This window comes from Pseudophryne corroboree, chromosome 4, assembly GCF_028390025.1.
Source record: "Pseudophryne corroboree isolate aPseCor3 chromosome 4, aPseCor3.hap2, whole genome shotgun sequence".
Taxonomy (NCBI): domain Eukaryota; kingdom Metazoa; phylum Chordata; class Amphibia; order Anura; family Myobatrachidae; genus Pseudophryne; species Pseudophryne corroboree.
The window spans coordinates 760,605,208-760,893,565 of NC_086447.1; the positions used below are offsets into that span (position 1 = coordinate 760,605,208).

Here is a 288,358-nt window from a genome sequence, read left to right on the forward strand (position 1 = left end):
GGAACACAGGGGGATGGTGAGGCTGCGGGACACAGGGATGGTGAGGCTGCAGGACACAGAGGTGGTGAGGCTGCGGGACAGAGGGGGATGGTGAGGCTGTGGGAGATGGGGGTGAGACTGCGGGACATAGGGGGATGGTAAGGCTGTAGGACACAGGGGGTGGTGAGACTGCAGGACACGGGGATGGTGAGGCTGCGGGACACAGGGGTGGTGAGGCTGCGGGACACAGGGGGATGGTGAGGCTGCAGGACACGGGGATGGTGAGGCTGCGAGACACAGGGGGATGGTGAGGCTGCAGGACACAGGGGGATGGTGAGGCCGTGGGAGATGGGGGTGGGTGAGACTGCGGGACACAGGGATATGGTGAGGCTTCAGGACACAGGGGGATGGTGAGGTTGCGGAAGATGGGGGTGAGGCTGGAAAGAGACGGGGTATGAGCTAGTGGTCAACCAGCCTGTATATATATTGGTAGATGCTCAATTAGCTTAGTGATATTATTCAGGTGCTCGAAAGGGAGGGGTATTTCTAAGCAAGAAAAAAAGGCATTTGTTTCCCCCAGCACCCTGAATGATAACCGTAAACAGATATAAATTCCACATGATAATAGAATTGAGAGATCTTCGTTACACATATTTGCGCAATGTGTGAATAAGCCCCAAAGCCGCATCAAGGCGTCTCTGTATATTTGGGGTCCCCAGCGCTATATCTAGGTGCAGGGTGTGGCACCCCAAAACACCAGCATAAGCCAGAAAGCCCAGCGTAGCATACCAGTGAAAAAACTATAGTGTTAATAAATTAGTATTTAGGAAGCCGAAGCTATAGAGAAAGTGATACAAAAATGAAATGCAATTAAAATAGAGAAATAGTGTTAAAAAATGAATAAGTGAAAAGTGTTAATAGAATGTAAAGGTATGCCACACTAAGGCCATCCAGCTCAGCCAGTCCAGAGGCACCACACCTCACACCTCCATTACCCCAATCTGGGTCTAAGATTAACCAGCAAGGAGCCACATGATAATGGCTCCTTACTACAATATGTCTAAGCTAAGAGCTACCTACCTTGGAGCAACCCCATAATGCTCCATGTGGTATGTCAGGGCCTGCACCTCCTCTTAATGCAGGAACCTCTCTGCCTCTCACAACAAACATATATATTGGTAGATGCTCAATTAGCTTAGTGATATCATTCAGTTGCTCGATGATAATAGAATTCAGAGATCTTCGTTACACATATTTGCGCAATGTGTGAATAAGCCCCAAAGCCGCATCAAGGCGTCTCTGTATATTTGGGGTCCCTAGCGCTATATCTAGGTGCAGGGTGTGGCACCCCAAAACACCAGCATAAGCCAGAAAGCCCAGCGTAGCATACCAGTGAAAAAACTATGGTGTTAATAAATTAGTATTTAGGAAGCCGAAGCTATAGAGAAAGTGATACAAAAATGAAATGCAATTAAAATAGAGAAATAGTGTTAAAAAATTAATAAGTGAAAAGTGTTAATAGAATGTAAAGGTATGCCACACTAAGGCCATCCAGCTCAGCCAGTCCAGAGGCACCACACCTCACACCTCCATTACCCCAATCTGGGTCTAAGATTAACCAGCAAGGAGCCACATGATAATGGCTCCTTACTACAATATGTCTAAGCTTAGAGCTACCTACCTTGGAGCAACCCCATAATGCTCCATGTGGCATGTCAGGGCCTGCACCTCCTCCTAGTGCAGGAACCTCTGTGTCACGCACCTCGGGCAGCGGCGACCGCGCTTGTCCCTGCGGGTGGCCTGGTCTGCCCGGCGCCTCTCTTCTCCTGGCGGTCTCCGGCTTCGGCGGCGGGTCGGCGCGTCCCTCCGGCGGCTTCCCGGAAGCAAGGACGCCGCCATCATAAGCGAGGGCAAGGAGGCGGAGCAGGTCTGACGTCACCTGCCTGCTCCGCCAATCAGGCTAGGGCGGGGGATTTAAAACCAGACACCAGGCAGAGATCCGGTGCCTGAGTATCTTCGTTTCTCCTGCGGAAGCTGTTATTCCAGAGCTCCCTCGTCCCTGTGATCTCCTTTGCCTCCAAGCATCCTGTGCCTCCAAGCATCCTGTGCCTCCAAGCACCCCGTGCCTCTGAGCACCTCCGTGCCTCCAAGTACCTCCGTGCCTCCAAGTACCTCTGTGCCTCCAAGTACCTCCGTGCCTCCAAGTACCTCTGTGCCTCCAAGTACCTCCGTGCCTCCAAGCACCTCGTGCCTCCAAACACCTTGGTGTCTCCAAATACCTCCGTGCCTCCAAGCACCTCGTGCCTCCAAACACCTTGGTGCCTCCGAACACCTCTGTGCTTCCAAGCACCTCCGTGCCCCCAATTACCTCGTGCCTCCAAGCACCTCCGTGCCTCCAAGCACCTCGTGCCTCCAAGCACCTCCGTGCCTCCAATTACCTCGTGCCTCCAAGCACCTCCCTGCCTCCAAGCACCTCGTGCCTCCAAGCACCTCGTGCCTCCAAACACCTCCGTGCCTCCAAACACTTCCGTGCCTCCAAGCACCCCCGTGCCTCCAAGCACCCCCGTGCCTCCAATTACCTCGTGCCTCCAAGCACCTCCGTGCCTCCAAGCACCCTCGTGCCTCCGAGTGCCTCCCAGCACTCCCTGTACTCCCAGCACCTCAGTGCCTCCAACACCACAGTGTCTCCAACACCACAGTGCCTTCAATATCTCAGTACCTCAGCCTTCAGTATTTCTACAAGTCTTGTCTTTCAGGAGACCTTCAGGAATTCCTCTGTGCTTCCTGCCTGCCGTCTTAATCCTGCATGAGGAAGACCTACATCCGGCCATCTCTACTGCGACCCAGTAGCGGTTCCTCTTCTCGGTCATCGGAAGAAGCCCCGAGTCCACAACACTCCCAAACCAGGTCAGTGATAGTATACTCAGGCCCCATGGACCCGGGGAATCGGAACACGGACTCAAGTGCCATCCAGAACCTGGCTTCTCGAGTACAAAGTCAGGAAGCGGCACAAGGCCAGGTGATGCAGTACCTCCAGCAGTTGTCCGGGCGTCTGGATCAGATTCAAGCGTCTCTAGCCTCAGTAATTCCGGCACCTGTTCCAGTAGTCGCACCAGTCGCCGTTGCCAGCAATGTTCAACCATCGGCCGGTATCACTCCACGCCTTCAGCTGCCTACTCCGTCCCGCTATAATGGGAATCCTAAAAATTGTCGTGGTTTCCTGAACCAATGCGAGGTACATTTTGAGCTACTTGCACACAACTTTCCTACAGACCGGTCCAAGGTAGCATATATTATTTCTCTGCTGGAAGGTTCTGCTTTGGATTGGGTGTCTCCATTATGGGAACGATCTGATCCCATGGTTTCCAACTATACCAACTTCATCTCGTCCTTTCGAAGGATTTTCGACGAACCCGGCAGAATGACCACTGCTTCTTCCGACTTGCTCCGTGTTCGACAGGGCGCCCGTTCCGTGGGTCAGTACGTGGTTCATTTCCAGACCATTGCTTCCGAACTACGCTGGAATAATGACGCCCTGAGAGCTGCCTTCTGGAACGGTCTTTCCGACCGGCTGAAAGATGAGCTGGTTACCAGAGATCTGCCGGATCCATTAGAAGATCTGATTTCCCTTTGCGTCAAGGTGGATCTTCGGATGCAGGAGCGTGGAAGAGAACGTAGCCGTCCGGATCGTTCCAGGTTCCGGAATCCTACTCCTAGACCAGTGGCCTCACCTAGCTCAGATGAGCCCATGCAAATTAACCAATCCCGACTGTCTCCGGAAGAACGACAGCGTCGTCGTGAGGGTAAACTCTGCCTTTACTGTGGAGCCGCAGATCATTTTCTTAAATCTTGTAAATCTCGTCCGGGAAACGGGCAGGCCTAGCTTGTTCCGGAGGAGTCAAGCTGGGGGTTACGACAAAAGCTTCTCCAACTTCGGACTGTTTGCTTCCAGTAACTCTAGTCTCCGATTCAGTCTCCAAGTCTTGTGAAGCCCTATTGGATTCCGGAGCTGCAGGTAACTTCATTTCTTCCTTCTGTGCCCAAAGCTTGGGTTTAAAGTTACGGCCTATCGAGCGGCCAATTTCACTGACGGCCATCAACGGGACTAGAATTTCCAAAGGTCTTATAATGTGGCGCACGGGGCCAGCTAAGCTGCAGGTCGGGGCTCTACATCAGGAAGATTTGGAACTCTTGGTAATCCCAGAAATGCCCCATGATCTGGTTCTTGGAATGCCTTGGCTAAAAAGTCATAATCCCCACATCGACTGGAAGTCGTCACAAATTCTGTCCTGGAGTTCCTTTTGTCACACTAATTGTCTTACTCCTGTTTGTCCGCTCCGTGTCACCTCCAAAACGGATGAAGAGCACATTCCGGAGGCATATCAAGGGTACAAGGACGTATTTTCGGAACAAGCTGCTGACCTGTTACCACCTCACAGGCCTTGGGACTGCCCTATTGACCTTGTCCCAGGGAAGACGCCACCCCGTGGTCGCACATATCCCCTGTCTCTTCCCGAGACTCAAGCCATGTCGGAGTATATTAAGTCCAATATGCTCAAGGGATTTATTCGCCCCTCTTCCTCCCCTGCTGGTGCGGGCTTCTTTTTCGTGAAGAAAAAGGACGGGGGGTTGAGACCATGCATCGACTACCGCGGCTTAAACGACATTACTATTAAGAATAAACACCCCTTGCCACTAATCACAGAATTATTTGATAGGGTTCGTGGTGCCCGCATTTTTTCCAAACTCGACTTGAGGGGAGCTTATAATCTTATACGCATCCGAGAGGGGGATGAATGGAAGACTGCCTTTAATACCCGAGATGGGCATTACGAATACTTGGTGATGCCGTTTGGTCTTAGTAATGCTCCCGCGGTTTTCCAGGGATTCGTCAATGAAATCTTTCGTGACATGCTGTATCAGAGTGTTGTGGTATATTTGGACGACATACTGATCTTTTCCAAGAATCTTGTTGAACACAGGACTCAAGTCAAAGAGGTGCTCCACCGTTTACGAGAGAATCATCTCTATGCCAAGCTTTCCAAATGTACCTTTGAAGTAACATCTATTCCGTTCCTTGGTTATATCATCTCGGGGACGGAGCTTCGCATGGATCCGGAAAAGCTGTCTGCCATTCGTGACTGGACTCAGCCTCTTTCTTTGAAAGCAATACAAAGGTTCCTGGGCTTTGCGAACTACTACAGGAAATTCATTAAGGGTTTCTCCACCATTGTTGCGCCTATTACCGCCCTGACGAGGAAGGGTTCTAATCCAAGTTTGTGGCCTCCGGAAGCCATTGTAGCTTTTTCTCACTTAAAGTTAGCTTTCATGACGGCTCCAGTTCTCCAACAACCAAATTTCGATGAACCCTTCTTCTTAGAAGTTGATGCATCTTCAGTCGGGGTTGGGGCTGTTCTCTCCCAGTACTCCTCTGATAAGAAATTACATCCGTGTGGCTTCCATTCTCGTAAATTCTCTCCGGCCGAACGAAATTACACTATTGGAGACCAGGAACTCTTGGCTATCAAATCTGCCTTGGAAGAGTGGAGATATCTTCTGGAAGGGGCTAAACATGTGTTTACCATCTACACGGATCACAAGAATTTGCTGTACATCAAATCCGCACAATGCTTGAATCCTCGCCAGGCGAGATGGGCACTTTTCTTTTCCCGATTCTCGTTCATTATCAAGTACCGGGCCGGGACTCTCAATATTAAAGCAGATGCGCTTTCCCGTTCACAAGTTTCCACAGACGAGGATGAACCTCCTGAGCGGGGTTTAATTCTGAATCCAGTTTCTGTCTCTGCTGCTTTAACTACTCCAGCTCCTCCTCCTGGAAGAATGTCCGTACCAGCTAGATTCCGGCCAGGAATACTACTGTGGGTCCATAACTCCAAGTTTTCCGGTCATCCCGGTGCCCAGAAGATGTACAAGTTTCTGCAAAGGTCTTACTGGTGGAACACCATGAGGAAGGATGTACAAGATTGCGTTAATTCTTGTCCCCAATGTACACAACATAAATCTCCTCGTCTGCCTCCTGCAGGGTTACTTCGTCCTCTGCCTATCCCTGTGAGACCCTGGACTCACATTTCCATGAACTTCATCACTGACTTGCCCTGTTCCAAGGGTTGCAACACCGTTTGGGTTATCGTTGACCGTTTTTCGAAGATGGCACACTTTGTGCCTTTGACTGGTCTCCCGACAGCACCGAAACTGGCTCTACTGTTTATCCAAGAACATTTTCGTTTGCATGGGTTGCCACAAGAGATTGTTTCTGACCGTGGAGTACAGTTCACCGCCAGGTTTTGGAAAGCCCTCTGTTCAACCCTACAAATTAAACTTAAGTTTTCGTCCGCTTATCATCCCCAAACAAATGGTCAAACGGAACGAGTCAATCAAGATCTAGAGACTTTTCTTTGTTTGTATCTCTCTCCTTCACAGGACAACTGGGTGGAGTTGTTGCCTTGGGCGGAGTTTGCCCATAACCATTTGTTTCATTCTTCCACTGGGGAATCACCATTCTTCGTCAACTACGGGTTCCATCCCCGTGTTCCAGAATTTCCAAGCCTTCCGATAGTAGAGGTTCCTGCTGTAGCGTCCACTCTACAACACTTTGGACAAATTTGGAGAAAGGTTCATGCTAATCTTAAGAAGGTTTCTGTCCGGTACAAGTTCTTCGCAGATAAGAAACGGCGAGCCGCACCTCAATATAAAGTTGGGGACAGGGTATGGCTGTCCACACGTAATCTCCGGTTGAAGGTGCCCACCATGAAATTCGCTCCAAGGTTCATCGGTCCTTACCCGGTGCTACAAGTCTTAAATCCTGTGGTCTGTAAACTGGGTTTGCCTGCTCATCTTCGAATACCTAACGCCTTTCATGTTTCTCTACTCCGTCCCCTCATTCGGAATCGGTTCCACACAGCATTCCCTAGGCCAACGTCTGTAGTGGCAGAAGCTGGAGCGGAGTTTGAAATCAAAGCTATTCTTGACTCTCGTTATCTTCATAAAAAATTACAGTACTTGGTGGACTGGAAGGGTTATGGTCCTGAGGAGAGAAGTTGGATTGAGGCTACTGAAGTAACGGCTCCTCGTCTGGTTCGGATCTTCCACTCCAGACATCCGACTAAGCCCGGGAAGTGTCCAGGGGCCACTCCTGGAGGAGGGGGTACTGTCACGCACCTCAGGCAGCGGCGACCGCGCTTGTCCCTGCGGGTGGCCTGGTCTCCCCGGCGCCTCTCTTCTCCTGGCGGTCTCCGGCTTCGGCGGCGGGTCGGCGCGTCCCTCCGGCGGCTTCCCGGAAGCAAGGACGCCGCCATCATAAGCGAGGGCAAGGAGGCGGAGCAGGTCTGACGTCACCTGCCTGCTCCGCCAATCAGGCTAGGGCGGGGGATTTAAAACCAGACACCAGGCAGAGATCCGGTGCCTGAGTATCTTCGTTTCTCCTGCGGAAGCTGTGATTCCAGAGCTCCCTCGTCCCTGTGATCTCCTTTGCCTCCAAGCATCCTGTGCCTCCAAGCATCCTGTGCCTCCAAGCACCCCGTGCCTCCAAGTGCCTCCGAGCACCTCCGTGCCTCCAAGTACCTCCGTGCCTCCAAGTACCTCTGTGCCTCCAAGTACCTCCGTGCCTCCAAGCACCTCGTGCCTCCAAACACCTTGGTGTCTCCAAATACCTCCGTGCCTCCAAGCACCTCGTGCCTCCAAACACCTTGGTGCCTCCGAACACCTCTGTGCTTCCAAGCACCTCCGTGCCCCCAATTACCTCGTGCCTCCAAGCACCTCCGTGCCTCCAATTACCTCGTGCCTCCAAGCACCTCCCTGCCTCCAAGCACCTCGTGCCTCCAAACACCTCGTGCCTCCAAACACCTCCGTGCCTCCAAACACCTCCGTGCCTCCAAACACTTCCGTGCCTCCAAGCACCCCCGTGCCTCCAAGCACCCCCGTGCCTCCAATTACCTCGTGCCTCCAAGCACCTCCGTGCCTCCAAGCACCCTCGTGCCTCCGAGTGCCTCCCAGCACTCCCTGTACTCCCAGCACCTCAGTGCCTCCAACACCACAGTGTCTCCAACACCACAGTGCCTTCAATATCTCAGTACCTCAGCCTTCAGTATTTCTACAAGTCTTGTCTTTCAGGAGACCTTCAGGAATTCCTCTGTGCTTCCTGCCTGCCGTCTTAATCCTGCATGAGGAAGACCTACATCCGGCCATCTCTACTGCGACCCAGTAGCGGTTCCTCTTCCCGGTCATCGGAAGAAGCCCCGAGTCCACAACACTCCCAAACCAGGTCAGTGATACTCTGCCTCTCACAACAAACATATATATTGGTAGATGCTCAATTAGCTTAGTGATATCATTCAGGTGCTCGAAAGGGAGGGGTATTTCTAAGCAAGAAAAAAAGTCATTTGTTTCCCCCAGCACCCTGAATGATAACCGTAACCAGATATAAATTCCACATGATAATAGAATTCAGAGATCTTCGTTACACATATTTGCGCAATGTGTGAATAAGCCCCAAAGCCGCATCAAGGCGTCTCTGTATATTTGGGGTCCCTAGCGCTATATCTAGGTGCAGGGTGTGGCACCCCAAAACACCAGCATAAGCCAGAAAGCCCAGCGTAGCATACCAGTGAAAAAACGATAGTGTTAATAAATTAGTATTTAGGAAGCCGAAGCTATAGAGAAAGTGATACAAAAATGAAATGCAATTAAAATAGAGAAATAGTGTTGGGGATGGTGGGGCTGTGGGAGATGGGGGTGGGTGAGACTGCGGGACACAGGGATATGGTGAGGCTTCAGGACACAGGGGGATGGTGAGGTTGCAGAAGATGGGGGTGAGGCTGGAAAGAGACGGGGTATGAGCTAGTGGTCAACCACACTGTACCTACCAGGGAGGGATGGGGGATCCCCAAAAACATATGAGTATCGGGCCACAATATTTCTGTTGCCGGCACTGGGAGGGCGCTACAATTACATTGGGGAAGTGAGTAGCGCCAGTGGAAGCTTGCCAGCGGGTCCTTACTATCTACGAACAGCGGAATGTACAAAGACTACCAGCATTTATTACCCACACAAGGAGAGAGTCCCCTGGGCAGATGGCCGCCAGGTGCTAACTCCCTGCCTCAGAGCAGTGTACAGATGCCATCTACAGTGAGTGGTAACAGCCAGTGGGCATATATACAGCCTGTCAAATTAAGTACTGTATCCACCACAAAGTGCTTTATGTGATTGTACAGGTATATACTGTTCTGCCAACTATCACATATGTAATCAAGCTCTTTCCTGCTCGCCCCAAGATACAGCTGCTAGTTTGATTGCAGGAGAATCAAGAGTCGCTGCATTTACTGATCAGTTAAGGCCCGTACACACTAGGAAATTTTGTAAGCGTTATCACTCATTCTTACTCTCCAGAGCGATATCATTTACATTATCGCCCAGTGCGTATGCTGCTGACGATGGCCAATGCGTGCTCCCAGGGGTCATTAATGGCCCCCTCTGTCGTCTGTACATGCAGCTCAATCTGACAATGTCATCAGATGCTGCATGTTCAGGCCGGCCGCGGCATGACGTCAAAGTACGATATCACACAGTGTGTATGCACACTGTCGGAGGAAGGGGAAACACTAGATGATATCGCTCCTGGAGTGAATCACCTAGTGTGTATGGGCCTTTAGAGTGACTACATCTATTGCTATACCAACTGCAAGACTATGTGCTAAGTTCATTTTCTACCAGCCTCTTTCTTGCTTAAAAGACGCAATCACTTTCTTACTACTTAAGAATGGAAATAGCTGCAGCAGTACGAATATGTTATCTGAACCTGCTTGCAATGAGAATTTAACTACATCTACCTTTATAATGTTGCTGACATTCTTACCCCATTTGGAGACTGAACTACAGTATGAATGATAAAGTACTAATCTAAACAAATGTGTTATTGAGATATACATTCAGGTTTGGTTACTAATTTTGATCCAGTTGTCAGTTTTTATGATTATGTGTGTGTCCGATGCCACATTGCAGTGACCTTCTAATCCCTAGTACTCTCAGGCCCGATGATAGGGGGAAACAAAGGGGACACTTGTGCAGGGCCCAGAGGTTCAGGGGGCCCCAAGGATCAGGGACACAAATAACGGGGCCACAGTGCCAATAATGCTTTTTAAAGTATATGCTCCAACTGCTCACTATAAATAGGAATACAGTTAACAGGCCCCCTTAACCCTCCCCCCTCCTTTTACCCCATCACTTTGTCCAGTCCCTGTGGTCCATGCTGTATTGCCATCATCATGCATGTTGCTGTGCTGGCGCTTTTCTGCATGTCCCTGCCACCGCCACCGAAGAGCCGGGTAGTCCAGCAGGAAAATCACCTGCCACGCTCACTGACAGTTTGAGTCAAAGGCTCCATTTTTTTTTAAAGATCCCCTCTGCCAAGTTAAGGGGGGTTGAGGGGGCCCCAGAGATATCAGTGTACTGGGCCCCAAGATTTCTGATGGTGGCCCTGACCCTAACCCAGACCCCTAAGTAACCCTAATACCTGCAGTAAAATTCTATGTTTCTATGTATGTAGTGTATTTCAAGAAAATATCTGCAAATCCAATAGTACAGTAAGTGCGGTATATACTTGCACTTCTTCGTGGGGCGAGAACTTCTCCCCTAACTGAATTCAGCCCTATGAATAGATGTTGTGTGATCCCTGTACAGCAGTCACAGAAAGGGTTAATCTCTGCGCCTTGTCACTAAGATAACATTGTTGCATTTTTTTGCAGAAGTGGAGCTGGAAGCCTAACCCACAGGCAGCTGCAATATTTAATGCCCCTTTCACATCGCACAAATAACCCGGTATCGACACGGCATATTGCCGTGTCGAAACGGGTCAGTGTGCGATGTGAAAGGTCCTTTGCTGAATTAGCGGGTCGCCTGACCCGGTAATTCAACCTGGTAAAAAAGAAGAGTTATTACCGGGTTGAATACCGGGTCAGGTGCAGTGTGAATGGGAGCCGTTCCGATGCGACACGGCTCCCATTCACAGCATAGGGAGAGGCGGCGCAGGAGATGAGCTCATCTCCCGGCGCCGCCTCCACCCCCGCCCCTGTTGCTGCTGCGCCCCCCGCTGCTATGGCAACCGACCCGGTATATTGCCGGGTCGGAAAGCCAGCAAAGGGGCGCAAATACCGGATCCCACCCGGTAAGGACATGTTTCTCTTGCCGGGTGGGATCTGGCATTTGCGATCTGAAACCAGCATTAGCTGGCTACACACTAGACCTGTGGTTCTCAAACTATGTGCCGTGGCACCCTTGGGTGTCTCAGGACCCTTGCAGGGGTGCCTTGGATTGGTGGTCCAAGACCAATTCAAATTATTTATATTCAATGTTATAGGCAAAATCAGTGCAGGTGGCTGACAGTCATAACATATGTGCACAAACAGAAGCAATTCCTGTCCCCCACCATATAACTGATCCTAAGGATGACACAATATATATATATATATATATATATATATATATTTAAATATACTGCATATATATATAAGATAGATAGATAGATAGATAGATAGATAGATAGATAGATAGATAGATAGATAGATAGAAAGATAGATAGATAGATAGACTATTTTTTTTAAAACACTCTCTGCCAAGTCAAGGGGGGGTTGTGGGGGCCCCAGTGATATTGGTGTACCGGGCCCCAAAACTTCTGTTGCCGGCCCTCAGCACTCTTTGAGGCCAGGTTTATGTGTTGTATGTATGGAGTAATGGGGAGAGGGCCCCTGCCTTTATTGTATTAAAAGGGAAAAAAGCTGGTGTTACTCTCTGTACCGGAAACCCGATGCCCCAAGACAAGAACATATGAAAATACAGCAAAAACACTGAAAACTGGTTTTTTTCTGTATTTTTCCTTTAGTACATCCCGTCTTAATTATCTTTGTGTAGATTCAGGAGCAGAGTATAAAGGTTGAATATATGAAGACAAAACAACAAATAATGTAAGGGGCATGAATAAGGAACAAAAAAGTGCTATGGATTGTTTGAAGTTATCTTGCGCTTTAATGATATCATGACAGAGTACCGCTGATAGAGGAGACAGAAGGGGGCTGGCTGGAGACACACGGGGGGCTGGAGCTGCAGAAACATGGGGAATGAGGCTGGAGAGATACACGGGTGGGGGAAGATTACCCAAAACTGGCAGTATACTGCCCTGTCAGCTGTGCTACTGTGCCAACAGTATGGAGGTTTGGGTGTGGGTCACCATGACTAATTAGCCTCCAGGAGTATGGTATGAAGTTATGCCCCTGGAGGAGCCTAAAGTAAATTAGCATCAAGCATGTCACAGAAAGTCTAACTTGGGTTTAGTTATTTGAAATGGGGATAAAGGGGCCAATTCAGTAAGGATAGCAAATTCTACTAATTAGCAGAATTTGCTATCCTTTTGCACGCATGCTGGGGGCCGCCCAGCATGCTGACCGGCACCTTCCCCCCAACCCCCCCCCCCCCCCCCCCTGCAACAAGCAGAAATTGCGATTGCCTCGCAATTTCTGCTTGTCCGCAGAAACTAAGGTTAACTCCTGCCGGCGCACCTTAGCTGCAGCCTCAGGAGTCCCAGCACCATCTTACCTGTCGCGGCGGCTGCGTGCGATGTCACTCAGCTGCTGCGACCATGCCAACACGCCACCGTTCATGCCGCACAGCCCACCATCCGGGGTTGCTCCTCCCTGAAAACAGAGCGTTGCCGCCCCCTCCCGCCCCGCAACCGCCTCTGCTATGGCCCTCCGGAGAAAATGTGGACACATGCGAAGTAGGGCCCGCTGCGCATGCGCCTGCAGCATCCCCGCATAAATCCGGCCGGATCGCGATTTGTGATCCGACCTCAATTAGCCCCAAAATTAGGGAGACTGTTTCTGTACTTTAAACACAAATATCCATTTCACGATACAAACATGCACTGCATTGCATGATAACATAGCAATGGCCAACATATTATAGATGGCCGCACACTAGACCAACTTTCATCCAACCGTCCAACTAGTTTGTTGAAATGATCTATTAATGAATGGCAATCAGCAATTTTTTCCCAAACTCTGAAAAATGAACAATAACTGTCATTCTGATAAGATTGTTAAATCAATTTAACGTCACCAACTTTTGTCCATTTTCTGGGGTGTGGGAACAAGTTGATGATTGCCATTTGCTCCCATACATTCCCAGATTATCATTCCAACCAACCAACCAACCAACTAGTTGAATGGTTGGATGAAAGCTGATATGTATATATATATATATATATATATATATATATATATATAAAAATATGCACTGCTCAAAAAAATAAAGGGAACACTTAAACAACACAATGTAACTCCAAGTCAATCACACTTCTGTAAAATCAAACTGTCCACTTAGGAAGCAACACTGATTGACAATCAATTTCACATGCTGTTGTGCAAATAGAATAGACAACAGGTGGAAATTATAGGCAATTAGCAAGACACCCCCAAAAAAGGAGTTGTTCTGCAGGTGGTGACCACAGACCACTTCTCAGCTCCTATGCTTTCTGGCTGATGTTTTGGTCACTTTTGAAAGCTGGCGGTGCTTTCACTCTAGTGGTAGCATGAGACGGAGTCTACAACCCACACAAGTGGCTCAGGTAGTGCAGCTCATCCAGGATGGCACATTAATGCGAGCTGTGGTGGAAGGTTTGCTGTGTCTGTCAGCGTAGTGTCCAGAGCATGGAGGTGCTACCAGGAGACAGGCCAGTACATCAGGAGACGTGGAGGAGGGCAACAACCCAGCAGCAGGACCGCTACCTCCGCCTTTGTGCAAGGAGGAACAGGAGGAGCACTGCCAGAGCCCTGCAAAATTACCTCCAGCAAGCCACAAATGTGCATGTGTCTACTCAAATGATCAGAAACAGCTCCATGAGGGTGGTATGAGGGCCTGACATCCACAGGTGGGGGTTGTGCTTATAGCCCAATACCGTGCAGGACGTTTGGCATTTGACAGAGAACACCAAGATTGGCAAATTCGCTACTGGCGCCCTGTGCTCTTCACAGATGAAAGCAGGTTCTCACTGAGCACATGTGACAGACGTGACAGAGTCTGGAGACGCCAAGGAGAACGTTCTGCTGCCTGCAACATCCTCCAGCATGACCGGTTTGGCAGTGGGTCAGTAATGGTGTGGGGTGGCATTTCTTTGGGGGGCCGCACAGCCCTCCATGTGCTTGCCAGAGGTAGACTGACTGCCATTAGGTACCGAGATGAGATCCTCAGACCCCTTGTGAGACCATATGATGGTGCCGTTGGCCATGGGTTCCTCCTAATGCAAGACAATGCTAGACCTCATGTGGCTGGAGTGTGTCAGCAGTTCCTGCAAGACGAAGGCATTGATGCTATGGACTGGCCCGCCCAGTCCCCAGACCTGAATCCAATTGAGCACATCTGGGACATCATGTCTCGCTCCATCCACCAACGCTACGTTGCACCACAGACTGTCCAGGAGTTGGCGGATGCTTTAGTCCAGGTCTGGGAGGAGATCCCTCAGGAGACCATCCGCCACCTCATCAGGAGCATGCCCAGGCATTGTAGGGAGGTCATACAGGCACGTGAAGGCCACACACACTACTGAGCCTCATTTTGACTTGTTTTAAGGACATTACATCAAAGTTGGATCAGCCTGTAGTGTGTTTTTCCACTTTCATTTTGAGGGTGACTCCAAATCCAGACCTCCATGGGTTAATAAATTTGATTTCCATTGATAATTTTTGTGTGATTTTGTTGTCAGCACATTCAACTATGTAAAGAACAAAGTATTTAATAAGAATATTTCATTCATTTAGATCTAGGATGTGTTATTTTAGTGTTCCCTTTATTTTTTTGAGCAGTGTATATATATATATATATATATATACAAAAATGTGACAATTATGGCGCTATACCAATGTTCCACATATACTTAACAACAAAGTAGTCTAGTCTTTTTTCCGTACTCACTCCAAATCTCCAGCGGACATATGCAAATAAAACAAATAAAAAATACAATAGTGTGATAACGTTTTCACTCCTTATCAGATAGAACTTTCTGTCAAGGAAAGGATGGAATTCGGTGATATTTCCAACACCCACTCTTCTGACAGTCGTGTGTCTCTTGCAGTAGGAATGGTTACACCTCGTGTCATTCAGAAGAGCAATACATGATTACTTTTGATTACACATAAGTTAGCATGCAAAGGTTTCTTTACCCTTTTTTATTTTGTTCTCCAAATTTCCATAGCCATATAATGAATGTGGGCCTAATTCAGACCTGATCGCTGCTATGCGTTTTTGCACAGCAGACGATCAGGTCTGAACTGCGCATGCACCGTCGTCGCAGTGCGCCGGCGCATGCCAGACAGCCGATGGCCATCTCAGCCCAGCGATCACCGCTGCCTGATTAACAGGCAGAGGCGTTCGCTGGGCGGGAGGGGGCTGGCTGGCGGAGTATGCCGCCGTTTTGGTGGCCCAGTCCAGGCAATGCAGGCATGCCTGGACTACATGGCGGCGGGCCGCGGCGGCTGCGTGACATCACATGCAGCTGCTGCGACGCGGACAGCAACGGGTAGCTCTCTGCCAGCGCAGAGGTTTTTTTTACTGGGTTTTGTATGGGTAATGGTATAAAACACATTTAACATCACACAAAGAGATGATAGAATCCTTGGACTTACTCCTATATGTGGCCCAGTCTGTCCTGCAGCTAGCCACCGTCTGGACAGTGTGGCTGTGTGCTGAGCGTGGGAGAGATATGTGCTGAGCATTCATGCTAGATCACTCAGCACACATCTCTGGGAGAAATATCCCTTTGTGTGTGGCCCTTAGGCTATGTAATACCCTGTAATATGCTGCTATATGAGGTATATACACTGTGGCGTGTGCTACAGAGGATGTGCATGTGATTACACAGGCAGATAATTCCCAGCAGCTTGGCAGCAGCTCTGGAGGTCAAAAGCAGGTCACATGACCAGTGACAGTTTTTGGAAGTGAGCGGCAGTTGGTCGGTTTAGAGCTGCACAGGGCCCCAGATGTATGAGAGAGCAGGCACTGACTATCAGGGGTGTCCTGAGGGAGCTGCATTTTGGAGACCAGGGTGGCATGAGACAGAGCTGCCTGAGGCACTGATTGGGTAGTGCTGAGGATCAAGGCCGTTCCTCCCTCAAAGTCAGCCATACTTGGATATGGACCCAGGGAACTGAGTGAAAAAAAAGTGAAAAAGAGACTAGCTATTTGAGCCGCTAGATTATTTTCTTCAGCAAAACACTCAGGGCGAGTGTGACTATATTCAGCAGCTCCCAGCTCTACATTATAAGTGCAAAACATTGTCTGGCACCTGTGGGTAATTAAATGACCAGCTCCTGCTCCCTCCATACCCAAAGGCTGCGAGAGAATTCTGCAATCACCATACAAAGCCAAACAGCCGGAGGAGGTCGAGCAAAATAATACGGAACAATTACCTGGCGCACTCTCCGCACTCCCTCTACGTCTAACAACGGACAGCGTATTTTGCTTTTTACACAGAGACATGCATTGGACAGAGATGGAGCATAACGCTGTAGTTATCTTGGTTGGAATACAGCGTCCTCCCTCTGCCAGTCCGCTAGTATTATTCATCTATAACGGAGGTGAGCATGCTATAATGACACTATAAGCTCTATATACTATATAACTATTCGATCATTGCTGAACTTTAAGTGCTACATATGTACTGGTGAACATCTGTTGACAGCTGACCTTTTACTAGATACAACTTATTTGATTACAGTATTTTTTAGACAGTACATGAATTGATGAGACAATGGAGTTGAGTGCATTTGTTTTTTTAAATATTATTATAATGATATTTATCATTGCTGTTTTTCATTTGTCTGTGATTTTTTTATATCATAAATATTAAATAACTGAAGCGCTCTCTTGGTAATTGTATTACATTATTTTTTAGCTGAGTGAAAAGAAGGCTGGATGGCCCAGAGACAGACCAGGGGGCAGGCAAGGAAGCAAAACATTGTCCAAAGCTGATACCCCAGTGACAGAGAGCCAGCGCTGAGGAGAATTGAGTGCACTGCCCAGCTGATTGGTGTCACCAGGGGGAGAGACATTTGATTGCAGCATCAGAAGGGTGATCTCATCTGGAACAGGTCTGTGTATTCCTGAGCACACCTCCTCCTCACCTCACACAGGCAGCCCTAGCATCACACAGCAAAGACACTGTCAGAGCTGCAGCATATACCCCACAAATAGAAGACTCAATGGCAACTGATGGCTGAGATAGCTGCTCACATTAATCCCAACACTAAGTATATAACCCTGCCTGCATAAGCTGGGTAACTAAAGTGCAGACACCCTTTGTAGCCATTGGAAAAGACTGTAGAGACTCTATCAGCTGCTATAACTAGGAACACAGATAGTGTGAAGGAGTTACCTTTTATCCCAAATGTTAAATCTAATAACAAACTCATGATAAATATATATATATATATATATAACAGAAGAAATCCTCCGCGACATTTAGAAAATAACACGCAAAGAGGCACCAGGACTTTCAATTTTGTCTACAACAGGTGTGCTGTCCGTTTCTACGAATATATATATATGCACAATAAATGAGTGAAAGGCGGCACTAACAAGACTTTGTAATGTTCACCAAAATTTAATGAATAATCCAACACGTTTTGGCCAGCAGCCCGTCATCAGGGGTGTATATATATTCACAACAGTTCTGTTTTGCCAAGGCTATAGTTTAACAACTATGATACAATGGAGGTATATGTTTAATCCTATACAATTGTCTACAGAACTGAAGCCACAATTGCTATCAGAACTACTGTAAGTTTCAATACTCATTTTAGGGCATTATTTGTTCAATTCACTGTGAAAATATGTTGAATATGTATGTAATTGTTTATGTAATAATACACATGACTGTATATGTATATGGAGGGAGTTGTTATTAGACTAATACCCCATTCAGATTGTCATTGCTGGGTCACACCCGGGAACTGGATACGGGTCCTTCCCAGGTGCGACCCAGCATTGTCCCTGTGCAGTGTGAATGGGGTGGCTTCAGGGTCAGGTTGCCATCTGGGGGTGGTGACAGAGGCAGCATTGGGTTGGGTCTGGAGGCGGCGCTGGAGATGAGATCATTTGACCCGGTCTGACCCGGTAATAACCTGGGAATAACCCTTTTTTATTCCCGGGTTGAATTACTGGGGCAGGCGACCCAGGAATTCGGCAGTGACCCATCTACATTGCACAGCGACCCGTGTCAACCCGGGTTATTTGTGTAGTGTGAACGGGGTATAAATGTGAAATTGGCATCAAACCTATTCTTCCTTGTTATGCGGAGTGTAGGCTAAGCGATATCAACACAATAATTCAGTTTAGAAATCGGTGTTATATCCTGAAGATAACTTTATAGTGTAGAGAAGTATAGTTCTTATAGAGAATGGTAAATAGCTGGTTATTGGTGAAACCTTGAATTGTAAAATAAGTGTTATGCTAATACAGGTTGAGTATCCCATATCCAAATATTCTGAAATACGGAATATTCCGAAATACGGACAGTAGAGAAAGACCACCTTTCTGTCAAAGTGACAGTTGCTCCTCCCCTTTCTCCTGGGTAACGCCTCCTTTAATATTAAATTATAGTGTTTGATATCGCTTTTATATAAAATTTAATATAAAATTTATAGAGTTCGATATTAAACTGTATTAAAAGATAATTGCTTTGAGAAGAATGTCACATATGACACACACAAAAAAAAAAGATTTATTTTAAAGTAACACAAAATGTTTTTACATGCCAGCAGATGAAACTTCATGCATGGTACATATGGTACTATTTAAAAATCATACTATGTCACACATGATACTGGTTTAAAAAGCATATTGATTTTAATGACCGTGTCCATTTTCTTAGATGCACGGAAGCATCACACCTGGTACTGATTTAAAAAGCGTATTGATTTTAATGGCCATGCATGATTAATGATGACAGCACAAATTTCAAAATGACATTCTCGCACGTTATTTTTTGCAAACATATGTAGAAACAGCGTATTTGGTTTTAAATTGAAGAATATGTAAAAAGCTTAACTGTATATTACAACCTATATATCGTTGCATACATGACATATGTTACTGTGTGTTAAATAGCACTAAAAAGTTTATCTTTATTGTGGCCGATCGCTGAACTTTGATTGCAAGCAGACATGACCAGACTTGTCGGTATTACAGCGTGACATGTCCAGACCTGTATATTAACGAAAAAAATTTTACACCAAATACCACATATTACTGTGTATTAAACCATTTATATCGATGCATACAGACCACATATTACAGTGTATTAAAGAGTGTATAGCACTGTATACAGACCACATATTACAGTGTATTACAACGTGTATATCGCTGCAAGCATACCACATATCACTGTGTATTAAACCGTTTATATCGCTGCATACAAGCCATATGTTACTGTGTATTAAACAGTGTGTATAACGCTGCATACATGCCATATATTACTGAGTATTACAGAGTGTATAGCACTGTATACAGACCCCATATTACTGGGTATTACAACGTGTATAATGCTGCAAGCATACCACATATTACTGTGTATTAAACCGTTTATATAGCTGAGCACTATATATTACTGTATATTACATCGTGACATGTCCAGACCTCATACAGCTCGAGGACTGAGGGCTCACCTCCCCATGTTTTAACGATGATCTAACAACTAATTACCACAATGAGCCATGAGGTACTACATGCCTCTGTGGCATAACTAGTTAAAAAATTGATGGGCGAATTGGAAATGATCTAGGAACTAATGACCACAATGAGCCATGAGGCACTACATGGCACTGTGGCATAACTAGTTAACAAATTGATGGGCGAATATTAGAATTCTGCCTTTCCATTATCTAGGAACTAATGACCACAATGAGCCATGAGGCACTACATGCCTCTGTGGCATAACTAGTTAACAAATTGATGGGCGGCAGATTATTAGTTTCTGTTTATAATGATTAAAACATATCATTTAGAGGGTTACTAACCTTTTGGTAAATTGGGCTGATACCAAAATGCTTACACAACCAGTGAAGCAAAACATTTTGGTCAACTGGGTTTGAACAGAGTTATCCCTGCTTAGTGAATACATACCAAGATGCTTACACAAACAATGATGCAAAACTTCTGCAGGGCATAATTATATATATATATATATATATATATATATATATACACATATACTTGCCCCTGAGAATCGGGAAAAATAGCAAAACTATATAGATATTTTGATTTTATTACGAATTAAACAGCATTTAGAAAATTCTAATTTATATTATACAACAGCGGGGTAGCAAATATTTTAGTATACACTGTATCAGAACCCCATAGATTTTTAATTATCCTTGAATTGACATACCTTGAGCTTTGTTGCTGTAAAATCACAAATGACATGTTTAAAATAAGGTCCTTTTCAGGACTGTTTCCTATATGTATACATATATATTTACAATTTCTTTATTGTTAAAATGTACCTTTTGGCTGCGCGTGGCAGCTGCCATTATCTCTGCTCTACCAATATAGATAAGAATTCAGCCTTTCCATTATCAAGGAACTAATGTCCTCAATAAGCCATGAGGCACTACTTTGATATAACAAAATACTTACATCAACAATGAAGCAAAACAGTTGCAGGGCATGCAGGTATGTGTAGTTCAACAACAGCTCGAGGACTGAAGGTTCACCTCCCCATGTTTTAAAGATGATCTAGGAACTAATGACCACAATGAGCCATGAGGCACTACATGCCTCTGTGGCATAACTAGTTAACAAATTCATCGGCGAATTGGATATGTTCTAGGAACTAATGACCACAATGAGCCACCACATGGCTCTGTGGCATAACTAGTTAACAAATTGATGGTCGAATATTAGAATTCTGCCTATCCATTATCTAGGAACTAATGACCTCAATAAGCCATGAGGCACTACACACCTCTGTGGCATAACTAGTTAACACATTGATATAGCAAAATGCTTACATCAACAATGTAGCAAAACTGTTGCAGGGCATGCTGGTATGTGTAGTTAAACAACAGCTCGAGGACTGAAGGTTCACTTCCCCACGTTTTAAGGCTGATCTAGGAACTAATGACCACAATGAGCCATGAGGCACTACATGCCTCTGTGACATAACTAGTTAACAAATTGATGGGCGAAATCATTCATTTTTGGGCGACGCGGGCTGCGTTTGTTCGGGTTGATACAGCCGTGATGTATCCACATAGCCAACGGACTAGCATTCTTCTTTAGGCTGTTATGTCCGATCGAGGGCGTTGCAAATTGTTCGTTCGCCGTTTCAGCGACGGTTGTGCGAATTCTTGTTTTGTCCAATTATGCTAGGACAGTGCATTAGCGCATCTGTAACATTGCAACTTGGTAAGCTAATGGGATTGATATATATGAATGGTATTGAATGTGAATTAAAAAAAACCCAAATCAATTCTAGGGAACAGGCTATATAATATGTAGCATGTATCACCATCCCAAGTTTGTGATGATCCCCAGGGCAATTCCACTGGATATCTATTCTATAATTTTGGTATAATTTTTAAACAAATAATACTATGTGATCATGTGCAATCTGACTATCTGCACCAGTATTGTGTTCACAATCATAATATATATGATAAATATACAGCGTTTAAATAAGATACCGTATTCTCACACTGACATACATATAAAAACCAATAATAAGCAGTTCCGGCTACTGTAATCCTTTACATGATGATTTTGGTATATACACATATAATACAGGTCACTACAAAGATATGAATCATGATATACAAGATCGCTAAACAAAACAAGAGATCTGTAATGATTTCTGACTAACTAGTTAACTCAGTATACAGTAATCATATAGGTCCCTGTGTCATATAGATATGTGCTTGGCATAAATATTTACAAACGTTCCTAAATCTAAGATGTTTCATGCATGTTGTAACACTAAATATTGTAAATAGAATATCAACATGACAGATGATATAACTGAATTTATTATGATGAATCTTATATATTCCTATATTTTACTAATGTAATACCCTTATGGGGGTATGAATTTTAAACAAATAATACTATGTGATCATGGGCAATCTTCCTATCTACACCAGTATTATGTGTTCCAGAATCATAATATATTTGATAAATATATATTGTTTAAATAAGACACAGATGCATTAAATTGAATAGTAACAATACTCGTATGTTATGTTGGTAATAATGTAACGGGCTATTTTAACATAACAGATCCTATTTAGGAAAGTGATGACATGATATGCCTAGTGACCCAAGTTATTAAAACTTTTTTACTGTAAATATAATGTTTGTGCATGCATACACCATGAGATATGTACTTCTATTAAGCACAAACAAGCATATTGGCATTCTACTCTAACATTTAGGGTAAAAGATTAGAATAGATCAAGGTAGCATAGCATAAGGACAGATATAGGTTCAGCGGCCTCTTTGACAATCCATGTTATGGATATGAAGTAAACCCACCATTAATAAGCATTAAAAAGGACACCAAGAATATGATTTTGACATATGGCCCCAGATTTTCAAATAAAGGATGTGTAGCGTATCTCCTTATTTAATCCTAATGAAGTCATAGTATTCAACAGGCATATGTATCTAGATTTTTCTTTAGTGACTACTTAGTAATGTATCCACCACTTATACCTAGCTCAACCTGTTCTAGATCATAAATTTTCACCTTTTTGTGATTACTAGTGTGGAATCGTAGAAAGTGTCACGCCAAAACTTGTAATTTTTTTCATGTTGCTTATATCTCTTTGTGTATTTTTAATGATATATACATGATCCAATATTCGTTTTTAAAAAGCATCTTAGTCATGCCGATATATTTATAAATGAATGGGCCTATTAAGCAGTAAATTACACCAAATGTGTGGAGCAGTTAATGAATCTTTTTTATTTCTGTTTTATTGTTATTTCTGTCAGATAACTTCTGAGTGATCTGAATATATTGGCATGCTTGACATGGTCCACAGGGATAACAGACAGATAATGATGGATTTTTCCTCTGATGCTTGGAAAAGTGACTTCTAAACAAATTATCCCGTAAATTTGTTGATATCTTCCAGATGATCTGTATGGTCTTATCAAATTCTTTCTTCAGATCATAAACAGTGTTGAGTATATATCGATATTTGTGTAATGACGCATTGATGTGTATCCACTCTTTACAGTATGTAACGATGTATCTTATTTGGCACAAGGTGCGTTCTCTTGTCTTGGATATAAGTAAGGATATACTTGAAGTTTTATTGTTGGCATTATTAGATTTCTGCAGGTTCTGTTTTTCATAGACCATCATAGTGTATATCTTTAACTAATCTTGCTCTTTTTCTATAAATTTCAACATCCGATCAATTTCTTCTGGTTCGGATATATTCTCCTTTTGGAATTGATCTCAGAGTGACGGGATAATGGGAACTGATGTGGTGTAAAATGCTGTTGGCGGACGTGGTCTTATGGAAAACAGCGGCGATGATTTCTCCAACGGCTGTTTTGGAAATCTACAAGTCATGAATAGTATTATTATTGTGACTTATGTCCGATGTAAGTTTAAGTACTAAGTCGCTATTATTAAGAAGTTTAATCATTTTTCTAGACGGGCTGATATTAACACTCTACGGGAGCGGGCAGAGGAAGGTGAGGAATCCACCTCAGATGTTATAGATTACTCCAGATCAATCCTACGAGAAAAAAAAAAAGTTTTAATAACTTGGGTCACTAGGCATATCATGTCATCATTTTCCTAAATAGGATCTGTTATGTTAAAATAGCCCGTTACATTATTACCAACATAACATACGAGTATTGTTACTATTCAATTTAATGCATCTGTGTCTTATTTAAACAATATATATTTATCAAATATATTATGATTCTGGAACACATAATACTGGTGTAGATAGGAAGATTGCCCATGATCACATAGTATTATTTGTTTAAAATTCATACCCCCATAAGGGTATTACATTAGCAAAATATAGGAATATATAAGATTCATCATGATAAATTCAGTTATATCATCTGTCATGTTGATATTCTATTTACAATATTTAGTGTTACAACATGCATGAAACATCTTAGATTTAGGAACGTTTGGAAATATTTATGCCAAGCACATATCTATATGACACAGGGACCTATATGATTACTGTATACTGAGTTAACTAGTTAGTCAGAAATCATTACAGATCTCTTGTTTTGTTTAGCAATCTTGTATATCATGATTCATATCTTTGTAGTGACCTGTAGTATATGTGTATATACCAAAATCATCATGTAAAGGATTACAGTAGCCGGAACTGCTTATTATCAGTTTTTATATGTATGTCAGTGTGAGAATACGGTATCTTATTTAAACGCTATATATTTATCATATATATTATGATTCTGGAACACAATACTGGTGCAGATAGTCAGATTGCACATGATCACATAGTATTATTTGTTTAAAAATTATACCAAAATTATAGGATAAATATCCAGAGGAATTGCCCTGGGGATTATCACAAACTTGGGATGGTGATACATGCTACCTATTATATAGCCTGTTCCCTAGAATTGATTTGGGTTTTTTTTAATTCACATTCAATACCATTCATATATATCAATCCCATTAGCTTACCAAGTTGCAATGTTACAGATGCGCTAATGCACTGTCCTAGCATAATTGGACAAAACAAGAATTCGCACAACCGTCGCTGAAACGGTGAACGAACAATTTGCAATGCCCTCGATCGGACATAACAGCCTAAAGAAGAATGCTAGTCCATTGGCTATGTGGATACATCACGGCTGTATCAACCCGAACAAACGCAGCCCGCGTCGACCAAAAATGAATGATTTCGCCCATCAATTTGTTAACTAGTTATGCCACAGAGGCATGTAGTGCCTCATGGCTCATTGTGGTCATTAGTTCCTAGATCAGCCTTAAAACGTGGGGAAGTGAACCTTCAGTCCTCGAGCTGTTGTTGAACTACACATACCAGCATGCCCTGCAACAGTTTTGCTACATTGTTGATGTAAGCATTTTGCTATATCAATGTGTTAACTAGTTATGCCACAGAGGTGTGTAGTGCCTCATGGCTTATTGAGGTCATTAGTTCCTAGATAATGGATAGGCAGAATTCTAATATTCGACCATCAATTTGTTAACTAGTTATGCCACAGAGCCATGTGGTGCCTCATGGCTCATTGTGGTCATTAGTTCCTAGATCATATCCAATTCGCCCATGAATTTGTTAACTAGTTATGCCACAGAGGCATGTAGTGCCTCATGGCTCATTGTGGTCATTAGTTCCTAGATCATCTTTAAAACATGGGGAGGTGAACCTTCAGTCCTCGAGCTGTTGTTGAACTACACATACCTGCATGCCCTGCAACTGTTTAGCTTCATTGTTGATGTAAGTATTTTGTTATATCAAAGTAGTGCCTCATGGCTTATTGATGACATTAGTTCCTAGATAATGGAAAGGCTGAATTCTTATCTATATTGGTAGAGCAGAGATAATGGCAGCTGCCATGCGCAGCCAAAAGGTACATTTTAATAATAAAGAAATTGTAAATATATATGTATACATATAGGAAACAGGCCTGAAAATGACCTTATTTTAAACATGTCATTTGTGATTTTACAGCAACAAAGCTCAAGGTATGTCAATTCAAGGATAATTAAAAGTCTATGGGGTTCTGATACAGTGTATACTAAAATATTTGCTACCCCGCTGTTGTATAATATAAATTAGAATTTTCTAAATGCTGTTTAATTCGTAATAAAATCTAAATATCTATATAGTTTTGCTATTTTTCCCGATTCTCAGGGGCAAGTATATGTGTGTATATATATATATATATATATATATATATATATATATATATATATATATAATTATGCCCTGCAGAAGTTTTGCATCATTGTTTGTGTAAGCATCTTGGTATGTATTCACTAAGCAGGGATAACCCTGTTCAAACCCAGTTGACCAAAATGTTTTGCTTCACTGGTTGTGTAAGCATTTTGGTATGTATTCACTAATCAGGGATAACCCTGTTCAGCCCAATTTACCAAAAGGTTAGTAACCCTCTAAATGATATGTTTTAATCATTATAAACAGAAACTAATATTCGGCCGCCCATCAATTTGTTAACTAGTTAGGCCACAGAGGCATGTAGTGCCTCATGGCTCATTGAGGTCATAAGTTCCTAGATAATGGAAAGGCAGAATTCTAATATTTGCCCATCAATTTGTTAACTAGTTATGCCACAAAGCCATGTAGTGCCTCATGGCTCATTGTGGTCATTAGTTCCTAGATCATTTCCAATTCGCCCATCAATTTTTTAACTAGTTATGCCACAGAGGCATGTAGTACCTCATGGCTCATTGTGGTCATTAGTTCTTAGATCATCGTTAAAACATGGGGAGGTGAGCCCTCAGTCCTCGAGCTGTATGAGGTCTGGACATGTCACGATGTAATATACAGTAATATATAGTGCTCAGCTATATAAACGGTTTAATACACAGTAATATGTGGTATGCTTGCAGCGTTATACACGTTGTAATACCCAGTAATATGTGGTCTGTATACAGTGCTATACACTCTGTAATACACAGTAATATATGGCATGTATGCAGCGATATACACACAGTTTAATACACAGTAACATATGGCTTGTATGCAGCGATATAAACGGTTTAATACACAGTGATATGTGGTATGCTTGCAGCGATATACACGTTGTAATACACTGTAATATGTGGTCTGTATACAGTGCTATACACTCTTTAATAAACTGTAATATGTGGTCTGTATGCATCGATATAAATGGTTTAATACACAGTAATATGTGGTATTTGGTGTAAATCTTTTTTCGTTAATATACAGGTCTGGACATGTCACGCTGTAATACCGACAAGTCTGGTCATGTCTGCTTGCAATCAAAGTTCAGCGATCGGCCACAATAAAGATAAACTTTTTAGTGCTATTTAACACACAGTAACATATGTCATGTATGCAACGATATATAGGTTGTAATATACAGTTAAGCTTTTTAAATATTCTTCAATTTAAAACCAAGGGGGTAATTCCAAGTTGATCGCAGCAGGATTTTTGATAGCAACTGGGCAAAACCATGTGCACTGCAGGGGAGGCAGATATAACATGTGTAGAGAGAGTTAGATTTGGGTGGGTTATATTGTTTCTGTGCAGGGTAAATACTGGCTGCTTTATTTTTACACTGCAAATTAGATTGCAGATTGAACACACCATATCCAAATCTAACTCTTTCTGCACATGTAACTATTTATGAGAAAGTAAATGCACTTTGTATCAACTTTTAATAACAATTATCTTTAAGGTGAACCTTTATTATGTCATTACTGTATTGGGTTTTGGGTACCACCTGTTGCTGCCGTTGTGTGTGAAAAGAAGAAGCATCAGGATCATCTAAAGTCCCACAACAGCAGATTCTTAATCACACTGAGACTAGGGGCGTTACAGGTGTTTTTTATTTTCATTACTATTGTGATCCATCCATTGTTATCGTATAGGTGGGATTTCAGCCAATAACTTTATACTTTCTACTATACTGCCAAGGACCACTGGACCAATGCAGCTGGGCTTGGTTAGAACAGTACAATCATTATCTATAACAATGTTAGATGTCAGGCTCCTGCCTGCTCTGTTTATTGAAGAAAACTAGTAATTTGTATAGAAAGTATAAATCAAACTATATAAATATATAAAGTTATATATAAATATATAAGAACAAAATACAACAAAATGTTACACAATGAAACAAAAGACAATATAGAAATGGAAAGCGATATGATAAAAGTAAGATGCAAACAGACTTACTCCAATATAAAAGACTTTAAAAAGTATGTATATACTATAAGCTCTATATACTATATAACTATTCGATCATTGCTGAACTTTAAGTGCTACATATGTACTGGTGAACATCTGTTGACAGCTGACCTTTTACTATATACAACTTATTTGATTCTAATATTTTTTAGACAGTACATGAATTGATGAGACAATGGAGTTGAGTCCATTTGTTTTTTTAAATATTATTATAATGATATTTATCATTGCTGTTTTTCATTTGTCTGTGATTTTTTTATATATCATAAATATTAAATAACTGAAGCGCTCTCTTGGTAATTGTATTACATTATTTTTTAGCTGAGTGAAAAGAAGGCTGGATGGCCCAGAGACAGACCAGGGGGCAGGCAAGGAAGCAAAACATTGTCCAAAGATGATACCCCAGTGACAGAGAGCCAGCGCTGAGGAGAATTGAGTGCACTGCCCAGCTGATTGGTGTCACCAGGGGGAGAGACATTTGATTGCAGCATCAGAAGGGTGATCTCATCTGGAACAGGTCTGTGTATTCCTGAGCACACCTCCTCCTCACCTCACACAGGCAGCCCTAGCATCACACAGCAAAGACACTGTCAGAGCTGCAGCATATACCCCACAAATAGAAGACTCAATGGCAATTGATGGCTGAGATAGCTGCTCACATTAATCCCAACACTAAGTATATAACCCTGCCTGCATAAGCTGGGTAACTAAAGTGCAGACACCCTGTGTAGCCATTGGAAAAGACTGTAGAGACTCTATCAGCTGCTACAACTAGGAACACAGATAGTGTGAAGGAGTTACTTTTTATACCAAATGTTGCATCTAATAACAAACTCATGATAAATATACACATATATATATATATATATATATATATATATAAACAGAACCAAAGTTGTCTGCACTCACAGTTAAACATGAGATTGCTGGGGTGTCACTCAAATTCCATTGGGTCAGGGCACATTCCTTTTTCCATGAATAAATATAAATCCTGTATGGAGTGCACTCACCAGACTGTTATTAGAGCCAGCAGGGGTTTTATTGAAGCATCATATACAACATCACACCACCGACGTTTCGGTCCTATCTGGACCTTTGTCAAGGTTCAACTGATACCCACATAGCCTATCTATATAAAGCCATCACCTTAATTGTATTCCAGTAAAAACCGACACAGAACATAAATGACATGGACATACATATACATACATTTTAATAATGTTACCTATTCAAATCCACTCATGTCCCCACACGGCCAAAACATCTCATCCATCCCGTGTATTCAAACACTGGGCAGATACTTACTCATTCCCGCCTCACCCGCCAATCCCTCTGGGCCGCATGCTGGCGAGAGCGGAAGCAGCCACAACTCGCTTGGAACGCATCCACATGATCTCGTCATGTGATGCCCCCAAGCAACCAATCCTTTCAGTGCTAGACATCACGTGTGTTACGTGCGTCATCACGTGCGACACACGTCATCACGTACGACACCCGCGTCACCACGTACTGTTTAATATACAGCTTTACCCGCTGCTCGGCAACATAGTTACCTAGGCAACCTTACTTTGTGTATGTGCACATCACTGATACACATAAAGTAGTGATACTATAGTCATACAGGGTGGTCATTATGTATCCCCATATGGCAATTATAGGACATGAGGGGATCCGATGGCACATAGATAAAAATGGTTGAAGAATACATAACATTGTACATCACATTAAACCGTCACATTAACCATATATAACACATATAAATATATATAATAATATGGACAATGTGCAGATAAGGGCCCTCATTCCGAGTTGATCGGTCGCAAGGCGAATTTAGCAGAGTTACACACGCTAAGCCTACGCCTACTGGGAGTGTATCTTAGCTTCTTAAAATTGCGACCGATGTAATCGCAAAATTGCGATTACAAACTACTTTGCAGTTTCTGAGTAACTTCAACCTTACTCTGCCTGTGCGATCAGTTCAGTGCTTGTCGTTCCTGGTTTGACGTCACAAACACACCCAGCGTTCGCTCAGACACTCCCCCGTTTCTCCAGCCACTCCTGCGTTTTTTCCGGAAACGGTAGCGTTTTCATCCACACGCCCATAAAACGCCGTGTTTCCGCCCAGTAACACCCATTTCCTGTCAATCACATTACGATCGCCGGAGCGATGAAAAAGCCGTGAGTAAAAATACTATCTTCATTGTTAAATTACTTGGCGCAGTCGCAGTGCGAATATTGCGCATGCGTACTAAGCGGATTTTCATTGCGATGCGATGAAAAATACCGAGCGAACGACTCGGAATGAGGGCCTAGGCTAATACAGACCAGAACACATTCAAAAATATGATAAAGCATTGAAATCTTAAAGGAGAAAAAAGGAGAAAAAAGGAGGAAATCCTTATGGCGGGACATCAAATCTACCAACAGGCCAATCATCTCCATATCATAAGAAGATATTAAAATGCACTGATTCATTTAGGCCCTTAGGATAAACAGTCTCTAGTTTATGTATCCAATATGCCTCTCGGCGTAGAAGGATCTTGGCTCGATCACCACCCCAAGAGAGTGGTGGTATTCTGTCTATAACCATGTAGCGTAACGCCGTCATTTGGTGTTGATCTTATACAAAATGACGTGCGTCTGGCTTATCCGACCCACCAGTTTTTAGTGCCAATCTGATGTTTGAACGATGGTTAGAGATCCGTTCACGGAATGATCTTATTGTCTTGCCCACATATACTAGTGAGCATGGACATATCAAGATATATACCACATAATCAGAGGTGCATGTTAGACGATGCTGTATTGGTATCCGTCTACCATCATGTGGGCGTGGGAAACTATTTCCAGTCAGCATGCTTCTACATGTAGTGCAACAGTACGTGGTGACGCGGGTGTCATACGTGATGACGTGTGTCGCACGTGATGATGCGCGTAACACACGTGATGTCTAGCACTGAAAGGATTGGTTGCTTGGGGGCATCACATGACGAGATCATGTGGATGCGTTCCAAGCGAGTTGTGGCTGCTTCCGCTCTCGCCAGCGTGCGGCCTAGAGGGATTGGCGGGTGAGGCGGGAATGAGTAAGTATCTGCCCAGTGTTTGAATACACGGGATGGATGAGATGTTTTGGCCGTGTGGGGACATGAGTGGATTTGAATAGGTAACATTATTAAAATGTATGTATATGTATGTCCATGTCATTTATGTTCTGTGTCGGTTTTTACTGGAATACAATTAAGGTGATGGCTTTATATAGATAGGCTATGTGGGTATCAGTTGAACCTTGACAAAGGTCCAGATAGGACCGAAACGTCGGTGGTGTGATGTTGTATATGATGCTTCAATAAAACCCCTGCTGGCTCTAATAACAGTCTGGTGAGTGCACTCCATACAGGATTTATATTTATTCATGGGAAAAGGAATGTGCCCTGACCCAATGGAATTTGAGTGACACCCAAGCAATCTCATGTTTAACTGTGAGTGCAGACAACTTTGGTTCTGTTTGGATTACTATGTGACTATCCTATTGGAAGACATATGGACTTTTTGTTGTGCACCCAGAGAGTAAAGGTTGAATTACAAGGATTGTACTAAATGTGGTTATTACCTGAATAGTTTTGGATACCACTACATGACCATATGGTGGATGAATATTTTCTATTGTGACGATTGGAGGCCATTTTTTATCGTTTGCTGTTTTTTGTTTTTTTTGTTTTTTGTCTTTTTTGATTCTTTTTGATTTTTGCTAGATATATATTTTTTGTATCTGAGTATTTTTCCCTATATCTGTGGCAACATAGTTACATCTGTATTGGTGCTGTTCTGTGTCTACGTTATATTTTTATTACATCGTGGAGAGTTTAGTGAATCCTGAACTCCTATCTAATGCTGAATATGGACAGGTGTCCTACACAGATGATGATGCTGAACGTCTTCTCTTTAATTTGTCTGATTTTGGGGCTATCCCAGGAGAGAAAGCTATTGATGTATATTATAAATTATTAAATCTTAACAAACGTGAAACTGATTTATTGTTGCATGGATAGTTTCTGTCCGATTATTTTCGGAAGAAACAGATTCCACGTGGGTTCCGGGTTTGGAATGTCCCCACCATCGGCCGCAATAACCCTGTGTTTTGCAGCCGATGGTGTGGGATTTTGAACAAATGCTCATTAGATCTGGTGCTACTGGTCATTGAAGAGGTGGGCGTGGAACTCAAAAAAGTAAGAGGTGACTTAAGTTCGAACAAAGATCAACTTGAAAATGTACTTCAGAATGATAAAACTGAGAATTGGCTTGCAAAATTAAATCTACAGATAGACAAGTATAAAACAGATTTAATTAATTTCAAGCGTAGTAAACTTGAGAAAGTTGAGAAAGACTATCGTGAACATAGGGTATATGGTTGGTTAGTGGGGAATGATTTTCGCCCTCGTAGAATGCGTGACTCCCGATTCAAAAGGGGCCAATATCAGTTTGATCAGTATTCTACTGCCTCTAGCTCAGATAGAGATAATTCAGATCCAAGAAATAATCAACGTCAGCCTTTTTCTCGGGTGGCCACACGCTCACAGTTAGACCCAGTACAAGTAGACACCAGAGGCCCCACCCGAGGAGGGGGTCCTATAAAAAGTGTAAAAAAATCTCCGAAGAACCCTCGGACAAAATAATCAACATTTCTTCACTAACATTAAGTTTGGACCAAGAAAAGGTTTTGTCACGTGGATTATCCTTTATTCCTACTGTTTCGTTTAGCTCAATGAGATGGAAAATAGACAATATTGTCTGTCTCGCAAATTAAGACTTAAAGAAAAATTTGGGGAGAATAAACGTGACATACCTGACATTGAGTTCAAACAGAAAAGTACCTATGATCCTCCATCAAATAATATTAATATTAAAACTTTTTCACGTATGATGGATCAATCAGTAAATGACTCTATGAAAAAGAACGTGAGGAGTAGACCCAATCTCAGCAAAGGAGAGAGGATGGCTTTAAGGCAGTTGAAAGATAATCCCACCATCACTATACGTCCAGCAGACAAGGGTGGGGCTGTTGTGCTTCAGGATACAATAGCATACAATAAAGAGATTTTACGACAGCTTGGTGATTAATGCACCTACAGAATGTTGGATAGTGACCCTATGCCACTATTTAAAAAGAAATTGGATACGACATTAGACATGGCGTTGGGTATGGGTGTTATTAGTGAGACTGTATCATCTTTTATGCGAACAGATTTCCCTATATGTCCCATCTTATACACTTTACCAAAAGTGCATAAATGCATTAATGCTCCTCCGGGCAGACCAATCATCTCTGCCCGGGGATCATTATTCCAACCTGTTGCACGCTATTTAGATACCCATCTCCAACCGTGTGTTAAGAAAATAAAAAGTTACATCAAGGACACTAATGATTTTATTAATGGGTTAAAAGCGATAAAAGGCTATGATGAAAATTGGCTACTTGTGACTATGGATGTGTCCTCTCTATACACAGTCATACCTCATCAAGAAGGTATGGCTGCTGTAAGAAGAGCATTAATACTGAACCAACAACAGCACCCACCTGTTGAATTTCTTTTGGAATTACTGGATATGACACTCACGTGTAATTATTTTACGTTTGGTGACCGATACTGCCTCCAGACATCTGGGACCGCGATGGGAAGTAATATAGCCCCGGCATATGCAAATTTGTATATGGACGAGTATGAACAACAGTACATATTGCCGATGTTTGGGGGTAGTATCGGTTACTACAAACGATTTATAGATGATATATTTTTTTTATGGTCTGGAGATAAAACTGCTTTGGAGAGTATGGTATCGCATCTGAATCGATTGGATACACCAATCAGATTTACGATGGAATGCGATCATAGGTCAATCAATTTCTTGGATGTGACTGTGTTTGCCACGGATGGGGGTTATGGATTTAAATTGTACAGAAAGGCCACAGACCGGAACACATTATTGCATTACAGTAGCTACCACCCAAAACCCCTTAGGGAGAGCCTACCTATTTCCCAGTTTCAACAGAGGGAGAAAAAAAGGACTCTTTTGTGGGCGCACTCTTATAGTAAATTAACGTATGAAAAAATCAGAAATATTCTTATAAAATTTAACTTTTATTAATATAATAACAGTAAAATGTTCAGTGGTCAAAGAGCATCATAGTAATAATCAAACTAAAGAGCAATAATTTAGCTGATATTAAATAGTATAGTGCAGTACTACAATATAATCAATAATAATAAAGTGCTGAAACTCGCATGATATATATCGGCTGCCGGTGTCCAAGGTCTTAAAGAGTGTATTGGCCCACCCAATAAAGGTATAAGATAAGGCACTTGGATGCACTGGCTCAGTAATAGTGTAATTGGGGTGCCTGGTGGTATACTATACCCAGCTGTCATAAGGGAAGAAAAAGTGTATGAAATGAGATGGCAGAGTGATTCTGCTGTCAGTGTTAGACTCTGAGCGTGATAGGCCAATCTCTTCTCTACTAAACTGAGTATTCCTCAAGGGTCGCCCGCTTGAGTACTGGCCCAGCCCTACACTGATTAGCTTCCAAGATCGGACGGTTTTGGGCGTTACCAGTGTGGTATGATAGTAGAGACAGTAATAGATGGAAGTCCAGTGCTTCTGGAATCACTGATGAGAGTTCACGAACTACATAGTATAAAAGAGTGTCAGAGGTAAGATGGATCTGCTGCCAGTGTTAGACAGGGACGCACCCTGAATCAGTGGTGAGAGTCCATGAAAAAATAGAAAAGAATGACACAGGCGACAGCAGGATGGGACTCCTAGGTGCTTAGTAGATGAGAATTCCTAGAATCTGATAGCCGGATAATTATCCGATATAGTCCGGGGCAGTTAGTTCTAAGGCTAGATATAAAGTTCAGCAAGTATTGAACAATGATCTATGCCATGAATTAACACAGTAATGATTTTTGCCAGTGTCTCACTGGAAAAAAGTCTGCTAGAAGCCTGTGGTATTGTGTGCTAGAAGGTTGCAACAATAATGGTACTTGTGTAGCGTGAGCTGCTAATATTTAAACATTGTAACAGATACAGGGATTGTCACTCGAAAACTAATATAAGAAAAGTCTGAATGAAATAAATGAATATCTTAGAGGAATTGGATATTTTTTCTGATACTTTTCAGAACTCAGGCACTCCCAAAGATTGGAGGTCTGATCTTTCAAAATTACAAAAAATCTTACAAAGAAGGATTAGGCTTACATGGGATATCACTACCCTTGAAAATTATAACAAGACCAAGATCTCCCCTAGAGGATTACGACCCCGAGTTTTTCCCTCCTTCCCTCTGGCAACAGAAAATGTAAAGGCCGAATGGGAAGCCACCTTATTAAAATGTTCCCACGAGCTCACTCTGATACTTATCAAACATGATAACTTGGTACTAGATCAAGTCGAGAAGAGCATTGAGGAACTAGGCAAAACCCTTGAGACCTGGGAAAAGGATTCCACTTTCCAATGTGCATTTGATAAATATAAAAAAGAACTAGACACATATGAAACATCAATTATAGAACGCAAACGGAATAAGTTCCAGAGAGATAGAAACGATTTCTCTCAAGGGAATATCTTCCGTTGGAACTCCCATTTCCAAAGAGGCAGAGGAGGACCCTCAAGAGAGGACATTAGCTCCTCTGAAATTGAATCTTCGTATAGCGAAGACTCCTCCACAGAGCATTTGGAAGGGGGGTCACAGATTTCCAAACGGTCTAACAGCGAGGACCCTTTTTTAGGCAAAGGCCAGCGTCCAAAAGGCAGAAACAAATACAGAGGAAGACAAGACGAGGGGGGACGAAACACCGACAGAAACCATCGGGACTGGGACGCCCCAAGGACCTCCCATTACCCCATTCGGAATACCAGGAAACGCTAGTGTCAGACAAATTGCAAATCATCAACCTTAGTACCCACATCCTTACAAGAGATCAGGCAGAAGTCCTGAGTAAAGGGCTATCTTTTTCCCCCACATTGCCATTTAACAGGTTTATGTGGGAGAAGGACTTAAGACTTTTTGGTCGCAAATTATTATTATAAAAATTCTTTGCGAAAGCATCTAATAATGATATGACTGATCCACCTCTACCTATGGGTGTAAGATCTCTTACTAATACATCCCAATCTGAGGAACCATCTATCTCCACGTCATTGGCCACATCCCTATCAGAGGAGGAATTAGTAGCAGTACAAACTTTGGAAGATCTTTACATGGAATCTCCATCGAACATGTCATCCGTGCAAGGAACTAGGCCAACATGCAGAGCCAAGTCAACCTTCTTCCCCCCAGATACCAACAGTCCGGAGATCAAAATTTATCTGGACTTGGTATCAAGAGAGTTTGATGAAATCCACACCAACTCTAAGAAGAAGTGCCTCACTAAGAATCTCAAATTTAGAGAAAGACAAGCCCTAAAGGAAATCAAAGCATGGAATGATGTTGTTATCAAACCCTCGGACAAAGGGGGCAACATTGTCCTCTGGCCCACCACAATGTACGAAGTAGAAGCACGTAGACAACTCTTGGACACAGCATGCTACTTGAAATTGCCACTCAACCCAACAGACAAATTCCACAAACAATACACGCATATGATCGAAGAAGCCCTAGCCGTTGGAACCATCACACAACAAGAAGCCAAATACCTTACTGTCTCTAACCCCAGAGTCCCCACATTTTATCTTTTACCAAAAGTACATAAGAACCTGCGGAAACCACCAGGGAGACCGATCGTCTCAGGTAATGGGGGACTCTTGGAAACACCCAGTAAATTTTTAGACTTACATCTCCGGGAACATGTATTGACACTACCGTCTTATTTGAAAGACACGTCAGATCTCCTACGGAAACTGCATGATGTCTGCGTAGATGGGGATTGTATCTTGGTCACCCTTGATGTGGAAGCACTATATAGAAGCATCTTCCATCAGCAAGGAGTCCAAGCTACAAAATTCATCCTCGACATGAAAGAAAAAAATCAGTTTAACGACTTCCTCTGTGAAATGCTAAGTTTTGTATTAAACAAAAATTTCTTCACATTCGGTGATCAGTTCTTTCAGCAAATACGCGGAACAGCGATGGGAGCGGCATGCGCTCCCACGTATGCCAACCTTTTTCTTGGGTGGTGGGAGCAGACAGTAGTATTTAGTGATGACAATCAGGAGTACACTCAACATATCCTGCACTGGCTCAGATTCATAGACGACATTTTTGTGATCTGGGACAGTAGTGAACAACTTCTACTGGATTTCATTAATCTACTGAATGACAACAATCTGAATATCTTTCTGACTCATACACTGAGTAAAGATAAGGTATCATTTTTGGACCTTAACATTTACAAAACAGATAACGGCACATTGGCCACAGAGCTCTTTCGCAAGGATACAGCTACCAATAGCATCCTATACCAGACCAGCTCGCATTTTCCACCTACTATCGAGAATATCCCAAAAGGGGAGTTTCTTAGACTTAGACGCAATTGCACCGAAAATGCTGTGTACAAACAAAAAAGTCAAGAACTGGCGACACGATTACAAGCCCGAGGGTATAGTAAGCGTGCACTTAAAAGAGCTCAAAACTCCGTTCTCAAAATCAATAGGGAGACTTTGATCTTCCAAGACAAACCCAAGGACAAAAACAAGGACTCTCAGATTCGATTTGTGGGCACTTTCTGTCCAGAATGGCGCCAAGTAAAGGATGCAATCCAGAAACACCTACCAGTTCTACACCTAGATGCAGACTTATCGCCGCTGTTAGACTCCACTCTTCAAATTAGCTGGAGGAGATCTAGCAACATGAAGGATATGTTAGTCCAGAGTCACTTCACACGAGATGCCACCAAATCCAGAAATGTTACTGGATCCTTTCCATGTGGCCGATGTAAAGCGTGCCCTCAGATCCAGATAGTAGACCAAATCAAAGATAAATGGGGACAGGATATTCCCCTGAAACATTTTTTCAACTGTGATACACAAGGCCTGGTCTACTGTCTAGTTTGTAGTTGTGATCAACGGTATGTCGGTATGACCACAAGAAAATTCAAGACGAGAATTTTAGAACACATGGGAACCATCAGAAATGCCTCATCAGACCTGCACAAGGGCAAAAAACTAACATCTGTAGCAAGACATTTTCATGCACAACACCAAGATTCCCCCTATGAGATACGTGCATTCGGTCTGGATAGAGTGCATTTAGGCATACGGGGAGGTGATCTAAGCAAGGAACTCATCAAAAAAGAAAGTGAATAGACATTCAGGCTAGGAGGATTAAAACCCGGGGGCCTGAACGAGTACATCAATTATAGTGTCTTTTTATAAGCAACAATATAATTTTTGCCCTTTTACAAGTAACAATTTATCTTCCAACTCCCATATGGAGTTGTCACAGGTCACCACTTTACGTCACTCTAATTTGTGATTAATTATTCCCCCTTCCTTTTCACTTTCCCTCCCCCTCGCCCCCCCTTTTTTCTTCCCTCCCTTCTCTTTAACATATTTTTCTTACACATTAGTCTACAATCTTGATTCACTATATCCTATACACGTTCATTTTCCTTTCACATTGCAGCAATTAAATTGCATCCTATATCCTTTTGTAACCTCAAAAGAATTGCTCGCTTTCCAAAAAAAAAAATTTTTTTACACTGAGGCAATGTCCCATACTCTGACCACACCACCGCTTAACTTTTTCATTTTTTCAATATTATAACATTTTGTGTTTCCATTATCTTGCAGACTTCCTTTGTCCAGCACTCCTATCATTTTCTTAGCACCACCTATTCCACTTTCTATCCACTCGTTATTTTATTCCGTTGTATCTATTTCCTTTATAATTTTGGCTTTCGGCCTAATTAAGCCCTAATTATTGAAACAATTATCACTCATAATTGTAACTTTAACTCTCTATCTTGTCATTCGATACATTCATATATCAAGAATTTTGTTTATATGTATATGCTCTCCTTATAGTCTATCATTTATAATCACCTGTCCTAACTATTAGCACACTGTATGATGAGAACAGTCCTTCATTTCCCTCACTATAGTATGTCTATATCCATTCTTTGGTCACCCGCATCCTAGACTTGCCCATGAACTCCCGTTTTTGCAATACATTACCTGTGTTAAATCTCTTAGTCAGTAGTGGCAATTTATTGATTATTGCCTGAGGTCTAATCAAGCACTAATCGAGTTAACTATCATTGCAGGATATCTCAAATATTTTATTACAGTTAAAAATCATGGCTGTGTTTTTAATTTTGTTTTTAACCACATATTTTTTATGTTACTCATTTGTGTATTATTCTTTTCTTTTTTCACTATATTTTAATACAACTACATGGGTCCCCCTGCTGAGTCCAATTCTGACTGCGTTATATCCAAGGATTCAGCTGTGCACCAATATATCCACTCTCTGATTGGACATCCATCAGCCCCGACAGTACTTATATCAGCAGGGATCCAGCCCGTGACAGGAAGTGATCAAGCCCGGTACACGGGTGAAACGCGTCTTCCAAAGTTCGGCTGCCGGAAGCATCCTCGTCCTCCGTGACATATATTCTTCGCTGCCCGACACATCTCTAGCCCAGCGCCTCCATTCCCGGTGGTTCACATCCGTGCTGTCTGCCGCCTCTCCAGCCCTGCTTACATCTCTTTTTGACTGGCTTCAATTACGGGACTTCTGTGCCCGTCCGGGGTCACGGACTGCACAAACACCGATTCCAGACGCCCGCACCAAGTCCACCGATTAGTGAACTCTGTCGGGCGGCCACGCACGGCCCCGCACAGACAGTGTCTCAGTGCTTTGCAGCAATTCCATCGCATCTACTCTCACGGACTTGTCATTTCTGGAAGCAGAACTGTCCCACACTTTACCACGGGTAATCTCAGTGTCTCATTACTATCTTCTTTCCATATTGCCGATTTATTCAGTTCATTACAATAGAATTTTTTCTATATATTATCAGTACCCATGCAGCTGCTTTGTCAGTTTTTCTGCAACAACTTCTATTTTTCCACACATGTCCATGTATTCATTGTTTGTTCTATAACAATACGTGCTCTGTGTATTAATTACAACTGAAATAATATGAAATATGTTCTTTGTGTACAATCATCTACTTAATCAATTTTTATTATATTTCACTCATTCAGATATTCATTTATTTCATTCAGACTTTTCTTATATTAGTTTTCGAGTGACAATCCCTGTATCTGTTACAATGTTTAAATATTAGCAGCTCACGTTACACAAGTACCATTATTGTTGCAACCTTCTAGCACACAATACCACAGGCTTCTAGCAGACTTTTTTCCAGTGAGACACTGGCAAAAATCATTAATGTGTTAATTCATGGCATAGATCATTGTTCAATACTTGCTGAACTTTATATCTAGCCTTAGAACTAACTGCCCCGGACTATATCGGATAATTATCCGGCTATCAGATTCTAGGAATTCTCATCTACTAAGCACCTAGGAGTCCCATCCTGCTGTTGCCTGTGTCATTCTTTTCTATTTTTTCATGGACTCTCACCACTGATTCAGGGTGCGTCCCTGTCTAACACTGGCAGCAGATCCATCTTACCTCTGACACTCTTTTATACTATGTAGTTCGTGAACTCTCATCAGTGGTTCCAGAAGCACTGGACCTCCATCTATTACTGTCTCTACTATCATACCACACTGGTAACGCCCAAAACCGTCCGAACTTGGAAGCTAATCAGTGTAGGGCTGGGCCAGTACTCAAGCGGGCGACCCTTGAGGAATACTCAGTTTAGTAGAGAAGAGATTGGCCTATCACGCTCAGAGTCTAACACTGACAGCAGAATCACTCTGCCATCTCATTTCATACACTTTTTCTTCCCTTATGACAGCTGGGTATAGTATACCACCAGGCACCCCAATTACACTATTACTGAGCCAGTGCATCCAAGTGCCTTATCTTATACCTTTATTGGGTGGGCCAATACACTCTTTAAGACCTTGGACACCGGCAGCCGATATATATCATGCGAGTTTCAGCACTTTATTATTATTGATTATATTGTAGTACTGCACTATACTATTTAATATCAGCTAAATTATTGCTCTTTAGTTTGATTATTACTATGATGCTCTTTGACCACTGAACATTTTACTGTTATTATATTAATAAAAGTTAAATTTTATAAGAATTTTTCAGATTTTTTCATACGTTAATTTACTATAAGAGTGCGCCCACAAAAGAGTCCTTTTTTTCTCCCTCTGTTGTCCATAGTTACCATTGACTCAGGGTGCACCACCAAATTAAGAATAAGAAATTAAGGTTTTCTTTATATCAGTTTATTTTGGTTACCATATTTATTTGAGTTATTTTCAGACCAGTGCGGTATTCCCCTTTAGACCCTATTTCCCAGTTTATTAGAGTCATGAGGAACAATTCGGACTCAAGGATCCTTGAGGATCAACTTAGAGACATGCAACATCGATTTCTGGATAGGGGATACCATCCGGATATAATTGAACGGTGCTTGAGAACAGCTGAGCAGCGACTCAAGGTCGGCAAGAGGAATCTGGCGGAAAGTGTCGAAAAACCGTTTGTGTTCCTTACCACATACGATACTGGTAGTTTCGCTACGCGATCTGCTATTAAGAGAAATTGGGATATTGTGGCTACAGATGGTGCACTCAAGAATGTTCTTCCAAAGCAACCATTGATTGCATACAGACGGGGACCGAATCTATCAAACATGCTTATGCGCCCTGACCAATCGGTTGGTAAAGAAGTAGATAATTGGCTACCCACAAAAAAATTGGGATGCTATAAGTGCCCGAATTGCACTACATGTAGAAGCATGCTGACTGGAAATAGTTTCCCACACCCACTTGATGGTAGACGGATACCAATACAGCATCGTCTAACATGCACCTCTGATTATGTGGTATATATCTTGATATGTCCATGCTCACTAGTATATGTGGGCAAGACAATAAGATCATTCCGTGAACGGATCTCTAACCATCGTTCAAACATCAGATTGGCACTAAAACTGGTGGGTCGGATAAGACAGCCGCACGTCATTTTGTACAACATCAACACCAATTGACGGCGTTACGCTACATGGTTATAGACAGAATACCACCACTCTCTTGGGGTGGTGATCGAGCCAAGATCCTTCTACGCCGAGAGGCATATTGGATACATAAACTAGAGACTGTTTATCCTAAGGGCCTAAATGAATCAGTGCATTTTAATATCTTCTTATGATATGGAGATGATTGGCCTGTTGGTAGATTTGATGTCCCGCCATAAGGATTTCCTCCTTTTTTCTCCTTTAAGATTTCAATGCTTTATCATATTTTTGAATGTGTTCTGGTCTGTATTAGCCTTATCTGCACATTGTCCATATTATTATATATATTTATATGTGTTATATATGGTTAATGTGACGGTTTAATGTGATGTACAATGTTATGTATTCTTCAACCATTTTTATCTATGTGCCATCGGATCCCCTCATGTCCTATAATTGCCATATGGGGATACATAATGACCACCCTGTATGACTATAGTATCTCTACTTTATGTGTATCAGTGACGTGCACATACACAAACTAAGGTTGCCTAGGTAACTATGTTGCCGAGCAGCGGGTAAAGCTGTATATTAAACAGTACGTGGTGACGCGGGTGTCGTACGTGATGACGTGTGTTGCACGTGATGACGCGCGTAACACACGTGATGTCTAGCACTGAAAGGATTGGTTGCTTGGGGGCATCACATGACGAGATAATGTGGATGCGTTCCAAGCGAGTTGTGGCTGCTTCCGCTCTCGCCAGCGTGCGGCCCAGAGGGATTGGCGGGTGAGGCGGGAATGAGTAAGTATCTGCCCAGTGTTTGAATACATGGGATGGATGAGATGTTTTGGCCGTGTGGGGACATGAGTGGATTTGAATAGGTAATATTATTAAAATGTATGTATATGTATGTCCATGTCATTTATGTTCTGTGTCGGTTTTTACTGGAATACAATTAAGGTGATGGCTTTATATAGATAGGCTATGTGGGTATCAGTTGAACCTTGACAAAGGTCCAGATAGGACCGAAACGTCGGTGGTGTGATGTTGTATATGATGCTTCAAGAAAACCCCTGCTGGCTCTAATAACAGTCTGGTGAGTGCACTCCATACAGGATTTATATATATATATATGCACAATGAATGAGTGAAAGGCGGCACTAACGAGACTTTGTAATGTTCACCAAAATGTAATGAATAATCCAACACGTTTTGGCCAGCAGCCCGTCATCAGGGGTGTATATATATTCACAACAGTTCTGTTTTACCAAGGCTATAGTTTAACAACTATGATACAAAGGAGGTATATGTTTAATCCTATACAATTGTCTACAGAACTGAAGCCACAATTGCTATCAGAACTGCTGTAAGTTTCAATACTCATTTTAGGGCATTACTGTTCCATTCACTGTGAAAATATGTTGAATATGTATGTGATTGTTTATGTAATAATACACATGACTGTATATGTATATGGAGAGAGTTGTTATTAGACTAATACCCCACTCAGATTGCCATTGCTGGGTCACACCAATCCCAGGTGCGACCCAGCATTGTCCCTGTGCAGTGTGAATGGGGTGGCTTCCGGGGCTGGTTGCCATCTGGGGGCGGGACAGAGGCAGTCTTGGGGAGGGGGTGGAGGCGGCACTGGAGATGAGATCATCTGACCCGGTCTGACCCGGACTGACCCAGTAATAACCTGGGAATTACCCTTTTTTATTCCCGGGTTGAATTACTGGGGCAGGCGACCCAGGAATTCGCAGTGACCCGTTCACACTGCACAGCGACCCGTGTCAACCCGGGTTATTTGTGTAGTGTGAACGGGGTATAAATGTGAAATTGGCATCAAACCTATTCTTCCTTGTTATGAGGAGTGTAGGCTAAGCGATATCTCCACAATAATTCAGTTTAGCAATCGGAGTAATATCCTGAAGATATCTTTATAGTGTAGGAAAGTATAGTTCATATAGAGAATGGTAATTACCTGGTTATTGGTGAAACCTTGAATTGTAAAATAAGTGTTATGCTAATACTTGTAACTATTTATGAGAAAGTAAATGCACTTAGTATCAACTTTTAATAACAATTACCTTTAAGGTGAACCTTTATTATGTCATTACTGTATTGAGTTTTGGGTACCATCTGTTGCTGCCGTTGTGTGTGAGAAGAAGAAGCATCAGGATCATCTAAAGTCCCACAACAGCAGATTCTCAATCACACTGAGACTAGGGGTGTCACAGGTGTATTTTTTATTTTCATTACTATTGTGATCCATCCATTGTTTTCGTATAGGTGGGATTTCAGTCAATAACTTTATACTTTCTATTATACTGCCAAGGACCACTGGACCAATGCAGCTGGGCTTGGTTAAAGCAGTACAATCATTATCTATAACAATGTTAGATGTCAGGCTCCTGCCTGCTCTGTTTATTGAAGAAAACTAGTAACTTGTATATAAAGTGTAAATTAATCTTTATATAAATATATAAAGTTATATATAAATATATAAGAACAAAATACAACAAAAAGTTACACAATGAAACAAAAGGCAATATAGAAATGGAAAGCGATATGATAAAAGTAAGCTGCACACAGACTTACTCCAATATAAAAGACTTTAAAAAGTATGTATATACTCTATGATATGGCAATCCCTTGACTGGTAGCAACCAGCAATAAAAGGTTATACTGACCGTAATCCCGACTCTATTCAGATTGCCACCAAGATCCCAAATAGGGTCACAAGCCCATGCCAGAATCCCGACCACCAGGATCCCGAATGTGCACCTGCCGGCCACTCTGACAGGTAAGCCACATAGGGGGAAGTTAGCATAGGCGGATCCAGGGGGGAAGGCACTCGGGCCCGTGCCCCCCCTGTCGTTTCTGACTTCTTTTTTTTTCAAAAGAAGAACAGTGGCAGCACTACTGCTATTTACGTCAGTCAGATTTGATATAAGAGCCATGGTTCTAAAAGCAAGTCCATGTGGTAACCAATGGGGAGGCTGGAGCCACTGCAACCTACCTCCCCCACTGCCAGCCGGCCAGAGTTCAGCCCAGGCGTGGGGTACAAATGCCAGCATGGAGTAAGTCTGTTACTTATGATGGCGCAGAAGGCTTCATTAGCCCTCACTGCACCGCACAGTTATCCAGCGCTTCCTCTTCCACTTCCTTTACCACCATGCTAGGTGCAGTCACACTCAGCTGTGAGAAGGCGGCCCATGTGATTGTGACAGGGCTATCCTGCAGATGTCTTATGCTGCTTGTTGGAGATCCAGCTTGCTGCTTCTGCTAATCAGAGATGGGCCGTTTGTGTCCTGCAGTCTGAGTCTCAGTGCAGTGCCCAAAACAAGGTATGCTGCACCTGCCACCACCAACTAAACACTACAATAATTATATTGTGCTGGGGTGCCTTCCAGGCTCCCATACCTAATGGAACAGGTGACCAACATTTCAAGGCGCAATCAGCCTTTTCATCAGGGTCAAACATTGGCAATTAACCAGGATGCGCTCCTACAGCCAATCATTACCTGATGGCGTATTCTGTGAGGCCATGCCCCCCTGTGATACCACTCCTCTTATCTGGGAGCACGCGTGCCTTAGGTGCATGTAAATAGAACTATTACCGTTCCCCTATCATGGTGCCCCCCCTTTCATTTTCTTCTGGATCCGCCCCTGGAGGTTAGGCTGCGGGGTGGGCGTATAGATTTATACTATGGGGAGGGGGAATTAGGTTTAGCTACCACCGAGGAGGTTTAGGGTTAGGCTGTGGGAGGGGGGCGGGTTAGGTTCAGGCTGCTTGGAGGGTTAAGGTCAAGGGGCCATTGGTGGAAGGTAAGTATACTTGCCTTCTCCTTTCTGCATTCAGAACATTAGGATGCTGTGGTCTGTATTCTGACCGCCGGCATTTCAATCCAAACCCATACCTGGCAGTGACCTGTGGAGCCGCAGGTGGTATAAAGCAGGGTGTGTTCCAGATACTTACACACCCTGCAGGGCTCCAAGGCTTGTAACCATGCAGGAGTTTCTTAGTGATACACTGGTACGCTGATGCGTTTTGAGCATCAAGCTCTTTCCAGAACACACCCTGCTTTTAACCACCTGCAGCGTCACATCATACTGCTATGTATGACTTGCCCTTCATCCTATATGATTGTCCACATTAAGGGGCCAGTTTGTCACCATCTGCATCTGAGAATGGGGATGTGAGGTGATAAAATTGACCCGATCCACAATGCAATAATTGATTACATTGCATGGATGTATTAATAATTGCATGCAGGGAACGTGCTTCCGAGATAGCTCTGTCCCTGTGATGCCACTCTTCAGCCTTATCAGGGTATTTTTCATGAAAAATACCCAGAGTAATGGCTGTGCATGTGCTGCCCTTTGGTGCATAGGCTTCTAATCCTGGAGCATATGCCCCCTGATGGTGATTGTGCTGCATCTAATTGTATTAATAAAAACGGGGCTGGTGTGCAGTGTAGGTGGAAGTGGTTAACGGGGTCCCGCCCTGCACCATCCACTTACCCGTATGTGTCCTAGGAAGGGGAGAGGTCCCATGCTGATGAATTTGGAGGTGGTGGTGTGGCTGCCACTGCCGCCAGGCCACTGTCCAGGTCTCCGTTCATAGCACACGTGCGGTGTTGCTGGTCTCGGAGCCCACTTCCTGGTGCTGTCACATGACCATCCGTCATGCTTGGCCGCTCTGCCTCCTGTCTCCCCGTCTGGGGAGAGATCCTTCCGCTGTCTGCTGTGCAGTGACACAATAGGTTTCATGAGTGTGTGCTGCAGACACACACTCATATTTGCAGTGTAATGCCCTCCAACGCATTTCAGCCAAATAAGGCCACTGCTGTACCTACCTCTGTGTCGTCAAGTATACTATCCATCTACATTCTATACCTGTGGTGCATTTTAGTTGTGCGCAGTATATATAGTAGTAGGCCATTGCTATTGATAGTGGCATATAATTCCACACATTGAAAAATGGAGAACAAAAATGTGGAGGTTAAAATAGGGAAAGATCAAGATCCACTTCCACCTCATGCTGAAGCTGCTGCCACTAGTCATGGCCGAGACGATGAAATGCCATCAACGTCGTCTGCCAAGGCCGATGCCCAATGTCATAGTAGAGAGCATGTAAAATCCAAAAAACAAAAGTTCAGTAAAATGACCCAAAAATCAAAATTGAAAGCGTCTGATGAGAAGCGTAAACTTGCCAATATGCCATTTACGACACGGAGTGGCAAGGAACGGCTGAGGCCCTGGCCTATGTTCATGGCTAGTGGTTCAGATTCACATGAGGATGGAAGCACTCATCCTCTCGCTAGAAAAATGAAAAGACTTAAGCTGGCAAAAGCACAGCAAAGAACTGTGCGTTCTTCTAAATCACAAATCCCCAAGGAGAGTCCAATTTTGTCGGTTGCGATGCCTGACCTTCCCAACACTGGACGGGAAGAGCTTGCGCCTTCCACCATTTGCACACCCCCTGCAAGTGCTGGAAGGAGCACCCGCAGTCCAGTTCCTGATAGTCAAATTGAAGATGTCACTGTTGAAGTACACCAGGATGAGGATATGGGTGTTGCTAGCGCTGAGGAGGAAATTGACAAGGAGGATTCTGATGGTGAGGTGGTTTCTTTAAGTCAGGCACCCGGGGAGACACCTGTTGTCCGTGGGACGAATATGGCCATTGACATGCCTGGTCAAATTACAAAAAAAATCACCTCTTCGGTGTGGAATTATTTTAACAGAAATGCGGACAACAGGTGTCAAGCCGTGTGTTGCCTTTGTCAAGCTGTAATAAGTAGGGGTAAGGACGTTAACCACCTAGGAACATCCTCCCTTATACGTCACCTGGAGCGCATTCATCAGAAGTCATTGACAAGTTCAAAAACTTTGGGTGACAGCGGAAGCAGTCCACCGAGAACAAAATCCCTTCCTCTTGTAACCAAGCTCCTGCAAACCACACCACCAACTCCCTCAGTGTCAATTTCCTCCTTAGACAGGAAAGCCAATAGTCCTGCAGGCCATGTCACTGGCAAGTCTTACGAGTCCTCTCCTGCCTGGGATTCCTCCGATGCATCCTTGAGTGTAACGCCTACTGCTGCTGGCGCTGCTGTTGTTGCTGCTGGGAGTCGATCGTCATCCCAGAGGGGAAGTCGGAAGACCACTTGTACTACTTCCAGTAAGCAATTGACTGTCCAACAGTCCTTTGCGAGGAAGATGAAATATCACAGCAGTCATCCTGCAGCAAAGCAGATAACTCAGGCCTTGGCAGCCTGGGTGGTGTTAAACGTGTGTCCGGTATCCACCGTTAATTCAGAGGGAATTAGAGAATTTATTGAGTTAGTGTGTCCCCGGTACCAAATACCATCTAGGTTCCACTTCTCTAGGCAGGCGATACCGAGAATGTACACAGACCTCAGAAAAAGAGTCACCAGTGTCCTAAAAAATGCAGTTGTACCCAATGTCCACTTAACCACGGACATGTGGAGCAGGGCAGACTCAGGACTATATGACTGTGACAGCCCACTGGGTAGATGTATTGCCTCCCGCAGCAAGAGGTTTTGCCAAAACGCGTCCGAATCCAAAACACGGCCGCGGAACCGAATCCAAAACCAAAACACAAAACCCGAAAAATTTTCGGTGCACATCACTAGTATTGCACATGAACGCTCATCAACCAGGGAAATTGCTCAGCGTGAAAGGGTACACGACCAGGGTTGAATCCGGGATCGTCCGGGGATGCAGTGTAGTGTGAATGGGCCCTACCCGGTATTCAGTACCTGGGACTGTTAAAAGGCCTTTCATTGGAGCTACCCCGGGCTCAGAAAAGATGATGTCATCATCCAGAGCCTGAGGAAGTGTCCAGGAAGCGGAGGAGACAGTCATGGTGACCTGGACAGATCAGGAGGTGAAAGAGCTGCTCAGCATAAGGGGTGAGGAGGAGATTAAAAAACAGATAACAGGCACAGTGAAGGATGCAGTCATTTATAAAAAATATTGCAAAGCTGCTTGAAGCAAGAGGCATTATACGTACACAACAGCAAGTTGTAAATAAAATGAAGACTCTGAAGAAGCAGTTCTTGAAGGTGCATGACAACAACCGTAAAAAGAATGGGGCTGGCCAGAAAAATGTCCATTTCTAATGACATACATATGCATTTGCAGGGATTTCCCGGGATCAGTGTGAATGGGGCTGTCCCGGGTCGATCCCAGGTCTAAGTGCAGACTGAAAGGGGTCAATCCCGGGATGCGTCCCGGAACACATTCCCGGGTGTGACCCGGCTCTGTCAGTCTGAAAGGGGTATTAGTCATTCAGCAATCTCATTGTGAGAGGTGCGGCTGCGGTGTGGTGGTGCCTGCTGCCGTGCAGGTGTAAAGTCGGTACTCACCAGGCGCCGCTCTCTCTCACCTTCAGGTACCGGAACCTCCAACGGACCTGGCAATCTTCACTCGGATCCGGACACGGCGATTCCCTCTCGGAGCTGTCCGACGACCGAGCTGAGGAGAGAATAGTTTACCTTAAAGGGGGTATCGACCCTTCTTCCACTGGAAAAGGGGATACCCCAGGGGTGACCGCGACCTTCACCGGTTGGGTGAAAGGTCATCACTGGCACAAAGCCTCAGCCACCCAGCTTTCACACACTCGCGCTCTCGCACGTAGTGTGATGAAAAGGATTCTCACGTCCGTGAGCAATCCCGACTCCGGCGCTCGGGGACAGACAAGGGACAAACGTACACGGGTGCTACTCACCGTCACAAGTCTTGCACTCCGATCTTCTCCACTTACAGGTCCCTGTAAGGAGGCAAAGAGAAACAGCCGTGCAGGGCCAAGAACTACCCTAGTCTGCGTCCGCTACACTAGCTACATAAACAGAGCCCTCAAACTAGCTCGTGTGGGTGGTGCGACACAACTATGCACAACTTAAACAACGCATACACTTTGCCCTGCACGGTAACAACATACATCACAATATCGGAAACAAGATCACACGGTGCTGTCCCTTTAAATCCCTCCCGCTGGAAAGGGGTGGGCGCCGCACGGGCTACCCACCTCCTGTACCTTCCCTTATGTGGGCCCCAGGCCTGCCTACCTAAATACCTCAGTGTGGCCTGGGCCTAGCGCCCAGTGCCACCTTTATTCACCTCGGGGGTCTTATTCACTGGGCCTAGCGCCCCCTAGCTGCACACAGGCCGGAGGCCTGATTTCACCCATGGGCCTAGCGCCCGCCTAACCTGTCACACGCGGGGTGACCTGGGCCTAGTACCCAGCGTCACCTTTAGATATCCCTAGCTGGCCAAAATACCCTAGGGCCTAATGCCCTCTAATGCCCCACAGGCCTATTGCCTGATATGCCCCCGGGCCTAGTGCCCGCCTAACTGGTGCCACAGGGAGAGGGTGGCTTGGGCCTAATGCCCAAACCACCTAATCAAATAATGGCCCCCAATCTCCTATCTGCGCCCAGGCCTAGTGCCCGAATTGTGCCCTCGGGCCTAATGCCCGTCCCTGGTGGTCGAGGGAGGAAAAGGGGAGGGGGAAGGTTAGCCTTACTGAGGCCTCACCTAATCCGGGGGTCTCCGGCACCCACTTCTGCCGCTGGCCCGTCCTGGCCAGCGGCGCCTCCGTCTCTTCTCCGCGTCCAGCCGCCGCTGGACATCTTCTTCAAGGGGCCTGACGTCTCCTGGCCTCTTCCGTGGCCTCAGGACCTCTTCACCGCTCTTCGGCGCGGCACGGCATCTTCTCCCGGCGTCTTCTCTCTGCTCTTCCCGCCCGGCGTCCTCTTCTGACCTTGCGCCCCCGCGCGCGGTCTTCTTTTCAGGCTCCCCCCCGGCGTCTGACGTCAGACGCCGGGGGCGGGGCCTATGACGCGGCGAGCGCCGATTGGCTCGCCGCGCCCCTCTCCGATTGGCTGCCGCTCCGGGAGCCGCGATTGGCTCCCGGAGGGCGCCAACATTCAAATGCCCCCGCAGTCTCTGGTCCGGTGCAGGGAAAAGGGTAATCCCTGCACCGGACACCCGCCGCCACGCACTGACAGGCGCTGGGGGCAGACAAGCTGCCCCAGCGCTGTCCACAGTCAGCACCGCTGATGTGCCTACAGGGCACATCTCTACATTTCCCCCCCCTTTTTCCTTTGTAGTCCCTACAAAGGTCTCCACGACGTCCATTGTCCGCGGGTCAGGGAATTCCGAGGTCCCTCCGGCGAGGTTGTGTTCAAGGGTCCAGCCCGGACAGGCTGTAACCCCACATCCTTCCACCTCCAGCTCCGGGTTCCTCTTCTTCGTTCCTCCTGACCTCCATCGGTGGATCCTCTGGGGAAGTGGCATCTCCCCACGGTCGCTCAACGTGGGCCACCTAGGGGAATCTTCCTCCACGGGGACAGCAGTCCCCCACTCTTGGCCTTCCAGATCGTCTGGGACATCGTCCCTGTCTTCAGGGCGTGGTACCAACCACCACCCAACAGCGGAATCCTCCGGGGCATCCATTTCCTCCCGGGCAACAGCCATCATATGTCGAATTTCCTCGTGGGGCATCTCCAAAGGTCCTATGTCTTCCTCTGGAACGGGTCCTCCCACGGCATTACGATCCTCTCCCCGTATGTCCGTCCATTTCAGCACTTCCGGCAGGTACTCTTGCTCCAGGACTATCTCCTCCTCTTCACGGAGGGCATTCAACTGGGAGCATGACTCCACCCGATCCTGCCAGTCACTCTCGTCGGCGCTTCCGATGCCAGAGTCGTCCTCCATCTGTTCTGGGAGGGATTCGTCGGCGGACAGCTCACCGTAGTCCGAGTCCTCCTTTACCGATACCTGGACTAGGGGACTATTTTCCTCCTCAGCGTACTTAGTCCTTTCCGCTGGCACCTCTGTTTCCTCAGCGTACTCCTTCGCTTCCGCTGGATTCTTTACTTCCTCAGCGTACTCCTTCGTTTCCGCTGGCATCTCTTGGTACCCAGGACACATCTGTTCCGCACGTCCTGGATGTGGACGGTTCCATCGCGGGGAGATTCCGGACGTCTCAGTCACTGGGTCTTCACGCTTTTCTTCGCAGCGTGGTCTCTTCACCTCCCAGTCGTCCACCTCCGCCTTATGCGGGAAAGGATTCTGCCTTACTGGGGTCACTTTCTTGGGACAGAGTAGGTCCGCGGCATCTTCCCAGGGGCACTCACTGGCCGCATGTCCTGGTCGCCGACACTTCCAACAAGGGAGGGCCACTGCCACCTTCTCCAAGACGGGTTCCTGGTCCACCTCCTTCACTGGGGAATCTTCACCCGTTGGTTCCGGCTCAGAGGAAATGGGCACCTGCGAACTAACTTCAAGCAAGGCCTTCTGCTCCATTTCCCTGGTTTCCTCCTCCCATCTCTGGGCGCGACCATCCGCAATCATCCGGTCTTCATTCCACGGACAATCGGGAAGCGCATGTCCTCTCGCCTCACAGAGCGCACACACAGGCTCTGCAGCCACCCGGTCCCAAAGTTGCTGACGAGACTCCGTCATCTGCTTCACCGTGGCCTCGTAGTCCGTCCTGTCTTCAGTCCATGGACATTCCAGGAGCCGATGTCGGGGATCTCCACAGCTTTCACACCAGGAATCAACCTCGTCTTCGCTCAACTCTTCGTCCCAGGGACAACTATTATGCTCATGCCCGTAGTTTCCGCAGAGCAAACACCAGGACTCATTCTTCACTTGGCCCTGCTGACGTCTTCGGTCCGCTTCCTGGAACACCTTCTTTGGGGACGTCTCTCGCCACGTACACTTGTCGGCAAAGTGCCCCGTTTGCCGACATTTCTTGCAGGGCGTCACCGCGGCCTTCTTGCGCCCCTTCTCCCGGCGCTCTTCCTTTCCACGCTGGACCGACCGCTGCACCATCTTCAAGAGGTCTGCCCCAGACACCGTCACCCAGTCGCTCTGGTCCGCACGCGTCCGTGGGTGAGTCTGTTCCGGAGCCATCCGCAGGGAGGTCTTCTTGGTGGCGTTCCACATCGTGTCCGTGATCCGTTCTCTCTGATCCTGCCGACTACGCCAAAATGTGAGAGGTGCGGCTGCGGTGTGGTGGTGCCTGCTGCCGTGCAGGTGTAAAGTCGGTACTCACCAGGCGCCGCTCTCTCTCACCTTCAGGTACCGGAACCTCCAACGGACCTTCAATCGGATCCGGACACGGCGATTCCCTCTCGGAGCTGTCCGACGACCGAGCTGAGGAGAGAATAGTTTACCTTAAAGGGGGTATCGACTCTTCTTCCACTGGAAAAGGGGATACCCCAGGGGTGACCGCGACCTTCACCGGTTGGGTGAAAGGTCATCACTGGCACAAAGCCTCAGCCACCCAGCTTTCACACACTCGCGCTCTCGCACGTAGTGTGATGAAAAGGATTCTCACGTCCGTGAGCAATCCCGACTCCGGCGCTCGGGGACAGACAAGGGACAAACGTATACGGATGCTACTCACCGTCACAAGTCTTGCACTCCGATCTTCTCCACTTACAGGTCCCTGTAAGGAGGCAAAGAGAAACAGCCGTGCAGGGCCAAGAACTACCCTAGTGTGCGTCCGCTACACTAGCTACATAAACAGACCCCTCAAACTAGCTCGTGTGGGTGGTGCGACACAACTATGCACAACTTAAACAACGCATACACTTTGCCCTGCACGGTAACAACATACATCACAATATCGGAAACAAGATCACACGGTGCTGTCCCTTTAAATCCCTCCCGCTGGAAAGGGGGTGGGCGCCGCACGGCCTACCCACCTCCTGTACCTTCCCTTATGTGGGCCCCAGGCCTGCCTACCTAAATACCTCAGGGTGGCCTGGGCCTAGCGCCCAGTGCCACCTTTATTCACCTCGGGGGTCTTATTCACTGGGCCTAGCGCCCCCTAGCTGCACACAGGCCGGAGGCCTGATTTCACCCACGGGCCTAGCGCCCGCCTAACCTGTCACACGCGGGGTGACCTGGGCCTAGTACCCAGCGTCACCTTTAGATATCCCTAGCTGGCCAAAATACCCTAGGGCCTAATGCCCTCTAATGCCCCACAGGCCTATTGCCTGATATGCCTGATATGCCCCCGGGCCTAGTGCCCGCCTAACTGGTGCCACAGGGGGAGGGTGGCTTAGGCCTAATGCCCAAACCACCTAATCAAATAATGGCCCCCAATCACCTATCTGCGCCCAGGCCTAGTGCCCGAATTGTGCCCTCGGGCCTAATGCCCGTCCCTGGTGGTCGAGGGAGGAAAAGGGGAGGGGGAAGGTTAGCCTCACTGAGGCCTCACCTAATCTGGGGGTCTCCGGCACCCTCTTCTGCCGCTGGCCCGTCCTGGCCAGCGGCGCCTCCGTCTCTTCTCCGCGTCCAGCCACCGCTGGACATCTTCTTCAAGGGGCCTGACGTCTCCTGGCCTCTTCCGCGGCCTCAGCACCTCTTCACCGCTCTTCGGCGCGGCCCAGCATCTTCTCCCGGCGTCTTCTCTCTGCTCTTCCCGCCCGGCGTCCTCTTCTGACCTCGCGCCCCCGCGCGCGGTCTTCTCTTCAGGCTCCCGCCCGGCGTCTGATGTCAGACGCCGGGGGCGGGGCCTATGACGCGGCGAGCGCCGATTGGCTCGCCGCACCCCTCTCCGATTGGCTGCCGCTCCGGGAGCCGCGATTGGCTACCGGAGGGCGCCAACATTCAAATGCCCCCGCAGTCTCTGGTCCAGACAAGCTGCCCCAGCGCTGTCCACAGTCAGCACCGCTGATGTGCCTACAGGGCACATCTCTACATTATTGCACCTCTTTTTCTCCTTTTCATCATGTGCTGTTTGGGGACTATTTTTTAAATCTGCCATCCTGTCTGACTCTGCAGTGCCACTCCTAGATAGGCCAGGTGTTTGTGTTGTCCACTTGTGTCGCTTAGCTTAGTCATACAGCCAGCTCGGTGCAACCTTTTGGCCTAAAAACAATATTGTGAGGTGTACAGAATAGACTGGAAATGAGTGGAAATGAATGTTATTGAGGTTAATAATACCGTAGGATCAAAGTTACCCCCAAATTCTGTGATTTTAGCTGTTTTTATCAAAAATCATCCAGATCCAAAACCAAAACACGAGCGGGGAATTAGAACCAAAACCTAAACACAAAACACGAAAAAGTGCCCGCCACACATCTCTAGTCTCTGCGCAGCCCAGGACTTACTCAGCTGTTGCGATCACATCAGCCTGTCCAGGACCGAAATTGACATGCCTGCGTTTTGTCAGACACTACCTGAAAACGGTCAGTTGACCCTCACAAACGCCTTCTTTCTGTTAATCTCCTTGCGATCGCCTGTGCGAACGAATCCGTTGCACAAACCCATCGCTGAGCGGCGATCTGCTGTGTACCCGTTCGACGAGCCTGCGCATTGCCGTGCATATGCATGCGCAGTTTGTGCCTGATCGCCCGCTGTGCGAAAATGCACAGCAGCGATCAGTTCTGAATTACCCCCATAGAGTGCACAATCCGTTCACTGGCACATCATTGAGTAATCTTATGAGTTGAGCACTACAGAGAGGTAACCATTGCAGTATGATCATTTAGGAACCATCAAAATTGTAATTTTTGTATTGTGTACAGTAATCATGTAAAGTAAATGTAAAAGTATATTACTTCTGGCAGTTTTCAGAAAAGCTGCACCAAATAAGTCTTTAGGAAAACAGACACATTTTAAGCAGCTAGCATAAGTTTCGTTCACTTTTACATTCAGTTATGGGTAGTGATGAGCGGGTTCGGTTTCTCGGAAACCGAACCGCCCCGAACTTCACCTTTTTTACACGGGTCCGAGGCAGGTTAGAACCTTCCCGCCTTGCTCGGCTAACCCGAAACGTCATCATCCCGCTGTCGGATTCTCGCGAGATTCGGATTCTATATAAGCAGCCGCGCGTCGCCGCCATTTTCACTCGTGCATTGGAGATGATAGGGAGAGGACGTTGCTGGCTTCCTCTCCATTTATTGTAGAAGTTGATTGGTTTATTTCTTAATTGTGGGGAGGATTGGGGAGCAGCTGTTAGGAGGAGTACAGTGCAGAGTTTTGCTGATAAGTGACCACCAGTTTTTATCCGTTCTCTGCCTGAAAAAAACGCTCCATACCATATCTGTGCTCAGTGTGCTGCATAATATATCTGTGCTGAGTGCTCACACTGCTTAATTGTGGGGACTGGGGAGCAGCTATAGCAGGAGTACAGTGCAGAGTTTTGCTGACAGTGACCACCAGTATACGTTGTCTGCCTGAAAAACACTCCATATCTGTGCTCAGTGTGCTGCTTTATTGTGGGGACTGGGGACCACCAGTATAATTAATATTATATAGGAGGAGTACAGTGCAGAGTGCACTGCTGTACCTACCTCTGTGTCTTCATCCATTAAGTATACTATCCATCTACATTCTATACCTGTGGTGCATTTTAGTTTTGCAGTTTGCTGACACAGTGTCCACCAGTATACTATATATACGGTAGCAGTACGGTAGGCCACTGCTGTACCTACCTCTGTGTCGTCATCCATTAAGTATACTATCCATCTACATTCTATACCTGTGGTGCATTTTAGTTTTGCAGTTTGCTGACAGTGTCCACCAGTATACTATATATACTTATAGCAGTACGGTAGGCCACTGCTGTACCTACCTCTGTGTCGTCATCCATTAAGTATACTATCCATCTACATTCTATACCTGTGGTGCATTTTAGTTTTGCAGTTTGCTGACACAGTGTCCACCAGTATACTATATATACGGTAGCAGTACGGTAGGCCACTGCTGTACCTACCTCTGTGTCGTCATCCATTAAGTATACTATCCATCTACATTCTATACCTGTGGTGAATTTTAGTTTTGCAGTTTGCTGACAGTGTCCACCAGTATACTATATATACTTATAGCAGTACGGTAGGCCACTGCTGTACCTACCTCTGTGTCGTCATCATTTAAGTATACTATCCATCTACATTCTATACCTGTGGTGCATTTTAGTTTTGCAGTTTGCTGACAGTGTCCACCAGTATACTATATATAGCAGTACGGTAGGCCACTGCTGTACCTACCTCTGTGTCGTCACTCGTCATCCATTAAGTATACTATCCATCTACATTCTATACCTGTGGTGCATTTTAGTTTTGCAGTTTGCTGACAGTGTCCACCAGTATACTCTATATAGCAGTATGGTAGGCCACTGCTGTACCTACCTCTGTGTCGTCACTCATCATCCATTAAGTATACTATCCATCTACATTCTATACCTGTGGTGCATTTTAGTTTTGCAGTTTGCTGACAGTGTCCACCAGTATACTATATATAGCAGTACGGTAGGCCACTGCTGTACCTACCTCTGTGTCGTCACTCGTCATCCATTAAGTATACTGTCCATCTACATTCTATACCTGTGGTGCATTTTAGTTTTGCAGTTTGCTGACAGTGTCCACCAGTATACTATATATAGCAGTACGGTAGGCCACTGCTGTACCTACCTCTGTGTCATCATCCATTAAGTATACTATCCATCTACATTCTATACCTGTGGTGCATTTTAGTTTTGCAGTTTGCTGACAGTGTCCACCAGTATTGTTATGCACACCTGTGCCTGCAGGAAAGTACTGGTGTCAGAACTGTTATGCACTCCAGTGCCTGCAGGAATGTACTGGTGTTTGAACTGTTATGCAAAACAAATGGACTCACAGACAGACTGGGGAATATGACATAACGTACACAGAAGGTGATAGGGTAACAAAATACACACAAGGTGAACAGAGAAGCCCAGAGGCTAAGGAACTGGGTATCTCCCTTGTATTAGAACTGCTCAGATGGGAAAAGCAAGATGTTGTGTTTTAATACGTAGAGAACCCGAAATGCTGTTGCTAAGGGCAACAGCAAAACCCTAAAGGGTTACCAACTAGAGATGAGCGGATTCGGTTTTACTCGGTTTTACTCGGTTCTCAAAACCGAATCTTATTGGCTCACGGATGTCACGTGTTTTGGATAGCCAATAAGATTCGGTTTTGAGAACCGAGTAAAACCGAGTAAAACCGAATCCGCTCATCTCTATTACCAACGGGTGTGGCAGTAAACTCCTTGGTCAGAGATGGAATGATAGACACAAGGAGAGTCTCCACAATCCTAATTCTCACTTGCAGTGCACAGGTTCAGCTTACTGCCACTAAACTGACCCCTGACACCTAGCACAGTGAGACAGGATTAGACAGGCAAGTCTTAGAATACAGCCGCAAACTTGCTAAGTTCACAGAGTAGTAACAGAACCCCAGCAAGCTAAACGACTGACTCCAGTCTTACTGCTAGGTCTGGATTGGCAGAGTGTAATACCAAATCCCCAGGCCTATTTGCAGTAAGCAACAAACAAATACAAAGCTACACAGTACTGGTTAACTTTTAGGAACTGACTAACCAACAAAGATTCAGCAGCATCTGCTTACCCTGAGAAGAGGCCTTATAAAGCAGGTGCTGTCCACGCCCCACTCAGACCTCACAGACTGTGAGCACAAAAACCAGCACCGGATCCCCTGCCGTGCACAGAGCCTATAACCACTGCACAGCAAAAGACCCGAACCGGAGTATCAGCTGCGCTCAGGTTACTCCGCTAGCACTTGTCTCCCGGTTGCCATGACGACGTGGCAGCACAGGGCAGGAGACCCTAACAGTACCCCCCCTCTGACGAGGGGTCAAAGAACCCCTACCACCGGGTTTATCGGGGAACTGCGAGAAGAAAGAGCGTATCAGTCTGGGGGCATGAAGATCACAACTGCGCACCCACGACCGCTTCTCCGGGCCATACCCCTTCCAGTGCACCAAAAATGACAGCCGACCCCGAACCACCTTGGAGTCAAGAATCCTTTCAACAACAAACTCCCTCTGGCCACGTATCAGAAGAGGGGAAGGTCTTCCACTGGAAGAAGGATTACTAATCGCCCGTTTTAAAAGGGAACAATGAAATGTTTTATTGATACCCAAAGAACGGGGCAGATCTAACTGAAATGCCACCGGATTGATAACCCCGGTGATCTTATAAGGGCCGATGAACCGGGGGCCTAACTTATGAGATGGCTGTCTCAACTTCAAATTCTTGGTAGACAACCAGACGAAGTCTCCTAATTTGAAGCTGCAGGGTCTTTTCCGCTTATCAAAAACCCTTTTGGTCACTAATGACACAGACACAAGGGCTTTCTTCACTTTCCGCCAAATACCTCTAAGGACCGAAACCACAGAGGAACCACCAGGCGTGGAGTCCAGGGGGTCAAAAGAATTGTCCTTAGGATGATGCCCATACACACAAAGGAAGGGAGAGATCCCTGTAGCAGAGTGAGCCGCGTTGTTATAGGCAAACTCCGCCATGGACAGATGAGCAACCCAGTCAGTCTGACACTTGGAGACATAACACCTGAGGAACTGCTCCAAGGACTGGTTCACCCTTTCAGTCTGCCCATTAGACTGCGGATGGTAGCCTGACGACAAGCTGACAAAAATCTGGAGATCGGAACAAAATGCCCTCCAGAATTTGGCCACAAACTGGGATCCGCGGTCAGAGACCACATCAAGTGGCAACCCGTGGAGACGCACAACATGCAGCATAAATAATTCAGACAGGCGTCTGGCCGATGGCAGCCCAACCAGTGGAACGAAGTGCGCCATCTTCGAAAACCTGTCAACGACAACCCAGATGGCTGTCATCCCCGAGGATTTGGGCAAGTCCACCACAAAATCCATTGAAATGTGGGTCCATGGCTTAGATGGGATAGAGAGTGGATGTAATGGGCCAACAGGAACCCCTCTAGGAGTCTTATTTCGGGCACAGATGTCACATGCCCGAACCCACTAATCCACATCCTTAGCCACCGAGGGCCACCACACCGCCCTAGATAGCAACTCCCGAGTTCTGGCAATACCCGGGTGACCTGCCGACTTCTTGGCATGGAATTCCAGGAACACTCGCTGTCTTAACCTAGGAGGCACAAACAAAAGACCTACCGGAAGGTCTGGAGGAGCCTGCTCCTGTGCTCTAAGGACTAATGATAAGAGGTCCTGGGTAATGCCCACTTTAATACATGATGGGGAAACAATGGGCAACGGCTCCTCGGTGGTCTCCTGGATTGGAGCAAAACTCCGCGAGAGCGCATCAGCCTTGATGTTTTTTGACCCAGGGCGATATGTTATCAAAAAATTAAAGCGAGCAAAAAACAAAGCCCATCGTGCCTGCCTGGCATTGAGACGCTTTGCTGACTCTAAATATGCCAGATTCTTATGGTCAGTGAGAATTGAGACCACAAACTTAGCCCCCTCAAGCCAGTGTCTCCACTCCTCGAGTGCATCCTTAATAGCCAACAATTCCCGGTTACCCACGTCATAATTCATCTCGGCAGGCGAAAATTTACGGGAAAAGTAAGCACAGGGATGAAGGCGATTATCAGACACTCCCATCTGAGAAAGCACTGCCCCAATACCCATCTCAGAGGCATCCACCTCCACCACAAAAGGACGCTCTGGATCTGGGTGTCGCAGCACCTTGGCCGAAACAAATGCCCTTTTGAGACGGGCAAAAGCCGCTTTAGCCTCACAAGACCAGTGAGCAACATCCGCCCCTTTCTTAGTGAGTGACACCAAGGGCGCCACTATAGACGAAAATCCAGCGATAAATCGTCTATAAAAATTCGCAAAGCCCAGGAAACGCTGAAGCGCCTTCAAACTAGTGGGCTGCACCCAATCCAGGACTGCCTGTACCTTGGAACCCTCCATTTGGAAACCTTCTGGGGAGATAATGTATCCTAGAAATGCGATTTGCTGAACTTCAAATTCGCACTTCTCCAGCTTCGCCCCAAGCCGGTGGTCTCTGAGTTTCTGGAGGACTAAGCGTACATGCTTCCGATGTTCCTCCAGCGAATGGGAGAAGATTAGGATGTCATCTAAGTATACAACTAAGAATCTATCCAAATATTCCCTGAGCACATCATTCATGAAATCCTGGAAGACTGCCGGGGCATTACAGAGCCCAAAAGGCATCACCAAATATTCATAATGCCCTGAGTGGGTATTAAAGGCAGTCTTCCATTCATCCCCCTCTCTTATTCGGATTAGATTGTACGCACCGCGTAGGTCAATCTTAGAAAAAATGGTGGCAGTACGAAGCTGGTCAAACAAGACCGAAATGAGAGGCAGTGGGTATGAGTTTTTAATCGTGATACGGTTCAATTCCCTGAAGTCGATGCAGGGTCGCAACGAACCGTCCTTTTTACCCACGAAGAAGAACCCCGACCCAACTGGAGACTGTGAAGGTCTGATAAATCCCTTAGCCAAGTTCTCCTGAATGTACTCTGCCATAGCCTGAGTCTCAGGACGTGACAGGGAGTACAACCTGCTCTTGGGAAGCTTAGCATTTGGCAACAAATCAATGGCACAGTCATAGGGGCGATGGGGAGGTAGTACCTCTGCAACTTTTTTGGAGAACACGTCCGCAAAATCTGCATAACACCCTGGCAATCCTGGCAAACTTAGCTGCGAGAGCCTGACTGGAAGGCTCAAGCAACTCCTGAAACAATCAGTACCCCAACTAAGAATCTCCCCAGAGACCCAGTCAAATTGAGGATTGTGGGCCCTTAACCAGGGTAACCCCAACACCAATGGGGCAAAAGTACAGACAGTCACATAAAAGGACAATTTTTCAGAGTGTGTGGCTCCAATAAACAAAGAAATCTGGCTAGTGCAAGAGGTAATTTTACCTTGGGATAATGGTTCCCCGTTTAACCCACAAATCTCAATTTCCGATGCCAAGGGTACTAAGGGAACAGAGTGTTTCAGGGCGAATTGGCGGTCCATAAAAACCCCGTCGGCCCCACTGTCCACAAAGGCCTCAGTCTTGACAGTTTGACCGAGGATCTTCAAGGTCACTGGAATGATAAAAGTCTTCTTGGGAAATTCTGACTTCTGGCCTGACAGGATATTTCCCATCACCCTCAGGCCCTGAAGTTTTCCGGCTTTTCTGGGCATGATACTACCACATGACCTTTATTCCCACAGTACAAACACAACCCCTGCTGTCTCCTCCGCGTCTTCTCACGCGAGGAGAGGCGGGTAGCCCCAATCTGCATAGGCTCCTCGGAAAATTCCTCAGAGTCTGAGGTTCCCTTGGGAAGGAAGGAAATCTCAGTCTCCCTTTCAAGCCTACGCTGTCTCAGCCGTCTATCCACCCGGATGGATAACTGCATGAGCTGATCCAAGCTATCAGGCAAGGGATATTGTACCAGTTGGTCCTTTATCTGGTTAGAAAGACCTCTTCGGTACTGGTGTCTCAGGGCTGGGTCATTCCACTGGGTATCATGGGCCAACCTCCGAAACTCCGTACAGTAAACCTCAACTGGCCTTCGCCCTTGCTTAAGGATCGAAATCTGAGCCTCGGCTGAGGCCGTCTTGTCAGGGTCATCATACAACATGCCCAGTGCCGTAAAAAAAGCATCAACACTTTTAAGCGACGGACAGTCAGGCTGCAACCCATATGCCCAGACCTGTGGGTCTCCTTGTAGCAAGGAAATCACTATGCCCACCCGCTGAATCTCCGACCCAGAAGACTGAGGCCTAAGCCGGAAGTATAGCTTGCAGCTCTCCTTGAAACAAAAGAACTGCGAGCGATCTCCAGAAAAACGATCCGGGAGATTTACTTTCGGCTCCTTAACCCCTGCAGGTGCTGCTGCTGCGGGAGCTCCGCCAGCAGCCTGTGAGGTGTGCATTTTAATGGACAAATCATTAAATTGTCGAGTCAGGACCTGCACCTGATCGACCACCTGTTGCAACGTATTTTGAGGGGTATGCTCCATATTCCCACAAAATTTCAACAGGAGTATTAGGCTGCTGAATATGTTATGCACACCAGTGCCTGCAGGAAAGTACTGGTGTCAGAACTGTTATGCACTCCAGTGCCTGCAGGAATGTACTGGTGTTTGAACTGTTATGCAAAACAAATGGACTCACAGACAGACTGGGGAATATGACATAACGTACACAGAAGGTGATAGGGTAACAAAATACACACAAGGTGAACAGAGAAGCCCAGGGGCTAAGGAACTGGGTATCTCCCTTGTATTAGAACTGCTCAGATGGGAAAAGCAAGATGTTGTGTTTTAATACGTAGAGAACCCGAAATGCTGTTGCTAAGGGCAACAGCAAAACCCTAAAGGGTTACCAACGGGTGTGGCAGTAAACTCCTTGGTCAGAGATGGAATGATAGACACAAGGAGAGTCTCCACAATCCTAATTCTCACTTGCAGTGCACAGGTTCAGCTTACTGCCACTAAACTGACCCCTGACACCTAGCACAGTGAGACAGGATTAGACAGGCAAGTCTTAGAATACAGCCGCAAACTTGCTAAGTTCACAGAGTAGTAACAGAACCCCAGCAAGCTAAACGACTGACTCCAGTCTTACTGCTAGGTCTGGATTGGCAGAGTGTAATACCAAATCCCCAGGCCTATTTGCAGTAAGCAACAAACAAATACAAAGCTACACAGTACTGGTTAACTTTCAGGAACTGACTAACCAACAAAGATTCAGCAGCATCTGCTTACCCTGAGAAGAGGCCTTATAAAGCATGTGCTGTCCACGCCCCACTCAGACCTCACAGACTGTGAGCACAAAAACCAGCACCGGATCCCCTGCCGTGCACAGAGCCTATAACCACTGCACAGCAAAAGACCCGAACCGGAGTATCAGCTGCGCTCAGGTTACTCCGCTAGCACTTGTCTCCCGGTTGCCATGACGACGTGGCAGCACAGGGCAGGAGACCCTAACAAGTATACTATATATAGCAGTACGGTAGGCCACTGCTGTACCTACCTCTGTGTCGTCATCCATTAAGTATACTATCCATCTACATTCTATACCTGTGGTGCATTTTAGTTTTGCAGTTTGCTGACACAGTGTCCACCAGTATACTATATATAGCAGTACGGTAGGCCACTGCTGTACCTACCTCTGTGTCGTCACTTGTCATCCATTAAGTATACTATCCATCTACATTCTATACCTGTCGTGCATTTTAGTTTTGCAGTTTGCTGACAGTGTCCACCAGTATACTATATATAGAAGTACGGTAGGCCACTGCTGTACCTACCTCTGTGTCGTCACTCGTCATCCATTAAGTATACTGTCCATCTACATTCTATACCTGTGGTGCATTTTAGTTTTGCAGTTTGCTGACACAGTGTCCACCAGTATACTATATATAGTAGTACGGTAGGCCACTGCTGTACCTACCTCTGTGTCGTACCTTGTCATCCATTAAGTATACTATCCATCTACATTCTATACCTGTGGTGCATTTTAGTTTTGCAGTTTGCTGACACAGTGTCCACCAGAATACTATATATAGCAGTACGGTAGGCCACTGCTGTACCTACCTCTGTGTCGTCACTCGTCATCCATTAAGTATACTATCCATCTACATTCTATACCTGTGGTGCATTTTAGTTGTGCGCAGTAAATATAGTAGTAGGCCATTGCTATTGATACTGGCATATAATTCCACACATTAAAAAATGGAGAACAAAAATGTGGAGGTTAAAATAGGGAAAGATCAAGATCCACTTCCACCTCGTGCTGAAGCTGCTGCCACTAGTCATGGCCGAGACGATGAAATGCCATCAACGTCGTCTGCCAAGGCCGATGCCCAATGTCATAGTAGAGAGCATGTAAAATCCAAAACACAAAAGTTCAGTAAAATGACCCAAAAATCAAAATTAAGAGCGTCTGAGGAGAAGCGTAAACTTGCCAATATGCCATTTACGACACGGAGTGGCAAGGAACGGCTGAGGCCCTGGCCTATGTTCATGGCTAGTGGTTCAGCTTCACATGAGGATGGAAGCACTCATCCTCTCGCTAGAAAAAAGAAAAGACTTAAGCTGGCAAAAGCACAGCAAAGAACTGTGCGTTCTTCTAAATCACAAATCCCCAAGGAGAGTCCAATTGTGTCGGTTGCGATGCCTGACCTTCCCAACACTGGACGGGAAGAGCTTGCGCCTTCCTCCATTTGCACACCCCCTGCAAGTGCTGGAAGCAGCACCCGCAGTCCAGTTCCTGATAGTCAAATTGAAGATGTCAGTGTTGAAGTACACCAGGATGAGGATATGGGTGTTGCTGGCGCTGGGGAGGAAATTGACAAGGAGGATTCTGATGGTGAGGTGGTTTGTTTAAGTCAGGCACCCGGGGAGACACCTGTTGTCCGTGGGAGGAATATGGCCATTGACATGCCTGGTCAAAATACAAAAAAAATCAGCTCTTCAGTGTGGAATTATTTCAACACAAATGCGGACAACAGGTGTCAAGCCGTGTGTTGCCTTTGTCAAGCTGTAATAAGTAGGGGTAAGGACGTTAACCACCTCGGAACATCCTCCCTTATACGTCACCTGCAGCGCATTCATCATAAGTCAGTGACAAGTTCAAAAACTTTGGGTGACAGCAGAAGCAGTCCACTGACCACTAAATCCCTTCCTCTTGTAACCAAGCTCCTGCAAACCACACCACCAACTCCCTCAGTGTCAATTTCCTCCTTACCCAGGAAAGCCAATAGTCCTGCAGGCCATGTCACTGTCAAGTCTGACGAGTCCTCTCCTGCCTGGGATTCCTCCGATGCATCCTTGAGTGTAACGCCTACTGCTGCTGGCGCTGCTGTTGTTGCTGCTGGGAGTCGATCGTCATCCAAGAGGGGAAGTCGGAAGACCACTTGTACTACTTCCAGTAAGCAATTGACTGCCCAACAGTCCTTTGCGAGGAAGATGAAATATCACAGCAGTCATCCTGCTGCAAAGCAGATAACTCAGGCCTTGGCAGTCTGGGCGGTGAGAAACATGGTTCCGGTATCCATCGTTAATTCAGAGGCAACTATAGACTTGATTGAGGTACTGTGTCCCCGGTACCAAATACCATCTAGGTTCCATTTCTCTAGGCAGGCGATACCGAAAATGTACACAGACCTCAGAAAAAATGCAGTTGTACCCAATGTCCACTTAACCACGGACATGTGGACAAGTGGAGCAGGGCAGACTCAGGACTATATGACTGTGACAGCCCACTGGGTAGATGTATTGCCTCCCGCAGCAAGAACAGCAGCGGCGGCACCAGTAGCAGCATCTCGCAAACGCCAACTCGTTCCTAGGCAGGCTACGCTTTGTATCACCGCTTTCCAGAATAGGCACACAGCTGACAACCTCTTACGGCAACTGAGAAAGATCATCGCAGAATGGCTTACCCCAATTGGACTCTCCTGGGGATTTGTGACATCGGACAATGCCAGCAATATTGTGCGTGCATTACATCTGGGCAAATTCCAGCACGTCCCATGTTTTGCACATACATTGAATTTGGTGGTGCAGAATTATTTAAAAAACGACAGGGGCGTACAAGAGATGCTGTCGGTGGCCCGAAGAATTGCGGGCCACTTTCTGCATTCAGGCACCGCGTACAGAAGACTGGAGCACCAGCAAACATTCCTGAACCTGCCCTGCCATTATCTGAAGCAAGAGGTGGTAACGAGGTGGAATTCAACCCTCTATATGCTTCAGAGGATGGAGGAGCAGCAAAAGGCCATTCAAGCCTATACATCTGGCCACGATATAGGCAAAGGAGGGGGAATGCACCTGACTCAAGCGCAGTGGAGAATGATTTCAACGTTGTGCAAGGTTCTGCAACCCTTTGAACTTGCCACACGTGAAGTCAGTCCAGACACTGCCAGCCTGAGTCAGGTCATTCCCCTCATCAGGCTTTTGCAGAAGAAGCTGGAGACATTGAAGGAGGAGCTAAAACAGAGCGATTCCGCTAGGCATGTGGGACTTGTGGATGGAGCCCTTAATTCGCTTAACCAGGATTCACGGGTGGTCAATCTGTTGAAATCAGAGCACTACATTTTGGCCACCGTGCTCGATCCTAGATTTAAAACCTACGTTGTATCTCTCTTTCCGGCAGACACAAGTCTGCAGAGGTTCAAAGACCTGCTGGTGAGAAAATTGTCAAGTCAAGCGGAACGTGACCCGTCAACATCTCCTCCTTCACATTCTCCCGCAACTGGGGGTGCGAGGAAAAGGCTAAGAATTCCGAGCCCACCCGCTGGCGGTGATGCAGGGCAGTCTGGAGCGAGTGCTGACATCTGGTCCGGACTGAAGGACCTGCCAATGATTACTGACATGTCGTCTACTGTCACTGCATATGATTCTCTCACCATGGAAAGAATGGTGGAGGATTATATGAGTGACCGCATCCAAGTAGGCACGTATACTGGCACGTACGTATACTGGCAGGAAAAAGAGGCAATTTGGAGGCCCTTGCACAAACTGGCTTTATTCTACCTAAGTTGCTCTCCCTCCAGTGTGTACTCCGAAAGAATGTTTAGTGCAGCCGCTCACCTTGTCAGCAATCGGCATACGAGGTTACTTCCAGAAAATGTGGAGAAGATGATGTTCATCAAAATGAATTATAATCAATTCCTCCATGGAGACATTCACCAGCAGCAATTGCCTCCAGAAAGTACACGGGGACCTGAGATGGTGGATTCCAGTTGGGACGAATTAATAATCTGTGAGGAGGGGGATGTACACAGTGAAAGGGGTGAGGAATCGGAGGATGATGATGAGGTGGACATCTTGCCTCTGTAGAGCCAGTTTGTGCAAGGAGAGATTGATTGCTTCTTTTTTGGTGGGGGCCCAAACCAACCAGTCATTTCAGTCACAGTCGTGTGGCAGACCCTGTCGCTGAAATGATGGGTTCGTTAAAGTGTGCATGTCCTGTTTATACAACATAAGGGTGGGTGGGAGGGCCCAAGGACAATTCCATCTTGCACCTCTTTTTTCTTTCATTTTTCTTTGCATCATGTGCTGTTTGGGGACAATTTTTTGGAAGTGCCATCCTGCCTGACACTGCAGTGCCACTCCTAGATGGGCCAGGTGTTTGTGTCGGCCACTTGTGTCGCTTAGCTTAGTCACACAGCGACCTTGGTGCGCCTCTTTTTTTCTTTGCATCATGTGCTGTTTGGGGACAATTTTTTTGAAGTGCCATCCTGCCTGACACTGCAGTGCCACTCCTAGATGGGCCAGGTGTTTGTGTCGGCCACTTGTGTCACTTAGCTTAGCCATCCAGCGACCTTGGTGCGCCTCTTTTTTTCTTTGCATCATGTGCTGTTTGGGGACAATTTTTTTGAAGTGCCATCCTGCCTGACACTGCAGTGCCACTCCTAGATGGGCCAGGTGTTTGTGTCGGCCACTTGTGTTGCTTAGCTTAGTCACACAGCCACCTTGGTGCGCCTCTTTTTTTCTTTGCATCATGTGCTGTTTGGGGACAATTTTTTGGAAGTGCCATCCTGTCTTGATTGACACTGCAGTGCCACTCCTAGATGGGCCAGGTGTTTGTGTCAGCCACTTGTGTCGCTTAGCTTAGTCACACAGCCACCTTGGTGCGCCTCTTTTTTTCTTTACATCATGTGCTGTTTGGGGACAATTTTTTGGAAGTGCCATCCTGTCTTGATTGACACTGCAGTGCCACTCCTAGATGGGCCAGGTGTTTGTGTCGGACACTTGTGTTGCTTAGCTTAGTCACACAGCCACCTTGGTGCGCCTCTTTTTTTCTTTGCATCATGTGCTGTTTGGGGACAATTTTTTGGAAGTGCCATCCTGTCTTGATTGACACTGCAGTGCCACTCCTAGATGGGCCAGGTGTTTGTGTCGGCCACTTGTGTCGCTTAGCTTAGTCAAACAGCCACCTTGGTGCGCCTCTTTTTTTCTTTGCATCATGTGCTGTTTGGGGACTATTTTTTAAATCGGCCATCCTGTCTGACACTGCAGTGCCACTCCTAGATGGGCCAGGTGTTTGTGTCGGCCACTTGGGTCGCTTAGCTTAGTCATCCAGCGACCTTGGTGCAAATTGTAGGACTAAAAATAATATTGTGAGGTGTTCAGAATAGACTGGAAATGAGTGGAAATTATGGTAATTGAGGTTAATAATACTATGGGATCAAAATGACCCCCGAATTCTATGATTTAAGCTGTTTTTTAGGGGTTTTTGAAAAAAACACCCGAATCCAAAACACACCCGAATCCGACAAAAAAATTTCGGTGAGGTTTTGCCAAAACGCGTCCGAATCCAAAACACGGCCGCGGAACCGAATCCGAAAACACAAAACCCAAAAAATTTCCGGTGCACATCACTAGTTATGGGCAAATTATGTGCAATCCTCACGGGAACAGTATGAATGGTATGCGGTTGATAGACAGTGTCTAGTTAGACAGTCAATAGATAGACACTATGGGGTATATTTATTAAGCTCCCGATTTTGACCGAGATGCCGTTTTTTCTTCAAAGTGTCATTTCGGTAATTTACTAAGCAAAAATCTCAGCAGTGATGAGGGCATTCGTAATATTTTGGAAGTCCTCGGAAAAAATCACGAATCAATACACCATCGGTCAATTTGGTAGAAATCGGGAATTTACTAAAAAGTGCAAATCACAAACACTGCCGACAATAGCCAAATACTGCCGTGCAGAAATACAATTCGTAAAAAAGTGCTAAAAAAAAACAGACCTGCTTTTTTATCCCGTGTTTGGATAGGCATGCAGGGATCCATGAGATCCATGCATGTTTATCAGTGGGAAGGGGATGGGAAAGTGTTCTTTTTTATAAAAAAAATTGCGTGGGGTCCCCCCTCCTAAGCAAAACCAGCCTCGGGCTCTTTGAGCCGGTCCTGGTTGCAAAAATATGGGTAAAAAATTGACAGGGGTTACCCCATATTTAAACAACCAGCACCGGGCTCTGCGCCTGGTCCCGGTTCCAAAAATACGGGGGACAAAAAGCGTTGGGGTTCCCCGTATTTCTGAAACCAGCACCGGGCTCCACTAACCAGATACATAATGCCACAGCCGGGGGACACTTTTATATAGCTCCCGGCGGCCCTGGCATTACATAACCAACTAGTAACCCCTGGCCGGGGTACCCTGGAGGAGTGGGGACCCCTTCAATCAAGGGGTCCCCCCCCTCCAGCCACCCAAGGACCAGGGATGAAGCCCGAGGCTGTCCCCCCCATCCATGGGCTGCGGATGGGAGGCTGATAGCCATTGTGTAAAAAAATGAATATTGTTTTTAGTAGCAGTACTACAAGTCCCAGCAAGCCTCCCCCGCAAGCTGGTACTTGGAGAACCACAAGTACCAGCATGCGGCGGAAAACCGGGCCCGCTGGTACCTGTAGTACTACTACTAAAAAAATACCCCAATAAAAACATAAGACACACACCTTGAAAGTATAACTTTAATACATACATCCACACCACCATATACACATACTTACCTTATGTTCACACGAGGGTCGGTCCTCTTCTCCATGTAGAATCCATGGTGTACCTGTTGAAAAAATTATACTCACAAAATCCAGGGTAGAAGGCTCTTCTGCTTGTAATCCATTTGTAATCCACGTACTTGTCAAAATAAAAAAACAGACACCCGACCTCGAACTGAAAGGGGCCCCATGTTTTCACATGGTACCCCTTTCCCCGAATGCCAGAAACCCCCTCTGACTTATGTCTAAGAGGGTTTCTTCAGCCAATCAGGGAGCGCCACGTTGTGGCACCCTCCTGATTGGCTGTGTGCTCCTGTAGTGTATGACAGGTGGCACACGGCAGTGTTACAATGTAGCGCCTATGCGCTCCATTGTAACCAATGGTGGGAACTTTGTGGTCAGCGGTGAGGTTACTTTCGGTCACCCGCTGACCACAAAGTTCCCACCATTCCCACCATTGGTCTGTCTCGCATATGGTGTCTATCAACCCACACCCGTATGAATTACAAATGGTCGGGATACCAGCCGTCAATATACAGACAACGGCATCCCGGCCGTCAGTATGCCGGCAGTGGGGTAAGCGATAGAAAGACCCTTGCGGGATCGCTGCGCTCGCTACAGGTTCTATTCCCACCCTGTGGGTGTCGTGGACACCCACGAGTGGGAATAGCCCGTGTGGGCCAGGATTCCGGCTGGCGGCATTGCCAGGAGTCGGGATTCTGGCGTCGGCATCCTGACTGCCAGGATCCCGACTGCTGGTAATTTAACTGCATCCCATCCTCACAATGGGGCATATTCATCATGTTAATTAATGGAGGCTGGGTGGACACAAAAATCACATCACACCACCCCTCTCCCAGCACTGCACCCCTAACCCAGCATAGGCCCTCATTTCGAGTTGTTCGCTCGCAAGCTGCTTTTAGCAGCATTGCACACGCTAAGCCGCCGCCTACTGGGAGTGTATCTTAGCATAGCAAAATTGCGAACGAAAGATTCTCAAAATTGCGAATAGAAATTTCTTAGCAGTTTCTGAGTAGCTCGACACTTACTCTGCCACTGCGATCAGTTCAGTGCTTGTCGTTCCTGGTTTGACGTCACAAACACACCCAGCGTTCGCCCAGAAACTCCCCCGTTTCTCCAGCCACTCCCGCGTTTTTCCCAGAAACGGCAGCGTTTTTTCACACACTCCCATAAAACGGCCAGTTTCCGCCCAGAAACACCCACTTCCTGTCAATCACACAACGATCACCAGAACGAAGAAAAAACCTCGTAATGCCGTGAGTAAAATACCAAACTTGTTAGCAAATTTACTTGGCGCAGTCGCAGTGCGAACATTGCGCATGCGCAATTAGCGGAAAATCGCTGCGATGCGAAGAAAATTACAGAGCGAACAACTCGGAATGAGGGCCATAGATCACATTACAGCACCCTTCACCCAGCACAGAACAGATCACAGTACAGCACCCATCACCCTTCACTCAACACAGCACCCCTCAGCCAGCACAGCATAGATCATAGCACAGCACCCATCACCCAGCAGAGCACAGCACCCTTTACCCAGCACCTGTCACCCCTCTCCCAGCACAGCACTCCTCACTCAGCACAGCACAAATCACAGCACCCATCACCCAGGACAGCAGCCCTCACAGCACAGTCAGCACTAGCGGTATGCCCCCATCTTTCTTTTGGAACAGGCACTTGGGGCGGGTGGCAAACAGAGAGCCGTAAGCACGAGCTTCTGGGCTCTCTGAGTTACCGGACCATCGACCCTTCTGGCATATGTTACCCGCCCTGGTACAGGCTGGCAGCTGACTTATTATTACAGTACTTAAGACTCTTAAGACTGTGAAGGCCGCCCCTGTTTTTCCCAGGTCCGTTCTGTGCACATCAATAAAGAAAGAGAAAGAGAAACAAAGGAAACATTTTTCTGGATGCACACTGGAACCAGCTGAATTTTTAAAACATCTTACTTTTATTGGTATACGTTAAAATTATGCAGACATGAGTGAAATATTAAAACATCGTGTGATGGAGAAAAACAAAGTGTGAAAATAAAACGACTAAAATATCCTTTCTGTGCACAGCTGGACTTGGTGGTGCTAGAGGCAGAGCCATGAGGGGGGTAATTCAGATCTGATCGCAGCAGCAAATTTGTTAGCTAATGGGCAAAACCATGGGGGTCATTCCGAGTTGATCGTAGCTGTGCTAAATTTAGCACAGCTACGTTCATCTTCCAGACATGCGGGGGGACGCCCAGCACAGGGCTAGTCCGCCCCACATGTCAGTCCGTATCCCCCTCCCCGCACAAGTACAAAAGCATCGCACAGCGGTGATGCTTTTGTACTTGAAGAGTAACTCCTGGCCAGCACAGCCCCTGCGGCTGGTCAGGAGTTACTCGTCGCTGCCCTGGGTCGTAGCGGCTGCGTGTGACGTCATGCAGCTGCTGCGGCACCCCCCCCGCACGCTACAGTCATGCCTGCGTTGGCCGGACCGCACCCCTCCCGCCCAGCGACTGCCTCTGCCTGTCAATCAGGCAGAGGTGATCGGTAGGTAACGACGGCATTTGGCTGTCTGCCATGTGCCGGCGCACTGCAGCGCCATCGCATGTGCAGTTTCCAACCCGATTGCTGCGCTGCGAACAACTGCAGCATGCGATCGGGTCGGAATGACCCCTCATGTGCACTGCAGATGGGGCAGATATAATATTTGCAGAGAGAGTTAGATTTGGCTTGGTTATGTTGTTTCTGTGCGGGGTAAATACTGGCTGCTTTATTTTTACACTGCTATTTAGATTGCCAATTGAACACCCCCCACCCAAATCTAACTCTCTCTGCACGTGTTATATCTGCCCCCACCCCACCCCCACCAGTGCACATTGGGGGTAATTCAGAACTGATTGCTCGGTAGCGTTTTTTGCAGCGCTGCGATCAGGTCAGAACTGCGCATGTGTATGCACCGCAATGCGCAGGCGCGTCGCACAGGTACAAAGCGGATCGCCGCTCAGCGATGAGTTTGTGCAAAGAATCCAGACGCACGGGCGATAGCAAGGAGACTGACAGGAAGAAGGCGTTTGTGGGTGGGTTTTCTGGGAGTGGCTGGAGAAACGCAGGTGTGTCCAAGCGTTTGCAGGTAGGGTTCCTGACGTCAACTCCGGTCCCGGACAGGCTGAAGTGATCTCAGCGGCTGAGTAAGTCCTGGGCAATTCAGAGACTGCACAAGATCTGTTCGTATAGCTCTGCTACACATGCGTTTGCACACTTGCAAAGCGAAAATACACTCCCCTATGGGCAGTGACCATCTGTTCACAGCAGTGCAGAAAACCCCTAGTAAGCGATCAGGTCTAAATTAGGCCCATGGTTTTGCCCAGCTGCTAACAAATTTGCTGCTGTGATCAGATCTGAATTAGGCCTGAAGTGTGAATCACGAGCTCCAAAAAGACCCATGGGGGGAGCTGCTGCATCTGGGCATGTACAGCTGAAACTGATTCTCACTGCTACCCAATCAGCGCGGTCATGGTAGCTGCTCACTGTCCTGTTCCCCAATTCACCACTGGCCCTAGGCTTGGGCATACTTGCCCACTCTCCCGGTTTCTGCGGGAGACACCTGATTTTTCGGTTAGTCCCCCGCACCCCCAAAAGAGAAGATACCCCTCCTGCATTCTGCCCACTTCATAGAGAAGTGGGCAAAATGAGGAGAATAATATGGTAATCCAAGAAGGAGGCAGGGCCTAATAGCATGTTACTATGACAATCGCGTAATTCGGATCTGCCCCTTATGCTAAAAGTGTCATATGCTGCAATTTCCCAGCGAGGGGGTGGTGCTTAATTGTGCAATTAACATAATTCCGCCTCCGTCACCACCCACCTGCTTCTCCTCTCTGGCGATCTCCCGGAAAGGAGATTTTCATTGTAGGTAAGTATGGGCTTGGGATGCCTCTAGGCTTTCCATATCCCCAAGGCCAGAGGTTCTCAAATGCTGTCCACTAGGCACCCCAACGGTCCAGGTCTTAGGTATATCCATGGCTCAGCACATATGGTTAAATGAAATCACCTGTGGCCTATCATGGATAAACTTAAAACCTGAGAACCTCTGTCCTAAGGCATTTGCCCATAATGCTCTGGACATACTTTACAACATTCCGAACAGTCAGGACAATAATCTTTGTTGACTGGACGTAGGGACAATCCCCTTAATTTGGGACTATACTTCTAAAATCAGATAATTATCTCCTCAGCAAGAAAATATTTGCTTCTTACAAACTCTGCAAAACAGAGTTTCAATTGATAATAAATAGCTGGTTTTACGTTTTCCTAGCTGAAGTGTTAAGAGAAAGATCTTTGTCATTATGTTTGTAACACTGCCCAATATAAATTACTTTATTTCCATTATAAACTGAGGCCAAGCCAGTGGTGCTGCTGTTGAAACATGCCCTACTCAATTACATACTGAACTTTTCTTTGTATACCTTGCACACTTGAAAGGTAGGGTAATTGTCAATGATGTGCATAGGCAAGAATTTACTGTGCTTGTCATCACTGTAATCCCCTGAGTTATGTCCTACCACAAAAGATGCAGAGAAGTCATACTATTTCCATAGAACTGACTAGCAGTAAAATCACCTTTCTAGCACCACATATACCACTAGGGCCTAATACGAGGTTAATTGCATAAGCAAAATCTTCCTTTAATTGGCAAAACCATGTTATATTTGGGTGGGGTGTGTTCAAACGGAAATCTAAATTGCAGCGTAAAAATAAAGCAGCCAGTATTTACCCTGCACAGTAATAATATAACCCACCCAAATCTAACTCTCTCTGGACCTGTTATATCTCCCCCACCTGCAGTGCACATGGTTTTGCCCATTAGAGGATGACTGTGCTTTTGCAATCAACCTTGAATTAGGCCCTAAGGGGGTAATTCTGAGTTGATCGCAGCAGCAAATATGTTAGCAAATGGGCAAAACCATGTTCACTGCAGATATAACATTTGCAGAGAGAGTTAGATTTGGGTGGGTGTGTTCAAATTGAAATCTAACTACCATGCACATCTGTGATTTCATTCACAGTGTACTTGTGAAAATATGCTAATGACTCAGGGGGTCATTCCGACCTGATCGCTAGCAGGCTACTTTTAGCACTGCTGCGATCAGGTAGTCGCCGCCTACAGGGGAGGGCATTAGGGCTTTGCAGGGCTGCGATCCGCTGTGCAGAGACTGCGCAAGCAAAAAGTTTGTGCAGTCTCTGCACAGCTCAAGACTTACTCACCCGCTGCGACGATCTTTCCTGTAGCTGACGTCAGGATCCCTCCCTGCTGACATCTGGACACGCCTGCGTTTTCTTTGGCACTCCCAGAAAACGGTCAGTTTCCTCCCCCGGCCGGCCTCTTCCTGTCAATCTTCTTGCGTTCGCTGCTGGGAACACGTTCTTCGGTTTTCTCATCGCTGCGTGCGCAGTTCGGACCCGTTCGCGCAGCTGCAAAAAAAAGCAGCGTGCAAACGGGTCGGAATGACCCCTTCAGTCATTATCTTGTGCTTAGAGACGTCCACTGCCGGTATCTCGCATCACCTAAGACGCCAGGGCCTTTTCTTCTGCAAACAAATATGCAGTGTCTGATTAGGTGATGCCTGTAAGATGGTTCCGACATGCCTACATTTATCTAGCCACCACAGTGTTGCCTCCCCAACCATAGGTGAATCTGGGGGGTGGTCCGGGGGTGCACCGGACCACCCATTAGCCCTAAACACCTATTTATAAATGTATTTGTTTTAATAAGTGTCCTCCTGGTCAGGAATGCATTTGCTGACCGGGAGGGCGTTCCATGTGCTGCAGCTCCCCGGCTATGCCCCCGTATGTAGTCAGCCAATAGTTTTTCTGTTTCGCCTGCTGCACTCACCCGCCCAGCCTCCACAGCAGATGATTATCTGAGGTGGAGCCGCCCAGCTGACCGCCCGCAGCCAGGCTGCTGCGGCAGTACATTGGTGGCGGACAGTGCGGACCGCGGTGCATACATTCTGCCTCCATCTGCATTCCCGAGGCCACCCGCTCGCATGTCGCTGACTGCAGGGTGCACCGCCCTCAGCCCCTGCCGCAGTCATGGTGGTGCAGTGCAGACTGCCTTGATTGCATGCCCGCAGCCACCAGCCAATGCCCGCCTGCATATCTGACTGCATTGTACTGGTGCAGTCTGAGGTGTAGGTGCTGCTGCAGCCTGCAGGGCTTGATTGTATTCCTCCTGCAGCACCAGTAGTAGTTTTTCTCCTTGTAAATATTAAGTGCAAGGAGAGCCACAGTGTGCTGCAAAATGACAGCACTTTAATACAGACACAAGGGCCTTTATTGTTGAACAAGGTAAACAATGTCATCATATCTATTTTGCTAATTAATTAATTAATTCCTAGTGTTATTATCTAAAATAATTTGCAGCAGCAGCGGTGAGCACATCGGGGGCATATGTGTATCTGGCACTCTGGGGGCAAATGTGTATCTGGCATATGTATATCTGGTACTGTGGAGGCATATGTGTATCTGGCACTTTTAGGGGCATATGTACTTGCTACATTCCACTAGACTCAATTCCAGACAGGATCAATTAGCATTACTCTTGCACAGTTTTGTATTCCTTAGTGACCGACTAGTTGCAGTGAGTTTTATTATGTAAAAACAACGCATGGGGAGGGGATGTTGTTCTAAGAGACGTCACGGGGGGAAGTGATGGTGTGCTGAAAGATGATGCAGGGGGTAGGTGATGGTGTTACTCAGAGACAACATTAGGGGTAAATAATGGTGTGGCTGAGAGACGCAGGGGGAGGTAGTGTGGCTGAGAGACGCACGGGGCAGGATGTGACACAGGTGGCACAAGTCTGGTTGAACCGCTGTTGTATAATGATGATGACCTTGTTAGTATTCCTACACAAACAGGCATCTTCTGGACGATGTGACCTAAATAAATAGTGAATACCGACTGAAGACGCCGTCTGCCTTAGAGGATACATTTCTTCAGAGGTTCCCCATTGTGAGAAACCATGATATACTTAAAGTGTATATGGAATTGATAAGAAAGTTCCCAGTGTGATGAGAAACAGGCGGCATGTCATGTTGACACGCCCCATTTTCAGTGACCACACTCCTTCTGGTATGTGGCCATGCCCATTTTTTCAGCGCTCGCGCATGCTTTTCTTTGGGGCCACCCATAACCAAATGTCTAGTTTTGCCTATGTCCCCAACTGCTGACTGCCTGTCACTCACTTTGTGAAGAAATCCTCTGTGCATGCACTATCGCTAATCCATCGATGCTTAAAGCAGCTTTGGCTCATGCACAGGCGCGTAAAAAAAATAACTCCACTGCATCTCTCATTAACATTGCATGCACCTAAGTCAGGTCCATGATTGACAATGTACTCAGGAAGTCATACTAATCTTTCATAAAGAGTATTAGTTTTAAAGTATAACGTATGTGATGTATTGAATATAGATAGTTTTTTTTTTTTTAACTATTCATTATAAAGTTGGATATAATTACCTTAATTATTATTAATACTCACTCAAGCATAATACTGTATATTTAGGATACTCCACAAAGTATTGGGGGTAATTCCAAGTTGATCGCAGCAGGATTTTTGTTAGCAATTGGGCAAAACCATGTGCACTGCAGGGGAGGCAGATATAACATGTGCAGAGATAGTTAGATTTGGGTGGGGTGTGTTCAATCTGCAATCTAATTTGCAGTGTAAAAATAAAGCAGCCAGTATTTACCCTGCACAGAAATAAAATAACCCACCCAAATCTAACTCTTTCTGCACATGTTATATCTGCCTCCCCTGCAGTGCACATGGTTTTGCCCAATTGCTATCAAAAATCCTGCTGCGATCAACTTGGAATTACCCCCATTGTTTCCAAATTTCTTCTCAGATCTACAGGTTATTATTTGTGAGAAAATATTCCCCTTTTCCAGAAAAGAGGGAGTATTTTCTCCAAAATATTTTATAGTCTAGGTTGTGATAAAAAAAAAAAGGACAGTAACTAGTTTCATTACATATTTACCAGCTGTAAAAAAAATTGTATCTATTGTAGTATGTTTAACCACAAATATTTTCTATAGTCCTCAATTTAACATTTCTGGGAAGAATGCTCCCTCTGGTGGCCATTTAGGGTAACTTGTATTGTTGCGTATTTATATTCAGTAGTTTTGTATATACATGAGTCCTGTTGGAGAAAGAGCGCTATATAAATGCAATTATTATTATTATTATTATTATTATTATTATTAATATTACTATGTTCCTGGTCTTCCCTCTAAATTTCTAAATTTATGATTGCCATGAGCTGTGGTGAAACACCTTTGTTTCAATTAACTAGTTGAACACAGCAGACATATGTGTGTGTGTATATATATATATATATATATATATATATACAGTATACATATACACACATATATATATATACTGTATCTATAAATATATAAATATATATATATATATATATATATACTGTGTGTGTATGTATATATATATATATACACACAATTCGTGTGGTCCAGCTCTCCTTTACCCATATACTCTGCACCGGGTGCCTCCGTAATACTATAAATAGACAAGGCAGCAGGAGTGGCCCTCCAGGTGTCTCACAGAAACAGGATCTCATGTAGGCAGTATGTGTTACGACGTTTCAATGCCAATTTAATTAAGGCATTTTCCTCAGCTATACATACAAGCAAAAAAGTCTTACATGTTCACCCTGTGCGGAATGCAGCCCTCTCCAGGCGGTGCATAGGACATGACGTCAGGCCAAGCCGGGTGCTGTGCTCCCCATCACCATGACAACGACAACAAACATTGGATCAATGAAAACATAGAATTACTATAGGAGCTTAATTGTAAACATCAATTGCGGACTACAAAGTAGCAGTCCCCGCTGTCATATACTTTCATATGTATTAACTACAGTAGGATAATTACCGCATAATGACACTGGAGAGTGATTAAATGTATAGAGAAAAAGCACCAGCCAATCAGCTCCTAACTGCCATGTCACTGGCCATGTTTGAAAAATGACCATTAGGAGCTGATTGGCTGGTCATATATCACTCTCCATTTTATCACTCTCCAAGCGATGATGCATCTAGCCCACTATGTACTTATGTGTCAAGATTTCACTATTTACAGACACACATTCAATAACTGCACATGAATCTAGTCTACTACAATCAAATAGTGGTAGCATTAATGTATTAATCCATCCCCAATAATTGTGGATGAAATAATTAATAATAATGTCCTTAATAGTGGATTGGAAAATTTACGTACTTCCTACTACCCACCAGTAGCGTGCGGTGAGGTCAGTGGCTGGTGAGGCACTATAGCCATAATGTCCGCCGAATCCTGCCGATGGCCCCTACCACCGCCGAGCCAATGCCCGCTATTTGCCCTGAGCCGCTGCTTGCTGCCACCGCCAATGGCTTACAAACTCACCATCAACTGACCCAGCCCTCCGCCACTAATTTGCTTCTCAGTCCAATGCCGCCAATGCCCGCTACCTGCCTGCTCATCATACTTGTGATATATTGTACATTTGTATGGAAAAAAATAATAATTAGTGTTTGGGACTGGGAAGGGAGTGGGAGGAGGACATGAATGCAATTTTGTTGTCCAGGGCTTCCATTAACTTAATGGAAAAGGGTCTGAATGGGTTAAAAAATGTAAACAAAAAATGTGTGAGGTCCCCCCTCCTAAGTATAACCAGCCTCGGGCTCTTTGAGCCGGTCCTGGTTGTTTAAATACCAGGAAAAAAATTGACAGGGGTTCCCCGTATTTAGACAACCAGCACCGGGCTCTTAGTCCGGTCCTGGTTCCAAAAATACGGGGGGACAAAAGATGTAGGGGTCCCCCGTATTTTTTAAACCAGCACCGGGCTCCACTAGCCAGGGACATAATGCCACAGCCGGGGGACACTTTTATGTAGGTCCCTGCGGCCGTGGCATTACCCCCCCCAACTAGTCACCCCTGGCCGGGGTACCCTGGAGGAGTGGGGACCCCTTAAATCAAGGGTTTCCCCCCCTCCAGGCACCCAAGGGCCAGGGGTGAAGCCCGAGGCTGTCCCCAGCGATAGAGATAGAGAGAGAGAGAGAGAGAGAGAGATAGATAGATAGATAGATAGATAGATAGATAGATAGATAGATATGCTGTACTGTACTCACCACAGGCGCCTCTCGCTGTCCCTGCACTCCGGACGCGGCTCCGCTGCACACACAGACAGACACCTGCTGCTGAGGCTGGAGGAGGAGAGCGCCAGCCGCCGCTGCTCAACTTTCACCACTTGACTTACACTACAGACGCCGGCTCCAGGAGCGCTGCCGCCGCTGTCTTCTGCACAGAGTCCCTGACATGATCGCCAGCAGGCAGCAGCAGGTGACGGACTACGGGGGGATGAAGGGAGTGGAGCAGCTTACTGTCCCGCCGCCTCGTATGGATGATTGGACCAGCGGATCCAGCACTGGATCCGCTGTCCAATCATTTCTGCCTTGCTGACAGTGATGTCAGCGAGGCACTTCTATAGGTGCCGCTTTGCCTATGCTTTTCAATGGGCTTTTACAGCCCACTTCTTGGCCCCACCCCCCGCTCGATCCCCGTTTCCATTATCTACGGGAGGCACTGCTATCAGTGCCTCCCAAACCTATTTAAAGCCCTAAAATTGTTAAAATAACATAAAGAACATACTTTTGACACAGAACATGTGTCATAAGTATCTTCTTTTTGTTATTTTAATAATTAATCACAGGGGAGGCACTGCCTCCCCTGCCTCCCCTGACTGCACGTCCTTGCTACCCATATTGCTGTCATGGTATAACAAAGATGTTATAAAAAAAGATCCTAGCATCACATTAATAATGAAAAATCAACATAACATAATGGACATTTTTTAATACACTAGCAAATATGATGATGTAAAAAGGATATAAATGGATATTGGCAGCATGCCAATAACCAATATATCACCATTATACAAAACTATTAAACCCATGAAATTCGTTGAGTCCATGTGGATGCATTGTATTGAGACGAAAAATCCAACGTGACTCGAGTGTCAGAAATTTACCACCTCTATCTCCCCCTCTTAAAGAACAGGGCACCTGATCTATCATACAATATTTTAAAGTGGTCAATGGATGATGGTGTTGTGCAAAATGACGTGCAACTGACTGGTCACTAGACCCCTTGGCAATAGCTGTTTTAATGGCCGACCTGTGGGCTGCTTCAGACCAGTGGTCGTGTCCAGTGCATCTGTCAGTCCAGTGACCAGTCACAGTGATAGTGTCCTTTGCTGCCATATGTCCAGTGCTGCTGTATAATAAGTCCCTTACAGTGTCGCTGTGTTGTCCTGCATCAGACCAGTGGTAGTGTCCTGTGCATCAGTCAGTCCAGTGACCAGTCACAGTGGTGGTGTCCTCTGCTGCCATATGTCCAGTGCTGCTGTATAAGTCCCTTACAGTGTCGCTGTGTTGTCCTGCATCAGACCAGTGGTAGTGTCCTGTGCATCAGTCAGTCCAGTGACCAGTCACAGTGGTGGTGTCCTCTGCTGCCATATGTCCAGTGCTGCTGTATAATAAGTACCTTACAGTGTCACTGTGTTGTCCTGCATCAGACCTGTGCTCTATATTATTTACTCCAGATAAAGGGCTTATTAACATTTAATCCAAATATCATTTTTACATGGTTTGCCCTGTGTGGTGTAGCGGTACGCTATCCTGTGCCGCATATTGTGTTATATTATCCAGAAAAATAATAGAGAACAAAAATTTGGAGGATAAAGTAGGGTAAGATCAAGAACCACTTCCTCCTAGTGCTGAAGCTGCTGCCACTAGTCATGACATACTGTAGACCAGTAGTCAGGGAACAGAGGTAAATTACCCCAAATGGGGTAAAAATGAAATTCCTGGGAAGGTCGCGCAGCCGAGACACAGCCCCGCCCAGCCCCGTCCGGCTCGAGATGTGACATGCTGATGTCACACCGCGCTCCCTCCTGCCCGCCCTGCGCTGTGCTCCTGGCTGCCCTGTGCTGTGTTCCTGGCCGCGGTGTGACGTGCTGACATCACACCACGCTCCCTCATGCCCGCTCGTCCTGCGCTGTCCTGTCCTCCCACCCGCGGCCCGCCAAACCACACACAGAACTTGAAGAGTTCTGTGGCTGACCGCTGACGGAGTTCCGCAGGATCAGTGGCCCACATAACAGTGGGAAAATCCCACCAGGGGTTAAAGTAGGTGGGAACGAGGTGGAACTGAGTTCCACCACCTCTATTGGTAGGGGGAACTAGTTCCACCACCTCCATTTCCCTGTATGGTAATTCCAGCAGAAAAACCTGCCCCATCACCTACATCAGTAGATGATGCAGGTACCACTAGTGTTACTGATGAGCTGCAGCCACCTCCCCCTTCCTCAGGTCCTGGTGGCTCCATGATCCTCCTCCATTTACAGCCCACCCCTCCTGGTACTCACACACGCTGTGTCTGTTGGACAGTAGTCATCCCCTCCTCAGGGCCCAGTGGCTTCCTTTTCTGTCACTATGTGTAAGTGGCACTTCTACTGTGGGAATTGTATATAAGGGGCACTACTGTGTGGCATAACATGTATAGAGGGTACCATTGTGTAGTGTAATGTGCAGGAAGGGCACTACTGAGTGATGTAACCTAAATACCAGGAATTACTATGCGGTGTAATGTGAATACGATTGTTCTACTGTGTTGTGCAATTTGAATTGAGGGTACTATTGTGTGACCACGCTGCTTCTTTGTGAGATCAACGTCCCTTTACGAAGTATTGGAAGCAGGGCACTAATCTATTGTGTGCAGGGGGGTGCCGAAAACACTAAAGCACTGGCCCTGGCACTGTTTAATGTGTGTGTGTGTGTGTGGGGGGGGGGGCTGGGTAAATGAGTTTCACCACCTCTCCAAGACCACTTTAAGCCCTGATTCCCACTGACATTACTGAGGTGAGGATGTGACCATCTGTCTCCTAAAAGTCGTGCCCCCACCCCTTCCACCCTCATCCATCTTTCTTACCTTCATTCTGGTGTTTTTGGGAGAAAGTGTTAATTAACCTATTCAATGCCAAAAAACAATTGGAGAAAAAATAATAATAATAATATATTATATATATATATCATGCTCTGGGGTCTGGCACTCCATAGTCATAATGATATCTTGCGCCGGTGCCCTCGCAAAACAGGTAAGTATAGATTCTCGGCTGCGCGGCACTCAGCTTCTCAGTATAAAAGATACGGACAAAATTTACTTATCAACGTTTCAATATATTTTCATATTTTCGTCAGGATGAAATACAAAAGACAAACACATACCTTTATACTGGCACACCACCATGTGAACTGCTGACGTGAGGATCGGGACAAAGCACCCGCCCACAAGTCGCTCAATGCTGACGTCATCTGGAAATGACGACTCAGCCGTGCTCATACCATCACCATAGCAACTAAAAACATTTCAAATGAACACTTTAGTATATATAGTAATATGATATTACTCTCATAGTAAAAGCTTAATATCACTACCATAATGAGAACTAGTTACACAGTTCTGTTTGTTTCAATAACGATTAAATTCAGTAACCGTTTATAAATCAGGATGATGATCCTATCAATTTCATGTTCTGATAGTGTAACATTGTCTCACAGATGTTACCTAAAATACCATATGGCTGTAACAGTCCTTAACAGGATAAGAATACTGTGTTTAATTATTATCTTAATGCCGCATATGACACATTCTCATTTAAGCCTCTAGGGCTTACTACATCTAAACGGTGGATCCATTGTGCCTCACGTCTCAATAATTGCATTTGCGGCCCCCTATTGCCACCTCGAATACTTTCGGGTACTGTATCGATCATCCTATAATGTAATGTACTAAGTGGGTTTAAACTCAAAGAAATGCCTAGCGATCGGCTGGTCGCTTTAACCCGTTTGTAACGCTGCTCTGATTGCTCCCCTGTGTTGCCCCATACGTTCCTTGAACTTACAGATTGTCCTGCCTATAAAGCAAAGGCCGCAAGGGTACAGAATCTGGTAAATCAAAGATGTTGAGCTGCAATTAATAGAGTGTCTGATTTTATAAATTTTGCCAGAGTGCGAATGGGCAAAAGTGTCAGCATAAATTGACAAGTGACACAGGTACATTTAAAGCAGCCCACTCTGGCGTTGTCTAAAAAAGTAGACAGCACATTCCTTTTTGGAGCATTTGTGTTAGTCTTCACTAATATATCTCTGAGGTTGCGGCCTCTTTTATAACAGGACATAAGTTGGCGTTGGTTTACATTGAGTGCTTCATCACTTTGAATTAGTGGCCATCATTTCTTAGCTGTCTTATTGATCAATGAAGAAGAAGAGTGATATCTGTTAACCCACGGGAATCTAGAGGTCATATTTTCCTTACTAGCTAGGGAATTTGATAGTAACTGGTACCTATCCATGGCCATCACTGCCCTTTTGGCTTCCTGTAGTTTTTCAGACTTATAGCCTTGCATTAAAAAAATTTCTATGAGGATGTCAATATCTCTTTCAGCTATTATTTTGTCATTATTGACCCGAATCATCTGTGAATATGGGAGCCCCTTAATCAATGGTCTAGGGTGGCAGCTCTGTGCTTTCAACAAAGTATTACGGTCTGTTGGTTTAATGTATAAATTAGTGACCAGTTTATCACTGGTAATTGTCAAATTGACATCTAAAAAATGTATAGTCTGTTGACTGTAAGTATGTGTAAACTTAATGGGACCCTCCTGGATGTTATGTTGTGTCAACACATTATTCAGTATTGATATATCATCCTGTCACAAGATGAATACACTGCTCAAAAAAATAAAGGGAACACTTAAACAACACATCCTAGATCTGAATGAATGAAATATTCGGATTAAATACTTTGTTCTTTACATAGTTGAATGTGCTGACAACAAAATCACACAAAAATGATCAATAGAAATCAAATTTATTAACCCATGGAGGTCTGGATTTGGAGTCACTCAAAATTAAAGTGGAAAAACACACTACAGGCTGATCCAACTTTGATGTAATGTCCTTAAAACAAGTCAAAATGAGGCTCAGTAGTGTGTGTGGCCTCCACGTGCCTGTATGACCTCCCTACAACGCCTGGGCATGCTCCTAATGAGGTGGCGGATGGTCTCCTGAGGGATCCCCTCCCAGACCTGGACTAAAGCATCCGCCAACTCCTGGACAGTCTGTGGTGCAACGTAGCGTTGGTGGATGGAGCGAGACATGATGTCCCAGATGTGCTCAATTGGATTCAGGTATGGGGAACGGGCGGGCCAGTCCATAGCATCAATGCCTTCGTCTTGCAGGAACTGCTGACACACTCCAGCCACATGAGGTCTAGCATTGTCTTGCATTAGGAGGAACCCAGGGCCAACGGCACCAGCATATGGTCTCACAAGGGGTCTGAGGATCTCATCTCGGTACCTAATGGCAGTCAGGCTACCTCTGGCGAGCACATGGAGGGCTGTGCGGCCCCCCAAAGAAATGCCACCCCACACCATTACTGACCCACTGCCAAACCGGTCATGCTGGAGGATGTTGCAGGCAGCAGAACGTTCTCCTTGGCGTCTCCAGGCTCTGTCACGTCTGTCACATGTGCTCAGTGAGAACCTGCTTTCATCTGTGAAGAGCACAGGGCGCCAGTAGCGAATTTGCCAATCTTGGTGTTCTCTGTCAGATGCCAAACGTCCTGCACGGTATTGGGCTATAAGCACAACCCCCACCTGTGGACATCGGGCCCTCATACCACCCTCATGGAGTCTGTTTCTGATCGTTTGAGTAGACACATGCACATTTGTGGCTTGCTGGAGGTCATTTTGCAGGGTTTTGGCAGTGCTCCTCCTGTTCCTCCTTGCACAAAGGCGGAGGTAGCGGTCCTGCTGCTGGGTTGTTGCCCTCCTACGGCCTCCTCCACGTCTCTTGATGTACTGGCCTGTCTCCTGGTAGCGCCTCCATGCTCTGGACACTACGCTGACAGACACAGCAAACCTTCTTGCCACAGCTCACATTGATGTGCCATCCTGGATGAGCTGCACTACCTGAGCCACTTGTGTGGATTGTAGACTCCGTCTCATGCTACCACTAGAGTGAAAGCACTGCCAGCTTTCAAAAGTGACCAAAACATCAGCCAGAAAGCATAGAAGCTGAGAAGTGGTCTGTGGTCACCACCTGCAGAACAACTCCTTTATTGGGGGTGTTATTGGGGGTGTCTTGCTAATTGCCTATAATTTCCACCTGTTGTCTATTCCATTTGCACAACAGCATGTGAAATTGATTATCAATCAGTGTTGCTTCCTAAGTGGACAGTTTGATTTCACAGAAGTGTGATTGACTTGGAGTTACATTGTGTTGTTTAAGTGTTCCCTTTATTTTTTTGAGCAGTGTATATCATCTATGAACCTTGTGTATAATAATATTCTAGATGATAATTCAGAATCAGAAAAGAATGAAGCATGTTCAATAGAAAACATAAAAATGTTTGCACAAGCCGGTGCCATGGAACTACCCATTGCGCACCCTTTCACCTGTAAATAAAAATCATTGTTATATAGAAAAAAATTGTTATATAGCAATAACTCAAAAAGCAACAGGATCACATCTATAGCATTCTGGTTAAACGTGCTTTTTTCTGACAAAAATTACTTAATAGCAGCTATGCCCATATCATGAGGAATAGAGGTATATAAGTTAAGCACATCTACGCATACCAGCCAACTATCAAGTGGCACAGATGGTAAAGCTTCTAATTTACATAAAAAGGTGGTGGTATCTAACAGGAAAGTGGATTCTTGTTGTATAAGGGGCTGCAGTAATTAATCTAAAAAAGTGGCCACTGGTTGGAAAAGAGAGCTTCGGGCAGACACTATTGGTCTACCCGGGGGCGGTGATAACCCTTTATGTATTTTTGGTATTGTGTAGAATACCGGGGCCAAGGGGTATGATGGAAACAGTACCTCCTTTAATTCTTCTTTAATGAAACCTGAATCAACCGCCTGTTGAAAAATAGAACACAATTTATCACGGCATGACTTAGTTGGATCTTTAGTTAATTTCTGATACACTTGTATATCTGACAATGGCCTCATAATTTCATCATGATAATCAGAAGTGTCCTGGAGGACAATAGCACCTCCTTTATCAGCTGGCCTTATAACCAGCTGTTTGTTTTGCGATAACGATTTCAATGCGTGTCGTTCCCTTATAGTTAAATTAAGATGATTATTTGAAAGAGATGTGGTTTGTTGTTGTACTTTAAAGTCCAATGTCCGTATGAATGTTTTGATAGATGGATTGTTAGACAATGGGTCAAAAGAAGACGGTGGTTGGAATTGTTTTAATTGCAGGGGAATTACTGTATTGTCTGTTGAGGCTTTATCTGTAAAGAATTCACTCAGTCTTATACCCCTTTCACATCGCACAAATAACCCGGTATCAACACGGCATATTGCCGTGTCGACACGGGTCAGTGTGCGATGTGAAAGCACTTTCCAAGAATTAGCGGGTCGTCTGACCCGGTAATTCAACCCGGTATAAAAGAAGGATTATACCCGGGTTGAATACAGGGTCAGGTGCAGTGTGAATGGGAGCCGCGTCGATGCGACACGGTTCCCATTCACAGCATAGGGAGAGGCGGCGCAGGAGATGAGCTCATCTCCCAGTGCCGCCTCCATCCCCGCCCCTGCTGCTGCTGCGCCCCCCCCGCTGCTATGGCAACCGACCCGGTATATTGCCGGATCGGAAAGCCAGCAGAGGGGAGCAAATGCCGGATCCGACCCGGTAAGGACACGTTTCTTTTACCGGGTGGGATCCGGCATTTGCAATCTGAATGCGGTATTAGTTTCCTTGAGAGTTTATACTTCTCAATATTCCATTCTAATTGATTGAAAGATGCTGTCGGAACAAATGAGAGTCCCTTGCTGAACAGGCTGTATTCACCATCTGATAGATCGTACGATGACAAATTGAAGACTGGGTCTTTTTGTATAGGGGTGGTCGCCCCACTCTTCCTCTGCCTCTCGGTTTGTATCCCCCGTCTCGTGTATTTACATCTGGGGGGCCAGGTACCTTTTTGGTTTTTGAGCCACTGCGAGTTCCTAAAGGGTCTGAACCAGAGGCGCTTTAAGAGAGGAGAGGGCCAGTGTGCAGGTTCAGATTGAGCCCCCTCCTCTCCGGCAGTGCAGTAGACTCTGGTATTGTGCCAGAGTCTACTGCACATGCGCAGGTCTCCAAGAACATGGCGCCCGCACAGGAAAAACAAATGGTTAGAGACAATAGTCTCAAACCCCACAAACCGGCGCTAATTAATTATATTTCATTAAAAACCAGTGTTTCTTTAAAGCTGCTGAGTAAAAACAGCTTGCTAGGCTGCACAACAAAAACAAGTAGAACAAAAGGAAATAACTCTGCTCTTAGAAACACTTTACAGATTTTTTTATATACGTGTGGTCTGTCATGTAGAATAAATAACTCAGTGAGACTTTGTATATTGATACTTTTATCTAAAAATATTTATAGTTACCATGTAACATTTATCACAACACACAAGTAATAGTAAGTTAGTAGCTGTTAGGCATAAAAAATCTGGTTAATAATAAATGAGTAGCTAAAAGCTTATGAATAAGCACTGAAAATTACTTTTTATATAGAGATAAGTTTAAATATTTATAAACACATCATAATAAGGTGTAAAATATTACTCTCCTTGTAGGTATTTATGTAGTTGCACTGGCGTCCCAGTGTATTACTGAAATAAAAGTTCTGCAAAAGATTCACACTGATTACAGTCTCATGAAGACTGCATATACTTGAATATAATTACCCCCGTGCTGGTTCCTGACGGTTCCGTTAGCAATGTTACACGTGGTATATCTGATGATAGGTAATTGCTGCTTAATAGCGCTGTACAGAACAGCCCCGCTGGGAGATAAGTATGTCCCTGCTCTCCCGTCAATGCTGCCCGCTGTTACACTCTATGGCTTGTTAATTATGTAGTGGGATGCAGTCCTCACGGCGGATGTCAGCCCGGACTCACCCGGCATATAGCAACAAGTCCTTGCAGTGATTAATGCTAATACTGTTTAGTGGGATCTTGTGCATTCACCCGTGCTGTTAATTGGTGATCCGTACCTTGCATCGGAGGCCACGCAGGCTTCAGCCGAGAATAGCCGGGTGTAATTTCAGCGGTGTGCGGGAGCTGTTGAGGTAGCGGTGAATACCAGTTGGAGAGTAACTTCAAAAGGTCTCCAAGAACATGGCGCCCGCACTGCTTTCCCTGGGACAGCTCTATTGCGCATACGCAAGTCACCAGAAAATAGCCGCAGCAACCATTTTCAGAGTGATTTCTGCCGCCATGCAGCTAGTGCCAGGCTGACGGAGAGGTGAGTATAAGAAAATGAGTGCAGGGTGTGCGGTGTGTGGGCCCACCTGGACTCAGGGGCCTGTGTGCACCGCACACTTTGCACCCATTATAGATACGCCAATGGTCTAAACCCATTTGTGCTTGTTCAGAATCACTATTGGAACTGCCAATCTCTTGTGACCAATCTGTTTCAAATCTAGATGGATGTGATTTGGAATATTGACGTCTATTTCGTCGAAAAAAAGTTTGTCTATTATACTGTGTAGGATTACCGCTCAGCCAACGGTATGCTGTGTGTCTCTTGTAATCATTTTCTACTTTGATTAGTTTTTCTTTTTTAAAGGCTAATAATTCTTTCTTGTTGTTGAAGACGTTCCATCCAGTCGACACTAGTGTCAAGGGTTAGTGTCGGCAAGTGTACTGTTTCAAATGTTTTAATTTTATCTTTGATAATTTGAAGTTCCTTTGTTGATTGTTCGGTCACTAGGATCATGAGGTCGAATGAGCAGTGGTTTAATATCCCCACCCAACGCTTACAGAATGAGGGGTCTTGGCGTCCCATTGTCGGGCACGCGGAACCCACGTGGAATTTTCTTAGTTTTATAATAGTCACTGAGTGACAAGCCATGGAGGTAGAAATCCACCTCTTTCTTTTTTTAGACGTAGTAGATCCCGGTAGATGATCCCCGGTGCTGTTACTTCCGTTTCATCATTAGTACCTGTGGTATATAAGATATTATCAATTTCAGAATCAGTATATGCGAATCCGTCACCAATTGGTTACTGAAACTGACCACAGATGTCCTCCATATTAGCTGTTGCTTATGACATAATAATAGCTTTAGTTAGCCATGAGCTGGCTCCTTGTAAGCAGTCAATCTACAGCCAAAAAACGGAGTAAGTGTTCAGTACTTAAATGGTTAAAATAAAAAATGCCATAGAAAACAGCATGAAGAAATCCAGGTTTACACGGTGCTGTAAAAATATTGTATCGCAGGGTGCCCCGGCTAGAGTACTCACTTCCGTGGTGTCTACTCTGGTATAGCATGCTCTGGGGTCTGGCACTCCATAGTCATAATGATATCTTGCGCTGGTACCCTTGCAAAACAGGTAAGTATAGATTCTCGGCGGCGCAGCACTCAGCTTCTCAGTATAAAAGATACGGACAAGATGTACTTATTAACGTTTCAATATATTTTCATATTTTCGTCAGGATGAAATACAAAAGACAAACACATACCTTTATACCGGCACACCACCATGTAAACTGCTGACGTGAGGATCGGGACCAAGCACCCGCCCACAAGTCGCTCAATGCTGACATCATCTGGAAATGACGACTCAGCTGTGCTCATACCATCACCATAGCAACTAAAAACATTTCAAATGAACACTTTAGTATATATAGTAATATGATATTACTCTCATAGTAAAAGCTTAATATCACTACCATAATGAGAACTAGTTACACAGTTCTGTTTGTTTCAATAAACAATTAAATTCAGTAACCGTTTATAAATCAGGATGATGATCCTATCAATTTCATGTTCTGATAGTGTAACATTGTCTCACAGATGTTACCTAAAAAACCATAAGGCTGTAACAGTCCTGTGCTGTGCTGCGCTGTGCTCCTGGCTACCCTGTGCTGTGTTCCTGGCCGCGGTGTGACGTGCTGACATCACACCACGTTCCCTCATGCCCGCTCGTCCTGCGCTGTCCTGTCCTCCCGCCCGCGGCCGGCCAAACCGCACACAGAACTTGAAGTGTTCTGTGGCTGGCCGCTGACGGAGTTCCGCAGGATCAGACAGTGGCCCACATAACAGTGGGAAATTCCCACTGACATTACTGAGATGAGGATGTGACTATCTGTCTCCTAAAAGTCGTATCCCCCACCCCTTCCACCCTCATCCATCTTTCTTACCTTCATTCTGGTGTTTTGGGGAGAAAGTGTTAATTAACCCATTCAATGCCAAAAAATAATTGGCGGAATTTTTTTAAAATTATTTTTTATATATATATATATATATATATATACCAAACGAAAGGGACGGCACTCAGAGGATTTCAGTGAAAATGCTTGTATTCAAAAAGTCATCTTAATTATATCATCATCGACGTTTCGGTGTTCATCTCACCGTCTTCAGGATGTACATGCAATATAATCACCAAACATGACAGACAAACATATAGTGCTAACTTACCCTACTTATATACCACATAACCAAACGAATTGCACATGCGGCCAGCGGCTCCATGGCGCGCGGAGGTGACGTGACCCTCGCTCCCGGAAGTCTACGGGCCACCAGAGATCACGCCCTGTACAGCGTCGTCACGTTGCCATGGAGACTCTGGACGTGTCTGACTCAGATAGATGAGACGCTATAGCATCCCCATGACTACCGAGGCAGGCGCTGTCAGAGCTCCGGCGGTCTGCACACACTGAATTAAATCATGCGCTATTAAAAAACATACTGATCCAACCAAGACAGATATGTTGTTAAAAACAAATACATTTCGGAAAGCATAGTGTACTGAACATAATAAAAGGATGTTATATTATATAGGGCAACATAGAAACCCAGAACCACTCCGGTGTGACCCCCAGTAAATACTACAGTCTAACATCGGACATGATTAAACCAATATACTATAATTCATATACATACAAGAATTATTTTAACACAGGTGCCCCAGATATAGTGATTATAATAATGTGTTCCAACAGATCTTTTCATTTAGTCCCTTAGGCGCCACTGTATCTAAGCGTACTATCCATCTCGCCTCCATTGTTAACAGTTGCTTATTCCTGTCCCCCCCACGTTTGTTTTCAGGGAGGTGATCAATGATCATATATTTCACAAAGGCCATAGAGTGTCCTCTCTCTACGAAATGCTTCGCAACCGGTTGGTCACTATCACCACTCTGTAAGGCTGCCTTAATTGCTGAGCGATGTTGTGTTGCTCGTTCTTTAAAAGGACGGATAGTCTTCCCTACATAGTAGTACCCACACGGGCATCTGATAATGTAAATCACAAATGGAGTCGTGCACGTCACTGGGTGCTTGATTTGGATATATTTCCCGCTATGAGGGTGTCGGAATGCTGTTCCCGTATCCATATAACTGCACGTGACACAATTAACGCATCTGTAACAGCCCTTTTTCTTAGATCTTAAAAATGATTCTGGATGCTGTTTAAGGCCCGTAATATCGGTACGGACTATAAGGTCTTTGATATTCTTCCCTCGGCGAAAGCTGGTCATAGGGGTAATATCCCTAAAACTATGCAAGTCTTTGTCCGTACTGACAATGGGCCATAAGGCCTTGGATGCAGATTGTGTGATCCGGCTATTGGTGGAATATGTAGTAGACCATATCAACCGGTTACAGTTCTTTCCTCTTTGTGTCGTCTTAACATCTTTATCTGCTAACAGTTGCTCACGGGGGATATTGAGAACCTTCAATTTGTGTTTCTGCAATAACTTCTCTGGGTATCCGCGCTGTCTAAATTTCTGTACCATATCATTCAGTTGTTGATCAAGTATACTGGGGTTGTTATTAATTCTTGCCACTCTCAACATTTGTGAGTATGGCAATCCAGACCTGAGGGAAATAGGATGGTGGCTCGAGTATCTGAGCAGTGTGTTCCGGTCTGTTGCTTTATTGAATACCGAGGTGATGAGTTGACCCCTCTCGTTGGTTAACTTCACATCTAAATATTCTATTTCATGAAAACTGGCCTTGTATGTAAATTTAATTGGCCCATTTAAATCATTGATAGCAGACATGAATTGAATGAACAATTCCTCAGTTCCAGACCAGAAGATGATCAAATCATCTATATACCGCATGAATAATTTAGCGTGTTGTTGAAAAATGGGGTTCTCATAAAACAGTATGCGTTCTTGTAAATACATGTAGATGTTAGCATATGTCGGTGAGACGTTAGAGCCCATAGAACACCCCGATACTTGCAGATAATATTGACCATCAAAGAGGAAATAGTTCCTGTGTAGGACAAGGGTCAGTAATTAAATGAGAAATGTTACGTCCGGACCCTTGTAATGCTGGTTATTCGCCAGGAACAATTCAACTGCCCTAATACCATCATGATGGGGAATCGCAGTATATAAACTCTGGACGTCTAGGGTGCACATCAGCATGGAAAACGGATCTTCTGTATATTTTTGTATACGTTTAAAAAAAAAAAACTGGTGGTGTCTTTCACATATGACATTTCATGTATAATACACGGCTGTAGTAACGTGTCCAAATATTTTGACACCGGCTGATATAGTGAGCCCATAGCCGAAACGATGAGGCGCCCAGGTGGAAATACAGGATCTTTATGTATTTTTGGTGTAGTATAGAACAACGGTGTTCTTGGACATGTTTGTGTTAGGGCTTTCAGTATCCGTTCAGAAATAACGCCATTGGTTTTAGCTGTATTCAATATAAGATATAATTCCTGTTTGTATATCTTAACAGGATTAGTGGATAACTTTTTATAAACAGACTGATCCCTCAATTGACTCAGAGCTTCGTGTCGGTACGTGGAAATATCTTGCACTACAAGATGCCTTTATCTGCGGGGCGGATAACTACATCATCATAGGAAGACAATTTTTTAATTGCTTGTCGTTCCCCCTTGGTGAGGTTGTACCGTTGCGTCGGGTTCTCATGGTTAAATTTGTGAATGGAGTCATCCAATAATCGTGTGAAACACTTCAAAGATGGATTCAGTACGGTTGGATCATACGAAGATTTGAGCATACACCTACAGAATTTTTCTACTGGATCTGCATTAGAGTTATTAGTCTCCACCCTGCCAGAACTATCATAGAAATGTTCATGCGGGGGCGTGGCCTGGCTACTGAAGTAGGCAGTAGTGTCCTGCAAGAGCTCCTGTGACCCGGGGCTTTTACACCCTCATAAATTCCCTCTCCGAGCTCCCTAAGCGCTCTCAGCACCCCCCCTGTCCCTCCTGCTTCCCCTGCTGGGCCCCCGTTGGTGCCGCGGAATCGGGGAGCAGTTTTTACTGCTCCTGCGGGTTGCGGCCTACGGGGCTCACACAGGCCGGGGCCTCAATTTCCCCCTTAAACCGACGGTGGCTCCAGGGCCCTCCGGATCGGACCGCGGACCTCTTCCGGAGCTCCGTCCTTCACACCGCCGCCAGCCGCGGCTAGGAGACGCTCACTGCTGCCCGCAACTCACCTCTGCCGCCCGGAGATCCTGTGACCCGCCGCACGGGACGGAGCCGACATGCGCCCGGCGGCCATCTTTGATCTCTGCTGTGGGTCTGCCTTGGCTCTCTCTCTCCTGCTGGGCCCTGGACGTGAGTACGATCCCCGGGCTCATAGTCTGTGGTGCCCCGGCGGGGGAGGGGGGGGGTGACCACAGGGCTGCACAGTACATCAGGGGTGGTGGTCTCACTGACGCCCGCAAGCGGCCCGCAGCGCTGGTGTGCTCTCCACTCATTTATTTATTTATTTCATCTGGCTCCCTGCTCCTATTGGGACTGACACAGATCATCATCCGCTGCTGCCACTCATATATAATACAGCCCTTCGGACCGGTAAGGGCCGCGGAACCTGGAGGGGAGTGTCACGGCCGCATGTTTCCTAGCGCATGGTGTCTCGCATTCACACATACACCACACGGGTTCAGATGTCCTGTCGCTGGGAGTAGCTGAACAGCTCCCTAGCTATGTGTCTGCCTGCCTGATGTTGCCCTAATGCCACGGGGGGGCTTTTGCACGACGACGGTCCACATGCTTTTCTAGTGCCAAGGATATGTGAAAGTGTAATACTGCACTGCTTTATTTGAAGACCGATCTCATGGTGAGGGGGAAAGAAAAGAAAGGCCAAGACCAAGCCGGACGCGATCCCAACCCCTGCAACCCGACACTCGTCGGATTTACGTCAGTTCTTTCACACAAACACCTCTGCTTTCTCTGCTGTCCCGGCCTCCCCAACTCTGCACGGTCTGGTAGATGACATGTCGTCCCCTGGGAATTCACAGCCTCCGCAGGCCGCCTCTTTGTCTGCAGAGATTAGCGAGATCCTGTCTCATGTTAAATCACTTCCCACGAAGCAAGACTTTTCGGCCTTGGAGACTCGCTTGCTTTCCACTATCATTCAGGAAGTAACAGCGCTTCGACAAGACATGTCTCAAATTGCGGCCCGTGTAGATATTCTGGAACGCCATGAGTCGGCTAGCTTGGATTCTCTGACTAAATTTAGGGAGGTGCTTTCTCATCAGAGGAACGATATCTCTTTTCTCAAATCACGTATTGAGGATATGGATAATCGCGGCCGGCGAAATAATATCAGAGTCAGGGGCATACCTGAGAGCGTTCAACAGGCTGACCTGACGAATGCTTTAACTACAATATTTGGAGAACTTATTGACCTGGACCCGAATACGGACATTGTATTTGATAGAGCACATAGAGCCCTCCGTCCTCGCGGTTTGTCGTCTGACAGGCCACGTGATGTGATTTGCAGGCTCCACTATTATGTCCAAAAAGAAGAAATTCTGAGGTCGGCCCGTCAGCTGGACAGTATTGCATTTCAAGGAGATAAGATTCAGTTATTTCCTGATCTCGCCTGGTCGACCTTACAGCAGCGTCGGACCTTGAAGCCTCTCACTGACGCCCTAAGGAAACTTGAACTGAAATATAGATGGGGCTTCCCTTTTTCCCTTCAGGTTTCTCATGGTGGCAAGGTCGCGGGTCTCTCCAGTCCTTCAGACTTACAGGCCTTCTTCACGACCCTGGGAATACCTCCGGTACCGTTGCCTGACTGGGAAGCTTTTCACCACCTACCAGACCTACCTGTCGTGCTCCCTCCAGACGATGCGTGGCAACAAGTGCGTTCCCCGCGGACGCGGGGGACTACTCCTGGTCCTCGTTCTTCGGAACCCCCATGAAGGAGAGGTGTCGATCCATGCTGAAGTGAATTCTCCTGTTACTATGGTCACACATTTGAATTTTTCTTCCTATGACTTTTTTTTATTTCTATCTTCTTAAATATTGCTATGGTTGCTCACACATGAGATCGGTTTTTGTAATGTTATAAAGGTCTCAAGTTGGTTTATAGATTATATATATATATATATATATATATATATATATATATATAGAGAGAGAGAGAGATATGCACACAGATTTTTTCTTACATTTTTTTATTCTTATTATTTTTCTCTTAACGTTTCACCCGTGCTTATATGCACTCCTCGGTAATACTTTATAAGTGTTTAGCTTCTATTTTGTGGATGGTCGCGGTCCTTGGCCCCCCGTAGGACCCCCATTATGCTGCATCCTCTGTTTCTTTGGACTGGGAGTCGGCAGGATTCCGCTACTGTCCTTTTTGCAGCTATCCTTCCTCTAATACTGTCAACGATGTTAAATACTATGGTATTTTGTGGCGTGGTTTTCCACTCTGCATCCTCCTTTCCTTCTTTCTCTACTTTCCTTCTCTTTCTATTTCCTTTCCTTGCTGTTCTTCCTACCCCCCCTCAAGTGTCTGTTGTAGAGATGACTATTGTGAAGCTCTTAGGTCTGCTGTAACAATGGGGGTGAACAATTTACATGTAACCACCCTTAATGTTAAAGGATTGAACGTTCCTGAGAAAAGGTCTAAACTCCTCAAATGGCTTAGAGATGAGAGAGTTGACGTTGCCTTTATTCAGGAAACGCATTCTAAGATGGGTCATGTGCCGTCTCTAAAATGTCACTACTATGCTCATGTCTTCTTGTCCAATAATTCTGCCGGTAAGACATTAGGCGTGGCTATATTATTGGCTCGCCACTTACCTATCCTTAATGTTACCTCCCATAGACTAGCTGAAGGTAGGGGGTTGCTGGTAAAATGTGATATATATGGCCAACGCCTTTCTTTTTTGAACGTATATGCTCCCAATGCTAAACAACCTTCCTTTTTGTCCTCGGTTTTAGAAACTGCGGAATCTCTCTTAGAGGGGGTGGTGGTGATGGGAGGCGACTTAAATTGGACTCTTGATCCCCTTCATGATAATTCCAAAAAGATTTCTTGCAGGCCGGAGAGGGAGCATAGGGGAGTGAGACGCACCCTGCTCGACCACCAGCTGATTGACTCATGGAGACTGACACATCCTGCCGAGACAGATTATTCATTTTTCTCACATCCACATCAGACATATTCTAGAATAGATTACTTGTTTCTAAGCCACCGACACCTACACCTTCTTTATGATACTTCTATAGGACAAATTGTTTGGTCGGACCATGCCCCTGTTAACCTCACATTACGCCTTCCGCCCACTACACATCGCCAATGGTCCTGGCGTTTTAATGACACTTTTTTACAGGACGCCGACTGTCGGTCTCGAATTGACAAGGCCTTAGATTCCTATATCTGTACCAGTGACCTAGATGACACTTCTAAGATCTTGGTATGGGAAGCACATAAGTGTGTCATTAGGGGGGTTTGTGTCCAGATAGGATCTATCCGTAAAAAGCAGAGGGAGAAACTCAGAGGTGATTTATTGTCTAGGATACAAGCTCTCGAGCTTTTACACAAGAAATCCCAAACCCCACAACATTATGCTGATCTTGAAGCTGCTAGGGCCGATCTGAATAAATTGCTCTCTGACAGAGTCAAATTTTCTTATCGGAAGTGCCGTAGCAGATACTACCAATGGGGTAACAAACCCGGGAAATTACTGGCCAAAGCCCTTAGAGAACAACGGGCACTCACTTTTATTCATACCATTAAAAATAATCAAGTTCAATCCCAACATGAGACACCTCACATTGCTAGGGCCTTTCGGGCATATTATTCCGCCTTGTACAACCTTTCCGGTCCGACCGGAAAAGCAGATACGCTGTCCCACCAATCAGCCATTGCTGACTACTTACAGGTCTTAGGCTTTCCCACGCTTTCCACAAAGGAAGCAGAAGATCTAGACGCCCCTTTCTCCACTGAGGAGGTTATGAAAGTTATTGAATCTTCTCCCAACGGCAAAAGTCCAGGCCCTGATGGGTATACCATTGCTTATTATAAAGCTTACAAGGAGAAATTGGTTCCTCTTCTCACGAGAGCCTTCAACACTATATCAGAACACTCAACTTTTTCCCCGCAATCTCTCGAAGCCCATATTGCAGTCCTACCCAAGGAGGGCAAAGACCCCAGTCTTTGCTCCAGTTACCGGCCAATTTCGCTATTAAATATAGACATAAAACTTTTTGCCAAACTGATTGCAAATCGCCTTAAACTATTATTGCCCGGTTTGATACATGGAGATCAGGCTGGTTTTGTTTTAGGTCGAGAAGCCAGAGATAACACCTCTAAAGTGCTTAACATGATTCACTATGCTGGCCAGCTTACGTCCCCTTCAATCATGTTGTCAACAGATGCTGAAAAAGCGTTTGATAGGGTGGATTGGGACTTTCTGTCTGGCATACTGAAACATCTAGGGCTGGGCAATACCTGTTTTCAAAGAATCCTATCTCTTTATACTTCCCCGACCGCCAAAATTAGGATTAATGGCTCCCTTTCTGATTCCTTTTCTATTACCAATGGCACACGACAAGGCTGCCCACTATCCCCATTGCTCTTTGTCCTTTGTATGGAAACATTAGCTCGAAGCATTAGGGCCAATCCGAATATTTTGGGTTTGCTAATAAAGGGGATTGAATACAAATTGGCTTTATATGCTGACGATTTACTTGCTATAATTTCTAAACCAGTCACCTCTTTACCAAATCTGATGGCAGAATTCGAGAAGTTCGGAGCCCTCTCTAACTTCAAAATAAATTATTCCAAATCTATTGCCATGAATTTAACTACCTCCCCTGACGTAGTAGAAGGTCTGAAACGCGCCTTCCCTTTTACTTGGCACGACCATAAACTAAAGTATTTGGGGGTACTACTGTCCAACGATCTATCCAAATTATTCTCCCTGAATTTTAGTCCCCTGTTGGCGAAGCTTCGCCGAGACTTCCAGAAATCGAAGAAATTAAGATTATCATGGTTCGGCAGGATCAATGTTGTCAAAATGAATGCCCTCCCTAGGATATTATTCTTTCTCCAGACCCTTCCTATACACATCCCCCTTCTTTGGTTCTGAGATGTCCAGACTCTTATTCGTGCATTTGTTTGGGGATGTAAAACACCTAGGTTTAAGCACGACATTTTATTTAGGAGAAAGCATCAAGGTGGACAACAACTCCCACATATTTCTAGCTACTATCATGCAGTACACTTGAATAGGATTCTGGAATGGTCACGAGCTAAGGATCGCAAACAATGGGTTCTTCTAGAAGAGGGTTGCCTCCCACATTATATCAAAATTGCACCTTGGCTTCCTATCCTTCCGAGGACTACCCACCCCACAGTCTCCCCCACGCTTAAACTATGGGCCACGCTGAGATCTCGGAGCCATATATCCTCCAAATGGTCCCCTTTAACCTCCTTTCTCCATAATCCTGAATTTGTTCCAGGTCTCCATGGGACAGCTTTTGCTCCGTGGGCAGAGGCCGGGATTTTCAGGGTCGGTCGGCTGGTGAGCTCGGGTAGGGTGCGCTCCTTTTCAGATATTCAGTCTCATTGGAATATACATGGCGGAGATTTTTGGAAGTTCCTACAGGTTCTTCTTCTAAGAACCTTTCTGATATAACTAGGGATCTCACCGAGTTCGAAAAACTATGCGTTTCTCCCAGTTCTCCCACACATACTATATCACAAATTTATGCGCTTATCATGGAGGACTTGCTTCCGCAACCTCCTACCTTCATGTCTTCCTGGGAGAAGGAACTGCCTGGGTTACCTACACAGATCAATTGGGATTCCGTATTTAGTAACGCCCAGGCGAGCTCTTTATGTTTATCAACACTAGAGACCCTCTATAAACTCATATATAGGTGGTACAGGACTCCTCTTGTTCTTAATAAAATGTTTCCCGCTCTCTCGAATCTTTGCTGGAGATGTAAAAACGCCCCAGGGAGCTTTGTGCACATATGGTGGGACTGCCCTCTTATAACTCCATTTTGGGCAGAGGTATTTAAATGTTCCGAACTGATAGTGGGAGATGTAGTTCCGAAAGACCCGGGGTTTTGGCTCCTTAATCACACCTCCGCGAGCCCACAATCCTATAAATGCTCCCTATTAAGACATCTTAGCAATGCAGCAAAAGCGGTTGTTCCAACTCTTTTGAGATCCACCTCACCTCCTTCGATTAAACTATGGTTTACAAAGATCGATTACTTTTTAGACATGGAAGACCTTATCTCCTTCTCATCTGGGAAAACCGTTAGCTTCACAGCTGTCTGGTTTCCCTCGTGTGACTTTAAAGAGTCTCCTGTGTATCGGTCCTATATGTCTACATAGTTCCTCTCCCATTCCGAGTAATGTGTTTTTCTAATGTGTTTCAGATCCCTAATTGATAAAGTTCCCTTCCTTATTTTCCAAAAGACTCGTCCTTTCTACGCAGACACTCTCCCCTAACCCTGTATTTCTTAACTTTTCCCTTCTTTCCTTTCTCCTTTTCTCTCTTTTTCTCTTTCTCCCTATTTTTCCTAAGCTGTTTTGTTAGAATGTTCTCCTCTATATGTTTTGATGTAAAATAAGCAGACAATTTTTTTCCCCCACACTATGGGCGCTTTCTACGTATTGTATTGACGTATATGATATGTACTGATTTTGTCCCTTTCTTTTGGAAATGTATTGATGTTATGCTGCTTTAATTAATAATAAAAACAGTTTACATTAAAAAAAAAAAAAAGAAATGTTCATGCAGGCGGAGTTTTCTCCAAAATTTATGCATATCAAGATTCCAGTCGAATTCTGAATGCGGAGTTGTAGGGACAAATGCCAATCCTTTATTTAATACTGAGATCTCATCTTTTGTTAATGTCCTTGCAGACAAGTTGAATATTACTTGTTTTTCTTCCATGGAGGGCGTCCTACCCCTCTCCGTTTGACGGCCTCTTCTCGTATGATGACGTCTGGATTTAGGTTTCCAGTGCGCGTATGTGCTCCTAAAGGGATTCCAGAGCCATTCTTGGTGGAGTCTTCTCCTTAAATCACTATCACTCTGAGATGTGCCTGGTTCTGTTCCCTGTTTGGTTCCTCTATTGCCTCTATGATACCGTTGGTATCTACGATAATTTTTCTGAGGCTCACTCCCACTGAGCCATCTATATACACTGTTTTCCTCATAGTCTTGCATAACTCTAGTACGTTTAAGTTTCTTGAATTTAATGAGATCTGTTCTATACTTGTCACATTGCACTTGTAATTTATTACTCCAATTGACTGAAGTGTCTTGTTGCAATGTTTGCATATGCAGGGCCTCAAAATCTTTGATTTTAGTTTTAACGATAGCCAATTCTTTAGCTGCTTCCTCAACAACTAGAATCATCAGATCGAATGAGCATTTGTTGAGGATGGCTATCCACTTACGGCAGAATTCCTGGTTTTGCCGTCCAATAGTGGGGGTGTTTCTCACCCTAAACTCTCGTGGTATAAATTTATCCCTGTAATAATCTGACAGGGTCAGGCCGTGCATAGTGTAATCAATCTCACGTCTTTTATATTTATACAACGTTTGGTACAATTCATCACAAGTGTCTACTGCAGTAGCATATTGTGGATCTTCTATAAACAGAATGTTATTAATCTGCTCATCTGTATAGCTCATAATTTCCCCCAAAGGGACTGCAGGGGGTGGTATTCCTCCATGTGCCATATTGTGTACCACAACGTGTATAGATGTTAGGAAAACAGTGTATTAAATCAAATATGAAAAGTCACTTGTTCCGATATGCATGCAAAGGTGTAAGTCATACATACAAAAGTTCCATGGTGCCTTGATAAGGATAGAAAGTTAGAAAGTGTTCCATCCACTATATATTTGCTGTGTCCGGCACTCAAAATATTAAAGTCTCTTACCCCGGTGTCCAAGTCCAAAGTGGATCATCCACTACTATACCAAACGAAAGGGACGGCACTCAGAGGATTTAAGTGAAAATGCTTGTATTCAAAAAGTCATCTTAATTACATCATCATCGACGTTTCGGTGTTCATCTCACCGTCTTCAGGATGTACATGCAATATAATCACCAAACATGACAGACAAACATATAGTGCTAACTTACCCTACTTATATACCACATAACCAAACGAACTGCACATGCGGCGGCGGGACCCGGCCAGTGGCTCTATGGCGCGCGGAGGTGACGTGACCCTCGCTCCCAGAAGTCTACGGGCCACCAGAGATCACGCCCTGTACAGCGTCGTCACGTTGCCATGGAGACTCTGGACGCGTCTGACTCAGATAGATGAGACGCTATAGCATCCCCATGACTACCGAGGCAGGCGCTCTCAGAGCTCCGGCGGTCTGCACACACTGAATTAAATCATGCGCTATTAAAAAACATACTGATCCAACCAAGACAGATATGTTGTTAAAAAACAAATACATTTCGGAAAACATAGTGTGCTGAACATAATAAAAGGATGTTATATTATATAGGGCAACATAGAAACCCAGAACCACTCCGGTGTGACCCCCAGTAAATACTACAGTCTAACATCGGACATGATTAAACCAATATACTATAATTCATATACATACAAGAATTATTTTAACACAGGTACCCCAGATATAGTGATTATAATAATGTGTTCCAAGTCCAACAGATCTTTTCATTTAGTCCCTTAAGCGCCACTGTATCTAAGCGTACTATCCATCTCGCCTCCATTGTTAACAGTTGCTTATTCCTGTCCCCCCCACGTTTGTTTCAGGGAGGTGATCAATGATCATATATTTCACATAGGCCATAGAGTGTCCTCTCTCTACGAAATGCTTCGCAACCGGTTGGTCACTATCACCACTCTGTAAGGCTGCCTTAATTGCTGAGCGATGTTGTGTTGCTCGTTCTTTAAAAGGACGGATAGTCTTCCCTACATAGTAGTACCCACACGGGCATCTGATAATGTAAATTACAAATGGAGTCGTGCACGTCACTGGGTGCTGCTTGCTTGGGATATATTTCCCGCTATGAGGGTGTCGGAATGCTGTTCCCGTATCCATATAACTGCACGTGACACAATTAATGCATCTGTAACAGCCCTTTTTCTTAGATCTTAAAAATGATTCTGGATGCTGTTTAAGGCCCGTAATATCGGTACGGACTATATAATTCTTGTATGTATATGAATTATAGTATATTGGTTTAATCGTGTCCGATGTTAGACTGTAGTATTTACTGGGGGTCACACCGGAGTGGTTCTGGGTTTCTATGTTGCCCTATATAATATAACATCCTTTTATTATGTTCAGCACACTATGGGGTACATTTACTAACATTCGAAATTTCCGAAAATAGGTCAAAGTTCAATCACGAATGACATCGACAGTGTAAAACTGCAACTTTTTGAATTTATTACGATGGATTTACTAAGCTGTCGTATTCGTGTTTTTCTTTTCTTCCGATGTCGATGTCATTCGTTTTTTTTTACCTAATTTTACGGCAGTGATTAGCAAAACACTGCCGTTTTTTTTACAATCAATCTCGGCCGGATCTGTGTGATCCGTGCTGGGGTTCTTTTTATTTTTTATTTTTAATTAAACAATGTAAAATCCCCCAAAAAAATGCGTGGGGTCCCCCCTCCTAAGCATAACCAGCCTCGGGCTCTTTGAGCCGATCCTGGTTGCAGAAATATGGGGAAAAAAATGACAGGGGTTCCCCCATATTTAAGCAACCAGCATCGGGCTCTGCGCCTGGTCCTGGTCCCAAAAATACGGGGGACAAAAAGAGTAGGGGTCCCCCGTATTTTTAAAACCAGCACCGGGCTCCACTAGCTGGACAGATAATGCCACAGCCGGGGGTCACTTTTATATAGTGCCCTGCGGCCGTGGCATCAAAAATCCAACTAGTCACCCCTGGCCGGGGTACCCTGGGGGAGTGGGGACCCCTTCAATCAAGGGGTCCCCCCCCCCAGCCACCCAAGGGCCAGGGGTGAAGCCCGAGGCTGTCCCCCCCCATCCAATGGGCTGCGGATGGGAGGGCTGATAGCCTTTGTTGTAAAATAAAAGATATTGTTTTTAGTAGCAGTACTACAAGTCCCAGCAAGCCTCCCCCGCATGCTGGTACTTGGAGAACCACAAGTACCAGCATGCGGCGGAAAAACGGGCCCGCTGGTACCTGTAGTACTACCACTAAAAAAATACCCAAAAAAACACAAGACACACACACCGTGAAAGTATAATTTTATTACATACATACACACATACATACATACTTACCTTATGTTCCCACGCAGGTCGGTCCTCTTCTCCAGTAGAATCCAAGGGGTACCTGTTGAAGAAATTCTACTCACCAGATCCAGTGGTCCAGGCTCCTCGGCAAATCCAGGGATAATCCACGTACTTGAATAAAACAAAAAAACGGTTGCCCGACCACGAACTGAAAGGTGACCCATGTTTGCACATGGGTCACCTTTCCACGAATGCCAGAAACCCACTTTGCCTTCTGGCTAAGTGGGTTTCTTCAGCCAATCAGGGAGTGCCACGTTGTAGCACTCTCCTGATCAGCTGTGTGCTCCTGTCCTCACTGACAGGCAGCACGCGGCAGTGTTACAATGTAGCGCCTATGCGCTACATTGTAACCAATGATGGGAACTTTCTGCTCAGCGGTGACGTCACTTTAGGTCAACCGCAGGGCAGAAAGTTCCCATCATTGGTTACAATGTAGCGCATAGGCGCTACATTGTAACACTGCCGTGTGCCGCCTGTCAGTGAGGACAGGAGCACACAGCTGATCAGGAGAGTGCTACAACGTGGCACTCCCTGATTGGCTGAAGAAACCCACTTAGCCAGAAGGCAAAGTGGGTTTCTGGCATTCGTGGAAAGGTGACCCATGTGCAAACATGGGTCACCTTTCAGTTCGTGGTCGGGCAACCGTTTTTTTGTTTTATTCAAGTACGTGGATTATCCCTGGATTTGCCGAGGAGCCTGGACCACTGGATCTGGTGAGTAGAATTTCTTCAACAGGTACCCCTTGGATTCTACTGGAGAAGAGGACCGACCTGCGTGGGAACATAAGGTAAGTATGTATGTATGTGTGTATGTATGTAATAAAATTATACTTTCACGGTGTGTGTGTCTTGTGTTTTTTTGGGTATTTTTTTAGTGGTAGTACTACAGGTACCAGCGGGCCCGTTTTTCCGCCGCATGCTGGTACTTGTGGTTCTCCAAGTACCAGCATGCGGGGGAGGCTTGCTGGGACTTGTAGTACTGCTACTAAAAACAATATCTTTTATTTTACAACAAAGGCTATCAGCCCTCCCATCCGCAGCCCATTGGATGGGGGGGGACAGCCTCGGGCTTCACCCCTGGCCCTTGGGTGGCTGGGGGGGGGGGACCCCTTGATTGAAGGGGTTCCCACTCCCCCAGGGTACCCCGGCCAGGGGTGACTAGTTGGATTTTTGATGCCACGGCCGCAGGGCGCTGTATAAAAGTGACCCCCGGCTGTGGCATTATCTGTCCAGCTAGTGGAGCCCGGTGCTGGTTTTAAAAATACGGGGGACCCCTACTCTTTTTGTCCCCCGTATTTTTGGGACCAGGACCAGGCGCAGAGCCCGATGCTGGTTGCTTAAATATGGGGGAACCCCTGTCATTTTTTCCCCATATTTCTGCAACCAGGATCGGCTCAAAGAGCCCGAGGCTGGTTATGCTTAGGAGGGGGGACCCCACGCAATTTTTATTGAAAAAATAAGCACTTTCCCACCCCTTCCCACTGATATACATGCACGGATCTCATGGATCCGTGCATGCCTATCCAATCACGAATAAAAAAAAAAGGTCTGTTTTTTTTTAGCACTTTTTTACGAGTTGTAATTTTTCACGGCAGTGTTTGTTCTTTTTTGGCTTTGCACTTCTTAGTAAATGACCGAGATTCATACTTAAACAGCCGCGTTTTGACCGATGGTGTATTCATTCGTAATTTTTTACCTGAACTTGCAAAAAATTACGAATGCCCTCATCACTGCCGTGATTAGTGTTTAGTAAATGACCGAGGTTAACCGAGATGACACTTTGAAGAAAAAACGGCATCTCGGTCAAAATCGGGAGCTTAGTAAATATACCCCTATGTTTTCCGAAATGTTTTTGTTTTTAACAACATATCTGTCTTGGTTGGATCAGTATGTTTTTTAATAGCGCATGATTTAATTCACTGTGTGCAGACCGCCGGAGCTCTGACAGCGCCTGCCTCGGTAGTCATGGGGATGCTATAGCGTCTCATCTATCTGAGTTAGACGCGTCCAGAGTCTCCATGGCAACTAGAGATGAGCGGGTTCGGTTCCTCTGAATCCGAACCCGCCCGAACTTCATGTTTTTTTACACGGGTCCGAGCGACTCGGATCTTCCCGCCTTGCTCGGTTAACCCGAGCGCGCCCGAACGTCATCATCACGCTGTCGGATTCTCGCGAGGCTCGGATTCTATCGCGAGACTCGGATTCTATATAAGGAGCCGCGCGTCGCCGCCATTTTCACACGTGCATTGAGATTGATAGGGAGAGGACGTGGCTGGCGTCCTCTCCGTTTAGAAATAGATAGGAGAGTGAGAGTGAGACACTTCATTTACTGGAGCTTAGGAGGAGTACTCAGAGAGTGCAGAATTTTGCTGATAGTAGTTAGTTAGTTATACTAGTGACTGACCAGTGAGACCACCAGTGCAGTTTTATTATTATTTAATATAATCCGTTCTCTGCCTGAAAAAAACGATACACAGTGACTCAGTCACATACCATATCTGTGCTCAGCCCAGTGTGCTGCATCATCTATGTATAATATCTGACTGTGCTCACACAGCTTAATTGTGGGGGAGACTGGGGAGCAGTTATAGGTTATAGCAGGAGCCAGGAGTACATATTAAACAGTGCACACTTTTGCTGCCAGAGTGCCACTGCCAGTGTGACTGACCACACTGACCACCAGTATATTGTGATTGTCTGCCTGAAAAAGTTAAACACTCGTCGTGTGACTTGTGTGGTGTTTTTTTATTCTATAAAAAACTCATTCTGCTGACAGTGTCCAGCAGGTCCGTCATTATATAATATATACCTGTCCGGCTGCAGTAGTGATATATATATATTTTTTATATCATTATTTATCATCCAGTCTATACTAGCAGCAGACACAGTACGGTAGTTCACGGCTGTAGCTACCTCTGTGTCGGCACTCGGCAGTCCATCCATAATTGTATACCACCTACCCGTGGTTTTTTTTTTCTTTCTTCTTTATACATACTACATCTCATTATCATCCAGTCTATATTAGCAGCAGACACAGTACAGTACGGTAGTCCACGGCTGTAGCTATCTCTGTGTCGGCACTCGGCAGTCCATCCATAATTGTATACCACCACCTACCCGTGTTTTTTTTTTTCTTTCTTCTTTATACATACTACATCTCATTATCATCCAGTCTATATTAGCAGCAGACACAGTACGGTAGTCCACGGCTGTAGCTACCTCTGTGTCGGCACTCGGCAGTCCATCCATAATTGTATACCACCTACCCGTGGTTTTTTTTTTCTTTCTTCTTTATACATACTACATCTCATTATCAACCAGTCTATATTAGCAGCAGACACAGTACGGTAGTCCACGGCTGTAGCTACCTCTGTGTCGGCACTCGGCAGTCCATCCATAATTGTATACCACCTACCCGTGGTTTTTTTTTCTTTCTTCTTTATACATACTACATCTCATTATCATCCAGTCTATATTAGCAGCAGACACAGTACGGTAGTCCACGGCTGTAGCTACCTCTGTGTCGGCACTCGGCAGTCCATCCATAATTGTATACCACCTACCCGTGGTTTTTTTTTCTTTCTTCTTTATACATACTACATCTCATTATCATCCAGTCTATATTAGCAGCAGACACAGTACGGTAGTCCACGGCTGTAGCTACCTCTGTGTCGGCACTCGGCAGTCCATCCATAATTGTATACCACCTACCCGTGGTTTTTTTTTCTTTCTTCTTTATACATACTACATCTCATTATCATCCAGTCTATATTAGCAGCAGACACAGTACGGTAGTCCACGGCTGTAGCTACCTCTGTGTCGGCACTCGGCAGTCCATCCATAATTGTATACCACCTACCCGTGGTTTTTTTTTCTTTCTTCTTTATACATACTACATCTCATTATCAACCAGTCTATATTAGCAGCAGACACAGTACGGTAGTCCACGGCTGTAGCTACCTCTGTGTCGGCACTCGGCAGTCCATCCATAATTGTATACCACCTACCCGTGGTTTTTTTTTTCTTTCTTCTTTATACATACTACATCTCATTATCAACCAGTCTATATTAGCAGCAGAGACAGTACGGTAGTCCACGGCTGTAGCTACCTCTGTGTCGGCACTCGGCAGTCCATCCATAATTGTATACCACCTACCCGTGGTTTTTTTTTTCTTTCTTCTTTATACATACTACATCTCATTATCAACCAGTCTATATTAGCAGCAGACACAGTACGGTAGTCCACGGCTGTAGCTACCTCTGTGTCGGCACTCGGCAGTCCATCCATAATTGTATACTAGTATCCATCCATCTCCATTGTTTACCTGAGGTGCCTTTTAGTTGTGCCTATTAAAATATGGAGAACAAAAATGTTGAGGTTCCAAAATTAGGGAAAGATCAAGATCCACTTCCACCTCGTGCTGAAGCTGCTGCCACTAGTCATGGCCGAGACGATGAAATGCCAGCAACGTCGTCTGCCAAGGCCAATGCCCAATGTCATAGTACAGAGCATGTCAAATCCAAAACACCAAATATCAGTAAAAAAAGGACTCCAAAACCTAAAATAAAATTGTCGGAGGAGAAGCGTAAACTTGCCAATATGCCATTTACCACACGGAGTGGCAAGGAACGGCTGAGGCCCTGGCCTATGTTCATGGCTAGTGGTTCAGCTTCACATGAGGATGGAAGCACTCAGCCTCTCGCTAGAAAAATGAAAAGACTCAAGCTGGCAAAAGCAGTAGCACCGCAAAGAACTGTGCGTTCTTCGAAATCCCAAATCCACAAGGAGAGTCCAATTGTGTCGGTTGCGATGCCTGACCTTCCCAACACTGGACGTGAAGAGCATGCGCCTTCCACCATTTGCACGCCCCCTGCAAGTGCTGGAAGGAGCACCCGCAGTCCAGTTCCTGATAGTCAGATTGAAGATGTCAGTGTTGAAGTACACCAGGATGAGGAGGATATGGGTGTTGCTGGCGCTGGGGAGGAAATTGACCAGGAGGATTCTGATGGTGAGGTGGTTTGTTTAAGTCAGGCACCCGGGGAGACACCTGTTGTCCGTGGGAGGAATATGGCCGTTGACATGCCTGGTGAAAATACCAAAAAAATCAGCTCTTCGGTGTGGAAGTATTTCAACAGAAATGCGGACAACAGGTGTCAAGCCATGTGTTGCCTTTGTCAAGCTGTAATAAGTAGGGGTAAGGACGTTAACCACCTCGGAACATCCTCCCTTATACGTCACCTGCAGCGCATTCATAATAAGTCAGTGACAAGTTCAAAAACTTTGGGCGACAGCGGAAGCAGTCCACTGACCAGTAAATCCCTTCCTCTTGTAACCAAGCTCACGCAAACCACCCCACCAACTCCCTCAGTGTCAATTTCCTCCTTCCCCAGGAATGCCAATAGTCCTGCAGGCCATGTCACTGGCAATTCTGATGATTCCTCTCCTGCCTGGGATTCCTCCGATGCATCCTTGCGTGTAACGCCTACTGCTGCTGGCGCTGCTGTTGTTGCTGCTGGGAGTCGATGGTCATCCCAGAGGGGAAGTCGTAAGCCCACTTGTACTACTTCCAGTAAGCAATTGACTGTTCAACAGTCCTTTGCGAGGAAGATGAAATATCACAGCAGTCATCCTGCTGCAAAGCGGATAACTGAGGCCTTGACAACTATGTTGGTGTTAGACGTGCGTCCGGTATCCGCCGTTAGTTCACAGGGAACTAGACAATTTATTGAGGCAGTGTGCCCCCGTTACCAAATACCATCTAGGTTCCACTTCTCTAGGCAGGCGATACCGAGAATGTACACGGACGTCAGAAAAAGACTCACCAGTGTCCTAAAAAATGCAGTTGTACCCAATGTCCACTTAACCACGGACATGTGGACAAGTGGAGCAGGGCAGAGTCAGGACTATATGACTGTGACAGCCCACTGGGTAGATGTATGGACTCCCGCCGCAAGAACAGCAGCGGCGGCACCAGTAGCAGCATCTCGCAAACGCCAACTCTTTCCTAGGCAGGCTACGCTTTGTATCACCGGTTTCCAGAATACGCACACAGCTGAAAACCTCTTACGGCAACTGAGGAAGATCATCGCGGAATGGCTTACCCCAATTGGACTCTCCTGTGGATTTGTGGCATCGGACAACGCCAGCAATATTGTGTGTGCATTAAATATGGGCAAATTCCAGCACGTCCCATGTTTTGCACATACCTTGAATTTGGTGGTGCAGAATTTTTTAAAAAACGACAGGGGCGTGCAAGAGATGCTGTCGGTGGCCAGAAGAATTGCGGGACACTTTCGGCGTACAGGCACCACGTACAGAAGACTGGAGCACCACCAAAAACTACTGAACCTGCCCTGCCATCATCTGAAGCAAGAAGTGGTAACGAGGTGGAATTCAACCCTCTATATGCTTCAGAGGTTGGAGGAGCAGCAAAAGGCCATTCAAGCCTATACAATTGAGCACGATATAGGAGGTGGAATGCACCTGTCTCAAGCGCAGTGGAGAATGATTTCAACGTTGTGCAAGGTTCTGATGCCCTTTGAACTTGCCACACGTGAAGTCAGTTCAGACACTGCCAGCCTGAGTCAGGTCATTCCCCTCATCAGGCTTTTGCAGAAGAAGCTGGAGACATTGAAGGAGGAGCTAACACGGAGCGATTCCGCTAGGCATGTGGGACTTGTGGATGGAGCCCTTAATTCGCTTAACAAGGATTCACGGGTGGTCAATCTGTTGAAATCAGAGCACTACATTTTGGCCACCGTGCTCGATCCTAGATTTAAAGCCTACCTTGGATCTCTCTTTCCGGCAGACACAAGTCTGCTGGGGTTTGAAAGACCTGCTGGTGAGAAAATTGTCAAGTCAAGCGGAACACGACCTGTCAACATCTCCTCCTTCACATTCTCCCGCAACTGGGGGTGCGAGGAAAAGGCTCAGAATTCCGAGCCCACCCGCTGGCGGTGATGCAGGGCAGTCTGGAGCGACTGCTGATGCTGACATCTGGTCCGGACTGAAGGACCTGACAACGATTATGGACATGTCATCTACTGTCACTGCATATGATTCTCTCAACATTGAAAGAATGGTGGAGGATTATATGAGTGACCGCATCCAAGTAGGCACGTCACACAGTCCGTACTTATACTGGCAGGAAAAAGAGGCAATTTGGAGGCCCTTGCACAAACTGGCTTTATTCTACCTAAGTTGCCCTCCCACGAGTGTGTACTCCGAAAGAGTGTTTAGTGCCGCCGCTCACCTTGTCAGCAATCGGCGTACGAGGTTACATCCAGAAAATGTGGAGAAGATGATGTTCATTAAAATGAATTATAATCAATTCCTCCGCGGAGACATTGACCAGCAGCAATTGCCTCCACAAAGTACACAGGGAGCTGAGATGGTGGATTCCAGTGGGGACGAATTGATAATCTGTGAGGAGGGGGATGTACACGGTGATATATCGGAGGATGATGATGAGGTGGACATCTTGCCTCTGTAGAGCCAGTTTGTGCAAGGAGAGATTAATTGCTTCTTTTTTGGTGGGGGTCCAAACCAACCCGTCATATCAGTCACAGTCGTGTGGCAGACCCTGTCACTGAAATGATGGGTTGGTTAAAGTGTGCATGTCCTGTTTATACAACATAAGGGTGGGTGGGAGGGCCCAAGGACAATTCCATCTTGCACCTCTTTTTTCTTTAATTTTTCTTTGCGTCATGTGCTGTTTGGGGAGTGTTTTTTGGAAGGGCCATCCTGCGTGACACTGCAGTGCCACTCCTAGATGGGCCCGGTGTTTGTGTCGGCCACTAGGGTCGCTTATCTTACTCACACAGCTACCTCATTGCGCCTCTTTTTTTCTTTGCGTCATGTGCTGTTTGGGGAGGGTTTCTTGGAAGGGACATCCTGCGTGACACTGCAGTGCCACTCCTAGATGGGCCCGGTGTTTGTGTCGGCCACTAGGGTCGCTTATCTTACTCACACAGCTACCTCATTGCGCCTCTTTTTTTCTTTGCGTCATGTGCTGTTTGGGGAGGGTTTTTTGGAAGGGACATCCTGCGTGACACTGCAGTGCCACTCCTAGATGGGCCCGGTGTTTGTGTCGGCCACTAGGGTCGCTTATCTTACTCACACAGCTACCTCATTGCGCCTCTTTTTTTCTTTGCGTCATGTGCTGTTTGGGGAGGGTTTTTTGGAAGGGACATCCTGCGTGACACTGCAGTGCCACTCCTAGATGGGCCCGGTGTTTGTGTCGGCCACTAGGGTCGCTTATCTTACTCACACAGCTACCTCATTGCGCCTCTTTTTTTCTTTGCGTCATGTGCTGTTTGGGGAGGTTTTTTTGGAAGGGACATCCTGCGTGACACTCCTAGATGGGCCAGGTGTTTGTGTCGGCCACTAGGGTCGCTTAGCTTAGTCATCCAGCGACCTCGGTGCAAATTTTAGGACTAAAAATAATATTGTGAGGTGTGAGGTATTCAGAATAGACTGAAAATGAGTGGAAATGATGGTTTTTGAGGTTAATAATACTTTGGGATCAAAATGACCCCCAAATTCTATGATTTAAGCTGTTTTTTAGGTTTTTTGGAAAAAAACACCCGAATCCAAAACACACCCGAATCCGACAAAAAAAATTCGGTTAGGTTTTGCCAAAACGCGGTCGAACCAGAAACACGGCCGCGGAACCGAACCCAAAACCAAAACACAAAACCCGAAAAATTTCCGGCGCTCATCTCTAATGGCAACGTGACGACGCTGTACAGGGCGTGATCTCTGGTGGCCCGTAGACTACCGTGAGCGAGGGTCACGTCACCTCCGCGCGCCATGGAGCTGCCGGCCGGGTCCCGCCGCCGCATGTGCAGTTCGTTTGGTTATGTGGTATATAAGTAGGGTAAGTTAGCACTATATGTTTGTCTGTCATGTTTGGTGATTATATTGCATGTACATCCTGAAGACGGTGAGATGAACACCGAAACGTCGATGATGATGTAATAAAGATGACTTTTTGAATACAAGCATTTTTACTTAAATCCTCTGAGTGCCATCCCTTTCGTTTGGTATAGTAGTGGATGCTCCACTTTGGACTTGGACACCGGGGTAAGAGACTTTAATATTTTGAGTGCCGGACACAGCAAATATATAGTGGATGGAACACATTCTATCCTTATCAAGGCACCATGGAACTTTTGTATGTATGACTTACACCTTTGCATGCATATCGGAACAAGTGACTTTTCATATTTGATTTAATACACTGTTTTCCTAACATCTATACACGTTGTGGTACACAATATGGCACATGGAGGAATACCACCCCCTGCAGTCCCTTTGGGGGAAATTATGAGCTATACAGATGAGCAGATTAATAACATTCTGTTTATAGAAGATCCACAATATGCTACTGCAATAGACACTTGTGATGAATTGTACCAAACGTTGTATAAATACAAAAGACGTGAGATTGATTACACTATGCACGGCCTGACCCTGTCAGATTATTACAGGGATAAATTTATACCACGAGGGTTTAGGGTGAGGAACACCCCCACTATTGGACGGCAAAACCAGGAATTCTGCCGTAAGTGGATAGCCAGTCTCAACAAATGCTCATTCGATCTGATGATTCTAGTTGTTGAGGAAGCAGCTAAAGAATTGGCTATCGTTAAAACTAAAATCAAAGATTTTGAGGCCCTGCATATGCAAACATTGCAACAAGATACTTCAGTCAATTGGAGTAATAAATTACAAGTGCAATGTGACAAGTATAGAACAGATCTCATTAAATTCAAGAAACTTAAACGTACTAGAGTTATGCAAGACTATGAGGAAAACAGTGTATATAGATGGCTCAGTGGGAGTGAGCCTCAGAAAAATTATCGTAGATACCAACGGTATCATAGAGGCAATAGAGGAACCAAACAGGGAACAGAACCAGGCACATCTCAGAGTGATAGTGATTTAAGGAGAAGACTCCACCAAGAATGGCTCTGGAATCCCTTTAGGAGCACGTACGCGCACTGGAAACTTAAATCCAGACGTCAACATACGAGAAGAGGCCGTCAAACGGAGAGGGGTAGGACACCCTCCATGGAAGAAAAACAAGTAATATTCAACTTGTCTGCAAGGACATTAACAAAAGATGAGATCTCAGTATTAAATAAAGGATTGGCATTTGTCCCCACAACTCCGCATTCAGAATTCGACTGGAATCTTGATATGCATAAATTTGGGAGAAAACTCCGCCTGCATGAACATTTCTATGATAGTTCTGGCAGGGTGGAGACTAATAACTCTAATGCAGATCCAGTAGAAAAATTCTGTAGGTGTATGCTCAAATCTTCGTATGATCCTCCCGTACTGAATCCATCTTTGAAGTGTTTCACACGATTATTGGATGACTCCATTCACAAATGTAACCATGAGAACCCGACGCAACGGTACAACCTCACCAAGGGGGAACGACAAGCAATTAAAAAATTGGCTTCCTATGATGATGTAGTTATCCGCCCCGCAGATAAAGGCCGGGCGATTGTGGTGCAAGATATTTCCACGTACCGACACGAAGCTCTGAGTCAATTGAGGGATCAGTCTGTTTATAAAAAGTTATCCACTAATCCTGTTAAGATATACAAACAGGAATTAGATCTTATATTGAATACAGCTAAAACCAATGGCGTTATTTCTGAACGGATACTGAAAGCCCTAACACAAACATGTCCAAGAACACCGTTGTTCTATACTACACCAAAAATACATAAAGATCCTGTATTTCCACCTAGGCGCCCCATCGTTTCGGCTATGGGCTCACTATATCAGCCGGTGTCAAAATATTTGGACACGTTACTACAGCCGTGTATTATACATGAAATGTCATATATGAAAGACACCACCAGTTTTTTTTTTTTAAACGTATACAAAAATATACAGAAGAACCGTTTTCCATGCTGATGTGCACCCTAGACGTCCAGAGTTTATATACTGCGATTCCCCATCATGATGGTATTAGGGCAGTTGAATTGTTCCTGGCGAATAACCAGCATTACAAGGGTCCGGACGTAACATTTCTCATTCAATTACTGACCCTTGTCCTACACAGGAACTATTTCCTCTTTGATGGTCAATATTATCTGCAAGTATCGGGGTGTTCTATGGGCTCTAACGTCTCACCGACATATGCTAACATCTACATGTATTTACAAGAACGCATACTGTTTTATGAGAACCCCATTTTTCAACAACACGCTAAATTATTCCTGCGGTATATAGATGATTTGATCATCTTCTGGTCTGGAACTGAGGAATTGTTCATTCAATTCATGTCTGATATCAATGATTTAAATGGGCCAATTAAATTTACATACAAGGCCAGTTTTCATGAAATAGAATATTTATATGTGAAGTTAACCAACGAGAGGGGTCAACTCATAACCTCGGTATTCAATAAAGCAACAGACCGGAACACACTGCTCAGATACTCGAGCCACCATCCTATTTCCCTCAGGTCTGGATTGCCATACTCACAAATGTTGAGAGTGGCAAGAATTAATAACAACCCCAGTATACTTGATCAACAACTGAATGATATGGTACAGAAATTTAGACAGCGCGGATACCCAGAGAAGTTATTGCAGAAACACAAATTGAAGGTTCTCAATATCCCCCGTGAGCAACTGTTAGCAGATAAAGATGTTAAGACGACACAAAGAGGAAAGAACTGTAACCGGTTGATATGGTCTACTACATATTCCACCAATAGACGGATCACACAATCTGCATCCAAGGCCTTATGTCCCATTGTCAGTACGGACAAAGACTTGCATAGTTTTAGGGATATTACCCCTATGACCAGCTTTCGCCGAGGGAAGAATATCAAAGACCTTATAGTCCGCACCGATATTACGGGCCTCAAACAGCATCCAGAATCATTTTTAAGATCTAAGAAAAAGGTCTGTTACAGATGCGTTAATTGTGTCACGTGCAGTTATATGGATACGGGAACAGCATTCCGACACCCTCATAGCGGGAAATATATCCCAATCAAGCACCCAGTGACGTGCACGACTCCATTTGTAATTTACATTATCAGATGCCCGTGTGGGTACTACTATGTAGGGAAGACTATCCGTCCTTTTAAAGAACGAGCAACACAACATCGGTCAGCAATTAAGGCAGCCTTACAGAGTGGTGATAGTGACCAACCGGTTGCGAAGCATTTCGTAGAGAGAGGACACTCTATGGCCTGTGTGAAATATATGATCATTGATCACCTCCCTGAAAACAAACGGGGGGGGAAACAGGAATAAGCAACTGTTAACAATGGAGGCGAGATGGATAGTACGCTTAGATACAGTGGCACCTAAGGGACTAAATGAAAAGATCTGTTGGAACACATTATTATAATCACTATATCTGGGGCACCTGTGTTAAAATAATTCTTGTATGTATATGAATTATAGTATATTGGTTTAATCATGTCCGATGTTAGACTGTAGTATTTACTGGGGGTCACACCGGAGTGGTTCTGGGTTTCTATGTTGCCCTATATAATATAACATCCTTTTATTATGTTCAGCACACTATGTTTTCCGAAATGTATTTGTTTTTAACAATATATCTGTCTTGGTTGGATCAGTATGTTTTTTAATAGCGCATGATTTAATTCACTGTGTGCAGACCGCCGGAGCTCTGACAGCGCCTGCCTCGGTAGTCATGGGGATGCTATAGCGTCTCATCTATCTGAGTCAGACGCGTCCAGAGTCTCCATGGCAACGTGACGACGCTGTACAGGGCGTGATCTCTGGTGGCCCGTAGACTTCTGGGAGCGAGGGTCATGTCACCTCCGCGCGCCATGGAGCCGCTGGCCGGGTCCCGCCGCCGCATGTGCAGTTCGTTTGGTTATGTGGTATATAAGTAGGGTAAGTTAGCACTATATGTTTGTCTGTCATGTTTGGTGATTATATTGCATGTACATCCTGAAGACGGTGAGATGAACACCGAAACGTCGATGATGATGTAATTAAGATGACTTTTTGAATACAAGCATTTTCACTTAAATCCTCTGAGTGCCGTCCCTTTCGTTTGGTATAGTAGTGGATGCTCCACTTTGGACTTGGACACCGGGGTAAGAGACTTTAATATTTTGAGTGCCGGACACAGCAAATATATATATATGTATATACTGTATATATATATATATATATATATGAGAAAAAAATGGAGTGCAAAAGAGCGCCTATTAGTGTTTAAGTCAGATAATTTGTTTATAAACAATTCACCCTGTGAGGCGTGGGAAATTAGAGAGCATTATATAGATTTAAATAAGAAGAAATTACTTAGCTTCTCTTAAACATCTTCAGTTTGGTGGCACTTTTGAACATGTAAAATTAAAAGAGAAACAAACATAGTGTGTACTGTCTCATAAATGTTTGCAGCAAGCCCTTAATTAGGAACCTAGCTGGTCCCAAGAATCATAACAGAACATTTAAAAAAAGCAGATACATTTAATACATAGTCCTGAAGCAAATGTAGGTAACAAACGTACAAGATGAAAACATATAAATGGCTTATCTGTCCGCTATGGGCAGTTAGGGATGGGTGGCAAGTCCCTGTCCCAAATACATTCAATATAAAATCCTGAAGCAAATGCAGGTATCAAACGTACAGGATAAAAACATAAAACGGCTTATCTGTCCGCTGCGGGAAGTTAGGGGTGAGTAGCAAGCTCACCCCTAACTTCCCGCAGCGGACAGATAAGCCGTTTTATGTTTTTATCCTGTACGTTTGATACCTGCATTTGCTTTAGGATTTTATATTGAATATATTTGGGACAGGGACTTGCTACTAGAGATGTGCACCGGAAATGTTTCGGGTTTTGTGTTTTGGCTTTGGATTTGGTTCCGCGGCCGTGTTTTGGATTCGGACGCATTTTGGCAAAACCTCTATGAAAATTTTTTGTCGGATTCGGGTGTTTTTTTTCAAAAACCCCTCAAAAACAGCTTAAATCATAGAATTTGGGGGTCATTTTGATCCCATAGTATTATTAACCTCAATAATCATAATTTCCACTCATTTCCAGTCTATTCTGAACACCTCACACCTCACAATATTATTTTTAGTCCTAAAATTTGCACCGAGGTCGCTGGATGACTAAGCTAAGCGACCCAAGCGACCGGCACAGACACCTGGCCCATCTAGGAGTGGCACTGCAGTGTCAGACAGGATGGCACTTAAACAAATTAGCCCCAAACATCACATGATGCAGAGATTAAAAAAAAAAAAGAGGTGCAAGATGGAATTGTCCTTGGACACTCCCACCCACCCTTATGTTGTATAAACAGGACATGCACACTTTAACAAACCCATCATTTCAGCCACAGGGTCTGCCACACGACTGTGGCTGAAATGACTGGCTGGTTTGGGCCCCCACCAAAAAAGAAGCAATCAATCTCTCCTTGCACAAACTGGCTCTATAGAGGCAAGATGTCCACCTCCTCCTCATCGTCCGATTCCTCACCCCTTTCACTGTGTACATCCCCCTCCTCACAGAGTATTAATTCATCCCCACTGGAATCCACCATCTCAGGTCCCTGTGTACTTTCTGTAGGCAATTGCTGGTGAATGTCTCCACGGAGGAATTGATTATAATTCATTTTTGTGAAAACATCATCTTCTCCACATTTTCTGGAAGTAACCTCGTACGCCGATTGCTGACAAGGTGACCGGCTGCACTAAACACTCTTTCGGAGTACACACTGGAGGGGGGGCAACTTAGGTAAAATAAAGCCAGTTTGTGCAAGGGCCTCCAAATTGCCTCTTTTTCCTGCCAGTATATGTACGGACTGTCTGACGTGCCTACTTGGATGCGGTCACTCATATAATCCTCCACCATTCTTTCAATGATGACAGAATCATATGCAGTGACAGTAGACGACATGTCAGTAATCGTTGGCAGGTCCTTCAGTCCGGACCAGATGTCAGCACTCGCTCCAGACTGCCCTGCATCACCGCCAGCGGGTTGGCTCGGAATTCTTAGCCTTTTCCTCGCAGCCCCAGTTGCGGGAGAATGTGAAGGAGGAGCTGTTGACGGGTCACGTTCCGCTTGACTTGACAAGTGTCTCACCAGCAGGTCTTTGAACATCTGCAGACTTGTGTCTGCCGGAAAGAGATACAACGTAGGCTTTAAACCTAGGATCGAGCACGGTGGCCAAAATGTAGTGCTCTGATTTCAACAGATTGACCACCCGTGAATCCTGGTTAAGCGAATGAAGGGCTCCATCCACAAGTCCCACATGCCTAGCGGAATCGCTCCATTTTAGCTCCTCCTTCAATCTCTCCAGCTTCTTCTGCAAAAGCCTGATGAGTGGAATGACCTGACTCAGGCTGGCAGTGTCTGAACTGACTTCACGTGTGGCAAGTTCAAAGGGTTGCAGAACCTTGTACAACGTTGAAATCATTCTCCACTGCGCTTGAGTCAGGTGCATTCCCCCTGCTTTGCCAATATCATAGGCAGATGTATAGGCTTGAATGGCCTTTTGCTGCTCCTCCATCCTCTGAAGCATATAGAGGGTTGATTTCCACCTCGTTACCACCTCTTGCTTCAGCTGATGGCGGGGCAGGTTCAGGAGTGTTTGCTGGTGCTCCAGTCTTCGGCATGCGATGGCTGAATACCGAAAGTGGCCCGCAATTCTTCGGGCCACCGACAGCATCTCTTGCACGCCCCTGTCATTTTTTAAATAATTCTGCACTACCAAATTCAATGTATGTGCAAAACATGGGACGTGCTGGAATTTGCCCACATGTAATGCACGCACAATATTGGTGGCGTTATCCGATGTCACAAATCCCCAGGAGAGTCCAATTGGGGTAATCCATTCTGCGATGATGTTCCTCAGTTTCTGTTAGAGGTTGTCAGCTGTGTGCCTCTTATGGAAAGCGGTGATGCAAAGCGTAGCCTGCCTAGGAACGAGTTGGCGTTTGCGAGATGCTTCTACTGGTGCAGCCGCTGCTGTTCTTGCTGCGGGAGGCAATACATCTACCCAGTGGGCTGTCACAGTCATATAGTCCTGAGTCTGCCCTGCTCCACTTGTCCACATGTCCGTGGTTAAGTGGACATTGGGTACAACTGCATTTTTTAGGACACTGGTGACTCTTTTTCTGACGTCTGTGTACATTCTCGGTATCGCCTGTCTAGAGAAGTGGAACCTAGATGGTATTTGGTACCGGGGACACACTACCTCAAGAAATTCTCTAATTCCCTGTGAATTAACGGTGGATAGACGTTTAACACCAACACAGCTGCCAAGGCCTGAGTTATCCACTTTGCAGCAGGATGACTGTTATTTCATTTCTTCCTACTCGCAAAGGACTGTTGGACAGTCAATTGCTTACTGGAAGTAGTACAAGTGGTCTTCCGACTTCCCCTCTGGGATGATGATTTACTCCCAGCAGCAACAACAGCAGAGCCAGGCGCAGTAGGCGTTACACTCAAGGTTCCATCGGAAAAATCCCAGACAGGAGAGGACTCATCAGACTTGCCAGTGACATGGCCTGCAGGACTATTGGCTTTCCTGTCTAAGGAGGAAATTGACACTGAGGGAGGGAGTTGGTGGTATGGTTTGCAGGAGCTTGTGTACAAGAGGAAGGGATTTAGTTGTCAGTGGACTGCTTCCGCTGTCACCCAAAGTTTTTGAACTTGTCAATGACTTCTGATGAATGCGCTCCAGGTGACGTATAAGGGAGGATGTTCCTAGGTGGTTAACGTCCTTACCCCTACTTATTACAGCTTGACAAAGGCAACACACGGCTTGACACCTGTTGTTCGCATTTCTGTTAAAATAATTCCACACCGAATAGGTGATTTTTTTTGTAATTTGACCAGGCATGTCAATGGCCATATTCATCCCACGGACAACAGGTGTCTCCCCGGGTGCCTGACTTAAACAAACCACCTCACCATCAGAATCCTCCTTGTCAATTTCCTCCTCAGCGCCAGCAACACCCATATCCTCATCCTGGTGTACTTCAACAGTGACATCTTCAATTTGACTATCATGAACTGGACTGTGGGTGCTCCTTCCAGCACTTGCAGGGGGCGTGCAAATGGTGGAAGGAGCCACCTCTTCCCGTCCAGTGTTGGGAAGGTCAGGCATCGCAACTGACACAATTGGACTCTCCTTGGGGATTTGTGATTTAGAAGAACGCACAGTTCTTTGCTGTGCTTTTGCCAGCTTAAGTCTTTTCAGTTTTCTAGCGGGAGGATGAGTGCTTCCATCCTCATGTGAAGCTGAACCACTAGCCATGAACACAGGCCAGGGCCTCAGCCGTTCCTTGCCACTCCGTGTCGTAAATGGCATATTACTGTATCTTGCAGCTCTGTGTCACTGCAAGTATCCATTCCATATCTGTGCTGCATCCTCCCGCTAGAAAACTGAAAAGACTTAAGCTGGCAAAAGCACAGCAAAGAACTGTGCGTTCTTCTAAATCACAAATCCCCAAGGAGAGTCCAAGTGTGTCGGCGGTTGCGATGCCTGACCTTCCCAACACTAGACGGGAAGAGGTGGCTCTTTCCACCATTTGCATGCCCCCTGCAAGTGCTGGAAGGAGCACCCACAGTCCAGTTCATGATAGTCAAATTGAAGATGTCACTGTTGAAGTACACCAGGATGAGGATATGGGTGTTGCTGGTGCAGAGGAGGAAATTGACAAGGAGGATTCTGATGGTGAGGTGGTTTGTTTAAGTCAGGCACCCGGGGAGACACCTATTGTCCATGGGATGAATAAGGCCATTGTGATGCCTGGGCAAAATACCAAAAAAGCCACCTCTTCGATGTGGAGTTATTTTTCCACAAATTCGGACAACAGGTGTCAAGCCGTGTGTTGCCTCTGTCAATCTATAATAAGTAGGGGTAAGGACGTTAACCACCTAGGAACATCCTCCCTTATACGTCACCTGCTGCGCATTCATCAGAAGTCAGTGTCAAGTTGTGAAACTTTGGGTAAGAGCGTAAGCAGTCCACTGACACCTAAATCCCTTCTTCCACTTGTACCCAAGCTCCTGCAAGCCACACCACCAACTCCCTCAACGTCAACTTCCTCCTCAGTCAGAAACATCAGTAGTCCTGCAGGCCATGTCACTGGCAAGACTGAGGAGTCCTTTCCTAACCGGGATTCCTCCGGAGGATCCTAGAGTGGTACGCCTGCTGTTGCTGCCGCTGCTGTTGTTGCTGCTGGGAGTCGATCGTTATCCCAGAGAGGAAGTCGGAAGACCACTTGTACTACTTCAAATAAACAATTGACTGTCCAATAGTCCTTTGTGAGGAAGATGAAATATGACAGCAGTCATCCTGTTACAAAGCGGATAACTGAGGCCTTGACAGCTATGTTGGTGTTAGACGTGCATCCGGTATCCGCCATTAGTTCAGTGTGACTTAGAGAATTGTTTGAGGTACTGTGTCCCCGGTATCAAATCCCATCTAGGTTTCACTTCACTAGGCAGGCAATACCGAGAATGTACAGAGACGTCAGAAAAAGTATCCTCAGTGTCCTAAAAAATGCAGTTGTACCCACTGTCCACTTAACCACGGACATGTGGACAAGTAGTAAAGGGCAGACTAAGGACTAAATGACTGTGACAGCCCACTGGGTAGATGTATTGCCTCCCGCAGCAACAACAGCAGCGGCACCAGTAGAAGCATTTTGCAAACGCCAACTCGTTCCTAGGCAGGCTACGCTATGTATCACCACTTTCCGTAAGAGGCACACCACTGACAACCTCTTACAGAAACTGAGGGACATCATCACACAATGGTTTACCCCAATTAGACTCTCCTGGGGATTTGTGATATTGGACAATGCCACCAATATTGAGCGTGCATTACATCTGGGCAAATTCCAGCATGTCCCATGTTTTGCACATACAATTAATTTGGTGGTGCAGAATTTTTTGAAAAATGACAGGGGCATGCAGGAGATGCTGTCGGTGGCCCGAAAAATTGCGGGCCACTTTCGACATTCAGCCACCGTGTGCCAAAGACTGGAGCGCTTGCAAACACTCCTGAACCTGCCCTGCCATCACCTGAAGCAAGAGGTGGTAACGAGGTGGAATTCAACACTCTATATGCTTCAGAGGAGGAGCAGTAAAAGGCCATTCAAGCCTATACATCCACCTATGATATAGGCAAAGGAGGGGGAATGCACCTGACTCAAGTGCAGTGGAGAATGATTTCCATCTTGTGCAAGGTTCTCCAACCCTTCGAACTTGCCACACGTGAAGTCAGTTCAGACACTGCCAGCTTGAGGTCAGTCAGGTCATTCCCCTCATCAGGCTTTTGCAGAAGCAGCTGGAGAAATTGAAGGAGGAGCTAAGACGGAGCGATTCCGCAAAGTATGTGAGACTTGTGGATGGAGCCCTTCATTCGCTTTGCCAGGATTCAAGGGTGGTCAATCTGTTGAAATCAGAGCACTACATTTTGGCCACCATGCTCGATCCTAGGTTTAAAGCCTACATTGTGTATCTCTTTCCGGCAGACACAAGTCTGCAGAGGTTCAAAGACCTGCTGGTGAGAAAATTGTCAACTCAAGTGAAACGTGACCCGTCAACAGCTCCTCCTTCATTTTCTCCCGCAACTGGGGCTGCGAGGAAAAGGATAAGATTTCCTAGCCCTCCCGCTGGCGGTGATGCAAGGCAGTCAGGAGCAAGTGCTGACATCTGGTCCGGACTGTCACTGCATATGATTCTGTCACCATTGAAAGAATGGTGGAGGATTATATGAGTGACAGCATCCAAGTAGGCATGTCAGACAGTCCGTATGTATACTGGCAGGAAAAAGAGGCAATTTGGATGCCCTTGCACAAACTGGCTTTATTTTACCTTAGTTGTCCTCCTCCAGTGTGTACTCCGAAAGAGTATTTAGTGCAGCCGGTAATCTTGCCAGCGATCGGCATAGGAGGTTACTTCCACAAAATGTGGAGAAGATGATGTTCATCAAAATTAATTATACATTCCTCCAGGAAGACCTTTACCAGCAATTGCCTCCAGAAAGTACACAGGGACCTGTGATGGTGGATTCCAGTGGGGACAAATTAATACTCTGTGAGGAGGAGGATATACACACTGAAAGGGGTGAGAAATCAGAGGATGAGGTCGACATGTTGCCTCCAGAGCCAGTTTTGCAAGGAGAGATTGATTGCTTCTTTTTTGGTGGGGGCCCAAACAAACCACTCATTTCAGCCACAGTCGTGTGGCAGACCCTGTCGCTGAAATGATGGGTTTGTTAAAGTGTGCATGTCCTGTTTATACAACATAAGGGTTGGTGGGAGGGCCCAAGGACAATTCCATCTTGCACCTCTTTTTCTTCTTTGCATCATGTGCTGTTTGGGGACTAGTTTTTTAAAGTGCCATCCTATCTGACACTGCCGTACAACTCCAGGGGTACTGCCGTATAAGTCCAGGGGTACTGCTGTATAAGTCCAGTCCAGTGGTGCTGTCTTGTGCTGCATCAATCCAGTGGTGGTGTCTTGTGCTGCCATAAGTCCAGTGGTGGTGTCCTGTGCTGTATATTATTTACTCTAATTAAAAGGGTTAAATACATTACTTATATTATTATCCAAATAATTTTTACAGGGTTTGCCCTGTGTGGTGTAGGTGTACGCTCATCTGTACTGCATATTATTATAAAAGCTCGAAATAAAAAGGTTATTATCCAAATACATTTTACAGGCTTTGCCATGTGTGTGGTTTAGGGGTACGTTTTCCTGTGCCACCAATATTGTGCATGTATTACATCTGGGCAAATTCCAGCACGTCCCATGTTGTCTGTGCTGCACACTTGTGTCGCTTAGCTTAGTCATACAGCTTCCTCGTTGCACCTCTTTTTCTTCTTTGCATGATGTGTTGTTTGCTGCCTAGTTTTTTTAAGTGCCATCCTTTCTGCAACTGCAGTGCCACTCCTAGATAGGCCAGGTGTTTGTGCCGCACACTTGTGTCGCTTTGCTGACTCATACAGCTACCTCATGGCACCACTTTTTCTTCTTTGCATGATGTGCTGTTTGGAGGCTAGTTTTTTTTAAGTGCCATCCTGTCTGCCATTGCAGTGCCACTCCTAGATGGGCCAGGTGTTTGTGCCGCACACTTGTGTCGCTTAGCTTAGCCATCCAGCTACCTAATTGCACCTCTTTTCTTCTTTGCATCATGTGCTGTTTGGGGCATGGTTTTTTAAATCTGCCATCCTGTCTGCCACTGCAGTGCCACTCCTAGATGGGCCAGGTGTTTGTGCCACACACTTATGTCGCTTAGCTCAGTCATCCAGCCACCTCGGTGCAACCTCTTGGCCTAAAAACAATATTGTGAGGTGTGAGGTGCTCAGAATAGACTGGAAATGAGTGGAAATGAATGCTATTGAGGTTAATAATACCGTAGGATCAAAATTACCCCCAAATTCTGTGATTTTAGCTGTTTTTATGTTTTTTTCAAAAATCATTTAAATCCAAAACCAAAACTCGAAAGGGTGGTTTTGGCAAAACTAATCCAAACCCAAAACACGGGCATGGAACCAGAACCAAAACCAAAACACAAAAAGTACCCGCCGCACATCTCTAGTTGGAATGTGTCCCCTGGAATAATAAATTGGCACGTAGTACATGTGCACCGGATGCAGCCTTTTTTCCTAGATAAACAGTGGCTAGATGAAACAGAATAATCAGTGACATCTGTTTTAACCAAGATGTCTCTGATATTTCTTGGTTAAAACAGATGTCACTGATAATTCTGTTTCATCTAGCCACTTTTTATCTAGGGAAAAAGGCTGCATCCGGTGCACATGTACTACGTGCCAATTTATGATTCCAGGGGACACATTCCAACACCCTAATTCGGGCAAGACATATTACATCTATCATACATTGACGAGCACCTCTAGATTCATGGTTTACCAACTCTTATGCCCCTGTGGGCTGTCATACATTGGTAAAACAGAGAGAATATTTAAGGAGCGTATGGCAGCCCACAGGTCGGCCATTAAAACAGCTATTGCCAAGAGGTCTAGTGACCATCCAGTTGCACTTCATTTTGCACAACACCATCATCCATTGAACACTTTAAAATATTGTATGATAGATCAGGTGCCCTGTTCTATAAGAGGGGGAGATAGAGGTGGTAAATTTCTGACACTCGAGTCACGTTGGATTTTTCGTCTCAATACAATGCATCCATGTGGACTCAACAAATTTCATGGTTTAATAGTTTTGTATAATGGTGATATATTGGCATGCTGCTAATCGTCATATATATCCTTTTTACATCATCATATTTGCTAGTTTATTTAAATATGTCCATTATGTTATGTTGATCTTTTATTATTAATGTGATGCTAGGATCTTTTTTTTATAACATCTTTGTTATACCATGACAGCAATATGGGTAGTAGGAAGTACATAAATTGTCCAATCCACAATTAAGGACATTATTATTATTTAATCTACAATAATTAATGCTTCCACTATTTGATTTTAGTGGACTAGATTCATGTGCAGTTATTGAATGTGTGTCTGTAAATAGTGACATCTTGACACATAAGTACATGGGTGGTCATTCCGAGTTGTTCGCTATTTTTTTCGTTTGCACAAGGTATGCGCAAAATTGCGAACATGTTGCAAAATTGCGAATATCCGCATCCAGCGTACTTTTGCTAATTCGTCCGCAGTATTACATAAAGTGGGCGTATGCCAAATGACATCGCAGTAATGCGAATCCATCGCATTAACACAAACCTCATCGTAAAAATACTAACTTTTAGTAGATTTACACATTTTTCTTAAAATTGCACCCGCTTTTGTTTTAAAAATGCACAGCAATGGTTTTTTTTCACTTTTAAGTTAAATAAGGCTCCACAAGCCTTCCTCAATTACGAATCCAATTAGTGTAATGATTGTTAATGGTCATGACCAATTAAGTCTCCAAATAATACCTGTCGAACACTTTGTAGGCATAATTTGCCATTAATATTCTAAATAAGTTATTTTTAATATAGATGTGGTTGTTGTTTTTTTTTTGTTTTTTTTGTAGACGTGTAGGGGGTAATTCCAAGTTGATCGCAGCAGGAAATTTGTTAGCAGTTGGGCAAAACCATGTGCACTGCAGGGGGGGCAGATATAACATGTGCAGAGAGATTTAGATTTGGGTGGGGTGTGTTCAATCTGCAATCTAATTTGCAGTGTAAAAATAAAGCAGCCAGTATTTACCCTGCACAGAAACAAAATAACCCACCCAAATCTAACTCTCTCTGCACATGTTATATCTGCCTCCCCTGCAGTGCACATGGTTTTGCCCAATTGCTATCAAAAATCCTGCTGCGATCAACTTGGAATTACCCCCAATGTGTGAATAAATGTGTTAACATGTTTTCTCTGACGTCCTAGTGGATGCTGGGAACTCCGTAAGGACCATGGGGAATAGCGGCTCCGCAGGAGACTGGGCACAACTAAAGAAAGCTTTAGGTCACCTGGTGTGCACTGGCTCCTCCCACTATGACCCTCCTCCAAGCCTCAGTTAGATTTTGTGCCCGGCCGAGGTTGGATGCACACTAGGGGCTCTCTTGAGCTTCTAGAAAGAAAGTATAGAATTAGGTTTTTTATTTTCAGTGAGACCTGCTGGCAACAGGCTCACTGCAGCAAGGGACTAAGGGGAGAAGAAGCGAACCTGCCTGCTTGCAGCCAGCTTGGGCTTCTTAGGCTACTGGACACCATTAGCTCCAGAGGGATCGACCGCAGGCTCAGCCTTGGTGTTCGGTCCCGGAGCCGCGCCGCCGTCCCCCTTACAGAGCCAGAAGCAAGAAGAGGTCCGGAAAATCGGCGGCAGAAGACATCAGTCTTCACCAAGGTAGCGCACAGCACTGCAGCTGTGCGCCATTGCTCCTCATACACACTTCACACTCCGGTCACTGAGGGTGCAGGGCGCTTGGGGGGGGCGCCCTGAGCAGCAATAAAAACACCTTGGCTGGCAAAAATACCACAATATATAGCCCCAGAGGCTATATATGTGGTAAATACCCCTGCCAGAATCCAGAAAAAAGCGGGAGAAAAGTCCGCGGAAAAGGGGCGGGGCTATCTCCCTCAGACACACTGGCGCCATTTTCTCTTCACAGTGCAGCTGGAAGAAAGCTCCCCAGGCTCTCCCCTGTAGTTTTCAGGCTCAAAGGGTTAAAAAGAGAGGGGGGGCACTAAATTTAGGCGCAATATTATATATACAAGCAGCTATTGGGGAAATTTCACTCAGTTATAGTGTTAATCCCCACATTATATAGCGCTCTGGTGTGTGCTGGCATACTCTCTCTCTGTCTCCCCAAAGGGCTTTGTGGGGTCCTGTCCTCAGTCAGAGCATTCCCTGTGTGTGTGCGGTGTGTCGGTACGGCTGTGTCGACATGTTTAATGAGGAGGCTTATATGGTGACGGAGCAGATGCCGATAAATGTGATGTCGCCCCCTGTGGGGCCGACACCAGAGTGGATGGTTAGGTGAAAGGTATTACACGACAGTGTCAACTCCTTACATAAAAGGGTGGATGACGTAACAGCTGTGGGACAGCCGGCTTCTCAGTCCGCGCCTGCCCAGGCATCTCAAAGGCCATCAGGGGCTCAAAAACGCCCGCTCACTCAGATGGCAGACACAGATGTCGACACGGAGTCTGACTCCAGTGTCGACAAGGTTGAGACATATACACAATCCACTAGGAACATCCGTGACTTGATCCCGGCAATAAAAAAAATGTGTTACACATTTCTGACATTAACCCTCTAAAAATGGGTTTTTATGTTGGGGAGAAAAAGCAGGCAGTGTTTTGTTCCCCCATCAGATGAATGAATGAAGTGTGTGAAAAGCGTGGGTTCCCCCCGATAAGAAACTGGTAATTTCTAAAAAATTACTGATGGCGTACCCTTTCCCGCCAGAGGATAAGTTACGCTGGGAGATATCCCCTAGGGTGGATAAGGCGCTCACACGGTTGTCAAAAAAGGTGGCACTGCCGTTTTAGGAACGGCCACTTTGAAGGTACCTGTTGATAAAAAGCAGGAGGCTATCCTGAAGTCTGTATTTACACACTCAGGTACTAGACTGAGACCTGCAGATAGTGCTGCTGCAGCGTGGTCGGTGACCCTGTCAAACATGAGAACATATTAAAGACGTCGTCTTATATATGAGGGATGCACAGAGGGATATTTTGCCGGCTGGCATCCAAAATGAATGTAATGTCCATTCTGTCAGGAGGGTATTAGAGACCTGTCACTGGACAGGTGATGCTGACTTTAAAAGGCGCATAGAGATTCTGCCTTATAAGGGTGAGGAATTATTTGGGGATGGTCTCTGGGACCTCGTATCCACAGCAACAGCTGGGAAGAAATATTTTTACCTCAGGTTTCCTCACAGACTAAGAAAGCACTGTATTATCAGGTACAGTCCTTTCGGCTTCAGAAAAGCAAGCTGGTCAAAGGCGCTTCCTTTCTGTACAGAGACATGGGAAGAGGGAAAAAGCTGCACCAGTCAGCCTGTTCCCAGAATCAAAATTCTTCTCTCGCTTCCTCTGAGTCCACAGCATGACGCGGGGGCTCCACAGGTGTAGCCAGGTACGGTGGGGGGCCGTCTCAAAAATTTCAGCGATCAGTGGGCTCACTCACAGGTGGATCCCTGTTTCATTCAAGTAGTATTTCAGGGGTACAAGCTGGAATTCGAGATGTCTCCCCCCCGCCGTTTCCTCAAATATGCCTTGCCGACAACTCCCTCAGGCAGGGAGGCTGCGCTAGAGGCAATTAATAAGCTGTATTCCCAGCAGGCAATACTCAAGGTGCCCCTACTTCAACAAGGACGGGGTTACTATTCCACACGGTTTGGGGTACCGAAACCGCATGGTTCGGTGTGACCCATTTTATATTTAAAATCCTTGAACACATACATAAAAAAAAAATTCAAGTTCAAGATGAAATCGCTCAGGGCGGTTATTGCAAGCCTGGACGAGGGGGATTACATGGGATCCCGGGACATCTAGGATGCTTACCTGCATGTCCCCATTTACCATCCTCGCCAGGAGTACCTCAGATTTGTGGTACAGGATTACCATTACCAAGTCCAGACACTGCCGTTTGGACTGTACATGGCACCGAGGGTGTTTACCAAGGTAATGGCCGAAATGATGATACTCCTTCGAAAAAAGGGAGTTTTAATTATCCCGTACTTGGACAATCTCCTTATAAGGGCAAGGTCCGAGGAGCAGTTGCTAGTCGGGGTAGCACTATTTTGGAAAATGCTACAACAGCACGGTTGGATTCTAAACAGTCCAAAGTCACAGCTGGTTCCTACGACACGTCTACTGTTCCTGGGGATGGTTCTGGACACAGAACAGAAATAAGTGTTTCTCCCGGAGGAGAAAGCCAAGGAGCTGTCATCTCTAGTCAGAGACCTCCTGAAGCCAAAACAGGTATCGGTGCATCATTGCACGCGAGTCCTGGGAAAAATGGTAGCTTCCTACGAAGCAATCCCATTCGGCAGGTTTCATGCAAGAACTTTTCAGTGGGACCTGTTGGACAAGTGGTCCGGATCACATCTTCAGATGCATCGGCTGATAACCCTGTCTTCAAGGACCAGGGTATCTCTACTGTGGTGGCTGCAGAGTGCCTATCTTCAAGAGGGCCGCAGGTTCGGCATACAGGACTAGGTCCTAGTGATCATGGATGCCAGCCTTCGAGGCTGGGGGGCAGTCACACAGGGAAGAAACTTCCAGGGACTTTGGTCAAGTCAGGTGACTTCCCTACACATAAATATTCTGGAACTGAGGGCCATTTACAATGCCCTGAGTCAGGCAAGGCCTCTGCTTCAAAACCAGCCGGTACTGATCCAATCAGACAACATCACGGCAGTCGCCCATGTAAACCAACGGGGCGGCACAAGAAGCAGGATGGCGATGGCAGAATCCACAAGGATTCTCTGATGGGCGGAAAATCATGTGTTAGCTAGAGATGTGCACTTGAAATTTTTCGGGTTTTGTGTTTTGGTTTTGGGTTCGGTTCCGCGGCCGTGTTTTGGGTTCGACCGCGTTTTGGCAAAACCTCACGGAATTTTTTTTGTCGGATTCGGGTGTGTTTTGGATTCGGGTGTTTTTTTCAAAAAATACTAAAGAACAGCTTAAATCATAGAATTTGGGGGTCATTTTGATCCCAAAGTATTATTAACCTCAAAAACCATAATTTCCACTCATTTTCAGTCTATTCTGAATACCTCACACCTCACAATATTATTTTTAGTCCTAAAATTTGCACCGAGGTCGCTGGATGACTAAGCTAAGCGACCCTAGTGGCCGACACAAACACCGGGCCCATCTAGGAGTGGCACTGCAGTGTCACGCAGGATGGGCCTTCCAAAAAACACTCTCCAAACAGCACATGACGCAAAGAAAAAAAGAGGCGCAATGAGGTAGCTGTGTGAGTAAGATAAGCGACCCTAGTGGCCGACACAAACACCGGGCCCATCTAGGAGTGGCACTGCAGTGTCACGCAGGATGGCCCTTCCAAAAAACACTCCCCAAACAGCACATGACGCAAAGAAAAAAAGAGGCGCAATGAGGTAGCTGTGTGAGTAAGCTAAGCGACCCTAGTGGCCGACACAAACACCTGGCCCATCTAGGAGTGGCACTGCAGTGTCACGCAGGATGGCCCTTCCAAAAAACACTCCCCAAACAGCACATGACGCAAAGAAAAAAAGAGGCGCAATGAGGTAGCTGTATGAGTAAGATAAGCGACCCTAGTGGCCGACACAAACACCGGGCCCATCTAGGAGTGGCACTGCAGTGTCACGCAGGATGGCCCTTCCAAAAAACACTCCCCAAACAGCACATGACGCAAAGAAAAAAAGAGGCGCAATGAGGTAGCTGTGTGAGTAAGATAAGCGACCCTAGTGGCCGACACAAACACCGGGCCCATCTAGGAGTGGCACTGCAGTGTCACGCAGGATGGCCCTTCCAAAAAACACTCCCCAAACAGCACATGACGCAAAGAAAAAAAGAGGCGCAATGAGGTAGCTGTGTGAGTAAGATAAGCGACCCTAGTGGCCGACACAAACACCGGGCCCATCTAGGAGTGGCACTGCAGTGTCACGCAGGATGGCCCTTCCAAAAAACACTCCCCAAACAGCACATGACGCAAAGAAAAAAAGAGGCGCAATGAGGTAGCTGTGTGAGTAAGATAAGCGACCCTAGTGGCCGACACAAACACCGGGCCCATCTAGGAGTGGCACTGCAGTGTCACGCAGGATGGCCCTTCCAAAAAACACTCCCCAAACAGCACATGACGCAAAGAAAAAAAGAGGCGCAATGAGGTAGCTGTGTGAGTAAGCTAAGCGACCCTAGTGGCCGACACAAACACCTGGCCCATCTAGGAGTGGCACTGCAGTGTCACGCAGGATGGCCCTTCCAAAAAACACTCCCCAAACAGCACATGACGCAAAGAAAAAAAGAGGCGCAATGAGGTAGCTGTGTGAGTAAGATAAGCGACCCTAGTGGCCGACACAAACACCTCGCCCATCTAGGAGTGGCACTGCAGTGTCACGCAGGATGGCCCTTCCAAAAAACACTCCCCAAACAGCACATGACGCAAAGTAAAATTAAAGAAAAAAGAGGTGCAAGATGGAATTGTCCTTGGGCCCTCCCACCCACCCTTATGTTGTATAAACAGGACATGCACACTTTAACAAACCCATCATTTCAGTGACAGGGTCTGCCACACGACTGTGACTGAAATGACGGGTTGGTTTGGACCCCCACCAAAAAAGAAGCAATCAATCTCTCCTTGCACAAACTGGCTCTACAGAGGCAAGATGTCCACCTCATCATCATCCTCCGATATATCACCGTGTACATCCCCCTCCTCACAGATTATCAATTCGTCCCCACTGGAATCCACCATCTCAGCTCCCTGTGTACTTTGTGGAGGCAATTGCTGCTGGTCAATGTCTCCACGGAGGAATTGATTATAATTCATTTTAATGAACATCATCTTCTCCACATTTTCTGGAAGTAACCTCGTACGCCGATTGCTGACAAGGTGAGCGGCGGCACTAAACACTCTTTCGGAGTACACACTTGTGGGAGGGCAACTTAGGTAGAATAAAGCCAGTTTGTGCAAGGGCCTCCAAATTGCCTCTTTTTCCTGCCAGTATAAGTACGGACTGTGTGACGTGCCTACTTGGATGCGGTCACTCATATAATCCTCCACCATTCTTTCAATGGGGAGAGAATCATATGCAGTGACAGTAGACGACATGTCCGTAATCGTTGACAGGTCCTTCAGTCCGGACCAGATGTCAGCATCAGCAGTCGCTCCAGACTGCCCTGCATCACCGCCAGCGGGTGGGCTCGGAATTCTGAGCCTTTTCCTCGCACCCCCAGTTGCGGGAGAATGTGAAGGAGGAGATGTTGACAGGTCGCGTTCCGCTTGACTTGACAATTTTCTCACCAGCAGGTCTTTGAACCCCAGCAGACTTGTGTCTGCCGGAAAGAGAGATCCAAGGTAGGTTTTAAATCTAGGATCGAGCACGGTGGCCAAAATGTAGTGCTCTGATTTCAACAGATTGACCACCCGTGAATCCTTGTTAAGCGAATTAAGGGCTCCATCCACAAGTCCCACATGCCTAGCGGAATCGCTCCGTGTTAGCTCCTCCTTCAATGTCTCCAGCTTCTTCTGCAAAAGCCTGATGAGGGGAATGACCTGACTCAGGCTGGCAGTGTCTGAACTGACTTCACGTGTGGCAAGTTCAAAGGGCAGCAGAACCTTGCACAACGTTGAAATCATTCTCCACTGCGCTTGAGACAGGTGCATTCCACCTCCTATATCGTGCTGAATTGTATAGGCTTGAATGGCCTTTTGCTGCTCCTCCAACCTCTGAAGCATATAGAGGGTTGAATTCCACCTCGTTACCACTTCTTGCTTCAGATGATGGCAGGGCAGGTTCAGGCGTTTTTGGTGTTGCTCCAGTCTTCTGTACGTGGTGCCTGTACGCCGAAAGTGTCCCGCAATTCTTCTGGCCACCGACAGCATCTCTTGCACGCCCCTGTCATTTTTTTAAAAATTCTGCACCACCAAATTCAAGGTATGTGCAAAACATGGGACGTGCTGGAATTTGCCCAGATTTAATGCACACACAATATTGCTGGCATTGTCCGATGCCACAAATCCACAGGAGAGTCCAATTGGGGTAAGCCATTCCGCGATGATCTTCCTCAGTTGCCGTAAGAGGTTTTCAGCTGTGTGCGTATTCTGGAAACCGGTGATACAAAGCGTAGCCTGCCTAGTAAAGAGTTGGCGTTTGCGAGATGCTGCTACTGGTGCCGCCGCTGCTGTTCTTGCGGCGGGAGTCCATACATCTACCCAGTGGGCTGTCACAGTCATATAGTCCTGACCCTGCCCTGCTCCACTTGTCCGTGGTTAAGTGGACATTGGGTACAGCTGCATTTTTTAGGACACTGGTGACTCTTTTTCTGAGGTCTGTGTACATTTTCGGTATCGCCTGCCTAGAGAAATGGAACCTAGATGGGATTTGGTACCGGGGACACAGTACCTCCAACAAGTCTCTAGTGTGCTCTGCAGTAATGATGGATACCGGAACCACGTTTCTCACCACCCAGGATGCCAAGGCCTCAGTTATCCGCTTTGCAGCAGGATGACTGCTGTGATATTTCATCTTCCTCGCAAAGGACTGTTGGACAGTCAATTGCTTGGTGGAAGTAGTAAAAGTGGTCTTACGATTTCCCCTCTGGGATGACCATCGACTCCCAGCAGCAACAACAGCAGCGCCAGCAGCAGTAGGCGTTACACGCAAGGATGCATCGGAGGAATCCCAGGCAGGAGAGGAATCGTCAGAATTGCCAGTGACATGGCCTGCAGGACTATTGGCATTCCTGGGGAAGGAGGAAATTGACACCGAGGGAGTTGGTGGGGTGGTTTGCGTGAGCTTGGTTACAAGAGGAAGGGATTTACTGGTCAGTGGACTGCTTCCGCTGTCGCCCAAAGTTTTTGAACTTGTCACTGACTTATTATGAATGCGCTGCAGGTGACGTATAAGGGAGGATGTTCCGAGGTGGTTAACGTCCTTACCCCTACTTATTACAGCTTGACAAAGGCAACACATGGCTTGACAAATGTTGTCCGCATTTCTGGTGAAATACTTCCACACCGAAGAGCTGATTTTTTTGGTATTTTCACCAGGCATGTCAATGGCCCTATTCCTCCCACGGACAACAGGTGTCTCCCCGGGTGCCTGACTTAAACAAACCACCTCACCAAAAGAATCCTCCTTGTCAATTTCCTCCCCAGCGCCAGCAACACCCATATCCTCCTCATCCTGGTGTACTTCAACACTGACATCTTCAATCTGACTATCAGGAACTGGACTGCGGGTGCTCCTTCCAGCACTTGCAGGGGGCGTGCAAATGGTGGAAGGCGCATGCTCTTCACGTCCAGTGTTGGGAAGGTCAGGCATCGCAACCGACACAATTGGACTCTCCTTGTGGATTTGGGATTTCGAAGAACGCACAGTTCTTTGCGGTGCTTTTGCCAGCTTGAGTCTTTTCAGTTTTCTAGCGAGAGGCTGAGTGCTTCCATCCTCATGTGAAGCTGAACCACTAGCCATGAACATAGGCCAGGGCCTCAGCCGTTCCTTGCCACTCCGTGTGGTAAATGGCATATTGGCAAGTTTACGCTTCTCCTCCGACAATTTTATTTTAGATTTTGGAGTCCTTTTTTTACTGATATTTGGTGTTTTGGATTTTACATGCTCTGTACTATGACATTGGGCATCGGCCTTGGCAGACGACGTTGCTGGCATTTCATCGTCTCGGCCATGACTAGTGGCAGCAGCTTCAGCACGAGGTGGAAGTGGATCTTGATCTTTCCCTAATTTTGGAACCTCAACATTTTTGTTCTCCATATTTTAATAGGCACAACTAAAAGACACAGAGGTAGCTACAGCCGTGGACTACCGTACTGTGTCTGCTGCTAATATAGACTGGATGATAATGAGATGAAATCAATATATATTATATCACACTAGTACTGCAGCCGGACAGGTAGATATATTTATTATGTAATGACTGATGACGGACCTGCTGGACACTGTCAGCTCAGCAGCACCGCAGACTGCTACAGTAAGCTACTATAGTAGTATGTATAAAGAAGAAAGAAAAAAAAAACCCACGGGTAGGTGGTATACAATTATGGATGGACGAGCGACTGCCGACACAGAGGTAGCTACAGCCGTGGACTACCGTACTGTGTCTGCTGCTAATATAGACTGGATGATAATGAGATGAAATCAATATATATTATATCACACTAGTACTGCAGCCGGACAGGTAGATATATTTATTATGTAATGACTGATGACGGACCTGCTGGACACTGTCAGCTCAGCAGCACCGCAGACTGCTACAGTAAGCTACTATAGTAGTATGTATAAAGAAGAAAGAAAAAAAAAAACCACGGGTAGGTGGTATACAATTATGGATGGACGAGCGACTGCCGACACAGAGGTAGCTGCAGCCGTTGACTACCGTACTGTGTCTGCTGCTAATATAGACTGGATGATAATGAGATGAAATCAATATATATAATATCACACTAGTACTGCAGCCGGACAGGTAGATATATTTATTATGTAATGACTGATGACGGACCTGCTGGACACTGTCAGCTCAGCAGCACCGCAGACTGCTACAGTAAGCTACTATAGTAGTATGTATAAAGAAGAGAAAAAAAAACCACGGGTAGGTGGTATACAATTATGGATGGACGAGCGACTGCCGACACAGAGGTAGCTACAGCCGTGGACTACCGTACTGTGTCTGCTGCTAATATAGACTGGATGATAATGAGATGAAATCAATATATATATATATAATATCACACTAGTACTGCAGCCGGACAGGTAGATATATTTATTATGTAATGACTGATGACGGACCTGCTGGACACTGTCAGCTCAGCAGCACCGCAGACTGCTACAGTAAGCTACTATAGTAGTATGTATAAAGAAGAAAGAAGAAAAAAAAACCACGGGTAGGTGGTATACAATTATGGATGGACGAGCGACTGCCGACACAGAGGTAGCTACAGCCGTGGACTACCGTACTGTGTCTGCTGCTAATATAGACTGGATGATAATGAGATGAAATCAATATATATATATATATATATATATATAATATCACACTAGTACTGCAGCTGGACAGGTAGATATATTTATTATGTAATGACTGATGACGGACCTGCTGGACACTGTCAGCTCAGCAGCACCGCAGACTGCTACAGTAAGCTACTATAGTAGTATGTATAAAGAAGAAAGAAAAAAAAAAACCACGGGTAGGTGGTATACAATTATGGATGGACGAGCGACTGCCGACACAGAGGTAGCTACAGCCGTGGACTACCGTACTGTGTCTGCTGCTAATATAGACTGGATGATAATGAGATGAAATCAATATATATATATAATATCACACTAGTACTGCAGCCGGACAGGTAGATATATTTATTATGTAATGACTGATGACGGACCTGCTGGACACTGTCAGCTCAGCAGCACCGCAGACTGCTACAGTAAGCTACTATAGTAGTATGTATAAAGAAGAAAGAAGAAAAAAAAACCACGGGTAGGTGGTATACAATTATGGATGGACGAGCGACTGCCGACACAGAGGTAGCTACAGCCGTGGACTACCGTACTGTGTCTGCTGCTAATATAGACTGGATGATAATGAGATGAAATCAATATATATATATATATATATATATATAATATCACACTAGTACTGCAGCTGGACAGGTAGATATATTTATTATGTAATGACTGATGATGGACCTGCTGGACACTGTCAGCTCAGCAGCACCGCAGACTGCTACAGTAAGCTACTATAGTAGTATGTATAAAGAAGAAAGAAAAAAAAAAACCACGGGTAGGTGGTATACAATTATGGATGGACGAGCGACTGCCGACACAGAGGTAGCTACAGCCGTGGACTACCGTACTGTGTCTGCTGCTAATATAGACTGGATGATAATGAGATGAAATCAATATATATATATAATATCACACTAGTACTGCAGCCGGACAGGTAGATATATTTATTATGTAATGACTGATGACGGACCTGCTGGACACTGTCAGCTCAGCAGCACCGCAGACTGCTACAGTAAGCTACTATAGTAGTATGTATAAAGAAGAAAGAAAAAAAAAAACCACGGGTAGGTGGTATACAATTATGGATGGACGAGCGACTGCCGACACAGAGGTAGCTACAGCCGTGGACTACCGTACTGTGTCTGCTGCTAATATAGACTGGATGATAATGAGATGAAATCAATATATATATATATAATATCACACTAGTACTGCAGCCGGACAGGTAGATATATTTATTATGTAATGACTGATGACGGACCTGCTGGACACTGTCAGCTCAGCAGCACCGCAGACTGCTACAGTAAGCTACTATAGTAGTATGTATAAAGAAGAAAGAAGAAAAAAAAACCACGGGTAGGTGGTATACAATTATGGATGGACGAGCGACTGCCGACACAGAGGTAGCTACAGCCGTGGACTACCGTACTGTGTCTGCTGCTATATAGACTGCTCCCCAAAATTACTACTGTGTCTCTCTCTACTGTCTCACTCTCTTCTCTATAAACGGAGAGGACGCCAGCCACGTCCTCTCCCTATGAATCTCAATGCACGTGTGAAAATGGCGGCGACGCGCGGCTCCTTATATAGAATCCGAGTCTCGCGATAGAATCCGAGCCTCGCGAGAATCCGACAGCGGGATGATGACGTTCGGGCGCGCTCGGGTTAACCGAGCAAGGCGGGAAGATCCGAGTCGCTCGGCCCCGTGTAAAAAAAAATGAAGTTCGGGCGGGTTCGGATTCCGAGGAACCGAACCCGCTCATCTCTAGTGTTAGCACTGTCAGCAGTGTTCATTCCCGGAGTGGACGACTGGGAAGCAGATCTTCTCAGCAGACACGACCTCCACCCGGGAGAGTGGGGATTTCATCCAGAAGTCTTCCAAAGGATTGTACACCATTGGGAAAGGCCACAGGTGGACATGATGGCGTCCCGCCTCAACAAAAAGCTATAAAAGATATTGCGCCAGGTCAAGGGACCCTCAGGCGATAGCTGTGGACGCTCTGATAACACCGTGGGTGTACCAGTCGGTTTATGTGTTCCCCCCTCTGCCTTCTCATACAAAAGGTACTGAGAATAATAGGAAGGCGAGGAGTAAGAACGATACTCGTGGTTCCGGATTGGCCAAGAAGAGCTTGGTACCCAGAACTTCAAGAACTTATATCAGAGGACCCATGGCCTCTGCCGCTCAGACAGGACCTACGGCAGCAGGGGCCCTGTCTGTTCCAAGACTTACCGCGGCTACGTTTTGACGGCATGGCGGTTGAACGCCGGATCCTAAAGGAAAAGGGCATTCCGGAGGAAGTCATTCCTACGCTGATTCAAGCCAGGAAAGATGTAACTGCAAAACATTATCACCGCATATGGCGGAAATATGTTGCTTGGTGTGAGGCCAAAAAAGGCCCCAACAGAGGAATTTCAACTAGGTCGATTTCTGCATTTCCTACAAGCAGGAGTGTCTATGGGCCTAAAATTAGGCTCCATTAAGATACAGATCTCGGCTCTGTCGATTTTCTTCCAGAAAGAACTAGCTTCAGTACCTGAAGTTCAGACATTGTAAAAGGAGTGCTGCATATTCAGCCCCCGGTTGTGCCTCCAGTGGCACCTTGGGTTCTCAACGTGGTGTTGAGTTTCTTAAAATCACATTGGTGTGAGCCACTAAAAACCGTGGATCTAAAATATCTCACGCGGAAAGTGGTCATGTTATTGGCCTTGGCTTCGGCAAGGCGTGTATCAGAATTGGCGGCTTTGTCATATAAAAGTCCTTATCTGATTTTCCATATGGATAGGGCAGAATTGAGGACTCGTCCCCAGTTTCTCCCTAAGGTGGTATCAGCTTTTCACTTGAACCAACCTATTGTAGTGCCTGTGGCTACTAGGGACTTGGAGGATTCCAAGTTACTGGACGTAGTCAGGGCCTTGAAAAATTATGTTTCCAGGACGGCTACAGTCAGGAGAACTGACTCGCTGTTTATCCTGTATGCACCCAACAAACTGGGTGCTCCTGCTTCTAAGCAGACTATTGCTCGCTGGATTTGTAGCACAATTCAGCTGGCGCATTCTGCGGCTGGACTACCGCAGCCAAAATCTGTAAAAGCCCATTCCACAAGGAAGGTGGGCTCATCTTGGGCAGCTGCCCGAGGGGTCTCGGCTTTCCAACTTTGCCGAGCTGCAACTTGGTCAGGGGCAAACACGTTTGCTAAATTCTACAAAATTGATATCCTGGCTGAGGAGGACCTGGAGTTCTCTCATTCGGTGCTGCAGAGTCATCCGCACTCTCCTGCCCGTTTGGGAGCTTTGGTATAATCCCCATGGTCCTTACGGAGTTCCCAGCATCCACTAGGACGTCAGAGAAAATAAGATTTTACTCACCGGTAAATCTATTTCTCGTAGTCCGTAGTGGGCGCCCATCCGAAGTGCGGATTGTCTGCAATACTTGTATATAGTTATTGCCTAACTAAAGGGTTATTGTTGAGCCATCTGTTGAGAGGATCAGTTATATTCATACTGTTAACTGGGTATAGTATCACGAGTTATACGGTGTGATTTGTGTGGCTGGTATGAGTCTTACCCGGGATTCAAAATCCTTCCTTATTATGTCAGCTCGTCCGGGCACAGTGTCCTAACTGAGGCTTGGAGGAGGGTCATAGTGGGAGGAGCCAGTGCACACCAGGTGACCTAAAGCTTTCTTTAGTTGTGCCCAGTCTCCTGCGGAGCCGCTATTCCCCATGGTCCTTACGGAGTGCCCAGCATCCACTACGGACTACGAAAAATAGATTTACCGGTGAGTAAAATCTTATTTTTAAAATCAATAAGCTCCTAACTATTTTTATTGTTTATTTTCGGTATAAATTTTAAATTCACATTCTTAAGTTACATGTCAGATATGTTTAAGTGAACCAATTTCTGCTAGGCAATCTGCAGGTCGTTTATTGCATAAATAAACACAACACCCGATTATCTTGAATCAAAAAAATTTATTTATTTATTTTGGTTTTTTTTTGTAAGTTTAAAAAAAAAAAAATTTTTGTTAAACTAATTTTTGCATCACATCAACTGTTGCCAGTAAATGTTGGAGTTGCTGGTGCATGCTGGCCAGAATTTGGGCCAAACTTGTGGGATCTCCAACCGCAAAATCTGAAATTAAGATGCAAAATAAACATTAATAACTTCATCACATTACCTATTATACAAACAAGGCACAAAGCACACTTTAATGCAGGCATGTCCAAACTGCGGACCTCCAGCTGTTTCAAAAATACATATCCCAGCATGCCTTGACCCAGTTTTGCGGTCAGAGAATGCAAAAGCTGTGTCTGGCCATGCTGGGATGTGTAGTTTTTCAACAGCTGGAGGGCCGCATATTGGACAGGCCTGCTTTAATAGCCAAGTAACTACATCATGGATGTTTTAATGTTAAAACATTAGCAGAACAACACACATGCTTGCTCAGCAAGGTTTTTTATTTTTTCACTTAAACAAAGTGTACCACACCATGGGGTCCATACAGTAATATGGGAGTTATATTGTAGATGGAATGTTACCCATAGCAACCAATCAAAATCAACATATTATCCTGTTGAAGGTGATAAATATTTGAAAAGTATGATCTGCTTGGTTGCTATGGACAAAATTCCAACACAAATAGTAATACCATCTTAGTAAATGTTGCCTCATGCAGGGATTCATTCACATCTGGAGTGTTTTGGTTTTTTTTTTTTTGGCCCTGCATCATCACACTGCATATCCACATCTTCTGAAGGACCACATATCGTAGCATGCCCACACTCCATGAAAGACTGCCTTACAACATAAGTTCAAACAGCTTTTTAAATGGCTAAATCCGAAATAGTAGGAGTGTAACTTTCACAACACAAATCACTGTGTCCTTAGCCTGCCTAACAAAGTGACTCCTGCGACTTTTTGGAGCAAATATTGCAATGCCCAAGCACAATCGTAAAAGAAAAACCACACAAAAAGTACCACTCAGGTCTAAATGTTTTGCATATAATGTATCACATACAAACCCTGTTGTGCAGCCAAACCTGTCGACATAGTGATTGTCAACCAGATGTAGACACTGTACATATAATGTTCCGCACACAAATGTAAAGGCATCATCCATACCATGATGAAGAAGACAAGCATTTAACCTTGACAAAAGATTGGCCACAGTACAACACTGCATTAATTTGACTGGTTTTTATTTTTTTTACTTTAAAAAATAAGGAATGTGTGTGAACTTAATCTCCTCTGCCACTTGGCCACCTCCCTCAAGTTGCTCCGGGGCCTCTGCTGCCCATTCTGTTGGGGGCGAAGGTGTCTGGCTCGGGGATGGAGGCTGGATGGGTGAGGTTGGCTGGATGGGGGATGGGTGCAGGATGGGGGAAGGAGGCAGGATGGGGGAAGGAGGGTCTAATTCTGTGAGTGGATGGAAGGGGGAGGTCCTTACAGAGGGGGTTTGGGAATGATAGGGTGAGGGTGGTGGAGTGGTTTTTTGGGACAAAGAGGGGGAGGGGGCAGAGAGGGGAATTGGGAAAGAGAGTGGGATTGGGCTGGAGAGGGGGTGTTGGCTGGAGAGGGGGATTGGGCTGGAGAGGGGAATTGGGAAAGAGAGTGGGATTGGGCTGGAGAGGGTGTGTGGGCTGGAGAGGGGGATTGGGAAAGAGAGTGGGATTGGGCTGGAGAGGGGGTTTGGGAAAGAGAGGGTGAGGTGGCTGGAGAGGGGGTGGTGGCTGTAGAGGGGGTGGTGGCTGGAGAGGGGTAGTGGGCTGGAGAGGGGGAGTGGGCTGGAGAGGGGGAGTGGGCTGGAGAGGTGGTGTGGGCTGGAGAGGGGGAGTGGGCTGGAGAGGGGGTGTGGGCTGGAGAGGGGGGGGGTGGAGAGGGGGTTTGGGCTGGAGAGGGGGAGTGGGTTGGAGAGGGGGAGGGGGGAGACAGAAGGGGATGGGGCTTGAGAAGTGGCCTGGTGTGGGCTCCCAGCACCAGCAGCAGCACCTTGCCGTTGTGCTCGCCCTAGAATTACATATGTAATATTTAGGTATTAGCATATACATTAATAACATCAGCATATTCCTATTACTCTGTTCTGTCCCATGTTAAAGAGACAGGGGTAACATTACTAAGTTTGTAAAATGTTTGTACTGGTGATGTTGCCCATAGCAACCAATCATATTATACATACACTTTATTAAGCTGCTTTTATCAGATAATATATAGAATCTGATTGTTTGATATAGGCAACATCACCAGTTCTCAAAAACATCCACATTTTTTTTTTTAAAAACCCACTGAGCAGGTTATTGGGTTCAGTTGTCAGCCTGTGTAGCAATTATGCACAACAACATTCACTTTTGCAGAAGCACCTTGATATACAGTCAGTACTGCTTGCCCTACCCACACACACTCATGTTTATTCTACAAGTTTATTGTAAGTGTGCTAATTTTCACACTCTCACTTAGTGAAAGTATGCAAAGGTTATGCTTAAAATCTGTCATGTACAGAAATGTTACTTACTGCGCCCACGTAGGGTCCGGATTTGTTGTCGCAGCTCCGCCAACAGGTCCAGCGTACGCCTGCGGAGATCGCTCGAGCACCTCTCGAGCTGTATCACGGACCTCCGGCTGCGGACGCGGGTCCGCAATAAGCGGTGGACCTCCGCGTAGGCCTCGCGCTTTACCCTGTTTGAGACAAAGGGCCCTGCGTGGCCTACGCGGCGGTCCATCACTGCCACTAGGACGCGCAGCTCGCGGCGCGTGAATGCCTCTGCGCGCATCATGGCAATGGCGTTTTCCATATATGGGCTTATATTTATAGTTTTTGGTTGCATGTGATTGGTTGGAAATGTATGGTGTCATCTGTAATCAACTTTATTGATATGTGTACATTGATGTGCAGGACAGTTTGTACAGTTCTCATGGGTGGAGATTCGCACCCGCGGACACACACACACACATTCAGATATGGCTTCTCATCAAAAACAGGTTAGTCTTCACATATATCTTAAAAAATAACATTTTGTTTTTTTTTAAAAACCATTGGATACAACAATCTTCCACAACATATATGGAAAGGAGAATATTATATAAATAAAACTACTGAAACAATATAAAATATTCTCTAAACTCACTCAGAAATGTGCTCAGAAATGTCCACCGTGCTTCAGTAATTTTACGCATATACCCACACAGGTGCATGCAGGGCGTTCACATAGCCAGTGCAGCAATTACTGGACCAATTAGCAAAATATACACCTGCGCGGAATTCCGCACCGGAAAACGCAAGCAGCTATAAATACCCGAACACTCGTGCATACACACATGCTACCAGCAACATGGCTACTCGTGAGCAGACGGCAGCAGAGATGGACGAGGTGCAGAAGCAGATGGCAGCACTAACACAGAGAAGATTAGCACTGCGGAGGCAGATGCTTGATTTTGAAAATGCAGACTCAGAAATACCAGGACCCAGTACTATACAAACTCCTTCTGCTACCCAGGAGTTAGGAGTGAATCCCCTGCCAGACATAGCTAGTGGGGAAACTGAGGGTGATTCTGGACTAGCAGCTCAAACACAAACTACACAAGCAGCTAGTGAAGAGGAAGATGGTGATGAAGGTCAGGATGATAGCTCACAGGCTACTTCCAGAAAAAAAAAGAGACAGCCCGCATTCACTAAGAGGGAGTTACGGATTTTGGTCACACAGGCCATGCAAAAAATACATCGAGGACCCAAAAACATGGGTGCTGCAACCAAAGACAGAATTTGGAGGGACATCACTAATTCTATTAATGAAGTCGGCTCAATAGTCCGCACCTCGCAGGAAGTTCGAAGACGGTAAGTGTATATTGCCAGTCCATTTTCTGTGCCAAGTATTATTAAAAAGTAACTTAGATGTGATGTTGCCTATAGCAACCAAATGCATAGCATGTGTACTATATATTAAAGCAGGTTTCCAAAATTTAACACTACCTTGCCCCTGTTTTTCACCACATATGTAGTTGGGCCGACTTCAAATCCCGCTTGAAGGGCAAGAGGTCTGCGGAGTGGAATGCCTCGAGGGCAACAGGGGGAGGACCAGCTGCCACTGTGGAATACACAGACCTGGAGGAGATAGCGATGGACAGTGTGAGCTACGAGGAGGGGGTTGGGGTGTCTTTTATGGACACGGACCTGCCTGAAATACTCCATGCACATGACTTGCCAGGTAAGGTTACACACATTATTTTTTATTTTATTTTTTAATGTAAACAAAAGTCTCATATTTTTTTAATGTACTCTTTTTCCACTCATTCTTCTATTTGCTTTGCACATAACACAGCACAGGGGGGTGAGCAGGTAGAGTCACAGGAGGGTTATGTGGCTGAGACTGAGGTGGAGGGACCTAGTGTGTCTGGCAGTGTGGGACCACAAATCCCACCCATTCAGATTCCAACTGGCCCCCCCACCCAACCCTCTGCTATCCCGGAAATCCTGACTGAAATAGCCAGGTATGGTGAGAGCCTGAATGCTTTTCAGGACAGGATGCTCCGGGAGGTAAGCCAGATACCTGTCCGGCTCACTGAGCACAGAACCAGTGTGGAGCAAGGTGTAGCTCAACTCTGCCAAGGTCTGGCAGAGATCAGGCAGGGACAAGATCAACTCGCCTCCTCCTTCCATGAACTTGCCAATTCCATTCGGCAAGGGCTCCAGGACATCGCTGTCTCCCTTGCCCACAGTGGCAGAGAGCCAGCCACATCAGCTCCCTCCCCTCCCCCTGCCCAGGAAGAACATCCCACTGGGCAGGGCCCTCGAAGGTCGCTCCGCAGACCAAGCCAAGAAGAACATCATCAGGCGGGGGAAAAAAAGAGAAAGTGATGTCTCTCCAGATGGGCAGCACCCATGTTTTACATGTTGCCTTGATGTATTTTTTTATTTTGGCTTGTGTGGCCAGAATGTAGAACTCCCTCAAAGTGAAATGTTTTCTTTAAATTGTAGCCTGTGAGTTATTTGTGCCTACACCTGAGCCATCTTCCGCTTCCTAGCGTGCTGTGTATGTTTGTGTTTGTGTGTTTGTTCCGGAATCTACCTCAGTTCCCATAAAAGTTTAGTCTGGCTGGGGGTTCACTTACTTAATTGATAAAAACAAATTCTGGCAGAATAAGGGGTTACCATAGTACTGGGTTCTGCTATGTGCATTTGCCCAATGCCATCTGCTTGCTGCTATGTCCATCTCTGTATGTGATGCTCATTTGTAGCCATGTTGTGTTGATTTTGACCTTTATTTGAAGTTAAAAAAAATTACTTTACAATTGTTTGTGTGTTTTATTAAAGGTTATGCACTCATGAAAACTGTGCCCTGTAAACTTGAACATGGCATATTGACATTTGTGGAACAAGGGAACAATCTGAATATTAAGACAAACATTGCATAGTGTAATTTTAAATCTGTATGCCTTGCACAACACTTAAATTAACATATATAAAAAAAAAAAAACTTGGGTTACTAGGGGCAACATGCCATAGTATTATATATGGACACATATTGTTTAAATATTTTTTTTTTTTTTAAATAAGTCACATTAAATGTAGGCTGCATTATGGTGCTCATGTTATTTGGTATGTACAAAGGAATATGTCTATGTTGAGAAGATTTAGCTAATGTAGTTTATTAGTTAGTTTAGTCACATTTGAGATTATAAAACAAATAATTTAAACATGCATTTAACATCAGTTAATTTTTATTGGTTCCAAAAATACAGTGCATTATTTGTGAGTGTGTCAGATTTGTTTGTCCTAACAAAACAAATTTGAAGTGGTCATATAATTGCTGCTTGTATTATTTTGTAAGAGCAGTGTTTTGCAAGTAAATGCTCAACAGGTGAATTCAGTTGCTAAATAAAGCACACACACGCTTGAAACAGTACTTCGCAAAGTGCTGAGTAGCTGCAGACTCACTCTTCTGCTGCGTGAAGATTGCGAAAATTTGTTAAGTACTTTTAACATAGGATACGCATTTTTGCCAAAAACACGCCTACTGCTGGATGCATACTCCCACACTAGCCGCCCACTTTCACGCCCATGTCGTAGGATTGCGAAGCCGTGCCTCTGCCATGCCTCCGTCACTCCCCGTTTTCGTTTGTGTATTCCGAGCAGTTTTCTTTGTAGTAATTCTGCACAAGTGTCGTATCGCTATGCTTGCGCATGCGTATTTCCGCTTTTGCGCATGCGCAGTTTGTGGTTTTTCTGCCGTTTGCGATGCGATGATCCGCTGAGAACAACTCGGAATGAGGGCCATGGGTGGTCATTCCGAGTTGATCGCTAGCTGCCGTTGTTCGCAGCGCACCGATCAGGCTAAAAAGCGGCACTTCTGCGCATGCGCATGCGGCTCAATGCGCACGCATGACGTACTTTCACAAAAGCGATGCAGTTTTACCCGAGCTCTAGCGACGCTTTTCAGTCGCACTGCAGGCCGCAGAGTGATTGACAGGAAGTGGGTGTTTCTGGGAGGAAACTGACCGTTTTCGGGGAGTGTGTGTAAAAACGCAGGCGTGTCAGATACAAACGCAGGCGTGCCTGGGGAAACGCGGGCGTGGCTGGCCGAGCGCAGGGCGTGTTTGTGACGTCAAAACAGGAACTAAATAGTCTGCAGTGATCGCAAGGTAGGAGTAGGTCTGAAGCCACTCAGACCTACACAATCTTTTTTTTTGTTGCCGCTGTGCGATCCTTTCGTTCGCACTTCTGCTAAGCTAAGCTACACTCCCAGAGGGCGGCGGCTTAGCGTTTGCACTGCTGCTAAAAGCAGCTAGCGAGCGAACATTTCGGAATGAGGACCATAGTGTCATTATGCGGTAATTATCCTACCTTAGTTAATACATATGAAAGTATATGACAGCGGGGACTGCTAAATTGTAGTCCGCAATTTATGTTTACAATTAATCTCCTATAGTAATTCTATGTTTTCACTGATCCAGTGTTTGTTGTCGTTGTCATGGTGATGGGGAGCACAGCACACGGACTTGACCTGACATCATATGCTATGCGCTGCCCGGAGCGGGCTGCATTCCGCCGTCCGAATGCCGCCAAGCACAGAGTGAACTTGTATTATATAAGGTAAGACTTTTTTTGCTTGTATGTATACCTGAGGAAAATGCCTTAATAAAACTGCCATTGAAACGTCGTAACACTTACTGCCTACATGAGAGCCTTTTTCTGTGAGACACCTGGAGTGCCGCGTCTGCTGCCTGTATATATATATATATATATATATATATAGATGAGCAAAAGAGGCGGCACTCAAACAGACGTCTTAAGCAGGTAACAACGTGGTCAGTTTAATCCGACATGTTTCGGGGTAATCACCCCGTCCTCAGGGTCATCATATATATATACACATTCAGAAAAAAACAGCGTCACTCCAGGTCTTAGGATGTTAATGATGTATTTCAAATTTTCATCACATAAACCAATGTTTCGGGGCCCGTAGCCCCTTTGTCAAGGGGCCCCGAAACGTTGGTTTGCGTGATGAAAATTTGAAATACACCATTAACACCCTAAGACCTGGAGTGACGCCGTTTTCTTCTGAATGCGTATTCAAGCCAGCTCGGAGGGCACCCAGGCAATTTAAAGCTGCAGGACCAGGAGTGCCGGGCACCATTGCCACAATTATATATTCCAAAAAGGGAGTCAAAACTGAGGAATCTGCATTAGGTGAGACAGATAAGGGTATCTTTAATCTGTCAAAGTATACTCTCAATCCAGTGGAAAAGAGGGTCTTGTCTAAGGGATTATCATATGCCCCTTCATCTAGTTTGAATAAGGTCAATACTTATATTGATTTAAACCTGTACATAATAAACCTCACACTTAAAAGGCATTATCTGAGGAAAAGTGATGCACCAATAAAAAATTGGGATCAGACCAAAAGTGGATCAGGTTTAAAACTTAAATCCACATACTATCCCTTGGAGTCTAGAGGTCCTTATGTAGAGATGTTTAATGAAATGATGAAAAAGGACCTTGAAACATTAGAGATTCCAACTAAGAAAATTAACAACTTGAGCAAAAATGAATATCAGGCTCTTAAGACTCTGGCCGCAAATACAGATGTGGTCATTAAGAATGCTGACAAGGGGGTGGGATAGTTCTTATGGATCGGGATTATTATGTGGACGAAGCATACAGACTACTTAATGATTCTGAATCTTATTTGAAGCTTTCGGATGATCCAACTAATGGATTCCTTACTATATTAGAAGGGATATTAAAGGAAGGACTGCTAACTAACAGTATTACGCTTACAGAATATAACTATTTGCTTAATAGGCATCCAAGGATGGCCACCTTCTATCATATCCCAAAGATCCATAAGAACTTATCCCACCCCCCAGGGAGACCCATTATCAGCGGTATCGGGTCATTAACATCTAGGGTCTCAGAATTTGTGGACTGCTATATAAAGAAATACGTTCAAAGTCTGGACTCCTATATACAAGACTCAACATCAGTGCTGCATATATTAAAAGAATTAAAATGGAAGGATTCCTATAGGTGGTGCTCCATAGATGTGCAGTCACTTTACACGTCTATTCCACATAGTAAAGCAGTCTCAGCTGTGGAGGCCAAACTTAGAGGTGACCCTGAGGTGGGTGATCTGAAGTGTAAGTTTATATGCAATTTTTAGAATTTGTGCTTAAGTACAACTACTTTACATTTCTGGAAGAGTGGTACCAGCAGGTGTGTGGATCAGCTATGGGGAGTATCTGTGCCCCTAGTCTGGCCAATATATATATGGGACAATGGGAAACGGAAACCCTAAAGGATGAGATGAGGTCCAAAATAATAATGTATAAAAGATATATAGATGATTTGATTATCGTGTGGGATGGGAGTGAACAAGAATGGGATGACTTCTTGGAGAGGATGAACGTGAACACATACAATCTAAAGTTCACGGGTACCTTTAGTGTGAACAGGTTGGAGTTCTTGGACCTAGTAATCTCTATGGAAAATTTTGAAGTGACGGGGGAGATAGAAACATACACGCATTTCAAGAAAGTTGATAGCAATAGCTATCTGGATTTCAAGAGTTGCCACCTCCCACAATGGAAAGAGAATATACCCTATTCTCAATATACCAGACTACGGAGAAATTGCACACGCCTTTCTAAGTTTGATGAGCAAGCAGGGGTTTATACAGATAGGTTTGCAGAGAGAGGGTACCCTGAGGAGCTCACAAAAAATGCAATGTTCAGGGCAAGAGAGAAGGAACGAGATTCTTTGTTGGTCTACAAGAAAAAAGAAAAGGATGGGGGAAATAGTAAAACTTTCTGCCCATTCTTAACACAGTTTAGTTCTGGGTCTAAGGAATTGGAAAGAATAGCCCGAAAAAATTGGCATATCTTACAATTAGATCCCATACTAGGTCCTGTACTCCCAAAAAATCCTGATATTATCTATAGAAGGGCGAGAACTGTTAAATCGCTGATATCTAAAAGCAGATTGCAAAAGATACAGGCTGAAAGAAATGATCACTTTTTATGTCCTATAAAAGTTTTTTTTCAATGTGGGGGCTGTAAAGTGTGTAGTCTGGTTGACAAGGGCGCTAAAAATATAATGGGGAAAGTGAGTACACGTCCTAATATTATTCAGTCTTTTATAAACTGTAATACCAGTTTCTGTATTTATGTACTTATGTGTCCCTGCGGACTCGTGTACGTGGGAAAGACCAAACGGGTATTGAAAATAAGAATATTGGAGCACACGAGAAATATTAGAAATCGTGTGATGAATCATAGTGTCCCGCGGCATTTTTCAGAGCGACACAATGCCGACCCTTCTTCTTTAAAATTTGCGGGGATTGAGCATGTAGCATTAAGTAAAGATGGTGGTAACAGAGATGAACAGCTGCTCAGAAGGGAGACCTTCCGGATTCTAACACTGAATACACTGATCCCACGCGGTCTAAATGAGAACTATGAGATCACTCCGTTCATTAGGGATCGGTAGTGTATCTCTTTCATGCTCCTTTCTCATTCTGTTCTGTTTCCCCTCTCTCTCTCTCTCTCTCTCTCTATCAAGTAGCCTGTGAGTGTTATATTTGCAGTATTAATTAAATATGATATATAGATCAATTTTGCTTTGAGCCATATTGGCCGCTAAATGAGGATACAACACTGATTTATTTATCCATCGGTGTATCTTTTGTTTATGAAATTTTATGTATATTTAATGCTGACAGTTATATATTTTTATTTTTATAGATTTTTACTTTTTCTTGATCTCATTTCTTATGTGTTTAATGAACACTCTGCATATTTAAAAAATCTGTCTATCAATGGGCGGCACCTGAAGTGTGTGTCTATGTCATCTCTAAAAAGTAGTCTCTAACAAAGGAATTTGCTTCTTCTTTTTTATGTTCAATGTGAGTATGGTTATCTGTGAATTTTTAATTAGGCACATATGTGATTCATGGGCAATCATGCTTACGATGTTTTCTATCAGGCTTTTAAGGAATATTGGAGCAGTCAAGGACAGATGTGTGTGTTGTTGTTTTTTTTTTTTTGCAAATCTTGCATGCATTGTTTTAAACTTTGTGTAAACAAAACTAACTTGTGAGTGTATGTAACTTAATACTAAAATTCTGACCCATGTGTTATAAACTATGTCTGTGTTTAAAACTTGTATATAATGCTGGTGGATTGAGGATTGTTCATTCACCGCAAATTATTGGAAACAGCTTGTGATAATATGTGGGGTAGTATATTAAGGTCTAGATGACGTCTGCAAGCTAGCCTCCTGACGAAGTGCTTACGAAACGCGTTGGGGCGGAGCTTGCTAGACGTCTGCTTCACTCGGTGTATGCATCTCCCTGTGATCGCTGCGGGTGGCCGGACGGGCTTCTGACTGCAGCGCGATGCACGGTCCCGGCTTTTGGACACAGTGGTTGGTGTAATAGCCTTGTGGATTCTTGTTTATGCGCACAAACTGGCCCAAAGAGTGGGTCTTAAAAGGTATTAGCACACCTATACCTGTGATTCGTTTTTAATGAAATGTTTTAAGAAATAAATCTGATTTACACTATGGGCGCATTCTCCTGAATTCCTTTTTTCCAGAAATTTGCTCAAGGGGTCCTGAGTTCTTTGGAGAATTGCAGCGGTGGTGGTTCACCAGTGTAACAGCCAAGGTGTGGAATTACCTGTGGACTGCAAACCATTAATTAAGATCAACCAGCGCACCTGTACATTTCTTTTGCCCAATATATATATATATATATATATATATATATATATATATATAGATGAGGAAAAGAGGCGGCACTCAAACAGACGTCTTAAGCAGGTAACAGCGTGGTCAGTTTAATCCGACATGTTTCGGGGTAATCACCCCGTCCTCAGGGTCATCATATATATATATATACGCATTCAGAAAAAAATGGCGTCACTCCAGGTCTTAGGGTGTTAATGGTGTATTTCAAATTTTCATCACGTAAACCAACGTTTCGGGGCCCGTAGCCCCTTTGTCAAGGGGCCCCGAAACGTTGGTTTGCGTGATGAAAATTTGAAATACACCATTAACACCCTAAGACCTGGAGTGACGCCGTTTTTTTCTGAATGCGTATTCAAGCCAGCTCGGAGGGCACCCAGGCAATTTAAAGCTGCAGAACCAGGAGTGCCGGGCACCATTGCCACAATTATATATATATATATATATATATATATATATATACAGGTTGAGTATCCCATATCCAAATATTCGGAAACACAGAATATTCCGAAATACGGAATTTTTTGAGTGAGAGTGAGATAGTGAAACCTTTGTTTTCTGATGGCTCACTGTACACAAATTTTGTTTTATACACAAAGTTATTAAAAATATTGTATTTAATGACTTTCAGGCTGTGTGTATAAGGTGTATATGGAACATAAATGAATTGTGTGAATGTACACACACTTTGATTAATGCACAAAGTTATTAAAAATATTGGCTAAAATGACCTTCAGGCTGTGTGTATATGGTGTATATGAAACATAAATGCATTCTGTGCTTAGACTTGGGTCCCATTGCCATAATATCTCATTATGGTATGCAATTATTCCAAAATACGGAATAATCCGATATCCAAATTACTTCTGGTCCCAAGCATTTTGGATAAGGGATACTCAACCTGTGTATATATATATATATATATATATATATATGGTCAATGTACGGACCGGCACTCCTCCTGATGGACTCAAAAGCTCCGGTGCCTCCAGAAAGCATGTAATGTAAAACGAGGGCAAAAAACTGCGGCACTCAGAGACTTAATGCAAAACTCTTGATGTATTAAAAATCACATCTGAACTCCAACGTTTCGGGGTTGGCACACCCCTTTGTCAAGGAAACACAGCAATGAAGTGAACAAGGAAATAACTTACCTAAATACCCAGGAGAAGCCCGCCATGTGAAAAACGCCGCCCCTAGCTTCGTTCCCGGCGCTCGGGTCCGGCGCGCACCATGCGCGTCATTGATGACAGGAAGCCGGGTTGTCAAGGTAACCAGGACGCCCGGCTGACCTGTCAGCTGACGTGAGAGAAACAAAACAAAGTGGTGACAGTGCCGCCCGTGTGGGGAGACCCGGGGATCGAAGGGAGGGGATCATGCAGGGGAGCCTTCATCGATAAGTACTGCACGTCAGTCATAGGTCTATGAAAAAAATCACTATAGGTGGCCACTGGATGTATAATGTATAGATATCTTGTCTCCGTGTAACGGGCTCCTTAATTGGAACTAAAGTGTTGTGGGGAAGAAATGTCATCCTACATTAGTGATGTGTCCTGCCAAAAAACGTAGCCGTGTCTGCCATGTCAAAAAAAAGCGCACAGCGGGTGTGAGAGTGAGTTATAGGTGAATGGTGTAAAACGATGAGATGATCTAACTGGAAAAAAAAATTTGGGGACCTAAAACTCCACAGCATTAATTAAATGCCAGGGGAGTGGTGTATGATAGTGAAATGATCTAGGTGAAAAAGGTATTAGAGTGCTAGAACTCCACAGCATTAATTAAATGCCAGGGGGCTAGACTAAAAAAGCATCCAGGTGAAAAAGTGATGTGACCTTTGGTGTTGAAATGGGGTGATGACTGTATAACCATAATGGAACCGTATAAAAAACAAATGGCAAACAATGATGCCACACCTCTCTGACGGCAGTAGATCTCGATGTGAGAAATGCCATGTGAATGACTGATACAAAGTGAGAGAAATTAAGTAATGGTGAATTATGCACTTAAAGAGATGCCAGAACATTCTCTTTAGGAAAAGTCACTAAATTCCATCATGACGAGAGATCTGTCAATCCGGGGATGGAGCATCCTCATAAGAAAACATTCCACGGCATAATTTCGTTAAGACCGTGGGGGTTAATGGTGTTCAACCGGTAAATCCATCTAGCTTCCAACTTCAACAGAAGTCCGTCCCTGTCTCCCCCTCTACGGTTTTTGGGGATGTGGTCTATCACCATCTGTCGTAGATCGTTCAACGAGTGTCCTTTCTCCAAAAAGTGCTTGGCCACTGGCTGATCGGAGCCTATACCACTGACCGCCTGTTTGATGGCCGACCGATGGAGGGCCATCCTTTCTCTTAGTGACCTGATCGATTTGCCCACATAAAGTAAATTGCAGGGGCAACTGATTATATATACTATGTGTGTCGATGTACACGTCAGTACATGATTGATCTTGTACGTGCGGTCTGAATGGGGGTGTTTAAAGGACGGGCCAGTGGTCATATATGAGCACGTAGTGCACTTGGGGCACTTATAGCAACCCGGTGGTCGTTTGAGGAAGCTGCTGGACTCTTTGGTCTCTGGGTGGAAGTCCGTGATGTCGGCATGGACCACTTGGTCCCTGATGCTCTTGCCTCGTGTGAAACACATCAGGGGGCGTTTATGGGCCAATCCTTGGAGGCTCTCGTCAGTGGAAATCACCGGCCAAAGGGCTCTCACTGCCCTAGGTAAGACCGTACTAACCGTATTATGTCGGCTTACAAACGGAATCAATGCCTCCTTCGTTCTGTTGGGACTCGACAGTAGGTCCCTCCTTGGCATCAACAGGACCTCTTTCTTCTGTTGTGTTAACTGATCCAAATTATATCCTCTGGTGACAAATTTCTGGATCATATCATCCAGTGTTGCTTCTACCGTTGATCGGTCGCTGATGATTCTGCTGGCTCTAATCATCTGGGACCTAGGTAACCCTCTTTTGAGGGATTTGGGATGATGACTGTTGGATCTCAGGAACGTGTTTTTATCAGTCGGTTTGGTGTATAATCCCGTAGTGATACCATTGTCTTTTAAAGTGACTTTTACGTCCAGGTAATTAACCGAACTGTCGCTGGATTGGAATGTATATTTAATGGGTGAATCTCTAGCGTTGATGGTGTTCATGGTATCCTGAAATTGACGTTCCGTTCCTGTCCAGATCAGAAAGAGGTCATCTATGAACCTGGTGTACATAAGGATGTTGGCAGCTGTTTCTGGAACTTTGAAAAAAACCTCTTCTTCTTCTTGGAAACATGAAAATGTTCGCTACCGACGGGGAGACGTTGCTCCCCATGGCGCACCCGTTTTTTTGGCGATAAAACTGGCCATTAAATAGAAAGTTTTTCCTAAGAAGGGTTTGTAATATGTCAAATCTAAGACCACGACCCCACCCCCCTTGTCGGCGGGGCAGATGACCACATCCTCATAACGGCTGAGATTTTTCAGAGCTATCTTCTCCGATCTGGTTAAATTGTGGTTGATATGTGGATCCGCTTGATGAAATTTCATAACTGATTGATCCAACAATCTGTTGAATGTGGTGATCGAAGAGTTGGAGGAGTTGGGGTCAAAGGATGACTTGTGTCTATCACTGATAAATTGTTGTTGTATAGGATCTCTGGCATTGGTGGCAGGGGTGGTCGGTTGGTGTTGAAAAAATTCGCCTAACCTCAATTTACGAGTGAACTTGTGTAATTCGATTTTCCAGGTGAGTTCGTCAAAGCAGGTGGTGGGTACAAAAGACAGGCCTTTTTCAAGGACCTTGACTTCATCGACTGTGAGTACCCGGTGGGATAAATTGAAGACTAACGAGTCCGTGTGGCACCTTGACCTTTGGATCCTGGCGTTTTGTTTGGATCTGCGGGTGGGCGGCCACCTATAACTCACTCTCACACCCGCTGTGCACTTTTTTTTGACATGGCAGACACGGCTACGTTTTTTGGCAGGACACATCACTAATGTAGGATGACATTTCTTCCCCACAACACTTTAGTTCCAATTAAGGAGCCCGTTACACGGAGACAAGACATCTACACATTATACATCCAGTGGCCACCTATAGTGATTTTTTTCATAGACCTATGACTGACGTGCAGTACTTCTCGATGAAGGCTCCCCTGCATGATCCCCTCCCTTCGATCCCCGGGTCTCCCCACATGGGCGGCACTGTCACCACTTTGTTTTGTTTCTCTCACGTCAGCTGACAGGTCAGCCGGGCGTCCTGGTTACCTTGACAACCCGGCTTCCTGTCATCAATGACGCGCGCCGGACCAGAGCGCCGGGAACGGAGCTAGGGGCGGCGTTTTTCACATGGCGGGCTTCTCCTGGGTATTTAGGTAAGTTCTTTCCTTGTTCACTTCATTGCTGTGTTTCCTTGACAAAGGAGTGTGCCAACCCCGAAACGTTGGAGTTCAGATGTGATTTTTAATACATCAAGAGTTTTGCATTAAGTCTCTGAGTGCCGCAGTTTTTTGCCCTCGTTTTACATTACATGCTTTCTGGAGGCACCGGAGCGATTGAGTCCATCAGGAGGAGTGCCGGTCCGTACATTGACCATATCCACAACGGAGTATTCCCTGGACATCACCAGAGTTATTCCAAGAGGGACAAGGCACCCCCACGTTTAGATTTCAGGACGTCAGCACCGCAGTCTGCACCTAGGACCTCGGTCCTTTATTCACGAGTGACTTTTGATTCTTTTTTGTTCACATTTGGTCACGTGATTCCCCCCACGAGAACAGTGACACTCACCAGGCTAGGTTTGTGTCACGATGAGCTCACCATTTGACGGAGATCAGGGATGCAGAGGTATGCAGACAGATTTATCAGAACAGTTCAGCTATACTGATGACGATGCGGAGAGATTACGCTTCAAAGAACAGCTGGACAGTGAAGAGAGATCGGGGACCACCGAGGACATTTACCACAGATTACTCAAGCTAAAACGCCGTGAGATAGATTATCTCCTTCACGGAATTACACTATCGGACTACCATAGGGACAAGATGATCCCAAGGGGCTTCAGGATCCGCAATATGCCCACTATAGGCCGATATAACCCGGATTTTTGCAAGAAATGGGTGGGCATATTGAATAAATGTAATCTGGATCTGATGTTGTTGGTTGTGGAGGAAGCTGGCAAAGAATTGGCGTTCACCCGGGACAAAATCTCCAAAATGGAGGCAGAACACTACACCACTTTACAGAATGACGGCCACCAAGATTGGTTACTCAAATTGAAAAACCAGTGTGAGCTATAGAGGAAAGATCTTATCAAATTCAAACGCAACAAAATACAGATAGTGAGGGAAGACTACGACACAAACAGAGTATATAGGTGGCTCATGGGGGGTCCACCAGGTGACCAGAAGGTACAGTACCCCAGGACCAAACTAGGTTGGCGTAGGAGACGGGAACTCCAACGAGGTACCTCTGCCACTTCAAATAGTGACAATGAGGGGGCCACAATGGACACGGAGGGTCCATCTTCTTCTGGCAGCATCCCTTTGGGAGCACGCCCAAAGAAGATTGCAGAACCAGAAACACCAAGAGGCCGGCACGGCCGCCCACCCGCAGATCCAAACAAAACGCCAGGATCCAAAGGTCAAGGTGCCACACGGACTCGTTAGTCTTCAATTTATCCCACCGGGTACTCACAGTCGATGAAGTCAAGGTCCTTGAAAAAGGCCTGTCTTTTGTACCCACCACCTGCTTTGACGAACTCACCTGGAAAATCGAATTACACAAGTTCACTCGTAAATTGTGGTTAGGCGAATTTTTTCAACACCAACCGACCACCCCTGCCACCAATGCCAGAGATCCTATACAACAACAATTTATCAGTGATAGACACAAGTCATACTTTGACCCCAACTCCTCCAACTCTTCGATCACCACATTCAACAGATTGTTGGATCAATCAGTTATGAAATTTCATCAAGCGGATCCACATATCAACCACAATTTAACCAGATCGGAGAAGATAGCTCTGAAAAATCTCAGCCGTTATGAGGATGTGGTCATCCGCCCCGCCGACAAGGGGGGTGGGGTCGTGGTCTTAGATTTGACATATTACAAACAGGACATCTATAACCAATTATCGGACGAAGCCACGTACGAAATATTACCGGCAGATCCTACCACGGCATATAAAAGGGAGATAGACGAGCTTTTGGATGAGGCCCAAGTGAGGGGCACGATTTCTTTAAAATTATGTATGGCGTTAAAACAAAGCCATCCGGTAGTTCCGGTGTTCTTCACGGTCCCCAAAGTCCAGAAAAAACAGGATTTCCCCCCAGGTCGACCCATAATATCGGCCAGAAACTCTATATTCCAGCCGGTGTTTTTAGACGCCATACTTCAACCGATGGTATCCAAACATCACAGGTACATTAAAGATACCACCAATTTTCTCAACAGATTGGAGACAGTAGGGCACATCCCGACAGGATCCCTTCTCTGTGTGGTGGACGTTTGCAGTTTGTACACCAGTATTCCGCACAAGGAAGGACTGCAGGCGATCAAAGGGTTTCTAAGTAAGGAGAAAATGGAGACCATTGATCTAGATCTGTTCATGCGATTACTGGAACTGACCCTTCTTAGGAATTACTTTCTATTTAATGGCCAGTTTTATCGCCAAAAAACCGGGTGCGCCATGGGGAGCAACGTCTCCCCGTCGGTAGCGAACATTTTCATGTTCCAAGAAGAAGAAGAGGTTTTTTTCAAAGTTCCAGAAACAGCTGCTAACATCCTTATGTACACCAGGTTCATAGATGACCTCTTTCTGATCTGGACAGGAACGGAACGTCAATTTCAGGATACCATGAACACCATCAACGCTAGAGATTCACCCATTAAATATACATTCCAATCCAGCGAAAGTTCGGTTAATTACCTGGACGTTAAAGTCACTTTAAAAGACAATGGTATCACTACGGGATTATACACCAAACCGACTGATAAAAACACGTTCCTGAGATCCAACAGTCATCATCCCAAATCCCTCAAAAGAGGGTTACCTAGGTCCCAGATGATTAGAGCCAGCAGAATCATCAGCGACCGATCAACGGTAGAAGCAACACTGGATGATATGATCCAGAAATTTGTAACCAGAGGATATAATTTGGATCAGTTAACACAACAGAAGAAAGTGGTCCTGTCGATGCCAAGGAGGGACCTACTGTTGAATCCCAACAGAACGAAGGAGGCATTGATTCCGTTTGTAAGCCGACATAATACGGTTAGTACGGTCTTACCTAGGGCAGTGAGAGCCCTTTGGCCGGTGATTTCCACTGATGAGAGCCTCCAAGGATTGGCCCATAAACGCCCCCTGATGTGTTTCACACGAGGCAAGAGCATCAGGGACCAAGTGATCCATGCCGACATCACGGACTTCCACCCAGAGACCAAAGAGTCCAGCAGCTTCCTCAAACGACCACCGGGTTGCTATAAGTGCCCCAAGTGCACTACGTGCTCATATATGACCACTGGCCCGTCCTTTAAACACCCCCATTCAGACCGCACGTACAAGATCAATCATGTACTGACGTGTACATCGACACACATAGTATATATAATCAGTTGCCCCTGCAATTTACTTTATGTGGGCAAATCGATCAGGTCACTAAGAGAAAAGATGGCCCTCCATCGGTCGGCCATCAAACAGGCGGTCAGTGGTAAAGGCTCCGATCAGCCAGTGGCCAAGCACTTTTTGGAGAAAGGACACTCGTTGAACGATCTACGACAGATGGTGATAGACCACATCCCCAAAAACCGTAGAGGGGGAGACAGGGACGGACTCCTGTTGAAGTTGGAAGCTAGATGGATTTACCGGTTGAACACCATTAACCCCCACGGTCTTAACGAAATTATGCCGTGGAATGTTTTCTTATGAGGATGCTCCATCCCCGGATTGACAGATCTCTCGTCATGATGGAATTTAGTGACTTTTCCTAAAGAGAATGTTCTGGCATCTCTTTAAGTGCATAATTCACCATTACTTAATTTCTCTCACTTTGTATCAGTCATTCACATGGCATTTCTCACATCGAGATCTACTGCCGTCAGAGAGGTGTGGCATCATTGTTTGCCATTTGTTTTTTATACGGTTCAATTATGGTTATACAGTCATCACCCCATTTCAACACCAAAGGTCACATCACTTTTTCACCTGGATGCTTTTTTAGTCTAGCCCCCTGGCATTTAATTAATGCTGTGGAGTTCTAGCACTCTAATACCTTTTTCACCTAGATCATTTCACTATCACACACCACTCCCCCTGGCATTTAATTAATGCTGTGGAGTTTTAGGTCCCAAAATTTTTTTTTTCAGTTAGATCATCTCATCGTTTTACACCATTCACCTATAACTCACTCTCACACCCGCTGTGCGCTTTTTTTTGACATGGCAGACACGGCTACGTTTTTTGGCAGGACACATCACTAATGTAGGATGACATTTCTTCCCCACAACACTTTAGTTCCAATTAAGGAGCCCGTTACATGGAGACAAGATATCTATACATTATACATCCAGTGGCCACCTATAGTGATTTTTTTCATAGACCTATGACTGACGTGCAGTACTTCTCGATGAAGGCTCCCCTGCATGATCCCCTCCCTTCGATCCCCGGGTCTCCCCACACGGGCCGCACTGTCACCACTTTGTTTTGTTTCTCTCATGTCAGCTGACAGGTCAGCCGGGCGTCCTGGTTACCTTGACAACCCGGCTTCCTGTCATCAATGACGCGCATGGTGCGCGCCGGACCCGAGCGCCGGGAACGGAGCTAGGGGCGGCGTTTTTCACATGGCGGACTTCTCCTGGGTATTTAGGTAAGTTCTTCCCTTGTTCACTTCATTGCTGTGTTTCCTTGACAAAGGGGTGTGCCTACCCCGAAACGTTGGAGTTCAGATGTGATTTTTAATACATCAAGAGTTTTGCATTAAGTCTCTGAGTGCCGCAGTTTTTTGCCCTCGTTATATATATATATATATATATATATATACATATATATAGTAAGGTAGTACAAGACTATTGAGTCTTAGCAGAGGGCACTCACCAATCCACAACTTACAAAGATTTGTTTATTGCATCCAAGACATCAGTTCTATGTCGACGTTTCGGCACAAATGGCCTTTCTCAAGACGATTATCAGAGACAACCATCCAGCATGTCAATTGTGACATGCTGGATGGTTGTCTCTGATGGTCGTCTTGAGAAAGGCCATTTGTGCCGAAACGTCGACATAGAACTGATGTCTTGGATGCAATAAACAAATCCTTGTAAGTTGTGGATTGGTGAGTGCCCTCTGTTAAGACTCAATAGTCTTATACTACCTCACTATTGGGGTCATTCCGAGTTGTTCGCTCATTGCCGATTTTTCGCAACGGAGCGATTAATGCAAAAATGCGCATGGTTCGCAGTGCGCATGCGATTAGTATTTTAACACAAAACTTAGCAGATTTACTCACGCCTGAACGAAGATTTTTCATCGTTGAAGTGATCGTAGTGTGATTGACAGGAAGTGGGTTTCTGGGCGGAAACTGTCCGTTTTCTGGGAGTGTGCAGAAAAACGCAGGCGTGCCAGGGAAAAACGCGGGAGTGTCTGGATAAACGGGGGAGTGGCTGGCCGAACGCTGGGCGTGTGTGTGACGTCAAACCAGGAACGAAACTGACTGAACTGATCGCTATTTGTGAGTAAGTCTCGAGCTACTCAGAAACTGCTAAGAAATTCCTTTTCGCAATTCTGCTAATCTTTGGTTCGCAGTTCTGCTAAGCTAAGATACACTCCCAGAGGGCCGTGGCTTAGCGTGTGCAATGCTGCTAAAAGCAGCTAGCGAGCGAACAACTCGGAATCACCCCCTATATGTGAAAACCTCATTTGGCTTTCTTGTGGAGCACCCCATTGATTATATATGTGTGTGTGTGTGTGTGTGTGTGTGTGTGTGTGTGTGTGTGTGTGTGTGTGTGTGTGTGTGTGTGTGTGTGTGTACAATAGCGGCACTCATGCAGGCTTGATAAAGTTTAAAATGCAGCTTTAATAGTTCAAGTCTGCATGAGTGCCGCTATTGTGCGCATATCTAGATTGGCCCACGCCGTAGGAGCTATGGATGGCAACGCAGCATCCTGCTTCTGTATCCATAATTGAGTGCTGGGCAACCTATTGCTAAATATATATATACTGCTCAAAAATATAAAGGGAACACTAAAATAACACATCCTAGATCTGAATTAATGAAATATTCTTATTAAATACTTTGTTCTTTACATAGTTAAATGTGCTGACAACAAAATCATACAAAAATGATCAATGTAAATCAAATTTATTAACCCATGGAGGTCTGGATTTGGGGTCACAGTCAAAATTAAAGTGGAAAAACACACTACAGGCTGATCCAACTTTGATGTAATGTCCTTAAAACAAGTCAAAATGAGGCTCAGTAGTGTGTGTGGCCTCCACGTGCCTGTATGACCTCCCTACAACGCCTGGGCATGCTCTCGATGTGGTGGCGGATGGTCTCCTGAGGGATCTCCTCCCAGACCTGGACTAAAGCATCCACCAACTCCTGGACAGTCTGTGGTGCAACGTGGCATTGGTGGATGGAGCGAGACATGATGTCCCAGATGTGCTCAATTGGATTCAGGTCTGGGGAACGGGCGGGCCAGTCCATAGCATCAATGCCTTCGTCTTGCAGGAACTGCTGACACACTCCAGCCACATGAGGTCTAGCATTGTCTTGCATTAGGAGGAACCCAGGGCCAACCGCACCAGCATATGGTCTCACAAGGGGTCTGAGGATCTCATCTCGGTACCTAATGGCAGTCAGGCTACCTCTGGCGAGCACATGGAGGGCTGTGCGGCCCCCCAAAGAAATGCCACCCCACGCCATTACTGACCCACTGCCAAACCGGTCATGCTGGAGGATGTTGCAGGCAGCAGAATGTTCTCCTTGGCGTCTCCAGACTCTGTCAGGTTCTCAGTGAGAACCTGCTTTCATCTGTGAAGAACACAGAGCACCAGTGGCGAATTTGCCAATCTTGGTGTTCTCTGGCAAATGCCAAACGTCCTGCACGGTGTTGGGCTGTAAGCACAACCCCCACCTGTGGACGTCGGGCCATCATACCACCCTCATGGAGTCTGTTTCTGATCGTTTGAGTAGATACATGCACATTTGTGGCTTGCTGGAGGTCATTTTGCAGGGCTCTGGCAGTGCTCCTCCTGTTCCTCCTTGTACAAAGGCGGAGGTAGCGGTCCTGCTGCTGGGTTGTTGCCCTCCTACGGCCTCCTCCACATCTCCTGATGTACTGGCCTGTCTCCTGGTAGCGCCTCCATGCTCTGGACACTACGCTGACAGACACAGCAAACCTTCTTGCCACAGCTCGCATTGATGTGCCATCCTGAATGAGCTGCACTACCTGAGCCACTTGTGTGGGTTGTAGACTCCGTCTCATGCTACCACTAGAGTGAACGCACCGCCAGCTTTCAAAAGTGACCAAAACATCAGCCAGAAAGCATAGGAGCTGAGAAGTGGTCTGTGATCACCACCTGCAGAACAACTCCTTTATTGGGGTGTCTTGCTAATTGCCTATAATTCCCACCTGTTGTCTATTCCATTTGCACAACAGCATGTGAAACTGATTTTCAATCAGTGTTGCTTCCTAAGTGGACAGTTTGATTTCACAGAAGTGTGATTGACTTGGAGTTACATTGTGTTAAGTGTTCCCTTTATTTTTTTGAGCAGTGTGTATATATATATATATATATATATATATATATATATATACATACACACTATATGGACAAAAGTATATGGCCACACCTGTTAATTATTGCGTTCAGGTGTTGCAATCAGACCCGTTACCACAGGTGTATAAAATCAAGCACCTAGCTATGCAGTAGCGAGGGCAATCCCGGGCCATTTTTTCATCCAGGGTGTCGGGATTGAAAAATGGTCAATCCCAAAATCCCTGGGATTGGCATTTCCCTGTGTGGCCACCCCAATCGCCGCCCCCCCCCCCCCCCCCCCCACACACACACATAACTCACCAGAAACCGCAAAAGACCACGTAAAATCACAGAGTGGAGGCAGTGACTGCTAAGAAGCATGGTGCGTAAAAGCCACCACCGCTCTGTTGATGCCACAGCTGAAGAACTTCCATTGGCATTAATGAAAGCACGAAAACTGTACGATCGGAGCTTAATGGAATGGGTTTCCATGGCAGAGCAGCTGCATGCAAGCTTCACATCACCAAGTCCAATGCCAAGCATCAGATGGAGTGGTGTAAAGCACACTGACACTGGACTGTGGAGCAGTGAAAACGTGTTCTGTGGAGTGATGAATCACGCTTCTCTGTTTGGCAGTTAGATGACCAAGTCTGGGTTTGGCGGATGTCAGGAGAATGTTACCTTCCTGACTGCATTATGCCAACTATGAAGTTTGGTGTAGGAGGGATATTGGTATGGGGCTGTTTTTCAGGGTTTGGGCTAGGCCCCTTATCTCCAGTGTATGGCAATCTTAATGCTTTAGCATACCAAAACATTTTGGACAATGCTATGCTTCCAACTTTGTGGCAAAAGTTTGGGGAAGACCGTTTTCTATTCCAACATGACTGTGCTCCAGTGCACAAAGCAAGGAATATACAGACATGGGGCAATATTTACTAATATTCGTGTTTGAGTCGGTTTGTGTAGTGTTTAAACTCGTTTTGTATCGGGTGCATTTTCATGCAACTTTTTGAATCCATGGGGGTCATTCCGAGTTGTTCGCTCGCAAGCTGCTTTTAGCAGCTTTGCACACGCTAAGCCGCCGCCTACTGGGAGTGAATCTTAGCTTATCAAAATTGCGAACGAAAGATTAGCAGAATTGCGAATAGACACTTCTTAGCAGTTTCTGAGTAGCTCCAGACTTACTCGGCATCTGCGATCACTTCAGTGCTTGTCGTTCCTGGTTTGACGTCACAAACACACCCAGCGTTCGCCCAGACACTCCTCCGTTTCTCCAGCCACTCCCGCGTTTTTCCCAGAAACGGTAGCGTTTTTCACACACTCCCATAAAACGGCCTGTTTCCGCCCAGAAACACCCACTTCCTGTCAATCACACTCCGATCACCAGAACGAAGAAAAAACCTCGTAATGCCGTGAGTAAAATTCCTAACTGCATAGCAAATTTACTTGGCGCAGTCGCACTGCGGACATTGTGCATGCGCATTAGCGACTAATTGCTCCGTTGCGAGAAAAAAATAACGAGCGAACAACTCGGAATGACCCCCCATATACGCAAAGTTACGAAGCAGTCGACTTTATGGTTGTCGTGTTTTCCGATGTCGATGCCAGTGGGGGTTTTTTGGCACATTTACGGCCGTCATTGTCGTTTGCGTACGTGTTTTTGTTGTATTTGCTGTTTTTTTTCCTAAGTTAAACGCGGCAGGGTTTTTTTTTCCCCGCGGCCGCATTTTCACTTTCAGTTTCGATTTTCATCCCCGTTCGTGATTGGTTGTGTTTCAGATGGTAGGAGTGTCTGTGCGCAACCATATAAATACGCCCCAAACCGTCCGCACCTCGTGGGTTTAGTTAGTGGTGAGGAGGAGGGAGGTTGTGCTGTGGAGGTAGGTGAATTTGTGGTTTGGTGAGGAGTGTTGGTAGCGATTTCTGAGTGTGGTATTGTGTTTGAAAGTCGTCTTGTCATTCTTGTTGTCTTGTATTTTGTGGTTTTGTCTCATTTTTAGTCCTAGTTATTTTTCTTTATAGTCCCTTGTCAGTGTTTGTGTGTGTGTGTGTGTGTGTGTGTGTGTGTGTGTGTGTGTGTGTGTGTGTGTGTGTGTGTGTGTGTGAGTTGTGTAGTGGTAGTGGAGGAGTGTGTTGTTGTTGTTTTTTTCTGTGTTAACTGTTTAGACACACAATTATGTGTGACTTAGAGGTGGGTGAGGTGGAGGGTGTGAGTGAGGGGGAGGAGGTCCGTCAGGTGGAGGAGGTGAGTGTTAGTGAGGTTAGTGAGGTGGAGGAGGTGGGTGAGGTTGCTGCAGCAGCCTCAAGTGATAGTGACAGTCAGAGTGCTCCGCAGCCACGCACCACTACTAAGACTGGGCGGAATGTAAAGTTTAGTTTTGCTGAAAATGTGGCATTGGTGCGTGAGCTGATGAAGTATCAGAGGCAGCTATTTGGCCCTGAGTCCGCCAAGGTGCCAACACGGAGGAAGACGGTGTTGTGGGCGAAAGTTGTTGCTGCTGTCAATAGTGAGGGGGTGGTCAAGCGGACGGAGGACACGTGCCGCAAACGGTACTATGACATAAAGCGACGTGTCAAGTCCAAAATGGCCAAGGAGGCCAAGGAGGCACGGAAAACCGGTGGTGGGCAGTCCTATATTGCAAGATATCTGGAGTATGAGGAGCCCATGCGGCGTGTAATACCTCCTGAAGTTGTCTCTGCAACCCATGTCCAGGATTCAGATCGGCCCAGGAAGAATGGTGAGCATGTGTATTTGCATTTACATTCTATGTTTGTTTTGTTTTATTTGTTTTGTTTTTTAAATGTGTGTCATGTGACGTTGCATATTACTCCCATCTTCAAGTGTGTGTCAGCCAATACATTGTTTTGGTATTTGTTTTATACAAAAGCCAATGTAACATCTTACTTTATTGTATGTCATGTGTTTTTCTGAAAGATATTTTGCATGTGTAGTTTGGACTTGGTGTGTCTCTGAATTGTCCTGCTATAATGTTTTCCTTTGTCCATTTTTTATTTTAAATTTGGGACTATGGCCCTCATTCCGAGTTGATCGGTCGCAAGGCGAATTTAGCAGAGTTACACACGCTAAGCCGCCGCCTACTGGGAGTGAATCTTAGCTTCTTAAAATTGCGACCGATGTATTCGCAATAATGCGATTACTAACTACTTAGCAGTTTCAGAGTAGCTCCAGACTTACTCTGCCTGTGCGATCACTTCAGTGCTTGTCGTTCCTGGTTGACGTCACAAACACACCCAGCGTTCGCCCAGGCACTCCCACCGTTTCTCCGGCCACTCCTGCGTTTTTTCCGGAAACGGTAGCGTTTTCAGCCACACGCCCCTGAAACGCCGTGTTTCCGCCCAGTAACACCCATTTCCTGTCAATCACATTACGTTCGCCGGAGCGAAGAAAAAGCCGTGAGTAAAAATACTTTCTTCATAGTAAAGTTACTTGGCGCAGTCGCAGTGCGAACATTGCGCATGCGTACTAAGCGGATTTTCACTGCGATGCGATGAAAAATACCGAGCGAACAACTCGGAATGAGGGCCTATGTTTTATATTTAAGTGATCCATGTGCAATGTTTAAAAACAGTGGTTGTCATGTTAGAGGCTGGAGTAGTGGAAAGTGGTTTGGAAACCACTTACATGTGTAATGTCATTATTAGATAATGTTACATTTTTAATCAAAATAACACTATTTCTTTGATAATTTTTTGCTTGTATTTGTAGCGTGACACCACACTGCAGTGTAATTTTTAAAATATTGCTACATTTTGTTTTGGCTCATATAGTGGTAATGTGTGTTTGGAGTGCCACATCACAGAGCAATTTATATATTGCATCTGTAATATTTATCCTTTCAATACAAAATGAAGATGTGTGTGTTTTTTTTTTTTTTTACTTGTGGCCTATGTCAGTGTCCTGTACATGTTTTCCTGTGTTGATTTTGCCATAGAGCATATGTCTATTGGACAATGTTTTTTGTTTTATGTTTTTTATTTTTGTTTTTCCGGTCCTTATGTTTTTAAAAAAAAAAAACAAGCATTTCTAAAAGAATAAATGTTTATAAGCATAATGGGTGGATGTATACACAATAGCATGAAAAATTTAATTTTTTTTATTTTATACAGTGTTTGAAAAAAGCAGTACTACTCGTCGGCCAGTAACTCCTATCACATCTGATGATGATGACGCTGCGGAAGCAGCTAAAGTGTCCATTGTAGTATAGGGTATGCTTGTAAAGGAATGGCCATAACAAAATTGCACTTTCATTAAAAGGTCCATCAAAAGAAGTATGGAGCAGCAGAAGTGGCACTTCTGTAAGACATCACCACAAAAAACCTGTGGCCGAAAAGAAAGCAAGGTCGTATGTCCCGGCCCAAACACAGCAGGCTAACCCGCCACGAAGATTATCGTCCGTATGTTCTGTCCCCCCACTCCAAATTTTGGACACACCTCCAAGACGTCATCCACACTTCCCTCATCTTGATTGTGAGTATCAAACTGAAATAAATGTGTAAAAATTCAGAACGTAATCAAAATATTTCATAACCGCATTAAGTCAAAACACATAAAAAACTTAAATACTTACCGCAGTAAGTAAAAGCTGAAATGGAATCCAAGCTAAATGGCATTGTCCACATCCAGTAAAGATATGTATGTCCACTTGAGCCATACAGTATGACATTGTGTGTAAGATGCTGCTACAAAAAAACATGTTTTTTTTATTGCAAAAAGTAAGGTGTTTTTTCTAAATTTCACATGTGTGTTTGAGGCAACATTGCAAAATACATATAAAAACATTACTATGTTTGTTTGTTCAAAGCTATAAGGTAACACATTATGTATTCCAATATGTTTTTATGGTGGAGTATGTGTGAGCTACAATAAAACTAAAGTGTTTGCTTTCACAATTAAGTAACCAGACACATTTGCCACAAACAGGCATATGTATGTATTTAAGCTATGAGTGATGATGTTGCTAGGCAGAATAGTTGAAAGCAACAGTGAATGACATGTGTTACATGTGTAGTGATTTGTTTACATTTCTCAAACATATGGATAGCTAACGGATATTTTTGTAACATTTCAGCTTCTAGTCCTGGGAACAGCATCCCTCCACAACAACAGCAACACAGTGACATGGAGGAGACAAACATCTTAGAAATGCAGCCATTAAGGCAAGGAATGAGCCCCCCAGCACCTGTGAGTACACCACCACAGCAAAGCACACCACCACCACAACACAGCCCAACAACACCAGGAACACAAGGCCCTGATCAGGTGTTTTGGTCAATTTGGGCTAGACAGCAGGCCACTAATGAAGATTGCCTGCGTAGGCAGACACAAATGTTTGCAAGCCTACCATCTCACCTCAGAAGAATATCAAGAAATCTGAGTAGACCATAGGTTCTCAAACTCGGTCCTCAGGACCCCACACAGTGCATGTTTTGCAGGTCTCCTCACAGAATCACAAGTGAAATAATTAGTTGCACCTGTGGGCCTTTTAAAATGTGTCAGTGAGTAATTAATACACCTTTGCACCTGCTGGGTTACCTGCAAAACATGCACTGTGTGGGGTCCAGAGGACCGAGTTTGAGAACCTCTGGAGTAGACAAAATGAACAAACAACCAGAATAGGCAATACCATGGAACTCATGCGTACAGACATTACACAGGTCATGGGCAACTTACAGCGCATAATGGAAGAACAGCACAGACTAATGGAAGAACAGCACAGACTAATGGAAGAAGAGCACAGACAACAGCAAAGTTATATGAACATTTTTCAAAACAATCAAAAGATTAATGAAACTTTATTCCGAATAGTAGACAATCAAAATGCTGCTACACGTGAACTCAATGCCACCCTCACTAACCTGAATGAAACACTCAGATGCATGCACCAACAGCAAACAAGCAGTAGTTCTGGTACGACTACTCCAAATATCACGCCAGTCTCATCACCACCAAGACGCTCCACCAGAGCACGACAACATGACAGTGCTAAAGGCAAAGGGCAGGACAAGCAGCCACCAAAAAAAAACGTTAAAAAAATACAAGTTAGACATTTGTGATAAGTAACTCAAAATAGTTAGTAAGTGTATGTTTGGCAAAAAAAATATAACACTTAGCTCCTTGAAAATTTTTACAACATCATTAATTATAAGTGGTACAAACAACAACATAAAAATTGTAGGCACATTTATTCTTTGCCATTTTTTTTGGTATTGGAGGAGGGAAATGTTGATGGAGCCGCACATACATGTTAGCAGGAAGTAAACTGACCACTTGATTTTTTTCTAATCATTACTCTTTCTAGATTCCAATCATTCTCTTTTCCTGCAGACACAATAATTGGCAGCCAGGCAGAATGTCTTTAGCAGGAAGTAAACTGACCACTCGATTTTTTTCTAATCATTACTCTTTCTAGATTCCAATCATTCTCTTTTCCTGCAGACACAATAATTGGCAGCCAGGCAGAATGTCTTTAGCAGGAAGTAAACTGACCACTTCATTTATTTCTAATCATTACTTTCTAGATTCCAATCATTCTCTTTTCCTGCAGACACAATAATTGGCAGCCAGGCAGAATGTCTTTAGCAGGAAGTAAACTGACCACTTGATTTTTTTTCTAATCATTACTCTTTCTAGATTCCAATCATTCTCTTTTCCTGCAGACACAATAATTGGCAGCCAGGCAGAATGTCTTTAGCAGCAAGTAAACTGACCACTTGATTTTTTTCTAATCATTACTCTTTCTAGATTCCAATCATTCTCTTTTCCTGCAGACACAATAATTGGCAGCCAGGCAGAATGTCTTTAGCAGGAAGCAAACTGACCACTTGATTTTTTTCTAATCATTACTATTTCTAGATTCCAATCATTCTCTTTTCCTGCAGACAATCCAAATTACAATGTTATTGATACATATTTTACCTTTCTTCTCTATACAACATTACAAGAAGAACACAATTGAGTTGCGTAAAAAGCTTTTAATATGTTGCCTTTGAATTTTTTTATAAAACATTGACAAAATGAATGTCAGTATTGTTGGGACATGTTTGTGTGTTAAAAATTAGTAAGAATGTTATTACACATGATGCTGAAACAAACAAATATGTACTTTTTAAACAAAAAAACAAAGAATGTGTATAATAATGTATATATGTGGCAAACTGTGTATTTACTTACACATCATCAAATTTACTGCATCAAACATTAGGAAATAAAATATTCCTGATTACAGTAAGTTTGTGTGTCTTAAATATGATGGTGCATCACACATAGGGACACATGTATTCCTCAAGGCTAACATATTATATGTTGAGGAGTGTTTTTTGGGAACACAGGTTCTCAAACTCGGCCCTCAGGAACCCACACAGTGCATGTTTTGCAGGTCTCCTCACAGAATCACAAGTGACATAATTAGCTCCACCTGTGAAACTTTTAACATATGTGTGTGAGTAATTCATACACCTGTGCTTCTACTGGGTTACGTGAAAAACATGCACTGTGTGTGGGCCGAGTTTGTGAACCTGTGCATTAGGACGTTACACACAATGATAAAGTGAAATACTAAATGGATTATGTGGGCTTGTAAGAAATTAGCACTAAAGGAGAAAGGGGAGAAAGTGGCGAGACAAACCGCACTAGATCGCTCCCGTCTATGAAGAAAACCTCCCAAGAGAGGAGGTATATTTCAAAAGGAGACTGATTCAAAAATTATTATTATACCCAACTACCAAAACATTTATTACAGGAAAATAACCCTAGATAAATTTTATTTTGTTGGTGGTGCTCCCCAGAGTCAGAGATACATATTATAGAAAAAGAAAAGAAGACTCTATTTTGGGGGCACTCTTAGATGTATTTACACCTGAGCAGGGAAATAATAAATGTCTTTAAAATATAACCTTTATTAAGTGTTTATTTAAAATATAATTGTATAGAAAAAAAATTTTTCAAAATTATATATCTGAATTGAGTATAGTCCACAAAAAGTTTGCGGCAGTGAAATTATGCCTAGCAATTAGACCGGGTGAAAAAAATTCTTTCATCCCCAAAGTGGGTATTTTCTAGACTATGGGAGCCCACAATTATTAATTCACACCCATACGTTGTATCCACTCTAAAAAGAGTGTATTTTACTCTTCCTAGCTGTGAAAATTGCTTTCTTCCTTATAACCTGGTTCCTACTGTGCTTCTAAACCCTTTTGTATGGGAGATCAGTGGTGAGTGATTAATACTCCATCCTAGTCACATGTATGGAATTCTGAAGTTTTAAATAACGCTATATTGCGGGACATTAGTGGTTATGGTTCACCTCCTTTAATATAGACAAAAAAAGTCTTCTGCTCAGTTGCTCCTTTAAATCTACAACAAAGGGGATAACCAGATGGTCCAACTGCTAAGTTTGAACTGTAAATCATGTAGACATTCTGTCAGGTTTATTTGACGTTATAACGATTAGCAGTTTTCCACCGCAAGACCGTTGGAAAAAATGATTTACTGATCTGTGTACTTAAATGATAAATATGTATTACCACTTTCATGCAGGTTCACACATAGTTCCCTGCCGATGTCTCGCAGCCCCAGAAAAACAAATAAACAGGATACATAGCATACTGTGTCTCAAATGTCACATAGGTCAATGGGTTTTTCATTCACCTTCCCATTATGAACATCATATTAGGAGCCAATTATCCCTAATGTCCGCACTTAATTAATGCATCCTATTCAGTATATTCTGAGGAAGTGCAAAAAATTATACAAGAAAATTTCTTTGTGTGCAGAAATCATGTATGTGCTATGCAAGTATGTTAGCACACCAGGCTAGGGAAAAAGGAACAAAAGTTGAGCTTTACTTTATAAACGCCTTAATTGATCAATTAATTCATTCCTAATGTGAAAGGACCTGTGTAAAACATGAGTAACATTCGAGTAAGGTTACTACACATCAAAAAAACATTGTGTTACTTGAATCTCCATAAACATTATTCACTGCGGATGTTTCGCAGCCCCAGACTGAAAAACAAGCCAGAGTTTTCATTCACATTCCCCTGATAAGCATAATATTTGACACAGTAAGTTAATTGTATCTCCTCAAACACAAACACCCATATTTGAATGAATATAAGTAGCAGATATCACAGCATATTGTTTTGGCAATTGTATCATTCTATTGATATATATCAGTGTTTAAAAGATTCCCCAGGTTTTCAAGGTAACTCTGTATAGAGAAAGTAAAGGCAACCAGGGGATTAATCCTGCCACTTCTGCTGTCTTTCCAACTTGATTTACCTGCGCCTATGGCAATCAGCGGATGGAGGATGAGAGAGTGGTCGGGTAATCCACCTGTTAGGAAGAAAGAAAGCGGCCGTTCTGCTGTACCTGTTAGAGCGCATGCGGCTGCCTGGTATTCACGGGCATTGCAGGGAGCCGCAGCGTAATCAGGTATGAGAGTTAACCGAGTGGAGTGACAAGTACTTGTTACAGGGTTGTGAGGTAAATTTTTGAAAAAACCGTATCGCGGGTATGTAGGCTCACAAGCCTCCCACTGGCAGCGGCATCAGCTCCGATTCAGCTGTGGGTTGGATAACGCGTTTCACTCGTAAGCTTGTTCACATCCTGTCACATGCAGCATGCTGCATGTGACAGGATGTGAACAAGCTTACGAGTGAAACGAGTGAAACGCGTTATCCAACCCACAGCTGAATCGGAGCTGATGCCGCTGCCAGTGGGAGGCTTGTGAGCCTACATACCCGCGATACGGTTTTTTCAAAAATTTACCTCACAACCCTGTAACAAGTACTTGTCACTCCACTCGGTTAACTCTCATACCTGATTACGCTGCGGTTCCCTGCAATGCCCGTGAATACCAGGCAGCCGCATGCGCTCTAACAGGTACAGCAGAACGGCCGCTTTCTTTCTTCCTAACAGGTGGATTACCCGACCACTCTCTCATCCTCCATCCGCTGATTGCCATAGGCGCAGGTAAATCAAGTTGGAAAGACAGCAGAAGTGGCAGGATTAATCCCCTGGTTGCCTTTACTTTCTCTATACAGAGTTACCTTGAAAACCTGGGGAATCTTTTAAACACTGATATATATCAATAGAATGATACAATTGCCAAAACAATATGCTGTGATATCTGCTACTTATATTCATTCAAATATGGGTGTTTGTGTTTGAGGAGATACAATTAACTTACTGTGTCAAATATTATGCTTATCAGGGGAATGTGAATGAAAACTCTGGCTTGTTTTTCAGTCTGGGGCTGCGAAACATCCGCAGTGAATAATGTTTATGGAGATTCAAGTAACACAATGTTTTTTTGATGTGTAGTAACCTTACTCGAATGTTACTCATGTTTTACACAGGTCCTTTCACATTAGGAATGAATTAATTGATCAATTAAGGCGTTTATAAAGTAAAGTTCAACTTTTGTTCCTTTTTCCCTAGCCTGGTGTGCTAACATACTTGCATAGCACATACATGATTTCTGCACACAAAGAAATTTTCTTGTATAATTTTTTGCACTTCCTCAGAATATACTGAATAGGATGCATTAATTAAGTGCGGACATTAGGGATAATTGGCTCCTAATATGATGTTCATAATGGGAAGGTGAATGAAAAACCCATTGACCTATGTGACATTTGAGACACAGTATGCTATGTATCCTGTTTATTTGTTTTTCTGGGGCTGCGAGACATCGGCAGGGAACTATGGCCCTCATTCCGAGTTGTTCGCTCGGTATTTTTCATCGCATCGCAATGAAAATCCGCTTAGTACGCATGCGCAATGTTCGCACTGCGACTGCGCCAAGTAACTTTGCTATGTAGAAAGTAATTTTACTCACGGCTTTTTCATCGCTCCGGCGATCGTAATGTGATTGACAGGAAATGGGTGTTACTGGGCGGAAACACGGCGTTTCAGGGGCGTGTGGCTGAAAACGCTACCGTTTCCGGAAAAAACGCAGGAGTGGCCGGAGAAACGGTGGGAGTGCCTGGGCGAACGCTGGGTGTGTTTGTGACGTCAAACAGGAACGACAAGCACTGAACTGATCGCACAGGCAGAGTAAGTCTGAAGCTACTCTGAAACTGCTAAGTAGTTAGTAATCGCAATATTGCGAATACATCGGTCGCAATTTTAAGAAGCTAAGATTCACTCCCAGTAGGCGGCGGCTTAGCGTGTGTAACTCTGCTAAATTCGCCTTGCGACCGATCAACTCGGAATGAGGGCCTATGTGTGAACCTGCATGAAAGTGGTAATACATATTTATCATTTAAGTACACAGATCAGTAAATCATTTTTTCCAACGGTCTTGCGGTGGAAAACTGCTAATCGTTATAACGTCAAATAAACCTGACAGAATGTCTACATGATTTACAGTTCAAACTTAGCAGTTGGACCATCTGGTTATCCCCTTTGTTGTAGATTTAAAGGAGCAACTGAGCAGAAGACTTTTTTTGTCTATATTAAAGGAGGTGAACCATAACCACTAATGTCCCGCAATATAGCGTTATTTAAAACTTCAGAATTCCATACATGTGACTAGGATGGAGTATTAATCACTCACCACTGATCTCCCATACAAAAGGGTTTAGAAGCACAGTAGGAACCAGGTTATAAGGAAGAAAGCAATTTTCACAGCTAGGAAGAGTAAAATACACTCTTTTTAGAGTGGATACAACGTATGGGTGTGAATTAATAATTGTGGGCTCCCATAGTCTAGAAAATACCCACTTTGGGGATGAAAAAGATTTTTTTTCACCCGGTCTAATTGCTAGGCATAATTTCACTGCCGCAAACTTTTTGTGGACTATACTCAATTCAGATATATAATTTTGAAAAAAAAAATTTCTATACAATTATATTTTAAATAAACACTTAATAAAGGTTATATTTTAAAGACATTTATTATTTCCCTGCTCAGGTGTAAATACATCTAAGAGTGCCCCCAAAATAGAGTCTTCTTTTCTTTTTCTATAAGAAATTAGCACTGCAAGTTTACGATCACTTATCCAGACTTAATGCATGCCACTCATAATCTGTGGTTTTGAGCTCAAAAATACACACAATACACATGCGACATTTGTTTTTCATAAAGCGAGGGTATGTTTGTATGTGTCAAGGAGACAGACACATTCTGAGTAATGGTTTTGGCAATAAAAATGGCAAAACATCTATTTATGATTACACAACAAATGAAATAAGCAAACCAAACTTACCTTAGAAATAGCGAGTGATGATCTCTTGCATATCCTGCCTCCCTACATCTGTACTCCAAGTATCACCAGATGTCTCTAATTCCTCTGCTTGCTGGCTGCTTTCTTCCTCCTCCTCCTCAACATGTGGCAGATGTTGTTGCAAACACATGTTATGAAGAAAGCAGCAGCAGAACACAATTTGAGTCACCTTGGAGGGACTATACAACAAAAGGCCACCAGACTTATCCAGACACCGAAACCTAGATTTCAGCACACCAAAACATCTTTCTATCATATTCCGCGTGGACTTATGTGCATGATTGCAATTGTGTGCAGCAGGGGTATTGTTACAATCCTGAGCACTCATGTTTTGTTTTTGTTATAAATTACCTTTGCTTCAGTTTGTGGAACTACAGGTCACAGCTAGCTCCTGCATAGTTGTCTCCCAGTGCCTTTGCTCCTGCACTCAGCAACTGACTTCACAGGTGTCTGGATTCTGTAATTACAGCTCGTTACCTGGAAACTACTATTCAGCTTGTCAGCCTGCTCAGTCTGCACTGCAGCTGCATGTTATATCAATTACTGGGGGCCTGTCTGGTGCTCACAACTGATTGGTCCAGCCTGTTCTTTTAAGCCTCTCAATCCCAAGAGGCTTTGCCAGTTATAACTACTCCATGTGGTGTTCTGCTTCCTGGTTCCTCTCTGGTCTCAGTTCATCTGTCCAGTGGGTATTGCCTTGTTCCAGTATTTAATTCCAGCTTCAACATCTTGCTGACGACTTTAGTCTGCCGACTGCCGCTACCTCCTGTGTCACCCCTGGAGTGCCTGCTGCTGTTCCATCTCCACGGCCCCAGCGAACCATCTGGCCGTGTGCACCCTGCCACCTTCTCCAGTTCCTGTTTGTTCTTGTGTATCCCTGCGGTTGGTCATATACAACACCTCTACCATAACTCCAGTCCAGTTCAGGTATCAAGTGACCCAGACAGGGGGCCGCGACCTGCACGTCGGAAGCCGCAAAGCCCATATCCCCTTGTGGGGTTTCCTGGTGAAAACCTTCCGGCGTGTTAGACTCCGCAACTCTGTTCTGGGTAACGTCAACCACTTGGTACCTGATCCCGAATTCCGGATTCTGCACCAGTTCCTGACATTATAACTGGCCCACCACTTCCTGGGCATGGACCCGTCACAGCAAAATCCGGCTCAAATCTTGGCTGGTCAAATACAAAATTTGACGCAGCAACTGTAAGATCTAAAGCTCCGAGTTTCCACCCAGGAAGAAACTAGCAGGTCATTGGTTGTAACCAGAGCTCCTGGGCCTGAACCAAAGCTGCATCTTCCAGATCGGTTTACAGGTGACCGAAAACAGTTCCAGAATTTCCGTGATAGCTGCAAGCTATATTTCAGACTCCGGCCATTATCGTCTGGTTCTGAGGCTCAGCGAGTAGGTATCATAATCTCCCTCCTGCAGGGGAACCCCAGTCCTAGGCGTTCGGATTAAAAACGGAGAATCCCGCATTGCACACAGTGGATGCCTTTTTTAGCGCCCTAGGAATTCTTTATGATGACCCGGACCGAGCAGCTTCTGCAGAGGCTCACTTACGAGCTCTGAGACAAGGGAAAAACACGGCCGAGGTATACTGCACTGAGTTTCGCAGATGGGCAGGTGATAGTGGTTGGAATGACCCAGCCCTCCGAAGTCAGTTCTGCTTAGGCCTCACTGAGCAAATTAAAGATTACCTTGTCCAGTATCCTACTCCTGAAACCCTGGACAAGCTCATGCAGTTAGCAATTCGAGTAGATCGTCGGATCAGGGAACGGAGGATGGAGAAAGGTGGAGGGTCACCATCTCCCTGTTATGCACACCAGTGCCAGCAGGAATGTACTGGTGTCTGAACGGTGAGGGATGCAAAACAAATGAACTCACAGACAGACTGGGGAATATAACATTACATACACAGAAGGTGATAGGGTAACAAAATAAACACAAAGTGAACAGAGAAGCCCAAAGGCTAAGAAACTGGGTGTCTCCCTAGTATTAGGAATGCTCAGATGGAAAGAAGCGAGATGTAGTGATTTAATACGTAGAGAACACGAAATGCTGTTGCTAAGGGCAACAGCAAAACCCTAAAGGGTTACCAACGGGTGTGGCAGTAAACTCCTTGGTCAAAGATGGAATAATAGACACAAGGAGAGTCTCCACAATCCTAGTCCTCACTTGCAGTGCACTGGTTCAGCTTACTGCCACTAAACTGACACCTGAACACCTTGCACAGTGAGAAAGGATTTTGGCAGGCAAGACTGAGAATACAGCCGCAAACTTGCTAGGTTCACAGAGTAGCAAAAGAACCCCAGCAGGTTAAACGACTGACTCCAGTCTTACTGCTAGGTCTGGATTGGCAGAGTGTAATACCAAATACCAAGGCCTATTTGCAGTAAGCAACAAACAAATACAAAGTTTACACAGTACTAGCTAGCTTTCAGGAACTGACTAACCAACAAAGATTCAGCAGCATCTGCCTAACCTGAGAAGAGGGTTTATATAGCAGGTGCTGTCCACGCCCCACTCAGACCTCACAGACTGTGAGCACAAAAACCAGCACCGGATCCCCTGCCGTGCACAAAGCCTGTAACCACTGCACAGCAAAAGACCCGAACCGGAGTATCAGCTACGCTCAGGTTACTCCGCTAGCACTTGTCTCCCGGTTGCCATGACGACGTGGCAGCACAGAGCAGGAGACCCTAACAGTACCCCCCCTCTGACGAGGGGTCAAAGAACCCCTACCACCGGGTTTATCGGGGAACTGCGAGAAGAAAGAGCGTAACAGTCTGGGGGCATGAAGATCACAACTGCGCACCCACGACCGCTCCTCCGGGCCATACCCCTTCCAGTGCACCAAAAATGACAGCCGACCCCGAACCATCTTGGAGTCAAGAATCCTTTCAACAACAAACTCCCTCTGGCCACGTATCAGAAGAGGGGAAGGTCTTCCACTGGAAGAAGGATTACTAATCGCCCGTTTTAAAAGGGAACAATGAAATGTTTTATTGATACCCAAAGAACGGGGTAGATCTAACTGAAATGCCACCGGATTGATAACCCTAGTGATCTTATAAGGACCGATGAACCGGGGGCCTAACTTATGAGATGGCTGTCTCAACTTCAAATTCTTGGTAGACAACCAGACGAAGTCTCCTAATTTGAAGCTGCAGGGTCTTTTCCGCTTATCAAAAACCCTTTTGGTCACTAATGACACAGACACAAGGGCTTTCTTCACTTTCCTCCAAATACCTCTAAGGACCGAAACCACAGAGGAACCACCAGGCGTGGAGTCCAGGGGGTCAAAAGAATTGGCCTTAGGATGATGCCCATACACACAAAGGAAGGGAGAGATCCCTGTAGCAGAGTGAGCCGCGTTGTTATAGGCAAACTCCGCCATGGACAGATGAGCCACCCAGTCAGTCTGACACTTGGAGACATAACACCTGAGGAACTGCTCCAAGGACTGGTTCACCCTTTCAGTCTGCCCATTAGACTGCGGATGGTAGCCCGACGACAAGCTGACAGAAATCTGGAGATCGGAACAAAATGCCCTCCAGAATTTGGCCACAAACTGGGATCCGCGGTCAGAGACCACATCAAGTGGCAACCCGTGGAGGCGCACAACATGCAGCATAAATAATTCAGACAGGCGTCTGGCCGATGGCAGCCCAACCAATGGAACGAAGTGCGCCATCTTCGAAAACCTGTCAACGACAACCCAGATGGCTGTCATCCCCGAGGATTTGGGCAAGTCCACCACAAAATCCATTGAAATGTGGGTCCATGGCTTAGATGGAATAGAGAGTGGATGTAATGGGCCAACAGGAACCCCTCTAGGAGTCATATTTCGGGCACAGATGTCACATGCCCGAACCCACTGATCCACATCCCTAGCCACCGAGGGCCACCACACCGCCCTAGATAGCAACTCCCGAGTTCTGGCAATACCCGGGTGACCTGCCGACTTCTTGGCATGGAATTCCAGGAACACTCGCTGTCTTAACCTAGGAGGCACAAACAAAAGACCTACCGGAAGGTCTGGAGGAGCCTGCTCCTGTGCTCTAAGGACTAATGACAAGAGGTCCTGGGTAATGCCCACTTTAATACATGATGGGGACACAATAGGCAATGGCTCCTCGGTGGTCTCCTGGATTGGAGCAAAACTCCGCGAGAGCGCATCAGCCTTGATGTTTTTTGACCCAGGGCGATATGTAATCAAAAAATTAAAGCAAGCAAAAAACAAAGCCCATCGTGCCTGCCTGGCATTGAGGCGCTTCGCTGACTCTAAATATGCCAAATTCTTATGGTCGGTGAGAATTGAGACCACAAACTTAGCCCCCTCAAGCCAGTGTCTCCACTCCTCGAGTGCATCCTTAATAGCCAACAATTCCCGGTTACCCACGTCATAATTCATCTCGGCAGGCGAAAATTTACGGGAAAAGTAAGCACAGGGATGAAGGCGATTATCAGACACCCCCATCTGAGAGAGCACTGCCCCAATACCCATCTCAGAGGCATCCACCTCCACCACAAAAGGACGCTCTGGATCTGGGTGTCGCAGCACCTTGGCCGAGACAAATGCCCTTTTGAGACGGGCAAAAGCCGCTTTGGCCTCACAAGACCAGTGAGCAACATCCGCCCCTTTCTTAGTGAGTGCCACCAAGGGCGCCACTATAGACGAAAATCCAGCGATAAATCGTCTATAAAAATTCGCAAAGCCCAGAAAACGCTGAAGCGCCTTCAAACTAGTGGGCTGCACCCAATCCAGGACTGCCTGTACCTTGGAACCCTCCATTTGGAAACCTTCTGGGGAGATAATATATCCTAGAAATGCGATTTGCTGAACTTCAAATTCGCACTTCTCCAGCTTCGCCCCAAGCCGGTGGTCTCTGAGTTTCTGGAGGACTAAGCGTACATGCTTCCGATGTTCCTCCAGGGAATGGGAGAAGATTAGGATGTCATCTAAGTATACAACTAAGAATCTATCCAAATATTCCCTGAGCACATCGTTCATGAAGTCCTGGAAGACTGCCGGGGCATTACAGAGCCCAAAAGGCATCACCAAATATTCATAATGCCCTGAGTGGGCATTAAAGGCAGTCTTCCATTCATCCCCCTCTCTTATTCGGATTAGATTGTACGCACCGCGTAGGTCAATCTTAGAAAAAATGGTGGCAGTACGAAGCTGGTCAAACAAGACCGAAATGAGAGGCAGTGGGTATGAGTTTTTAATCGTGATACGGTTCAATTCCCTGAAGTCGATGCAGGGTCGCAACGAACCGTCCTTTTTACCCACGAAGAAGAACCCCGACCCAACTGGAGACTGTGAAGGTCTGATAAATCCCTTAGCCAAGTTCTCCTGAATGTACTCTGCCATAGCCTGAGTCTCAGGACGTGACAGGGAGTACAACCTGCTCTTGGGAAGCTTAGCATTCGGCAACAAATCAATGGCACAGTCATAGGGGCGATGGGGAGGTAGTACCTCTGCAACTCTTTTGGAGAACACGTCCGCAAAATCTGCATAACATCCTGGCAATCCTGGCAAACTTAGCTGTGAAAGCCTGACTGGAAGGCTCAAGCAACTCCTGAAACAATCAGTACCCCAACTAAGAATCTCCCCAGAGACCCAGTCAAATTGAGGATTGTGGGCCCTTAACCAGGGTAACCCCAACACCAATGGAGCAAAAGTACAGACAGTCACATAAAAGGACAATTTTTCAGAGTGTGTGGCTCCAATAAACAAAGAAATCTGGCTAGTGCAAGAGGTAATTTTACCCTGGGATAATGGTTCCCCGTTTAACCCACAAATCTCAATTTCCGATGCCATGGGTACTAAGGGAACAGAGTGTTTTAGGGCGAATTGGCGGTCCATAAAAACCCCGTCGGCCCCACTGTCCACAAAGGCCTCAGTCTTGACAGTTTGACCGAGGATCTTCAGGGTCACCGGAATGATAAAAGTCTTCTTGGGAAATTCTGACTTCTGGCCTGACAGGATATTTCCCATCACCCTCAGGCCCTGAAGTTTTCCGGCTTTTCTAGGCATGATACTACCACATGACCTTTATTCCCACAGTACAAACATAACCCCTGCTGTCTTCTCACGCGAGGAGAGGCGGGTAGCCCCAATCTGCATAGGCTCCTCGGAAAATTCCTCAGAGTCTGAGGTTCCCTTGGGAAAGAAGGAAACCTCGGTCTCCCTTTCAAGCCTGCGCTCTCTCAGCCGTCTATCCACCCGAATGGATAACTGCATGAGCTGATCCAAGCTATCAGGCAAGGGATATTGTACCAGTTGGTCTTTTAACTGGTTAGAAAGACCTCTTCGGTACTGGTGTCTCAGGGCTGGGTCATTCCACTGGGTATCATGGGCCAACCTCCGAAACTCCATACAATAAACCTCAACTGGCCTTCGCCCTTGCTTAAGGATCGAAATCTGAGCCTCGGCTGAGGCCGTCTTGTCAGGGTCATCATACAACATGCCCAGTGCCGTAAAAAAAGCATCAACACTTTTAAGCGACGGACAGTCAGGCTGCAACCCATATGCCCAGACCTGTGGGTCTCCTTGTAGCAAGGAAATCACTATGCCCACCCGCTGAATCTCCGACACAGAAGACTGAGGCCTAAGCTGGAAATATAGCTTGCAGCTCTCCTTGAAACAAAAGAACTGCGAGCGTTCTCCAGAAAAACGATCCGGGAGATTTACTTTCGGCTCCTTAACCCCTGAAGGTACTGCTGCTGCGGGAGCTCTGCCAGCGGCCTGTGAGGTGTGCATTTAATTGGACAAATCATTAAATTGTCGAGTCAGGACCTGCACCTGATCGACCACCTGTTGCAAAGTATTTTGAGGGGTATGCTCCATATTCCCACAAAATTTCAACAGGAGTATTGGGCTGCTGAATATGTTATGCACACCAGTGCCAGCAGGAATGTACTGGTGTCTGAACGGTGAGGGATGCAAAACAAATGAACTCACAGACAGACTGGGGAATATAACATTACATACACATGATAAAGCTAATTATTTATCTTATTACATTCACTATAAAATGGGTAAGAGACTCAGTACGCAATTGGCGTATGGGGTACCGTAAGGGTACGCACTTAGCGTAGCAGACGCTTAGCTGTGGTCGAGACGCACATGCGACACGCTCGCTCACAACTTAACGCGTGGTATCGAGCACGCTATAGGCGGCCGACTACCGTAATGCTACGCTACTAGCGTAGCTTACGCTCGTGACCACGAGGAGAACACGAGCGGCGCAGACGCTCACGGGATGACACTCAGTAAACCTTGTATGCAACACAGTGAAAGATTGAGTTTGTACTGTAAACCTTGGTTTTGTAATGTGAGCACAATGCAATGCTAATTAACCTCTATTGTATGAAAGCCTCTTGAGCGATTGAGACACTCTGAATACTCTCAGCAATGTAATAAACACACAATACCTTGCTAAGGTTCCAACACCTTTACTAACAATATCTAGCTATGTAAAAGTTAAAACAGTTAACAGTTCATACACTACAGGCTAACATCAATATCTAAGCAGGCTAACTACACATAAATATACAATATCGTCACAATCTTATACAATAACAGAGAGAGAGAATATGGCAAATACAAACAGAGATTTAGAATGGTTACAGAGAATAACTTACACACACTGGGGAATGATCGCTGCGCAGCTCTGGTACCAGCTCCGAGTTAGTCAAGATGAAAACCGTTTGTGGAGAGAAGACTGAGCTGGCCAGGCTGGCTGTCCTTATATACACTGCGTACAGTATACTACAAAGGGACCTACAATCTCATTGTTCATTGGACACAGGAATGTCTCCTCTCATCATAACAAAAGGTCATAGGTTAGTTTGAACAGGTGGGCTGTGACTATATCAAACTGCTCAGGTGGGAGGGAATCTGAGAATTCCCGCCGCATGGATAATGAACCGCAAATATAGTAAATGTCCAGAAACTACTAAAAGACATAACTATACGCAGGAGCGATTAATCTTTACCTAACCAGCACCGGATTGTTTCTAATAAAATGTTCTTTAGTTAGGTACCAAACACCACTGCTCAAACCCTGTCTGACCCTTCGTACCATACAAAGAGGAATTCCTCTGTCCAGCGACCAGTTACATTAAACAAACTTACAGTCATCATTAAGGGGTACATTATCTATAAAACATACTATTTGGTTTTATTATTTAACGATTGAGTCGCCCGCTAGACGCACACAAACTCTACCGTAAATGCACATACCACGCGCTCGAGCGCATGGCCGAGGAGGCGCCATCACGCAGCTGCGAGTATCCGCACGCACGGGAGAGAATGTGCACGTGCAGCGGGCAAGCGCATGAGGTGAATATATGGCAACGTGTAGCATGATATTTTTCCGACTTTGACAGTCCACCCTTTGGCAGTCATCAATAACTGCCACTTCCTAAAACAGTTCAAAAAGAAAAATATATGTCATAATGTAAATACAATTTTATGATTGGGTTAAGGGAGGAGAGGAGCAGTTGGGAAAAAGGTATGACCTAGTGAGACAGTAGAAGCATGTGTGTATGAATCCATGTTTGAGGGGTCATGTATCATCATGCCGTACGTGTTTTAGATCAAGCTTCGAGGTATTGCGAAGTATACATTTGAATTCCTTCTTATCCCGTATTACGGGTCTGTGGATGGGCTGTCAAACTTTACCGAGCTCTTTTCGGCTTTTGGTTGCAACAAATGGGGGAGCACATTTAGTTGATGATACATGAATGGGGGGATATGTGAGTGCTGATATCTGTATCTATATTCCCTATCGACTATGTGTGTCATTACCTGAAGGTTGTAGAGGTGAAGATAAGAAGCAATTATTATAAATGCAGTCGTAAACTATGTGAGTTTAATATGCATTTGCCGATTGAAGTCTTGTCTGATGTCTTGTCTTGATGTACATGTTGTCTGATGTCTCTCGGTGCTTTTGCTATAAATAACGAGCAAAAGTTGTTCCATTGTCCATAAAGTTACAGTCTCTAAAGTATTGGGCTATCGTAAAAGTTAAAGTCACTAGGGAAATTTGGGGCTTGTAGCATCGTTCATCACTGGTCTGTATAAAAGAGGTTGTCAAATTCTTCTTCCAAGCGGATGTCTTTGTACCTTGGAGGAAAACAAAGGAGAAACGGGTGAAAGAAATGGACCGTGGAATCACATTTTCATCACAACATTGTCTCTATCGTTGGGTCATAAATCAAATTAGTTGTTGTTAGTACAGTGTCCTCGCTCCTCAGACTCATCACCCTGGTATTACTTTTACGCTTCGCTAAAACCCGAACACATCTAAATATCAGGCCAACCAATATGACGACTCCCAGAATACACAAAAGAAATTTCCCTACATCCATAATAAAACCTTGGGCCCATTCTCCTAAGCCCGAGAACCAATTTCGTGGGTTCAACCATGACACCCAACTGGTCAGCTCATTACCCACAGCAGCGAGTGTGAGATTGTGTTTCCTTTGAAACTCCCATTTTAATTGTAAAATGTCATCCATCTTTTGGTCTATGACCTCGGCTGGGTCCTCCGTGCTGTTTGTAATGTACGTGCAGCACATTTTATTCCATATTGAGTTGCTAGGGTAACACAATACCCGCCTGTCACAGCTGTGAGGTAATTAAGAATCATCCTATGCTGAACCAGTTCTGTTTTGTAGGCCTGTAACTCTTTCCCAGTGTACCTGAATGTGTCGTCATACATTTCGGTGATATTGTCTAATAAATTTGCAAGAGCAGATATATATTTATAATTTATCACTCCTCTGGCGGTACGAGTGATATCTAACGCGAGTAGGAATTGAATCCCGGTGGATTCATGGATCAGATCAGAGGCTGAATGCTCTGTCCTCTCTATCAGGTGCCGTTTAACGACGTGCTCGTAATGAGTATGAGTATAAGGAGCTTGGGCACTGCGGTGAATATCTTTCATTTTGTTATGGGTTACAGTCATTACTTCAGGCAGTACTTTTCCAATATAGCACAATCCCTCTGAGTTTGGGGCAAGCCACTTATACGCCTTCCTCCCGCATATGAAATATGCATCATCGGGGAGAACATATGGGACGGAGTATGACATTATCATGTTACAAATTTTCCATGTTAAATCTCCTAACCCTAATTCTCCCATCTGTTTAGTACACGTATCAGGTTGTACGACATGTGCACAGTATCCTGGTGATACTTCTCCAACTCGCATGGTCCTACTTCCTAGAGTGTACCTATACCGGAAATATTTTCCATGGTCGGCTATCTGGCGTATAAGTTCTGTGTCTATGGGCATTCTGTCGGGTCTGTATGAAAAGGTCATGGTTTGATTACTCCATGACACTTCCCAATTTCCCGGCTTTCGGGGATTGGAAATGTTAAAGCACACTAAGGACCTATCCACATGATATTGGTGGAGCTTCAAACTAGGAGGACTAGAGATATTAAACCTCTTGTCCACCGGCCTCCCACCACTTAGCTCAAGTACCTCTCCTACAGTTAAAGGGAATGGTACTAGTCCTGATTTGCTATGACCTTGAGGTACTTGAGAGCATACCCAACAGTCTGTCTGATTTAACACTTTACCCACTAAGAAATGATAGTCACTCAATGGATGCCGGTCCATGTGAACATTAAAACTGGACTGACATTTCTTTATGCACCCATCCTCAACTATATTGTCACAATGCCTACAGATGCAGTTCTCTTCAGCTAACAATCCTTCACAATTTCTTCTATTGTCAATGCTACCAGATCGTTTTCTGATACTCGCCTTTACTCAGAGATTACGTTGCTCTTGGAAATTTACGCCTGCATCCTGGTCATCAGAACCCATTCCCGATCCTTTCTCGACCTCCATGGTACTCTCACCGAAACAGACTGCTCTGGTCAACATCATGGTCAACAGGAAAATCCGGATCACAGTCTCTTGGGGCAAGTTCATCTTAGAGGAGTAAAAGGAGAAAAATAAGAAGGGGGAAAGGAAATAGGAGGGAGGTGGGAACTGGAGAAAATAACAAATGGGAAAAAGAAATCTGGCTCGACAAGCTTCCGGTCTTATTATTCTCAGCGCTCAGGTGTCGTCTCAATCCTCCCTGAACAGACACTCTAGTGATACAACCTCTACCGTCTGTTCTTTATCACGGGACCTCTCTGGGTCAGTGACCTTTTTACAATGAGACGAATGGACCCAAGTCTCTATCTCGGCAACCTTCAATGCTGTTGTGCTGGTCAATAAGACTTGATATGGTCCTTCCCATCTGTCAATAAGGCAACCTGAGCGTAGAAAATTCCGTATCATTACATAATCCCCAGGTTCAATGTCATGACAATTACTGTCTGGCAGATCAGGAATCACCAACTTTAGATTATCATTCTGATTCCTCAATTGCTTACTCATCTTAACCAAGTACTTTACGGTTACTTCATTGTTACATTTCAAATCATTCTGGGGGTTAATCATAACATGGGGTTGTCGACCAAACAGAATTTCAAAAGGAGACAGATTAAGAGGGGACCTGGGAGTGGTTCTGATGCTGTATAATACGATTGGCAAAGCTTCAGGCCATAACAGTCCTGTTTCAGTCATTACCTTGCTCAATTTATTTTTAATAGTGCTGTTTACTCTTTCCACCTTCGCACTCGCCTGGGGGCGGTACGGAGTGTGCAGCTTACTATTAATTCCCATCAACTTACACATTGTTTGAAAGACTTCACCTGTAAAATGGGTACCCCTATCACTTTCAATGATTCTAGGGATACCATACCTACACACAAATTCCTGCACAATTTTCTTTGCAGTAAATACAGTGGTATTTGTGGCCGCGGGAAATGCTTCAACCCAATTTGAGAACACATCAATACAGACCAATACATATTTTAAATTTCTACAAGGTGGCAATTGTATGAAATCAATTTGTATTACCTGGAAAGGACCATCTGTCGGAGGGATATGGGATGGCTCTGTCGGTATTGCCTTTCCAATATTCTTCCTCAAGCAGGTGAGACATGTCATCGCTCTTTTACCCGCATGGGAAGAAAATCCTGGGGCGTACCAATAAGCTCTTACCAACTTACACATTCCTTCTTTGACTAGATGAGTCAGCCCATGTGCCGCTTCCGCTAGACTTGGAAGGTATGCTCGGGGTGCCACTGGCTTACCCTGTCCGTCTGTCCAGAGTCCTGAGGACTCCTGGCCATATCCTTTTGACCTCCAAACTGCCTTTTCCTGTGGGGAACACAAATTTTGCATTTCACACAATTTCTGTGTGTTTACAGTATTAAATACCATCAGTCGTGTACTATCTGTTTGTATGGGGTTACTAGCTGCTGATTTAGCAGCTTCGTCTGCTCGGCTGTTACCAAGTGATACCGGGTCTTGGCTATATGTGTGAGCTTTACACTTGATAACAGCCACTCTGTCGGGTTCCTGTATCGCTGTTAGAAGTCTTTTTTTTTTTTTTTTTTTTTTTGAAAATATGTTTATTGAAGAGTTTTCAAGCATATACATGTAAATACATAAAATGCAAGAAGAAGTGTACATACAACATGTGAGTAATACGTATTAGGCATGTAAAATATGCGCGGGGGGGGGGAACACATAAGGGTAACCGAGATGGGAAGGGGGGGGGGGGGAGGGGAGAGATGAGACCTGCAGAGGGTGAGTATTAGGGCCTGCCCATAACACTCCTACCCACATTGTGCTGCTAGTGTCATTACCGATAAAAAATAGAAAATAAGAAATAAAAGATATAGAGTTATTATGATACTTGAAATGCAAAGTTAACCAGATATAATAGTATATTTAAACCTTTATAAATGATTCATAAGCTAACATAGAGCAGTCCAAGGTTTCCAAGATATGTTGTTTGGTAGATACTGCCAACGATTCTATGAGTGGGCTCCATTTGCGACAAAACTTTCGCGTATTGAAAGATGGAGAGGATAAAACCGATTTTCTATCATAAAACAATAACTGTAAGAGCTTCTGCTTGACTTCCGCAAGGGATGGAGCAGAACGTTTGACCCATCTAATCAGTATGCATTTTTTCCCAAGTGTGAGAATCACACTGAGGAGAGGGATATGTTCAGCAGTGATCTGCCAGTTTGTGAAGTTTAATGTGAGGCAGGCTAGCTGGTCTGGTGTTATGTTTATTAAGAATATACTATTAATATATGTAAAAAGTTTGCACCAGAATTTTCTGATTTTTCTGCATTCCCACACGCAATGTACAAAAGAAGCAGAGGCTTTTCCACATTTAAGGCAGTCACCAGATTCGGCAGTTAACATATGTGATCGTTGTGCCGGTGAGATGTAAGCCCTGTGTAAAAATCGCAGGTGAACTTCCTGGAAGTAAGCTGATGACAAAAATTTCAATGATTTTTCGCAGGGTTGTGTAATTTCAGAGATGGTAACTAAAGCAGGGATGTCGCCTTTCCATTTCAGCAGTAAGTTATCCCATTGCGCAGTGGGTAGGCAGGATATCAAAATGGCATAGAGATATTTTATCTTAAATGGACGTGACTGGGAGGAATGCAGGAGAGTGTCAATATCTTGAGATGCAGAGTTGACCTTAGAGGAAGATATTGCATGGGTCAAGGCATCATATGAGAGAACAAAGTGACGCACCTGGAAGTACATATACAAGTGTCGAGGAGATAAATCGTATTTCTGACATAACGCAGAGAAGGAGAGCAAGACTCCTCCTGGGTCAAACACCTTATGGAAGGAATCAAGACCTTTTTCCTTCCAGAGGGAGTACGTGGCATTGTGCAGCGAGGGCGGAAAATCTGGGTTGCCCCACAACGGGATAAATTTAGAGAAATGAGGGTCTCGGTGACATTTTTTGTTGATGGCTAACCATGCATAGGAAGTGTCTTTGAATAGTATATGGTTTTTTAATCGGGGAGGTATCTGGGAGTGATGCGTAAGTATTAGCGCACTAGGGGCGTATGGAGAGAATATTGCTAAGTCAAGATCGTAGTCAACATAGTGGGATGTTGCATGGAGCCAATCAACAATATAGCGAAACTGGACAGCTAAAGAATATGCTTGAATATCAGGGGCAGCAAATCCTCCTTTTGCTTTAGGGGATTTTAATTTCTGCCTGGCTATACGTGGTCTCTTTCCTCTCCAAAGAAACTTAGAAAAAAGTGCTTCAAGTCTGAGGGTATCTTTGTATGTTAATGAAATAGGAAGCATTTGCATTAAATAAAATAACTTGGGGAAAATGACACATTTTAACACTTCTAACCTACCCATGAGAGATAATGGTAAATCCATCCAGGAATCTAACTTCAGGGCCAGGTTCTTTATGAGAGGCGAGTAATTAATTTTGTAAAGATTAAGGAGATCAGCGCAAATGTTAATACCTAGATATTTAAAATGGGAAAGGGTTATTTTAAAGGATGGGATGTCAGGATGGGACAGTATAGAAGGTGTTAAGTTGCCTAGTAGCAGAAGTTCCGATTTGCTAACATTTATTCTGTAACCTGCCAATTTTCCAAAAGAGTGAATCAATTGTAATAGGGACGGAAGAGACTGTTCTGGGTTTGATAAAAACAGCAGTGTGTCATCCGCAAATAATGCTATTTTCAGAACTTGTGTTCCGATGGTGATACCATTTATGAGTGGGGAATTACGAACAGCTATAGCGAGAGGCTCTATTGATAGGTCAAAAAGGAGTGGGGAAAGAGGACAGCCTTGTCTCGTCCCCCTCTGTAAAACAAAGGCAGCTGAGAGAAGGCCGTTGCAAGAAATGGAGGAAGACGGTGCTGCATATAATGTACGGATAACAGAAATGAAGGAATCGGGGAAACCAAATCTGTGTAATATTTGGAAGAGATAGGGCCATAATAAAAGGTCGAAAGCCTTTTCTGCGTCTATCGATAAGATAAGCGCTGGAGGAGAGGTTGAAGAAGAGTTGGCATGTTGGATGACCGAGAGGACCCTCCTCAGATTCACTACCGAGTGTCGACCATTTATAAAACCTGTTTGGTCTTTGTGGATAAGTATAGGCATGACTGGCTTTAGTCTCTGCGTGAGGATAGATGTAAAGATTTTAAAATCCACATTTAATAATGAAATCGGCCTATATGAACTCGGTAAGGAGAGGTCTCTGCCAGCTTTGGGTAACACCTTAATCACAGCGTCAGTGAATCTATCAGGAAGAATCCCCTCGGTCATGATTTTGTTAAAAACCGCCTGTAAGAGGGGACCAATCTTATGTGACATAAATTTGTAGAATTCGTTTGTGTAGCCATCTGGGCCTGGGGCTTTGCAGGGTTTAAGCCTTTTTATAGCCGTTAGGATTTCAGAAAGAGTGATAGGAGAAGTTAATGCATGAGTCATTGTCTCTGGTACTTGGGGTAATGGGAGACTATCCCAAAAATGTGGGGGGTATTTGTCAAGTGGGGAAAGTGCATCTCTTTGATCAGGCGAAGAATATAAAGATATATAGTAGTCACGCATAATGGCTGTAATCTGGGCATTAGAGGAGGTACTGGAGTTATCCGGATTTTTTAGGGGATGGACCACCATTGGCTTCCTGGTTCCCTGTAATAGTGAGGTGAGGAGTTTGCCTGCTTTGTTTCCGAATCGGTGAAATTTATAGTTCACATTAAACTGATACTTTTCCCCATTTAAATGTAATATGTCATTAAAGGTAGTTTTAGCTAAATTATAAGCTGTTCTGGATTCCAACGAGGGTTTTGTTTTGAAAGACTGATACGCCGCTGTTAGATTGCTTTGGGCTTCCAGGAATGACTGGTTAAGCTTTCTCTTAAGATGTGCATAGTAAGAAATCACTTCGCCTCTAATAACTGCTTTGGCGGTTTGCCATAAAAGAGAAGGATTCTCTATTTCGTGCATTGAGTTATCCTGTCGAAAATTCTCCCAGACGTCTTCGCATTTACTTTTGAATTTATCAGATTTCGCTAAATGCGAAGGAAATTTCCACAAAGGGGGGGAAGACTTTTCCACTGTATAAGCCAATTCAACCCAGACCAATCCATGATCCGAGATGACAGTCGGTTCAATGGTGGCCTGGCGAATATTAGGGAATAGTAGGGAAGCAACCAATACATAGTCTATGCGTGACCAAGAGTTATGCACCATTGAAAGGCATGTAAACTCTTTTTCTGTGGGATTTAGAGCTCGCCAGGCATCTACCAGGCTCAGCCTTTTGGCTAGCCACGGCACACCTAACGTGGGGAGAGGTCGAGATCTACTTGTAGAGTGGGATTTATCAAGATATAAGGAGGATACTAAATTTAAATCCCCACACAATATCAGGGAAGAGAGGTCACAGGAGTGGAGTTTAGCCATGATTTTTGTAAAGAATTTTTTTTTATAAATGTTAGGAGCATAAACGGAGCATATGTGATAACTTGTATTGCCCATTTTACATTGCACTAGCACGTATCTGCCCTCTGGGTCAGCCTCCATCGACAATACTTCGATTGGGAGGGAGCGTCTTGCTAAAATTGCTACGCCACAAGATTTTGAGTTAAGGGATGCTGCTCCTAATAAGGTCCAATTCAGCATCTGTAATTTTTTAGTTTCTTTTAGAACCAGGTGCGTCTCTTGTAAGCATGCAATGTCAATATGTTTTTTGTTCAGGTAAGACAAAATCTTTCTCCTTTTGGCCGGTGTATTAATGCCTCCTACATTAAGTGTACATATCTTAATCGTAGCCATTTAGCAAGGAAGTAGAGCATAACGTCTGGCACATATAGGTTATAACAACATATCTCATCTCTGAAGGAGTTGAAGGTAGATGGGAGGGAGGGGGACACACATGAGGAAAAAAGACAATGACAATGACAGGGGCGACAAACTTAAAGAATATGGAAAAAATAATATTAGACAGCAAAAACACGTGTAATGAATAAAACATTACAAAAATATTTAGAACTAGTAATAACCGACTTCGGGTAAAACTGTCGCAGAAGATGGTTACAACGATAGAAAAACAAAATGGCGGCGGGGGCTTCTCCGCTGCCACCAGCAACTTTTTAACATACAATAACGTTAATGAAATATTTTGTCAAGCTCACCAAAAGATCACCAAACCATATATTATACGGCACATCTCAGCGTATCTCTTAGGCCGCGTTCCAGCTTGAGATCACCATACCAGTTAGCATATCTGAAACCTGAAATGGGATATTAAAACAAAAACTAATAAAGAGTCACCCAGGTGGATCATCTGTAATATCCTGCGCCAGCGAGTCATCTTCTTCTTTGAGATATGCTTCAGCATCAGCGGGATTAGTAAAGTCCTTGTAAGAGGATCCCTGGAAAATTCTGAGTCGAGCTGGGTATAGCATAGCAAATTTCCGTTTATCTTTGGCCAAAGCGGCACAAACAGGGTTGAAAGCTTTGCGGAGGCGAGAGAGTTCAGCCGAGTAGTCTTGAAAGATCCTCATAGGGGTGCCCTCCCATCTGAGATCTACTTTACGCGAGGCCCTCCATATGGCGTCTTTGTGAAGAAAGTTCAAGGTTTTAAAAATGACCACACGTGGTCTGTTGATTCCTGCACGTATCTGGTCACCCATTCTATGCACACGTTCTATCACCATATCAGCACAAGCGTCTTCCACGTTAAGCATTTTAGGAAGGGTATTCCTGACAAATTGCTCCAAACTGGGACCTTTAAAAGATTCGGGCAGGCCAATTATTCGTAAATTGCACCTGCGCGTGCGGTTTTCAATATTGTCCATCTTGTCGAGGAGAAGTCTATTATCTTTCTCTAGACGTCCTACCGTGGATTTTAGTTGTTCAACTTCATCTATAGTGACTCCTAAGCTATTCTCCGTGGTAGAAACTCTGCTTGACAGTTGCTGCAATTGTAGAGTAATGTCCCCCACCGCTTTCTTCAGCAGAGGGGCCATCGTATCCTGAATTGCGGTTACCATATCTTTATAAGTTAGGGGTGTACCCGGAGTTGAAATATTGTCCTGTACCTGTATTTGGGAGGCGTCAGAGGTGTCTTTAGTTGCTTTTTTTGCTGCAGGTTTAACTGGGCTAGAGTCCGAACTGGACGGGGGAGTCTGGTCTGCCCTCCTTTTGTCTTGCCTAGGAGGTAGTGCTGGTGGATGGCTCTTTGCAGTAGCTGGTGGGCCCAGAAATTTCTCCATGATACTTGTGGCTCGTGTAATCTAATCGGACTGCCGCTGGTATCCGTTCCTGTATTATATTACAGGCAGAGTAATGGACTCTTCCCGTCACCTCCTTCCTCTCCGTCGTTAACGTTATTATGTCGAGAGATCAGGGAGCACTGTAAACGGACTGTCCGTAATAGTATTGAGGTGCTTAGCACTGTGCAAGGAGCCTGTTTGCTATGCTGTGGTGATCTCAGCAACCGGGTTACCTCTGCCAGCCGCCGCGTAGGCCCGATCCTCAGCACTCCGTGCTAACGCTCACCGCGTGTGCGGGTAACGAGCTGGATGGGAGAGAGCCCGCTGCGGGGAGTATCTGTAAGGGAGCCTGTATGATATGCTGTGGTGCTCTCATCCACCAGGACGCCGCTGCCAGCCGCCGCGAAGGCCCGATCCTCAGCACTCGGTGCTGACGCGCACAGCTTGTGCGGGTGACGAGCTGGTCGGGAGAGAGAGAGAGCCCGCTGCGGGAGGTATCTATCAGGGAGCCTGTGCTTTGTGCTGCGGAGATTTCAGCCACCGGGGCGCCGTTATCAGCCGCCGCGTATGCCCGATCCTCAGCACGCTGTGTTACTACACACGGCGTGTGCGGGTGACGGGTGACAGTCTGATCAGGAGAGAGCCCGCTGCGGGATATGTCTAATGCCGGTGGCCCGAGCTGAGAGTCCGGCTGATCCGTCGGTGCGCGTTGAGCGGTGAAGGCTGATGGCAACGGAGGAGCACACTGGAGTTGCTGCTTACTCCGCCATGCCGGAACCGGAAGTCGCTGTTAGAAGTCTTTTGATGTGGGCTGCATGCACTACGGGTGTGCCAGCTGCCGTCATGAAATTTCTGAGGTGCCATAGGGCCCCGAAATCATGGACTACTCCGAAGGCGTACCAAGAATCTGTGTAAATATTGGCTGATTTGCCCTTAGCCAATTCACATGCTCTGGTTAGGGCAACCAGTTCAGCAACTTGTGCTGAGTGTGGTGGGCCTAGCGGTTCCGCTTCTATGGTACCTTGGTCATCTACGACTGCGTATCCAGTACACAAGTCTCCCGAGTCCGTCTGTCTGTGACAACTACCGTCAGTGTAGAAAGTAAAATCTACATCTTCCAGTGGGTTGTCACTGATGTCAGGCCTTGCCGTGAAATTTTGGGTCAAATATTCCATACAATCATGCGTGTCATCCCCTGTATTAAATCCTCCTTCACCATCACTCTCATCCTCCACCCTTTGTGCCTGTCCAGGCACACCTGGGAGATACGTTGCAGGATTTAATGCGCTGCATCTCCTTATGGTGATGTTTACGGGGGCCATCAATGCCAATTCCCATCTTGTAAACCGCGCTGATGAGACGTGTCTGGTTTGGACCGAATTCAGTAAGGCTGACACTGCATGTGGTGTATGAATTGAGAGGTTGTGTCCTAGCACTACATCTTCGCTCTTTGTGACTAGCAATGCTATTGCTGCAACGCTTCGCAAGCATGTGGGGAGGGATCGCGCTACCGTATCTAGCTGAGCGCTATAGTAGGCTACCGGCCTGCTGGCATCACCATGCTTCTGGGTTAAGACACCTGCTGTGCACCCAGCACTCTCTGTTCCGTACAGCTCAAAGGGTTTCCCATAGTCAGGCATACCTAATGCTGGTGCCTGCGTTAGGCACTGTTTAAGTCTCTCAAATGCCATCTCAGATTCGTCTGTGTGCGAAATCCGATCAGGTTTGTTTGAGGAGACCATCTCCTGCAAAGGTAGGGCTAGTATGGAAAAACCTGGGATCCAGTTACGGCAATACCCACACATTCCTAAAAATGTTCTAATCTGTTGCTGGGTTTGTGGCAGGGTCATGTCACGAATTGCTTGAATTCTATCAGCGGTAAGATGTCTCAGTCCTTGTGTTAGACAGTGTCCCAAATACTTCACACGGGTTTGGCATAATTGTAACTTGTCCTTGGAAACCTTGTGTCCTGTGTCTGAAAGATGAAATAGGAGTTGTTTTGTATCTCTCAGGGACGCTTCCAGTGAATCTGAACACAGCAGTAAATCATCCACATACTGTATCAATATTGATCCACTCTCTGGTTGGAAAGACTGTAAACAATCATGCAGGGCCTGTGAGAAAATACTTGGACTGTCTATGAAACCTTGTGGTAATCGAGTCCAAGTGTACTGAACTCCTCTGTATGTGAATGCGAATAAGTATTGACTGTCAGGGTGCAGAGGTACCGAGAAGAAAGCGGAGCAGAGGTCAATCACAGTGAAAAATTTGGCAGTGGGAGGGATTTGCATAAGGATGACAGCTGGATTTGGCACTACGGGGAATTGACTCTCAACTATATTGTTGATCCCTCTTAGATCCTGCACTAATCTGTAACCCCTCCCCCCACTCTTTTTAACAGAGAAGATGGGACTATTGGCAGTGCTGGACGTTCTTACCAGAATGCCCTGTTGTAGCAAGCGCTCTATTACAGGGTAAACTCCTAACTCCACCTCTGGCTTCAGAGGGTATTGTGGGATTTTTGGAGCTATCCTACCATCTTTTACTTGCACAACTACTGGGGCTACGTTTGCCATCAATCCAGTGTCTTGTCCATCCTTGGTCCAAAGTGATTCCGGTATCTGGGAAATCATTTCCTCTACCTTGGACGGACACCTATTTACAACAACAGTGTGTGACATTAATCTTGTTGGGGAGTCTAGCATATCCTGCGCTTCCTGAGCGTGGTTTTCGGGTATGTCCAAGAACACACCTTCAGGAGTACAGTATATGACGCATCCCATTTTGCACAGTAAATCTCTCCCTAGGAGATTAGTCGGAGCCGATGCAGCCAGCAGAAAAGAATGCTTGGTATGCAAAGGCCCTATCGTAATCTCTGCAGGTTTGCTTAAAGGGTAGTGCTGTACTACTCCTGTTACTCCCATGGCTGGAATTGTTTTACCAGTGGTTCTCATGCCCACGGTCGAATTTATCACTGACTTGGCCGCCCCCGTATCTACAAGGAAATTTAGAGATTTACCAGCTACATCAATTGTGACCTCGGGTTCACTTCCAAGGCTCGCAATTAATTTCACTGGCTGCAGATTACAGGTGTGGCCCCGCCCCTATGGTGCGTGGTGACCTCCCTGCATTGCGCTGGCAGCTATTACCTGTGAAGGGAGTAAATGGGAACTATCAGTGACTTGCCAGTCTCTTTTTGGGGGATACCTTTTTGTTTCCCCTGCGTGTGGCTCATAACTCCGTCTCTGCGGTCCTTGATCCCAATTTCGTGTGTCTTGTCGTTGTCTAGGGGGTTGATATGATTTTGGTGCATTTTTCGATCTACAGTCTCGTGCAAAATGTCCCTTCTTATAACAGTAATAACAAGTTACCACATTTGACTTACCCACAGGGGTCGGAGATTTATACTGAGGTGGCCTTGTGGTCAGGGCCTGTATACTTACGGCCATTAACTTATCACTTTGTGACTCCCTGTGTCTGGTGATATTCCGATCATGATCAATAGCAGCCTCTCTCAAAGTAGCCACCAACAGACCTCGCCAACATGGTTGGGTTGTCTGTACCCTCGTCCTCAATACTTCCTTTAAACCATCCATTAACACAGATACTGCTACTTCTCTATGATTCACATTTGTCTTAATGTCTTCTATGCCTGTATACTTAGCCATATCCTGTAGTGCCCGATGAAAATAATCAGCAGCTGTTTCTCCCTCTTTTTGTTTGATGGAGAAGATTTTGTTCCATTTGACAACAGCTGGAAAATACTCTTTTAACTGTAAATTTATTCTCTTTACATTATCTTGGTTGTACACGTCCATAAGGGGTACCTCTTCATCTAATTTCCAGTCAGCTATAAATCTCGCTGAGTCGACATTGGAGGGTAAACATGCCCTCAGCAATATCTGCCAGTCTTTGTTATTGGGCTCCACAGTATTTCCTAGCTCTCTAATGTATTTCTGGCTTGCAACTAGATCTTTCCTAGGATCAGGGAATTCAGACACCATTGATCTTAATTCCATTCGGGAAAAGGGGCAGTGCATGGCGATGTGTCTGACAGGAGTGACTCCTGAAGTGTCAGTTTTCCCATTTGGCACTGCAATTACCCTAACGGGATTAAGTTCAATAACATCATTCTGAGTAGATTCTACAACATGTGGTGAAATGGTTTCAGCATAGTGTATGGTGCCGTACTTACCAGTTGATACGACCTCACCTGTCCCTCCACTAGGGGCCTTTGATACTGCTCGTACTGGTTGGGACGTGCCCACTGTTGTTTCTGCTATGGTGGCTGCTAGAGAGAGTGCCGATATTGTTGTTGGCTCATCCTCTTGGTCACAATCCTGGGGAAAGTTTAAAACAGGGTACAGCTTGCACGGGTTAATATTAGCATCAACAATCTTGGTTACATTATTCTTAACATTTATACAGTTACTAAGTGCATGTTTATCATTCACCAGTGTGCCATTCTCTGTAACCACCTTCTCTCCCGTTATGTATGGTGGTGGTGGCGCGGTGGCTATCAGTTTTCTGATAGGGTTAGATCCAGCCGCTTGAGCCAATCCTCTTTGTATTTCACCTTCCTGTTGCCATAACTGTAAATAATCATAATGTTTGATCCGTCTCTTTGCAGATTTAATGAGACATATCCTTCTCCTTAGATTTTGTAACACCTCGGGACTAAAACTGCCTACCCGTGGGAACTTTTCCCCATCATGCACAGTCATTCTTTCCCATTCATCGCACAAAACTTCTGTGTGTGAACCGTATTTCTCACACATGACATACCTTGCCGACGGTTTACTAAGTCAACCCGAACCGAGGTTGATCGCCCCCTACCTGAACAACTGGCCCCCATCTTTGCAGGTGTTGCTTTCACTACCTCTGACCTTCAAATCAGGGTCTTCAGCGAACCCTTACAAAAACCAAGATGTCCGGGGTAGGCCGGCGGCGGAAGTTTACCGAGTACCTCCACTCACTCGCCCACGTCGACCAATACGCCCACACACTGCCCTAGCGCTGGCGTACTCGACCTAGGGCCCCTGCGACCTGAACCTCTATTTACTGGAACATGTGGGTGTGATCCGAAGAGCACTTAACCCTTCCCAGTAACTATTGGTTGTTAGAGAATTCCCGAGTGACCAGCGAACCTCCCTTAAAATAAAAAAAATTACACAAATCACGTTAGAATGTACAAATAGCGTTTATGACCCCTCTAGCGTACGCAAATGGTACTGGGTCAAGTTACTAACTAATGCACACAATTGCGTGCGGTACAATCGTTCTGCACATAAGCAACTAATCTTATGTGCGGAGCGACCAGTGGAATCGAAAATTGTGGCTGCGAATTCCTTCAGCCAGAGCTTAATGGCCTATATGGGTACCGCACCAACCCTTCCTGGTGTTGTGCTTCTTTACTCTTTATCTATAGCGGACTTCTTAGTCTGCTGTACCTAGACCACCTGGTCTGTCTGGACCTCCTGGTCTGTGCTACAGTAGACCTCCTGGTCTGCTATACTCTAATGCTCTTATTAATATGTTTAACAAGGGATGCCTCCCAAGCCACCGTGCCGTCACTTACACGTATGTACCTCACGAGAACTCGATGATTTCCTGTGGTTCAACCCCAAAAATTAGAAACCTATATATATGTACACACACTCTTTCACCTCATATACTCTTTACTTTCGTTTCTGCGCAGAAATCCCTTTCATTCAGTATCGCAGGCTAATCCCAAGGAGTTGCAACTAGAGAAGGATCTATTAGCTTAAAATTTTGGACACTGAGATTGGTTTGCGCTATTATCACGTTGCCTCCTTATCGCCTAACTAAAACAATACTATTGTGTTATTTGTATTATGTGGGCGTACCCAGACGCTCCGTTGCGTAATATACGCTCCGTGCGTTGGCCCTTGCGTCGCGTACGCTAGTCCCGCCCTTTGTTAGAGACACATGTACGCAAGCCAGTTATATCCACAGAAATACAATTAACACGTTTATATCAATGTAGATGATCTTTAACTGTAATCATCTACTGAACACCACACCGAACTTCCTTGTATCTTAGGCAAGCCGTGCGCGTGTATTACAAAGTATTCCTTAACGAATTAATATTACTTTTAACTACCAATAGCAACAAATCTTTCTCAGCACGTTATCAATTGTGAAATGGCAAACAGGAAAGTGAGGTGTGAAAATACACAAGTGAAAAGAAATACAGGTGTGTGCGTGCGTGCGTGTGTATGCAAAACAGAAATAAACAGTTTTAAAAGACAATAGCGTACTGTTCTTACCTTCCGGTTCCGGATTCCACCAGCACTCCTACAGCGTAGCGAAACAGACGCTTATCTAGCCAGCACTACTGTATCCCGATACGAAGGGATACTGCCTTCCCGCCCTTGCTGACAGATAAAGTCTGTGTTCGCTGGTGCGGATATGTGGAGGACGGATGAGCCGCCAATTGATAAAGCTAATTATTTATCTTATTACATTCACTATAAAATGGGTAAGAGACTCAGTACGCAATTGGCGTATGGGGTACCGTAAGGGTACGCACTTAGCGTAGCAGACGCTTAGCCGTGGTCGAGACGCACATGCGACACGCTCGCTCACAACTTAACGCGTGGTGTCGAGCACGCTATAGGCGGCCGACTACCGTAATGCTACGCTACTAGCATAGCGTATGCGCGTGACCACGAGGAGAACACGAGCGGCGCAGACGCTCACGGGATGACACTCAGTAAACCTTGTATGCAACACAGTGAAAGATTGAGTTTGTACTGTAAACCTTGGTTTTGTAATGTGAGCACAATGCAATGCTAATTAACCTCTATTGTATGAAAGCCTCTTGAGCGATTGAGACACTCTGAATACTCTCAGCAATGTAATAAACACACAATACCTTGCTAAGGTTCCAACACCTTTACTAACAATATCTAGCTATGTAAAAGTTAAAACAGTTAACAGTTCATACACTACAGGCTAACATCAATATCTAAGCAGGCTAACTACACATAAATATACAATATCGTCACAATCTTATACAATAACAGAGAGAGAGAATATGGCAAATACAAACAGAGATTTAGAATGGTTACAGAGAATAACTTACACACACTGGGGAATGATCGCTGCGCAGCTCTGGTACCAGCTCCGAGTTAGTCAAGATGAAAACCGTTTGTGGAGAGAAGACTGAGCTGGCCAGGCTGGCTGTCCTTATATACACTGCGTACAGTATACTACAAAGGGACCTACAATCTCATTGTTCATTGGACACAGGAATGTCTCCTCTCATCATAACAAAAGGTCATAGGTTAGTTTGAACAGGTGGGCTGTGACTATATCAAACTGCTCAGGTGGGAGGGAATCTGAGAATTCCCGCCGCATGGATAATGAACCGCAAATATAGTAAATGTCCAGAAACTACTAAAAGACATAACTATACGCAGGAGCGATTAATCTTTACCTAACCAGCACCGGATTGTTTCTAATAAAATGTTCTTTAGTTAGGTACCAAACACCACTGCTCAAACCCTGTCTGACCCTTCGTACCATACAAAGAGGAATTCCTCTGTCCAGCGACCAGTTACATTAAACAAACTTACAGTCATCATTAAGGGGTACATTATCTATAAAACATACTATTTGGTTTTATTATTTAACGATTGAGTCGCCCGCTAGACGCACACAAACTCTACCGTAAATGCACATACCACGCGCTCGAGCGCATGGCCGAGGAGGCGCCATCACGCAGCTGCGAGTATCCGCACGCACGGGAGAGAATGTGCACGTGCAGCGGGCAAGCGCATGAGGTGAATATATGGCAACGTGTAGCATGATATTTTTCCGACTTTGACAGTCCACCCTTTGGCAGTCATCAATAACTGCCACTTCCTAAAACAGTTCAAAAAGAAAAATATATGTCATAATGTAAATACAATTTTATGATTGGGTTAAGGGAGGAGAGGAGCAGTTGGGAAAAAGGTATGACCTAGTGAGACAGTAGAAGCATGTGTGTATGAATCCATGTTTGAGGGGTCATGTATCATCATGCCGTACGTGTTTTAGATCAAGCTTCGAGGTATTGCGAAGTATACATTTGAATTCCTTCTTATCCCGTATTACGGGTCTGTGGATGGGCTGTCAAACTTTACCGAGCTCTTTTCGGCTTTTGGTTGCAACAAATGGGGGAGCACATTTAGTTGATGATACATGAATGGGGGGATATGTGAGTGCTGATATCTGTATCTATATTCCCTATCGACTATGTGTGTCATTACCTGAAGGTTGTAGAGGTGAAGATAAGAAGCAATTATTATAAATGCAGTCGTAAACTATGTGAGTTTAATATGCATTTGCCGATTGAAGTCTTGTCTGATGTCTTGTCTTGATGTACATGTTGTCTGATGTCTCTCGGTGCTTTTGCTATAAATAACGAGCAAAAGTTGTTCCATTGTCCATAAAGTTACAGTCTCTAAAGTATTGGGCTATCGTAAAAGTTAAAGTCACTAGGGAAATTTGGGGCTTGTAGCATCGTTCATCACTGGTCTGTATAAAAGAGGTTGTCAAATTCTTCTTCCAAGCGGATGTCTTTGTACCTTGGAGGAAAACAAAGGAGAAACGGGTGAAAGAAACGGACCGTGGAATCACATTTTCATCACAACATTGTCTCTATCGTTGGGTCATAAATCAAATTAGTTGTTGTTAGTACAGTGTCCTCGCTCCTCAGACTCATCACCCTGGTATTACTTTTACGCTTCGCTAAAACCCGAACACATCTAAATATCAGGCCAACCAATATGACGACTCCCAGAATACACAAAAGAAATTTCCCTACATCCATAATAAAACCTTGGGCCCATTCTCCTAAGCCCGAGAACCAATTTCGTGGGTTCAACCATGACACCCAACTGGTCAGCTCATTACCCACAGCAGCGAGTGTGAGATTGTGTTTCCTTTGAAACTCCCATTTTAATTGTAAAATGTCATCCATCTTTTGGTCTATGACCTCGGCTGGGTCCTCCGTGCTGTTTGTAATGTACGTGCAGCACATTTTATTCCATATTGAGTTGCTAGGGTAACACAATACCCGCCTGTCACAGCTGTGAGGTAATTAAGAATCATCCTATGCTGAACCAGTTCTGTTTTGTAGGCCTGTAACTCTTTCCCAGTGTACCTGAATGTGTCGTCATACATTTCGGTGATATTGTCTAATAAATTTGCAAGAGCAGATATATATTTATAATTTATCACTCCTCTGGCGGTACGAGTGATATCTAACGCGAGTAGGAATTGAATCCCGGTGGATTCATGGATCAGATCAGAGGCTGAATGCTCTGTCCTCTCTATCAGGTGCCGTTTAACGACGTGCTCGTAATGAGTATGAGTATAAGGAGCTTGGGCACTGCGGTGAATATCTTTCATTTTGTTATGGGTTACAGTCATTACTTCAGGCAGTACTTTTCCAATATAGCACAATCCCTCTGAGTTTGGGGCAAGCCACTTATACGCCTTCCTCCCGCATATGAAATATGCATCATTGGGGAGAACATATGGGACGGAGTATGACATTATCATGTTACAAATTTTCCATGTTAAATCTCCTAACCCTAATTCTCCCATCTGTTTAGTACACGTATCAGGTTGTACGACATGTGCACAGTATCCTGGTGATACTTCTCCAACTCGCATGGTCCTACTTCCTAGAGTGTACCTATACCGGAAATATTTTCCATGGTCGGCTATCTGGCGTATAAGTTCTGTGTCTATGGGCATTCTGTCGGGTCTGTATGAAAAGGTCATGGTTTGATTACTCCATGACACTTCCCAATTTCCCGGCTTTCGGGGATTGGAAATGTTAAAGCACACTAAGGACCTATCCACATGATATTGGTGGAGCTTCAAACTAGGAGGACTAGAGATATTAAACCTCTTGTCCACCGGCCTCCCACCACTTAGCTCAAGTACCTCTCCTACAGTTAAAGGGAATGGTACTAGTCCTGATTTGCTATGACCTTGAGGTACTTGAGAGCATACCCAACAGTCTGTCTGATTTAACACTTTACCCACTAAGAAATGATAGTCACTCAATGGATGCCGGTCCATGTGAACATTAAAACTGGACTGACATTTCTTTATGCACCCATCCTCAACTATATTGTCACAATGCCTACAGATGCAGTTCTCTTCAGCTAACAATCCTTCACAATTTCTTCTATTGTCAATGCTACCAGATCGTTTTCTGATACTCGCCTTTACTCAGAGATTACGTTGCTCTTGGAAATTTACGCCTGCATCCTGGTCATCAGAACCCATTCCCGATCCTTTCTCGACCTCCATGGTACTCTCACCGAAACAGACTGCTCTGGTCAACATCATGGTCAACAGGAAAATCCGGATCACAGTCTCTTGGGGCAAGTTCATCTTAGAGGAGTAAAAGGAGAAAAATAAGAAGGGGGAAAGGAAATAGGAGGGAGGTGGGAACTGGAGAAAATAACAAATGGGAAAAAGAAATCTGGCTCGACAAGCTTCCGGTCTTATTATTCTCAGCGCTCAGGTGTCGTCTCAATCCTCCCTGAACAGACACTCTAGTGATACAACCTCTACCGTCTGTTCTTTATCACGGGACCTCTCTGGGTCAGTGACCTTTTTACAATGAGACGAATGGACCCAAGTCTCTATCTCGGCAACCTTCAATGCTGTTGTGCTGGTCAATAAGACTTGATATGGTCCTTCCCATCTGTCAATAAGGCAACCTGAGCGTAGAAAATTCCGTATCATTACATAATCCCCAGGTTCAATGTCATGACAATTACTGTCTGGCAGATCAGGAATCACCAACTTTAGATTATCATTCTGATTCCTCAATTGCTTACTCATCTTAACCAAGTACTTTACGGTTACTTCATTGTTACATTTCAAATCATCCTGGGGGTTAATCATAACATGGGGTTGTCGACCAAACAGAATTTCAAAAGGAGACAGATTAAGAGGGGACCTGGGAGTGGTTCTGATGCTGTATAATACGATTGGCAAAGCTTCAGGCCATAACAGTCCTGTTTCAGTCATTACCTTGCTCAATTTATTTTTAATAGTGCTGTTTACTCTTTCCACCTTCGCACTCGCCTGGGGGCGGTACGGAGTGTGCAGCTTACTATTAATTCCCATCAACTTACACATTGTTTGAAAGACTTCACCTGTAAAATGGGTACCCCTATCACTTTCAATGATTCTAGGGATACCATACCTACACACAAATTCCTGCACAATTTTCTTTGCAGTAAATACAGCGGTATTTGTGGCCGCGGGAAATGCTTCAACCCAATTTGAGAACACATCAATACAGACCAATACATATTTTAAATTTCTACAAGGTGGCAATTGTATGAAATCAATTTGTATTACCTGGAAAGGACCATCTGTCGGAGGGATATGGGATGGCTCTGTCGGTATTGCCTTTCCAATATTCTTCCTCAAGCAGGTGAGACATGTCATCGCTCTTTTACCCGCATGGGAAGAAAATCCTGGGGCGTACCAATAAGCTCTTACCAACTTACACATTCCTTCTTTGACTAGATGAGTCAGCCCATGTGCCGCTTCCGCTAGACTTGGAAGGTATGCTCGGGGTGCCACTGGCTTACCCTGTCCGTCTGTCCAGAGTCCTGAGGACTCCTGGCCATATCCTTTTGACCTCCAAACTGCCTTTTCCTGTGGGGAACACAAATTTTGCATTTCACACAATTTCTGTGTGTTTACAGTATTAAATACCATCAGTCGTGTACTATCTGTTTGTATGGGGTTACTAGCTGCTGATTTAGCAGCTTCGTCTGCTCGGCTGTTACCAAGTGATACCGGGTCTTGGCTATATGTGTGAGCTTTACACTTGATAACAGCCACTCTGTCGGGTTCCTGTATCGCTGTTAGAAGTCTTTTTTTTTTTTTTTTTTTGAAAATATGTTTATTGAAGAGTTTTCAAGCATATACATGTAAATACATAAAATGCAAGAAGAAGTGTACATACAACATGTGAGTAATACGTATTAGGCATGTAAAATATGCGCGGGGGGGGGGAAACACATAAGGGTAACCGAGATGGGAAGGGGGGGGGGGGGGAGGGGAGAGATGAGACCTGCAGAGGGTGAGTATTAGGGCCTGCCCATAACACTCCTACCCACATTGTGCTGCTAGTGTCATTACCGATAAAAAATAGAAAATAAGAAATAAAAGATATAGAGTTATTATGATACTTGAAATGCAAAGTTAACCAGATATAATAGTATATTTAAACCTTTATAAATGATTCATAAGCTAACATAGAGCAGTCCAAGGTTTCCAAGATATGTTGTTTGGTAGATACTGCCAACGATTCTATGAGTGGGCTCCATTTGCGACAAAACTTTCGCGTATTGAAAGATGGAGAGGATAAAACCGATTTTCTATCATAAAACAATAACTGTAAGAGCTTCTGCTTGACTTCCGCAAGGGATGGAGCAGAACGTTTGACCCATCTAATCAGGATGCATTTTTTCCCAAGTGTGAGAATCACACTGAGGAGAGGGATATGTTCAGCAGTGATCTGCCAGTTTGTGAAGTTTAATGTGAGGCAGGCTAGCTGGTCTGGTGTTATGTTTATTAAGAATATACTATTAATATATGTAAAAAGTTTGCACCAGAATTTTCTGATTTTTCTGCATTCCCACACGCAATGTACAAAAGAAGCAGAGGCTTTTCCACATTTAAGGCAGTCACCAGATTCGGCAGTTAACATATGTGATCGTTGTGCCGGTGAGATGTAAGCCCTGTGTAAAAATCGCAGGTGAACTTCCTGGAAGTAAGCTGATGACAAAAATTTCAATGATTTTTCGCAGGGTTGTGTAATTTCAGAGATGGTAACTAAAGCAGGGATGTCGCCTTTCCATTTCAGCAGTAAGTTATCCCATTGCGCAGTGGGTAGGCAGGATATCAAAATGGCATAGAGATATTTTATCTTAAATGGACGTGACTGGGAGGAATGCAGGAGAGTGTCAATATCTTGAGATGCAGAGTTGACCTTAGAGGAAGATATTGCATGGGTCAAGGCATCATATGAGAGAACAAAGTGACGCACCTGGAAGTACATATACAAGTGTCGAGGAGATAAATCGTATTTCTGACATAACGCAGAGAAGGAGAGCAAGACTCCTCCTGGGTCAAACACCTTATGGAAGGAATCAAGACCTTTTTCCTTCCAGAGGGAGTACGTGGCATTGTGCAGCGAGGGCGGAAAATCTGGGTTGCCCCACAACGGGATAAATTTAGAGAAATGAGGGTCTCGGTGACATTTTTTGTTGATGGCTAACCATGCATAGGAAGTGTCTTTGAATAGTATATGGTTTTTTAATCGGGGAGGTATCTGGGAGTGATGCGTAAGTATTAGCGCACTAGGGGCGTATGGAGAGAATATTGCTAAGTCAAGATCGTAGTCAACATAGTGGGATGTTGCATGGAGCCAATCAACAATATAGCGAAACTGGACAGCTAAAGAATATGCTTGAATATCAGGGGCAGCAAATCCTCCTTTTGCTTTAGGGGATTTTAATTTCTGCCTGGCTATACGTGGTCTCTTTCCTCTCCAAAGAAACTTAGAAAAAAGTGCTTCAAGTCTGAGGGTATCTTTGTATGTTAATGAAATAGGAAGCATTTGCATTAAATAAAATAACTTGGGGAAAATGACACATTTTAACACTTCTAACCTACCCATGAGAGATAATGGTAAATCCATCCAGGAATCTAACTTCAGGGCCAGGTTCTTTATGAGAGGCGAGTAATTAATTTTGTAAAGATTAAGGAGAACAGCGCAAATGTTAATACCTAGATATTTAAAATGGGAAAGGGTTATTTTAAAGGATGGGATGTCAGGATGGGACAGTATAGAAGGTGTTAAGTTGCCTAGTAGCAGAAGTTCCGATTTGCTAACATTTATTCTGTAACCTGCCAATTTTCCAAAAGAGTGAATCAATTGTAATAGGGACGGAAGAGACTGTTCTGGGTTTGATAAAAACAGCAGTGTGTCATCCGCAAATAATGCTATTTTCAGAACTTGTGTTCCGATGGTGATACCATTTATGAGTGGGGAATTACGAACAGCTATAGCGAGAGGCTCTATTGATAGGTCAAAAAGGAGTGGGGAAAGAGGACAGCCTTGTCTCGTCCCCCTCTGTAAAACAAAGGCAGCTGAGAGAAGGCCGTTGCAAGAAATGGAGGAAGACGGTGCTGCATATAATGTACGGATAACAGAAATGAAGGAATCGGGGAAACCAAATCTGTGTAATATTTGGAAGAGATAGGGCCATAATAAAAGGTCGAAAGCCTTTTCTGCGTCTATCGATAAGATAAGCGCTGGAGGAGAGGTTGAAGAAGAGTTGGCATGTTGGATGACCGAGAGGACCCTCCTCAGATTCACTACCGAGTGTCGACCATTTATAAAACCTGTTTGGTCTTTGTGGATAAGTATAGGCATGACTGGCTTTAGTCTCTGCGTGAGGATAGATGTAAAGATTTTAAAATCCACATTTAATAATGAAATCGGCCTATATGAACTCGGTAAGGAGAGGTCTCTGCCAGCTTTGGGTAACACCTTAATCACAGCGTCAGTGAATCTATCAGGAAGAATCCCCTCGGTCATGATTTTGTTAAAAACCGCCTGTAAGAGGGGACCAATCTTATGTGACATAAATTTGTAGAATTCGTTTGTGTAGCCATCTGGGCCTGGGGCTTTGCAGGGTTTAAGCCTTTTTATAGCCGTTAGGATTTCAGAAAGAGTGATAGGAGAAGTTAATGCATGAGTCATTGTCTCTGGTACTTGGGGTAATGGGAGACTATCCCAAAAATGTGGGGGGTATTTGTCAAGTGGGGAAAGTGCATCTCTTTGATCAGGCGAAGAATATAAAGATATATAGTAGTCACGCATAATGGCTGTAATCTGGGCATTAGAGGAGGTACTGGAGTTATCCGGATTTTTTAGGGGATGGACCACCATTGGCTTCCTGGTTCCCTGTAATAGTGAGGTGAGGAGTTTGCCTGCTTTGTTTCCGAATCGGTGAAATTTATAGTTCACATTAAACTGATACTTTTCCCCGTTTAAATGTAATATGTCATTAAAGGTAGTTTTAGCTAAATTATAAGCTGTTCTGGATTCCAACGAGGGTTTTGTTTTGAAAGACTGATACGCCGCTGTTAGATTGCTTTGGGCTTCCAGGAATGACTGGTTAAGCTTTCTCTTAAGATGTGCATAGTAAGAAATCACTTCGCCTCTAATAACTGCTTTGGCGGTTTGCCATAAAAGAGAAGGATTCTCTATTTCGTGCATTGAGTTATCCTGTCGAAAATTCTCCCAGACGTCTTCGCATTTACTTTTGAATTTATCAGATTTCGCTAAATGCGAAGGAAATTTCCACAAAGGGGGGGAAGACTTTTCCACTGTATAAGCCAATTCAACCCAGACCAATCCATGATCCGAGATGACAGTCGGTTCAATGGTGGCCTGGCGAATATTAGGGAATAGTAGGGAAGCAACCAATACATAGTCTATGCGTGACCAAGAGTTATGCACCATTGAAAGGCATGTAAACTCTTTTTCTGTGGGATTTAGAGCTCGCCAGGCATCTACCAGGCTCAGCCTTTTGGCTAGCCACGGCACACCTAACGTGGGGAGAGGTCGAGATCTACTTGTAGAGTGGGATTTATCAAGATATAAGGAGGATACTAAATTTAAATCCCCACACAATATCAGGGAAGAGAGGTCACAGGAGTGGAGTTTAGCCATGATTTTTGTAAAGAATTTTTTTTTATAAATGTTAGGAGCATAAACGGAGCATATGTGATAACTTGTATTGCCCATTTTACATTGCACTAGCACGTATCTGCCCTCTGGGTCAGCCTCCATCGACAATACTTCGATTGGGAGGGAGCGTCTTGCTAAAATTGCTACGCCACAAGATTTTGAGTTAAGGGATGCTGCTCCTAATAAGGTCCAATTCAGCATCTGTAATTTTTTAGTTTCTTTTAGAACCAGGTGCGTCTCTTGTAAGCATGCAATGTCAATATGTTTTTTGTTCAGGTAAGACAAAATCTTTCTCCTTTTGGCCGGTGTATTAATGCCTCCTACATTAAGTGTACATATCTTAATCATAGCCATTTAGCAAGGAAGTAGAGCATAACGTCTGGCACATATAGGTTATAACAACATATCTCATCTCTGAAGGAGTTGAAGGTAGATGGGAGGGAGGGGGACACACATGAGGAAAAAAGACAATGACAATGACAGGGGCGACAAACTTAAAGAATATGGAAAAAATAATATTAGACAGCAAAAACACGTGTAATGAATAAAACATTACAAAAATATTTAGAACTAGTAATAACCGACTTCGGGTAAAACTGTCGCAGAAGATGGTTACAACGATAGAAAAACAAAATGGCGGCGGGGGCTTCTCCGCTGCCACCAGCAACTTTTTAACATACAATAACGTTAATGAAATATTTTGTCAAGCTCACCAAAAGATCACCAAACCATATATTATACGGCACATCTCAGCGTATCTCTTAGGCCGCGTTCCAGCTTGAGATCACCATACCAGTTAGCATATCTGAAACCTGAAATGGGATATTAAAACAAAAACTAATAAAGAGTCACCCAGGTGGATCATCTGTAATATCCTGCGCCAGCGAGTCATCTTCTTCTTTGAGATATGCTTCAGCATCAGCGGGATTAGTAAAGTCCTTGTAAGAGGATCCCTGGAAAATTCTGAGTCGAGCTGGGTATAGCATAGCAAATTTCCGTTTATCGTTGGCCAAAGCGGCACAAACAGGGTTGAAAGCTTTGCGGAGGCGAGAGAGTTCAGCCGAGTAGTCTTGAAAGATCCTCATAGGGGTGCCCTCCCATCTGAGATCTACTTTACGCGAGGCCCTCCATATGGCGTCTTTGTGAAGAAAGTTCAAGGTTTTAAAAATGACCACACGTGGTCTGTTGATTCCTGCACGTATCTGGTCACCCATTCTATGCACACGTTCTATCACCATATCAGCACAAGCGTCTTCCACGTTAAGCATTTTAGGAAGGGTATTCCTGACAAATTGCTCCAAACTGGGACCTTTAAAAGATTCGGGCAGGCCAATTATTCGTAAATTGCACCTGCGCGTGCGGTTTTCAATATTGTCCATCTTGTCGAGGAGAAGTCTATTATCTTTCTCTAGACGTCCTACCGTGGATTTTAGTTGTTCAACTTCATCTATAGTGACTCCTAAGCTATTCTCCGTGGTAGAAACTCTGCTTGACAGTTGCTGCAATTGTAGAGTAATGTCCCCCACCGCTTTCTTCAGCAGAGGGGCCATCGTATCCTGAATTGCGGTTACCATATCTTTATAAGTTAGGGGTGTACCCGGAGTTGAAATATTGTCCTGTACCTGTATTTGGGAGGCGTCAGAGGTGTCTTTAGTTGCTTTTTTTGCTGCAGGTTTAACTGGGCTAGAGTCCGAACTGGACGGGGGAGTCTGGTCTGCCCTCCTTTTGTCTTGCCTAGGAGGTAGTGCTGGTGGATGGCTCTTTGCAGTAGCTGGTGGGCCCAGAAATTTCTCCATGATACTTGTGGCTCGTGTAATCTAATCGGACTGCCGCTGGTATCCGTTCCTGTATTATATTACAGGCAGAGTAATGGACTCTTCCCGTCTCCTCCTTCCTCTCCGTCGTTAACGTTATTATGTCGAGAGATCAGGGAGCACTGTAAACGGACTGTCCGTAATAGTATTGAGGTGCTTAGCACTGTGCAAGGAGCCTGTTTGCTATGCTGTGGTGATCTCAGCAACCGGGTTACCTCTGCCAGCCGCCGCGTAGGCCCGATCCTCAGCACTCCGTGCTAACGCTCACCGCGTGTGCGGGTAACGAGCTGGACGGGAGAGAGCCCGCTGCGGGGAGTATCTGTAAGGGAGCCTGTATGATATGCTGTGGTGCTCTCATCCACCAGGACGCCGCTGCCAGCCGCCGCGAAGGCCCGATCCTCAGCACTCGGTGCTGACGCGCACAGCTTGTGCGGGTGACGAGCTGGTCGGGAGAGAGAGAGAGCCCGCTGCGGGAGGTATCTATCAGGGAGCCTGTGCTTTGTGCTGCGGAGATTTCAGCCACCGGGGCGCCGTTATCAGCCGCCGCGTATGCCCGATCCTCAGCACGCTGTGTTACTACACACGGCGTGTGCGGGTGACGGGTGACAGTCTGATCAGGAGAGAGCCCGCTGCGGGATATGTCTAATGCCGGTGGCCCGAGCTGAGAGTCCGGCTGATCCGTCGGTGCGCGTTGAGCGGTGAAGGCTGATGGCAACGGAGGAGCACACTGGAGTTGCTGCTTACTCCGCCATGCCGGAACCGGAAGTCGCTGTTAGAAGTCTTTTGATGTGGGCTGCATGCACTACGGGTGTGCCAGCTGCCGTCATGAAATTTCTGAGGTGCCATAGGGCCCCGAAATCATGGACTACTCCGAAGGCGTACCAAGAATCTGTGTAAATATTGGCTGATTTGCCCTTAGCCAATTCACATGCTCTGGTTAGGGCAACCAGTTCAGCAACTTGTGCTGAGTGTGGTGGGCCTAGCGGTTCCGCTTCTATGGTACCTTGGTCATCTACGACTGCGTATCCAGTACACAAGTCTCCCGAGTCCGTCTGTCTGTGACAACTACCGTCAGTGTAGAAAGTAAAATCTATATCTTCCAGTGGGTTGTCACTGATGTCAGGCCTTGCCGTGAAATTTTGGGTCAAATATTCCATACAATCATGCGTGTCATCCCCTGTATTAAATCCTCCTTCACCATCACTCTCATCCTCCACCCTTTGTGCCTGTCCAGGCACACCTGGGAGATACGTTGCAGGATTTAATGCGCTGCATCTCCTTATGGTGATGTTTACGGGGGCCATCAATGCCAATTCCCATCTTGTAAACCGCGCTGATGAGACGTGTCTGGTTTGGGCCGAATTCAGTAAGGCTGACACTGCATGTGGTGTATGAATTGTGAGGTTGTGTCCTAGCACTACATCTTCGCTCTTTGTGACTAGCAATGCTATTGCTGCAACGCTTCGCAAGCATGTGGGGAGGGATCGCGCTACCGTATCTAGCTGAGCGCTATAGTAGGCTACCGGCCTGCTGGCATCACCATGCTTCTGGGTTAAGACACCTGCTGTGCACCCAGCACTCTCTGTTCCGTACAGCTCAAAGGGTTTCCCATAGTCAGGCATACCTAATGCTGGTGCCTGCGTTAGGCACTGTTTAAGTCTCTCAAATGCCATCTCAGATTCGTCTGTGTGCGAAATCCGATCAGGTTTGTTTGAGGAGACCATCTCCTGCAAAGGTAGGGCTAGTATGGAAAAACCTGGGATCCAGTTACGGCAATACCCACACATTCCTAAAAATGTTCTAATCTGTTGCTGGGTTTGTGGCAGGGTCATGTCACGAATTGCTTGAATTCTATCAGCGGTAAGATGTCTCAGTCCTTGTGTTAGACAGTGTCCCAAATACTTCACACGGGTTTGGCATAATTGTAACTTGTCCTTGGAAACCTTGTGTCCTGTGTCTGAAAGATGAAATAGGAGTTGTTTCGTATCTCTCAGGGACGCTTCCAGTGAATCTGAACACAGCAGTAAATCATCCACATACTGTATCAATATTGATCCACTCTCTGGTTGGAAAGACTGTAAACAATCATGCAGGGCCTGTGAGAAAATACTTGGACTGTCTATGAAACCTTGTGGTAATCGAGTCCAAGTGTACTGAACTCCTCTGTATGTGAATGCGAATAAGTATTGACTGTCAGGGTGCAGAGGTACCGAGAAGAAAGCGGAGCAGAGGTCAATCACAGTGAAAAATTTGGCAGTGGGAGGGATTTGCATAAGGATGACAGCTGGATTTGGCACTACGGGGAATTGACTCTCAACTATATTGTTGATCCCTCTTAGATCCTGCACTAATCTGTAACCCCTCCCCCCACTCTTTTTAACAGAGAAGATGGGACTATTGGCAGTGCTGGACGTTCTTACCAGAATGCCCTGTTGTAGCAAGCGCTCTATTACAGGGTAAACTCCTAACTCCACCTCTGGCTTCAGAGGGTATTGTGGGATTTTTGGAGCTATCCTACCATCTTTTACTTGCACAACTACTGGGGCTACGTTTGCCATCAATCCAGTGTCTTGTCCATCCTTGGTCCAAAGTGATTCCGGTATCTGGGAAATCATTTCCTCTACCTTGGACGGACACCTATTTACAACAACAGTGTGTGACATTAATCTTGTTGGGGAGTCTAGCATATCCTGCGCTTCCTGAGCGTGGTTTTCGGGTATGTCCAAGAACACACCTTCAGGAGTACAGTATATGACGCATCCCATTTTGCACAGTAAATCTCTCCCTAGGAGATTAGTCGGAGCCGATGCAGCCAGCAGAAAAGAATGCTTGGTATGCAAAGGCCCTATCGTAATCTCTGCAGGTTTGCTTAAAGGGTAGTGCTGTACTACTCCTGTTACTCCCATGGCTGGAATTGTTTTACCAGTGGTTCTCATGCCCACGGTCGAATTTATCACTGACTTGGCCGCCCCCGTATCTACAAGGAAATTTAGAGATTTACCAGCTACATCAATTGTGACCTCGGGTTCACTTCCAAGGCTCGCAATTAATTTCACTGGCTGCAGATTACAGGTGTGGCCCCGCCCCTATGGTGCGTGGTGACCTCCCTGCATTGCGCTGGCAGCTATTACCTGTGAAGGGGGTAAATGGGAACTATCAGTGACTTGCCAGTCTCTTTTTGGGGGATACCTTTTTGTTTCCCCTGCGTGTGGCTCATAACTCCGTCTCTGCGGTCCTTGATCCCAATTTCGTGTGTCTTGTCGTTGTCTAGGGGGTTGATATGATTTTGGTGCATTTTTCGATCTACAGTCTCGTGCAAAATGTCCCTTCTTATAACAGTAATAACAAGTTACCACATTTGACTTACCCACAGGGGTCGGAGATTTATACTGAGGTGGCCTTGTGGTCAGGGCCTGTATACTTACGGCCATTAACTTATCACTTTGTGACTCCCTGTGTCTGGTGATATTCCGATCATGATCAATAGCGGCCTCTCTCAAAGTAGCCACCAACAGACCTCGCCAACATGGTTGGGTTGTCTGTACCCTCGTCCTCAATACTTCCTTTAAACCATCCATTAACACAGATACTGCTACTTCTCTATGATTCACATTTGTCTTAATGTCTTCTATGCCTGTATACTTAGCCATATCCTGTAGTGCCCGATGAAAATAATCAGCAGCTGTTTCTCCCTCTTTTTGTTTGATGGAGAAGATTTTGTTCCATTTGACAACAGCTGGAAAATACTCTTTTAACTGTAAATTTATTCTCTTTACATTATCTTGGTTGTACACGTCCATAAGGGGTACCTCTTCATCTAATTTCCAGTCAGCTATAAATCTCGCTGAGTCGACATTGGAGGGTAAACATGCCCTCAGCAATATCTGCCAGTCTTTGTTATTGGGCTCCACAGTATTTCCTAGCTCTCTAATGTATTTCTGGCTTGCAACTAGATCTTTCCTAGGATCAGGGAATTCAGACACCATTGATCTTAATTCCATTCGGGAAAAGGGGCAGTGCATGGCGATGTGTCTGACAGGAGTGACTCCTGAAGTGTCAGTTTTCCCATTTGGCACTGCAATTACCCTAACGGGATTAAGTTCAATAACATCATTCTGAGTAGATTCTACAACATGTGGTGAAATGGTTTCAGCATAGTGTATGGTGCCGTACTTACCAGTTGATACGACCTCACCTGTCCCTCCACTAGGGGCCTTTGATACTGCTCTTACTGGTTGGGACGTGCCCACTGTTGTTTCTGCTATGGTGGCTGCTAGAGAGAGTGCCGATATTGTTGTTGGCTCATCCTCTTGGTCACAATCCTGGGGAAAGTTTAAAACAGGGTACAGCTTGCACGGGTTAATATTAGCATCAACAATCTTGGTTACATTATTCTTAACATTTATACAGTTACTAAGTGCATGTTTATCATTCACCAGTGTGCCATTCTCTGTAACCACCTTCTCTCCCGTTATGTATGGTGGTGGTGGCGCGGTGGCTATCAGTTTTCTGATAGGGTTAGATCCAGCCGCTTGAGCCAATCCTCTTTGTATTTCACCTTCCTGTTGCCATAACTGTAAATAATCATAATGTTTGATCCGTCTCTTTGCAGATTTAATGAGACATATCCTTCTCCTTAGATTTTGTAACACCTCGGGACTAAAACTGCCTACCCGTGGGAACTTTTCCCCATCATGCACAGTCATTCTTTCCCATTCATCGCACAAAACTTCTGTGTGTGAACCGTATTTCTCACACATGACATACCTTGCCGACGGTTTACTAAGTCAACCCGAACCGAGGTTGATCGCCCCCTACCTGAACAACTGGCCCCCATCTTTGCAGGTGTTGCTTTCACTACCTCTGACCTTCAAATCAGGGTCTTCAGCGAACCCTTACAAAAACCAAGATGTCCGGGGTAAGCCGGCGGCGGAAGTTTACCGAGTACCTCCACTCACTCGCCCACGTCGACCAATACGCCCACACACTGCCCTAGCGCTGGCGTACTCGACCTAGGGCCCCTGCGACCTGAACCTCTATTTACTGGAACATGTGGGTGTGATCCGAAGAGCACTTAACCCTTCCCAGTAACTATTGGTTGTTAGAGAATTCCCGAGTGACCAGCGAACCTCCCTTAAAATAAAAAAAATTACACAAATCACGTTAGAATGTACAAATAGCGTTTATGACCCCTCTAGCGTACGCAAATGGTACTGGGTCAAGTTACTAACTAATGCACACAATTGCGTGCGGTACAATCGTTCTGCACATAAGCAACTAATCTTATGTGCGGAGCGACCAGTGGAATCGAAAATTGTGGCTGCGAATTCCTTCAGCCAGAGCTTAATGGCCTATATGGGTACCGCACCAACCCTTCCTGGTGTTGTGCTTCTTTACTCTTTATCTATAGCGGACTTCTTAGTCTGCTGTACCTAGACCACCTGGTCTGTCTGGACCTCCTGGTCTGTGCTACAGTAGACCTCCTGGTCTGCTATACTCTAATGCTCTTATTAATATGTTTAACAAGGGATGCCTCCAAAGCCACCGTGCCGTCACTTACACGTATGTACCTCACGAGAACTCGATGATTTCCTGTGGTTCAACCCCAAAAATTAGAAACTTATATATATGTACACACACTCTTTCACCTCATATACTCTTTACTTTCGTTTCTGCGCAGAAATCCCTTTCATTCAGTATCGCAGGCTAATCCCAAGGAGTTGCAACTAGAGAAGGATCTATTAGCTTAAAATTTTGGACACTGAGATTGGTTTGCGCTATTATCACGTTGCCTCCTTATCGCCTAACTAAAACAATACTATTGTGTTATTTGTATTATGTGGGCGTACCCAGACGCTCCGTTGCGTAATATACGCTCCGTGCGTTGGCCCTTGCGTCGCGTACGCTAGTCCCGCCCTTTGTTAGAGACACATGTACGCAAGCCAGTTATATCCACAGAAATACAATTAACACGTTTATATCAATGTAGATGATCTTTAACTGTAATCATCTACTGAACACCACACCGAACTTCCTTGTATCTTAGGCAAGCCGTGCGCGTGTATTACAAAGTATTCCTTAACGAATTAATATTACTTTTAACTACCAATAGCAACAAATCTTTCTCAGCACGTTATCAATTGTGAAATGGCAAACAGGAAAGTGAGGTGCGAAAATACACAAGTGAAAAGAAATACAGGTGTGTGCGTGCGTGCGTGTGTATGCAAAACAGAAATAAACAGTTTTAAAAGACAATAGCGTACTGTTCTTACCTTCCGGTTCCGGATTCCACCAGCACTCCTACAGCGTAGCGAAACAGACGCTTATCTAGCCAGCACTACTGTATCCCGATACGAAGGGATACTGCCTTCCCGCCCTTGCTGACAGATAAAGTCTGTGTTCGCTGGTGCGGATATGTGGAGGACGGATGAGCCGCCAATTGATAAAGCTAATTATTTATCTTATTACATTCACTATAAAATGGGTAAGAGACTCAGTACGCAATTGGCGTATGGGGTACCGTAAGGGTACGCACTTAGCGTAGCAGACGCTTAGCCGTGGTCGAGACGCACATGCGACACGCTCGCTCACAACTTAACGCGTGGTGTCGAGCACGCTATAGGCGGCCGACTACCGTAATGCTACGCTACTAGCATAGCGTATGCGCGTGACCACGAGGAGAACACGAGCGGCGCAGACGCTCACGGGATGACACTCAGTAAACCTTGTATGCAACACAGTGAAAGATTGAGTTTGTACTGTAAACCTTGGTTTTGTAATGTGAGCACAATGCAATGCTAATTAACCTCTATTGTATGAAAGCCTCTTGAGTGATTGAGACACTCTGAATACTCTCAGCAATGTAATAAACATACAATACCTTGCTAAGGTTCCAACACCTTTACTAACAATATCTATCTATGTAAAAGTTAAAACAGTTAACAGTTCATACACTACAGGCTAACATCAATATCTAAGCAGGCTAACTACACATAAATATACAATATCTTCACAATCTTATACAATAACAGAGAGAGAGAATATGGCAAATACAAACAGAGATTTAGAATGGTTACAGAGAATAACTTACACACACTGGGGAATGATCGCTGCGCAGCTCTAGTACCAGCTCCGAGTTAGTCAAGATGAAAACCGTTTGTGGAGGGAAGACTGAGCTGGCCAGGCTGGCTGTCCTTATATATACACTGCGTACAGTATACTACAAAGGGACCTACAATCTCATTGTTCATTGGACACAGGAATGTCTCCTCGCATCATAACAAAAGGTCATAGGTTAGTTTGAACAGGTGGGCTGTGACTATATCAAACTGCTCAGGTGGGAGGGAATCTGAGAATTCCCGCCGCATGGATAATGAACCGCAAATATAGTAAATGTCCAGAAACTACTAATAGACATAACTATACGCAGGAGCAATTAATATTTACCTAAACAGCACCGGATTGTTTCTAATAAAATGTTCTTTAGTTAGGTACCAAACACCACTGCTCAAACCCTGTCTGACCCTTCGTACCATACAAAGAGGAATTCCTCTGTCCAGCGACCAGTTACATTAAACAAACTTACAGTCATCATTAAGGGGAACATTATCTATAAAACATACTATTTGGTTTTATTATTTAACGATTGAGTCACCCGCTAGACGCACACAAACTCTACCGTAAATGCACATACCACGCGCTCGAGCGCATGGCTGAGGAGGCGCCATCACGCAGCTGCGAGTGTCCGCACGCACGGGAGAGAATGTGCACGTGCAGCGGGCAAGCGCATGAGGTGAATATATGGCAACGTGTAGCATGATATTTTTCCGACTTTGACACACAGAAGGTGATAGGGTAACAAAATAAACACAAAGTGAACAGAGAAGCCCAAAGGCTAAGAAACTGGGTGTCTCCCTAGTATTAGGAATGCTCAGATGGAAAGAAGCGAGATGTAGTGATTTAATACGTAGAGAACCCGAAATGCTGTTGCTAAGGGCAACAGCAAAACCCAAAAGGGTTACCAACGGGTGTGGCAGTAAACTCCTTGGTCAGAGATGGAATAATAGACACAAGGAGAGTCTCCACAATCCTAGTCCTCACTTGCAGTGCACTGGTTCAGCTTACTGCCACTAAACTGACACCTGAACACCTTGCACAGTGAGAAAGGATTTTGGCAGGCAAGTCTGAGAATACAGCCGCAAACTTGCTAGGTTCACAGAGTAGCAAAAGAACCCCAGCAGGTTAAACGACTGACTCCAGTCTTACTGCTAGGTCTGGATTGGCAGAGTGTAATACCAAATCCCAAGGCCTATTTGCAGTAAGCAACAAACAAATACAAAGTTTACACAGTACTAGCTAGCTTTCAGGAACTGACTAACCAACAAAGATTCAGCAGCATCTGCCTAACCTGAGAAGAGGGTTTATATAGCAGGTGCTGTCCACGCCCCACTCAGACCTCACAGACTGTGAGCACAAAAACCTGCACCAGATCCCCTGCCGTGCACAGAGCCTGTAACCACTGCACAGCAAAAGACCCGAACCGGAGTATCAGCTACGCTCAGGTTACTCCGCTAGCACTTGCCATGACGACGTGGCAGCACAGAGCAGGAGACCCTAACACTCCCTCAGCAGTAGCCTTGGAAGAAGCCGAAGATTCCAGTGAACCCATGCAGATTGGGGCCTTTCGTCTTTCTGCTCAGGAAAAATCTCGTAGACGATCGATGGGCCTATGCTTATATTGTGGAGCAAAGGGTCATTTTGCTAATGTTTGCACCCTGAAGTCGGGAAAAGACAAGACCCAGGGGTAAAAGGGGAGTTACTCCTGGGTCTGGCTGGAATCTCTCCAAAAAATTCAGTCTTGCTTCCAGTTCAAATTAGTCTACCTACTCAGCAAGTTGCAGTCAAGGCTTTTGTTGATTGTGGTGCAGCTGCCAACTTTATGGATATCTCTTTCGCCCGGTCCTGGAACATTCCTATACTAAAGATGAAGCCTTCTGTGACTATTTGTGGCCTTGACGGTAACCCCCTCCTCAGTGGGCAAGTGTCTCAGCAAACTCCTCCTGTTCATTTAACTACTGGTCTTCTGCATTCGGAGAAGATTATTTTCCTCCTTGTCAATTGCCCCATGGCCTCCATAGTCCTAGGGCTTCCATGGTTGAAATCCCATAATCCATCCATCTGCTGGAAGACAGGAGAACTCTTACAGTGGGGAACAGAATGTACAGGAAGATGTCTGTCCTTGCAAGTGCGATGCTCTCAAGTTATACCAGAGGGGCTACCGACTCCATATCATTCATTTGCGGATGTCTTCTCCAAGAAAGAGGCGGATACTCTTCCCCCCCATCGACCTTACGACTGTGCCATCAGTCTGGTATCCGAAGATAAATTACCTAAGGGTAGATTATATGCTCTTTCTTTGCCAGAAACTAAAGCCATGGAAGACTATATTCAGGAGAACCTAAGCAAAGGGTTTATTCGTCCCTCAAAATCACCAGTAGGAGCAGGATTCTTCTTTGTGGCAAAAAAGGACAGCTCCTTACGTCCATGCATTGATTATAGAGGACTCAACAAAATCACGATTAAGAATTCTTATCCTTTGCCTTTGATTTCCGTGTTGTTTGATCAACTCCGGATGGCGGAAATCTTCTCTAAAATTGATCTTCGGGGGGCATATAACCTCATACGAATTAAGGCCGGTGACGAGTGGAAGACGGCCTTCAACACTCATTCTGGGCATTATGAATACCTTGTTATGCCATTTGGATTGTCAAATGCTCCTGCCGTCTTCCAAGATTTTATCAATGATGTGCTCCGAGAATTCCTGGGAAAATTTGTTGTGGTCTACTTGGACGACATCCTGATATATTCACGGTCAATTGAGCAGCATCGAGTCCATGTCCAGATGGTGTTACAAAAGCTCCAGGAGCACCATCTATACGCCAAGTTAGAAAAATGTGAATTCGAAGTGAAGGAAGTCGCTTTCTTAGGATGCGTCATCTCTCCCAAGGGGTTCTCCATGGATCCCAGTAAGCTTCAAGTAATTCAAGATTGGGCACAACCTACTAACCTTAAAGCTATACAACGCTTTCTTGGGTTCGCTAATTATTACAGGAGATTTATTTGTTCATTTTCAGACATTGTTGCACCTATTGTTGCTTTGACCAAGAAAGGTGCGGATCCATCACATTGGTCACCTTCAGCTCTACAAGCTTTTCTCAAGTTAAAAAAAGCCTTTATATCTGCACCTGTTCTTAGTCATCCAAATCCTGACCTGCCTTTTGTTATGGAAGTGGATGCTTCTGAAGTGGGAGTGGGAGCAGTCCTATCACAGAAAGATCCAGTGGATTCTAAACTTCACCCGTGCTCTTTTCTGTCCAGAAAGTTCTCTCCTGCCGATGCCAACTATGATGTTGGAAATCGTGAACTGCTTGCTATCAAGTGGGCTCTAGAAGAATGGAGGCATTGGTTGGAAGGGGCGAGACACGTGATTACAATCCTCACTGACCATAAAAACTTATCCTATATTGAGTCAGCCAAGAGACTGAATCCAAGACAGGAACGATGGGCATTATTCTTCACTAGATTCAACTATGTGATCTCCTATCGGCCAGGATCGAAGAATCTTAAAGCAGATGCCTTGTCACGAAGCTTCCTTCCAATTCAAAATTCATCCTGCTCTTCTGAACCAATTATTCCTGTTTCCAATATCCATGCTGGTCTTGCTCAAGATTTAGTCTCCCAGATTCAAGCCAAACAGTGTCTTGCACCCATGGGGACTCCCTCAAGACTCCTCTTTGTCCCTAAAGAGTACAGGAAAGCAGTTTTATCTGAATTTCATGTAAAAAGTGTCTCTGGGCATCCAGGGATTTCTAAGACTCTGTATTTATTGTCTCGCTCAGTTTGGTGGCCTTCTATGTATCAAGATGTTAGAGAGTTCATTCTTGCTTGTGAGATCTGTGCTCAACATAAAACTCCTCGTAAAGCTCCCATGGGACATCTTACGCCTCTTACGGTTCCCACAAGACCTTGGTCCCATATTTCTATGGACTTTGTGGTTGATCTTCCCAAGTCATCGGGGTACAATACCATTTGGGTTGTGGTAGACCGGTTCAGTAAGATGGCTCACTTTGTTCCTCTTCGCAAGCTCCCCAGTGCCAGGGAATTGGCAACCTTGTTTATCCAACATATCTTTAAATTACATGGATTACCACAGGACATCGTCTCCGACAGAGGAACTCAGTTTATTGCTCAATTCTGGCGAGCTTTCTGTTCAGCCTTGGATATTAATCTTAGTCTGTCCTCTGGTTATCAGCCGCAATCCAATGGACAGACTGAGCGAGTGAACCAGTCTCTTGAACAGTATCTCCGTTGTTATGTTTCCAAGTACCATAACGATTGGGTGGACCACCTGGCATTTGCTGAATTTGCATATAATAATTCCAGTCACTCTTCTTCATCCATGTCACCCTTCTTTTGTCTCTCTGGGTTCCAACCTAGGTCTAACGCTTTTGACATCCTGCAGCAACAGACTTCTTCCCTTGATCCTGTAGCTCGTCTGAGGAAAATTTGGAGGAGAGTACATCTGGCACTCAACCAAGTCTCTGTTCGTTCCAAACAATTTGCTGACAGATGACGAAGACCTTGTACTCTTAAAGTGGGTGACATGGTGTGGCTGTCCACTCGAAATATCAAGTTACGCCAGCCCTCTCAAAAATTTGGGCCTAGGTTCATTTGTCCATTCCGGATTATTAGACAGATTAATCCAGTAGCCTTTCGACTCCTTTTACCAAAATCACTTAAGATCAATAACACTTTCCACTGTTCCTTGTTGAAACCAGCATTTGTGTCCCAGAGATTTAGAAGATCTCCTTCCAGAAGGCCTGCCGCTGTGTTAGTTCAAGGTCACAAGGAGTTTGTTGTGGAGAAGATTCTGGATTCCAAGTTCAGGAGGGGTCAAGTTCATTTCCTCGTGCATTGGAAGGGTTACGGTCCGGAAGAGAGAACCTGGGTACCAGAGCGGTTTCTTCATGCACCCAGACTTAAGAGGTCTTTCTTCTGTGAATTTCCGGATAAGCCTGGTTCTAGGGGTTCTTAACCCCTCTTCAAGGGGGGGGTACTGTTACAATCCTGAGCACTCATGTTTTGTTTTTGTTATAAATTACCTTTGCTTCAGTTTGTGGAACTACAGGTCACAGCTAGCTCCTGCATAGTTGTCTCCCAGTGCCTTTGCTCCTGCACTCAGCAACTGACTTCACAGGTGTCTGGATTCTGTAATTACAGCTCGTTACCTGGAAACTACTATTCAGCTTGTCAGCCTGCTCAGTCTGCACTGCAGCTGCATGTTATATCAATTACTGGGGGCCTGTCTGGTGCTCACAACTGATTGGTCCAGCCTGTTCTTTTAAGCCTCTCAATCCCAAGAGGCTTTGCCAGTTATAACTACTCCATGTGGTGTTCTGCTTCCTGGTTCCTCTCTGGTCTCAGTTCATCTGTCCAGTGGGTATTGCCTTGTTCCAGTATTGAATTCCAGCTTCAACATCTTGCTGACGACTTTAGTCTGCCGACTGCCGCTACCTCCTGTGTCACCCCTGGAGTGACTGCTGCTGTTCCATCTCCACGGCCCCAGCATACCATCTGGCCATGTGCACCCTGCCACCTTCTCCAGTTCCTGTTTGTTCTTGTGTATCCCTGCGGTTGGTCATATACAACACCTCTACCATAACTCCAGTCCAGTTCAGGTATCAAGTGACCCAGACAGGGGGCCGCGACCTGCACGTCGGAAGCCGCGAAGCCCATATCCCCTTGCGGGGTTCCCTGGTGAAAGCCTTCCGGCGTGTTAGACTCCGCGCCTCTGTTCTGGGTAACGTCAACCACTTGGTACCTGATCCCGAATTCCGGATTCTGCACCAGTTCCTGACAGGTATCAGGTCGGGACAATGGAGTTAGAAGCCAAGAGAAACAGCCATATCCTCCATCACCTAAAAGTCAGATATAGTAACGTGATTCATGTTAAGATACAGCAACACATAAGTAACACACTGTGGGGCAGATGTATTAACCTATAGAAGGCATAAGGAAGTGAAAAACCAGTGATATGTGCAAGGTAATAAAGGCAGCAGACAATCTGTTCCTAAATGTTCATTTACATATTGGAGCTGATTGGCTGGTGCCTTTATCACCTTGCACAGATCACTGGTTTCTCACTTCCTTATGCCTTCTACAGGTTAATACATCTGCCCCTGTATTTGGACAAAGTATACGCAGGCCTACACATATCAAATTACATACCCAGCAGCCATCCATCTGGCATTTGTCCGTCCTCAAACTTATCAAAGAGGGATGACTGACTGAGTATGAAGGAGTCATGGCAGCCCCCAGGGTAACCAGCAACAACATTCATTACTTTGAGATTTGCATCACAAACCACCTGCACATTTGTGGAGTGTTCGAAATGGCGATTCGTATATATGTGCTGCCTGCCCCTAGGTGGTCTCAGCTGAATGTGTGTGCAATCTATTGCTCCAAGCACATTGGGCATGCCAGCCAGCTCATAGAAATCTACCCTGACGGCATGCCACTGAGAAGGGAAGCAGATTGAGGCCTCGATGTGGGGCTGCAAAACAGCCAACACCTGTGTGTATATTTTAAAGAACAATAAACATGAGATTTTAGGACAGAACTGGCCACCGAGAAATTAAAACAAACACAAAACAGAAGAGGTAGTTATGTATACATCACCTGTGTTAAGATTCTGGAAAATGAGGGCTGTGAGATCCCTATGACATCCCCAGACACAGCCTGAAAGCTGCCAGTAGCCAGAAAGTGCAACACAGCCAGGAGTTTGTGCAGGCCTGAGACAGAGCGAGAGTGTGCTGTCTCAGGGTCTAGGCCCAGTTTGACAAGGTCATACAGGCGGAAAATGTTGTTACAATTTAGACGGAACATCTGTATGACCTTATCATCGGACAATGCGTTCAAGTTTAAACGCCCCCTAAAAAAACGAGGCCTGCGCAGCCTCCGCGGAACCTGTACAACCTGCTGACCATGTTCAGTTTCTTGGCCCTGGGTACTTACAGGCTGATGTCTGAGTCTGAGGAATCCCACAGCACACAAAAGATCACTGGCCCACAGTCCTGCTGCCATTTCTGAGTGTAGGTGTATTGAAATGGGCCTAACATCCTTTTATAGGCATCCTAATTCAGGTGTGATTGATTTTTGAGTTGCAACACATGTAAACACGATTGAAAAAAGCAGGTCTATTTTTTTGCCGATTCGCAAAAAAATACGACCGCAATTGAACACTCAGAAACTAACACCCAAATATACGAATGAATAGTGAATTCCCGTATTGTATGAAATAACAGCCGCGTTTGACCGATGGTCTATTCATTCGTATTTCGGAATTTTGCAAATCAAACCATTACGAATAGTCCAAACACTGCCGAGATTGGTGCTTAGTGAATTCCCGGATTGGGACTTAGAAAAAAAAACACAAAACGGACAAACTCGAATTCTTAGTAAATATTGGCCATGGTTTGTTGAGTTCGGTGTTGAAGAACTTGACTGGCCCACACAGAGCCCTGACCTTAACCCCATTGAGCACCTTTGAGATTACCTAGAATGGAGATTGCGAGCCAGGCCTACTCGTCCAGCATCAGTCCCTGACATCATAAATGCTCTACAGAATCAATGGACACAAATTCCCACAGAAATGCTCCAAAATCTTATGGAAAGCCTTTGAAGAAGAGTGGAAACTGTGATAGATACAAAAGGAGAACCAACTCCATATTAAAGTATATGTATTTGAATCCAATGTCATTACAGTCCCTGTACAAAAAGAGGTAATCTGTGCACAGCGCCAATAGTAAATTGCAGCCTTAGTGAACCTATAGGTGACTCCTCACACGTCACAAGAATAATCGAATAGAAGACAATAAGGTACACCAAATGGCGCTAATTACAAAATGTTCACATAAACATCAATTTCTTACATCAAAGAAAAAATATATAGACAGAGTTCATCTGTTCCAATTTAGTCACGGGAATAGTTCGGGTGCCAAGCCACCAGTTGATATAAGGCTTTTGTTTCCAGCGTATTTTCTCACAACCACGGTGAATGGAAACCTGCTGCCAGACACAGCAATGGCTGCTCTCTGCTCCTGCTGCCTTGTGGGAATGATAGATCATATCATATCAACTGGTTCAATTCGGTGATTATATATGCCTATTTTTTAATCTTTTTATATTTTTTGGTGATTGTTGTTATTGACCGACGTAACATAATATATATTAGTGATCCTATATTATCTCAAAGTGTGATGGTGAGTTTATTAATTATGACTCCCCCATTATGTGTATTGGTAAATGGTGCCTGTGAATGAAAATAATTGCTGGTAGAAAGGTGACTTGGTGACTCGATTAGCATAATGCTAATATAAAGTGTGCAGAGGAAAGTGAAGTATGAGGGGAATAAAATAAAGATTGCAAGCTATAAGACCCCATTGCGTAAAAGGAAAAGACAAAAAAACTTGTGGTGAATAATGAGTGCCAAATATTATCAATTAAGGTGTACGAACTAAAGGACGTGTGGGTGACAGGGGGAAGGAAAGGGAAGGGATGATTGACTCTTACCCAACATGACATATGCCTATATAATAAATGGAATATGTATTATTTTATTATGAGTTCCGCATTAAGAGTAGTGTATGAGTAGAGATTAAATAAATTCAGAGTGAAGACTGGATGGTAATTTCTCTAAGATAAAGCTAGTTTCGAAGTAGGAATGGTAGAAAGGTGATGTCACCATTAATTTGAGTCTGTTAGACTTAATCCAATTCTCAAGATTAATTTATACTAAAAAAGGCGTATAGCTGTTAGATTCGTTCAATCCATTGGGGTATAGGCTATCAAGGAGGAAGATCATTTTAGTTTCAAATTGGAGTAACTCTTGATCCAATTGTATGTGCCTTATACCAAAGGCTTTAAGACCCGATGGGTCACTGTTGTGATGGTTTAAAAAATGTCTTGCAACGGGTTGTAGGGTTTTGAAATTGGAGGCATCTTTCTTGGCATTGCGTATGCTTCCAATATGTTCTAAAATTCTGACCATTAGTGGTCTAATGGTTTTCCCTACATATTTCCTGTGACACGGGCATTCGAGATGATAGACAGTTCCTATAGTTGTACAGGTAATTTTGGGGGAGATTACCCACTTTTTACCAAATTTGTCAAAAAAGTGGTCAGTGGAAACCATGTGGGCACAGGCTCTGCAATTACCACAGGGTGAGGAGCCTGTGGATTTCACCCTTTTGTCTGGGAATTTAGTAAGATGACTGTGTACTAGTCGATCTTTAATACTTTTGGATCTTCTCCAGCTTGCTTGGGGTTTTGTGGGCAAAACTGTTGCCAAATCTGTATCAGTTTGAAGTACAGGCCAATGTTTATGTAAACTTTGTAGAATCCCTTTCCATTGGGTGTTAAAAGTGCCCACAAACCTTATGGGTTCTTCTCGAGGGGCTTTATGTTTAGGTTTTAGCAAAGTGTCTCGTTCATAGGTACTTACTTCTCTCATTGAACGATTCAGAAGTCTTTTACTGTACCCTCTAAGTTGGAGGCGTTCATTAAGTTCATTCTGCCTGACATGGAAGGTTTCTTCGCTAGAGCAATTTCTTTTGATTCTAAGTAGTTCTTCCTTGGGTATTGCTCGGATGGTGGCCGGGAGGTGAGAACTCTCTGAATGGAGGATACTGTTTGTTGCTGTAGGCTTCCTGTATAGATCTGTTGATATGTTCCCTTCATCATTGATGGATATAGAGATGTCCAGAAAATTGATGGAGGTCTGGCTCGCTTCTAAGGTTAATTTGAGGTTAAGATCGTTATTGTTCAGAATTTCAATGAACTCTTTCAATTCCCTCAGTGGCCCCTCCCACAGTATTAGTATATCATCAATATATCTAAGATATATTAATATATTGTCTGTGTATTTTTCAAAAATTTCCTGGAACACTACCTCCCTTTCCCACCACCCCAGGTAGAGGTTGGCATAGGTAGGGGCACAGGCTGTCCCCATAGCTGTGCCCCTCACCTGGAGGTAGTGGTACTCATTGCAGGTGAAGTAGTTTTTTGATAAAATAAATTCCAACAATTCAATGATGAATTCACTCAGTTCACTGTGGGTTTCCATACTTAAGAAGTACCTGATAGCATTAATCCCTTTATCATGGATGATGCTGGTGTAAAGACTCTCTACATCGCATGTAACTAGCCATACCCCTGGGTTGACACTTAGATTGTTCAATCTATTCAGTACATCCATGGTGTCGCGTATATGGGAGGGCAATGTAGTTACATGTTTGCGGAGATGATAATCAACAAAAGTACTTGCTTTTTCAGTTAAGCTGTTAGGTCCCGATAGGATAGGTCTACCCGGTGGTTTCTTTTCATTTTTATGTACTTTGGGTAATAAGTACATAGTAGGGATCTTCGGTTTGACTACTGTCAGGAAATCAAAGTCCTTTTTATTTATGACTCCGTTATCAAAGGCCGACTGAATCATGATGTTATAATGTCCCAAAAATTTAGCTGTGGGGTTAAAACTAAGTCTTTTATAACAGTCAGCATCAGTCAGTTGTTTATTAAGTTCCTCCAGGTACATATTCCTAGGCCACAGGACTATATTCCCCCCTTTATCTGAGGGTTTAATTATTATGTCCTGCCACTTTGATATTTCCTCTAGGGCCGCTCTTTCAGATGTACTCAGATTGTCCATGTGACATTTTCTGTGGAGGAACAGTTGATCTAAATCCCTAGAGACTAATTTCTGGAATACTTTAGCTTGGGGACATAAACTTATATCTGGGAAGAATTTTGATTTTGATCTTATTACAGACCTATCCCTGACATCATGAGGAGCTTCAGCCAAAGCCGATTCATCAGCTAGTTCTTCTAAGATCTGTAAGGCCGCAAGATCCTCTGTGTCCACAGAGTTTCTTGCATAATTGTCCTTTTTCTGTTCTTGGTTCATAAAGAATTTTTTAAGAAGAATCTTTCTAATGAAAAGTTGTAGGTCTTTCTCGCACTCGAATCTATCCATGGTTTGTGTCGGTGAAAAAGACAGACCTCTACTCAGGACAGATAATTGATCCTTGGTTAAATTCTTATCTGTTAAATTAATAATTCTGAGTTCGTCTGTTTTTTCACTCTCAGATGATGCGGGATTAATTACTTGTATCTCCGCCTCTCCCTGGGTTCTTCTCTCCAATCCAGAGAGTCTCTTTTTCTTCTTCCTCCCCGAGCTCCTCCTGGTTTTTCTCCTTCTGTATTTGTATGTATCTGCGAATATTTCTGACCTCTCCCTAAAAAATCACGTCTGAACATCCTTCCACTATTTCTACCTGTCGAGTTTTCTCCTTCGGAGGATTCCGCCTCATATGTACAATAGTTGGCTGAGTATGTGGCCCTATTGCGTTGTACTGAGGTATTCCATTTATAGACCCTATTTGAAGCATAGTCAGTCTTATCGCGTTGGAACTTGCGGCGTTTTCTGTCTATAATTTCTTTTTCGTGTTCTTCAATGTCTTTTTTATATTTATCGTATTTTTGTTGAAACTCCTCTAGTAATTCAAAATTTTTCAATCTTTCACTTAGTACTGATATTTCGCAGTTCAGCTGGGTAAGTATTAGCTCATCATGTTTCATTAGAATTTTAATTAATTCCTTGGAACAATTACTGAGGACCCCCTCCCATTCTCTTTTCAGGCCTTCCGTTGCTAGCTCAAAGGCTGGGAATAATTTGGGTCTTAAACCCCGTGGAATCAGGTTGTTTTTTAAATAGTTCTCAAATGTACTTTTATTCCAACTCGTTTTGTTCTGTTTCATCAGGGCTACTTTTAGACTGTACAAGTCATCTGACCAATTGGGATCACTGATATCTTGACGATCAGAATTCATGTTAAATACTGAATCCATATCTTTCTTCAATTTGTCTCTTCTGTTTTCTAACTCTTTTGTTAAACTGAATGATGACATGGTTGCTCTGGAGAGGTATTGATTCTTTTGTTGATGTGTATATCGTTAATCAGAAATTAGTCCTGAAAATTGGGAGGTGCTAGATACCAAAACAAGAGACTGGTAAGTTACCAGTAAACATGGAAAGCAAAAAATTGTATCTGCACACACACTATCTTTATCTCATCTATATTTGGAACATCCGTTCCGTCATAAACCCCTATTGAATTGGTGATAATTACCATCTACATTGGGGGTGCTGCCAACTACAGTATGTCGTGAATACAAGAAAGAAGAAGGAAAGAACTGTATTGTCAGCGCACATAAGGGAGACTAGATCTGGTTATCACATCTACCAATGTTTTAATAAAATTTAACTTTTATTGATATCTATTTAAAACTGGTGTATATTACTTACACATAACCATGAGTATAAGCGAAACATAGAGGTTAAAATATTGACATAAACAAAACATACAAGGTGCAAAATGAAAATAAAGGTGATTTTAAGATTAAAATGTGTGTCCACGTGTTTTATTCTAGTGTCCAGGTAAGTATAGTCTATTATTGCATAATTGAATCGGTATTCATTCATGTGTTTAGTCTATCTCAAATTTATGGAGGAGGCATCGGTGTCAGTTGTGGTAATGCCCTAAATGTACATTTATTCTAAGCTGTTTGGTTTCAAATTGGATATAGTGAATTAATCGTTAATGTATCTGATTAAATCAGGAATGTGATATAATATAGAATATAAGGTGGTGCTCTGGATCTATTATTGATGTGTAATACACTCTGAGGGGAGGAGTATCTTCCTCAGTTATTCATATCAATATAATATATGGCACTCTCTTATGATGTTCGGGTATTCACACTATTATTACCCCTTAAAGGTAGGCACCTTCATTTGTAAGGGCTGGTGATACCTTCATAATTAGTTGGATCCACTATCTTTTCACACTTTCTGTACAGAGTGTGGTTCGTTAATATCCAAGTGCTAGATATCAGTAGTAATTAGATGTGTGACAGTCGGTTGTGGTAGTCAGGTATTCACAATATTATTTTCCCTAGAGGAGCAAATATCCTTATTCTAAGGGATTAGTGACACCTCTCTACCCATTAATATATGGTCAAGCTATTAGACTGTACATCTTCATCAAGTATCCGAACATATTATTGAAAAGGTGGTCCTTTATTATATTATTTTTATTAGAGTGTCCAATATATTGTATGAGGATATGTCTCTCCCTCAGTTGTCTATAATAGATCAAATATATGGCAATCTGTCAGATGTTCATATCATTATGTCCTTAGAAGGAAAGCACCTTCATTTATTGAGGACTGTATCAATTATAATTAAATACATGACAGTCCGTTGTACTTATTAGGTATTCCAAATATTATTATCCATAGAAGAAAAACACCTTCATTTTTTAAGAAATATCAGCACATTGCTAAGTTATACATCACCATTAACTGTCTCATATATTTATTTCAAGGGAAAAAGGAAAAACCCTTTATTTAATATAAGTAGATAGCAGCGGTTCAAAAGAGGATTTAATCAGATTTCCAGGTTAGAATATGGTTGTATTTATAACTGCCACATTACATCACATATATCACTGTGTGTTATTTGACTGACATGAAAAGTTTATTGGAAACATTTGTTGCAATTACATCTGCTCAATTGTATCACATGTGCTTGGTGGTACTGCTGAATTTATCATATAGAGATACTATGTATCTTTCTTAGCTTAAGGCTGTGCCTTTTATTCCTTATATGTTCTCAAAGGATTTTTCAGCTAATGCTAATCAGATTTCCAGGTTAGAATATGGTTGTATTTATAACTGCCACATTACATCACATATATCACTGTGTGTTATTTGACTGACATGAAAATTTGTTTGGAAACATTTGTTGCAATTACATCTGTTCAATTGTATCACATGTGCTTGGTGGTACTGACGAATTTATTGTATAGAGGTACTAGGTATCTTTCTTAGCTTAAGGCTGTGCCTTTTATTCCTTATATGTTCTCAAAGGATTTTTCAGCTAATGCTGTGTTCCTTATTAATTCTCTCTATTAATACAGAGTGAATAGAGAAGTCCTTCTATATGATTCAGTGTTATTATATCAACTGTCTCCTAATAATGATGGTAGCATTCACTGCACATGGTGATTATATTGAGCTGATTTAAGTAATTGTTTGACACCATTCATTATAGTTGTATCTGTTCAATTATATCATAAACGCTAGGTAATACAGTTGCAATTGCAGCTGCTTAAATATGTAATAAATACTCAGTGATACTATCACTTTAACAAATGAACACCCAGCGTGTCTTTAGTAACTTAGGGCTATGCCTCCTGCTCCCTGTATGCATTCAGTGATTCTGACAACTAATGCTGCATTGCCTGTCAGTTCACAGTATTGTTAACTGCTGAGTGAGCAGAGATGTAACTCTCCAAGATTCAATGATCATTTATCCTGCTATCTCATGCTGATATTCTATCTAACTAAGCAGATTGATCAATAAGATGACTAAACATTTAATCTAACATGGACACAGAAACACGCGGAGACACGCTGCCCACACGCGTGTTCCGCCGTTACTCTGACAGCTTCGTCAGGGCTGAACCAGAATGCCTCTCCAGGCATAGTATTTGATCTCTCCTAGTGATCCAATCAGCGGTGGTTGCTTGGTCACATGTGACCCCCGGCCAATCGCGATATTGCTCTGTTAGTCACATGACTCAGGGAGCCAATGACAGGGCTGTTTGGTTGTCATAGCAACGTCTGTTCATCGCGTTGCATTCTCGGGCATTACCGGACATTAAAACCCTGTCAGCTGTATTAATACATTCATATTCACTGGGTTAGTTTGATATACTGCCTTTTAGTTTCCACTATATTGTGTCTATGACTGTATTAGTTAGTTTCAGTAGAATGGTTATACGCAAACCGCATTTGTAATGCTCGGCAGTCGTTTTTACCGATGGTATAATTACAGATATACACATTTGGTGTCTGTATCAGCCCTGTGACCTGTATATAATATAGATCCTCGGATATAATTATGTATATTATTTATAGATGAATTCTACTTGTGCCTAATTGTTTAACATGAGCATATAACAGCTATACTGAAAAGCATAAAGTAAATGTGGCTGTTCTATGTGTTTGTCCTTTGACCACACAGACTGAAACTATATGTGTGTTATCATAGATAGATTAGTTTTCCATTCCTATTCTAGCTTATCAAGGTGGATATTATAGTCATCTATACTAATAATTGTATACATACTTATGATGACTATATAAATTTTTTATTCTTACACGGACACTCCATTTATTATTATGGTTATTGACACTGTGTCTGTTTGTTATTTTGAATATAAAGGTATCTATATTAATAATATTAATTCGGTGATTATATATGCCTATTTTTTAATCTTTTTATATTTTTTGGTGATTGTTGTTATTGACCGACGTAACATAATATATATTAGTGATCCTATATTATCTCAAAGTGTGATGGTGAGTTTATTAATTATGACTCCCCCATTATGTGTATTTGTAAATGGTGCCTGTGAATGAAAATAATTGCTGGTAGAAAGGTGACTTGGTGACTCGATTAGCATAATGCTAATATAAAGTGTGCAGAGGAAAGTGAAGTATGACGGGAATAAAATAAAGATTGCAAGCTATAAGACCCCATTGCGTAAAAGGAAAAGACAAAAAAACTTGTGGTGAATAATGAGTGCCAAATATTATCAATTAAGGTGTACGAACTAAAGGATGTGTGGGTGACAGGGGGAAGGAAAGGGAAGGGATGATTGACTCTTACCCAACATGACATATGCCTATATAATAAATGGAATATGTATTATTTTATTATGAGTTCCGCATTAAGAGTAGTGTATGAGTAGAGATTAAATAAATTCAGAGTGAAGACTGGATGGTAATTTCTCTAAGATAAAGCTAGTTTCGAAGTAGGAATGGTAGAAAGGTGATGTCACCATTAATTTGAGTCTGTTAGACTTAATCCAATTCTCAAGATTAATTTATACTAAAAAAGGCGTATAGCTGTTAGATTCGTTCAATCCATTGGGGTATAGGCTATCAAGGAGGAAGATCATTTTAGTTTCAAATTGGAGTAACTCTTGATCCAATTGTATGTGCCTTATACCAAAGGCTTTAAGACCCGATGGGTCACTGTTGTGATGGTTTAAAAAATGTCTTGCAACGGGTTGTAGGGTTTTGAAATTGGAGGCATTTTTCTTGGCATTGCGTATGCTTCTAATATGTTCTAAAATTCTGACCTTTAGTGGTCTAATGGTTTTCCCTACATATTTCCTGTGACACGGGCATTCGAGATGATAGACAGTTCCTATAGTTGTACAGGTAATTTTGGGGGAGATTACCCACTTTTTACCAAATTTGTCAAAAAAGTGGTCAGTGGAAACCATGTGGGCACAGGCTCTGCAATTACCACAGGGTGAGGAGCCTGTGGATTTCACCCTTTTGTCTGGGAATTTAGTAAGATGACTGTGTACCAGTCGATCTTTAATACTTTTGGATCTTCTCCAGCTTGCTTGGGGTTTTGTGGGCAAAACTGTTGCCAAATCTGTATCAGTTTGAAGTACAGGCCAATGTTTATGTAAACTTTGTAGAATCCCTTTCCATTGGGTGTTAAAAGTGCCCACAAACCTTATGGGTTCTTCTCGAGGGGCTTTATGTTTAGGTTTTAGCAAAGTGTCTCGTTCATAGGTACTTACTTCTCTCATTGAACGATTCAGAAGTCTTTTACTGTACCCTCTAAGTTGGAGGCGTTCATTAAGTTCATTCTGCCTGACATGGAAGGTTTCTTCGCTAGAGCAATTTCTTTTGATTCTAAGTAGTTCTCCCTTGGATATTGCTCGGATGGTGGCCGGGAGGTGAGAACTCTCTGAATGGAGGATACTGTTTGTTGCTGTAGGCTTCCTGTATAGATCTGTTGATATGTTCCCTTCATCATTGATGGATATAGAGATGTCCAGAAAATTGATGGAGGTCTGGCTCGCTTCTAAGGTTAATTTGAGGTTAAGATCGTTATTGTTCAGAATTTCAATGAACTCTTTCAATTCCCTCAGTGGCCCCTCCCACAGTATTAGTATATCATCAATATATCTAAGATATATTAATATATTGTCTGTGTATTTTTCAAAAATTTCCTGGAACACTACCTCCCTTTCCCACCACCCCAGGTAGAGGTTGGCATAGGTAGGGGCACAGGCTGTCCCCATAGCTGTGCCCCTCACCTGGAGGTAGTGGTACTCATTGCAGGTGAAGTAGTTTTTTGATAAAATAAATTCCAACAATTCAATGATGAATTCACTCAGTTCACTGTGGGTTTCCATACTTGAGAAGTACCTGATAGCATTAATCCCTTTATCATGGATGATGCTGGTGTAAAGACTCTCTACATCGCATGTAACTAGCCATACCCCTGGGTTGACACTTAGATTGTTCAATCTATTCAGTACATCCATGGTGTCGCGTATATGGGAGGGCAATGTAGTTACATGTTTGCGGAGATGATAATCAACAAAAGTACTTGCTTTTTCAGTTAAGCTGTTAACAGTCAGCATCAGTCAGTTGTTTATTAAGTTCCTCTAGGTACATATTCCTACTATATTCCCCCCTTTATCTGAGGGTTTAATTATTATGTCCTGCCACTTTGATATTTCCTCTAGGGCCGCTCTTTCAGATGTACTCAGATTGTCCATGTGACATTTTCTGTGGAGGAACAGTTGATCTAAATCCCTAGAGACTAATTTCTGGAATACTTCAGCTTGGGGACATAAACTTATATCTGGGAAGAATTTTGATTTTGATCTTATTACAGACCTATCCCTGACATCATGAGGAGCTTCAGCCAAAGCCGATTCATCAGCTAGTTCTTCTAAGATCTGTAAGGCCACACATCTAATTACTACTTATATCTAGCACTTGGATATTAACGAACCACACTCTGTACAGAAAGTGTGAAAAGATAGTGGATCCAACTAATTATGAAGGTATCACCAGCCCTTACAAATGAAGGTGCCTACCTTTAAGGGGTAATAATAGTGTGAATACCCGAACATCATAAGAGAGTGCCATATATTATATTGATATGAATAACTGAGGAAGATACTCCTCCCCTCAGAGTGTATTACACATCAATAATAGATCCAGAGCACCACCTTATATTCTATATTATATCACATTCCTGATTTAATCAGATACATTAACGATTAATTCACTATATCCAATTTGAAACCAAACAGCTTAGAATAAATGTACATTTAGGGCATTACCACAACTGACACCGATGCCTCCTCCATAAATTTGAGATAGACTAAACACATGAATGAATACCGATTCAATTATGCAATAATAGACTATACTTACCTGGACACTAGAATAAAACACGTGGACACACATTTTAATCTTAAAATCACCTTTATTTTCATTTTGCACCTTGTATGTTTTGTTTATGTCAATATTTTAACCTCTATGTTTCGCTTATACTCATGGTTATGTGTAAGTAATATACACCAGTTTTAAATAGATATCAATAAAAGTTTAATTTTATTAAAACATTGGTAGATGTGATAACCAGATCTAGTCTCCCTTATGTGCGCTGACAATACACTTAGAAAGCAACACTGATTGACAATCAATTTCACATGCTGTTGTGCAAATGGAATAGACAACAGGTGGAAATTATAGGCAATTAGCAAGACACCCCCAATAAAGGAGTTGTTTTGCAGGTGGTGACCACAGACCACTTCTCAGCTCCTATGCTTTCTGGCTGATGTTTTGGTCAATTTTGAAAGCTGGCGGTGCTGTCACTCTAGTGGTAGCATGAGACGGAGTCTACAACCCACACAAGTGGCTCAGGTAGTGCAGCTCATCCAGGATGGCACATCAATGCGAGCTGTGGGAAGAAGGTTTGCTGTGTCTGTCAGCGTAGTGTCCAGAGCATATAGGTGCTACCAGGAGACAGGCCAGTACATCAGGAGACGTAGAGGAGGCCGTAGGAGGGCAACAACCCAGCAGCAGGACCGCTACCTCTGCCTTTGTGCAAAGAGGAACAGGAGGAGCACTGCCAGAGCCCTGCAAAATGACCTCCAGAAAGCCACAAATGTGCATGTGTCTACTCAAACGATCAGAAACAGACTCCATGAGGGTGGTATGAGGGCCCGACGTCCACAGGTGGGGGTTGTCCTTACAGCCCAACACCGTGCAGGACGTTTGGCATTTGCCAGAGAACACCAAGATTGGCAAATTCGCCACTGGCACCCTGTGCTCTTCACAGATGAAAGCAGGTTCTCACTGAGCACATGTGACAGACGTGACAGAGTCTGGAGACGCCAAGTAGAACGTTCTGCTGCCTGCAACATCCTCCAGCATGACCGGTTTGGCAGTGGGTCAGTAATGGCGTGGGGTGGCATTTCTTTGGGGGGTCGCACAGCCTCCATGTGCTCGCCAGAGGTAGCCTGACTACCATTAGGTACCGAGATGAGATCCTCAGACCCCTTGTGAGACCATATGCTGGTGCGGTTGACCCTGGGTTCCTCCTAATGCAAGACAATGCTAGACCTCATGTGGCTGGAGTGTGTCAGCAGTTCCTGCAAGACAAAGGCATTGATGCTATGGACTGGCCTGCCCATTCCCTCAGAACATTCAACTATGTAAAGAACAAAGTATTTAATAAGAATATTTCATTCATTCAGATCTAGTATGTGTTATTTTAGTGTTCCCTTTATTTTTTTGAGCAGTGTATATATATATAAATATATATATAAAATATATTTTATTTATATATATATATATATATATATATATATATATAATACATTCAAGATCCGGCTGTATGGACCCAGCAGTTGATATCCCGATGCTGGAATCCTCACACATATCAGCACACCGACGGCAGAATCCCAAAGGTATGTATTGCCGGGAGAGTTGGGATTTGGCTGCAGTGGGAGGGTTAGGTTTAGGCTACACCTGGGGAGGGGTTAGGGTTAGCCTGCGGGAGGAGTAGGGCCGGTGTTAGGGTTAGGCTATGGGGAGGTGGGGTAGGTTTAGACACCACCTGGAGGGTTAGGTTTAGGCACTAAGGGGGTTGGGTTAGGGTTAGGCTTTGGAAAGGAGGGGTTAGGTTTAGGCACTAAGGTGGGAGGTTAGGGTTAGGCACTAAAGGGGGAGATTAGGGTTAGGCTGCGGTAACGGAGGATTAGAGTTAGGGGGGTAGGTTGAATACTTACCTCACCCCTGTCTGGAACATGACCATTGGGATGCTAGCATCTGCTTTGTGACCGCCAGAATCACCGTCTGCTGGGATTGCTTACCAATCGTATATACTGTGTATGGATAGATATATATATATATATATATATATACAATGCAGATACAGACTCAGCGGCACTCACCTTGACAAAGGGGCATAGTTACTCACCATGACAAAGGGGGTGTGGCAGCCCCGAAACACTGCTGTGATATTTTGTAATACACGTTGATTGCGGAAAGTCTCAGAGTGGCGCTGAGTCTGTATCTGCAGTATGTACATTATTATCGTAGGGCACCGGAGCGGGATTGTGTCTTGTGGGGGAGTGTCGGTCCACGAACCAACTTGGTATATATATATATATATATATATATATATTCTTGCAATGACAGGCACTCCCAATCCTGAAAACAGCTGCTGCGGTGCTCAGCTCGAATGGATAAACATATAGAAGCAACACCAGTTGCAGTTTCAAGGCGACGTTTCAGATTTTACTCCTTTGGTCAGGCAAAAAACATACAAGTGAAGACAATACAAGTGCTTACCTAAATACCCATAGGAAACGATTACTCCTCCTCACGCCTGCCACGATCCCCAGCACTGGAGCCGCCCGCACATCCGGTCAGCAGCATTTCCTGGTTCCGGTGATGTCACTTAGCCAGCCCGTCATGTCCGGTGGCGTTGGCATGGCAACCGGCATCTAGGATGTAGCGGTTGCACCCATTATAGAAACGCCTATGCCTCGCAACCCCCGCCTCCCAGACATCAGCAGATTGTCAATTAGCTCTCCTTCCTATGCTGCAGGACCAGTTCTGTGCATGCACAAAGTACTGAAAATCTGTACTTTGCAACATTGGGTGCAGGTGCAACTGCACCTCAATGAGGCCCACAGTTGCACGTACTGCCTGAAGCCCAGATGCAGGACAAAAAACTACATTCAGAGCCGTTTCTTGTAGTTATTAATTGCAGCAAAATGAGACAAAAATGAGAGAGGGGAGATAATATGGGAATATGTGAAAGCAGAGCCGGATTTAGACCTTCTGGGGCCCTAGGAACGATACCAGTTTGGAGTCCCCATCCTTCAACAATCCATTGCACTATATTTTCATTCCAGGTTGCGAGCGGCATCACAAAATATATAGTTATGGTAGACTTACCGTCGATAACTCTAGTTCTCCTAAGTCCACAGTATCCACCGGATAAACATTGGGATATGAGGTAGCGAAGCGGATTGGCACCAACGATCAAAGTTTTCGGCCTCCCAGAATGCAACGGGCCAGTCCCCTATATTCCCGCCTCCTGGCTCAGGCAATTCAGTTGTTTTCCAAAGCTTAAGGCAGAAGCATCATACAGAGCCCTAATCAGGCAAGACAAACACACATGCACACCCTTCCGTACAAGAAGGAAGAGGTTAGTAGGTGAAAGGATCCTCAAATCAGGTGCATCAGGGTGGGATCCCTGTGGATACTGTGGACTTAGGAGAAATAGAGTTATCGACGGTAAGTCTACCATAACTATATATTTATTCTGCAGGGTCCACAGGTTATCCACAGGATAAACATTGAGATGTCCAAAAGCAAATTTAGTGGTGGGGATGCTCCTCATTGGACCGGAGAATACTTCGCCTGAATTTAGCATCCTGAGAGGTAAAGGAATCAAAGGCATAATGTCTAATGAATGTGTTAAAGGAAGACCATGTGGCTGCCTTACATATCTGTTCAGCTGAAACACCACGTTGTGCTGCCCATGACGGCACTACCTTTCGAGTAGAGTGAGCAGAGACATTAGCCAGAATAAGGAAATCAGCTTGAGAATATGCTTCTGAAATCGTCATTCGAAGCCACCTCGCCAGTGTCTGCTTGTCAGCAGCCCATCCTCTCTTGTGAAATCCGTAGAGAACGAAGAGAGTGTCTGTCTTTCTGATAGCACTGGTACAATCCATGTAGATCCTTAAGGCACGGACTACGTCCAATGATGCATCTCCCGCAGAAAGGTATTGCCCTTGGAAGGCCAGTACTACAATTTCTTTGTTAAGGGGGAATTTAGAGACCACCTTAGGAAGATAACCAAATTTGGTTCTAAGAACCGCTCTATCTGAATGAAAAATCAGAAAAGGAGGATGGCATAACAATGCCCCTAAATCTGAAAATCTTCTTGCTGAAGCAATAGCCAGTAGAAAGAGAACTTTAGCTGTCAGCCATTTGAGATCCACTTGCTTTAGTGGTTCAAATGGGGCAGCTTGAAGCACCTTTAGAACTAAACTTAAATCCCCAGGCACTGCAAGAGGAAAAAAGGAGGTTGGATGTGAAGCATTCCCTGGAAAAAAAGTGCAAACATTCTGCAATTTTCTTTTGAAACCATACAGTCAATGCTGACGCCTGCACTCTCAAGGATGCCACTCATAGACCTTTGTCCATTCCTGCCTGAAGGAATGCTAGGACTCTGGAAACCCTGAAAGACCTAGGGTCAAATTTCAGGTCACTGTACCATTGAATATATGCTTGCCATATATGGTGATAAATGCGAGCTGAGGACGGTTTCCTTGCTCTGAGCATTGTTTGAATTACCTGTTGTGAGAATCCTCTTGCTTTCAGGATGGAAGTCTCAATAGCCACGCCATCAAAGACAGTCGATTCAGGTGCTTGTAATAGTAAGGACACTGGGACAGTAGATCTGGATGTTGACGGAGTAGGAATGGAGCATCCATCGACAGCCTCTGCAGATCTGTGAACCAATGCCTTCTGGGCCAAGACGGAGCTATTAGTATCACGGTGCCTTTTCCTTGTTTTACCTTTCGCATCACCCTGGGTAACAGGGTGATCGGTGGAAACACATAGGCCAGACGAAAGTCCCATCTCACTGACAGGGCATCCACAAAGGTCGCTTTGGGATCCTTTGTTCTTGACCCGTATGCGGGAACCTTGTTGTTCTGACGGGACGCCATGAGATCTATCTCTGGTAACCTCCACTTGTCTTCCAGAGTCTGGAAGACGTTTGCATGAATGACGTGTTGACTGAAAAAATCCACTTCCCAGTTTAGGACTCCCGGAATGAATACTGAGGACAAGGCTGGATGATGAAGCTCTGGCCACCTTAACGCGCGGCTTACCTCCTTCATTGCTTTTTGGCTGCGAGTTCCTCCATGATGATTGAGGTACGCTACTGCCGTTGCATTGTCCGAGTGAATTTGAACTGATTTCCCCTGGAGGATGTCCTTTGCCTGAATGAGTGCCACACATATGGCCTGGAGTTCCAATATATTTATTGGCAGGCAACTTCTTCATTGGTCCACTGCCCCTGGAAGCAACTTCTTCCTGACACTGCTCCCCAGCCCTGAAGACTGGCATCCGTTGTCAGAACTTCCAAATCTGATATCCAAAAGGGTCTCCCTTTATCCAGATGGGATGTCTGTATCCACCAGGCTAATGATCTCCTTACTTCCAAAGGAAGGACCTTAGGGAGTCATTCCGAGTTGATCATTCGCTAGCAGTTTTTAGCAGCCATGCAAATGCATAGTCGCCGCCCATGGAGGAGTGTATTTTCACTTTGCAGGAGTGCGATCGCCTGTGCAGCAGAGCACCTGCAAACACATTTTGTGCAAAACAAGACCATCCCTGTAGTTACTTATCCTGTGCGATGATTGCTGAGATGAGTGACACGGTAATGATGTCAGATACCCGCCCAGCAAATGCCCGGACATGCCTGCATTTTTTTCCAAACATTCCCAGAAAACAGTCAGTTGCCACCCAGAAACTCCCACTTCCTGTTAATCTCCTTGCGTTCGGCTGTGCGACTGGAATCGTCGCTACAACCAGTGCAAAACCACAAAGAACTTCGTACCCGTACGACGCGTGTGCGCATTGCAATGCATATGCATGCGCAGATTAGCCATTTTCTTCACTGATCGCTACGCAGCGAACAACGGCAGCTAACGATCAACTCGGAATGACCCCACAGTCTGAGTTTTTATTGTCTAATGTAACCCATTCCATCTGGAAAGGATCAGACGTTGTAGAGGCCTCGAATGGAATTGAGCATACTCCACCATGTCGAATGTCGACACCATAGATCCCATCACACACATTGATGCGTGAATGGATACCCTTTGACTGTGTTGCAGCTTTTGGATCCTCGACTGAATTTTGGATATTTTGATCAGAGGTAAAATTACTCTCTGAAGAACTGAATGCAACACAGCCCCCAAGTGAGTCATCCGTTGTGACGGAACCAGGAACGACTTTGCCCAATTTATGAGCCAACCACGTCTCTGCAAACAAGCTATTGTCTGCCGGAGATGACACTGAAGCAATTCCTGAGACTGTGCCAGGATTAATAAGTCGTCGAGGTATGGAAAAATTCTTATTCCCTGCCGACGGAGATAAGCCGCCATAACCACCATAACTTTGGTGAACACTCTGGGAGCTGTGGCCAGTCCAAATGGTAGGGCCTGAAACTGAAAGTGTTGCTGGAGGATAGCAAAAGTGAGATAGCACTGATGGGACAGTGCTATAGGAACATGTAGGTAAGCATCCTGGATATCCAGGAAAACCATAAAATCCTTCGTCAACATGGCCAAAATAATGGAACGTGAAAGTTCCATATGAAACTAAGGCACCCATATGTACTTGTTCAATACCTTGAGATTGAGTATGGGCTGGAACGACCCATTTGGCTTCTGAGCCAAAAACAGGTTGGAATAAAAACCTTGTCCTCGTTGCACAGGAGGAACTGGAATTATCACTCCTGACTGAAGCAACTTCTGAACTGCCTCTTGCATAGCCCTGGCCTTTGTTTCCATGGAAGATGGACTGGTACAAAAAAACCTTTGAGGAGGGTGTTTCTTGAAGGCAAACGCATAACCGTGAGATACCGCTTCTTGCACCCAGGCATCCGTGGTGGACTGCTGCCAGATCTGAGCAAAATGAAGAAGACGGCCTCCTACCCTGGGAACCCCCAGGTGGAGGCCCGTACCATCAGACTGATGGCTTATCTTCTGACTTGGAAGCCGGCCCTCTGGTAGCCCAATGCTTTTTAGTCTTACTAGACTTGTCATATTTAGACTGTTTGCCATAACCCTTTACTTTTGCTTTTCCTTGAGTCCGAAAGGGCCGGGAAGCTGGAAATCTAGGCTTGGATTTGTATGTGGAAGGAAACTTCACTTTCTTGGAGTTTGCTTCTGACTCCAAATGAGGGTTTAATTCTTTACCAAAAAGAATATCTCCAGTAAAAGACAAAGACTCTAGAACCATCTTGGATTCTGAGTCAGCTTTTCATGTACATAACCAAACAAGCTGCTACTGCTGAAGCTGATGCTTGAGAGACAATTGTACCCATATCCAAGGCTACTTCTTCCATAAAAATAGCTGCCTGTTTAATATGTGCAATATGGGATTTTTGCTTTCTAGATGCCAATGAAAGATCATCCTCCAATGCATCAGCTCAGGCTGCCACTGCTTTTGCCATCCAGGCTGAAGCCATGGCTGGTCTTACAACTGCTCCAGACTAGGAGAAAATAGTTTAAAAAAAAACATCTATTTTCCTATCCGTGACATCATTTAATGATGTTGAAGACAGAAGTAATGTAGATTTTCACACCAATCAACTTGAACCTGTGCCTGCCTCTGATTATTTAGGAGGCTTTGGTGAAATCTAAAACAGTTTGCACATAGGGGGGTCATTCCGAGTTGTTCGCTCGCAAGCTGCTTTTAGCAGCTTTGCACACGCTAAGCCGCCGCCTACTGGGAGTGAATCTTAGCATATTAAAATTGCGAACGAAAGATTAGCAGAATTGCGAATAGACACTTCTTAGCAGTTTCTGAGTAGCTCCAGACTTACTCGGCATCTGCGATCAGTTCAGTGCTTGTCGTTCCTGGTTTGACGTCACAAACACACCCAGCGTTCGCCCAGACACTCCTCCGTTTCTCCAGCCACTCCCGCGTTTTTCCCAGAAACGGTAGCGTTTTTACACACACTCCCATAAAACGGCCTGTTTCCGCCCAGAAACACCCACTTCCTGTCAATCACATTACGATCACCAGAACGAAGAAAAAACTTTGTAATGCCGTGAGTAAAATACCTAACTGCATAGCAAATTTACTTGGCACAGTCGCACTGTGGACATTGCGCATGCGCATTAGCGACTATTCGCTCCGTTGCGACAAAAAAATAACGAGCGAACAACTCGGAATGACCCCCATAATCCATTTTGAACCAGATCCTGAGAGGTTAACCCAGCTTTGCAAGACAAACAAACATTAAATCAGTGTTGGTGCTGCTGTGGAGAGGGGTGTAGTATGGCTGACCGGCGGTCTCCTGACCGCCGGTCAGCTTACCGACGCCGGGATCCCGGCAGCATACCGACGCCGGGATCCCGGCGGGGAGAGGCGAGTGCAGCAAGCCCCGTGCAGGCTCGCTGCGCTCGCCACGCTGCGGGCTCGGTGGCGACCTACGGTCGCCACGGGTTCTATTCCCACTCTATGGGTGTCGTGGACACCCACGAGTGGAAATAGTCCCTGTTGGTCGGCATGCCGACCATCGGGATAGTGGGTGTCGGGAAGCTGCAGGAGGTCATGTGACCGTCGGTCTCCCGACCGTCGGTCACATGAATACCACCCGTGGAGAGTATATCCTCCTCACCCTTGCCTTTTCTTAGACATGATAACAAATCAAAAACAAAAATCACAAATCGGTACAAGGAGTTACCAATTGCACTCTTTTCATCTGCCTACTCTAATACCTCTCCCCTTGACTCTATACCCTCACAAATTAGTAAAGCTCTGTCTACTGTGCTCATCCCAACCTTAACAAAAATCTGTAATCTCTCCCTGTCTACTGGTATCTTTCCTTCTCTATACAAGCATGCAGTGATTACTCCCATTCTGAAAAAACACAACTCTGACCCGAACGCTCTCTCTAACTACCGTCCCATCTCTCAGCTCCCATGCCCCTCCAAGCTACTGGAGAGACTTGCCTACACTCGCCTCACACACTTTCTTAACTCACACAGCCTACTGGACCCACTTCAGTCAGGATTTCGTGCCCAACACTCCACAGTGACAGCACTGACTAAGGTAGTGAATGATTTGGTCACTGCTAAATCTAAAGGACATTTCTCTCTACTTATTCTCCTTGATCTCTCTGCTGCTTTTGACACTGTTGACCACTCTCTTCTCATACAAACACTACAATCCCTAGGTATTCAGGACACAGCCCTTTCTTGGTTCTCATCCTACCTATCTAATCGCTCCTTCAGTGTTCGTTTCTCTGATTCCACCTCTCCTTCGCTACCTCTCTCAGTTGGAGTACCGCAAGGCTCAGTCCTAGGTCCTCTGCTTTTCTCTATCTATACCACATCTCTTGGCAAACTAATCAACTCTTTCGGATTTCAGTACCATCTGTATGCGGATGATACTCAAATCTACCTATCCTCCCCTGATTTGTCACCATCTGTATTGGGCCGTGTCACTGCATGCCTTTCTGCCATTTCATCTTGGATGACATCTCGCCACCTCAAACTTAATATTTCCAAAACAGAATTAATTATATTTCCACCGGCCAATAGTAGTTTCCAACCTGATATCTCTATCACTGTTGAGAACTCTGCAATCACCCCTACCCCACAAGCTCGCTGCCTAGGTGTCATTCTTGACTCTGAACTGTCCTTTGTTACCCACATTCAATCTGTCTCAAGATCATGTTACATACATCTAAGAAACATATCCAAAATACGCCCTTATCTTACACAAGACACAGCAAAAACTCTAATCCATGCTCTCATTATCTCCCGCATTGATTATTGTAATAGTCTCCTGACCGGTCTTCCAAAACATAGGCTCTCACCACTACAATCCATTTTGAATGCAGCTGCGAGACTAATCTTCCTTGCCAGACGTTCATCGTCTGCAGATCCGCTCTGTCAGTCCCTCCATTGGTTACCGGTATTCTACCGTATTAAATATAAAATAAGAATTTACTTACCGATAATTCTATTTCTCATAGTCCGTAGTGGATGCTGGGGACTCCGAAAGGACCATGGGGAATAGCGGCTCCGCAGGAGACTGGGCACAAAAGTAAAAAGCTTTAGGACTACCTGGTGTGCACTGGCTCCTCCCCCTATGACCCTCCTCCAAGCCTCAGTTAGGATACTGTGCCCGGACGAGCGTACACAATAAGGAAGGATTTTGAATCCCGGGTAAGACTCATACCAGCCACACCAATCACACCGTACAACTTGTGATCTGAACCCAGTTAACAGCATGATAACAGAAGGAGCCTCTGAAAAGATGGCTCACAACAACAATAACCCGATTTTTGTAACAATAACTATGTACAAGTAATGCAGACAATCCGCACTTGGGATGGGTGCCCAGCATCCACTACGGACTATGAGAAATAGAATTATCGGTAAGTAAATTCTTATTTTCTCTAACGTCCTAGTGGATGCTGGGGACTCCGAAAGGACCATGGGGATTATACCAAAGCTCCCAAACGGGCGGGAGAGTGCGGATGACTCTGCAGCACCGAATGAGAGAACTCCAGGTCCTCCTCAGCCAGGGTATCAAATTTGTAGAATTTAGCAAACGTGTTTGCCCCTGACCAAGTAGCTGCTCGGCAAAGTTGTAAAGCCGAGACCCCTCAGGCAGCCGCCCAAGATGAGCCCACTTTCCGTGTGGAATGGGCTTTTACAGATTTTGGCTGTGGCAGGCCTGCCACAGAATGTGCAAGCTGAATTGTACTACAAATCCAACGAGCAATCGTCTGCTTAGAAGCAGGAGCACCCAGCTTGTTGGGTGCATACAGGATAAACAGCGAATCAGATTTTCTGACTCCAGCCGTCCTGGAAACATATATTTTCAGGGCCCTGACTACGTCCAGCAACTTGGAATCCTCCAAGTCCCTAGTAGCCGCAGGCACCACAATAGGCTGGTTTAAGTGAAAAGCTGAAACCACCTTAGGGAGAAATTGAGGACGAGTCCTCAATTCTGCCCTGTCCGTATGAAAAATTAGGTAAGGGCTTTTATAGGATAAAGCCGCTAATTCTGAGACACGCCTGGCTGAAGCCAGGGCTAACAGCATTACCACTTTCCATGTGAGATATTTTAAGTCCACAGTGGTGAGTGGTTCAAACCAATGTGATTTTAGGAATCCCAAAACTACATTGAGATCCCAAGGTGCCACTGGAGGCACAAAAGGAGGCTGTATATGCAGTACTCCCTTGACAAACGTCTGAACTTCAGGAACAGAAGCCAGTTCTTTTTGGAAGAATATTGACAGGGCCGAAATTTGAACCTTAATGGACCCCAATTTGAGGCCCATAGACAGTCCTGTTTGCAGGAAATGCAGGAAACGACCCAGTTGAAATTCCTCTGTAGGGGCCTTCCTGGCCTCGCACCACGCAACATATTTACGCCAAATACGGTGATAATGATGTACGGTTACATCCTTCCTGGCTTTGATCAGGGTAGGGATGACTTCATCCGGAATGCCTTTTTCCTTCAGGATCCGGCGTTCAACCGCCATGCCGTCAAACGCAGCCGCGGTAAGTCTTGGAACAGACATGGTCCCTGCTGGAGCAGGTCTTTTTTTAGAGGTAGAGGCCACGGGTCTTCCGTGAGCATCTCTTGAATTTCCGGGTACCAAGTCCTTCTTGGCAAATCCGGAGCCACGAGTATAGTCTTTACTCCTCTCCTTCTTATGATTCTCAGTACTTTTGGTATGAGAGGAAGAGGAGGGAACACATACACTGACTGGTACACCCACGGTGTTACCAGAGCGTCCACAGCTATTGCCTGAGGGTCCCTTGACCTGGCGCAATATCTGTCCAGTTTTTTGTTGAGGCGGGACGCCATCATGTCCACCTTTGGTTTTTCCCAACGGTTCACAATCATGTGGAAGACTTCTGGGTGAAGTCCCCACTCCCCCGGGTGAAGATCGTGTCTGCTGAGGAAGTCTGCTTCCCAGTTGTCCACTCCCGGAATGAACACTGCTGACAGTGCTATCACATGATTCTCCGCCCAGCGAAGAATCCTTGCCACTTCCATCATTGCCCTCCTGCTTCCTGTGCCGCCCTGTCTGTTTACGTGGGCGACTGCCGTGATGTTGTCCGACTGGATCAACACCGGCTGACCCTGAAGCAGAGGTCTTGCCTGACTTAGGGCATTGTAAATGGCCCTTAGTTCCAGGATATTTATGTGAAGTGACGTTTCCATGCTTGACCACAAGCCCTGGAAATTTCTTCCCTGTGTGACTGCTCCCCAGCCTCTCAGGCTGGCATCCGTGGTCACCAGGACCCAATCCTGAATGCCGAATCTGCGGCCCTCTAGGAGATGAGCACTCTGTAACCACCACAGGAGAGACACCCTTGTCCTTGGAGACAGGGTTATCCGCTGATGCATTTGAAGATGCGATCCGGACCATTTGTCCAGCAGATCCCACTGAAAAGTTCTTGCGTGGAATCTGCCGAATGGAATCGCTTCGTAAGAAGCCACCATCTTTCCCAGGACCCTTGTGCATTGATGTACTGACACTTGGCCTGGTCTTAGGAGGTTCCTGACTAGGTCGGATAACTCCTTGGCCTTCTCCTCCGGGAGAAACACCTTTTTCTGTACTGTGTCCAGAATCATCCCTAGGAACAGCAGACGTGTCGTCGGAATCAGCTGCGATTTTGGAATATTTAGAATCCATCCGTGCTGTCGTAGTACTACTTGAGATAGTGCTACTCCGACCTCTAACTGTTCTCTGGACCTTGCCCTTATCAGGAGATCGTCCAAGTAAGGGATAATTAAAACGCCTTTTCTTCGAAGAAGAATCATCATTTCGGCCATTACCTTGGTAAAGACCCGGGGTGCCGTGGACAATCCAAACGGCAGCGTCTGAAACTGATAGTGACAGTTCTGTACCACAAACCTGAGGTACCCTTGGTGAGAAGGGCAAATTGGGACATGGAGGTAAGCATCCTTGATGTCCAGAGACACCATAGAGTCCCCTTCTTCCAGGTTCGCTATCACTGCTCTGAGTGACTCCATCTTGAACTTGAACCTTTTTATGTAAGTGTTCAAGGATTTCAGATTTAAAATGGGTCTCACCGAGCCGTCCGGCTTCGATACCACAAACAGCGTGGAATAATACCCCTTTCCCTGTTGTAGGAGGGGTACCTTGATTATCACCTGCTGGGAATACAGCTTGTGAATGGCTTCCAATACCGCCTCCCTGTCGGGGGGAGACGTTGGTAAAGCAGACTTCAGGAACCGGCGAGGGGGAGACGTCTCGAATTCCAATTTGTACCCCTGAGATACTACCTGCAGGATCCAGGGGTCCACTTGCGAGTGAGCCCACTGCGCGCTGAAATTCTTGAGACGGGCCCCCACCGTGCCTGAGTCCGCTTGTAAGGCCCCAGCGTCATGCTGAGGACTTGGCAGAAGCGGGGGAGGGCTTCTGTTCGTGGGAAGAGGCTGTCTGCTGCAGTCTTTTTCCCCTTCCTCTGCCCCGGGGCAGATATGAGTGGCCTTTTGCCCGCTTGCCCTTATGGGGACGAAAGGACTGAGCCTGAAAAGACGGTATCTTTTTCTGCTGCGAGGTGACTTGGGGTAAAAAGGTGGATTTTCCAGCCGTTGCCGTGGCCACCAGGTCCGATAGACCGACCCCAAATAACTCCTCCCCTTTATACCGCAATACTGCCATATGCCGTTTGGAATCCGCATCCCCTGACCACTGTCGCGTCCATAATCCTCTTCTGGCAGAAATGGACATCGCACTTACTCTTGATGCCAGAGTGCAAATATCCCTCTGTGCATCTCGCATATATAGAAATGCATCCTTTAAATGCTCTATAGTCAATAATATATTGTCCCTGTCCAGGGTATCAATATTTTCAGTCAGGGAATCCGACCAAGCCACCCCAGCACTGCACATCCAGGCTGAGGCGATTGCTGGTCGCAGTATAATACCAGTGTATATACTTTTAAGGATATTTTCCAGCTTCCTATCAGCTGGTTCCTTGAGGGCGGCCGTATCAGGGGACGGTAACGCCACTTGTTTTGATAAGCGTGTGAGCGCCTTATCTACGCTAGGGGGTGTTTCCCAACACGCCCTAACCTCTGGCGGGAAAAGGTATAATGCCAATAACTTTTTAGAAATTAGCAGTTTTTTATCGGGGGAAACCCACGCTTCATCACACACCTCATTTAATTCATCTGATTCGGGAAAAACTACAGGTAGTTTTTTCACACCCCACATAATACCCTTTTTTGTGGTACTTGTAGTATCAGAAATGTTCAAAACCTCCTTCATTGCCGTGATCATGTAACGTGTGGCCCTACTGGAAAATACGTTTGTTTCCTCACCGTCGACACTGGAGTCAGTGTCCGTGTCTGTGTCTGTATCGACCTGAGGTAACGGGCGCTTTAGAGCCCCTGACGGTGTTTGAGACGCCTGTACAGGTATTAACTGATTTGCCGGCTGTCTCATGTCGTCAACAGTCTTTTGTAAAGTGCTGACACTATCACGTAATTCTTTCCATAAGACCATCCAGTCAGGTGTCGACTCCCTAGGGGGTGACATCACTAACACAGGCAATTGCTCCGCCTCCACACCATTTTCCTCCTCATACATGTCGACACAACGTACCGACACACAGCACACACACAGGGAATGCTCTGATAGAGGACAGGACCCCACTAGCCCTTTGGGGAGACAGAGGGAGAGTTTGCCAGCACACACCAGAGCGCTATATATATATAGGGATAACCTTATATAAGTGTTTTTCCCTAATATAGCTGCTGTATATATTTATATGACAATTTAGTGCCCCCCCTCTCTTGTTTTACCCTGTTTCTGTAGTGCAGGACTGCAGGGGAGAGTCAGGGAGCCTTCCTCCAACGGAGCTGTGAGGAAAAAATGGCGCCAGTATGCTGAGGAGATAGGCTCCGCCCCTTTTTCGGCGGCCTTTCTCCCGCTTTTTTATGTAAAAATAGGCAGGGGTTAAATACATCCATATAGCCCAGGAGCTATATGTGATGTATTTTTTTGCCAAAAAGGTGTTTTTATTGCGTCTCAGGGCGCCCCCCCCAGCGCCCTGCACCCTCAGTGACCGGAGTGTGAAGTGTGCTGAGAGCAATGGCGCACAGCTGCGGTGCTGTGCGCTACCTTAGTGAAGACAGGACGTCTTCTGCCGCTGATTTTCCGGACCTCTTCAGTCTTCTGGCTCTGTAAGGGGGACGGCGGCGCGGCTCCGGGACCCATCCATGGCTGGGCCTGTGATCGTCCCTCTGGAGCTAATGTCCAGTAGCCTAAGAAGCCCAATCCACTCTGCACGCAGGTGAGTTCGCTTCTTCTCCCCTTAGTCCCTCGATGCAGTGAGCCTGTTGCCAGCAGGTCTCACTGAAAATAAAAAAACCTATTTAAACTTTTACTCTAAGCAGCTCAGGAGAGCCACCTAGATTGCACCCTTCTCGTTCGGGCACAAAATCTTAACTGAGGCTTGGAGGAGGGTCATAGGGGGAGGAGCCAGTGCACACCAGGTAGTCCTAAAGCTTTTTACTTTTGTGCCCAGTCTCCTGCGGAGCCGCTATTCCCCATGGTCCTTTCGGAGTCCCCAGCATCCACTAGGACGTTAGAGAAAATACTTTTACTCACATACAAGGCTATTAACCAAACTGCACCAACATACATCTCTTCACTCATCTCAAAATATCTCCCTACCCGACCTCTCCGCTCTGCACAAGATCTACGTCTCTCATCCACACGCATTACTTGTTCTCACTCAAAATTACAGGACTTTATCCGGGCTTCACCCACTCTGTGGAATGCCCTCCCACGCACAGTAAGACTCGCCTCTAGTCTCCAAACCTTTAAATGTTCCCTGAAAACTAACCTCTTCAGACAAGCCTATCAAATTCCAGACCCACCGACATAACCTTCAGTGCTTCCCTATCTAATTACATCCTCTGTAGAATATTCATAACATCACATATCTTGTCTTTCTTTAGTCTCACACCCTCCTGACACTTGGATAACTTTGTGGGGTATCATCATACAACCCATTAAGAACCTAGCAATCTGGTGGACCATTATGCAATAGGTAGCATCTATCCTTGTGTATCTATGCCTATTTCCCTATAGATTGTAAGCTTGCGAGCAGGGCCTTCCTACCTCTGTCTGTCTGTTTTTACCCAGTTTTGTTCTATTACTGTTGTTCTAATTGTAAAGCGCAACGGAATATGCTGCGCTATATAAGAAACTGTTAATAAATAAATAATTAATAATAAATAATAATAATTGTGATAATCGGCGCTTTAGTTAGTATACTATTTGTTTAAAGAGGAGATTGTTTCAGCAGCTGAGTAAAAACAACTTGCCAGGTTGCAACAATTGGAAACTATAAAAAAAAGGAAAAATACTCTGCGCTTGAAACAATGTATCTAAAGATATATGTGCAGTCTGACATAGGAGAAAGATTGACTCAGTGAGGCTTGGATATATTATAAAACAATTTATAATTGTCTGTTGAATTGTGTGTTATAAATGTTTTTCTTAAGAGATACTATATAAATTGTTTTATAATATATCCAAGCCTCACTGAGTCAATCTTTCTCCTGTGTCAGACTGCACATACATCTTTAGATACATTGTTGCAAGCGCAGAGTATTTTTCCTTTTTTTTATGATAACAAATCACACACCTGTACAGTGTTAACTACACAATTTGTGATTGTAATCACTTTAAAACTTGTTAAAGTGACATACAATCCGATCCCTCCCTGCTTTGCACCAGCATTGAGGATCGGAATACACAGAAAACTGACAGAAATAGTAAAGTCAGCAATCACACTAGCAATCAGTCACAGGTAAACATTAGTATAATAAGCAATATGAGCACATAATCAACTACAGATACATTCCAAGTATGTAGGAGAAACATATTACTTCATAACCTTATATAGGACTTCAAACGTATTCAGTCTCACAGCGAAAGAAACAGCAGCAATAATTTACAGACTCATATGCATCAGGCACTTATCTAACTATTCGTACTCAATGGTAGATAGAGACTTAGTACTGTATCACCTAGCTCAGGAGAGTGGGATACAGGGAGACTTCACCCCGCTTCCAGGATCAATCAATACTTTATTGAACACTAAGTGGATCTAGATGCTAATAGTGTACACAAACACCCAGTGAACTCAGACACCCAAGTGAACACCGACGCACCAGTCATACAGCTGCCTATGCTACAACTGGGTACTTTTAGATACACAGCGTTTCTGACGGAAGTGGGAAATCAGTTCATGGCGGGAAACTCGGAGGAAAGTGGTCATGAACAGGGGGGAGGGTCAAACAAGGAAGCATCTTACTCCCCACTGCTGACATCAACCCCAGGGATCGTGGGCTCAAACTACCCCTGGAGCCTATGATCCCTGAGGCCTAGCGCTGGTGCACCCGAGGTGTCAGTCGCGTCAGTGACTGTTAGGTAGTTTCCTCCCAAAACAGTGCGGCTGTGTCTCGCATTTCCCCTGCTAAGCAGAACTGATGCCTTACCTTCTCCCCGTGCTCCGGCCACAGCCTGGTAACATCTGCTGGACTTGCAAGTACATCCTACACAGACGCCCGCCGAAACAGCACTGTACACGTGGGTAAGCGTTGTCGCGACCCGGCGGGGAGTTGTTGGAGCGACTCTTTCTAAGGAGTAATACTGTAAAAATAAAATAATAAAAAGCTTATGGCGGGGATATAGGGAACTTGCGTACAAATCTGAATCAGGACCTAGATCTTTTGGAAGTAGATTTGAAACCTCTGTCACATTTAAAGTAAACCAACTGTCCACATACAGTGGATAAAACCATTTTGTGTCTCCAAACATTTCTCATCTTATCAGAGAACAACGCTTAACAAATTGTCACTAGTCGTTATAAATTGATAGGCTGCATTTTCAGGATTATTTGTTCAGGGCCTTGTATTTCTTGGACTGGACAGGATCTAGGTGTATAGATGAGTGTGTAAAGGAGACTACAATTGCACCTTACACAGCAGTTGAAAGCTGTATACTCTAGGCCTGAATCTACACAAAGATAATTAAATCTGTAAATCCAGGACGCATATCACCCCTACCCTAATCCTGACCATAACTCATCCCTATCCCAAACCTCACCCTAACCATAACCCCAGTACCCTAACCTCAAACCCAATCCGCTAAACCCTACACAACCCTAATACTCGATGCCTAACCCAAACCCCTAAACTAACCGTAATACACTAACCCAAACCTTTAAATTAACCCTAATACCCTAACCCTAAATGTTTACATCTTAATACTTTAAAGGTAAATGCCCCCCTCCCCATTGCTCCTTATATATAACACACAATTCTGATGCCTAGTTTGCCCTGTGGGAAATCCGGGCCTCGGAGAGAGGGAGGGGGAAAGGAGGCAATCAGAGAGGAGAGGAAATAGGATAGGAAGGGGAGATGATTAGAGATGGGAGAAGAAGAAATGGGAAGAGAGGGGGAGGACGAAGGGTAGAAATAGATCTATGATCAATTACTTAGCATATACTTCAAGGTTTAAATGGGTGGATTTTTGGCGCTCCAACAATGGATTCAGCTGGAAACCTTAAAGTGATCACACAACTATGGCACAATACACAAAAAATAAAGAAAGGAAACTGCGATTCCCAATTGGGGTAGAATCTCACAATAGAAACACAAAAAGTCTTCAAACTTTCGGATATCTTAATGTTGAGGAAGAGTTGTAGATACTGTCCAAAAACTTAAAATCCTAAAATCCTCTTCCACCATAAGATGTTTTCATAGCAGATACCTCAAAAATAAAACAACAAGTAAACACTTCTCATAGTGCAGCATGCTTCATGTGATAAAGATAACATGTATTTATTGCATGTACCCTTATAGGGCCTCTAAATGGGCCAACTTTACAGCACAATCGTAGAAATCCTCCTCAGTGTCACTTTAGTGTCTACTTCCGAGATAGGGATGAGTTTTCACATGTGTGGCCTTAAACAAAGGCTATGCAATCGGCAGAAAGGTTGATGGAATTCCCGAGTATAAACCTCTCTTTAGATAGCGCAGAGTCTCTGGATCCAGGAACACACAGCATTCAGGACCTCCTCCACCGGTTTCCTTTCTTTGTTTTTCATGCATTGTGCCATAGTTGTGTGATCACTATAAGGTTTCTAGCTGAATCAAATATACTTCAAGGTGACTAGTTCTGTAGTAAGGGCCAGCCTGGGAATGGTCAACCAAGTCTGGCGTTAATCTTTTAGATCGATGCAGGCAGGGGCAGATTGGGAACAAAAGGCGGCCCTGGAGAAATTTGTACTAGTGGCCCCACATGGGCAGCACCAGAGGTGTAATGTCTAGCCATGGGCCATGGCAGCAGCACCCTCCCCCCAAGACTTTCCAGATAGTAGGCATGTCCAGCATCAAGGGGGAAGTTAAAAAGAAATAAAATTAAATATTATGAGCACATTATATGATACACCTTCAGAATTTAGGAAACTATATCATTCTTTAGAAAGATATATTTTCTTGTTATTACACCAACCGTATCCCAATCACTATTCACTCAATCTTATATGTCAGCCAAGCAGGCAGACATAGCATTCAGTAAATTATCTGCAATCACAGGCTAAGTGGCAAAGTCATTTTCATATATGCAAATTATTTTGCATCTTATTCATTATGTCTATAAAAAGGACCGCATGTCCTCAAACAAAACAGGACCCACGGGGGCGTCGTCCCACCGGGAATCTTCCCTGTGAGCCCTATGGCCAATCCGCCTCTGGATGTAGGATCAACATGTCTGTATTTAATATAGACGAAGATTGCTAAAATAATATAAATCTTCTCTGAAATCAATATTGTTTGGGGGCATGCCCCGTTAGCAGTTAGATTATTATTTCACATGCACAGTTTAAAAAAGAAAATCTGAGGCATGAAACTGCGGTGGGAGATGCCAGGGATGTATGTACAGAAGAGCAAAAGATGACAGGGACCAGGCAATAATAAAGCTGCTGCAGCATCTGGGTTAATGGATTAATCGATGTCTACAAACGATCGGAGATCGACGTCCATCCCTCGGCCAACCACCAGGTTGAAAAAGCAAACTGACAGACAATTGCCTGATAGCGTCCCCTGCATTCAGGTTCACTGGGCTGTAGAGCGTGTCACACCACCCTAGTTACTGCCCTGATAAAATATATGCATTTCAATATACCTATGTAGTATGCATATCTAAATCAGGATTGGTGCTATCATATGATTGGTAATAGCTGTTGGTATTAGCTGACTGATGCTGCACCTGGCTAGCCTTTGTGTCCTTTCTTTGAATGCAAACCTGTGTGGTTGAATTACTTGTTAATTAGCTAAATAAAAGGAAGCGTTATAGCAATGTGTTTGGGTGACATGGTTCCCATCATGCAAATCACATAGAAGTACAACATTCTGGTGGTAGGAGTCCCTTTATGTAAACAACCATTTTGATTAGTATAGATACTGTAAAAACAAAGCCACTTACCAAAATAATAATAATTTTTATTATAAAGCGCTCTTTTACTAATAGGACTCAAAGCGCTTAACAGTATGAACATAATACATACATAATAGTACAAAAACTATGAATAGAAAAAAATAAGAATTTACTTACCGATAATTCTATTTCTCATAGTCCGTAGTGGAAGCTGGGAACTCCGTAAGGACCATGGGGAATAGCGGCTCCGCAGGAGACTGGGCACAAACGTTAAAGCTTTAGGACTAGCTGGTGTGCACTGGCTCCTCCCCCTAAGACCCTCCTCCAAGCCTCAGTTAGGATACTGTGCCCGGACGAGCGTACATAATAAGGAAGGATCTTGAATCCCGGGTAAGACTCATACCAGCCACACCAATCACACCGTACAACTTGTGATCTGAACCCAGTTAACAGTAAGATAAACGTAGGAGCCTCTGAAAAGATGGCTCACAACAATAAACAACCCGATTTTTGTATCAATAACTATATACAAGTATTGCAGACAATCCGCACTTGGGATGGGCGCCCAGCATCCACTACGGACTATGAGAAATAGAATTATCGGTAAGTAAATTCTTATTTTCTCTGACGTCCTAAGTGGATGCTGGGACTCCGTAAGGACCATGGGGAATAGCGGCTCCGCAGGAGACAGGGCACAAAAGTAAAGCTTTAGGATCAGGTGGTGTGCACTGGCTCCTCCCCCTATGACCCTCCTCCAAGCCTCAGTTAGATTTTTGTGCCCGAACGAGAAGGGTGCAGGCTAGGTGGCTCTCCTGAGCTGCTTAGAAGTAAAGTTTAAATAGGTTTTTTATTTTCAGTGAGACCTGCTGGCAACAGGCTCACTGCATCGAGGGACTAAGGGGAGAAGAAGCGAACTCACCTGCGTGCAGAGTGGATTGGGCTTCTTGGCTACTGGACATTAGCTCCAGAGGGACGATCACAGGTACAGCCTGGATGGGTCCCGGAGCCGCGCCGCCGGCCCCCTTACAGATGCTGAAGAGTGAAGAGGTCCAGAAATCGGCGGCAGAAGACGTTCCTGTCTTCATTAAGGTAGCGCACAGCACTGCAGCTGTGCGCCATTGCTCCCAGCACACTTCACACTGCGGTCACTGAGGGTGCAGGGCGCTGGGGGGGGGCGCCCTGGGCAGCAATGTAAATACCTCCTATGGCAAAAAATACATCACATATAGCCCCTGGGCTATATGGATGTATTTAACCCCTGCCAGTTTTCCAGATAAAAGCGGGAGAAGAGCCCGCCGAGAAGGAGGCGGGGCCTATCTCCTCAGCACACGGCGCCATTTTCCCACACAGCTCCGCTGGTAGGAAGGCTCCCAGACTCTCCCCTGCACTGCACTACAGAAACAGGGTACAACAGAGAGGGGGGGCACTTATTTGGCTAAAAATATATATAAGCAGCTATAAGGGATAGACACTTATTATAAGGTTGTCCCTATACAGTTTATAGCGCTTTGGTGTGTGCTGGCAAACTCTCCCTCTGTCTCCCCAAAGGGCAAGTGGGGTCCTGTCCTCTATCAGAGCATTCCCTGTGTGTGTGCTGTGTGTCGGTACGTTTGTGTCGACATGTATGAGGAGAAAAATGATGAGGGGACTACATGATGTCTCGGGACATCAAGGATGCTTACCTTCATGTCAAAAAATTTACCCTTCTCACCAAGGGTACCTCAGGTTATGGTACAGAACTGTCACTATCAGTTCAGACGCTGCCGTAGGGATGGTCCACGGCACCCCGGGTCTTTACTAAAGTAAGGACCGAAATGATGATATTCCTTCGAAGGAAGGGAATTTTAGTTATTCTTTACTTGTACGATTCCCTGATAAGGGTAAGATCCAGGGAACAGTTGGAGGTCAGTGTAGCACTATCTCAGGTAGTGTTGCGGCAGCACGATGGGATTCTCAATATTCCAAAATCGCAGCTGGTTCCGACGACTTGTCTTCTGTTCCTAGGGATGATCCTGGACACAGTCCAGAAAGAAGGTGTTTCTCCCGGAGGAGAAAGCCAGGGAGTTATCCGAGCTAGTCAGGAACCTCCTAAAACCGAGCCAAGTCTCAGTGCATCAATGCACAAGGGTTCTGTGTAAAAATGGTGGCTTCCTACGAAGCAATCCCATTTGGCAGATTCCACGCAAGGACTTTCCAGTGGGACCTACTGGAAAAATGGTCCGGGTCGCATCTTCAGATGCATCAGCGGATAACCCTGTCACCAAGGACAGGGGTATCCCTCCTGTGGTGGTTGCAAAGTGCTCATCTTTTAGAGGGCCGCAGATTCGGCATTCAGGACTGGGTCCTGGTGACCACGGATGCCAGCCTGCGAGGCTGGGGAGCAGTCACACAGGGAAGGAATATCCAGGGCTTATGGTCAAGCCTGGAGACATCACTTCACATAAATATCTGAAGCTAAGGGCCATTTACAATGCTCTAAGCTTAGCAAGACCTCTGCTTCAAGGTCAGCCGGTGTTGATCCAGTCGGACAACATTACGGCAGTCACCCACGTAAACAGACAGGGTGCCACAAGAAGCAGGAGGGCAATGGCAGAAGCTGCAAGGATTCTTCGCTGGGCGGAAAACCATGTGATAGCACTGTCAGCAGTATTCATTCCGGGAGTGGACAACTGGGAAGCAGATTTCCTCAGCACGACCTCCACCCGGGAGAGTGGGAACTTCACCCAGAAGTCCTCCACATGATTATAAACCGTTGGGAAAAACTCGACAGGTATTGCGCCAGGTCAAGGGACCCTCAGTCAATAGCTGTAAAGGCTCTGGTAACACCGTGGGTGTACCAATCAGTGTATGGGTTCCCTCCTCTGCCTCTCATACCCAAGGTACTGAGATTGATAAGATGGAGAGGAGTAAGCACTATATTCGTGGCTCCGGATTGGCCAATAAGGACTTGGTAACCGGAACTTCAAGAGATGCTCACGGAGGATCCGTAGCCTCTACCTCTAAGAAGGGACCTGCTCCAGCAAGGACCCTGTCTGTTCCAAGACTTACCGCGGCTGCGTTTGACGGCATGGCGGTTGAACGCCGGATCCTGAAGGAAAAAGGCATTCCGGATGAAGTCATCCCTATCCTGATCAAAGCCAGGAAGGATGTAACCGCAAAACATTATCACCGCATTTGGCGAAAATATGTTGCGTGGTGCAAGGCCAGTAAGGCCCGACGGAGGAAATTCGACGATTCCTACATTTCCTGCAAACAGGAGTGTCTATGGGCCTGAAATTGGGGTCCATTAAGGTTCAAATTTCGGCTCTGTCAATTTTCTTCCAAAAAGAACTAGCTTCAGTCCCTGAAGTTCAGACGTTTGTAAAAGGGGTACTGCATATACAGTCTCCTTTGGTGCCTTCAGTGGCACCTTGGGATCTCAATGTAGTTTTGGGTCCCAAAAAGTCACATTGGTTTGACCCACTTAAATCTATGGAGTTAAAATATCTCACAGGAAAAGTGGTCATGCTGTTGGCTCTGGCCTGGGCCAGGCGCGTGTCAAAATTGGCGGCTTTATCCTGTAAAAGCCCTTATCTGATTTTCCATTCGGACAGGGCGGAATTGAGGACTCGTCCTCAGTTTCTCCCTAAGGTGTTTTCAGCGTCCACCTGAACCAACCTATTGTGGTGCCTGCGGCTACTAGGGACTTGGAGGACTCCAAGTTGCTAGACGTTGTCAAGGCCGGAAAATATATGTTTCCAGGACGGCTGGAGTCAGGAAATCTGACTCGCTGTTCATCCTGTATGCACCCAACAAGCTGGGTGCTCCTGCTTCTAAGCAGACGATTGCTCGTTGGATTTGTAGTACAATTCAGCTTGCACACTCTGTGGCAGGCCTGCCACAGCCAAAATCTGTTAAAGCCCATTCCAAAAGGAAAGTGGGCTCATCTTGGGCGGCTGCCCGAGGGGTCTCGGCTTTACAACTTTGCCGAGCAGCTACTTGGTCAGGGGCAAACACGTTTGCTAAATTCTACAAATTTGATACCCTGGCTGAGAAGGACCTGGAGTTCTCTCATTCGGTGCTGCAGAGTCATCCGCACTCTCCCGCCCGTTTGGGAGCTTTGGTATAATCCCCATGGTCCTTACGGAGTCCCAGCATCCACTTAGGACGTCAGAGAAAATAAGAATTTACTTACCGATAATTCTATTTCTCGTAGTCCGTAGTGGATGCTGGGCGCCCATCCCAAGTGCGGATTGTCTGCAATACTTGTATATAGTTATTGTTACAATAACATCGGGTTGTTTATTGTTGTGAGCCATCTTTCAGAGGCTCCTACGTTTTATCATACTGTTAACTGGGTTCAGATCACAAGTTGTATGGTGTGATTGGTGTGGCTGGTATGAGTCTTACCCGGGATTCAAAATCCTTCCTTATTATGTACGCTGAGGAGATAGGCTCCGCCCCTTTTTCGGCGGCCTTTCTCCCGCTTTTTTATGTAAAAATAGGCAGGGGTTAAATACATCCATATAGCCCAGGAGCTATATGTGATGTATTTTTTGCCAAAAAGGTGTTTTTATTGCGTCTCAGGGCGCCCCCCCCAGCGCCCTGCACCCTCAGTGACCGGAGTGTGAAGTGTGCTGAGAGCAATGGCGCACAGCTGCGGTGCTGTGCGCTACCTTAGTGAAGACAGGACGTCTTCTGCCGCTGATTTTCCGGACCTCTTCAGTCTTCTGGCTCTGTAAGGGGGACGGCGGCGCGGCTCCGGGACCCATCCATGGCTGGGCCTGTGATCGTCCCTCTGGAGCTAATGTCCAGTAGCCTAAGAAGCCCAATCCACTCTGCACGCAGGTGAGTTCGCTTCTTCTCCCCTTAGTCCCTCGATGCAGTGAGCCTGTTGCCAGCAGGTCTCACTGAAAATAAAAAAACCTATTTAAACTTTTACTCTAAGCAGCTCAGGAGAGCCACCTAGATTGCACCCTTCTCGTTCGGGCACAAAATCTTAACTGAGGCTTGGAGGAGGGTCATAGGGGGAGGAGCCAGTGCACACCAGGTAGTCCTAAAGCTTTTTACTTTTGTGCCCAGTCTCCTGCGGAGCCGCTATTCCCCATGGTCCTTTCGGAGTCCCCAGCATCCACTAGGACGTTAGAGAAAATACTTTTACTCACATACAAGGCTATTAACCAAACTGCACCAACATACATCTCTTCACTCATCTCAAAATATCTCCCTACCCGACCTCTCCGCTCTGCACAAGATCTACGTCTCTCATCCACACGCATTACTTGTTCTCACTCAAAATTACAGGACTTTATCCGGGCTTCACCCACTCTGTGGAATGCCCTCCCACGCACAGTAAGACTCGCCTCTAGTCTCCAAACCTTTAAATGTTCCCTGAAAACTAACCTCTTCAGACAAGCCTATCAAATTCCAGACCCACCGACATAACCTTCAGTGCTTCCCTATCTAATTACATCCTCTGTAGAATATTCATAACATCACATATCTTGTCTTTCTTTAGTCTCACACCCTCCTGACACTTGGATAACTTTGTGGGGTATCATCATACAACCCATTAAGAACCTAGCAATCTGGTGGACCATTATGCAATAGGTAGCATCTATCCTTGTGTATCTATGCCTATTTCCCTATAGATTGTAAGCTTGCGAGCAGGGCCTTCCTACCTCTGTCTGTCTGTTTTTACCCAGTTTTGTTCTATTACTGTTGTTCTAATTGTAAAGTGCAACGGAATATGCTGCGCTATATAAGAAACTGTTAATAAATAAATAATTAATAATAAATAATAATAATTGTGATAATCGGCGCTTTAGTTAGTATACTATTTGTTTAAAGAGGAGATTGTTTCAGCAGCTGAGTAAAAACAACTTGCCAGGTTGCAACAATTGGAAACTATAAAAAAAAGGAAAAATACTCTGCGCTTGAAACAATGTATCTAAAGATATATGTGCAGTCTGACATAGGAGAAAGATTGACTCAGTGAGGCTTGGATATATTATAAAACAATTTATAATTGTCTGTTGAATTGTGTGTTATAAATGTTTTTCTTAAGAGATACTATATAAATTGTTTTATAATATATCCAAGCCTCACTGAGTCAATCTTTCTCCTGTGTCAGACTGCACATACATCTTTAGATACATTGTTGCAAGCGCAGAGTATTTTTCCTTTTTTTTATGATAACAAATCACACACCTGTACAGTGTTAACTACACAATTTGTGATTGTAATCACTTTAAAACTTGTTAAAGTGACATACAATCCGATCCCTCCCTGCTTTGCACCAGCATTGAGGATCGGAATACACAGAAAACTGACAGAAATAGTAAAGTCAGCAATCACACTAGCAATCAGTCACAGGTAAACATTAGTATAATAAGCAATATGAGCACATAATCAACTACAGATACATTCCAAGTATGTAGGAGAAACATATTACTTCATAACCTTATATAGGACTTCAAACGTATTCAGTCTCACAGCGAAAGAAACAGCAGCAATAATTTACAGACTCATATGCATCAGGCACTTATCTAACTATTCGTACTCAATGGTAGATAGAGACTTAGTACTGTATCACCTAGCTCAGGAGAGTGGGATACAGGGAGACTTCACCCCGCTTCCAGGATCAATCAATACTTTATTGAACACTAAGTGGATCTAGATGCTAATAGTGTACACAAACACCCAGTGAACTCAGACACCCAAGTGAACACCGACGCACCAGTCATACAGCTGCCTATGCTACAACTGGGTACTTTTAGATACACAGCGTTTCTGACGGAAGTGGGAAATCAGTTCATGGCGGGAAACTCGGAGGAAAGTGGTCATGAACAGGGGGGAGGGTCAAACAAGGAAGCATCTTACTCCCCACTGCTGACATCAACCCCAGGGATCGTGGGCTCAAACTACCCCTGGAGCCTATGATCCCTGAGGCCTAGCGCTGGTGCACCCGAGGTGTCAGTCGCGTCAGTGACTGTTAGGTAGTTTCCTCCCAAAACAGTGCGGCTGTGTCTCGCATTTCCCCTGCTAAGCAGAACTGATGCCTTACCTTCTCCCCGTGCTCCGGCCACAGCCTGGTAACATCTGCTGGACTTGCAAGTACATCCTACACAGACGCCCGCCGCAACAGCACTGTACACGTGGGTAAGCGTTGTCGCGACCCGGCGGGGAGTTGTTGGAGCGACTCTTTCTAAGGAGTAATACTGTAAAAATAAAATAATAAAAAGCTTATGGCGGGGATATAGGGAACTTGCGTACAAATCTGAATCAGGACCTAGATCTTTTGGAAGTAGATTTGAAACCTCTGTCACATTTAAAGTAAACCAACTGTCCACATACAGTGGATAAAACCATTTTGTGTCTCCAAACATTTCTCATCTTATCAGAGAACAACGCTTAACAAATTGTCACTAGTCGTTATAAATTGATAGGCTGCATTTTCAGGATTATTTGTTCAGGGCCTTGTATTTCTTGGACTGGACAGGATCTAGGTGTATAGATGAGTGTGTAAAGGAGACTACAATTGCACCTTACACAGCAGTTGAAAGCTGTATACTCTAGGCCTGAATCTACACAAAGATAATTAAATCTGTAAATCCAGGACGCATATCACCCCTACCCTAATCCTGACCATAACTCATCCCTATCCCAAACCTCACCCTAACCATAACCCCAGTACCCTAACCTCAAACCCAATCCGCTAAACCCTACACAACCCTAATACTCGATGCCTAACCCAAACCCCTAAACTAACCGTAATACACTAACCCAAACCTTTAAATTAACCCTAATACCCTAACCCTAAATGTTTACATCTTAATACTTTAAAGGTAAATGCCCCCCTCCCCATTGCTCCTTATATATAACACACAATTCTGATGCCTAGTTTGCCCTGTGGGAAATCCGGGCCTCGGAGAGAGGGAGGGGGAAAGGAGGCAATCAGAGAGGAGAGGAAATAGGATAGGAAGGGGAGATGATTAGAGATGGGAGAAGAAGAAATGGGAAGAGAGGGGGAGGACGAAGGGTAGAAATAGATCTATGATCAATTACTTAGCATATACTTCAAGGTTTAAATGGGTGGATTTTTGGCGCTCCAACAATGGATTCAGCTGGAAACCTTAAAGTGATCACACAACTATGGCACAATACACAAAAAATAAAGAAAGGAAACTGCGATTCCCAATTGGGGTAGAATCTCACAATAGAAACACAAAAAGTCTTCAAACTTTCGGATATCTTAATGTTGAGGAAGAGTTGTAGATACTGTCCAAAAACTTAAAATCCTAAAATCCTCTTCCACCATAAGATGTTTTCATAGCAGATACCTCAAAAATAAAACAACAAGTAAACACTTCTCATAGTGCAGCATGCTTCATGTGATAAAGATAACATGTATTTATTGCATGTACCCTTATAGGGCCTCTAAATGGGCCAACTTTACAGCACAATCGTAGAAATCCTCCTCAGTGTCACTTTAGTGTCTACTTCCGAGATAGGGATGAGTTTTCACATGTGTGGCCTTAAACAAAGGCTATGCAATCGGCAGAAAGGTTGATGGAATTCCCGAGTATAAACCTCTCTTTAGATAGCGCAGAGTCTCTGGATCCAGGAACACACAGCATTCAGGACCTCCTCCACCGGTTTCCTTTCTTTGTTTTTCATGCATTGTGCCATAGTTGTGTGATCACTATAAGGTTTCTAGCTGAATCAAATATACTTCAAGGTGACTAGTTCTGTAGTAAGGGCCAGCCTGGGAATGGTCAACCAAGTCTGGCGTTAATCTTTTAGATCGATGCAGGCAGGGGCAGATTGGGAACAAAAGGCGGCCCTGGAGAAATTTGTACTAGTGGCCCCACATGGGCAGCACCAGAGGTGTAATGTCTAGCCATGGGCCATGGCAGCAGCACCCTCCCCCCAAGACTTTCCAGATAGTAGGCATGTCCAGCATCAAGGGGGAAGTTAAAAAGAAATAAAATTAAATATTATGAGCACATTATATGATACACCTTCAGAATTTAGGAAACTATATCATTCTTTAGAAAGATATATTTTCTTGTTATTACACCAACCGTATCCCAATCACTATTCACTCAATCTTATATGTCAGCCAAGCAGGCAGACATAGCATTCAGTAAATTATCTGCAATCACAGGCTAAGTGGCAAAGTCATTTTCATATATGCAAATTATTTTGCATCTTATTCATTATGTCTATAAAAAGGACCGCATGTCCTCAAACAAAACAGGACCCACGGGGGCGTCGTCCCACCGGGAATCTTCCCTGTGAGCCCTATGGCCAATCCGCCTCTGGATGTAGGATCAACATGTCTGTATTTAATATAGACGAAGATTGCTAAAATAATATAAATCTTCTCTGAAATCAATATTGTTTGGGGGCATGCCCCGTTAGCAGTTAGATTATTATTTCACATGCACAGTTTAAAAAAGAAAATCTGAGGCATGAAACTGCGGTGGGAGATGCCAGGGATGTATGTACAGAAGAGCAAAAGATGACAGGGACCAGGCAATAATAAAGCTGCTGCAGCATCTGGGTTAATGGATTAATCGATGTCTACAAACGATCGGAGATCGACGTCCATCCCTCGGCCAACCACCAGGTTGAAAAAGCAAACTGACAGACAATTGCCTGATAGCGTCCCCTGCATTCAGGTGCACTGGGCTGTAGAGCGTGTCACACCACCCTAGTTACTGCCCTGATAAAATATATGCATTTCAATATACCTATGTAGTATGCATATCTAAATCAGGATTGGTGCTATCATATGATTGGTAATAGCTGTTGGTATTAGCTGACTGATGCTGCACCTGGCTAGCCTTTGTGTCCTTTCTTTGAATGCAAACCTGTGTGGTTGAATTACTTGTTAATTAGCTAAATAAAAGGAAGCGTTATAGCAATGTGTTTGGGTGACATGGTTCCCATCATGCAAATCACATAGAAGTACAACATTCTGGTGGTAGGAGTCCCTTTATGTAAACAACCATTTTGATTAGTATAGATACTGTAAAAACAAAGCCACTTACCAAAATAATAATAATTTTTATTATAAAGCGCTCTTTTACTAATAGGACTCAAAGCGCTTAACAGTATGAACATAATACATACATAATAGTACAAAAACTATGAATAGAAAAAAATAAGAATTTACTTACCGATAATTCTATTTCTCATAGTCCGTAGTGGAAGCTGGGAACTCCGTAAGGACCATGGGGAATAGCGGCTCCGCAGGAGACTGGGCACAAACGTTAAAGCTTTAGGACTAGCTGGTGTGCACTGGCTCCTCCCCCTAAGACCCTCCTCCAAGCCTCAGTTAGGATACTGTGCCCGGACGAGCGTACATAATAAGGAAGGATCTTGAATCCCGGGTAAGACTCATACCAGCCACACCAATCACACCGTACAACTTGTGATCTGAACCCAGTTAACAGTAAGATAAACGTAGGAGCCTCTGAAAAGATGGCTCACAACAATAAACAACCCGATTTTTGTATCAATAACTATATACAAGTATTGCAGACAATCCGCACTTGGGATGGGCGCCCAGCATCCACTACGGACTATGAGAAATAGAATTATCGGTAAGTAAATTCTTATTTTCTCTGACGTCCTAAGTGGATGCTGGGACTCCGTAAGGACCATGGGGAATAGCGGCTCCGCAGGAGACAGGGCACAAAAGTAAAGCTTTAGGATCAGGTGGTGTGCACTGGCTCCTCCCCCTATGACCCTCCTCCAAGCCTCAGTTAGATTTTTGTGCCCGAACGAGAAGGGTGCAGGCTAGGTGGCTCTCCTGAGCTGCTTAGAAGTAAAGTTTAAATAGGTTTTTTATTTTCAGTGAGACCTGCTGGCAACAGGCTCACTGCATCGAGGGACTAAGGGGAGAAGAAGCGAACTCACCTGCGTGCAGAGTGGATTGGGCTTCTTGGCTACTGGACATTAGCTCCAGAGGGACGATCACAGGTACAGCCTGGATGGGTCCCGGAGCCGCGCCGCCGGCCCCCTTACAGATGCTGAAGAGTGAAGAGGTCCAGAAATCGGCGGCAGAAGACGTTCCTGTCTTCATTAAGGTAGCGCACAGCACTGCAGCTGTGCGCCATTGCTCCCAGCACACTTCACACTGCGGTCACTGAGGGTGCAGGGCGCTGGGGGGGGGGGCGCCCTGGGCAGCAATGTAAATACCTCCTATGGCAAAAAATACATCACATATAGCCCCTGGGCTATATGGATGTATTTAACCCCTGCCAGTTTTCCAGATAAAAGCGGGAGAAGAGCCCGCCGAGAAGGAGGCGGGGCCTATCTCCTCAGCACACGGCGCCATTTTCCCACACAGCTCCGCTGGTAGGAAGGCTCCCAGACTCTCCCCTGCACTACAGAAACAGGGTACAACAGAGAGGGGGGGCACTTATTTGGCTAAAAATATATATAAGCAGCTATAAGGGATAGACACTTATTATAAGGTTGTCCCTATACAGTTTATAGCGCTTTGGTGTGTGCTGGCAAACTCTCCCTCTGTCTCCCCAAAGGGCTAGTGGGGTCCTGTCCTCTATCAGAGCATTCCCTGTGTGTGTGCTGTGTGTCGGTACGTTTGTGTCGACATGTATGAGGAGAAAAATGATGAGGGGACTACATGATGTCTCGGGACATCAAGGATGCTTACCTTCATGTCAAAAAATTTACCCTTCTCACCAAGGGTACCTCAGGTTATGGTACAGAACTGTCACTATCAGTTCAGACGCTGCCGTAGGGATGGTCCACGGCACCCCGGGTCTTTACTAAAGTAAGGACCGAAATGATGATATTCCTTCGAAGGAAGGGAATTTTAGTTATTCTTTACTTGTACGATTCCCTGATAAGGGTAAGATCCAGGGAACAGTTGGAGGTCAGTGTAGCACTATCTCAGGTAGTGTTGCGGCAGCACGATGGGATTCTCAATATTCCAAAATCGCAGCTGGTTCCGACGACTTGTCTTCTGTTCCTAGGGATGATCCTGGACACAGTCCAGAAAGAAGGTGTTTCTCCCGGAGGAGAAAGCCAGGGAGTTATCCGAGCTAGTCAGGAACCTCCTAAAACCGAGCCAAGTCTCAGTGCATCAATGCACAAGGGTTCTGTGTAAAAATGGTGGCTTCCTACGAAGCAATCCCATTTGGCAGATTCCACGCAAGGACTTTCCAGTGGGACCTACTGGAAAAATGGTCCGGGTCGCATCTTCAGATGCATCAGCGGATAACCCTGTCACCAAGGACAGGGGTATCCCTCCTGTGGTGGTTGCAAAGTGCTCATCTTTTAGAGGGCCGCAGATTCGGCATTCAGGACTGGGTCCTGGTGACCACGGATGCCAGCCTGCGAGGCTGGGGAGCAGTCACACAGGGAAGGAATATCCAGGGCTTATGGTCAAGCCTGGAGACATCACTTCACATAAATATCTGAAGCTAAGGGCCATTTACAATGCTCTAAGCTTAGCAAGACCTCTGCTTCAAGGTCAGCCGGTGTTGATCCAGTCGGACAACATTACGGCAGTCACCCACGTAAACAGACAGGGTGCCACAAGAAGCAGGAGGGCAATGGCAGAAGCTGCAAGGATTCTTCGCTGGGCGGAAAACCATGTGATAGCACTGTCAGCAGTATTCATTCCGGGAGTGGACAACTGGGAAGCAGATTTCCTCAGCACGACCTCCACCCGGGAGAGTGGGAACTTCACCCAGAAGTCCTCCACATGATTATAAACCGTTGGGAAAAACTCGACAGGTATTGCGCCAGGTCAAGGGACCCTCAGTCAATAGCTGTAAAGGCTCTGGTAACACCGTGGGTGTACCAATCAGTGTATGGGTTCCCTCCTCTGCCTCTCATACCCAAGGTACTGAGATTGATAAGATGGAGAGGAGTAAGCACTATATTCGTGGCTCCGGATTGGCCAATAAGGACTTGGTAACCGGAACTTCAAGAGATGCTCACGGAGGATCCGTAGCCTCTACCTCTAAGAAGGGACCTGCTCCAGCAAGGACCCTGTCTGTTCCAAGACTTACCGCGGCTGCGTTTGACGGCATGGCGGTTGAACGCCGGATCCTGAAGGAAAAAGGCATTCCGGATGAAGTCATCCCTATCCTGATCAAAGCCAGGAAGGATGTAACCGCAAAACATTATCACCGCATTTGGCGAAAATATGTTGCGTGGTGCAAGGCCAGTAAGGCCCGACGGAGGAAATTCGACGATTCCTACATTTCCTGCAAACAGGAGTGTCTATGGGCCTGAAATTGGGGTCCATTAAGGTTCAAATTTCGGCTCTGTCAATTTTCTTCCAAAAAGAACTAGCTTCAGTCCCTGAAGTTCAGACGTTTGTAAAAGGGGTACTGCATATACAGTCTCCTTTGGTGCCTTCAGTGGCACCTTGGGATCTCAATGTAGTTTTGGGTCCCAAAAAGTCACATTGGTTTGACCCACTTAAATCTATGGAGTTAAAATATCTCACAGGAAAAGTGGTCATGCTGTTGGCTCTGGCCTGGGCCAGGCGCGTGTCAAAATTGGCGGCTTTATCCTGTAAAAGCCCTTATCTGATTTTCCATTCGGACAGGGCGGAATTGAGGACTCGTCCTCAGTTTCTCCCTAAGGTGTTTTCAGCGTCCACCTGAACCAACCTATTGTGGTGCCTGCGGCTACTAGGGACTTGGAGGACTCCAAGTTGCTAGACGTTGTCAAGGCCGGAAAATATATGTTTCCAGGACGGCTGGAGTCAGGAAATCTGACTCGCTGTTCATCCTGTATGCACCCAACAAGCTGGGTGCTCCTGCTTCTAAGCAGACGATTGCTCGTTGGATTTGTAGTACAATTCAGCTTGCACACTCTGTGGCAGGCCTGCCACAGCCAAAATCTGTTAAAGCCCATTCCAAAAGGAAAGTGGGCTCATCTTGGGCGGCTGCCCGAGGGGTCTCGGCTTTACAACTTTGCCGAGCAGCTACTTGGTCAGGGGCAAACACGTTTGCTAAATTCTACAAATTTGATACCCTGGCTGAGAAGGACCTGGAGTTCTCTCATTCGGTGCTGCAGAGTCATCCGCACTCTCCCGCCCGTTTGGGAGCTTTGGTATAATCCCCATGGTCCTTACGGAGTCCCAGCATCCACTTAGGACGTCAGAGAAAATAAGAATTTACTTACCGATAATTCTATTTCTCGTAGTCCGTAGTGGATGCTGGGCGCCCATCCCAAGTGCGGATTGTCTGCAATACTTGTATATAGTTATTGTTACAATAACATCGGGTTGTTTATTGTTGTGAGCCATCTTTCAGAGGCTCCTACGTTTTATCATACTGTTAACTGGGTTCAGATCACAAGTTGTATGGTGTGATTGGTGTGGCTGGTATGAGTCTTACCCGGGATTCAAAATCCTTCCTTATTATGTACGCTCGTCCGGGCACAGTATCCTAACTGAGGCTTGGAGGAGGGTCATAGGGGGAGGAGCCAGTGCACACCACCTGATCCTAAAGCTTTACTTTTGTGCCCTGTCTCCTGCGGAGCCGCTATTTCCCATGGTCCTTACGGAGTCCCAGCATCCACTACGGACTACGAGAAATAGAATTATCGGTAAGTAAATTCTTATTTTCTCTGACGTCCTAGTGGATGCTGGGAACTCCGTAAGGACCATGGGGATTATACCAAAGCTCCCAAACGGGCGGGAGAGTGCGGATGACTCTGCAGCACCGAATGAGAGAACTCCAGGTCCTCCTCAGCCAGGGTATCGAATTTGTAAAATTTAGCAAACGTGTTTGCCCCTGACCAAGTAGCTGCTCGGCAAAGTTGTAAAGCCGAGACCCCTCGGGCAGCCGCCCAAGATGAGCCCACTTTCCTTGTGGAATGGGCTTTTACAGATTTTGGCTGTGGCAGGCCTGCCACAGAATGTGCAAGCTGAATTGTACTACAAATCCAACGAGCAATCGTCTGCTTAGAAGCAGGAGCACCCAGCTTGTTGGGTGCATACAGGATAAACAGCGAGTCAGATTTTCTGACTCCAGCCGTCCTGGAAACATATATTTTCAGGGCCCTGACTACGTCCAGCAACTTGGAGTCCTCCAAGTCCCTAGTAGCCGCAGGTACCACAATAGGCTGGTTCATGTGAAACGCTGAAACCACCTTAGGGAGAAATTGAGGGCGAGTCCTCAGTTCTGCCCTGTCTGAATGAAAAATTAGGTAAGGGCTTTTATATGATAAAGCCGCCAATTCTGAGACACGCCTGGCTGAAGCCAGGGCTAACAGCATGACCATTTTCCATGTGAGATATTTCAATTCCACAGTGGTGAGTGGTTCAAACCAATGTGATTTTAGGAGACTCAACACTACATTGAGATCCCAAGGTGCCACTGGAGGCACAAAAGGAGGCTGTATATGCAGTACCCCTTTGACAAACGTCTGAACTTCAGGCACTGAAGCCAGTTCTTTTTGGAAGAAGATTGACAGGGCCGAAATTTGAACCTTAATGGACCCTAATTTTAGGCCCATAGATAGTCCTGTTTGCAGGAAATGCAAGAAACGACCCAGTTGAAATTCCTCTGTAGGGGCCTTCTTGGCCTCACACCACGCAACATATTTCCGCCAAATGCGGTGATAATGTTTTGCGGTTACATTCTTTCTGGCCTTGACCAGGGTAGGGATGACTTCATCTGGAATGCCTTTTTCCTTCAGGATCCGGCGTTCAACCTCCATGCAGTCAAACGCAGCCGCGGTAAGTCTTGGAACAGACAAGGTCCCTGCTGGAGCAGGTCCTTTCTGAGAGGTAGAGGCCACGGGTCCTCCGTGAGCATCTCTTGAAGTTCCGGGTACCAAGTCCTTCTTGGCCAATCCGGAGCCACGAGTATAGTTCTTACTCCTCTCCTTCTTATGATTCTCAGTACTTTGGGTATGAGAGGCAGAGGAGGGAACACATACACTGACTGGTACACCCACGGTGTTACCAGAGCGTCCACCGCTATTGCCTGAGGGTCCCTTGACCTGGCGCAATATCTGTCTAGTTTCTTGTTGAGACGAGACGCCATCATGTCCACCTTTGGTTTTTCCCAACGGTTTACAATCACGTGGAAGACTTCTGGGTGAAGTCCCCACTCCCTCGGGTGGAGGTCGTGTCTGCTGAGGAAGTCTGCTTCCCAGTTGTCCACTCCCGGAATGAACACCGCTGACAGTGCTGTCACATGATTTTCCGCCCAGCGAAGAATTCTTGCAGCTTCTGCCATTGCCCTCCTGCTTCTTGTGCCGCCCTGTCTGTTTACGTGGGCGACTGCCGTGATGTTGTCCGATTGGATCAAAACCGACTGACCCTGAAGCAGAGGCCTTGCTTGACTTAGGGCATTGTAAATTGCCCTTAGTTCCAGGATATTTATGTGAAGAGACGTTTCCATGCTTGACCACAAGCCCTGGAAATTTCTTCCCTGTGTGACTGCTCTTGCATGGAATCTTCCGAATGGAATCGCTTCGTAAGAAGCCACCATCTTTCCCAGGACCCTTGTGCATTGATGCACTGACACTTGTCCTGGTTTCAGGAGGTTCCTGACTAGCTCGGATAACTCCCTGGCCTTCTCCTCTGGGAGAAACACCTTTTTCTGGACTGTGTCCAGAATCATCCCTAGGAACAGTAGACGTGTTGTTGGAATCAGCTGCGATTTTGGAATATTTAGAATCCACCCGTGCTGACGTAGCACCACCTGAGATAGTGCTACTCCGACCTCTAACTGTTTCCTGGACCTTGCCCTTATCAGGAGATCGTCCAAGTAAGGGATAATTAAGACGCCTTTTCTTCGAAGAAGAATCATCATTTCGGCCATTACCTTGGTAAAGACCCGTGGTGCCGTGGACAATCCAAACGGCAGCGTCTGAAACTGATAATGACAGTTCTGTACCACAAACCTGAGGTACCCTTGGTGAGAAGGGTAGATTGGGACATGGAGATAAGCATCTTTGATGTCCAGAGACACCATATAGTCCCCTTCTTCCAGGTTCGCTATCACTGCTCTGAGTGATTCCATCTTGAATTTGAACCTTTTTATGTAAGTGTTCAATGATTTCAGATTTAAAATCGGTCTCACCGAGCCGTCCGGCTTCGGTACCACAAACAGCGTGGAATAATACCCCTTTCCCTACTGTAGGAGGGGTACCTTGATTATCACCTGCTGGGAATACAGCTTGTGAATAGCTTCCAATACTGCCTCCCTGTCGGAGGGAGACGTTGGTAGAGCAGACTTCAGGAACCGGCGAGGGGGAGACGTCTCGAATTCCAATTTGTACCCCTGTGATACTACCTGCAGGATCCAGGGGTCCACTTGCGAGTGAGCCCACTGCGCGTTGAAATTTTTGAGACGGGCCCCCACCGTGCCTGAGTCCGCTTGTAAAGCCCCAGCGTCATGCTGAAGACTTGGCAGAAGCGGGGGAGGGCTTGTGATCCTGGGAAGAGGCTGCTTGCTGCAGTCTTTTTCCCCTTCCTCTGCCCCGGGGCAGAAATGAGTGGCCTTTTGCCCGCTTGCCCTTATGGGAACGAAAGGACTGAGTTTGAAAAGACGGTGTCTTTTTCTGCTGAGAGGTGACCTGGGGTAAAAAGGTGGATTTTCCAGCCGTCGCCGTGGCCACCAGGTCTGATAGACCGACCCCAAATAACTCCTCCCCTTTATACGGCAAAACTTCCATATGCCGTTTTGAATCCGCATCACCTGACCACTGTCAGGGTGCAAATATCCCTCTGTGCATCTCGCATATATAGTAATGCATCCTTTAAATGCTCTATAGTCAACAATATACTGTCCCTATCCAGGGTATCAATATTTTTAGTCAGGGAATCCGACCAAGCCACTCCAGCGCTGCACATCCAGGCTGAGGCGATTGCTGGTCGTAGTATAACACCAGTATGTGTGTATATACCTTTTAGGATATTTTCCAGCTTTCTATCAGCTGGTTCCTTGAGGGCGGCCATATCAGGAGACGGTAACGCCACTTGTTTTGATAAGCGTGTGAGCGCCTTATCTACCCTAGGGGGTGTTTCCCAACGCGCCCTAACCTCTGGCGGGAAAGGGTATAATGCCAATAATTTATTAGAAATCAGCAGTTTTTTATCGGGGGAAACCCACGCTTTGTCACACACCTCATTTAATTCATCTGAATCAGGAAAAACTATGGGTAGTTTTTTCACACCCCACATAATACCCTTTTTTGTGGTACTTGTAGTATCAGAAATGTTCAAAGCCTCCTTCATTGCCGTGATCATGTAACGTGTGGCCCTACTGGACATTACGTTTTGTCACGTCACCGTCGACACTGGAGTCAGTATCCGTGTCTGGGTCTGTGTCGACCATCTGAGGTAACGGGCGCTTTAGAGCCCCTGACGGTGTTTGAGATGCCTGGACAGGCACTAACTGATTTGCCGGCTGTCTCATGTCGTCAACAGTTTTTTGCAAAGTGCTGACACTGTCACGTAATTCCTTCCATACGACCATCCAGTCAGGTGTCGACTCCCTAGGGGGTGACATCACTATTACAGGCAATTGCTCCGCCTCCACATCATTTTCCTCCTCATACATGTCGACACAATCGTACCGACACACAGCACACACACAGGGAATGCTCTGATAGAGGACAGGACCCCACGAGCCCTTTGGGGAGACAGAGGGAGAGTTTGCCAGCACACTATATATATGCAGGGATAACCTTATATAAGTGTTTCTCCCTTCTATAGCTGCTGTATATGTATTTTCTGCCAATTAGTGCCCCCCCTCTCTTGTTTTACCCTGATTCTGTAGCAGGACTGCAGGGGAGAGTCAGGGAGCCGTCCTTCCAGCGGAGCTGTGAGGGAAAATGGCGCTTGTGTGCTGAGGAGATAGGCTCCGCCCCCTTTTCGGCGGCCTTTTCTCCCGCTTTTTTTAGGAAAACTGGCAGGGGTTAAATGCATCCATATAGCCCAGGAGCTATATGTGATGCATTTCTTTAGCCATATAAGGTTTAAAACATGTTTTATTGCGTCTCAGGGCGCTCCCCCCCAGCGCCCTGCACCCTCAGTGACCGGAGTGTGAAGTGTGCTGAGAGCAATGGCGCACAGCTGCAGTGCTGTGCGCTACCTTATTGAAGACAGGAACGTCTTCTGCCGCCGATTTTTCCGGACCTCTTCGCTCTTCTGGCTCTGTAAGGGGGCCGGCGGCGCGGCTCCGGGACCCATCCAGGCTGAACCTGTGATCGTCCCTCTGGAGCTAATGTCCAGTAGCCAAGAAGCCCAATCCACTCTGCATTCAGGTGAGTTCGCTTCTTCTCCCCTTAGTCCCACGATGCAGTGAGCCTGTTGCCAGCAGGTCTCACTGAAAATAAAAAAACCTATTTAAAACTTTTACTCTAAGCAGCTCTGGAGAGCTACCTAGCATGCACCCTTCTCGGCCGGGCACAAAAATCTAACTGAGGCTTGGAGGAGGGTCATAGGGGGAGGAGCCAGTGCACACCAGCTAGTCCTAAAGCTTTTACTTTTGTGCCCAGTCTCCTGCGGAGCCGCTATTCCCCATGGTCCTTACGGAGTTCCCAGCATCCACTAGGACGTCAGAGAAATAGGATTTTAATACCTACCGGTAAATCCTTTTCTCTTAGTCCATAGAGGATGCTGGGGATGCTTCAAGAACCATGGGGTATAGACGGGATCCGCAGGAGACATGGGCACTTTAAGACTTTAAAAGGGGTGTGAACTGGCTCCTCCATCTATGCCCCTCCTCCAGACTCCAGTTATAGGAACTGTGCCCAGGGAGACGGACATTTTGAGGAAAAGGATTTATTTAACCATTTTAAACTAAGGTGAGATACATACCAGCTCACACCTCAAACACGCCGTACAACATGGCATTCAACAACAATGCATGCAACGGTATAAATAACATCAGCCACAGACTGACTGAACTCAACATAACATGTGTGTAAACAAAATCAATAACTGCAGATACAGCCTGCACTGGGACAGGCGCCCAGCATCCTCTACAGACTAAGAGAAAAGGATTTACCGGTAGGTATTAAAATCCTATTTTCTCATACGTCCTAGAGGATGCTGGGGATGCTTCAAAAACCATGGGGTTTATACCAAAGCTCTAGAACGGGCGGGAGAGTGCGGATGACTCTGCAGCACCGATTGACCAAACAAGAGGTCCTCCTCAGCCAGGGTATCAAACTTGTAAAACTTCGCAAAGGTGTTTGATCCCGATCAACTAGCAGCTCGGCAAAGCTGTAATGCCGAGACCCCTCGGGCAGCCACCCAGGATGAGCCCACCTTTATGGTAGAATGGGCCTTCACCGATTTTGTTAACGGCAATCCCGCCGTAAATGAGCCTGCTGAATCGTATTACAGATCCAGCGTGCAATAGTCTGCTTGGAAGCAGGAGCCCCAATCTTGTTGGGAGCCTACAGGACAAACACAGCCTCTGTTTTCCTAATCTGAGCCGTTCTGGCGACATAGATTTTCAAAACTCTGACCACATCGAGAGACTTCGATTCCGCCAAGGCGCCAGTAGCCACTGGCACCACAATAGGCTGGTTTACGTGAAACGATGAAACCACTTTTGGCTTGCTGACGAGTTCTCAACTCCGCTCTATCTGCATGGAAGATTAAATAGGGGTTTTTGTGAGACAAAGCCGCCAATTCAGACACCCGCCTTGCGGATGCCAAGGCCAACAGCATGACCACTTTCCAAGTAAGGAATTTCAACTCAACCTTACATAAAGGTTCAAACCAATGAGATTGCAGGAACTGCAACACCACATTAGAATCCCATGGTGCCACTGGGGGCACAAAAGGAGGCTGGATGTGCAGCAAGCCTTTCACGAAGGTCTGAACTTCTGGAAGGGAGGCCAATTCTTTCTGAAAGAAAATTGATAAGGTCGAAATTTGTACTTTAATGGAGCCTAACTTTAGGCCCGCATCCACACCTGCTTGCAAAAAATGGAGCAAACGCCACAGCTGAAATTCTTCCGTAGGAGCCTTCTTGGATTCACACCAAGACACATATTTTCTCCAAATACGGTGGTAATGCTTCGCCGTTACTGCTTTTCTAGCCTGAAGTAGTGTGGGAATGACTTCACTGGGAATACCCTTTCGGGCTAGGATTTGGCGTTCAACCGCCATGCCGTCAAACGCAGCCGCAGTAAGTCTTGATACACGCACGGTTCTTGCTGTAACAGGTCCTCTCGTAGAGGAAGAGGCCAGGGATCTTCTATGAGTAATTCTTGAAGATCCGGATACCAGGCTCTCCTTGGCCAGTCTGGAACAATGAGTATCGCCTGAACCCTTGTTCTTCTTATGATCTTTATCACCTTTGGAATGAGTGGAAGTGGAGGGAACACATAGACCGACTGAAACACCCATGGTGTCACCAGGGCGTCCACCGCTACTGCTTGAGGGTCCCTCGACTTGGAACAATATCTCTGAAGTTTCTTGTTGAGGCGAGACGCCATCATGTCTATTTGAGGAATTCCCCAACGACTTGTCACTTCTGCAAAGACCTCTTGATGAAGACCCCACTCTCCTGGATGGAGATCGTGTCTACTGAGGAAGTCTGCTTCCCAGTTGTCCACTCCTGGAATGAAGACTGCTGACAGAGCGCTTGCATGTTTCTCCGCCCAGCGAAGAACTTTTGTAGCCTCCGCCATCGCCGCTCTGCTCTTTGTTCCGCCCTGGCGGTTTATGTACGCCACTGCTGTTATGTTGTCTGACTGAATCAAGACGGGCAGACCGCGAAGAAGATGTTCCGCTTGCAGAAGGCCGTTGTAAATGGCCCTTAATTCCAGAATGTTTATGTGCAGACAAGCTTCCTGGCTTGACCATTTTCCCTGGAAATTTTTCCCCTGTGTGACTGCTCCCCAGCCTCGGAGACTTGCATCTGTGGTCACCAGGATCCAATCCTGAATCCCGAACCTGCGTCCCTCTAGGAGGTGAGAACTGTGCAGCCACCACAGGAGAGAGATTCTGGTCCTGGAAGATATGATTATTTCCCGGTGCATGTACAGGTGAGACCCGGACCACTTGTCCAACAGGTCCCACTGAAATACCCTGGCATGCAACCTGCCAAACTGAATGGCCTCGTAGGCCGCCACCATCTTCCCCGGCAACCGAGTGCATTGAAGAATCGACACTCTTGCCGGTTTCAGAATCTGTTTTACCATATTCTGTATTTCCAGAGCCTTTTCCACCGGAAGAAAAACTCTGTAATTCTGTATCCAGAATCATACCCAGGAATGACAGCCATGTTGTCGGAACCAACTGTGATTTTGGCAAGTTTAGGAGCCAACCATGTTGTTGCAGAATTGTCAGGGAGAGCGTAACGTTTTCCAGTAATTGCTCCTTTATCAGGAGATCGTCCAAGTACGGGATAATTGTGATTCCCTGCTTGCGCAGGAGAACCATCATTTCCGCCATAACCTTGGTGAAAATCCTCGGAGCCGAGGACAGACCAGACGGCAACGTCTGAAATTGGTAATGACAATCCTGAACAGCAAACCTCAGATAAGCCTGATGTGGAGGATATATGGGGACGTGTAAGTAGGCATCCTTTATGTCGACCGACACCAAAAAATCCCCCTCCTCCAGACTGGAGATCACTGCTCGGAGAGATTCCATCTTGAATTTGAATTTTTTTAGATAGAAATTGAGGGATTTTAGGTTCAGAATCGGTCTGACTGAGCCATCCGGCTTCGGGACCACGAACAGGCTCGAATAAAAGCCTTCCCCCTGTTGTGATGGGGGTACCATGACAATGACTTGATTTTGACACAGCTTTAGTATTGCAGCGCATACTACCTCCCTCTGGAAGAGAAGCTGGCAAGGCCGATTTGAAAAATCGGTGAGGGGGCACGTCTTGAAACTCCAATTTGTACCCTTGGACTACTATTTCTAATACCCAAGGATCCAGGGCCGAGCGAACCCAGACCTGACTGAAGAGTTGGAGACGTGCCCCCACCGGTGCGGACTCCCGCAGAGGAGCCCCAGCGTCATGAGGTGGATTTGGTAGAAGCCGGGGAGGACTTCTGCTCTTGGGAACTTGCCACAGCCTGTGACCTTTTTCCCCTTCCTCTCATAGCAAGGAAGGAAGACCCTCGTCATTTTTTTGTATTTATTGGGCCGAAAGGACTGCGTCTGATAGTGGGGCATTTTCTTTTGTTGTGCAGGGACATAAGGTAGAAACGATGACTTACCCGCGGTAGCCATAGATACCAGGTCAGCGAGGCTGTCACCAAACAAGACACCACCTTTATATGGCAGAGACTCCATAGCCTTCTTAGAGTCAGCATCAGCATTCCATTGATGAATCCACAATGCCCTCCTAGCCGAGACTGCCATGGCATTGGCCCTTGATCCCAAAATATTACTGTTGTTCTAATTGTAAAGCGCAACGGAATATGCTGCGCTATATAAGAAACTGTTAATAAAAAATAAATAAATAAATAAATAAAAGGCCAATATCCCTCGCAGCTTCCTTTAGATAGCCTGCAGGGTCCCTGATATGACCCATTGTCAAAAGAACGCTATCCCTGTCCAGGGTATCTATATCAGATGACAAGTTATCTGCCCACTTTTCAATAGCGCTACTCACCCATGCCGATGCAACGGCAGGCCTGAGCAGAGTACCTGTAGTGACATAAATGGATTTTAGTGTATTTTCCTGCTTACGATCCGCAGGTTCCTTTAGGGCTGCTGTGTCGGGAGACGGAAGCACCACCTTTTTGGACAGACGCGATAGAGCTTTGTCCACTGTGGGGGTTGACTCCCACATTTCCCTGTCCCCAGAGGGGAATGGATATGCCACCGGAATTCTCTTGGGAACCAGTAACTTCTTGTCAGGATTTTCCCAAGCTTTTTCAAAAAGAGCGTTCAGTTCATGAGAGGGAGGAAACGTCACCTCAGGTTTCTTTCCCTTAAACATACAGACCCTAGTATCAGGAACAGCAGGGTCTTCCGTGATATGTAATATGTCTTTTATCGCCACAATCATGTACTGAATGCTCTTAGCCAGTTTAGGATTCAATCTGGCATCACTATAGTTGACCCTGGAATCAGATTCCGTGTCGGTATCTGTATCCGCTATCTGGGTAAATGAACGCTTCTGTGACCCCGAGGGGGTCTGAACTTGTGATAATGCATCCTCTGTGGATTTTCTCCATGTCTGGTTCTGAGACTCAGATTTATCTAATCTCTTATTCAATCGAGCCACATTTGCATTCAAAACAGTCAAAACATTTACCCAATCAGCCGTCGGCGATGCAGACACGGTCACTCCCACAGTCTTTTCTGTCCCCACTCCAGCCTCCTCCTGGGAAGAGCACTCAACCTCAGACATGTCGATACACGCGTACCGACACCCACAACCACACTGGGGCTATAGGGGACAGACCCACAGCAAAGCCCGTTAGAGAAACACAGAGGGAGTTTTGCCCGCTCACAACCCAGCGCCTATCCCAGTACTGAAAACTATTAAAATAATGCCTCAGACCTGTTAGCGCTTTTATACTAATAAAACAGCACCAAATTACTGAGCCCCCCCACTCCCCCGTTTTGCACCCTGTTACTTGTACAGCAGTGTAGGAGGTCAGGACCAGCGTCTCTGCAGCTCTGTGAAGAGAAAATGGCGCTGATTAGAGCTGTGAGGGCTAAGCCACGCCCCCTTAATGGGGCACTTCAGCCCCGCTATTTTTCAAATCTTTATACTGGCGGGGGTCTGGTTTTAGTGCCCAGGCACTGTAAGCCTCTTTTGCCAGTCTATTTATTGAGGTTTATGCTGCCCAGGGCGCCCCCCTGCGCCCTGCACCCTGTAGTGCCGCTGTGTGTGTGGGAGCATGGCGCGCAGCACCGCCGCTGCGCGGTACCTCAAAGCCGTCCCTGAAGTCTTCTGATCTTCTTCTACTCAACCGTCTTCTGACTTCTGGCTCTGCAAGGGGGGTGACGGCGCAGCTCCGGGAACGAGCATCTAGGCGTACCTAGCGATCAGACCCTCTGGAGCTAATGGTGTCCAGTAGCCTAAGAAGCAGAGCCTTGAAACTCACAGAAGTAAGTCTGCTTCTCTACCCTCAGTCTCACGAGGCAGGGAGCCTGTTGCCAGCAGGTCTCCCTGAAAATAAAAAACCTAACATAAAGTATTTTTCTGAGAAACTCTGGAGAGCTCCTCAGTGTGCATCCAGTCAGAGCCGGATTAAGGGGGGGGCTCTGGGGATAAGTACCCCTGGGCCCCATGCTGTGAGAGGGCCCCCCGTCACCCGCCGCAGATTGGATCTCTATCACCGATCCGATCTGCGACGATGCTCTCCCTGCTCACCCACTGGCTGCCGTCAAACAACGGCAGCAGCCGCGCCAGCGCTGCAGACTTCTACTGGGCAGCCGGTCTGAACGATGGCGCCGATGTCCAATGATGACTGAATCTGCAGCCTGCGGCTCCCTGACTGGTTGAAGCGCAGGCTGCAGGGGAAGAAGGAGGCGGGATCCCGGCCACGTCCAGCCTCGGCGCGGAAGGAAGGTTGTTGTACCCGGCGGAGGAGAGAGAGGAAAGTGCTCTCCTCCTGTGCAGTGTACATGTGTCACTCGTCACAGCTTGTCTTTCCCGTCAGCACAGCAGCGCAAAAGTAAGACAGGCTGAATTAACTTTTTTAATGTAATTAAAATGTGAAGTTAATGTTCTGGGTATATATATATATATATATATATATATATATATATATATATATATATACACTGTATATTATGTGTTTGTATGTATAATGTATATATACGTATTTTTATATGTGTGTGTCTATATATATATATATATATATATATATATATAGACTCGGCGGCGCGGCACTCGGCTTCTCAGCAAATGAAAGACAGACAACTTCTGCCTATGTCAACGTTTCAATGTATTGTTCACATTTTCGTCAGGACGAATGTTTCAATGCATTGAAACGTTGACATATGCAGAAGTTGTCCGTCTTTCATTTGCTGAGAAGCCGAGTGCCGCGCCGCCGAGTCTATTTATTACCTACCTTTGCGAGGGCCCCGGCACTGTTCATTAACGATAACTATGGAGTGGCAGACCCCGGAGTCGGCTGTATATATATATATATATATATATATATATATATACACATATCATATGTACAGGGCCGGTTCTATGATTTGTGGCGCCCCGGGAAAATATGGGGGGCGTGGCTTTGATTGGGGGCGTGGTCAGCGCGCTGAAAGAAAAAATAAAAATAAATAAAAAGTATACTTACCATCCCCGTTCCTGATCCAGACCCCCTCCGCCGGCGGCGCCGCTCTTCTCCTCTCTTCTGTTCTCTTCGATCTATGGGAGAGACGTTATTACGTCTCTCCCATAGAACAGCATAGACACTAGAGGTCAATTATGACCCCTAGTGTCTGTGCCACTATGCTGTGCGGTGCGCGATGACGTCATCGCGCATCGCACAGCAAAAGGTCCTCTAGATGAAGGGAAACTAGACCGTAGCGTCTAGTTTCCCTTCATGGAGAGGACCTTTGCTGTGCGGTGCGCGATGACATCATCGCGCACCGCACAACTAAGGTCCTCTCCATGAAGGGAAACTAGACGCTACGCGTCTGGTTCCCTTCAAAGCGGGGGGGCACAGCAGGGCACTACGGGGGGCACAGTGGCGGATCTTGCCCTGGTGCGGCGCCCTCCGGATGGCGCCGGCGCCCTCTGGGCAAAAGTACCGCTTGCCCGTGGCAAGAACCGCCACTGCATATGTAGAAGATAAAATATCCAAGCTACCCGATCCTCCCCTAGTTCAAATTGTACAGCGTGTGTCATTTATATATATATATATATATATATATATATATATATGTATATATATATTCTCATTTTAATTTTAGACTTTAGGGCCCCCTTTTTTTAAGTACCCCGGGCCCCCTGAAGCCTTAATCCGGCTCTGCATCCAGTCTCACTGGGCACAGAATCTAACTGGAGTCTGGAGGAGGGGCACAGAGGGAGGAGCCAGTTCACACCCCTTTTAAAGTCTTAAAGTGCCCATGTCTCCTGCGGATCTATACCCCATGGTTCTTTTAGCATCCCCAGCATCCTCTAGGACGTATGAGAAAAGACATTTAGCTTTGCATGAAATACAGAGACCATGGAGAAAATACTGAAGTGGCAGCAATAATGGGTCAACAATTGCAAGGATTATTCATGCTACCCAGTGGCATAACTAGAAATGTTTCTCCCCCAAGCCAAAAAATTCTTCGGCGCCCCCTCCTTCATGCTACATAATTGGGAGCAAGAAAGGGATAAATATGCGCGCGCCTTCGGCGCGAGCGGCAAAATAAGGGGTGTGGTTTCATTGGAATGGGCGTGGTTTCGCATAAAGGGGCGTGGTATTGCAGGAAAAGACCACCTTATACCCCAGTTCTGCAACCTGCACGCCCATACGTTGGCCACCACAGGAAAGAAAAATAATCCTGATTCATGCCCCTTACATTATTTGTCATTTTTCCTCATTATAGTAATGCCCAGTATACATTATGCCACATACTGCAATGCCCTTAGACATTATTCCACACACAATAATGCACGACACAATATGCACACACTGTAATGCCCCCGACACATTATGCCACACACCGTAATGCCGTGACACATTATGCCACACACCGTAATGCCTGTGACACATTATGACAGGAATCGCAATGCCCGTTATACATTATGCTACACACTGCAATGCCCCTGATACATTATAGCACATACAATGTCTGTGACACATTATGACACACACCGCAATGTCCGTGATACATTATACCACAATGCCCGTGATATAGTATACCATACACCGTAATGCCTGTGACACATACCACAATGCCCTGCCCGTTACACCCTATGCCACACACTGCAATGCCCGTTATGTATTATGCCACACTGCAATGACCCTGAGACATTATACCACATACCACAATGCCCGTGATATAGTATACCACACACCGTAATGCCTGACACATTATGACACACACCGCAATGTCCGTGATACATTATGCCACACACTGCAATGACCCTGAGACATTATACCACATATCACAATGCCCGCGATATAGTATACCATACACCGTAATGCCTGTGACACATTATGACACACACCGCAATGTCCGTGATACATTATGCCACACACCGTAATGCCCATTACACATTAAGTCCTACAGTAAGGCTTCTAATTACTTTTCAATTACCTGCTCGTTGTCAGGGGTTTCATGCACTGGGTGTCATGCTCGTTGCCAGGGGTTTCATGCTCTTGGTTCCATGCACGGTGCCAGGGGTTTTCATGCTCAGGGTGTCATGCTCGTTGCCAGGGGTTTCATGCACTGGGTGTCATGCTCGTTGCCAGGTGTTTCATGCACTGTGTGTCATGCTCGTTGCCAGGTGTTTCATGCACTGTGTGTCATGCTCGTTGCTAGGGCTGTGCTCCCAGTGCCACATATGTCCCCAGTGCCAGATATTCCCCCACGGTGCCAGGTACTCACATGTCCCAGTGCCAAATATAGCCCCCCCCCCATGTGCCAGGTACACATATACCCCCCCAGTGCCACATATGCCCCCAGTGCCAGATATTCCCCCCCAGTGCCACATATGCCCCCAGTGCCAGATATGCCCCCAGTGCCATATATTCCCCCCCAGTGCCAAATATGCCCCCAGTGACAGATATGCCCCCCCCCCCAGTGCCATATATGCCCCCAGTGCCAGATATCCCCCCCCCCAGTGCCATATATGCCCCCGGTGCCAGATATTCCCCCCCTCCAGTGCCATATATGCCCCTAGTGCCAGATATTCCCCCCCAGTGCCATATATGCCCCCAGTGCCAGATAATGCCCCAGTGCCAGATATCCCCCCCCTGCCAGATATTCCCCCCCAGTGCCATATATGCCCCCAGTGCCAGATAATGCCCCAGTGCCAGATATCCCCCCCCCTGCCAGTTATTCCCCCCCAGTGTCATATATGCCCCCAGTGCCAGATAATGCCCCAGTGCCAGGTATCCCCCCCCCTGCCAGTTATTCCCCCCCAGTGTCATATATGCCCCCAGTGCCAGATAATGCCCCAGTGCCAGGTATCCCCCCGCCTGCCAGTTATTCCCCCCCAGTGTCATATATGCCCCCAGTGCCAGATAATGCCCCGGTGCCAGATATCCCCCCCTGCCAGATATTCCCCCTCAGTGCCATATATGCCCCCAGTGCTAGATAATGCCCCAGTGCCAGATACCCCCCCCCTG

The 288,358-nt window shown here is 45.2% G+C and overlaps 1 long non-coding RNA gene and 2 pseudogenes across 2 annotated transcripts; 2 read left to right on the plus strand and 1 right to left on the minus strand.

Annotated features, from left to right (window-relative positions):
* Positions 1-15,984: 15,984 nt before the first annotated feature.
* LOC134911756 (uncharacterized) lies at positions 15,985-149,362 on the plus strand. 2 transcript variants are annotated; one of them, XR_010176818.1, is made up of 4 exons: positions 15,985-16,616; positions 16,934-17,129; positions 28,287-28,482; positions 149,230-149,362. It is a non-coding gene; the product is annotated as an uncharacterized LOC134911756 (long non-coding RNA). The 2 variants fall into 2 exon arrangements; XR_010176817.1 differs by lacking the exon at positions 149,230-149,362 and having other exon boundaries at positions 28,287-28,793.
* On the minus strand, positions 34,474-34,592 carry LOC134913023 (5S ribosomal RNA; annotated as a pseudogene).
* On the plus strand, positions 40,683-40,801 carry LOC134912920 (5S ribosomal RNA; annotated as a pseudogene).
* Positions 149,363-288,358: the final 138,996 nt, after the last annotated feature.